This window comes from Salvelinus namaycush, chromosome 25 (genome assembly GCF_016432855.1).
Source record: "Salvelinus namaycush isolate Seneca chromosome 25, SaNama_1.0, whole genome shotgun sequence".
NCBI classification, from domain to species: Eukaryota; Metazoa; Chordata; class Actinopteri; order Salmoniformes; family Salmonidae; genus Salvelinus; species Salvelinus namaycush.
This window is the reverse complement of record NC_052331.1, coordinates 30,026,528-30,232,336: the sequence shown is the minus strand read 5'-3', so window position 1 is coordinate 30,232,336 and position 205,809 is coordinate 30,026,528. Positions and strand designations below refer to the sequence as shown.

The following is a 205,809-nucleotide window of genomic DNA, read 5'->3' as shown; positions in this document are numbered from 1 at the left end:
ACCAAGACCCCTCCTGGAAGCGGTGTCTTCTGGAGACCCTGGCCCCAGCCTGGAGGAGTCCCAGCCTGGCTGTGAGGCTCTGGAGGACGGGGGTGGTGTCTATCGCCTCTGTGGGAACACCAAGACCCTCAATCTGGATCCCAGTCTGTCTGTGGATGATGCCCCACCAGTGGCCCCAAGCACTGCTGCTGACTCACCCCAGGATGGGACTGCTCTACCTGGGCAAGCAGGAAGCAGTAGTAGCCCCCGGCGTGGTGTAAGGGCAGGTAAACATACCATCAGATGCTGCCAAAGCTCCTTGAATTGCTTCAAGAGGAAGGCCGACATCCAGCAAGAGACAAAGCCAGAAGAGACCCTCTGAGAACTCTGAGCCGAGCACAGAGCAGGGAGGAGAAGCGAGCTCCGAGCAGGGGAACGGACAGAGCTCGGAGGAGGCTGACACTCTTCCCCAAAACAAGAGGAGGAAGTTGTCATCAGATGGAAAAAAGAAAAGGAGACGGTTATCAGGTGTGGCCTATGACCTTCAGGCTATTATTAGATTAACTATTTAAAAAGGTATGGAAAAAACACCAAATATCGATGTGTGGAATATAATCTCAGCACCATGATAATAGTGTTGTGTTATCTCATTCGGAATATCTTAATTTCAATTTCACGTATTTTTGTTCTGAATATTTAAGGTGATTTTTATACACTATTTTACAATGGTGGACTCACATGCATGTATATAAATTATACATTGGGAAGATATAGTATGGAAAACGTTAACACATTAGCAAGACATCTTGCAGATGTATATAGAATGTCTACATTCTAAATTCTACAGTTCTACATCGTTTATACGTCGGCCAGACATCAACATTCTATTCTGATGTTTCTGTGACATCTTACCAATGTGCAAACTACATATTCCCTACACATTTTGATTTGTCGGCCGAAGGTGTGCGTTCTGACTGCGTAAGAGTTATCAGTGACTGTACTGCTCATCATTAACTTATCAACTCACTGCATCAACTTGCCTAGACCGTCAGATTTGGACATGACAGAAAAGTCTAACTATGACTTGGAGTCAGTTATTTGCTCGTGAAAATCATGACGTTATTAGCTCGTTAGAATGTCTTCAGTGAGGAAGAACCTTGAGTGTGTCTAATGGAGGTCTAGGTCCATATTCATGAAGTGTCTCAGAGTAGGAGTGCTGACCTGGGATCAGTGTTGCCTTTACGATCATAATGAATAAGATTATGGACAGCGGGGACCTGATCCTATCAGCACTCCTACTATTTGACGCTTTACGAATACGACTCAGGTCACTCAGGGGGATGATGTGCCAGCCCAGCTGGCACACACCCTGGCACATACAGTACCAACCACCACTATGTTCCAGTCAACCAGGACCCGACCACTATGCTCCAGTCAACCAATCTGGTTCGGATCAAAGGGCCCTTCTTTTTTTCCTTCATAGGAAATTAATATTTGAGAACAGTGGCCAACCATGAAACAAACATAAAGTCAGGCCCTGTCAGGGACCAATCACAAACAGAGAGGTAAACAGAGAGGTTTCTATAAAAACCTCTTGTTGTTTCAGTCACTTCACCACTTTTTTCAGCAAAAATCAGGAAGCACTTCCAATATCCAGGTCATTTGATATTTATTTTATAATATAAAGATCGAATGCATGTTAGTACACTGCACAACACAGCATTGCATATACAGTACCAGTCAAAAGTTTGGACACACCTACTCATTAAAGTGATTTTCTTTATTTTAACTATTTTCTACATTGTAGAATAATAGTGAAGACATCAAAACTATGAAATAACACATATGGAATCAGGTAGTAACCAAAAAACTGCTACACAAATATTCTTCAAAGTAGCCACCCTTTGTCTTGATGACAACTTTGCACTCTCTTGGCATTCTCTAAACCAGCTTCATATAGTCACCTGGAATGCATTTCAATTAACAGGTGTGCCTTGTTAAAAGGTCATTTGTTGAATTTCTTTCCTTCTTAATAATGCATTTGAGCCAATCAGTTTTGTTGTGACAAGGTAAGGTTGGTATACAGAAGATAATATTTGGTAAAAGACCAAGTCCATATTATGGCAAGAACAGCTCAAATAAGCAAAGAGAAACGACAGCTCATCATTACTTTAAGACATGAAGGTCAGTCAACACGGAACATTTCAAGAAGTTTCTTCAAATGCAGTTGCAAAACACATCAAGCACTTTGATGAAACTGGCTCTCATGACGACCGCCACAGGAAAGGAAGACCCAGAGACACTCTGCTGCAGAGCATAACTTCATTAGAGTTACCAGCCTCAGAAATATAAATAGCATTAAGCCTGCGCGAATCAGGCCTTCATGGTCGATTTTGCTTCAAAGAAACCACTACTAAAGGACACCAATAATAAGAAAGGACTTGCTTGGGCCAAGAAACACGAGCAATGGACATTAGACCGGTGAAAATATGTCCTTTGGTCTGATGAGTCCAAATTAGAGAATTTTTGTTCCAACTGCCGTGTCTTTGTCAGTCGCAGAGTAGGTGAACGGATGATCTCTGCGTGTGTGGTTCCCACTGTGAAGCATGGAGGAGGAGGTGTGATGGTGTGGGGGTCCTTTTCTGGTGACACTGTCAGTGATTTATTTAGAATTCAAGGCACACTTAACCATCTTACATTTACATTTTAGTCATTTAGCAGACGCTCTTATCCAGAGCGACTTACAGTAGAGTGCATACATTTTTTATTACATTTTTACATACTGAGACAAGGATATCCCTACCGGCCAAACCCTCCCTAACCCGGACGACGCTATGCCAATTGTGCGTCGCCCCACGGACCTCCCGGTTGCGGCCGGCTGCGACAGAGCCTGGGCGCGAACCCAGCCCAGCCTGGGCGTGAACCCAGAGACTCTGGTGGCGCAGCTAGCACTGCGATGCAGTGCCCTAGACCACTGCGCCACCCGGGAGGCAGTGGCTACCATAGCATTCTGCAGCGATCCGCCATCTCATCTGGTTTGCGCTTGGTGGGACTACCATTTGTTTTTCAACAGGACAATGACCCAACACACTTCCAGGCTGTGTAAGGGCTATTTGACCAAGAAGGAGAGTGATGGAGTTCTGCATCAGATGACCTGGCCTCCACAATCACCCGACCTCAACCCAATTCAGATGGTTTGGGATGAGTTGGACCGCAGAGTGAAGGAAAAGCAGCCAACAAGTGCTCAGCATATGTGGGATCTCCTTCAAGACTGTTGGAAAAGCATTCCATGTGAAGCTGGTTGAGAAAATGTCAAGAGTGTGCAAAGCTGTCATCAAGCAAAGGGTGGCTACTTTGAAGAATCTAAAATATTTGTTTAACATTTTTTTGGTTACGACACGATTCCATATGTGTTATTTCATAGTATTTCATAATGTCTTCACTATTATTCTACAATGTAGAAAATTGTAAAAATAAAGAAAAATCCTTGAACGAGTAGGTTTGTCCAAACTTTGGACTGGTACTGTATATTTTACGTTAAACACCACAACATGGAATTAAAAGGCATAAACACTTAAAGCAATAATTTATACTATATTGTTGTCGATGCACACGTACATGTTGATGATTGAGCAGCAACCTCAGTGCTTGATGTATATCTGTGAAAATGGGAACAAATCAAATATCGTAAGTACTTACTAATGTTTCATAGTTACTCACTTGTTGAAAAATAATGATAAAAAAACAGTTTTTGTTGTTGTGGTTGTTGTTATAACTATCATAAGAAGCAGTAGCAATAAAACCAGCTGTCTGCATGCAGAGCAGAGTAAAGGTGGCTAATGTTATAAACATACATGAGACAATTATACATCACATTTCCCACTTGGAAAAAACTGGTTGAAGCAATGTTTCCACGTCATTTCAACCCAAAACAATCAATGTGACGACGTTGAATAAATTTGGAAAACTGATTTGGAACTTTTGTAAAAAGTTATCCTCAGGGCATTTCATATTTTTTTCACCCTACTTTTAACCTAAATGATAATTGTTGTTGATTTCATGTTAAATTCACGATCAGTTGACAACTTAACCAAATCAAAACTAGACTTTGAACTGAAGTCTGTGCCCAGTGGATTATCTCCTGTCAGTGACATTTAGTCTACTAAAACACAATTACAACATTACTCCTCTGGATAACTGGTCCTCGGTTACCCCATGGGTAAATATACATTTTCCTCAACTGTAACAGTCACTGAATGCAGTCTTTTCTCATTTAGCAACACACAGTGATAAGCAGTTATACAGTGCATTCGGAAAGTATTCAGACCCCTTTCATTTTTCCACATTTTGTTACGTTACAGCCATATTCTAAATTGGATTAAATTAAAGAAATCCTCATCAATCTACACACAATACCCCATAATGACAAAGTGAATTTTTTAACATTTTATTGGAGTCCACCTGTGGTAAATTCAATTGACTGTCCGGGCTCAGGCTGGGCCACTCAAGGACATTCAAAGACTTGTCCCGAAGTCACTCCTGCGTTGTTTTGGCTGTGCACTTAGGGTCGTTGTCCTGTTGGAAGGTGAACCTTCGCACCAGTCTAAGGTCGTGAGTGCTCTGGAGCAGGTTCAAGGATCAAGGATCTCTCTGTACTTTGCTCTGTTCATCTTTCCCTCGATCCTGACTAGTCTCCCAGTCCCTGCCGCTGAAAAACATCCTCACAGCATTATGGTGCCACCCACCATGCTTCACTGTAGGGATGGTGCCAGGTGTCCTCCAGACGTGACACTTGGCATTCAGGCCAAAGAGTTCAATCTTAGTTTCATCAGACCAGAGAATCTTGTTTCTCATGGTCTGAGAGTCCTTTAGGTGCCTTTTGGCAAACTCCAAGCGGATTGTCATGTACTTTACTGAGGAGTGGCTTCTGTCTGACCACTCTACCATAAAGGCCTGAATGGTGGAGTGCTGCAGAGATGGTTGTCTTTCTGGAAGGTTCTCCCATCTCCACCAAGGAACTCTGGAGCTCTGTCAGAGTGGTCATCAGGTTCTTGGTCACCTGCCTGACCAAGGCCCTTGTAACGATCGTCATAATCCTCCTCCTCGGACGAGGAGGAGAGGCGAGAAGGATCAGACCAATATGCAGAGTGGTTAGTGTTCATATTTAATGAAAATAGACTGAACACTTCAACATACAAAACAACAAACGTGACAAACCGCAAACAGTCCCGTGTGGTACTAACACAGACACGCAATACAACCACCCACCAAAACCACGTGAATCACCGGCTGCCTAAGTATGATTCTCAATCAGGGACAACGATTGACAGCTGTCTCTGATTGAGAATCATACCCGGCCGAACACAAACATCCCAACATAGAACAAACACATCGACAACCCACCCCAACTCACGCCCTGACCAACTAAAATAATACAAGAGAAAGGAAAAACAGGTCAGGAACGTGACAGCCCTTCTCCCACGCTCAGTTTAGCCATGCGGCCAGCTCTAGAAGAGTAGGAGGAAATGTTCTGTGTTCTTGGGGACTTTCAATGCTGCAGGTTTGGCCTTTCACAATCCTGCCTCGGAGCTCGACAGACAATTCCTTTGACCTCATGGCCTGGTTTTTGCTCTGACATGCACTATCAACTGTGGGACCTTGTGTGCATTTCCAAATCATGTCTAAAAACAATTTAATTTGTGACCCGTTTCAGGAAAGTAGGCGTATGCCGCAAGTCACGACTTCATAGGAGAGCCGTTTGAACGTAAAAACATTTTTTTAAATCAAAATGCGTTTTTGGGCAGAAATGCCTTCTTCAACATGTGAACTTTCAAGTGCCTTAATAACAAACTTTTATGCCATCTGTGAATAGGAATACAATTGTTAAATTACGATCCTAGTTGGTTAAAACCTTTTGTCAATAGGGGGAGGTGTTAGCACTATTTTTTTCTTGACGTTTCCAAATTAAACTGCCTCGTACTCAATTCTTGCTCTTACAATATGCATATTATTATTCCTATTGGATAGAAAACACTCTCTAGTTTCTAAAACCGTTTGAATTATGTCTCTGAGTGAAACAGAACTCATTCTACAGCACTTTTCCTGCCAGGGAGTGAGATTTCAGAAATCTTGGCCTCTGTTCCCAGGTCAGTTTATAAGTCCCTGTGAATGCTGTGGTGCTACAAACACTGCCTACGCCTTCCTCTAGATGTCAGTAAGTGGTGACAATTTGAATGGGGTCGATTGCGCAATCTGGGACTTTATATAAGACCATGGTACGGAAGTACCTTTCTTTTCTTCCCTGCGCTTGACGCACGATGGACGTCGGACTGGCCTCCTTTCAAGCTTTGGTTTAGCCAGTAATATATCTCCGGTCATGTTTTTACTCGTTATAGGTGTTAAAGACATCATAAGGTAGTTAATTTAAACCGACTTATAGCAATTTATATCAGTTTATTGCGATTTTCTGGCATTTCTTTGTGACGCACTTTCAAGAGTTGGACACTTTTCCGGTACATGCCGAACGTTAGTGGCCATTTCGACAGGACAAGAGGACATCTTTCGACCAAAAGACGATGGTTCTGGAGAAAGGACACCTTGCCCAAGATTCTGATGGAAGCTCAGCTAATAGTAAGAACTATTTATGCTGATAAATCGTTGTTCTGTTGAAAAATGTTAAATGCATAAGTCGCCATTTTTTTTGGGGTAGCTTCGCTTTAGCGCACCCTGTATTGCGCAGTAAGGTTCATTTTAAAAATGTAATTCAGCGATTGCATTAAGAACTAATTTGTCTTTCAATTGCTGTCCACCCTGTATTTTTTTGTCAAGTTTATGATTATTTATTGATTAGACTAGGTGACTCTCCAAAATGGCGCCCGACATTTTCTGGCCAGTTTGGCTACTTTTCTCATTGTATAACCACGATTTTTGTGGCTAAATATGCACATTTTCGAACAAACTCTATATGTATGTTATAATATGATGTTACAGGAGTGTCATCTGAAGAATTCTGAGAAGGTTAGTGAAAAAATTAATATATTTTGGTGGTGATAACGCTATCGCTCTTTTTGCCTTGAATCAATGCTGGGGTAATGTTTGCACATGTGGTATGCTAATATAACGATTTATTGTGTTTTCGCTGTAAAACACTTAGAAAATCTGAAATATTGTCTGGATTCACAGGATCTGTGTCTTTCAATTACTGTACGCTGTGTATTTTTAAGAAATGTTTTATGATTAGTAATTAGGTAATACACGTTGCTCTCTGTATTTATTCTAGTCGCTTTTGTGAGATTTTTGATGGTGGCTGCAATGGTAAACTATGATTTATACCTGAAATATGCACATTTTTCTAACAAAACCTATCCTATACAATAAATATGTTATCAGACTGTCATCTGATGAAGTTTTTTCTTGGTTAGTGGCTATTTATTTCTTTATTTGGTCGAATTTGTGATAGCTAGTGATGGAGTAAGAAACTGATGGAGTAAGAAAAATGGTGTCTTTTGCTAACGTGGTTAGCTAATAGATTTACATATTGTGTCTTCCCTGTAAAACATTTTAAAAATCAGAAATGGTGGCTAGATTCACAAGAAGTGTATCTTTCATCTGGTGTCTTGGACTTGTGATTTAATGATATTTAGATGCTAGTATTTACTTGTGACGCTATGCTAGGCTATGCTAGTCAGCTTTTTTACTGGTGGGGGTGCTCCCGGATCCGGGTTTGGGAGGAACTAGAAGTTAAGCCACAGAAAGAGGTAGCAACCTTCCCGCTAGCCATGATTGACTGAGATAATGAGTGGGCTGGACATGCCGAGAGATGAGTTTGGATTGGTCTGCCCCATATAGCAAGCTTCTGTCTATTTGAGTGTGTGTAGGGTAATCCTGTCTAACGCAGCTTTAAAAAAAAATATGTATTGCGTATTTAAACTTAACAAAAGACTCCAGTAAGCAACTATCCATTTCAATAGAACGTCACTGCAACAACTGTTTCAGAGCACTCTCCTCTGAGTGTACCAGAGTGCAGAATAACTGATGAATTTATGAACTCTCAACACCGGTTGAATATGGCCAGTGTCAGTAAACGGCGGCAAAAAAGCGTAATTAAATTGTTGCCAGGAGCACAGTTACAGTCATCAATGCTCTGGATAACATGAAAACAGCCTAACCAACTCTGCTAGGGCGAGTAAAATGGTCAGAGTTTGGGTGGGGGCTAAAGCTTAAGATGATTCTTATAGCATTGCACACGGTCAGTGTGAACCAGAGTTACTTGACACAACAACGGGCCAAGCAAACCGTACATACAAAACGGAAACGACTGAAAGAGATTTGCGTCAGTTCAAATCTGGCATCAGGACAAAATGTGATTCAGAGTCACCGAATATATTTTAAGTATTTTAATTAAACTCAAACGATAAATGGTAAATGCAATTTTTGTATATACGGGTTCACTGTATCTCCGCGCAGGGTAGATCAGGAAACTGTGGAATGTACTCAAAAAGCAGTTCTTATACTATGACATTTTTAGTTCCAACTCGTCCAGTTGGCCTATCATAGTAGAGGCTGAGCACGGTTTAGACTCTTGCTCCGCCTTTGGTGGCACTTGGACTTGTCCAAGTCCCTGAGTGCTTTCCTTTGTCCACATCTGGTTGCTGGGTAGATTAGCTCCGTCTTGTGTCTCCCCCTTGAATCTTCACTCAAACAATTCCTAATATGGTACTGATCAGTCTCCCAACCTCCCTGGTTGGCCTAGAGTGATGCACCCCTCCCCTCTCCAGACTGACCACAGCTTTTATGGCCTGTGTTGGTCAGTCCTTACACACCTACACACACACCCATCTGTATTGTTTGTGTGTGTGTGTGTAACAAAACAATATTCATCTTCAAACAATATGCTAACAGGCTATAGTGCATAAACATAAATCCTAACACGACACAGGAAAACGACTTTAGCTATCTATGATAATCGGTTTGTATTGCTAGTGCTCTATGGATTGGGATTATAGTACATTTTTTAGCTAACGAACATTAACGTTACATGTCTAAACAAAATACCACAAGTTAAAGCTAACTGTTAGCTAGCTAACGTTAGATGACTGGCTAGCTAGCTAATATTATGTGTATGAACTGTGTGTGACGTTAGTGATGTTTTCTCAGAATGCCATTTCGCATTGCTAGTTATAGCCTAATGTTAGCTAGCTAACTAGCTAACATTGAACCTATTTGGTTAACTTTAGCTAGCTATGACAATTGGTTTGTATTGTTAATACTCTATGGATTGGGATTACGGTTCATTGTTTAGCTGGCAAGCTAGCTACATGTCTAAACAAAATACCCAAAGTTAAAGCTTGCTGTTTGCTAGCTAACATCAACTGACGTTAGATGGCTGGCTAGCTAGCTAACATTACGTGTATGAACTGTGTGTAACGTTAGTGATGTTTTCTCAGAAAGTTCCTCGGCGTACACATCACGGACAAACTGAAATGGTCCACCCACACAGACAGTGTGGTGAAGAAGGTGCAACAGCGCCTCTTCAACCTCAGGAGGCTGAAGAATTTCGGCTTGTCACCAAAAACACTCAAACTTTTACAGATGCACAAGCGAGAGCATCCTGCCGAGCTGTATCACCGCCTGGTACAGCAATTGCACCGCCCTCAACCGTAAGGCTCTCCAGAGGGTAGTGTGGTCTGCACAACACATCGCCGGGGGCAAACTACCTGCCTTACAGGACACCTACACCACCTGATGTCACAGAAAGGCCAAAAAGATAATCAAGGACAACAACCACCCGAGCCACTGCCACAGAAGGCGAGGTCAGTACAGGTGCATCAAAGTTGGGACCGAGAGACTGAAAAACAGCTTCTATCTCAAGGCCATCAGACTGTTAAACAGCCATCACTAGCATAGAGAGGCTGCTGCCAACATACAGACTCAAATCTCTGGCCACTTAAATAAATGGACTTAAAGGTATCACTAGTCACTTTAAATAACGCCACTTTAATAATGTTTACATATCCTACATTACTCATCTCATATGTATATACTGTATTCTATACCATCTACTGCATCTTGCCTATGCCGCACACCATCGCTCATCCATATATTTATTTGTACATATTCTATTCATCCCTTTACTTGTGTGTGTATTTGTGTGAATAAGGTAGTTGTTGCGAATTTGTTAGTTTACTTGTTAGATATTACTGCATAGTCGCATTAACATTTGTTAACCATGTGTATGTGACCAATACAATTTGATTTGATTTGAGAGGATAATGCCAGGACGCCAGGATATTACCAGGACGCAACCCAGGACACAAACACTTTGGTGGAAAGCTGCTGCCATCCCATGTGACAAAAGCAGCAGTGTGGCGTTTCTACAAGGAATCGATGACAACACTTGATATGTAAAGCTTAAACACAGTGAAGAGGCGACTCCGGGATGCTGGCCTTCTAGGCAGAGTTCTTCTGTCCAGTGTCTGTGTTCTTTTGGCCAGTCTGAGAAATTGCTTTTTCTTTGCAACTCTGCCTAGAAGGCCAGCATCCTGGAGTCGCCTCTTCACAGTTGACATTGAGACTGTTTTTTTGCGGGTACTATTTAATGAAGCTGCCAGTTGAGGACTTGTGAGGCGTCTGTTTCTCAAACTAGACAATCTAATGTACTTGTCTTCTTGCTCAGTTGTGCACTGGGGCCTCCCACTTCTCTTTCTATTCTGGTTATAGACAGTTTGCGCTGTTCTGTGCAGGGAGTAGTACACAGCGTTGTACGAGATCTTCAGTTTCTTGGCAATTTCTTGCATGGAATAGCCTTCATTTCTCAGAACAAGAATAGACTTGACGAGTTTCAGAAGAAAGTTATTTGTTTCTGGCCATTTTGAGCCTGTAATCGAACCCACAAATGCTGATGCTCCAGATACTCAACTAGTTTAAAGGCCAGTTTTATTGCTTCTTTAAATCAGCACTAGTTTTTAGCTGTGCTAACATAATTGCAAAAGGGTTTTCTAATGATCAATTAGCCTTTTAAAATGATAAACTTGGATTAGCTAACACAACGTGCCATTGGAACACAGGAGTGATGGTTGCTGATAATGGGCCTCTGTACGCCTATGTAGATATTACATTAAAAATCTGCCGTTTCCAGCTTCAATAGTCATTTACAATGTTAACAATGTCTACAATGTATTTCTGATCAATTTGATGTTATTTTTATGGACAAAAAATGTGCTTTTCTTTCAAAAACAAGGACATTTGTAAGTGACCCCAAACTTTTGAATGGTAGTGTATATGGCAAGGTAAGTGATCCCAGATAAAATTAACAAACTTACAAATAGGGAAAGATGTAGGAGGACTATCCATATCTAACTTTAAATTGTATTTCCAGGCACTAGCATTTCATCCCATTCTAAATTGGTTTAGACATGATCATTCTGCCCCCTGGCTGAGTATAGAGAGAAATATGGTGAATCCTATTGCCCTGGAAAAGGTGGTCTTCATGGATATATCCCTTAAACAGCGTAAGCTACGCTTTGGTCCTATTATTGCTCCCACAATCTCTATTTTGCACAAAATTAAAGAAAAAAAATGTAACTGGGAATCAAAATAGCATGCCCATACTCCAATATTTCACAATAATTTATTGTGATCTGGAGGGCGGCCTTTTGCATTTCCCCAATTGTACAAATGTGGAATCCATACCCTTGCCGATATAATGGACAGTAATGGTTTGAGAACACATACACATGAAAGACACATACACATTACCAGGCAACTCCTTTTTTCTATATTTCCAATGTAGGTCAGCTTGGGAAACCCAACTAACAAACCATCCTATGATGGGATTCATAAATAAATGATCTAGGCTCCCGAAAGGACTGATCTCTATAATACATATAAACAACTTTTGGAAAGTTCATATTCTGAGCTTGCCAATAAACCTTTAACTGGAACAGAAAATTAAACAATCTGACCTTGGGCATCCCATAACCCGAACCATCAACGTTTACATTTTAAGATGGTTCACAGATAGTATTTAACATGAAGGAAAGGTTTTACGATTAAATTGTCCCCAACTCCTAACTGTTCACTGTGTTCCCTAAATCAGTTAGGTACATTCCTTCATATGATGTGGGAGTGCACAGCAGCTAAATGCTTCTGGGACAATGTTACAAAATAAATGTTGAAGTGCATGAACGTAAATATTCAATGCTTTGCATCTACTATGTTACTTAACGATGATAACTCCTTGAATCTCTCAGTAAATCAGAGGCGAATACTGCTGGCACTACTTTAAAAAAGAGGTTGGCTCTTAGATGGCAATCACCTCACTCTCTCCCAATTCGCCAGTGTATGAAGTTACTATTAGAAGTTATAACATTTAGAATTATCGGGAAACGATTGAGGCCTGGTCAAATACACCTGACTCTGTAAAGAATAATCTCATTTAAAGCCCAACACATACAAATAAACAATCTATAAAGCCTAAGCATACAAACAATATACAGTACCAGTCAAAAGTTTGGACACACCTACTCATTCAAGTTTTTTTTTTGTAGAATAATAGTGAAGACATCAAAACTATAAAATAACATATATGGAATCATGTAGTAACCAAAAAAGTGTTAAACAAATCTAAATATATTTTATATTTGAAATTCTTCAAAGTAGCCACCCTTTGCCTTGATGACAGCATTGCACACTCTTGACAGTAAAACGAATCCTATATCGACATAACCTGAAAGGCCGCTCAGCAAGGAAGAAACCACTGCTCCAAAACCGCCATAAAAAAGCCAGACTACAGTTTGCAACTACACATGGGGACAAAGATCATACTTTTTAGAGAAATGTCCTCTGGTCTGATGAAACAAAAATAGAACTGTTTGGCCATAATGACCATCGTTATGTTTGGAGGAAAAAGGGGGAGGCTTGCAAGCCGAAGAACATAATCCCAACCGTGAAGCATGGGGTTGGCAGCATCATGTTGAGGGGGTGCTTTGCTGCAGGAGGGACTGGTGAACTTCACAAAATAGATGGCATCATGAGGCAGGAAAATTATGTGGATATTTTGAAACAACATCTCAAGACATCAGTCAGGAAGTTAAAGCTTTGTCGCAAATGGGTCTTCCAAATGGGCAATGACCCCAAGTATACTTCCAAAGTTGTGGCAAAATGGCTTAAGGACAACAAAGTCAGGGTATTGGAGTGGCCATCACAAAGCCCTGACCTCAATCCTATGGAAAATGTGTGGGCAGAACTGAAAAATTGTGTGTCAGCAAGGAGGCATACAAACCTGACTCAGTTACACCAGCTCTGTCAGGAGGAATGGGCCAAAATTCACCCAACTTATTGTGGGAAGCTTGTGGAAGGCTACCTAAAACATTTGACCCAAGTTAAACAATTTAAAGGCAATGCTACCAAATACTAATTGAATGTATGTAAACTTCTGACCCACTGGGAATGTGATGAAAGAAATAAAAGCTGAAAGAAATATTTGTCTCTACTATTCAATCTGACATTTCACATTCTTAAAATAAAGTGGTGATCCAAACTGACCTAAGACAGGGAATTTTTACTAGGATTAAATGTCAGGAATTGTTAAAAACTGAGTCTAAATGTATTTGGCTGTGATGCATGTCCAAACAAGAATGTGCAAGCTCCACTTTTCAGGTTTTAATGCACAAGGCTATCAAACCTGGAACCTCCCGGAAGTTCCAAATCACTACCTTTTTGGAGGTGGTGGCGACCAGCAGTGGGGGACAATTGTTGCCCAGCCATATCAAGGATGTATGATACCTACCAATGGTCTGACTTTGCTATGTTGCCCCTATTCCTGAAGTGTTTCCTCCCTACATGAACAAGCACACAGTGGGGAGTGTTTCCCTTAACCCTTCAGTGAACACATTATCACCACTAATGGTGCTGGGGCTCACTTTCCACCTGACAAACCTGTTAACACGTGTTTAACACTGACTGAAACAGAGTCCAAAAATGGCTGCTGCTACCTCCTGGGGTGTGCCTTAAAACCTATAGACTTTCAGGGTTTACGCCAATTAATGAACAATGGACAATAAATGGAGGTGTCATACGTACTGGCACTGTTTTTTTGTGTGGCCATAGCACATTGAATCCATTTGGGCTAAATATGGCAATGTAAGTTGGTAGCTATCCCCCTATTAATTGTTGTTTAATTTTGTGTTTCTTTTCTGGTACTGGCAAGGAGAGATGGCCAGTCCCATATGGGCTACCACTACACAATGTCTTCCTGTTGATTCCTGTTCTCCTCTGTTTAGGCTACTCCCAGGGAGGACTTGCCCTACAGGCAATGGTGAGTTATTATATAATATTAGGCTTGCATATCTTCTTTTTGTTCTCATTTTCTTTCTTTTTTTCTCTCATTACCCTTACTCATAAAGTCTAACTTCATTGTAAAGGTCTGGATTGGTTACTTATTTTGTTTTACTTTATTAGTATAATTTTGTTATTATATATTTTTTTAATACCTTAAAATATTCACCCATTTTGAATGTTCTATTGTTTTTGTGCATCTCTGAGCGATGTTCTATCGATTCCCAGGGTTTTTACATGTTTTCAAGTGTATCTGAGCTATTGCATTCAAGCAGGCAGAAATTCTGCCGGTATGATGTACCATTGTGATAAAGCCGCTCTCACTACTCTGGAAGTTAATAGGAATAAGACTTTTAGATAGCGAAAATGTCTATCATACATGTCAGATTTCAGGGTTTATAGAGAGGGTCTTCTGGGTGGGGATCGACCAATGGGTGGGTTTCCCTGTGCGTCCCACTTTTTATTTTACATCCATGGCTTATCAACACTAAAGATAACAATCACATTTTAGAAAAAAACAACGGCAACACTAGCTATTCTCTTTGGAACTTGATGGCCTTAATAGTCCCATCAAACATTTCAGCTGTCTTGATATTCTAGAAAGGAACCATAATGATATAGCAATGCTCCAAGAAACACACCTGTCCAAAAGGACGCACCTAGAATAGAGAACCATTTATACAAGCTGGCTGCTTTTTCACCAGGCACCAAACAAAAAGGGTGTAATCATAATGATACATAAAAAACTAAAAATCCCCATCCTTGATAAAGGCGAAGACCAAGAAAGCAGAATCACTTTCCTTAAATGTATACATAATGGAAAGAAAATTGTCTTTATTAACGCCATTCTGAACTTGCAGCACAAATCAAATCTAAGATCAACTACAATCCGCAGGCAACCAAGGCTCTCCAACATATACTCTCTGATTACCACCTCATTCATGACTGGCAGCTCATAACCCTAAAGCAAAATAATGCACTTTCTATTCAAACAGGCACAAAACATTCTCCTGAATCGATTTCATATTATTATCTCCCTCTACTTTCCTTAATCTTTAAATAGAAATTCGACATATGAACCTACAGTATCTGATCATCAAGCTTACTACTGCCAGATACACATTCCAGAATCTCCTGAAAGAGCCACAAGATGTCACTTTAATGTTTCCTAACTACAAAATCCTACTTTCTGTGAACAATTTGAAACTGAATTGAATGAATTCATAATGATTAACAAAAACTCAGGCGATGATCCTCTGATTTTATGGGATGTCATCGAAGGTTTTATTAATAACAATTCAACTGCATTTGCATCTGGGCTGAATAAATCACAATTAAAGAAGATATCAGAATTGGAATGACATTAGAGCGTTCTCAACAACAACAAAAAATTCAGACCAGGTAGCAACTTCTCTCTCCATGGTAATCGACCCAGTCGTCTACTGGCTAACAAGCTTCGCAGTAATGATCAATTGGTGGATATGGCAACTATTGAATCTGAATCAGGTGAATTACTATCAGAACCCAAATTAATCAACCAAAGATTCTCCCATTTCTATGAAGAATTGTTCACCTCTAATTGTAAATCCACACCAAGGCCGATTGAGTCCTTTAAAAAAGATAGAAGAACTCAACTTCCTTCAACTGAGGAAGTTGCCTTGCTGGGAGCCCACATCTCTTTCAATTAACTCAAACGGACATTGGATCACAGGAATAAAGGCCAATCACCTGGTCGGAACAGTATTCCTCCTGAGGTCTATTTAAAATTTTGGAACCAATTAAGTCCACTGTTACTTGAAATGATTAACACATACGCTTACAAAGGTTCATTTGGAAGGGATGTAAATACAGCACAAATGTAGGTTTTATTTTAAAAAATGAAGGACACCACCCAGTGTATTCACTATCGCCCCCTATCTTTGATAAACATAGATTTTAAACTATTTTATAAAATTCTGTCGTTCCGTCTATAAACTTACCCAAACTGGAACATCTGGACCAAAGCGGGTTTGTTAAAAAACAATTATCATCAGATAACCTCCGTCGTCTGTTACATATCTTACATGCTCCCTCAGAAACCAGAGCTCCCTGGGCAGTTACATCTCCTTGGCCAGCATCCCGGAGTCGGCTCTTCACTGTTGACATTGAGACTGGTGTTTTGCGGCTACTATTTAATGAAGCTGCCAGTTGAGGACCTGTGAGTCGTCTGTTTCTCAAACTAGACACTCTAATGTACTTGTCCTCTTGCTCAGTTGTGCACCAGGGCCTCACACTCCTCTTTCTATTCTGGTTAGAGACAGTTTGCGCTGTTTTGTGAAAGGAGCAGATCTTCAGTTTCTTGGCAATTTCTCGCATGGAATAGCCTTCATTTCTCAGAACAAGAATAGACTGAGTTTCAGAAGAAAGAGCTTTGTTTCTGGCCATTTTGAGCCTGTAATTGAACCCACAAATGCTGATGCTCCAGATACTCAACTAGTCTAAAGAAGGACAGTTTTATTGTTTCATTAATTAGCACACAGTTTTCAGCTGTGCTAACATAATTGCAAAAGGGTTTTCTAATGATCAATTAGCCTTTTAAAATTATTAACTTGGATTAGCTAACACAACGTGCCATTGGAACACAGGAGGGATGGTTGCTGATAATGAGCCTCTGTATGCATATGTAGATATTCCATAAAAAATCAGCCGTTTCCAGCTATTTTACAACATTAACAATGTCTACAATGTATTTCTGATCAATTTGATGTTATTTTAATGGACAAAAAATGTGCTTTTCTTTCAAAAACAAGGACATTTGTAAGTGACCCCAAACTTTTGAACGGTTGTGTATATATATATATATGGGAGGCAGGCAAATACCACAGCTGGTTGGACTGGAGGATGGTACGGTGCTGGTGGAAAGCTGAGGCTGGCAACAACACCTGACTCCGTACTTGAGGCCGCTGCCACAGATCAAGCAGTACCAGCACTTCAGGTGGATATCATTTTCATTGCATTGTATGAGGTTATTCTGCTTATCTAAACTTGGGAGGTGAATTGATGTTGTGCAAGGTTGTAATGTCAGAATTTTAGTTTTTTTGCCTGGTGTTGTTGTTGCCAAGGAGCGTTCGGACTCAGTCGGGACCAGGTTTCAGCTGCTGCGCAATGATGACATACATCCTCCCATATATGGTCTGCCTGTACAAACACCACCCGGACTGAACACAGCTAGACAAACATATATTTTTGAGAAGGTCCGGGAGTTTTGCGACGAAGAGGCTATGGACATCACATGCCCTGCACCAAAGTCAAGGGCAGGACAGAAACAAGCTCTCCGAATATAGATTTCCTTGTTCATGCATGGTTCGGACAGACCAGTCATCAGCACAATCTGCAATGCCTCTATTCAAATTACTCTCTCCTAACACACATGCCGTATGTTCCTGCTACTATGTTTTGTTTTAATCCTGCTGTTCAGCCACTTTACCCCTGATTGTGTGCATATAACTACCTCGTCTATCACTGATATCATTATTCATATTGTTCTTGTACATACTGTATATTATTTTATTTATATTGACACTATTTCTGATATTGCTACTATACAAGTAACCATTTGTTGTACCGTTTACACCTTCTGTAGAGACCCATCCACTTAGCAAGATGTGGCCAGCTGTGTAAAGTACTAAAGTAAAAGTACTTAAAGTATTTTTTGGGAGTAGCTGTACTTTTACTTTTACTTCACTACATTCTGAAAGAAAATAATGTACTTTTTACTCCATATATTTTCCCTGACACCCAAAAGTACTCTTTACATTTTGACAGGAAAATTGTCCAATTCACACTTTTCAAGAGAACATCCCTGGTCATCCCTACTGTATCTGATCTGGCAGACTCACTAAACACAAGTGCTTCATTTGTAAATTACGTCTTAGTTTTGGAGTGTGCCCCTGGCTATCCGTCAATAAAAAAAATAATTGCCGTCTGGTTTGCTTTATATAAGGAATTTGAAATTATTTATACTTTTTACTTTTGATACTTATGTACATTTTAGCAATTCCATTTACTTTTGATACTTAAGTATTTTTTTTTAAACCAAATACTTTTACTCAAGTAGTATTTTAATGGGTGACTTTACTTTAACTTGAGTAATTTTCTATGAAGGTATATTTACTTTTACTCAAGTATGACAATTTAGTTATTTTTCCACCACTGGATGTGGCTGGGGGTTATAGCATTTCTTTCACATTACCCATCAATTTAGACAAGTGTGTCAGGGTAAGTGTCATCTAATATTTATTACATATTTTTATCTCAACACTTTCTGTTAACCTGGAATTTTTTCCTTATTGTAGGCTACTACTTTCACCACTTTTAGTCTTAATCTTTACTACACTGCTCACTGTTTAGCACATGACCTTACATGTGAATCCTTAAAGAGATGGGTGGGGCTGGTTTAAGAGGGTGTGAGCAATGCTGAATGGGTGTAGACAAAGGAGAGCTCCCCAGTAGGTACCAAAACATTCAAAAGACCATTTTCTCAAAAGTGAGTTTACAAGTCGATCAACATTCAAAGCAGAATTACTTTCCCATTGTTCCTCAACAATGCAGTGTATGAGATACCATTTTGTAGCTCTGAGTCTATACTTTTATCCAATGTAAAAAAAAACACAATTTCAAATGTTGCTACATAAGACCGGTCAGTCACATTTACCACAGGTGGACTACAATCAAGTTGTAGAAACATCTCAAGGATGATCAATGAAAACAGGATGCACCCGAGCTCAATTTCCAGTCTTATAGCTAAGGGTCTGAATACTTATGTAAATACGTTTTTGTTGTTGTTCTAAAAACCTGTTTATGCTTTGTTATTATGGGGTATTCTGTATAGATTAATGAGGTAAAAATTGATTAAATCCATTTTAGAATAGGACTGTAAATGTAACAAAATGTGAAAAAAGTCATAGGGTCTGAATACTTTCCGAATGCACTGTAAATGTACAGTAATTATTTCATGTAATGTTTTGATACATTGGTCGACTTCCATGCATTTGCAGCTCCAGTTAATTCTGTCTTCAGTATTGTGAACTTGATTACTAACTATGGGGAAAGAAAGGCCTTGATTCATATGAGAATGCAAACATTGGTGAAATAATGAGATGATATATGAGCCAGTAGAATAATAGATATTCCAACAGCTAATATTGCAACTTGGATATTTCCTGGAGATTTGAGTCCCTATGCAATCATAAATCATTCAATAGTGCTTGCAGCATTGAACAACCACAGAGAAAAAATCACTTTCTTTAGGTTTCATTTCATAGAACACAGGAAATCTTTCTTTTTTTTTTGACATAGGAAATGGTGGCTGAGTTTTTTTTCATACTAAAATCAGGGAAGTCCCAGTCAGGCCAATCATAAACACACATGTACAGTCAGGTTCTTTCAGAGACCAATCATGAACACACACGTACAGTCAGGTTATTTTAGAGACCAATCATGAACACAGGCGTACAGCCAGGACATCAGGTTTCTATAAAAGCTTCTTGTTTGAGTCCAACATTCACACAATTTTACATTCAAAAAGCACTAGCCCAAGGCAAATCCTGTGATTTGACAACCTTCAGGTAAATTATTAATTTCATTATATGAAGACTGCATGTGTCACGACCTCCTGCCCAAGTTGGCTCCCCTGCATGTTCGGGCGGTGCTCGGCGGTCGTCGTCACCGTCCTACTAGCCGCCACCGATCCCTTCTTTGTTTGTCTGTTTGTTTTGTCTTATTAGTTTCACCTGTGTTTCTGTTGTTTTCGGTTAATGAGCTTCCCTATATTTAGTAGGTAGACCCGCCCTTGTTGTGTGCGGGATTGTCTTTATTTTGTTACGTGTGTGCATTGTAGGCTGAGGTGTATTTTCTTTCTTACACTTGACACCCTGTGGTTTTTGGGTTGTCACGTTGTATGTCCGCGCCCTGTATTTGTTGGGCTTATATTTTGTGTGTGCCTTATTAAAGAGCACTATACCCCAGTGGAACTCTCTCTGCGTCTGATTCCTGCATCCACCTAGTCCCGCGTGACAGCATGTTATTACACTGCACAATGTATATTTTGGTATTGCATTGTTTATATCACACTAACAACGTATGTTGACGCAGGCCTAAATATGGCTAATTAGGTGAAACTCGAGGCAGAACCCTTTTCTGACTGAGCAGGTGACAAAGATTAATTACAAATGCAAATGTTGCAAAAGCATGGAGCCTGAATATTTTAACTCCGCAAGTGAGAACACCGAGTACATACCAGGTATACATGATGCAGATTATAAAGCATTAAGAGCAAAAAAACTGCTGTGCAGCAACTCACTGCTTTCCTGAATACAAATAATGTATACAAAATGCTCTAGTAATGCTCCATTAAGAGTAAAAAACAATGACTTCTCAGCACTGTCCTATCAATGTAATGAACACGAGGGGAGACAGAGTGCTGGTTTCAAGCGCAGGGCGCAGCATGTGTTTATTGAAAAGGACCACAGGAGGAGGCAGGTAGCTGGGTCCAGGGACAGGCAGAAGGTCATACACATGGGTCCAAAGACAACAGTATAGGCAGGGAAAAGGCTAGTAAAGTAGTCCAGGAGATCAGGCAAGATAGATAGGTAGATAACAGGAAATCTGATAGGCTAAAGTACAGGCAGGGAATAGGCAAAAAGGCATCGTTAGTGAGGCAGGCAAAAACTATCGGGAGGAGTAAATCACAGGAAAAACAGAGCTCTGAAAGACGTGTGTCACAAAATAAACAATACCTCACAGTGATGGGGTGCAAAGAACTGAACTAAATAGGGTGTGATAATGACATACAGTTGTGTGAACAGGTGATTAGAATTCAGGTGGTTGGGATCTGGAGAGTGAGCTGCGTTCAGGGGATCTAGGTGTTTGAGAGTGTGAGCTGGAAAGTGGGCTGGAAAGTGAGCTGTGTTCAGGGGATCTACGTGTTTGAGGGTGTGAGTAGGAAGCAGACGTTACAATCAGATTCTGATATTTTGGAGACTCAAACGTACGAATAGATTAAATATTCCATCACGTTTTTGAGCGAAGCTGTGACATGTACACTAGAAAATATACATGCTTTAAGTATACTTTGGAGATACAAAAAGTCTAATAAAGTCTTCATGATGCCTTCATACTGTCATACAGTCTTACATAGCTGGTTCAATTATTATTATTTCCCTTTCAACAGCTTCAACAATTTGAACCTCTTCACATCTCGTCCTATCGGCAACATGTACTAAAACACCATGAAAATAGTACTTTTCTGGACGTGTGGTCCTCGGCCTCCCAATGGGTAAATATATACATGTTTCTCTACTTTAACTGTCAATGAACGCTGTCTGGTCTCTTTTGTCAGGAAGACTATCAATAATGTTATTTATTTTTCAAGGCTTCATTCTGTTGCAAACAGTGCATTCAGTCTGTAACACAAATTTTTTGGAAAAGTCAGGGGCTGTGAAAACTTTCTTTTCATACCCCATTACTTTTTCCCACATTTTGTTGTGTTACAGGCTGAATTTAAAATGGATTAAATTGAGATTTTATGTCAAAGTGGAATTATAATCTTTTTCAAATTAATACAAAATGAAAAAGAGTTGCTTACTAAGGCGACATTGAATGTTCCTCAGTGGTCTAGTTAGTTTTGACTTAAGTAGTCTTAAAAATCTATGGCAAGACTAGAAAATGCCTGTCGAGCAATGATCAACAACCAACTTGACAGCTTGTACAATCCAGTTGTGCAAAGCTTCACAAATCATTTGAGACTTACCCAGAAAGACTCACAGCTGTAATCGCTGCCAACGGTGCTTCTACAAAGTATTGACTCAGGGGTGTTGAATACGTATGTAAATTAGATATTTCTGTATTTACTTTTCAATACATTTGCAAAAAAATCTAAAAACATGTTTTCACTTTGGCATTATGGGATGTTGTGTGTAGAAAAAAATCTATTTCATCAATTTTGAATTCAGGCTGTAACACAACAAAATGTGGAATAAGTCAAGGGGTATGAATACTTTCTGAAGGCACTATTGTCAAGATTATGTCAATCCTTATCATTACCTTTATATTCATTATCGTTGTCATCAGCAAATTCATTATCCATAAATACCAAATACCGTGCAAATCTAATTATTGATTGCTTAAGAGAGTAAACATATTTTTGAATTGAGAACCTTTCTTCACATTGCAGGGCTGGGGCCAGGGCTAAAGCAGGGGCCAAGATAGCGGATGGAGAACACACGGACCACCTGAGGACCTATGTGCCATCGCTGCCCTCCTGTTACCGCTGCTGGAGGCTTCCGGATGGATAATGCCAACCACTCCGCTTTCTCCCTCCCTCTGTCCCTATCTCTCTGTTTCTCTCTCTCTTTCTTTCATCATCCTGGAATTAAAGTGTGACTATGTTAACCTGTCAGGTCAGTCAAAAAGATTGCTACTGGTGACACTGAAACCCGGTACTATCCTGTGTCAGTATTTGAGATATATATGGTTAAATTCAAAAAGATTTGTAATATTGATATTGCGCGTGACGTAAATATGTCCTTTGGAGTGGAGCTTGAGGCAGAAGATTTTTCTGACTCTGGGCAGGCGACAAAGATTCTGTACAAACGCAAACGTCGGAAAAGCATAACGGAGCCTTTACATTTTAGCTCTGAAACTGAGCTCTTCATAAGTACAGAGGGTGCAGATCAGACATTGAGTGTGAAAAACAACATCATAGACTCTTCTCAGCGTTCCATCATATCAGATTCTGATATTTTAGACAGACGCAAACGTAGGAATAGCTTAGTTATTCCACCAGATTTTGTAACATGCACACTGGAACATATTCAGTATGTATACTTTGAAGCTTTATGTTTTATGTATACTTTGAAGCTACATAGTCACACTTTAAACCAGATATATCTAATAAAGCCTTCATGACGCCTTCATAATGCCTTCATAAAGTCCTACACTACATACATAGAAGCTTCACGTATCATTTGTAAGCAAATGTCATGCCGGAAAAAGGAGGTGTGTAGATGCGGAAGCAGAGATGTGCCGACAGAAGCAAACTTTCGATGCATAATTCTGTTTAAATGGACCTAACGGACGGCGCAGAAGCTGCAAAATTAGGCTTCAGAGAGGTGGAAGGTTGCTTGATCAGTAGCCAGAAGGTTGCTGATTCAATCCACGGACAGGGTATAAAAACAGAATTGTGGGAACTGTTGGTCTATGATTCCAGGTACCACCTCCTGCCGTTGTGCCCTTGAGCATGGGACTTAAACCCTAAAACTGCTCTCCATCCAGGGGTGCTGCTCTGTAGCTTATCAACTTAGCTGATAAATGATTTGTGCAGCGCCTATGAAATGTGATGAAGCAGATAATGAGGCCAAACAACTAACAATATTCAGTTGTAATGAACATTTAGAAGGTTATTATAGGGTCCTACTCACATTGCTCCTATAAATATATTTAGCATTTCATTATCTTTATATTCTGGCTTAGCTTTTTAATGCAATAAAAACTGTGACAAACTATTCAGTGATGCTTTATTTGTCCTAATGCAATCCTCATTTTAAACTATGTATTTAAACTATGGCAAATTGTTCCCTCTTATCAAGTCAGGGCTTGGAACAAAATGTCCTGCATCATCAGCCCAGCATTGTTGATGCGGTTTTTTTCATCCTCTTGAAAATGCACTCAGTAAATGTACTGGAATGGTCATGTCTTAAAGTAAGGTTGACACCAAGGAACAAAGTTCAATGGGATTAACATCTAAACCTTGAAATGTGTGACTGACTGGAAAAACAACTGTCACTGGAGGATGACGATGAGAATGAGATGAATACTGTAAATTAGACCAGTGTTAACAATCTACCTGTTTAAAAACATTCCAGAACGATGTAAACAGTTCCATGATACAAGCGTGCTAGTCAGAGGACACGAGAGCATCGCATTACAAACAAAACAGAAAACAGTACTTATTAATGCAGTTAATGAACACTTGATATTTATCAGTTTCAATTCTATATGTTAAACAGCTGTAAGTATCTGAGAAAATTGGTTGCGGTGCTTTCTCTGGTAATTGTTCAAAGGATTCAGCAATTGTACAATGGCGATGATGCATTATTACCAACTGGGCACAGATGTCCTTTCGACGTCTAGTTTTGATTTACATTTGGTTGAGTTGTCAACTAACGGTGAGTTCAACGTGAAATCCAGTCAGTTTTCCACGTTAATTCAAAGTCATCACATGTCCCTGCATATTTATGTAGGAAGGCTAGGTTCGACACAACACAAATACAGAAGTTAGACATCGGGATTTACAGAAAGTCACGTGTTTTTCAGGAAATTGTAGGCAGAAAAGAGAAACTGATAAGATGCCAAATAAATGGTAACTGGGACAGTTTTTACTTCACTGTGCTTGTTGAGACAAAGACCTTCACATACATACTTTTCCACTGAGGTATTATTTGACCCAGGTAGATTCTTCTCATCCTGTTATTGGTGCATGTTGTATTCAGAATGACAGCACACAAAGACCCAAATGGGTGTAAACAAACCCCAAACTCACTTTCCTAACCATTTGTATTTTGAGTAAATTATCTCTTCAAGGTGTTGTCTTTAATCAACTACACTGCACTCTGTTTCCTCTCAAGGTTTCTTCTCTTGCCAGTGTTGCCCGGTTTTTGAGGAGCATCTAAACTTCATTTGTGTAAAAATACAACACCAGCATAAAGACAGAAAGTGTGCAAGAAAAGATAGATGGGACTTTGTGACTTAAGTAACTAACCAGTTATATTAGTCATCACATCTACTCAACCATGTCAGGTCAGGTTGTTTCTGGCTGCTGACCAACTGAGTATGTTGTCTCATATTTGTGCACCAGCACTGCCTGTGCTGTTAACCTTTTTCACTTTCACTGTTCATAAGATATTCTATTCATATTATATCCATACTCAAGTGGAGAAAAAAATACAGGAAATAGTTGTTAGTGTGTGTGTGGCTCCCGTCCGCAGTACACTTTTCCAAGGAGTTGTGTGGATGCGGACGCAGAGAACGAACGTTCAATGCATCCAGAAAATGTTTTCAAAGTTGAAGCTCATTTACTGCATTTCTCTACAATAACATTTTTTTTAATGCTATTTGAAGAAGAGCAAAAACAAGCCAAAATGACCCCAGCAGTTATCCCCTTGGCTGCTTTAGATTCATTAACCACAGTCGATCTGCAAACACATAGCCTATTAGCTATACAATTTTAATGTTATACCCCAGAAAGCGGTGAAATATCAGAAATGGTTCGCTCTGAGAAATTATTTGTGCTGACACTTCAGTGACTAAACAAAATGTCTGACATTTTTAGAACTGTATTGTTTGCATTGTAATGTATGCCGAGGCCTATAGGGAAGACAGGCCATGTGGAGATGTTCCTTTTAAAACATATTTTAAGTTTTTAAGTTCCTAACTTGTTTGATAAGATTAGTACGGATTTTCTCAGGGGACCCCACGTGCCATGACCCCAAGTTTGGGAACCACTGTACGAACCTCTCTCTCTCTGTTTCCTCTGCTTCCTCCTGCATGCATTGCAGCCTACCAGCCTCACCACTGAGCGCCACATCACTGTCTGTCTCAGTAGCCTACTCTCTGAAGCAAAGTTATAATGAGAACTTAGCAGCTTATTTTTTGCTCCTGCTGAAGTATGCTCCGTTTAACGTTAGCTTCTTACTTCATCCTTCTAGCTGGCAAAGCAGCCTAATACTAGCCAGAGGCAGAGCCCTTCAAAGTTAATGCAATAGAAGTCTCTGCTGGCAGCTATCCACTGACTGACATATCTACACTGAACAAAACGCAACATTGCATGTTTCATGAGCTGAAATAAAAGAACCCAGACATTTTCCAAATGCACAAAAAGCGTATTTCTCTCAAATTTTGTGCAGAAACTTGTTTACATCCATGTTAGTGAACATTTCTCCTTTGCCAAGCTAATCCATCCACCTGACAGGTGTGGCATATGAAGAAGCTGATTTAATAGCATAATCAATACACAGGTGCAACTTGTGCTGGGGACAATAAAAGGCCACTCTAAAATGTGCAGTTTCATCACACAAGTTTTGAAGGAGCTTGGAATTGACATGCTGACTGTAGGAATGTCCACCAGAGCTGTTGCCAAAGAACTGAATGTTAATTTCTCTACCATAAGCCGCCTGCAACGTCATTTTTAGAGAATTTGGCAGTACGTACAACCGTTTGCTGATGTCAACGTTGTAAACAAAGTGCCCCGTGGTGACGGTGGGGTTATGGTTCGGCATGCATAAGCTACGGACAACAAACACAATTGGATTTTATTGACAGCAATTTGAAGGCTCATTGAGGCTCATTGTCGTGCCATTCATCGGTGTACGACAACGTGTTTACAGTTCCCGCCAACATCCAGCAACTTCGCATAGCCATTGAAGTGGAGTGGGACAACATTCCACAGGCCACAATCAACAGCCTGATCAACTCTGTGCTTATCCATGAGGCAAATGGTGGTCACACCAGATACTGACTGGTTTTCATATCCACGCCTCTACCTTTTTTTAAGGTATCTGTGACCAACAGATGAATGTCTGTATTCCCAGTCATGTGAAATCCATAGATTAGGCCTGAATGAATTTACTTCAATTGACTGATTTCGTTATAGGAACTGTAACTCTTAAATTGTTGCATGTTGCGTCTATATTTTTGTTCAGTATATAAGCAACTATTTACCAGTTGTGCACTCATTCTCAAGAGTCATTTTTTGTTTGTTTGGAGGATATCTGTAGACATGGCAGGAGTCACGGGGCGGTTTTAAAATTACCTTTTGTCTGACATCTCACAAACACAGTGTCAGCAGAGCCGAACTGTGGTATTTCATTTTATGTCTCAGGCCCTCGGTCTGTGCCACGAGAGGGCGGGGTTAGCCTTTTGAGAGAGTGGTGAATGTGCTACTAAAAAGGCAAACCAGGGGGAGATAACGAACAAACAAACCACTGTTCATGGTTCCACTCGTTCGCGAATAGGCAGGTGTAAATAGATCAGTCAGATCTAAAATATAAGCGTTCTGAGCTTTGATCAATGCTGGGAGCAATATTTAGATGTTGACCCGTAATTGATTTTCTTTATTGTGTACAAATATATATTTTTATTATTATATTTATATTTCTAATTAGAAAAAAATGGCCGAGGTTCTGACCTCGGTGTCCTCGTGTAGTTTCGGCCATGTGCAGAATGAAAGCCCACAAACACCCAAATGGATGTAAACAAACCGCAATCTCGCTTTCCCAGCCCCCTGGGTCATAGACTGCCTTCCAGTGGTTGGAACCAAAATTATTTTCCAATCGTTTCTTTCTGAACAGAACCACAATTTTTTGTTTCGGTTCCACTGTTCCGATCAGCAAAATACACTTCTGAACCGGTTCGAACCCCAAGAAAGTACCGTTTTTTATCGTTCCTTTCTGTTCCTTTTTAAACCTGTGATAAACAGTTTTTTACATTTATCTCATTAAATGACTTCACCAATCAGTGCGAATAGAGCAGGCAAGATAGTTGCTTTATATGCATGATGGACAGACAAGTGTAGCCTATGACAGAAATGTTGCTGGTAGGGAGAGTGCGAGAGAGGGTTGAGGAGCAGACTTGAAGCGCTGGGCATCTTGTTATGAAATGCATGAACTGAATTAGGTCCAGAGAATTATACCTAGAAGGAGCAGCTTCTATGAAGGAACTTTGAATGTCCTTTGAGCTTGCAAGCTAACAAGCTTGTGTGTGCGCAGAGGGCACCAGATTTAAAAACATGTCTTGCCTTTTTGTAGTTAATAAATCCAACGTGAAACGTGATAACTAGGCCTATAGTATCTTTAACTAGCATTGAAAAAGGTTTAGACTCAACTGTTTCTGTCTGCTGACAAACTGATTATTTTGCCTCATATTTGTACAGCAGCACTGCCTGTACTGTTGACCTTTTACACTTTCAATGTTCATGAGATATGATGTCCATAGTACGTTCATTCTCAAGAGAACCAAGTTTTATCTAAACTGTGTGTGTGAGAGAGAGAGAGAGTTTGTCATAATAAACCTGATCTGCTAAATTTTTACCATAACTTCGATATAAAGTAAAGTACAAGACTGGCTTCCTGTTGACAGTCTTGAACTCATACATCCAATACAAACCATAAAAGGAGTGACATCGCCACCTGTGGGTAGAGAATGAGAAAAAGCGTCTGCCACCATTTCTATTTGTGTGTGTGTGGTGTTTCTGAGTGCATAAATGCTTAAGTTGTGTATGTGCGTGTGTTCGTTTGTCCATGTGCCAGATTTGGATGGGGGTCCCCCCACCTCGCAGTAAAGTTCATTTCCTGCAATTTTACAGATTTTGTCATAGGGCATAGAGAAAATGTTGCAGTTTTTAAGCAAGTTTACTGCAATTCAACACATTTTGCCATGGAGCAGAGAGAAAACATGTGTAGTTTTACAGAAAGTTTGCTGCAGTTCTACTCATTTTAACATGGGTTGTAGAGACATTTTTACTGTTTTACTGCATGCAAAAAATATATTTCTGTGTTTTATGTAAATTTCCATATTGAGGTTAGAATATTACTGTGAAATCCCTACTCAGACCACTCTCAGACAGTCTTATCAAAATTCTTGCTTGAGAAATTGCTCATTGCTAAGAAGCTATTTTTATTTCTTTATGTCAATTTTTATTGAAAACAATCAGAGTAAGGTACTTACAGTTGAAGTAGGAAGTTTACATACACCTTGGCCAAATACATTTAAAGTCTGTTTTTCACAATTCCTGACATTTAATCCTAGTAAAAAATTCCCTGTTTTAGGTCAGTTAGGATCACCACTTTATTTTAAGAAAGTGAAATGTCAGAATAATAGTAGAGGTCAGGGCTTTGTGATAGCCACTCCAATACCTTGACTCTGTTGTCCTTAAGCCATTTTGCCACAACTTTGGAAGTATGCTTGGGGTCATTGTCCATTGGGAAGACCCATTTGCAACCAAGCTTTAACTTCCTGATTGATGTCTTGAGATGTTGCTTCAATATATCCACATAATTTTCCTCCCTCATGATGCCATGTATTTTGTGAAGTGCACCAGTCCCTCCTGCAGCTCCACAACATGATGCTGCCACCCCCGTGCTTCACGGTTGTGATGATGTTCTTCGGCTTGCAAGCCTCCCTCTTTTTCCTCCAAACATAACAATGGACATTATGGCCAAACAGTTCTATTGTTGTTTCATCAGACCAGAGGACATTTCTCCAAAAAGTACGATCTTTGTCCCCATGTGCAGTTGTAAACCGTAGTCTGGCTTTTTTATGGTGGTTTTGGAGCAGTGGCTTCTTCCATGCTGAGCAGCCTTTCAGGTTATGCCGATATAGAACTCATTTTACTGTGGATATAGATACTTTTGTACCTGTTTCCTCCAGCATCTTCACAAGGTCCTTTGCTGTTGTTCTGGGATTGATTTGCACTTTTCGCACCAAAGTACGTTCATCTCTGGGAGACAGAACGCGTCTCCTTCCTGAGCGGTATGACGGCTGCGTGGCCCCATGGTGTTTATACTTGCGTACTATTGTTTGTACAGATGAACGTGATACCTTCAGGCGTTTGGAAATTGCTCCAAAGGATGAACCAGACTTGTGGAGGACTGCAATATTTTTTCTGAGGTCTTGGCTGATTTCTTTGGATTTAACCATGATGTCAAGCAAAGAAACACTGATTTGAAGGTAGGCCTTGAAATACATCCACAGGTACACCTCCAATTGACTCAAATGACGTCAATTAGCCTATCAGAAGCTTCTAAAGCCATGACATAATTTTCTGGAATTTTCCAAGTTGTTTAAAGGCACAGTCAACTTAGTGTATGTAAACTTCTGACCCACTGGAATAAACAATTGTTGGAAAAATGACTTGTGTCATGCACAAAGTAGATGTCCTACCTGACTTGCCCAAACTATAGTTTGTTAACAAGAAATTTGTGGAGTGGTTGAAAAACGAGTTTTAATGACTCCGACTTCAACTGTAATTGTTACCCAGAAATGATACCGAGATAAAAAGAGCTGCATTGGACCTCTAAAGCAAGTTTTCTGCAATTCTACTAATTATGCCACGGGGCAAATTTCTTTAAAAAAAAGTTTTCCAGCTAATTTACAGCAATTGCCTATTTTGCCTTGGGGTGGAGAGAAATGTTTGCAGTTTGAAAGCTAATTTCCTGCAATTCTACACATGTTGTAATTACTTATGCCATGTTAATATGATATCTGAGTGAGAATGACTAACAAAATCAATCGCGGCCCTGGAGTTCAAATGGGATAAAGTCTCCTCTCTCCTGTGTGACACGGAAAACAATAAGTGGTCGAGTGATCGAGGAGAGTGTCAATTCATTAGTAGGCGAACAAAGGAGTTTGCGCCCATCATCAATTACCTACTTTGACAGAGGATGCACAAGATTATCCTGGCAGCGGTAAGCATGGAAGGGTTTTAATATCTTCCACAACCGCTTTGAATCAGCTGTTGGTTTCTCAAAGGAGAAAGCATGCACACATTTAAAAACAATACACTATTTATCCTTTCATCTATAAAATGTCTTGCACAAGTATTATTATTATTTTTTTAATCACTTTACACATTTCTTTTTGGATCCACCCCCGTAAATGTAATACGCCTGAGTGGAAAAGGAGTCTCATTTCATATGAGTTAATTTTCCTCATTTCCTCTCCTCATCTCCACTCCTGGATTATCTTTGACCTTTTTCAAAAGCAGGCGAGGAGAGGACGTAGGGGAGAGGCGATAGGAGTCGAGCAAATTCAACTGAGATTCTCCCCATGACCTCCCCATTACTCCATTATGTTACCTGCTTGGAGTTGGATGGAGGGAGAGAAGACTATTTGTTTATGAGATGTACTACTGAAAAAGGCATGAAAAAAGCAAAGCATAATTCCATGAAATGAATTCAATATTGAACTTTAACAGCCTGTTATATTCAATGAAGTGACCTTTAATATAGACCATATGGAGAATGTTCCTCTGTGCACCCTCTGTGACTTCTAGGAAGATTTGAATCGACTTAACCGCAAAATGTCTCCAAGATTTCTCATCATTGTGAAGCCCTAGTTATACTGTTAGTTTGTCAAAATAATTTCAGAAGATGATTATTTATTTCATGTGATTAGTGATTCATTTACGTCTGTCCCTCATTTTAAGGTCAACCCTGTTACGTGAACTGAACTCTTAGTATGGTGAAACTATTCCTTTCAACAACAACAACAAAAAAAGTCAAATCACAGTGTGGAAGCAGGTGAGCTGGTGGTACATTGGGCTGGATGTGTCAATGTATAGTTCATACATGCATAATCTATGAGCAGAATTACTGTTTTACCTCAATTAGCCACGTAATCCCTAGTTTGAAAGCCACTGTTTTCTGCTAGCTCTGCTGTGGCATTTTCCCTACATTTCCCCCCACGTGGGCCAGCCCCCTAGCAATTCGAGTTCCAGCCAATGACATCCAGCTCCCCACCAACTAGCAAGAAAACACAACGCAGAGTGAGAGAGAGCAATGACATGGTGCATATATCTGCACATATATGACTTGCTCTCTCATAATCAGTCACATTGACCCCAAAACACATGTAGATTTGTATACACAGCTGGAAAAAGGATATTCTTAGCTTCAAAACAATGTATAATGTATAACTTGTATATGAACTGTTCATATTGAGCGCAGCATAGCTAGTTTCGACGGAGGTCTGTTACCCTTATGAGCTGTTCAGAGAAAATCACCCCAGAAGTTTGTTGTTGGTTTTTAGCATGGCGCCAATTGCATTCTGCACATCTCACTGTATAAGACAGTGTATAAGACTTGTTATTTGGCATCACTTGTAGCTGACTTGCTACTCATTTAACAGTTGACAAGATAATGTGCTAGCTAGCTGCTGTTTGTGCTTGTGCTAGCCAGCTAAACAGCTAGTTAGCTAGCTTGTCAGTTGACTTTAACTCCAATTACCATTTTACTCTTGTCAGTGTCATTTTTAATCAACTCTCTTGCCATTTTACACTTTCCTGTGTTGTTTTAAATAAACAATCAACTACAGCAGAGTACATTTCTCTTTCAGTTGACCTCCTTTGAGTTATAAGGGTGTAAAACCTTAATTGAATATTTCTTAATGTGTCACATCGTGGTTTACAATGTGAAATCAATTCTCTGTTGGAAGCCTATTTGCAGGAAGATATACAACACTTTTACATCACTCACATCTTGCATTAAGAATACTTGTCAGTGTAGGGAAGAAAATACAGTACATGAAGACTACCTACACCATGTAAACTGGAACAACTATCTCACTGACAGTTGATATAAATCCAACCACTTACAGATTGGATTAGTTTCTAAACAAATACACCTTCCCTTTTGCCCTCAGAACAGCCTCAATTCGTCGGGGCATGGACTCTACAAGGTGTCGAGAGTGATCCACAGGGATGCTGGCCCATGTTGACTCCAATGCTTCACACAGTTTTGTCAAGTTGGCTGGATGTCCTTTGGGGTGGTGGACCTTTTTTGATACACACAGGAAACTGTTTGGCGTGAAAAACCCAGCAGAATTGCAGTTTTTGACACAAACCAGTGTGCCTGGCCTGGCACCTACTATCATACCCTGTTCAAAGGCAGGTAGCCTAGCGGTTAAGAGCATTGGGTTAGTAACCGTGAAAGGTTGCTGGTTTGAATCCCCGAGCTGCCTAGGTAAAGAAAATATGTTGATATTCCCTTGAGCAAGGCACTTAACCCTAATTGCTCTGAATAAGAGCGTCTGCTAAAATGCACTTAAATATTTTGTGTTGCCCATTCACCCTCTGAATGGCACACACTCACAATCCATTTCTCAAGGCTTAAAAATCCTTCTTTAACCTGTCTCCTCCCCATCTACACTGATTGAAGTGGATTTAACAAGTGACATCAATAAGGGAACATAGCTTTCACCTGGATTCACTTGGTCAGTCTGTGTCATGGAAAGAGCATAATGTTTTATAGACTCAGTGTATACACATACACATATTCCTCTTCTGTAACGGTCACTGAATGCTGTCTTGTCTCATTTAGCATTCAGCAGGATATACTGTAATCCCTGGATAAATAAGTGTTGTGTTGGGATGTGTGTTGTGTTGGGATTAACTATGTTTAATTGATTATGTGATTAAATTAATCATGTAACAATTAACTCAGTAACTTGGGGCACCACGGGAAAACTTATTTAACAAGTAACTCTCTCCCGAATTAAACTCTTATAAAATGTACAGTATCTTTACCTCATATCAGTCTCATTCTGAACGTCGTAATATTCTATAAATCTGCACGAACCGTAGTCTACATGATGACAGCGATACACAAATTAGCTTAATTATTTATTTACTAACTAACTATATAATCACACAGAATTACATAAACACAGACACAGGATAGATTATACGTTTATTTGTTTGAAACCTATCACTAGATGGTTTCATTTCAGAGAGACAAACAATCACATTTAGTTGCAAAACGAGATACCTCTGCCTCACTCAGAGAAAAAAGTAGCAATGCAAGGTTTTCACAGTCAAATTTTAACAAAATAACTGTACAAATTCTACAATTGTGACATTGATATTTAAAAATATACATTGTATAATAAAACATTTATCAATTCAGTAAAATGAGATGTGGGCTCTGGTCAAATGTAGCGCGTTGTATAGGGAATATGGTGCCATTTGGGATGAGGCCTAACTCTAACCTAACACTATAGCATGACGCTAGATTAATGACGTGTTGAATTTATATTTTAAATATACAAGATACGAACATTCCATTTTTAGCTAAGCAATGGATATAGCATTTTCGAACCAAACCAATTGTAACATCTCAAATCTATGAATTAAACATCTGAGGACAGTAATATTTTACACACACATTTCTTTTACCAGGGAAGTTGACTGAGAACACATTCTCATTTACAGCAACTACCTGGGGAATAGTTACAAGGGAGAGGAGGAATGAAAGAGCCAATTGGAAGCTGGGGATGATTTGGTGACCGTGATGGTATGAGAGCCAGATTGGGAATTTAGGATACCCGTTTAATGTCCCAGCCAAAAGACAGCACCCTACACAGGGCAATGTCCCCAATCACTGCACTGGGGCATTGGGATATTTTTTTCAGACCAGAGGAAATAGTGCCCCCTACTGGCACTCCAACACCACTTCCAGCAGCATCTGGTCTCCCATCTAGGGACCAACCAGAACCAACCCTGCTTAGCTTCAAATGAAATCCAGCAGTGGGATGCAGGGTGTTATGCTGCTGGCACACAAATAGGGCTCCTAAGGCACTGCATGTCAGTGCAAGAGGCGTCCCTACAGACCCTGGTTCGATTCCAGGCTGTATCACAACCAGCCTTGATTGGGAGTCCCATAGGGCGGTGCACAATTGGCCCAGCGTCGTCCGGGTTTGGCAGGGGTAGGCTGTCATTGTAAATAAGAAGTTGTTCTTAACTAACTTGCCTAGTTAAATAAAGGTAAAATAAAAAAGGTACCATAAGCATTGGATTAGAAAGCATTCATTTCACCCTCACCTCTGTTGTACAGTATTCCTAAAATTATACTTTGTTCGGGGGATTTACATGTTGCATTGCACATTCAGCACTCAACACAAATACAGAAGTTAGTGACTATGAATTTCATAGAATGAAATATAAAAAAGAAAACTGTGTTACTGTCTGACACGGTCTTGTCTCCTGCATACAGTACTGTACCCCTGTTTTGTTTCACCTAATGACATTGGGATTTGCAAGAAGTCACATGATTTTCCTGTGGATATAGGTTAGGCAATATATCCACAGGAAAGTAAAATTAAATCAAATGTTCAAAGCACTGGTAATGCATTAAGATTTCTATCACCTGAAGCATGCACAGAGCAATGTAAACAACACGTGCACAAGCTAGGCAAGTATGCATGCACCTCGTGCATGTATTTTTTATATTGTATGCATGCTTCAGGTGATAGAAATCTGAATGCATTACCAGTGCTTTGAAAAGTTGATGTAATTATACTTTCCTGTGGATATATTGTCTCACATCCCTACCGCCAAAGGACCAACTGCACAGACAACCAGTAAGGTAAGATAAAATATAATTTTATTCAACATTCTGGCTTGTAGAGGTTGTGAGGAAACTTTCCTGATTCAAATGCAAATTTCTGCCCGATGTAGAATTAAATGTAATTCAACGTTGAGTTTCCAGGCAGTACATGACCCTAAGCATGATGGGATGTTTCTTGCTTAATTAACTCAGGAACCACACCTGTGTGGTAGCACCTGCTTTCATTATACTTTGTATCTCTCATTAACTCAACTGTTTCCTTTATGTTGGCAGTTACCTGCTCATCCAATACAAACCATAAAAGGAGAGACATCGCCACCTGTGGGTAGAGAAGGAGAAAAGCGTCTTTCACCATGAGTTTTGAACCATCCTACTTTTCCAGGTAAATTAAAAGAGATAAACCATTTCTGTTTGTTTACGTTTGAGTTTGTGTGTGTGTGTGTGTGTGTGTGTGTGTGTGTGTGTGTGTGTGTGTGTGTGTGTGTGTGTGTGTGTGTGTGTGTGTGTGTGTGTGTGTGTGTGTGTGTGTGTGTGTGTGTGTGTGTTGCTATACTGTATACTGTGTGTGAAAATATAAATAACTGCCATGGTGGTGTAGGCAGTGTAATCTGTACCCAGCAGGCTGGATCCCCACTGTGTGAGAGTCAGTGTATTGTTCCTGCAGCACGTCAGATAACAACTCATTAACATACAGAATAATTTGGCTGCAAGAGACACTCTGCCATCCATCTGCACTGAGATGATAAATACACACACACATGCGTGCACGCACACATGCACACACACACTTACCCTGTCTTTTTGTCACTCTTTCTCTCTCTCTCTCTCTCTCTCTCTCTCGCTCTCTCTCTCTCAAACACTATTTTTAGATGGACAGTATGACTATAGTCTCCAGTTTACAGGTAAATGTATGTTTGCAGTCCAGACACAGAGCTAGTTATGGAGGTCACAGTCCAGTCACAGAGCTAGTTATGGAGGTCACAGTCCAGTCACAGAGCTAGTTATGGAGGTCACAGTCCAGTCACAGAGATAGTTATGGAGGTCACCTTCCAGTCACAGAGATAGTTATGGAGGTCACAGTCCAGTCACCGAGATAGTTATGGAGGTCACAGTCCAGTCACAGAGATAGTTATGGAGGTCACAGTCCAGTCACAGAGATAGTTATGGAGTTCACAGTCCAGTCACAGAGATAGTTAGGGAGGTCACAGTCCAGTCACAGAGATAGTTATGGAGTTCACAGTCCAGTCACAGAGATAGTTAGGGAGTTCACAGTCCAGTCACAGAGATAGTTATGGAGGTCACAGTCCAGTCACAGAGATAGTTATGGAGTTCACAGTCCAGTCACAGAGATAGTTAGGGAGGTCACAGTCCAGTCACAGAGATAGTTAGGGAGGTCACAGTCCAGTCACAGAGATAGTTAGGAAGGTCACAGTCCAGTCATAGCCGACTGTGGAATACTGGAGAGGTCCTAAAACACCTGGGTGTCTCCGCGTTCCTAGAAACACTGTACTTTGTTTTTGTGATGTGTGCAAGTAGAGCTGATATCACAATAATTCATACAAAAACAGAAACATATTTTTACTGCAATATTATCATTAAGTAAAATGGTTGATACAGCGATTATGCATTATATGTAGCGTTTATGCATTATTACTTTGTCTGTGGTTTACTTTTTGAATAACTCTCCATGTTGGTTGTGATTGTTTGGTAATGCTGCAGACAGTCTGCGAGTGTGGAGAATCTAAAAACTGTGAACCACTTTCACAATGGCAGGATATCCTGAAGGTCACTGAGCCATGCTGACCTTTGCAGGAAGTTGTCACTTGCTTAGAGGAAGTGAGGATTCCAGACTCGAGTGGGAGTGTTTTGCATGCCTTGTGGTAGGTTATGGATTTACTTCACATTGCTTGGCAGTAGGATGTGTTACAGGGAGAGATTGGTCCATTTGAGATGAATTCAGCTTTAAAATGTAAGAACAAGTTGTTTTCAAATATTCCTAACACATTAGTTCCATAGTCTTAATTATATATGGGTAATGATTCCTGAGAAATAAGTAAATAAAGAAAAATGCATAACAAAAATGTACAAATCTGTGTTATAAATATGATTGAAAAAATTGTCTGGTTTAGAACACACAATTGTCATGGTTTACAACACACATAAGGAGTATTTTGTGTGGCAGTATTTTGCGTTTTTGTGTGTTCATTTTATTCAGCATTTTATATAAAAGTCATTGCATATAGTCATAGATATATTTATCATACAACAAACATGCTTTTTTACTTAAAACTACAATGTCCCTTTGCTTTACTGTAGTTCATAAAATAGTAACCAAAGGTACCAAGACGGGCTACTAAATGTCTGCTGAAAAAGCAGCAATCAAATAACCAAACAGCAGGGATGTACATCTCACTGTTTACTGACATAAAACTGCTGATGTCGTTGCTGATCCCAACAGAGAAAAGGAAGGTGATATACTAAGTGTACCATACCAAATCACAACTGCATTACAATGAAAAAAACATTGAAATAGAAATGTATAATATACAAAATGATTGGGTGAGTCATCATATGATTTCATTGGACATCAGTTACGGAAATACTATTTGTACCTCTTGACAGGAAAATGTATTATCCTCTGGTAGATGTAGTTGCTAGTTACCTTGCTGCACATAAGTCCATCATCTACATGCTATGGCAGTGTGTCTCAGAAATCAGATTGTACTTGATATGTGTGTGTGTGTGTGTGTGTGTGTGTGTGTGTGTGTGTGTGTGTGTGTGTGTGTTTGTGTGTGCGCACACGGTTCACGGTCAGTTGCCATGTTACTCTGGGGTGTTTTACTTAATGCTAATCAGTTATATGTGACAAAAAATATAAATAAGGTACCACATTTATATAATTATATGTGTTTGTCATACATTTTCTAGAGAACATGTTGTTTGTCCACTGTTGAATGAATGTAATAAGGAGCACTGAGCAGAATCTAAAAAAAAAAAAAAAAAAATGAAAACCCTGTCTAAAATATATCAAACTGCCGAATCACATCACTTGACATGAACCACTGTAAAAATATTTTGGTATATGTGCATGTTTGATAATGTGTTGTGAGTGCTAAAACCTTAAGATAACACATTTTTCAAGCAAATAATTGTATTTAATGCTTGTTTAAGTGTGTATTTTATTGTGAGGATTTGACATCAATCCATTGCTATCAGTGAAACAGCTATGCTGTTGCTGTGTTGTTGTCGTAAACTTGACTATTCAGAAGAGTTAGAATGCCCTCATTGACAACTGGTGAAGTTGGATCTTAACCCAAGGTGAGAACATGACAGCATTCCCATTGCCATTTCCTGGTGTAACCTCCATTGCGTCACCTCATGGTACCATGGCATGAGTGACTTCTATGATGATGACATAGGATGTATACTACTCATGACATGATAGTGTAACAGAAGCACACTGTATTTGAACATTCACAACTCAGGAAATATGAGGTGTCCCTCAACCCAGGTCATAGACAGCATTAAAAGCATGCAGAATTTACAAGTCTGTCGTTTTGTCAACCAATTGAACAAATAAGGACCATGCCAAGCAAGCTGCCATTGGCTTCAGTATGAGCTGATTAGAATCCTGACGAAGTGATATTCTGTCATCAGCATGCTTCCAGAACCTAAAGCACCGCTCTTTAGATGAATCCCTTGTCATCCATATTTAAGTCATCCATCTTTCAGGGAAATAAGTCAATCCATGTGTTTTCCTGCGGTCCACCATCAACTCCCTCATCGTCAACTCTATCACCATCATCGTTATGACTGTCACCACCATTATCATCACCGTCATCGCTGGCTGCCGCTGTCTTGTGGACGCACGTTGCGTCGCAGTTCCCTACCGCGCGGGGCAGGCACAGTCCTCTGGGCTGTGGGTGAGTCCCGGTCCTCGGTGAAGCTCTCTGGGCTGCCGTCCCCATCTGGCAGACTCCCGCAGCTGGACCCGGGCGACAACGTGCCCTGGAGGAGCAGGTCATCCTCCGTGGCCAGTCCCACCACGTCCTGACGGGGCCCCTGGGGTCGACCCTCACAGCCCCCCACCAGAAGCCCTGTCTCGTCGCCCACGGCCACTGTGCCCCCTCCGTCCTGGTCATCCAGCAGGTTGGACAGGAAGCTGATGTACTTCATGGCCAGACGCAGTATCTCATTCTTGCTCAGCTTCTTGTCCGGTGGGTGGGTGGGGATGAGCTTCCGGAGCTCTGAGAATGCTCCGTTGACGTTCTGCTGCCGCCAGCGCTCCCGGCTGTTGGTGAAGATCCGTCGTACAATCTTTGGCTGGCCAGCTGGCGGAGGAGAGGAGGAGGAGAGGATGGGGGAGGAGGAGAAGGGGAGGAGAAGGTGATCAGGAGTAACGGGGAGAGATACGGGATGTAGGAAGGTAGATGCACAAATAAAAGTAAGACTCAGTCAGTCCAAATGTTTTATTTTGTCAATTTCATTGTTAAAGTCAGGCTTGCTCATTCTCTTAACTCCTTTACAGAATTGAAGTGGACACTTCAGATGTAAGCCTTCCTCCTCACAAGGTAAATTAAAAACGATAAGTGATGAGAATGTGTTAAAGGTGGTAAAGTAGTGGAGTGTGACACAAAATGAGAATAGAGGCATGAAAGAAGCCAGCGTAGTGATAAGAGACTGCCTTGTGCATTTATGAAGACAGCTATGGTGTTGTGGTTAAAGAGCTGATTATGTATCATAAAGCAACCAGAAGTAGGGGTCTTTAAACACTAGCACAAGATATTACGCAGTGAGCTGTCATACTTATTTAGACAATTGCACTTTTACAATCTGAATACATGTATTTGTCAAAGCTCTGCCATATGTATAGAGGTTTCAGACTTTGGCACACCAACTACAGTGTTGGATTGGCGAGCACAATGTTGCTGGGGTTGGACTCTATTCTTGGCTTTGCTACATTGATGTCAGAAGTGGGATAGGAGATTCAGTAGGGTTCAGTAGGGTCACTACGCCACAGTGTATGGGAAAGTATTTAAGCATCCGGTGATAGGTGATACGAGTCCATAAATGTATGTCACAGGAGGTTTCTGAGGGGAGAACGGCTCCTAATAATGGAACGGAGCAAATGGAATGGCATCAAACACCTGGAAACCATGTATTTGATGTATTTGATACCATTCCACTGATACCGCTCCAGTCATTACCACGAGCCAGTTCTCCCCAATTAAGGTGCCACCAACCTCCTGTGATGTATAGTGCCAGTCAAAAGTTTGGACACACCTACTAATTTTTCTATATTTGTACTATTTTCTGCATTGTAGAATAATAGTGAAGACATCAAAACTATTAAATAACACATATGGAATCATGTAGTAACCAAAAGTGGTAAACAAATCTAAATATCATTTATATTTGAGATTCTTCAAAGTAGCCAACCTTTGCCTTGATGACAGATTTGCACATTCTTGTCATTCTCTCAACCAGCTTCATGAGGTAGTCACCTGGAATGCATTTCAATTAACAGGTGTGCCTTGTTAAAAGGTCATTTGTGGAATTTCTTTCCTTCTTAATGCATTTGAGACAATCAGTTGTGTTGTGACAAGGTAGGGGTGGTATACAGAAGATAGCCCTATTTGGTAAAAGACCAAGTCCATATTATGGCAAGAACAGCTCAAATAAGCAAAGAGAAATGACAGTCCATCATTACTTTAAAACATGAAGGTCAGTCAATCTGGAAAATGTCAAGAACTTTGAACGTTTCTTCAAGTGCAGTCGCAAAAACCATCAAGCGCTATGATGAAACTGGCTCTCATAAGGAACTTCACAGGAAAAGAAGACCCAGAGTTACCTCATCTGCAGAGGATAAGTTCATTAGAGTTACCAGCCTCACAGCCCGAATTGCAGCCCAAATAAATGCTTCACAGAATTCAAGTAACAGACACATCTTAACATCATCTTGTTAGGAGAGACTACGCGAATCAGGCCTTCATGGTTGAATTGCTGCAAAAAAAACACTACTAAAGGACACCAATAAGAAGAAGGGACTTGCTTGGGCCAAGAAACACGAGCAATGGACATTAGACCGGTGAAAATCTGTCCTTTGGTCTGATGAGTCCAAATTTGAGATTTTTGGTTCCAACCGCTGTGTTTTTGTGAGACGCAGAGTGGGTGAATGGATGATCCCCGCATGTGTGGCTCCTACCGTGAAGCATGGAGGAGTGGTGCTTTTCTGGTGACACTGTCAGTGATTTATTTAGAATTCAAGGCACACTTAACCAGCTTGGCTACCCCAGCATTCTGCAGCGATACGTCATCCCATCTGGTTTGCGCTTAGTGGGACTATCATTTGTTTTTCAACAGGACAATGACCCAACACACTTTGAGATGGTTTGGGATGAGTTGGACTGCAGAGTGAAGAAAAAGCAGCCAACAAGTGCTCAGCAAATGTGGCAACTCCTTCAAGACTGTTGGAAAAGCATTATAGATGAAGCTGGTTGAGAGAATGCCAAGAGTGTGCAAAGCTGTCATCAAGGCAAAGGGAGCTACTTTGAATAATCTCAAATATAAAATATATTTTGATTTGTTTAACACTTTTTTGGTTACTACATGATTCCATATGTGTTATTTCATAGTTTGATGTCTTCACTATTATTCTACATTGTAGAAAATAGTAAAAAAATAAAGAAAAACCCTTAAATTAGTAGGTGTGTCCAAACTTTTGACTGAGACTGTATGTTACCCATTATCATATACACTACATATTCAAAAGTATGTAGACACCCCTTCAAATTAGTGGATTCGGCTATTTCAGCCACGCCCATTGCTGATAGGTGTGTAAAATCGAGCACACAACCATGCAATCTCCATACACAAACATTCGTAGTAGAATGGCCTTACTGAAGAGCTCAGTGACTTTCAAGGTGGCACCGTCATAGGATGCCACCTTTCCAACAAGTCAGTTTGTAAAATTTCTGCCCTGCTAGAGCTTCCCTGGCCAACTGTAAGTGCTGTTATTGCGAAGTGGAAACGTCTAGGACAAACAACGGCTCAGCCGCGAAGTGGTAGACCACACAAGCTCACAAAATGGGGCTGCTGAGGTCTGAGGCGCATTGCGAGTAAAAATCGTCTGTCCTCGGTTGCAACACTCACTCCCGAGTTCCAAACGGCCTCTGGAAGCAATGTCAGCACAAGAACTGTTCATCGGGAGCTTCATGAAATGGGTTTCCATGGCCGAACAGCCGCACACAAGCCCAAGCCTAAGTGTTAATTTAGGTTTGGACTGAAAACCCACAGGACGGTAGATCTCCAGGAACAGGGTTGGACTGAAAACCTACAGGACAGTAGATCTCCAAGAAGAGGGTTGGGTAGCCCTGCACTAGTGGAAAGCCTTCCCAGAAGAGTGGAGGCTGTTATAGCAGCAAAGGGGGGACCAACTCCATATTAATGCCAATGATTTTGGAATGAGATGTTCGACGAGGTGTCTACATTCTTTTGGTCATGTAGTGTATTTTCCAAAGTTGTTTTTTATATATTGGTACATGAAGCCGATTAACAATATCTGCCGCTCTGCCAGAAACTGTGGGATGCATTTGAGAAATAGAATATCCCATTGGTGCATGCCATTCTCTTGGAACACACCCAGCCTCCCTTAATCCTCCAGTTTACTATGCAGCAAAGCCTTGGCATGACAGCACCTAACTCCCTCCACCCTCCCTTTATGCTACAACTGCATTTGACTGTGAGTGGGGGATAGAGAAAATGAGATGCAGTATATTATGTTTCTAAGAAGCTAAAACCATAGACATCAGATGTATATTTGACTATTTCAGAAGATTAGGTTTAGTTAGGAGTTCTCTATAAGTTGGTGGTCAGTAGACTATTTTATTAAATACCTACCCATGTTACAGCCATGCCAGGGGATAAATGGAATGGGATGACGTTGGGATGAGGAGAAGGTTGAGGAGAAGACTGTAAGCAGCAGGAGGACACAACAGAGGTGCGTCTTACCATACTTAGAAAGATCTAAAATGCGCCTACCCTCGTCGAGCTCAACCTCGTAAGGCGCTGGGCGGTGCTTTACCCTGTTGCTGGGGTACATGCAGTATTGTTCCGACTCTCCTCCAAGACTAGTGACAGAGAAAATATATGAGGCACAGGTGACCACACACACACTATTTACACACAGGCACATATAGACTATAACAGCTCACCAATATCAGGTATGAAGCAATACCTAAATATTTCATGAAATGGATTGCCTAATTATAGCCTCTATAATATATGCCATTTAGCAGAGGATTTTAGAAAAACGACTTCAAGTCATACATGCATACATTTTCAGGATGGGTGGTCCCGGAAATCAAACCCACTATTCTGCCATAGCAAGCACCAGGCTCTACCAACTGAGCTACAGAGGACCACAGATGGTCTCGGTGTCCCTACTCACAACCAAAACACATAAGCTATGTGTGAGTATAGGCAGTAGACTAACCTGAAATCCTCCACATTCAAATGAATCAAGGAAAAGACTGCATTAATCAACACAGGTAGCCTAGAGGTCAAGGCACTGACAGATACCCTTGTGAAGGTAGATTAAGCCAATTGCCTAGATAACAAGCAACTACATGAACTTTTGTCTGTTTCTAATTTCGATTTCGATTTTTAGGTAGGCTATAAACACGTTTTGGTGTATGCCTATCGGTAGGCCTAATACTGTAGGCTACATATAATTATTATACCTTAAAAATAAATGACGCCGAATAACTTATAGGCTTATAGACTATATTCTTTAGGGTGAAATAAACCTATCAGGAAAACATAACATTTGTTTCAAATGCATAAAGGCTAGGCTATTTGATGTTTTATTATATTTTACCTGTTGATTGCGGAGAGAGGTTGCGCCAGGTTGTAGAGCATCGCTCGCGCTGGGAGAGGGAACGCGTTTGGGCTCAGCTGAACCATTCGGGCGTCGTTCAGCGCGTCTCGGTGCGGCAACGGCACGGGTGGTCTGCGAAGCTCCGTGATCGGTACCGTGGGACTGTCCGTTCTCTGCTGTCCCGCCTTTATATCGTCTCTCCTCGAGAGCTCGATTACTGGTACTTCCCTTTTCAGGTCAAGAGCGTCGTAAGCTGTTTCCTTGGCAACGCCGTTGAGGATGATGGTCCGGTTGCGCGGGTCCCGCAGAGGCGCGTCATCTGTTTTAACCCCCTCCCCTGTGAAGTTATCCTCCTTCGAGTCCTCCGGGTCTTTGCATCCATTCCCCCTGATGGTGGAATCCTGCTTCAGTGGGCTGCACGATTTGGCACCGGGACTTCCAGGACAAAGCTCCGGTTTAATTTTTTCCATAATTTCATCACGTTGTAGTTATGTCCTGCCTTTCCATAAATCAGCTGTCGAAAACACCACACTATGGGGCAGAAAAATGTTTCGTAAATAGATGCATGCGATAGCCTAAAATAAGACTGATCTATAAAAAAACGTGTTTGATTCTTCAAGTCAGATTCAGATTCTAGACTTTCCCCCATAATTTCATCACTCCATGATTCCATCATTATATGGCTGTTATTATGCTGTGAAGGGTCGTGTGTATAAAGCCCCACATTTTGAAGAGAGAATGTGTTGATTTCGTATAGCCTAGAAATTAGCAAGAAAATAACCCCTAAATTGCAGGCATCTGCACATCAAATTGTTACGTGTTTTTGATTCAAAACGGGTGGTGCATGTCCTCATCAATGTCCCAAATAGTCATCACCAACACGTTTCCATGTCATTTTGTAGGTTATGGTCGAGTTACTTATTTTCCACATTTTGGATTTGCCCCTAAATAAGTCCTAGAAGGCTCATCGAAGGGTTTTCTATTATGAAAAAATAACCTAGTTCTACTTCTTGAAATTCTCCGAATACCTATGGACGTCTTTGAGTGCACCACATTGAATATGTTTGAAAGAAGAAGAAATACATTCAATGCGAATAACGAATAAGCCTACAAAGAATATGAACAGCACAAGGTGCCTACATTATGAGAGGTCAGTCTAAAACAGTATTGAATGAACTGCTTTTGATGGTCAATCGTCCGTGTTGTTCTTCGAAGTCCTTTCCCCTCAAACACCTGGGCTTTGACTCGTACATTATTCACATCTCAACAACAACCTGACCAAGGCCTCTGGAGCAAGCGTTCAATGTGGCATTTGAAATGGCAATTGGTGTTGATGTTTTAGAACATGACTTTTTTATTCAAATCCTCTAACGTTTTTATTTTGTTGTTGCAAGAAAGGCCACTTGAAAGCCTATTTGCTTTTGAAATGATCTATTATTATAAGCCTATTTAATTTAATGTATTAATTAATATATTATTAACAAGAGAGTAAGTGAATATGATTCTTAAAAATCCCTAATCAAAAGGCCTTTATAACGACTCTATAATGTTTCTCTCTCTCCCATAGTTTAAACAATAGCCTAAGATCCAATACAGACATTTGGAACAAAGGTTGGCATAACAGAGCTTTTGTAAGAATTTTGGATTTATTTTTCGTTCCCTTTCTTGTTCTACTGTATAGGCTTAGATGCTGTAGTATTGAAGTGTGTAGCCTACCATAACTCAAAACAACGAAGAAACCACAAGGCAATCTTTTTCAACTGTAGGCTAATAATACAACCTACCACTGTCAATGAGACAATGACAATAAATATTTATATCCATACAGATTAAAATAGGCCAAAACAATCCGTTTTAACCAATAGCCACATAATTATTTAGGCCTAGGCTAATGAGCCTATAATTGTGGGGAGGGGGGGTTAAATCTGAGAAAAATAAAAGGCCCTATAGCGTTTCTAATGCTTTCCAAAGTGTCCACGGAACGAACAATAACGAAAAAGCACTTCAAACACACTCCTAATTGTAATTCAAAATAATTCGCGTGCAAAGCAGGCATGGAAAATGAAATATAGATGAATTGTATGCGCTTACCGTTCCCGACGTGTTGTTGATGTCAGTGTGAAAGTGGAGCCATTTTGTGAGTGGGTCATCCATGTCTGAGTTTTTTTTTGTGCTGGTGAAGTGCAGTGTGGAACTGGAAGTGAGGTTTGAGTTATTCCTCATTGCGTCCAGGGCGCCCGCTCAGTTTGTGCAGCGGAACACGACCGCAATGTGGCCAGGCGAGATAAGCGCACGGCAGCGGCCTCTTCGTTCCCGATAAGACCCTAAACCCATTATTTATGAAATGATTCATTATTATTTGGCTGTCGTAGGCTATATAGGCTTGTGGAGGGCAAAGCATAAACAGATATGGATGCAGCTCCAGTAACTACAACGTTGCGAGGAATAGGCTCAAGGTTCAGCGAGGTGGTTACATGTTTCTGATCCAATTTTTTTCCCTGGAAAACAAACAAATATGTATTTAAGGTATAATATGTTTATCTTTGTCGTGCATTAGGCTTAAGGGCATATCAACATTAGGAAAAAATAACCCTATAATTTATAGAGTAAGCCTGATAATAATAGCCATATAATAATAATAGCCTAATAATCATAATGATAATCATTATAGTAATATACATTTCAGTTGAATGTAGGTCTAATCTCTATTCTATTCGTTAATAAACAACAATACTTTGCTACATTTCTTAATGTACAAATGGATTCAATATCAAAGGACTTCTGATAGGCCTAGTGTCATTGTTTTTATGTAGCCTATGTATGGAGTGGCCAGGCCTGGGATTCATGGCAAATTTAGCGGGGTTCCCCCGGGGGAGACACGGGTGGGAGAGATAAACCCATATCAGCCCCATTCGTCGGATTAGTGAACGGAGAAATCAGCAGTGAAGCGCCATCACCATCACTGGATGACATATAAGGGGTTTCTCGTTTGGGCAAAAGTCCGACCTATGTCCTCTATCCTCTGTCCTCTCTCCTCTAATACCAGGAAACCGATAAGTGGTCGAGGAGTGTGTCAATTCATTAGTAGGCAAACGGAAGACAGCCCTCCCCTCTTCGATAGCCTCTTTTTGGCAAGGATGTACAAGCCTATACTACTGTGGAAGAGTTTCGATACTGCATAGTGTTAGGGCAAAAATCAAAATGTGCACCCCTTGAGGTCCGAGTTTGTAAAACGCTGGCTTAAGGGCTTCCGTAGAATAGAGGTGGATATAGGCTTATTACTTAACTAGGCCTAGGCTAAAACACTTGGCCAATAATATATGTGTATTCTACAAAGACGTGTTGAGAGACATTTAATATTCAGAAACCTTGATAAGTTCAAACTGCGGAGAAAACCTCATCGGCTAAAGTTAAACAGAACACCTGGAGACACCTGAGTCACTTCCACTGATAATTCCTTCCTCTGTGTTAGCGACTTGTAAAGTTGACTGTCACGACCGAAATAATATCACGTGCTTTTAGATCACTGGTCACAAGCGTCCTACTGGTGAAGCAGACTGAGAGCGCTGTTGCTACAAAAAGAGAAAAACAAACAGCCTATTTCCCAACTAATTTCATTCAAGTCAATAAAATGATTGCAGAATGAGACACTGCCACACAAAACAAATAAGAATAACATAAAAGGCTGAAGTGTTGAATAACTTTTGAGAATCGTTTTTACCACATTGGTAGTAGACCTACTATGAATGAGCTTTTTCGACAAACTTTGCAATTTGATTCCTTCATGTTATGACAAGGTAGGCTTTGTGGTGGGTAAAGGTAGACTAGTGGGTTGCACAGAAATTGTGTAAATTCCAAAATATAAGGCCCTAATTGTGCATATAGCAAGTGCAAGTTAAGGCAACTGGCAATTAATAATAAACAGATGTCATTTTCACCTTTGACACAATAGGCTATTTATTGTGAAACGCACAATAATCATTATACAGTCTTTATTTACAGTGCCTTCGAAAAGAATTCACACCCCAGAAAGAAATCACACCCCTTTTCCACATTTTGTTGTGTTACAGCCTTAATTTAAAATTGGTTAAATTGAGATTTGGTGTCACTGGCCTACACACAATACACCATAATGTGAAAGTGGAATTATGTTTGTAGACATTTTTACAAATTCACAAAAAATGTAAAGCTGAAATGTCTTGAGTCAATAAGTATTCAATCCCTTTGTTATGGCAAGCCTACATAAGTTCAGGAGTAAAAATGTGCTTAACAAGTCACATAATAAGTCGCATGGACTCACTCTGTGTGCAATAGCATTTAACATTATTTTTGAATTATTTTTGAATGACTACCTCATCTCTGTACCCCCACACAATTATCTGTTAGGTCCCTCAGTCGAGCAATGCATTTCAAACACAAATTCAACCACAAATTTCAGGTAGGTTTTCAAATGCCTTGCAAAGAAGGGCACCTAATGGTAGATGGGTAAAAAAAAAGCCTTTTGAGCCCTTTGAGCATGTTGAAGTTATTAATTACACTTTGGATGGTGTGTCAATACACCCAGTCACTACAAATATACAGGCGTCCTTTCTTACTCAGATGCCGGAGAGGAAGGAAACCGCTCAGGGATTTCACCATGAGACCAAGGGTGACTTTAAAACAGTTACAGAGTTTAATGGCTGTGTTAGGAGAAAACTGAGGATGGATACACGACATTGTAGTTACTCCACAATACTGACCTAATTGAGAGTGAAAAGAAGGAAGCCTTTACAGAATAAACATATTCCAAAACATGCATCCTTTTTTGCATTAAGGCACTAATGCAAAACTGCCCAAAAAATGTTGCAAAGAAATTAACTTTATGTCCTGAATACAAAGTGTTATGTTTGGGAAAAATCCAATACAACACATCACTTTATATTTTCTAGGATAGTGGTGGCTGCATCATGTTATGGGTATGCTTGTCATAGGCAAGGACTAGGGAGTAAAAAAATAAAAAAAAATGGAATAGAGCTAAGCACAGGCAAAATCCTAGAGGAAAACCTGGTTCAGTCTGCTTTCCAACAGACACTGGGAGACAAATTCCCCTTTCAGCAGGACAATAACCTAAACCAACAATACACTTACCAAGTTGCTTACCAAGGCAACAGTGAATGTTCCTGGGTGGCCTAGTTACAGTTTTGACTTAAATCTACTTAAAAATTATTGGCAAAACTTGAAAATGTCTAGCAACCAACTTGACAGAGCTTGAATATTTTTTTTAAAGAATAATGTGCAAATATTGTACAATGCAGGTGTGCAAAGCTCTTAGAGACTTACTCAGAAAGATTCACAGCTGTAATCAATACCAAAGGTGATTCTAACATATATTGACTCAGGGTTGTGAATACTTACGTAAATAAGATATTTCTGTATTTCAATTTCAATAAATTAGCAACATTTCTAAAAACATGATTTCACTTTGTCATGATGGGGTATTGTGTGTAGATGGGTGAGAAAATAAAATCAATAAAAACCATTTGGAATTTAGGCTGCAGCAACAACATGTGGAATAAGTCAAGAGGTATGAATACTTTCTGAAGGCACTGTAGATCATCTCACTTGCATCTTCAGTGCAACATTCTCTTTATACTTAGTTTTATCTGTTTTGATTCACAAACATTTGCCTGAATCTGCAAAGATTAGGCCTAATAATAGAAAATGAGATGTATTATGTCCTTCCTTTTGTTCTCCCTGAGTTAAAAATATCTCTTTAGGTCTATTTCCATTCTCAAGTTTTCATCATGACATCATCATGGCGCAGTATCCAGTGTGTTTTTTCATTGAAATGGATAATGGAATATTCCATTGCTCAGCGATGGTTCCGACGGTGCGGCAGGACACGGATAGAGGCAGTGCTGTCACGGGTCATGAGGCGTGTTACCAGATCCAGGGTCAGTCCAGCCACTGTCTCCCCGTTCACCTCCAGAATCTCATCCCCAACACCAAGGAGCCCAGAGTACAGGCCCTCCTCAGTACCATCCCCTACCTGCTCCACGTACACACCTGAGACAAGAGAGAGGGGTGGGGGAAGGACCGAGAGGGCGATAGAAAGAGAGAGAGATGGGGAGGGAGGGAGGGCACAATAGGTAATGGTGCAAACACTAAGAATATGTCAATTTAAAATCATTAAATAGTATGTCATTACACACTCGGGTAAAATGCCCTCTAAAACACCCACCTAAAATCCCTGCCATTAGGTTTTTATTGAATATACAGTGCATTCGGAAAGTATTCAGACCCCTTGACTTTTTCCACACTTTGTTATGTTACAGCCTTATACTAAAATGGATCAAATCGTTTTTCCCCCTCATCAATCTACACACATTACCCCATAATGACAAAGCAAAAACAGGTTTTTAGACATTTTTGTTAATTAATATACAGTACCAGTCAAAAGGTTGGACACACCTACTCATTCACGAGTTTTTCTTTATTTGTACTATTTTCTACATTGTAGAATAATAGTGAAGACATTAAAACTCTGAAATAACACATATGGAATCAATCATGTAGTAACCTAAAAAGTGTTAAACAAATCAAAATATATTTTATATTTGAGATTCTTCAAAGTAGCCAACCTTTGCCTTGATGACTGCTTTGCACACGCTTGGCATTCTCTCAACCAGCTTCATGAGGTAGTCACCTGGAACTGTCTCTCATGAGGACCGCCACAGGAAAAGAAGACCCAGTTACCTCTGCTGCAGAGGATAAGTTCATTAGAGTTACCAGCCTCAGAAATTGCAGCTCAAATAAATGCTTCACAGAGTTCAAGTAACAGACACATCTCAACATCAACTGTTCAGAGCAGACTGCGTGAATCAGGCATTCAAGGTCGAAATGCTGCAAAGAAACCATTACTAAAGGACACCAATATGAAGAAGATACTTTCTTGGGCAAAGAAACATGAGCAATGGACATTAGAAATCTGTCCTTTGGTCTGATGAGTCCAAATTTGAGATTTTTGGTTCCAACCGCCGTGTCTTTGTGAGACGCAGAGTAGGTGAATGGATGATCTCCGTATGTGTGGTTCCCACCATGAAGCATGGAGGAGGAGGTGTAATGGTGTGGGGGTGCTTTGCTGGTGACACTGTCTGTGATTTATTTAGAATTCAAGGCACACTTAACCAGCATGGCTACCACAGCATTCCTCAGCAATACGCCAACCTCAGGTTGGATGGAGAGCATCGCGGCACAGCTATTTTCAGGTCTCTCCAGAGATGTTCAATCGGATTAAAGTCCGGGCTCGGGCATTCAGACGCTTGTCCTGAAGCCACTTCTGTGTTGTCTTGGCTGTGTGCTAGGATCGTTGTCCTTTTGGAAGGTGAACAGTCGCCCCAGTCTGAGGTCCTGAGCGCTCTGGTGCAGGTTTTCATCAAGGATCTCTCAGTACTTTGCTCCGGTCATCTTTCCCTCAATCCTGACTAGTCTCCCAGTCCCTGCCACTGAAAAACATCCCCACAGCATGATGCTGCCCCCACCATGGTTCACCGTAGGGATGGTGCCAGGTTTTCTCCAGATGTGACGCTTGGCATTCAGGCCAAAGAGTTCAATCTTGGTTTCATCAGACCAGAGAATCTTGTTTCTCATAGTCTGAGAGTCCTTTAGGTGCCTTTTGGCAAACTGCAAGTGGGCTGTCATGTGCCTTTTACTGAGGAGTGGCTTCTGTCTGGCCACTCTACCATAAAGGCCTGATTGGTAGAGTGCTGCAGAGATGGTTGTCCTTCTGGAAGGTTCTCCCATCTCCACAGAGTAACTCTGGAGCTCTGTCAGAGTGACCATCGGATTCTTGGTCACCTCTCTGACAAAGGCCCTTCTCCCCCGATTGCTCAGTTTGGCCGGGCTGCCAGCTCTAGGAAGAGTCTTGGTGGTTCCAAACTTCTTCAATTTAAAAATGATGGAGGCCACTGTGTTCTTGGGGACCTTCAATGCTGCAGACCTTTTTTGGTACCCTTCCCCAGATCTGTACCTCGACAGAATCCTGTCTTGGAGCTCTACGGACAATTCCTTGGTTTTTGCTCTGACATGCACTGTCAACTGTGGGACCTTACAATAGAAAGGTGTGTGCCTTTCCAAATCATGTCGAATCAATTGAATTAACCACAGGTGAACTCCAATCAAGTTGTAGAAACATCTCAAGGATGATCAATGGAAAGAGGATGCACCTGAGCTCAATTTCAAGTCTCATAGCAAAGGGTCTGAATACTTATGTAAATAAGGTATTTCTGTTATATATTATTTAATACATTTACAAAAATGGGGTATTGTGTGTAGATTGATAAGGAACACTGTAGTATGTATGTAATTCATTTTAGAATAAGGCTGTAATGTAACAAAATGTCGAAAAATTGAAGGAGTCTGAATACTTTCCGAATGCACTGTACACCCTCACATCCACAACACTAAAATGTAGGCTACATCTAATGGAACCCAGTTATACAGTAATAGTGCTTTAATATACCTGTGACCGGTCGACCTTTGCCTCGAGAGATGACGAACCCAAAAGGGCCGTTAGGGGGTCTGGTGAGCTCCAACCAGAGGGTCCCATCAGGGAAGGCCTGGACGACCCTACCCATTGGACCCATGGGACGCACCACCCGAGGGGCTAACATATCTTCCACGCTCAGGGCTCTCTGGATCATCCTGTAGAGATAGTATATAGAGACATTTCAGTGAAATGTAGTGGGGGTAATTTACCTTCATGAGAAATTAGTGGCAGTTGGTCAGTTTCCTATTGGAAATGGGATCTTACAATAATCTAGCTATATTGTTTTTATATACGTAAGGCATTTTGCCAAGTCAAACATTGCTTAGTGTAAATACGGTCTAGATGACATCACTTCAAGAGCTTTTGGAAAGATGCCTGGATTTGTAGTGTTGTGTCAATAAGGATTACATTATTCACGGTCCTAGTATTTATGTTCCTTATGGTGTCCTGAAATTTGTTGATTGGAATGACATTTCTGTTCCATGACACTTTTTTTTTACCGCTTGAACAATCGGAAAATACAGAGTACTTTTGGCAGTGCTGGTTGATTTAGAGCCTAGACACAATGAGAAATAATTTTTTTCCCTTCTCTCTCTGCGCGCACCGACGCACAAACGCACACGCACACACAAACGCACACACAAATGCACACGCACACACACACACACAGTACCTGGGTGCCAGGCTGTTAGGCACGGACACCTCTCCCAGAATGGTAGAACGCTCCACTCTCCTCTCCAGACTCTGCACAGAGGAGGCTTTCCGAAGCTGGGCCAGTGGGGACACCTGGTGACAGAGAAGGACATTTGTATTTATTAGGGACATTGCAACAGGTGTCATCATCTGTGCAGTTGATGTTGTCTCCTGAGTCCTGACATTCACAGACAGAGGCGATGTCTGAATACCTAACTTTCCTTCTAAACAGTAAGCATTTTGTGGCTTTCAAAAATAGAAAATTCAATATGCTTTAAATGCCAGGATGTCATACTCATTTTGGATTTTCATGTAGTAAAATTTGCTGCACATTGTTGAGGAAGAGAAACGTTTTTCGAGACCCACGTGTGTCTGACAACAGCTGATAATCAGAGAAGGTGAGGCGCTGTACCAAAATGAACGACTGGCGGGAATCAATGCAATTGTGCAATAAAGGATGCATTCCCAGTAAGATGAGCCTAGTACGCTGATATTCATTGCTTACTGCATTCGTTTTTACTAAACAGTATACGTTCTAATTTGTATGTAGTTAGATTAGTAGACATTATGCAGTAGTAGTAGGCAAGACAGATTTCAGGCACAGCCAGAGTCTCTTGTATTTTGAATGTCAGCCATGAAAATTGCATCTCAATATGAAAATGTTAAAGAATGGTGTAAAAGTAAAGTGGCATATGCATTTCTGTTCTTTGACAAATAAGTTAGTGAAAACATTTAACAGAACTGAATTGAACTGAATATAAATAAATGTAACTGAACTGAATTGAACTAGATTGAATAGAACTCAACTGAGCTGAGTAGCTGGTGCTTACTGTGTGCAGGGCCTGTAGTGAGGGGGTCCTCTGCAGACGGGTGTTGGTGTGAGGGCTGTGGGTGGGGCTGGGTGAGGCGGAGCTGGCCCGCGGCGCTGAGATGCTGAGCTGTTCCATGCTGCTGGAGCGCCCTCCCTTCACCAGCCTGCCCACACTGTGCAGCCCGATGGAGGAGAAGAACCGTCGCAGAGATAGCTTGGGTCTGCCGTCCCGCTCTGCCATAGACCTCCTGTACAAGTCACCAACACATACAGACAGAGCAAAACATGTCAGTTGTATGTAAAAAAGCAGGATGTAAGCGTGAACAGTGGTTTATGTTCGATTGAATCTGTCACCTAGGGATTACAACGCATAGTTCAATTCCTGCAAGATATATTACAGAGAAACTGTATGGTGCCAAATGTACTAATGCAATCAACTAATGCAAACCCGTCAGAGAGTTCTTGAAGCTCCCTCTGACAGAACAAACTGTGGAGCTTGAAGTTATGCTTCAGTACCAGGAGGAGGCAGTGTTGCCTCCCTGTCAGATTAAGAATAACACACCATTTAAAGGAACCAGAGCCACATTAAACATATATATGGGTCTGACTTGAATTTGGTGTCAGTGGTGGGATCCATACTGACCGAGCCCCCTCTTGGCCATCCTCCCACTGAGCCTCTGCCTTCAGGTGCTCCGCTCTCAGTAACTCTGCCCTCAGGTCCTCTGCTCGGGACACGCCCAAGCAGCGCAGCGCAGGGCGGCACTCTGGAAGAGCCACCAGCAGATCTCGACTCATGTCTCCGCTCAGCGCCAGACCTGGAAGACATTTTATGTGTGTAACTGAAAGAAGCATTCAGTGAGCACATCACATCAAGTCTACAGTTCCTTCCAACACAATACATTCTATCTACTCACCAGCTCCATCTGCAGCAGTTTCCCAGAGTTCCGCAGGGGGGAGGTCAGGGGTGATCCTTGCAGGGGAGTACCTGAGGGACGACGGTCGGATGCAGGGGACTAAGGCGGCGCTAGGGGGAGACCCTGGTGGGGCAGAGATAGGACCATCCCCATGATGCTCTGTGGTGATGAGGTCATGCTGTGGGCTTCCCCCTGCCCCCTCATCCAGGTTGATGAGGTGATACTGAACCGAGGGCAGGAGCTTTACCACACGCTGCCCACTTACCCTGCTCTTGCAGCCTGACTTCAGAGCTGACTTAATGGGCAGTGGCGGGGTGGGGGCGTCACTATCCTTGGGACTGCTGTTTCCGGAGGCTCCCACCAGAGGGCGGTCCAGAGCTACAGGACTGCCTAGAGCAAAGGTGACGGCTCGCCTGCACACGTTGACCCTGTTTCTGGGATTTGAGTTTCGACGGTGGGCCCACGAGGCACCATAGGGGCCATGTCCCGAGCCGACCCGTTTCAGCCGGCTCTCTCCCTTCCTGCTGCGCCTCCTCAACTTCCCAAAACCGGAGGACTTCTCCCCCACTCCACCCCCGGCCCCGCCCTCTGTATCCTCTCCCAGAATCAGGACCTCACCGAAGGTGACCCCTGCCGCTTTGGGGTGGATGCTGCTGGGCTGATCTGGTTGGGGGATCCCGTCTGATTGGGCTGGGGGGCCCCAGCGAGAGACCTTCCTGCTTTGATTCTCCTCCGCGTTGCCGGACTGGGGAGGAGCAGTCTCTGGTTCGGGTACTGGAGGATCCCTAAGAATGGATCCACAAGCCTCACATTTCCTCAACACCACCACTACCTCCGTTACCTGGGTAGAAGCAGCGTTCGTGAAACCAACGTCCTCCAGTCTTGGAGTAAGGCCTGTAATGCTTATGCTAGACTCCGCCTTCTTTTCCAGAGTGCCCTTGGATTTCTGTCCCGTGGCCCGCCCACGCTCCCTCACCCGATCCAGGTAGCGAGACTCTGCCTCCTTCTCTGATTCATCCTCAAACCGCACCCTCGTGGGTGAGTTACCATACCGACGATTAAGCCCCCCAGGGGAGAGGTCTCTGCTTTGTGGGACCAGGAGCGGACCTGATGAGGGAGGGGCTGTCAGCTCTTCCTTGGGTTTAACAGCCACAGCCTTTTGGACCAGTGCTGAATCAATCCCAGACTGCTGCCTCCTGCTGGATAAAACAGGGAAACACACTAAACACTGTATGTAATAATAATAATAATAATAACTTCATATTCTTACTCACAGCCTGTACATATTTTCATAGTCACAAATACAAGTACTTCTGCTGACACAAATGCATGAAAGCACATGAGTAATCCGTGTATGTGTGTGTTTGAGTGTGTGTGTTTAAGTGTGTGTGTTTGAGTGTGTGTTCTCTCATGAGTGCCAGTATTCCTAATACCATTTGCTGTGAATGTATCCCACTGATATAAGAGGGGATTTCAGGAACAAAATACCCATTACAGAAACATCATGGTGTGTGTCATCAACATGGTTACATAAGTCATACTATATAACACTCCTTGCATCTTTGTGGAACATCCAATCAGAAACCAGAGTTATGATTCTGAAACGATCAGTCATTGGATGTTACATAATGTCAGATTTTTCAATCACACAGAAAGAAAAAGACAGAAAGAGAAATTAAGAACTGAAAGGAGAGAGAGATGTGTGAAGGGGTAGACACACTTATATAGAACGGAATATAAAGACAGACAGACAGACAGACAGACAGACAGACAGACAGACAGACAGACAGACAGACAGACAGACAGACAGACAGACAGACGATCAGGTAGTCAGACAGACAGACAGACAGACAGACAGACAGACAGACAGACAGACAGACAGACAGACAGACAGACAGACAGACAGACAGACAGACAGACGATCAGGTAGTCAGACTAACAGACAGACAGACAGACAGACAGACAGACAGACAGATGATCAGGTAGTCAGACTAATAGGGGGGATAGAGATCAACAGAGTTGCAGATACAGCTGACTTACGGGTTGTATCTCTGGGCAGAATGGGAGCGGCGGGTTTGAGGGCGTTCCCCTTTGGCGTGATTGAAGCGGGCTTTTAACCGAGCCCTCTCCAGCAGGAGCATGGCCTGCTCATGTCTGGGGCTCAGAGGAAGTTCCTCAGGGTTTAAGTGTAAGCTGTCAATCACACAGAGATGGAGGGTGAATTGGAGAGGGAGACATAGAAATAGGGAAGGTGATAGAAATGTCGTACCAATTCTCGACAGGAGAGGGGGTAATCACCCTGCGGGATCGTTTGTTGGGAGAATTTGGGATCAGGGTGGTCTTTGAGCTAGCGATTGAAGCGGTTACATGTTTGTTTATTTATTGTAGATATGGAAATATAGCACACCTTTTAACTTTGTAAGGTGCGTCTTCTGTGACAGCATGGACAGCACCGTTGGGGGCTATCTCCATTTTAAAATACTCAATGTGTTATTATTATACTTCTATGAGTGTATTAGCACCACCTACTGTGGTGGAGTGTGTATTGTCTGAACAGGTATAAAGCTGCTGACCTAGATGGAATTCTGTGATTCTTTGTTAACCCATAGCAAGTACCACCCAGTTGAATACTTCAAAATGGTGAAAGCCCTCAATGGTGCTGCCCTTGCTGGGTGCTGCCCATGCTAAAGCAGGCTTTGGTCCAAGTGTGCCCTCTATCTACCTCTATGATATTGATCCTTCACCATTGAAGAAAGAAGTTGTTCTACCCTTTCCTAAATCCTTGCCGTACACAATTGGTGGTAGCAGTGGGATCCGAACCCAAACGATTGAAATGACTGGAGGGGGAAGAAAGATGGGGGGGTTGAGGTTAGGGGCAACCAGACAGTAGTCCAATATTGCTGTACTATCCATGGCTTGCTGAATTAAACGTCTCTTAGCATATTTCTGATGTGATTAACGAGGTTCATTAAAAAAATTCAGGTCTACAGATAAGGTCAAAGTCCACATTTTGTGTAGCCCTGAAATCATTTGAAATGTATTTTGTCTTGAATCATTTGCCTGCACCACACATCTAGCCTCATAATTACCAGACCAATTACCTTTGCGCTATTTCCCTTGTAGCGAACATTCATGTAAACTTGCGAGATCAGGTGGTTTGCAAAGCTACCACACATCTGGTGCCTTCAGTTGTACCGAGCTGATCCTGCACAGTTACATATCCAGAGAACATTATATGCCCTACGGATAGAGTTAAAGAGAATGGAGCTCTGAACGTCAGTCTTCTACGCTAAGCCTTCTTATGTAATAGCCGATTGGACTGGGGCGTGGTGGCGAGTTTAGCCTCGGTATTGTACTTCATCCCCTGTATTCCAGTTGATCCTATGTTCTATGTGCTTCAGTGGCCAAAATAGTATGATACGCCTGTGGATTATCCCTGTCACCAACACACTCATCCATTCCTGTATGTACGGAGAATGGAGGAAGATTTTGTGTACGCATCCAGCTTAGTTTTGTAATGCTCGTATTTATTATTTATAAAGAAGTTCACTTTATTGGTCAATTGCACACAAGGTCCAATTTAAATTTGACTTCCACTTTTAACCCAACCCCTCCAAAAGACACATATTTACAGTTGAAGTCGGAAGTTAACATACACTTAGTTTGGAGTCATTAAAACTTGTTTTCAACCACTCCACAAATTTCGTTTTAACAAACTATAGTTTTGGCAAGTCGGTTAGGACATCTACTTTGTGCATGACAGAACAAATATTTCCAACAATTGTTTACAGACAGATTATTTCACTTATAATTCACTGTATCACAATTCCAGTGGGTCCGAAGTTTATATACACTAAGTTGACTGTGGCTTTAAACAGCTTGGAAAATTCCAGAAAATGATATCATGGCTTTAGAAGCTTCTGATAGGCTAATTGACATAATTTGAGTCAATTGGAGGTGTACCTGTGGATGTATTTCAAGGCCTACCTTCAAACGCAGGGCCTCTTTGCTTGACATCTTGGGAAAATCAAAAGAAATCAGCCAAGACCTCAGAAAAAAATTGATGACCTCCACAAGTCTCAAATCAAATCAAAGTTTATTTGTCACGTGCACCGAATACAACAGGTGTAGATCTTACAGTGAAATGCTTACTTACAGGCTCTAACCAATAGTGCAAAAAGGTATTAGGTGAACAATAGGTAAGTAAAGAAATAAAAACAACAGTAAAAATACAGGCTATATACAGTAGCGAGGCTATAAAAGTAGCGAGGCTACATACAGACACCGGTTAGTCAGGCTGATTGAGGTAGTATGTACATGTAGATATGGTTAAAGTGACTATGCATATATGATGAACAAAGAGTAGCAGTAGCGTAAAAGAGGGGCTGCGGGAGCAGTGGTTGGTCGGCCCAATTGAGGTAGTATATACATAAGTGTATAGTTATAATGACTATGCATATATGATAAACAGAGAGTAGCAGCAGCATAAAAAGAGGGGTTGGGGGGGGGGGGGGGGGGGGCTCACAATGCAAATAGTCCGGGTAGCCATTTGATTACCTGTTCAGGAGTCTTATGGCTTTGGGGTAAAAACTGTTGAGAAGCCTTTTTGTCCTAGACTTGGCACTCCGGTACCGCTTGCCATGCGGTAGTAGAGAGAACAGTCTATAACTGGGGTGGCTGGGGTCTTTGACAATTTTTAGGGCCTTCCTCTGACACCGCCTGTGTAGAGGTCCTGGATGGCAGGCAGCTTAGCCCCAGTGATGTACTAGGCCGTACGCACTACCCTTTGTAGTGCCTTGCGGTCAGAGGCCGAGCAATTGCCGTACCAGGCAGTGATGCAACCAGTCAGGATGCTCTCGATGTTGCAGCTGTAGAACCTTTTGAGGATCTCAGGACCCATGCCAAATCTTTTTAGTTTCCTGAGGGGGAATAGGCTTTGTCGTGCCCTCTTCACGACTGTATTGGTGTGTTTGGACCATTCTAGTTTGTTGTTGATGTGGACACCAAGGAACTTGAAGCTCTCAACCTGCTCCACTACAGCCCCGTCGATGAGAATGGGGGCGTGCTCGGTCCTCCTTTTCCTGTAGTCCACAATAATCTCCTTAGTCTTGGTTACGTTGAGGGATAGGTTGTTATTCTGGCACCACCCGGCCAGGTCTCTGACCTCCTCCCTATAGGCTGTCTCGTCGTTGTCGGTGATCAGGCCTACCACTGTTGTGTCGTCTGCAAACTTGATGATGGTGTTGGAGTCGTGCCTGGCCATGCAGTCGTGTTGTGGCAAAATGGCTAAAGTGCAACAAAGTCAAGGTATTGGAGTGGCCATCACAAAGCACTGACCTCAATCCCATAGACAATTTGTGGGCAGAACTGAAAAAGTGACAGGGAATTTTTACTAGGATTAAATGTCAGGAATTGTGAAAAACTGAGTTTAAATGTATTTGGCTAAGGTGTATGTAAACTTCCGACTTCAACTGTACATATACAGGTTTTGGATAGGTGCGGGGAGCTGTCACACTGGACGCCCGGGGAGCTGTTGTTGTAGGGGGTTAAGTGCCTTGTTCAAGGGCACAATGGCAGACAATGGCATCTAGCATTTGATTTGTTGCCAGCTCACTTCCTGACAGATTTTCCCAGTAAGGAGCTGGATTTGAAATGGCAACCCTCTGGTTGATGGCCCGCCTCTCTAACCACTAGGCTACCTATCCTCTACTTCCAGTTTCATGGGAGAGGTGTGATCTGATGTTATATGCTATATTAGCATCTTTACGTAGCTTATGTTTCAATCTACAAAACAAATTGGACAGGATAGTTGACTGCTTTACATACAAATAATATTTAGGGGGCAAAAACTATCCCTAAAAAAGGTGGTTCCTCACCTCACACACTTACCACTTTTCTATGTAGACAGACACTAGTGTGATATTCCTTACCCGGGAAGTTCAAGCAGCTCCTGTTGTGGAATGGTTAAATCCCACTCATTGTTCCAGGAGGCAGATGCATCTGGAGACACTGAAAACAGAACTTTACCCATTAAAATAAAGCTTTCCAAACCTAGTTCCATGCAATGCAAATGGACCCTCACGCATCACTTGCTACAAATCCAAAGGAACAGTTCGACAAGCTGAGTATTACACAATGCTATTACATTGTTATACAAAACCAATTTCAATTCACATGGTTGAAGTTTGGGGTGGAGATGCTTCAAATGCATTTTATGGCAGGATATGTTGCTCACAGTTAAGCTGTAATGCAAATATAGCAGCAGAAGTGCATTGTTAAAGCATGTATGCAGGTACAAAACTGCCAAGGGCTTTACTCAACCATAATGGTTTCCATAAGCCCCACATCACATCAAAGCCATGGACTGTCCCCAAGTTCATCTCTGATCCTCCTAATGCCTGTCAGATTCATGGGCCTTACATAAACGCCATAACGGCAGGAACAGAGAGGTATTAAAACATTATCATCTGATCATGCCCTGCACTCAGTGCACTGCACTGTAAAAAAAAAAAAATACTGTGGATCAACCGAAAAAATGTACTTCAACTGGTTACAAGTAAATGAGTTAGGCTTTCTCAATTGAAAAATACTACATTTGTTGAAACCAAATATATGATTCAATGACAACTGTTTTATTTGATTATTACCTAACATATATTTCAAGTTACAACCTATTTATTTCAACACTTAACTTACTTTTCCCCTTTGGTTAAACCTAATAAATAACAAATACAAACTAATATTTAATGTAAATACAACCCATGTTTTCACCTTGTTCCAAGTTCACTTTTTAATTTGGAATTACCCAAAGGTATTCAATTGGGTTACAACCATCAAACAGGCAAAGAGTTAATAATGGACTAAGATCGAATCCTATTACACCAGGTCTGACGCTCTTCAGATGTGGCAGGGCTTTTAAAACTATCACGTATTACAAAGGGAAACCCAGCCGAGATCTGACCATTGAAACGAGCCTACCAGACAAGCTAAATGCCTTCTATGCTCACTTCGAGGGCAAGCAACACTGAACCATGCATGTGAGCAAGACAAGCAACACTGAACCTCAATGTGAGCAAGACAAGCAACACTGAACCTCAATGTGAGCAAGACAAGCAACACTGAACCTCAATGTGAGCAAGACAAGCAACACTGAACCTCAATGTGAGCAAGACAAGCAACACTGAACCTCAATGTGAGCAAGACAAAGGAGCTGATCGTGGACTACAGGAAAAGGCGGGCCGAACAGGCCCCCATTAACATCGACGGGGCTGTACTGGAGCGAGTCGAGAGTTTCAAGTGCCTTGGTGTCCACATCACCAACGAACTATCATGGTCCAAACATACCAAGACAGTCGTGAAGAGGGCACGACAAAACCTTTTCCCCCTCAGGAGACTGAAAAGATTTGACATGGGCCCCCAGATCCTCAAAAGGTTCTACAGCTGCACTATCAAGAGCATCCTGAACGATATCATCACCACCTGCTATGGCAACTGCTTGGCATCTGACCGTAAGGCGCTACAGAGGGTAGTGCGAACGGCCCAGTACATCACTGGGGTCGAACTCCCTGCCATCCAGGACCTCTATACCAGGCAGTGTCAGAGGATGAATTGTCAAAAAATTATCAAAGACTCCAGCCACCCAAGTCATAGACTGTTCTCTCTGCTACCGCACAGCAAACGGTACCCTTTTTGCACTAACTCTTTTTGACTCTACGCACACACACTGGACTCACACACACACACGCACATACTTACAACGACACTCCAACACATACACACACTGCTGCTACTGTCCATTATCTATCCTGTTGCCTAGTCACTTTACCCCTACCTATATGTACATATCTACCTCAATTTCCTCCTACCCCTGCACATCAACTCAGTCCTGGTACTGTATATAGCCAAGCTATCATTGCTCATTGTGTATTTATTCTTTGTGTTACTTTTAATTAAATTTGTATTATATTTTTTATAGTATTCTACATTGTTGGGAAGGGCCCGTAAGCATTTCACTGTTAGTCTACACCTGTTGTTTACGAAGCATGTGACAATAAAAACTTGATTTGAAGCAATCAGAATCAATTTCTTGTAAATCAAGAAATTAAGTTGGTTCAATAACTTTAAATAATGTTTCCAAACATAGTCTTTTCACAAGACGCCCATATTTAGTAGCCTCAATCAAGCATTGTCTACCTTAACATTGTAACCTTATCTGGCTCTTTAGTATCAGATGTACTTATGCAAGTATCACTACAAATGTAGGTGAATACACATTTTTGGTTGAATAACAAATACTATAGACCACATTAACTGGAATGACATTCATTCTCACGGGTGGGCAAAAAGAACAAACTGAAAGCCTCACCCCCAATATGCCATGCCTCCAACTCTTCTGATAGGCTGCTGCTGCTACATTGCTCCCCACCACTATTCAATGTGAAAGCGCATGAGGTGTTGAAAGCAATTTAGAAGCTTTTATTCAATTCAAAAAATCACATTGAGCTGTCAAATTTGTTATTTGATTTCAGTCAAATTGAATAGAATAGGTTGAACTAGCCAAAGCGTAACACACACACAGCGCTAAAAATAGCTACACAACACCAGCACATCTGTTCCTCTAAGTGCTCCTGATGGTGGGAGGTGCTGACAGAAATAGAATGCATAGCTCTGTATCTGTATCTCATGGTCAATTTACAGTAATTCATCTGACACATGATCACAGTTGTAAGCACACATTGATATGCTTTATAATTCCTGAATTTAACAATCAATTACGCCTGGTTTGCTTACGAAACAATTGTTATCTAATTTAAAAGGAGGTGCATGTAAAACGTGCAACTAAGCCCTCCTCCCCAACCCTATCATGATTGAGCAAAATATTTGTGTTCCAAAGTGTGATTTGTTTACCTCCCATTCTCTTGATGGACACTTTGTCCCACAGCACATGTTCTACCATGTTCTTAAACCATGAGAGGCCCAGAATGGGATACTTTGGCTGCATTTACACAGGCAGCCCAATTCTGATTTTTTCTCTCACTAATTGGTCTTTTGACCAACAAGATCAGATCTGAAAAACATTCTGATGTGAAAAGATCTGATATGATTTGTCAAAAGACCAATTAGTGGAAAAAAATATTGGTCTGCCTTTGTAAATGCAGCCATGGTAAATATGATTATTTTTTTTATTGAATTTACCTCTCGAAGACTTGTTTAACAACAAGGTGTACCAAGATGTATTTTCTAAACTGGAACTTCATACCATCTCTCTTGTCTATCTGGTCAACACAGAGGTACGGGATGTCCACGCTGCCTTTCTCCTCGACTCTCTTGGTGTTCCTTCGTCTGTTCACTGACCGCCCTCTGGCTCTCTGGTTGGCCTCCACTGTATCCCCCAGCGAAAGCGTCCCTTCCTGCGAGTACACACTTTCCCAGCTCTCCGCCCTCCACAGCCCCCCCACGGGATCCATAGGCTCCTTCGCTTCTTTCTTATCACACCTCTCCAGGTAGCAGTCCAGGCTGTCCGAACGCAGCATGTTCCAACACCCTTCACTCTCGTCCCTGTCCTCATCTACAGAATCCACAGAAGCCAGTCTTGACTTACTCTGGGGCCCTGAAAGGGTGGCATGTGCAGGGGGTTCGTCCTTCAGACGTACAAATGACGAGAGTATGGGCATTGTAGTCTGAGTGCCCACAGTAGACTGAGTGCTCACCCTATTCAGAATCAGAGTCTCTGGGCGTGCTACCCTCCAGAATCCTTTAGGAGGTGCCCAGTGTCTGTGAGAGGAGGAAGAAGAGGTGGAGGAGGATGCGGGAGCGGGCTTTGAAGAAGGAGGGTGGTCCTCCTTGGTTGCGCCGGTGCTGTCTGACTGGATGTTCTCCAAGCTCTCCAAGCTGGCCCCCTCCCCCAAACCGCGAGGCTGCCCCGGCACACTCCCAGCTGGGCCTCCCCTCTCCCCCTTCTCTGCTCCCTTCCCCATGGCACCCCAGCTCTCCTTCTCCCTCTGTGGTTCAGTCGGGTCGGTGTGGAGCTGTACCCTGGCCACCACCTCTTCCTCTACCTCGTCTTCACTACTGCTGGACCTCCTCCTCTGGTCAAAGTGCCGGAAGGGCACAGGCGGTGGCACCTCCCCCCTGCTGCGGCCCTTCTGCTTGGGCAGGGCCTGGAATGAGACAGGTCCCTCTACCTGGAGCTCTGAGGCCATATTGTCCTCCCTCACCCTCTCCCTCTTTCTCTCTTTCCCTCCGGTTCTCTGGGAGAGATTATTCACCTTGGACTGCAGGGAATAGACGGCAGAGCCTGAAGGAGGGAGGGGGGGAGGGGAAAGCGAGGGAGAGGAGGGAGAGAGTGTGCTGGGCTTGGGGACAAGACTCAGGATGAGGCCCTGGTCATCAGAGGTTCTTGACCGAAGCGGAGAGCTGGCAGGAGCCAATGTTTGTGTGATATGGACCTCTTCCTCCTCCATTGGCTGGCAAGGCAAAGAGGAAAAGTCTGATTGGAACCTAATGTGGAAAAGGGATCATTGTTTGTTGCCTCTGGTAAAATAGTAACACTAGGCCTAGGATGCCTAAAGTAGTGGATTCAATTCACTTTGTACTCTTTATCCAATGATTACTGCGTAGGATAATCCTTTGGAATGGAAATAGGCCACCAGTGCATGAGAAGTCTGTGTGTGGCTGGCATGTACTGACAATATAAAAGTGTTGTTGTCATCAAAGACATTTGATGAAGAGGTTATAGAAAATAAAATAGGGATTTGGCTACATGTAATTTTATTCTAATAGGCCTACTGAAATCGTTTTCTTTATAATCAGTTGCAGAATGATTAGGCACTGGATTTGTCCAGTTCTGTTACGTGTTAATAAAACTAAGTAAAAGGACAAGAATGATCTATTACTAAGCACCCAACTGTAGGCTATCATCACACATGGATGAATGACCTATTTGACTTTGAAAGAATTCCCCTGACATTTCAATTGAACCAAACAGGATAATAACACACTATCACAAAATGATTTAAAAGTGACAAAAAATACATGGTATTAATGACAGGACAAAAACACATCATGACAAGGTCAATCATTTACCTGGAAAGATCTTGGTGATATCTTATTTAGATGCAATTCACCACAGTTGAAGAAACTCACGTTCCGTGCCGACTTAAATTGGACAGGCACAACGACCCACAGCTAAACCTGCGCTCTGTGGCACAAGCTTGAGCGTAATGGACTAAACTCCAGTATCAGAAACTTCCTTCACCATAGAGTGGAGTTTAGTCGGCTAGCTTGAGCGCATCCTCTGACCCGACTGACTAGCTGTCGGAAACATTTGTCATAAAAAGTAAAGTAACTTTCTCCTGTGTTGTTGTTCTCCGTTTTATTCTGCACTGTTATGGTTTGACGGCAGCCAGCCCAGCTTCAGACGGAGTGAGTCCACGAGCGGACGGTGACCTGCTCCCAGTGAGCGAACAGGCGGTCTCTCAATATTCATGATTGGTCCGTTAATCCCTTCAGAAATCAGACGGATTAGACAAAAATGGAAATACAAAATACGTGTTTTCATTTCACCCTGGCTGACTGAAGCTATCCGTTGCGTAAGTGGATGCAATAGCAGGCTACCCACCGCACACACACGGCTGAGTCTGTGCGCTCAGTCACATAAACCATCTGCGCAGGAGCATCTTTGGTGGAACCTCGCCCAACATGATATTATCATCACATTTTTTTGTGGGCTACCCAAAGCTTGCGAACAAAATTTTATGTTGTAATTAAAGGCAAAATGCCTAATTTCAAGCTTGAGTCTGTCACTGTTTGGCTGAGGGGAGAAGCTGGGGAGATGTAGCCTACCAGCTACTACCCTAAAATGAACGGAGCTTTGGATGAAAGAACTGACAGGTCCCTGAGATTGTTTTAAAATGTTTTGGTGATGGAGATATGGGGCAACGTGCCATATCCAGCAAATGTCACAACTGGATGTGACAATGCTGCTCTACCTTTTTACTGTGCACTGGCATTCTCTCACCAACAGGGGGTGGACTCGCTCCTCGTTCAACTCCAAAGTTAGCTAACCGTTGCAAAAACGTTGTGCAACGGAAACCTTTTACCGTGTCCTCTAGGAACCAAACAGAAGCAAACAGAGCAAACGGTGAGGAACCTACCTGAATGTGTCCAATAGAAACTCTCGTTATAGTTGCAAAACGTATGGGAGAAAATTGTTTCCGTTTGCAACAGACAAAACGTTTTGCAACAGAATCAGAGTAATGCATACACCCCAGTTAACACCCTCGAACTGGTCTCAAACTTCGGTAGCAGCCAAGCTGCACAGTCGACATGGCGACCGATTTAATAACGCAATATTTTCCTAAAGACAGATAAATCTTCCAAGTGTTTTGGAATGAGTGAGTAACTTGAGCATGTAATCGAAAAATGTTATGAACAGTTAACAAAGGCATATTTAATTAACTAGCTATTTATTTTGGACGCCTAGTTTCTGAGCTAGCCTAGCGTACTAATGCCAGCAAACATAACTGAGAGCTAGCATTAGCGTCCCAGACAGCTCGCTAAGTACGTAGCAGTACGTTAGCTGGCTAGCTGCAATTTATTTGCCAACATTCTTCAACCTGGTTTAGCGATTTGATTGCCACACCATTAGTAGCTAACGTTAGCTAGTTAAATAATTGATGTTGAGTTAAGTAGACGTCTAAAAAACGAGCTAAATACCAAAACTAAATAGCTAGTTAGATACATAATATTAGATATTGCCACATGCAATTCTGGTTGGTTAGCTTGAACGATTCCCTTGCAGCTAGTCATTTGTTGTACTTGTAACTAATGTAGCTAACTATCTAGTTATATAATTAGTTAGTTTTAAGTACATTCGTACGTTTGATGCATTTGTTGTTTCCATGTCAGTAATGAAACCATCTAACCTTAACTAGCTAACATAACGTCCCATCGCTAACGTTGTTTACCTAGTAACATAGCTAGCCAGTTATCTAACGTTAGCTAGCTAAAGTAACCTTAATTGACGCTCGAATTTAACGCCAAATATGTAGCTACTTGCCAGGTAACTAGCCGTTATGTGATGATAATGTAACGTTGCGTGTTTAACTAGCTAATTGTTATTTTAAATAAACAATATATTGATGTAGCTATATCCTGCATGATCAACTTGTTAGCTAAAACTGTTAGCTAGATCATTCTGCGCAGCATAGCTAGCTAACGTTAAGTTACCTCAAGCACAAACAGTAGTAACTAGCTACGCCTCCTCTTTGTCTACTACTTGCCAGGCCATAGGCTAACAACGCCAGTCGTTGTTTTGTTCGGTTATTTGGCCATGGGTTGCCAGCCATTTATTATTTATCTGAAGACTGAATTTCCTGGCTCTCTGAAAATTATTGAACCATCTAGAACAGATGTAATCAGATAGTTGGTTAAAGCTGACACTGGATGGTGATCATACTAACTAACGTTATTCAGCTTGCCGGTGGATTGTCTTTTAAGCTAACCATTTTGAATTTGTAAGGGCATTGAACTGACCTTATTCAGCTTGCTGGTGGATTGTCTTTTTAGCTAACCGTTTTGAATTTGTAAGGGCATTGAACTGACCTTATTCAGCTTGCTGGTGGATTGTCTTTTTAGCTAACCATTTTGAATTTGTAAGGGCATTGAACTGACCTTATTCAGCTTGCTGGTGGATTGTCTTTTTAGCTAACCGTTTTGAATTTGTAAGGGCATTGAACTGGCCTTATTCAGCTTGCTGGTGGATTGTCTTTTTAGCTAACCGTTTTGAATTTGTAAGGGCGTTGAACTCATTCGCCTGGTGCAGCTAACCAGCATATCTTATTTACTATAGACGTACATTTTTAAGTTAGCCATCATATTGTGCCTGGTATTATTTTAATAATAAAATAATACAAAATATATATATATATATATATATTAGTAACGACCCTGGGTTTATAATATATATATATATATATATATATATATATATATATATATATATATAGGTCAACGTTACTGTCAGTTATCTAATTGGCTATCTAACGAACATAACACTGACTGGCCAAGGGTTTTATCTAACGTTATTTTATTGTTGTAGCTAAATGTAACATTGCTTGCTTGACCTGTGCCAAGAAGATAAATTAGATCCACTATCAGCTCCTGTAGCTTGGGCTGTTTATATTATGTGGCCTGTAGGTATGTCATTTGTTGCCAGCCAAAAATGTAAACAATGTTGGTTTGGGTCATCTGGGGTGTAATCATTAGTCCAAAGTTCAAACAGTTAGAGTTTCTATTGGACAAATTCAGGTGGGTCCCTCCCCATTTGTTTCTGTTTGCTTCCTAGTGAATACACCCCTGATGTATCAAGGTAATTGGCTCAGCTAATGTCATTGTGCATGAGTCACTGTGTCAGTATTATCCACAGGCTATTAACCCACTATGATTGTATTCCTTCTCCCTTTCAGGATTTGTCACGTGACATGATGCGCATCCACGATGTGTGACAACGTTTGAAGAACAATTAAGTTCGGAAGAAAAATCTTGATTCCAGTGGAATCTTCCATATATTTTTTTCTTTGTAAAAAAAAAACTGTCCAGTGATGCCTGTGCAAGCCCCACAATGGACGGAGTTCCTGCTGTGTCCCATCTGCACGCAGACGTTCGAGGAGACGGTGCGGCGGCCCATCTCGCTGGGCTGTGGCCACACCGTCTGCAAGATGTGCCTGAACAAGCTCCACCGCAAGGCCTGCCCCTTCGACCAGACAGCCATCGCCACCGACATCGAGCAGCTGCCGGTAAACACAGCCCTACTGCAGCTTGTGGGGGGACAGGTGAGTCTTGAGACCCGGTGAAGGGGAGTGGCTCAATCCATTTAGAATCTGTTCTTTACCCACCAGTGTTTTGATTTTAGATAGGGCATCAGGGTCTCTAGGGTTAGGGATACAGGATGGTGGTTAACAACAGAGCACAAATGGGATGCTGGCCTTCTAGGCAGAGTTGCAAAGAAAAAGCCATATCTCAGACTGGTCAATAAAAATAAAAGATTAACATGGGCAAAAGAACAGACACTGGACAGAGGAACTCTGCCTAGAAGGCCAGCATCCCGGAGTCGCCTCTTCACTGTTGACGTTGAGACTGGTGTTTTGCGGGTACTATTTAATGAAGCTGCCAGTTGAGGACTTGTGAGTCGTCTGTTTCTCAAACTAGACAATCTAATGAACTTGTCCTCTTGCTCAGTTGTGCACCGGGGCCTCCCACTCCTCTTTCTATTCTGGTTAGAGCCAGTTTGGGCAGTTCTGTGAAGGGAGTAGTGCACAGCGTTGTATGAGATCTTCAGTTTCTTGGCAATTTCTCGCATGGAATAGCCTTCATTTCTCAGAACAAGAATAGACTGACGAGTTTCAGAAGAAAGTTCTTTGTTTCTGGCCATTTTGAGCCTGTAATCGAACCCACAAATGCTGATGCTCCAGATACTCAACTAGTCTAAAGAAGGCCAGTTTTATTGCTTCTTTAATGAGCACAACATTTTTCAGCTGTGCTAACATAATTGCAAAAGGGTTTTCTAATGAGCAATTAGCCTTTTTAAAATGATAAACTTTGATTAGCTAACACAACATGCCATTGGAACACAGGAGTGATGGTTGCTGATAATGGGCCTCTGTATGCATATGTAGATATTCCATAAAAAATCAGCCGTTTCCAGCAATAGTCATTTACAACATTAACAATGTCTACACTGTATTTCTGATACATTTTATGTTATTTAAATGGACAAACAATGTGCTTTTCTTTCAAAAACAAGGACATTTCTAAGGGACACCAAACTTTTGAACGGTAGTGTATATATATATATATATATATATATATATATATATATATATATATATATATATATAGTACCAGTCAAAAGTTGGGACACACCTACTCATTCCAGGGTTTTTCTTTATTTTTAAAAATATTTTCTACATTGTAGAAAAATAGTGAAGACATCAAAACTATGAAATAACACATGGAATCATGTAGTAACCAAAAAAGTGTTAAACAGTAGCCACCCTTTGCCTTGATGACAGCTTTGCACATTCTTGGCATTCTCTCAACCAGCTTCATGAGGAATACTTTTCCAACAGTCTTGAAGGAGTTCCCATATATGCTGAGCACTTGTTGGCTGCTTTTCCTTCACACTGCGGTCTAACTCATCCCCAACCATCTCAATTGGGTTGAGGTCAGGTGATTGTGGAGGCCAGGTCATCTGATGCAGCACTCCACCACTCTCCTTCTTGGTCAAATAGCCCTTACACAGCCTGGAGGTATGTCGGGTTATTGTCCTGTTGAAAAACAAATGATAGTCCCACTAAGCGCAAACCAGATGGGATGGCGTATCGCTGCAGAATGTTGTGGTAGCCGTGCTGGTAAAATGTGCCTTGAATTCTAAATAAATCACTGACAGTGTCACCAGAAAAGAACACCAACACCATCACACCACCTCCTCCATGCTTCACGGTGGGAACCACACATGCAGAGATCATCCGTTCACCTACTTTGTGTCTCACAAAGACACGGCGGTTGGAACCAAAAATCTCAAATTTGACTCGTCAGACAGACCAAAGGACAGATTTCCACCGGTCTAATGTCCATTGCTTGTGTTTCTTGGCCCAAGCAAGACTCTTCTTATTATTGGTGTCCTTTAGTAGTAGTTCCTTTGCAGCAATTCAACTATGAAGGCCTGATTTACACAGTTGATGTTGAGATGTGTCTGTTACTTGAACTCAGAAGCATTTATTTGGGCTGTAATTTCTGAGGCTGGTAACTCGAATTAACTTATACTCTGCAGCAGAGGTAACTCTGGGCCTTCCTTTCCTGTGGCGGTCCTCATGAAAGCCAGTTTCATCATAGCGCTTGATGGTTTTTGCAACTGCACTTTCAAAGTTCTTGAAAGTTCCGGATTGACTGACTTTCATGCAGTTTCTCTTTGCTTTTTTGAGCGGTTCTTGCCATAATATGGACTTGGTCTTTTACCAAATGGGGATATCTTCTGTATACCACCCCTACCATGTCACAACACAACTGATTGACTCAAATGCATTAAGAAGGAAAGAAGATCCACAAATTATCTTATAACAAGGCACACCTGTTAATTGAAATGCATTCCAGGTGACTACCCCATGAAGCTGTTTGAGAGAATGCCAAGTGTGCAAAGCTGTCATCAAGGCAAAGGGCGGCTACTTTGGAGAATCTGAAATATAAAATATATTTTGATTTAACACTTTTTTGGTTACGTCATGATTCCATGTGTTATTTCATAGTTTTGATGTCTTCACTATTATATTACAATGTAGAAAATAGTAAAAAATAAAGAAAAAGCCTTGAATGAGAGGTGTGTTAACTTTATACTGTGTGTGTATATATATATATACAGTTGAAGTCGGAAGTTTACATACACCTTAGCCAAATACATTTAAACTCAGTTTTTCACAATTCCTGACATTTAATCCTAGTAAAAATTCCCTGTCTTAGGTCAGTTAGGATCACCACTTTATTTTAAGAATGTGAAATGTCAGAATAATAGTAGAGATAATGATTTATTTCAGCTTTTCTTTCATCACATTCCCAGTGGGTCAGAAGTTTACATACACTCAATTAGTATTTGGTAGCATTGCCTTTAAATTGTTTAACTTGCGTAAAACGTTTCAGGTAGCCTTCCACAAGCTTCCCACAATAAGTTGGGTGAATTTTGGCCCATTCCTCCTGACAGAGCTGGTGTAACGGAGTCAGCTTTGTAGGCCTCCTTGCTCGCACACACTTTTTCAGTTCTGCCCACAGATTTTCTTTAGGCCACTCCAATACCTTGACTTTGTTGTCCTTGAGCCATTTTGCCACAACTTTGGAAGTATGCTTGGGGTCATTGTCCATTTGGAAGACCCATTTGCGACCAAGCTTTAACTTTCTGACTGATGTCTTGAGATGTTGCTTCAATATATCCACATAATTTTCCTACCTCATGATGCCATCTATATTGTGAAGTGCACCAGTCCCTCCTGCAGCAAAGCACTCCCACAACATGATGCTGCCACAACATGATGCTGCCACCCCCGTGCTTCACGGTTGGGATGGTGTTCTTCGGCTTGCAAGCCTTCCCCTTTTTCCTCCAAACATAACGATGGTCATTATGGTCAAACAGTTCTATTTTTGTTTCATCAGACTAGGGGACATTTCTCCAAAAAGTACGATCTTTGTCCCCATGTGCAGTTGCAAAGCGTAGTCTCGCTTTTTTATGGCGGTTTTGGAGCAGTGGCTTCTTCCTTGCTGAACCGGCTTTTGAGGTTGTGTCGATATAGGACTCGTTTTACTGTGGATATAGATACTTTTGTACCTGTTTCCTCCAGCATCTTCACAAGGTCCTTTGCTGTTCTGGGATTGATTTGCACTTTTCGCACCAAAGTACGTTCATCTCTAGGAGACAGAACACGTCTCCTTCCTGAGCGGTATGACGGCTGCGTGGTCCCATGGTGTTTATACTTGCGTACTATTGTTTGTACAGATGAACGTGGTACCTTCAGGCGTTTGGAAATTGCTCCCAAGGATGAACCAGACTTGTGGAGGTCATTTTTTTTCTGAGGTCTTGGCTGATTTCTTTTGATTTTCCCATGATGTCAAGCAAAGAGGCACTGCATTTGAAGGTTGGCCTTGAAATACATCCACAGGTACACCTCCAATTGACTCAAATGATGTCAATTAGCCTATCAGAAGCGTCTAAAGCCATGACATCATTTTCTGGAATTTTCCAAGCTGTTTAACGGCACAGTCAACTTAGTGTATGTAAACTGCTGACCCACTGGAATTGTGATACAGTGAATTATAAGTGAATTATAAGTGAAATAATCTGTCTGTAAACAATTGTTGGAAAAATGTATTGTGTCAAGCACAAAGTAGATGCCCTAACCGACTTGCCAAAACTAAAGATTGTTAACATGCCATGTATTCTTTATTGGATGGGTTTTGTTGGCGTCGTAATGACATGGTAGTCAGCCAGTTATGGGATCGATCATTTTGTTGTGAGAAGGCATTGCTCAGAAGGGTTTGGCGTGGAATTTGATGCAACGTTCATCTGTGAAGTTGCCAGGCGTTCTGCTAAGCCACACTGTCTACCTACTTTTTCCCTCTTTAAAAAGTGAGAAGCTGTGATGATGAAATTTGATTAGACTTGACAAGTTTCAACACGTAGCCAGCCAAGTATGTCAATTACGCTTGGGCGGTGTATCACATATACCTTGTGCCTGGGGGGAATTCTGTGCTACGCCACTGCTTATAACTAAGTTAACTATCTAAAATGTGCCAAATAAATTGTCAGCTCAGGGCTCCAGCTATGCGTTTGGTTTCCGAACTTGCTAGCTAAGTCGCTAGCTTGCAAGATCAAGCTTCTTGGTTACATCAGAGACAAGCAATCCCCTCCTGGATCAAGATCCCTAAATTAGTTTTGTGTGTAAAACAACTTTTTTTTATATGTTTGGAATGAAATAGCGCTCCTTGCGCTGCTGGTAATCCTGTATACCCCGGTATGGTACAGGAACAGTATGAAAATCTGGGTACTACTCAAACCTAGTGTCATAATGGTATTATAGCTGTGAGGTGGGTCAGGTAATTTTTCTCTGCTCAGTGAGTGTTAGCCTGATGACTCACACTGCTATTATTATGTTTCTGCTCCTCTTGTCTTTTGCTACATCATTTAGTCTGAGACTGCCATCATTGAAGTCGTTGGTTGTAACGAGGGCTATTGTACAAAGCAATCAGCGATTTTGTATTGTCTCTAACCAATCTGAGTATCAAAGCCAATGACACATTTTCAACCCATCGGCTTTCTGGACCAATCAGACAGCCCCGAATGTATTCGCATTTGGTGAAGGGTCAGGGAGGTATTCGGATCCAGACTCATTTTGGAGAAAACCGTCCGCAGGCGTGGCGTAGCATTTGGCCGGAGCTTGGAGTCTGGTTAGCCAGGCAAAATGTCTGCCCATTGAATTACAATTATTCAAATTGTGTTGTGTTCCTTATGCACCCAACAAAATAAAGTGAACTGAAACAGGAGGGACTACCTGGACTTGCCTTCCCCAGACCAGCTTATTCCCATTCAGAGCAATCTATGGGTGGGTGGACTAGTGGCTATATTGGGTGTGCTGTTTGGAATGTTTGCATAATTGATGGTTATCACACCACACCTCAGAATTCTCCACCTTTTTCTAAGTTATACATATGATGCAACGCTTTTATTGAGCAACCATACTGTGTGGGTGGCCTGTGACATTCCTGTGGATGTTAGTGCTATGGCCATTTTAATTCCATGTCACTGCATATAGTGAATTTAGGGACTGCACGCTCAAAGCTCCAACACATAACTATTGATTATTAAGTAACCTAATTATATTATAAACTAATAATAACGTTATTTGTTCAATCATTTGACTGTAAATGAACCTAGTGACACGTTTACTAGCTCATCATCCTATTACAGGTGATGCGTGTTTTAATTTCCTATATTAATATACCATTATGTCTATGTGTCCTACCTCCAGGTTCCCAAGGTTCAGCCGGTGGCCCTGATCACCAGCCCAGAGGACTCGCAGCACTATGAGGAGGCTAGGCAGTGTGTAGAGGAGCTGGCCCTCTACCTCAAACCCCTCAGCAACAACAGAGGTAACATACACACCACACAAAAATGAACTAACTCTGACTTTGGACAATGATGACAATGCCACTCTCAATGGTGTGTGTCTGCCCCCCCCCCCCCCCCCCCCTTCCGTCTCTCCCCAGGGGTGGGTCTAAGCAGCACAGCCCAGAGCATGCTGAGTCGGCCCATGCAGAGGAAGCTGGTGACCCTGGTCCACTGTCAGCTGGTGGAGGAGGAGGGCCGGGTGCGGGCCATGAGGGCAGCCAGGTCTCTGGGGGAGCGCACGGTCACAGAGCTCATCCTACAGCACCAGAACCCCCAGCAATTGTCATCCAATTTGTGGGCCGCCGTCCGGGCCCGGGGCTGCCAGTTCTTGGGCCCAGGTAAGATGAGAGGAAGTTACACACACGCCCTGACTATACCAGAGTTTCTCAAACCTCTCCTCGGAGAACCCCAACTGTTCCATTTGATCTATTCCATAGCTATCAGACCTGATTCAACTAGTGATCTAATCCTCAAGCCCTTGACTAGTTGAATCACTGCTAGTTCAGATCTACAACAAAATTGTGAGATGTTTGGGGGTCCACAAGGTGAGTTTTGAGAAATGCTGTCTTATACAATGACATTTACTAGTGTAAGTGTTTGTATATGTTGTCTAACTTGCATAACTGTCTGAATTGATGTGTGTATTTGTGGTCTAATAATCCACCTGCTTCCTTCTCCCTCCCAGCCATGCAGGAGGAGGCTCTGAAGCTGGTGCTGCTGGCTCTGGAGGATGGCTTGGCCCTGTCCAGGAAGGTTCTGGTGCTGTTTGTGGTCCAGAGGTTAGAGCCACGCTTCCCCCAGGCCTCCAAGACCAGCATAGGCCACGTGGTGCAGCTCCTCTACAGGGCCTCCTGCTTCAAGGTAGGTCTGACTACCTGCATGACATACAGAAATGCAGACCTGGGTCTGGGTCATGTTCACTAGGCACCAAACAGGAAACCGGACGGAAACTAGGAGCTACTAACTGAACTTGTCCAACAAGAAGCATACATTTCTGTTTTCCGTTGCTCAGCATTTTTAAATGTTTGCTTCGGTGTGCCCCAGTGAACATGACCCAGCAAAGGCCTTGTGGTTCCCAAACATTTTTGTGCCATGACCTCCCAAAGTCTTTCTGGACCAGCTGCAACCAACCACCTGATCCTGACCCACCATTTAGAGAAACGGTACCTTAATGTACCCCTCCCTCTCTCCACGGCTGCATAGGTGACCAAGCGCGACGAGGACTCGTCCCTGATGCAGCTGAAAGAGGAGTTCAGGACGTATGAGGCACTGCGGCGCGAACACGACTCCCAGATTGTGCAGATCGCCATGGAGGGTGGCCTCCGCATCGCTCCCGACCAGTGGTCCTCCCTGCTCTATGGGGACCAGTCCCACAAGTCCCACATGCAGTCCATCATCGACAAGGTGTGTGTTACTGGTCCTAGAAGTTGTTGTCATGTACATCAGGGTTCCCCAATTGGCATCCCACGGGTGATCTTTATTTTGCCCCCCAGGTTTTCTGAGCCAAAAAAATGAAATATTTTCATAAGTATTCCCACACATAAAAGAGAGATATATGTGATCGTATACAAATGTAAGCAAGGTTTGAAATTATTATGTTTTAGTCAAATATTATATCTGTTTGGGCTTCTTGCGGTCAATTTGCAGTCTACAAATTAGTTGTAATTATGGTCCAGCCCCCTGACCATCCGCTCAAGAAACAAATCTGCCCGCCCTGAATCTAGTTGATGATCCCTGATGTACGTCGTATTGTTAATTACACAGGAGGCTGCCGAGGGGAGGACGGCTCATAATAATGGCTGGATCGGCGCAAATGGAATGGCATCAAACACATGGAAACCATGTGTTTGATGTATTTGATACCATTCCACTGATTCCTCTCCGGTCATTACCACGAGCCCGTTCTCCCCAATTAAGGTGTCACCAACCTCCTGTGTGGTTCAGTATCAACAAGGTGTGTGTGTCCGTTACTTATTCAGACACACATTCACAAAAATCCCACGTTAACTCATGTAAACATCTGCTTATCAGTTTGAATTTGTCTGTATGACACACATGAAACCACAAGAGACATTGTACTGCGCTTCCACTAAAGGAGCAGCACTCTGTCAGGGGGTTCATTCTTGCTTCACAATAGAAAACATGTTATTTCAACCAATGCTAATAGGATCAAGGAGAACAGGAATGATCATATCCACACAAAGTGGTAGAAGATCCAGGTTCAGGCACTCAGATGCTGATAGGATTTACGTTAACCCTTTCCCATCCTGTGTCCCTCCAGTTGCAAACGCCAGCGTCGTTTGCCCAGAGCGTTCAGGAGCTGACCATCGCCTTGCAGAGGACGGGCGACCCCGCCAACCTTAACCAGCTCCGACCACACCTGGAACTACTGGCCAACATCGACCCTAGCCCCGGTGAGAGAGACACAGACACGCATGCTCAACACCTACATTCTTATTCTACCTTCTACAATGAATACAACTGAAAATAGAATTCAGACCAGACATACTGGGGTTGTATTCCATTCCCAAATGTTGCCACCTCCCTCAACCTCTCTTTTTCTGTTGTCCCCATTATGGAACTGATAGGGCTAAAATGGATGAAAGCAGTACCAGGAACTATTGTTTTCCCCTTTTCAGCCCCATCAGATCAGTGAAGGGCAGGTAACACAGGCAGAGGGGAGAGGGAGCTTTCTCTAACTTTCTGGAATGAAATGCTGCCCAGTACTTTCCACTAGTTAAGTGGTCAAGAATCAATCAATCAGTGTAGAACAGGTTGGGTGTGTTTGTTATAGCTGCGCTCACGTGGATGTGGTCAAGGAGAAGTTGTGATATTAGACTGATTCAAATTGGCATGACTCACTGGCCCTTAAGACTCGTCTCACCCATGGATTTTGACCTATATGTCATTACAATCTTTCAGTATTGGACCATTTCATTTAATGATTCTATGTTTTATTTCATTAGTTTTCATGTCTTCACTATTATTCTACAATGTAGAAAATAGTAAAAAAATAAATAAGAAAAACCTTGAAATGAGTAGGTGTGTCCAAACTTTTGACTAGTACTGTATATAACAGTACTGTAAATAAAAGAAAATCCAGTATTTGACTGCACTGGGCCTTTAAGAGCCCTTTAAGCAATAGCCTATGTATGAAAGAGAGGGCGTGAAGACTATTTGTTTGGTTTAGTACTTTGCGTGCAATGCCTTTTCAATCATTTATATTGTAAAGTTATTGTTATTGCTGACAACAGTCCCAGATGTCCAAGTTATCAGCATCACTATTATAATGTGTCTTATACTCCTTCATGTCAAGTATTTACTCATATCTCCCCTACCCTCTGGCTCTCTAGACGCCCCCCCTCCCACGTGGGAGCAGCTGGAGAAGGGTCTGGTGGCGGTGAAGACGGTGGTCCACGGCCTGGTGGACTTCATCCAGAACCACAGCAAGAAGGGAGCCGACCCACAACAGGTCCTTCTCACTCTGGCTCATTGTCACTGATCAGGGCCCGTATTCATACTGCGTCATACTGTCCATGTAACCTTATTAATTATGATCTAAATAAAAGGCTAAACTGATCCTGGATCAGCACTCCTACTTTGAGACGTTTTATGAATACTGTTCCAGATATTTGGAATGTTGAACTTAAAAATGACACTATTATTCTATTGGATATGTTTTTCTGTCTCTAGCCTCCCCAGCACAGTAAATACAAGACTTACATGTGTCGGGACATGAAGCAGAAGGGGGGCTGTCCCCGAGGAGCCAGCTGTACCTTCGCCCACTCTCAGGAGGAGCTGGAGAAGTAAGTCCCCCCTCCATCTTCAGAAATATAAATTATATATACACTACTGTTCAAAAGTTTGGGGTCACTTAGAAATGTCCTTGTTTTTGAAAGAAAAGCACATTGTTTGTCCATTAAAATAACATCAAATGTATCAGAAATACAGTGTAGACATTGTTAATGTTGCAAATGACTATTGTAGCTGGAAATGGCTGATTCTTATGGAATATCTGCATAGGCGTACAGAGGCCCATTATCAGCAACCATCACTCCTGTGTTCCAATAGCACGTTGTGTTAGCTAATCCAAGTTTATCATTTTAAAAGGCTAATTAATCATTAGAAAACCCTTTTGCAATTATGTTAGCACAGCTGAAAAGTGTTGTGCTGATTTAAAGAAGCAATCCAACTGGCCTTCTTTAGACTAGTTGAGTATCTGGAGCATCAGCATTTGTGGGTTCGATTACAGGCTCAAAATGGCCAGAAACAAAGAACTTTCTTCTGAAACTCGTCAGTCTATTCTTGTTCTGAGAAATGAAGGCTATTCCATGCGAGAAATTGCCAAGAAACGGAAGATCTCGTACAACGCTGTGTACTACTCCCTTCACAGAACTGCGCAAACTGGCTCTAACCAGAATAGAAAGAGAAGTAGGAGGCCCTGGTGCAATTTTTTGAAAGAATTCGTTTACATCCTGGCATTTCTCCTTTGCACAGATAATCCATCCACCTGACAGGTGTGGAATATCAAGAAGCTGATTAAATGGCATGGTCATTACACAGGTGCAACTTGTGCTGGGGACATTAAAAAGCCACTCTAAAATGTGCAGTTCTGTCACACAACATAATGCCACAGATGTCTCAAGTTGAGGGAGCCTGCAATTGGCATGCTGACTGGAGGAATGTTCTACGGTTGCCAGAGAATTGAATGTTAATTTCTCTACCATAAGCCGCCTCCAACGTTGTTTTAGAGAATTTGGCAAGACATCCAACCCAGGACCTCCACATCCGGCTTTTTTGCCTGCGGGGTCGTCTGGGGAGGTGGAGGGGGGATGCTGAGGAATATTTCTGTCTGTAATAAAGCCCTTTTGTGGGGAAAAACTAATTCTAATTGGCTGGGCATAGCTCCCCAGTGGGTGGGCCTATGCCCTCCCAGGCCCACCCATGGCTACGCCCCTGCCAGATTAGGGCCTAAGTAATTTATTTCAATGACTGATTTCCTTCTATGAACTGGAACTCTGTAAAATATTTGAAGTTGTTCAATGTTGCGTTTTATATTTTTGTTCAGTATAAATTATTTAATTATATAAATATCCACATCTCACAACCAGCACCGTTTGAATTTAAATAAAAAGACTCAATCATGGACACTCTTACAGACACTTGTGGCTGCTTTGTGTGATGTATTGTTGTCTCTACCTTCTTGCCCTTTGTGCTGTTGTCTGTGCCCAATAATGTTTGTACCATGTTTTGTGCTGCTACCATGTTGTGTTGCTACCATGCTGTGTTGTCATCTGTTGCTGCCTTGCTATGTTGCCGTCTTAGGTCTCTCTTTATGTAGTGTTGTCTCTCTTGTTGTAGTGTGTGTTTTGTCCTATTTATATTGTATTTATTTTTAATCCCAGGCCTCCATCCCCGCAGGGGGCCTTTTGCATTTTGGTAGGCCATCATTGAAAATAAGAATTTGTTCTAAACTGACTTGCCTAGTTAAGTGAAGGTTAAATAAAAAATGGCACAAACAGCCTCCCGGGTGGCGCAGTGGTCTAGGGCACTGCATCGCAGTGCTAGCTGCGCCACCAGAGTCTCTGGGTTCGCGCCCAGGCTCTGTCGCAGCCGGCCGCGACCGGGAGGTCCGTGGGGCGACGCACAATTGGCCTAGCGTCGTCCGGGTTAGGGAGGGTTTGGCCGGTAGGGATATCCTTGTCTCATCGCGCTCCAGCGACTCCTGTGGCGGGCCGGGCGCAGTGCGCGCTAACCAAGGGGGCCAGGTGCACGGTGTTTCCTCCGACACATTGGTGCGGCTGGCTTCCGGGTTGGAGGTGCGCTGTGTTAAGAAGCAGTGTGGCTTGGTTGGGTTGTGCTTCGGAGGACGCGTGGCTTTCGGCCTTCTTCTCTCCTGAGCCCGTACGGGAGTTGTAGCGATGAGACAAGATAGTAATTACTAGCGATTGGATACCACGAAAATTGGGGAGAAAAGGGGTTAAATTTAATAAATAAAAAAATATATTTAAAAAATGGCACAAACTCTGCTCTCTCTTCCATTTGCACCATTTGCAAATCGTATTTTGCTCAGATAACCTCATTCTTAGTTTATAGTCTATGGAGTTATTGCTTAGTAGGCCACTGTTTTAAAACCTATTCCGTTGGTGTAGATTCAACTATTTTTAATCTACAGTAGGATGACTTTTCTGTTTTTAAAGCCACTATATAACTACTGTGTTTTATGTTTATAGCAGGCCACCCAGGTCACAAGGATAACTGTGTTTTATGTTTATAGCAGGCCACCCAGGTCACAAGGATAACTGTGTTTTATGTTTATAGCAGGCCACCCAGGTCACAAGGATAACTGTATTATGTCTATAGCAGGCCACCCAGGTCACAAGGATAACTGTATTATGTCTATAGCAGGCCACCCAGGTCACAAGGATAACTGTATTATGTCTATAGCAGGCCACCCAGGTCACAAGGATAACTGTATTATGTCTATAGCAGGCCACCCAGGTCACAAGGATAACTGTATTATGTCTATAGCAGGCCACCCAGGTCACAAGGATAACTGTATTATGTCTATAGCAGGCCACCCAGGTCACAAGGATAACTGTATTATGTCTATAGCAGGCCACCCAGGTCACAAGGATAACTGTATTATGTCTATAGCAGGCCACCCAGGTCACAAGGATAACTGTATTATGTCTATAGCAGGCCACCCAGGTCACAAGGATAACTGTATTATGTCTATAGCAGGCCACCCAGGTCACAAGGATAACTGTATTATGTCTATAGCAGGCCACCCAGGTCACAAGGATAACTGTATTATGTCTATAGCAGGCCACCCAGGTCACAAGGATAACTGTATTATGTCTATAGCAGGCCACCCAGGACACAAGGATAACTGTATTATGTCTATAGCAGGCCACCCAGGTCACAAGGATAACTGTATTATGTCTATAGCAGGCCACCCAGGTCACAAGGATAACTGTATTATGTTTATAGCAGGCCACCCAGGTCACAAGGATAACTGTATTATGTTTATAGCAGGCCACCCAGGTCACAAGGATAACTGTATTTTATGTTCGTAGGTACCGTAAGATGAACAAGCGTTTGGCGGCTCGCCTCCCTGGCTCATCCGGCCTGCTGTCGGATGACTGTCTCCCTCTGGACATGGGGGTGACTCGGAAACCCTCGCCCCTTACCAACGGCTCAGCTGGACACCCCATGCCCCAGCTCATCACCCGCGGCACGGACGCCGTGACCTACGACCTGTTGTGCAAGCCCAAGATGGACGGCGGGAGCAGCAGCTCCCCGGGATCGCCCCCTGACTTGTAAGTAGGAAACCCACTTACGAGTTTTAGCTATAAAATCTGGCACTTTTCTTCTTACATTGATGCAAAAACTTATTGTAGCATTATTCAGAGCTCTGTTTTTCTTCCCTCAGTCTGGATTCAGGGCCCAAACAAGGGTTCCTCCAGCCTCCCCTTGCCATGGGCCACCCCAGGGGGCCAGGCGACCCCATGCCCAAACAGATGCCCGTAGGTGTGATGCCCCGGGGGCCTCAGATGTACCCCCAGCAGCTGCCTGACATGTACTACTCCGACTCACGCCCATTGCCCTCCGCCTCCCAGTACGAGCCTTCGCAGTACCCCCAAGGTGATGCTGAACGTTGATGAAATGTTTTATGTTGTTGAAATGTTTGTTTGTTTTCATTTATTTTATTTGATGGCAAACATTTTCTGTTTTATTATTTCCCAGCAACTGATTTCAGCTCTGTCAATAGAAAATGTGTTTTGAACCTATGATTTTGCTAAATTACCAATATGAACTTAAAACGTGTAAAGAAAATCAACATGTCAATGTGTCCCCCTCTGTCCTCCAGGTTACCCCTACCAGCAGCCCCCCCAGTACTCCACCCAGCGCTACATCCGAAACCTCCCTGCCCCCAGCGAGCCCGCTGGACCACCCTACCAGGACCCCTATCCCGTTTATGGCCCTCCTGAGCGCCCTTACCCAGCTCCCCACTCCGGCCCCCCCTACTCCTACCTTCCCCACTATGACACCCGGGGCCGCCACGGCCCTTACCCTGGCCCCCAGCCATACCCCCCGCAGAGGGACGACATGGTCCGGATGAGCCCTGCTCCCCTGGACATGCCCCCTAACCACCACTACCAACAGGAGCAGGCGGCCAGGGAGAGGTACCCCCCAGAGGGGTACTACCCAACTGGGGCCCAGCCCCAATCCATGAGGTCCAACATCAGGGTGAGTTTGGTTTCTCCACAATCTGTCATATTTCTCTGTGTACGTCCGTGGTCAGCAACCCAGGTATATAGACTTTTGGTTCAGGCCAACAGTAAAACCCTATTCAACCTGTGTAAAGTCTTGATGAGCAGTTGATCAGTTGAATCAGGGTGTGTTAGTACTGGGTTTAGAAAACAGCTAACGCACCCTGTGACACTCCAGGATGGAGGTTGGTGATCATTGGTGAACATATACACTGACTGACTACTATGTAGTTGTTGTCTTGTGAGCTGCAGCTTCCTTGAGATTTACACTTGTCTCTTTAGTTGGCCAGAAGTCTGGTATATTTAATCGTTTTAATGATAGTATGCATTTTTATATGCGTGGTACTAATCATTAATATGCAGGTAGTTTAGTATCATTATGGAAATACTGAGTATTACACCCCTCAACATCCACTACACCCCATATACCCCTCAACACGTCTGATAAACTGTGTCCTGTGGTGTGCTATGTAGGAGCAGTACAGACGCTCCTCCCAGCCCAGCCTGGACTACCTGCACCACCGCCGCAAGGAGCTGATGGCCCAACTAGAAGAGAGGAAGGTCATCTCCCCACCACCCTTCGCTGCCTCCCCCACCCTTCCCCATGCCTTCCCTAGTGACTACCCCCCAGAGGTAAGACCAACACACACAACTTAGGTCACTCAGGGTCAACACATTAAAACAGGGGTTCTCAAAGTGGGTTCTCTTTCAGTCTAATCGGTTCGACATCTCACTATGGGACGGTGTGTAAACCAACTAACTCGAGGTAGAACTCAAGGCTGGGTTATCTTCTATGGGGGAATGTTAAAGGGATGGTACTTCAATGCTGGGTAATACACTGAAGAAAAAGCACCGTTCGTGCTAGCCAAACAAACCAAATGGCAGTTTAGCCCAGTGGTTGCTAGCTAAAACACCGTGGGCACTGACAGATAGCTAGAGACCCTGGGTAGAAGTAGCAAATAATTGTGGGAACCTGCTATTGTGTGTAGGCCAGGCAACAGGTGTACTGTAGCTAGCCGACGACAAAAGGCGCTGCTAACAAACTGAGGTAACTTCACTCGATAAAGTGAAGCTGCTGATAGCAGAATTCCTGAAAATACTAAATTAGACACTCAATGCTCTGGTGGGGTGGTATCCCACACCGAGAGGAACAGTTAAGTTGAGAAGAAAGCTGCTTAACGGGCTAGTAACCAGATAGTAACCAAATAGACATGTGAAGTGATGTAGAATGAGGAAACCAGAGCAGTGCAGAGTGTTATATAGACACGCAGGGTGTACACCCACAAAACTCTGATTGGCCTGTTGGGAAAGATTTGATTAAGGCTTCAACCAATGACCCACAAAAGAGGGCGTGTCGCATAGTGAGGTGTCTTCATTTCCTTCAGAGAACCGGGGTTACATAACGCAACGCGGCAGGATCTGAAAAATATACTATATCACTAACAACATATTAAGTGACATTTGGCCAAGAAATCTGTGGAATGTGTTTAAAGTGTGTAATACAATGTAATATTTTGAATCAACAATCTATGTTCTTAACCCTGGGCAACATGGGCCTGGGAGGCTACCAGGGATATTGGTATCCACAGTACTCCACCAATTATCACTTTTTCCACTCTAAACTATTCCCCAAAACTATTTTACATAAATACACTGTAATTTAAGCTTTAAAGCTGCAACAACAAAAAATATCTCATGAAAACATTTGTAGAATTGTTGGAAATTATCTTGAGAACTGCAACATTTTCTCTGATGCCAAGAGGCCTTTTTAAATGTTCTATCCCAGGCTCTGTCAATAGACTTGGTTTGTCCAGCCATGAACTGCAAACGTCATAATACAACTCCTTGAAGACTATTTTTATTGCACTCGAGTTGTGTTCTGATTATGAGAGTTCCCTGATAAATTTGCTATCACAAAATGGGTCCCCAGCCCAAAAAGTTTGAGAACCCCTACATTAAGGAGTCAGAGCTCTGCGTGGTACAGACCAAAAACAAACCGTTACTGTTGACAAGTGTAAGCCTTCCTAACTCCCAACTGGGAGGATTAAGGTCATGAAATTATCTAATTGGGAAGTTGAACTATAATAATTTTATAACATTTACAAAACAGGGCTTTTGATGCTGTTTTAGCTATGACACTCATTTATCTAGCGACGACCCTGTTTCACAAATTTTATACTATTTTATATTATTCTGCCCTGTATGACACTTTTCTAAAATGCCTTTTAGCACGTTCAAGTTATGTTTCCAAGTTAGCATTGCTGTACAGTGTTGATAGCATTGCTGTACAGTGTTGATAGCATTGCTGTACAGTGTTGATAGCGTTGCTGTACAGTGTTGATAGCGTTGCTGTACAGTGTTGATAGCGTTGCTGTACAGTGTTGATAGCGTTGCTGTACAGTGTTGTTAGCGTTGCTGTACAGTGTTGTTAGCGTTGCTGTACAGTGTTGATAGCGTTGCTGTACAGTGTTGTTAGCGTTGCTGTACAGTGTTGATAGCGTTGCTGTACAGTGTTGATAGCGTTGCTGTACAGTGTTGATAGCGTTGCTGTACAGTGTTGTTAGCGTTGCTGTACAGTGTTGTTAGCGTTGCTGTACAGTGTTGTTAGCGTTGCTGTACAGTGTTGATAGCGTTGCTGTACAGTGTTGATAGCGTTGCTGTACAGTGTTGATAGCGTTGCTGTACAGTGTTGTTAGCGTTGCTGTACAGTGTTGTTAGCGTTGCTGTACAGTGTTGATAGCGTTGCTGTACAGTGTTGTTAGCGTTGCTGTACAGTGTTGTTAGCGTTGCTGTACAGTGTTGATAGCGTTGCTGTACAGTGTTGATAGCGTTGCTGTACAGTGTTGATAGCGTTGCTGTACAGTGTTGATAGCGTTGCTGTACAGTGTTGATAGCGTTGCTGTACAGTGTTGATAGCGTTGCTGTACAGTGTTGATAGCGTTGCTGTACAGTGTTGTTAGCGTTGCTGTACAGTGTTGTTAGCGTTGCTGTACAGTGTTGTTAGCGTTGCTGTACAGTGTTGTTAGCGTTGCTGTACAGTGTTGATAGCGTTGCTGTACAGTGTTGTTAGCGTTGCTGTACAGTGTTGTTAGCGTTGCTGTACAGTGTTGTTAGCACGAGTAACTTACTAACACACCGGTGTCTGCCTCCATAGTATGGGGAGGAAAGCTCCAAAGCCTTTGGGAAGTGCAGGGAGTCGGACTACGCGGGCCAGTATTCTCCCTGGTCCTGTGACACTATCGGCTCCTATATTGTCACCAAGGACGCCAAGCCCAAAGACATCATGGCGCCCGGCGCCATGGAGATGATGGTGAGTGACAGCTGGAATAGTGGCGGCGTGTCTTAGTGAGTTTCTGAAAGTATTACTGGTTCAGTTATCACAGGAGCAATATTGAAAATGTGCTTGATTAGGAGGATTTTAGCTTTCATTCGGCCCTTCTACCATCCCTTTTTCTTCTCATTCTTTCTCTCTTCCTGTCGTCTCTCTCTCTTTTCCTCCTTCACCATCTTCCCACCCCCCCTTTCTCCCCTATTCGTTTTTCTGATTCGCTCTGCATGAGAGCATCTGTTAAATGGCTAGTTGTTCTGTCCATTTTGTCATTATTGTATTTCACTCTGGATGAATGTCTGCTAAATGTCCCCCCACAATCTCACCCACACATCCATACCTTTATTTTTCTCCCCCATCTATCTGTAGAATGTCTGTTAAATTATGTTAAATTGAGGGCCTGCTACCCTTACTGACTAAATGAGTGGCCTGCTAAATGACACTTCTACATTCTGCCCCTCTAGAATGTGGATGGTAAAGGTCTACGGGGGGAGCCCTCCATGGAGGCCCAGTCCAGACGGGGAGCGGAGGTAAAAGACGACGACCCCATCATCCCCTTCGGCCCCCAGCCCACCGTGTCGCGCTTTGGGGCCATCTCACGCACCTCCAAGACAGGCTACCAGACGACAGGCCCCGTGCAGGCCATGGCCTCCGCCCAGGGACCCAAACACATGGCCGGTAGGGAGACCAATCAACTTACTTACAACTTTACTTTGATCAATCTGTCATCTGGGTTGAGCTCATTAGAGGTCGCAACGGAGACTTTAGTAAATGAGCATATTGGACAATTTAATATGACCGAGTCGAAACCGTGTTTAAGACATACGATTTAACGTGTCGTTGTCCGCCCACAGCGGAGTTCTCCTATGGGCACCACGGAGGCTGGGGTGGCGCCTCCTACCCCTCCCACCAGACTGGCTCCTCCTCTCAGGGACACTTCAGTGAAAAGTACTGCCAAACACTCTCATCACTGCATCCATCCATCTTTTAATGTGTTATGTATCAGTAACTCTGATGGCTTGGGTCTCTTCTTCCCTCTCCCAGGCTGTCTATGCCAGCTCAGGACAGAGAGCATCTGAAGATTGAGCTCCAACAGGTCAACCAGCAGATCACCCAACAGAACCAGATCCATGGCATGGAGGTGGGTATTCTCACAAACACACACAGATATGGGACAAACAACTTTTTGCATTGAAAACAATTAAGGCAAAAACTTTTTGTGTGGGGGCAACCAAGCGTGTGAGTAATGGTAGAGAAGGGGTTATTCGTTGGGAAAAGACTGACCTGATTTCCCCATCCTCAGAGGGAGGTCAGTGCCCTGGCGGCACAGCCCTCCCAACCATGTCAGAACCAGGGCCAGCAGGGGAAGTGGCCCGGTCCAGCGGGGGTTTCCAGCAACGCTGCCTTGGTGTCCAGCGAACAGCTCAGCATGGAGCTGCACCAGGTGGAGAGGGAGATTGGCAAGAGGACCTGCCGGGTGGCCATGGTGCGGGAGAGATGGAGGGGAGAACTGTAGTTTGTCTGCCTGTTATCAAATCAAATCAAGTTTATTTTATATAGCCCTTCGTACATCAGCTAATATCTCGAAGTGCTGTACAGAAACCCAGCCTAAAACCCCAAACAGCAAGCAATGCAGGTGTAGAAGCACGGTGGCTAGGAAAAACTCCCTAGAAAGGCCAAAACCTAGGAAGAAACCTAGAGAGGAACAAGGCTATGAGGGGTGGCCAGTCCTCTTCTGGCTGTGCCGGGTGGAGATTATAATAGAACATGGCCAAGATGTACAATGGGAATTACAATGGGAATTCTTCGGCTCTGCTCACAACACCCTATAGCAGTGGTTCTCAATCCTGGTCCTTGGGAGCCCAACGGGTGCACATTTAGTTTTTTGCCCTAGCACTACTCACCTGACTCAACTTATCATCTGGCTTTGATTTGAATCAGGTGTGTAGTGCTGGCGGGCGTACAGGCGGGCGGACACGGACAAACGGGCGTACAGGCGGGCGGGGACGGACAAACAGGCGGATGGGCACGGGCGTACAGGTGGGCGGGTGCGGGCGGGCGGACACGGACAAACGGGCGTGCGGGCGGGCACGTTCAGAAACGGGCGCGCGGACGGGCAAGCGAGCGGACAGGCGCGGGCGGGCGGACAGAAATGGGCGAGCGGACGGACAGGTGCGGGCGGGCGGACGGAGGGACAGACAGGCAGGCAGACTGACAGGCACAGACAGGCGTGCCACTGTGAGCTGACAGTGTATTGATATGGTCTCTACAGGACAGCCAGGTGGCTCATGAAGTCCAGTACAAGATGAAGGCTGCACAGAATGGCCAGCAGGACCACAAGACCCAGCTGGAGGAGATTGCTCTGGCCCTCGGGTGAGTGGACACACATACACACACCTCAGCAGGACAGCACGTCATTGTACATGGAATGATCTTATGATCGTAACTCTCTCTCTCCTCTCTCCTCGCTCTCTCCTCGCTCTCTCCTCGCTCTCGTCCTCGCTCTCGTCCTCGCTCTCGCCCTTGCTCTCGCCCACTCTCTTCGCTCTCTCCTCGCTCTCGCCCTCTCTCCTCGCTCTCGCCCTCTCTCCTCGCTCTCGCCCTCTCTCCTCGCTCTCGCCCTCTCTCCTCGCTCTCGCCCTCTCTCCTCGCTCTCGCCCTCTCTCCTCGCTCTCGCCCTCTCTCCTCGCTCTTGCTCTCGCCCTCTCTCCTCGCTCTCGCCCTCTCTCCTCGCTCTCGCCCTCTCTCCTCGCTCTCGCCCTCTCTCCTCGCTCTCGCCCTCTCTCCTCGCTCTCGCCCTCTCTCCTCGCTCTCGCTCTCGCCCTTTCTCCTCGCTCTCGCCCTCTCTCCTCGCTCTCGCCCTCTCTCCTCGCTCTCGCCTTCTCACCTCGCTCTCGCCCTCTCACCTCGCTCTCGCCCTCTCACCTCGCTCTCGCCCTCTCACCTCGCTCTCGCCCTCTCTCCTCGCCCTCTCTCCTCGCCCTCTCTCCTCGCCCTCTCTCCTCGCCCTCTCTCCTCGCCCTCTCTCCTCGCTCTCGCCCTCGCTCTCGCTCTCTCCTCGCTCTCGCTCTCTCCTCGCTCTCGCTCTCTCCTCGCTCTCGCTCTCTCCTCGCTCTCGCTCTCTCCTCGCTCTCGTCCTCGCTCTCTCCTCGCTCTCGCCCTCTCTCCTCGCCCTCTCTCCTCGCCCTCTCTCCTCGCTCTCGTCCTCGCTCTCGTCCTCGCTCTCGTCCTCGCTCTCGCCCTCTCTCCTCGCTCTCGCCCTCTCTCCTCGCCCTCTCTCCTCGCCCCCACTCCTCGCCCCCACTCCTCGCCCCCACTCCTCGCCCCCACTCCTCGCCCCCACTCCTCGCCCCCACTCCTCGCCCCCACTCCTCGCCCTCTCTCCTCGCTCTCGTCCTCGCTCTCGCCCTCTCTCCTCGCTCTCGCCCTCTCTCCTCGCTCTCGCCCTCTCTCCTCGCTCTCGCCCTCTCTCCTCGCTCTCGCCCTCTCTCCTCGCTCTCGCCCTCTCTCCTCGCTCTCGCCTTCTCTCCTCGCTCTCGCCTTCTCTCCTCGCTCTCGCCTTCTCTCCTCGCTCTCGCCTTCTCTCCTCGCTCTCGCCTTCTCTCCTCGCTCTCGCCTTCTCTCCTCGCCTTCTCTCCTCGCCTTCTCTCCTCGCCCTCGCCCTCTCTCCTCGCTCTCGCCCTCGCTCTCGGCCTCTCTCCTCGCTCTCGGCCTCTCTCCTCGCTCTCGGCCTCTCTCCTCGCTCTCGGCCTCTCTCCTCGCTCTCGGCCTCTCTCCTCGCTCTCGCTCTCTCCTCGCTCTCTCCTCGCTCTCTCCTCGCTCTCTCCTCGCTCTCTCCTCGCTCTCTCCTCTCTCCTCGCTCTCGCCCTCTCTCCTCGCTCTCGCCCTCTCTCCTCGCTCTCGCCCTCTCTCCTCGCTCTCGCCCTCTCTCCTCGCTCTCGCCCTCTCTCCTCGCTCTCGCCCTCTCTCCTCGCCCTCGCTCTCTATCCGCTCTCTCCTCACGCTCGCTCTCTCCTCGCTCTCGTTCTCTCTCCTCACTCGCTCGCTCTTGCTCTCGCTCCTTTCTCTCGCGCTCGCTCTCTCTCGGTGTGTGTAGTGAGGTATCTAATGGCTCCAGCGGTCTAGGTCAGGATGGTGGTGTGGGCGGAGCCATGTTGTCACTGACCAATAAAGCGTCTTCGCTCAGCCTGTGTACTGAGCCGGGGCCCGGAGTCTCAGAGCTGCAGAAGAACGGTGTGGTCCATTCCTGCTCCTAGACCACACACACACACACAACACCTACTCAGACACTGTGGTGTAAAACATACAGACAGAAGATGAGCAGTATCTGCTGTGATAGGAGTTTTTCTTTCTTTTTTTGTTCTGTGAATGAGCTTTTTTTTAAACTTTCATTGCCTGGAAACCAGGGCATTTGATAACATTTATTTTTTTGTTTTGTTTTCTCTTACTGGGACGATAAAACAAGCCTCTCAAAGTAATGGAAAAGCAGATGATGATGATGATGATGATAATTGTTCAGAGGGCTATCCCCCTACATAGACATCACATACCAAGACCCATTGTAGATCGATCGGTAGAGTATTTCTCAATTCTCCCCCTCTGTGTCTTTGTTCCCATTACGAGGCACATTAAGGGTAAGCAGCTTGCAGGGGCCTTAAGACCCCAAATACTAAATCAAGTTATGCTCATATGTCCTACATAACGGTATCATAAGTCTTGGTGTTTATGACAGTTATGTCAGCGGTCGTACGCATCACATAAGTATCTGTTATAATCCATTATAGCCTAATATGACAGTTGTTGATAGTTTCCAATACCTTTGACAGCTTACGAAGGCAATTATAACCAATTATAGTCAGTATAGTAACTGTTCCGTAACTGTTCAGTTCGCGTTCAGTAATATAAGTATTGTAACCGCTAGTGTTCAGGAATACACCACCCCCAGAATCGTAAAACGTGGTTGACCAGATGAGGCAGGCCAGGGAAAGGGGGAGTGAAGATGTTCCGCCAATCTTCAGAACCAAACGAGACTAGGCCGCTTCAAGCCACATGAGACCACATGAGAAGTCTGATTTTATTAGTGCATTTTATGAATACATCATATCTGTTTCATACTTGAAAAGCAGTATATTATTAACCAAAGCATTCTGTTTTAAAGATTGCAAAATGAATCTTTTTGATAATGAGCTTTCCTCATGTTTTCTATAAGGGAACCTACTATGTGCTTCTCGTGGGATGTAGTGTGACTTGCTGCTGGCCGTGGAAATGTCTGTTGTACTGATGGGCTGGAATTCAATCAAACCTGCAGTGTGGAAAATGCACTCAAGGGAGTGTAATAAGTGTTAACACAGTTCTAGAAAACATGCATTTTCACATTGTAGGAACATTTTCCTCGGTGCAAAATGAATTGATGTGAATGGAATCATATGGGGTGATAGTTTTGATCTTCCTCAGAACTCCTCATCTGGTTATCCTCCCCATTGGGATTATCTTGTCATTGGTTCTCTTTAACTTCTATGAAGTTACTTTCCCTTTTTTTTCTTCTCTCGCTCACATAAATCGCGGTTAAGGGGCTGTGGACTACCTGAACGCTGGTCCGTTATTGGAAGGGAAGTGAGAAATGGATTAATATGCAAAAAAAAATATCATCTTTGTCTTAATACATGTAGAAAGTGGCTGTAGTCTGCCAAACAATAATTTCAATGGTTTGTGCGTCTCAATCATCAACGAAAGAATGGCGAATTGTCTTTAAAAAAAAAAAAAATGGTCATCTTACGAGCTTACTTAAAAAAAATCCTTCTATTCCATTTGTTTTTAACCACATACTATTAGTTCATTTTAGAACAAGTCAGGATCGAGACACATATTCAGTGTATTAGTAGATTCAAGACCAGAATCTTGGGCCTCAACCTGGCGAGGTTTAAAGCAAGCAGCCAGAAAGTCTTGCCCTTCAAAGCCTCTGCCCAAAGTCTTACCCAACCTTCAATTTGAAAACTTTTAGTGCAAACTTTCATGATATTTTTCACAATATAGTTTTATATAGTATTATTATCATCATTATCATGACATTATTTTTGCTTTCCCTGTCCTGGAAATTGTTGGCGCTCGTTAAGGAGCGCTCTGCCTTTTGTAAACAATCCTCATGATTGGCCATCGAAAAGAGTTGTTCTGAAATGCAAAAAGGTGGGTCCTAGTGCTCAAACGGTTAACGATAAGGATAGAGGTGACGATCAGGGTTCATAGTTTGGGGGGGGGGGGGGGAATACAGCTTTTTGTCTGGGTTTAAGGTGTGGGGGGGGGGCAATTGAAATGAAGGTTGGGGGCAAGGGTTTTCGTTTTTTTCCAACCACACTTCAAGCCTCAGGCTGCTCTTTAATACATTTTATTGGTTAGGTAAAAAACTCACTTATACATATGAGTATGTATACATACATTAATATACTAAGCACTATTAACGTGCCACCTCTTATTCAACTCGCTCAGCATTTATATTAAATGATCTCTACTTAGAATCAGCTAAATGTTATTTTTTCCCTGTCCACTGGTTGCCAACACAGACTTTATCCTTACCCAGTTGAAGGACTTCTGTGCGCATTGATGTGTATTCACTTAATCTTTTTGTGTTCAAACAAATAAGTTCTATATTGAAATATGCTTCCGAAAGAAGACTCATTTTAATGAGGAAAATTGAAGTTTTTTGTTGTTGTGTGTGCTAGGTTGTATTGTAGAAAAGGTACACTATGGATTTTTTTCAAAGTGAAGTGTGCTGTACTGGGTGACGGTGTGGAAATATTAGAAATGTGATGTTTGTTTTTTTAAGAGGTAAGCCGGGTAAGCCTTTAATTTAGTCAAAGGCTTGCTTCTCAAGGAATACTCCTCGGCCATCCACGCCAACAGTAAGATCATTTGGAAGCACACTAACCAAATTAAAAGCAATTTGAATTGGCATGCATGTTTTTTCTCTTCACCTGTCAGTCACCTTTTGTCATATTTATAACAAAACGTGTTTCTGCTGGCAAAATGTCATTGACTAGTTGGGTTTGTAGTTGTTTTTGTTTCGGTCGTTGTTGAGTGAAAAATCACTGACTTCCAAGTCTTACGGTGATCTACGTATCGCCTCACAAGGCAAAGCATCATGTTGTCCAGGGAAACTGTCAAACGCAGCATTGCTCTCATCCACACACAGGTTGTCTTTGCTTCAGAATAGTCATGAAAATTAGCTTGCCCACACTTGTTATTTCTGCTTAAGGAAATACTATCAAGGTCCCTCCAGCCATGACCCTTAAAGAGCGAGTTCACTCCAAATTTTGTACAATGTTTTCACATCTCAACAGTGGTCTAATGTTGACATGAGGCTAGCCTCTTTTTGAATCCAAGAGTGAAATACTTAAACAGTCGTCTCTAAAATGTAGGCTCAGCATGCCCAAACAATCCCAATACAAGTCAGAATATTGAACAAACACCATTTCAACTTACTTTACTTGTTGTCTGCTGATTTTGTCCCTATGTTGGACATAATCTGATACAAAATATCCACAGGGAAGTGTTATCAACCCGACCTTCAGTACGCAGGTCTGTATATCGGTTTGTATTTCTGGTTTTATTTTCCAATACTGATGCAATTCGCACGTTACTGACACTTGCACAATATGGCCAAACCGAACAGACATAGAATGGCAAACACTTCCAGCTGATTGCACGTTCGGTCGGCTATATTCGGTTACATTATGCTATTGTTTTACATATTGTGCAATGCGTCAAGAGATTGAAAATACAAGCGACAGAATGTACCACTGCCGCAAAAAGTCGGGTAAACAACACTTTCCTGTGAATACCGTATCTCCGCCACCTACCACCAAAAGGACCAAACAGGAAAGTAAGTGTAAATATAATTTTCTTCATTCTGGCTTATGGACTATTGCGTCTCTTTTAGGGGGACTTGGTCAAACTGAAAATCCATCGAGTAACCATGGTAACAGTTTTACATTTAGGTAAACATGAGCTCACATTCCATGCCATTTGTTGTGTAGATCCAGCTCTAAGCCTCAATCCCAAAACCAATGGCAAAGATGGGCATTCTAATTCAGTGCCTATTTCTTTTCTACTCATTGGGTTTAGGCATATAGCTGAATAAACACTAGATGGGGTGGGATGTAGACTCAAATCAACATTAAACCACTTGAGGTCTAAAATGTGCAACAAACTTTGATTTGAGTGAGCTGTCCCTTTTAAATTCCATAGCTGAGGAGAAGTAACAAGGATGTGGTTTCTGGGAAGAGCAATGTTCATGTTCATGTCAGTCGACCTGATTTCATTTGTTTCTAAGTTAAACTGCTGCCTACCCCTTCTTCACACAGCCAACTCTCCCTGGAATCACAATAGTGTTACTGCTGTTTTGGGCTCACATTTTAATTTCATTTTTTGGGGGGGAAAACACAATGGCTTTTTTATATGATTACTTCCTTGTAATATATCTCTTAAATTAAGGTACAGGTTTGATTTCAGCAAGAAAAAAAACGTTTTTATATGTATATTATACTCCATTAAGGAATGTTTAGAATTATCTTCCTCCTATGTGGATGTAGACATTATTACGCCATTTTATGACTTTGTAAGAGAATTCACTGTGTGAAAATTGGTTTGCATTTTTGTATAATACAATCTGCTTTATTATTTTTGTTTGATATGAGAGTTAAGTCAAACTGGAAGTTTGAAGAGAGAAATTAACCTGTGAAATTGAGAAATAAAAATAACTTATGTACAACAGTGATTCTATGCTGAGGTAGAAGGATTAAATGATATTGCTAACTCTGCTATTTGCGTCTTGTTTTACTTTGCATGGCAAAATGAGTGAACATCTTTCAGGGCAAGTATTAACCTGCATAACTCCACATTCTCTCTTTTTGGTAATGCCAGTCAGCCCTGCATCTTTACCCAACCCAAACTGTGGAGGACCGAGCTGAACACTGCCCAATGGATAACTGAAGCACCAACTCAGACCTCTAGACCCAGTCTGCTGTAGGCATTAATAATTTCCCAAAGATCTACCAAGTTTCAATACCGGGAATAATTCATATTTATCCAGAGTCCCGGGAAATACCTAATTTAAGTGCCTATTAAAAGCATTTATAACCAACGGTTGCTATGCCAGGGTTCTCCTAAAATAAGATTATTGCTGCAGCTACTATGTAAAGATTTCACAGCAAGTGAAACTTATGTTTAGTCATGATACAGTAACTTTGATCGCCAGTGACGTTAATTGCGAAACAGAACGTTCATAAATTCCGAGCTTTATCAGGTTCCTCAATTAATTCAGTGATTTTCAGCAGTAGGCCTATGCTATTTCCACTGAGCACTCTCAGGACACGAGTAGGCTATGGCGTTGTCAATCATACAAACTTTGTAATGGCAGTCAAACAAAAAGGTAAAATGACCAAAGTTGCTAAACTTGCTGGATAACCTCCAACTAATGACAAAATCTAATATTTGGCTAAATCGAATTGATTATAACTTTAGCAGATCCGAGAATAAATAGTTTAAGTATCAAGGTACTGTATCCAGTGGTGACCCGTCATTCAGGGCAGGTGTGGCAGAGCCCCACATTTTTGGGGGGGAGGCTTGCCTGTTTTATGTTATTTTGGCATTAACACATGTCACATCAGTTTGTGAACAGTGTCCAGTCCCCATCCCCCCATGAGTAATCTGGAGCACAGCCTCCCGCAGTGCTTTTGGGACCAACACCTGCCACCTCTCCCGTAGCTGACTCCTTCCATGCCCACTGTAGCACGCCATCAGCCAGCCGCAGTCTCTCAAACTTTGACCACAACCCTTTGGTCGCGAGTGAGAGCGCTGTCACCTCTTCCCATGGTGGCCTCACCTGCGCCTCTACCCACTGTAGCACTGGCTATAGGTCTGTGTCCCGTCCCTGCTGCTGCCCCCATTCAGCAACGTCTGCAGCTCGTTGGAGGTAAACCTAGGCATTGAGTAATGATGAGAGAGATATTGTCTCTAGAGACGTTTAAACCAGGTGATGTCACTGCATATGTGGAAGGTGGAACTAAATGATAGGTTAAGGCATATTGAGCAGGGCTAGAGGCTCACAGTGAAATAAGATAATAATCACTAACCAGCACAGTAATGGACAAGGCATATTGATATTAGGGAGGGGCATGTGTAGCCGGGTGATCAATAGGTGTCCAGTGAGTGGTTGGGCTGGTGTGAGACACGGCGATTCAGACACCTAGCAGGCCGGGGCTAGCAGAAGGGCCTTAGAGGGACGTCTCGACGGAGGTGGTTCTAAGGCACTGCATCTCAAATTCTAGGTTAGAGTCCAGGCTCTGTCGAAGCCGGCCGCGACCGGGAGACCCATGGGGCGGCGCACAATTGGCCAAGCATCGGCCGGGTTAGGGGAGGGTTTGGCCGGCAGGGATGTCCTTGTCCCATCTCGCATTAGCGACCGGGCCGGTGCACAGTGTTTCCTCCGACACATTGGTGCAGCTGGCTTCCGGGTTAAGTGGCCATTGTGTCAAGAAGCAGCGCGGCTTGATTGGGTTGTGTTTTGGAAGACGCACGGCTCTTGACCTTCGCCTCTCCCGAGTCCATACGGGAGTTGCAGCGATGAGACAATACTGTAACTACCAATTGGATACCACGAAATTGTGGAGAAAAAGGGGTAAAATAAAAAATAAATAAATATGAGGCAGAGACATACGTAAACTAACACATGCGCAGAAAGTGATACGACTGTTTACCTCTGGGAAAGAGGCGTCCTGGGGTGTGGAACAGGGCGGTTCAATCTGGTCGCGCAGCTTCTGCCTTTTAAAAAAGTGAAAACAACCATACTGCAAAGAATTCCAGTACAGTAAAACTGATATTTCTGGTTGCTCCCCATTGTTAAAGTGAAAGACAGACAATGTATTGCATTAATGGTAGTCGGGTAAGTTGAGCCTGCTCTGAGAATTATTTTACTGATAATGACCAAAATACAAAGAATTCCGGTACTGATCTTTCTGATTCCTCCCCTGTGTGGGTGAAAAGCAGTTAAAATATGGCACTTCTGCGTATAAATAGCTAATTTACATCTTTGGGCAGCCCCCCAAAAATACGTCAATCCCTGTACACTCCTTTACTAATCATTTAGGGAGACTATTTCTGGGAATTCGAGTTGCTATAAAGTGATATATTGTTTAACTATTATTCTCATGACCTACCAGGTTGTTACTGTAAAATATGATTTATTTATTCTTACATCATACCCCTTATTATCAGTTAGAGTAATTGTGAAGTTTAAACAAAACATTAGGTCACATTCTCTCTCATTTAGAAAAAAAAAAGATTTCAAGGCAGAAAATGTATCTACAGATGTAGGATCTTAATTTGGCCTATATTGTCACAGCAAAATAATCCTGCAGCAAAAGGATTTGAACATTTAGAACATAATGTTGCTTGATCAGTGGTTAGGCTATTAGCTGGCCAAAACTAGCTACATGGAAAGTGCAATACTGTTAATATAACCGTGTGTTAGTGTGGCTTTTCAGTGAATTTATGTAAATCACGAAGCTCATCTGTATTTCCTGCAACGCAAATTAAGATCTGTACCAACGTACCGACTCAGGCACCTGCACCTCCAGTCGTGTTCCTGAGGGAGCAACCACCGCCAGGAGAGTCTCCAGTGAACACATCACAAATGTCGTCGTGGGTCAATACTTATACGTGGGCGTTAGTGTTAAGGAAAGAGTAGGGACTAAGACTAACGTGGAGCAAAGTAGTTATAATCATAAACTGGAAGAACTAGAAGAAAAGAGCGTAAAACTGAGCTGACGTAACTAATGTATGGAATCGTCACATTTTTTAGTAAAGGATTGGTTAAGTATTTCATCCTTGGCGATCGTTCCTCATTAGAAATAATAGTAGACCCTTCACGAACACAGGACAAAACTACAATCTCAAATTTCACTCTCTCTAATCCAGCAGTTTGCCCAGTCTTTTAGGGCCAAATCCTGGATTGAGAAACACTCACACAGCTCAAAACTTCTACACAAATCACTCACAAAACAATGCATTACTTATGCAAAACTTTGAACTACACGTGTTGAATGACTTCAGTCAGAAACACAGACACACACACAGTACTTCACCTCCCCCACAGTGCGAGGAAGCGCTATGCTGAAGGATATCTGCTGGCGATGGAGTTGTCGTTCATGTGTTTGATCCTCTGCTCCAGCCAGGTCTTCTGGCTGTCCAGCTTCTTCTCCTGCTCCTCCAGCTCACACAGCTAGGCCTTCAGCACCTCTACCTGCTCCACCACCTCCTCTGTCTGGCAGCCCAAGTTCTCCCCTCTGGGACAGGATGGAAGGGGTTTGAATGGGAGTGTGTGTGCATAGGGCTTTCGGAAGTGTTGCATGGAAATAAACACCATCCAGGGACTTCATTAAGCCTGACGACGATAGGCAGCCGCTTGACTCACCTCCACTGAATGATGTTCTTGGTTTTCTTCTCGATGAGCCCCACTCCCTCCAGCACGTTGGTGATGTCATAGATCCTCCCCTTCTGTCTCACTGCCAATCTGTCTGCAGCCTGTTAATGGACACAACAGACTAGACAATACTGACAGACACCTAAAGAGAAATTTTAATGGACTTTACTGAGAAAACTAATCTTGAGGAAAACTGAACAGTCGCAATACATCTGGGGGAAAAAAAGAAAAACCATGTAAACACAAAGAAATGATGAAGCTGTTTTGGCCTGCAGAGGTTCCCCCTCCCCTCGGTCTCTACCCTGTCCCCCAGCCCTGTGACACACCACATCTCTGACCACAGGATGGCGCCCCTGCAGAGGCACAATGAGGATCTTACACCCTCCTCCACCCCACCAGACATGCACATGGGTAAGGACTACTAGGCCATTCACTCAGAGTTCACGGTCATTTGTAATAATGACTGGTGGTCAATGGTGGTGGTGGTGGTATCTTAGCGTGTAGTAATCTAAGGAATGAAGGGACTTTTTAAAAAGAGGGTTAAGATGATCGTTGTTATCGTATCTAAAATCAACGAGAGTGGTTGACAGAATTGGAACACTGTCAAGTCTGCAGCATTTCTCTATGCTCATAGTTGTCAGGCTACTGTTAACTCCTTTTGTCCCTCTTCCACTCCTATAGAATGCCACCCCCAGGCGACAGCCAGCCTAGCGACGCAGCAGTTGTTAGTCGGCACTGCAACGGGCGTCCAGCACCAACAAGGGGTTCTGGGAGGACACTCAGGCCAGGAGCTCCAGTCCATGCTTGAAATGGGGATTAAGGAGGAGAGAGAGGGTGAGGGAGGGAGGTGAAAGGGGAGGTGAAGTTCTGAAGCTCAATAGGAGACCAGCTGAAGGAGGAAAGAGAATGTGAAGGAGGGATTAGGGTTTGAGGGGGAGAAGGGGAAGTGGGCTGCCTGCTGAAATGAACCGACACCTGAGACCAAATGAAGGAGGTGGTGGAGGGTTGGAGGATGAGGGTGGGGGTCTGGAAATGGGAGGGAGGCCAACTCTTGGGTTTGGGAGGGAGCTGAGGGCTGTTCATGTAGTAAAACGGCTTTACTCCCTGTGTGGTGTTCTTACAGAGAGATGTTTTCTGTGTCCTTTAGGTGTGGCTGACCTAATAAATGAGCTGATGTCATATGATGGTAAGCATTAGAACTGAGAGTCTAAAGATAAGTAAGCATGCCCTATCCCATCTGGACAAGAGGAATACCTATGTAAGAATTCTGTACATTGACTACAGCTCAGCATTTAACACCATAGTACCCTCCAAGCTGGGTCTCAACCCCGACCTGTGCGATTGGGTCCTGGACTTCCTGACAGGCCGTCCCCAGGTGGTGAAGGTAGGAAACAACATCTCCACTTCGCTGATCCTCAACACTGGGGCCCCACAAGGGTGCGTGCTCAGCCTCCTCCTGTTCTCCCTGTTCACCCATGACTGCGTGGCCATGCACGCCTCCAACTCGATCATCAAGTTTGCAGACGACACAACAGTAGTAGGCTTGATCACCAACAACGACGAGACAGCCTATAGGGAGGAGGTGAGGGCACTCGGAGTGTGGTGTCAGGAAAACAACCTCTCACTCAACATCAACAAAGCAAAGGAGATGATCGTGGACTCCAGAGGGAGCAGCAGAGGGAGCACCCATCCATCCACATCGACGGGACAGCAGTGGAGAAGGTGGAAAGCTTTAAGTTCCTCGGCGTACACATCACGGACAAACTGAAATGGTCCACCCACACAGACAGTGTGGTGAAGAAGGCGCAACAGCGCCTCTTCAACCTCAGGAGGCTGAAGAAATGTGTCTTGTCACCTAAAACCCTCACAAACTTTTACAGATGCACAATTGAGAGCAGATACACAGTTAGCTAAGTGCCTGAGTGGAAGTCCCTATGTTGTGCAGTGCATCCTATGGGGTTGTTGTTGGCTAACCAGCCTTCCATTGCACTTCTTTTGGTGCATCTTTGCATTGTCATTTTGGATGACTGAAGTGTTTTCCACAACTGAATCAAATTGCATTGATGCCAGTGTTTTCTATTTCATTAGATACATCTGCTATTTAACACTACAAATAGTCATATGTGATAATAGTGTTCAGTACGGATACGGACACAGTTAGTGGTGTTTCCGGTCATGGAGATGCTTGTTGATACAGTGTGACTGTATCTAGACCAGGATGTCTGTAGTTACGTCTGATAGCATTGATGCTCACTGACGCAATGTCTTCCTCCACCCTGCAATGTGAAATGTCTTTCTAAACTCGATTATTACTCAGTTTCTTATTGAACTGGAGGCCCAACTCAGTATGGATTTTACTGTTTTTGTTTTGCTATGTAAAAAATGTGACACTGCCAATATTTTTGTATTTTGTTATTTCCCTTATTTACAGTGCCTTCAGAAAGTATTCATACCCCTAGACTTATTCCACATTTTGTTGTTACAGCACGAATTCAAAATTGATTACATTTTTTTTTTCACCCATCTACACACAATACCCCTTAATTACAAAGAGAAAACATGTTTTTAGAAATGTTTGCAAATGTGTCATCTTGCTAAGCAACCCCCAGTGTATATTGGCCTTGTGTTTTAGGTTATTGTCCTGCTGTAAGGTGAATTTGTCTTCCAGTGTCTGTTTTCTTCTAGGATTTTGCCCATGCTTATAGCTTTATTCCATTTACTTTTATCCTAAAAACTCCCTTGCCGATGACAAGCATACCCATAACATGATGCAGCCACCACCATGCTTGAAAATATGAAAAGTGGTACTTGTAGATATGATGTGTTGGATTTGCCCCAAACATAACGCCTTGTATTCACGACAACCAGTTAATTTCTTTGCCACGTTTTCTTGCAGAATTACTTAATTGTCAGGAATTGTGAAAAACTGAGTTTAAATGTCTTTGGCTAAGGTGTATGTAAACTTCCGACTTCCGAAGAGCCATGCGGCAGGGATGTCCTTGTCCCGTTGCGCACTAGCGACTCCTGTGGCGGACCGGGCACAGTGCACGGTGTTTCCTCCGACACATTGGTTGCTGGCTTCCGGGTTGGATGTGCATTGTGTCAAGAAGCAGTGCGGTTTGGTTGGGTTGTGTTTCGGAGGACGCATGGCTCTCAATCTTCGCCTCTCCCGAGTCTGTACGGAAGTTGCAGCGATGAGACAAGACTGTAACTACTACCAATTGGGGAGAATAAGGGGTAAAACATCAACAAAAAAAGATATATCAGAATAATAGTAGAGAGAATGATTTATTTCAGCTTTTATTTATTTCATCACATTCCCAGTGGGTCAGAAGTTTACATACACTCAATTAGTATTTGGTAGCATTTAAATTGTTTAACTTGGGTCAAACGTTTCGGGTAGCCTTCCACAAGCTTCCCACAATAAGTTGGGTGAATTTTGGCCCATTCCTCCTGACAGAGCAGGTGTAACTGAGTCAGGTTTGTAGGCCACCTTGCTCGCACATGCTTTTTCAGTTCTGCCCACAAATGTTCTATAGGATTGAGGTCAGGGCTTTGTGATGGCCACTCCAATACCTTGACTTTGTTGTTCTTAAGCCATTTTGCCACAACTTTGGAAGTATGCTTGGGGTCATTGTCCATTTGGAAGACCCATTTGCGACCAAGCTTTAACTTCCTGACTGATGTCTTGAGATGTTGCTTCAATATATCCACATCATTTTCTTTCCTCATGATGCCATCTATATTGTGAAGTGCACTAGTCCCTCCTGCAGCAAAGCACCCCCACAACATGATGCTGCCACCCCCGTGCTTCACGGTTGGGATGGTGTTCTTCGGCTTGCAAGCAGCCCCCTTTTTCCTCCAAACATAACGATGGTCATTATGGCCAAACAGTTCTATTTTTGTTTCATCAGACTAGAGGACATTTCTCCAAAAAGTATGATCTTTGTCCCCATGTGCAGTTGCAAACCGTAGTCTGGCTTTATTGTGGCGGTTTTGGAGCAGTGGCTTCTTCCTTGCTGAGCGGCCTTTCAGGTTATGTCGATATCGGACTCGTTTTACTGTGGATATAGGTACTTTTGTACCTGTTTCCTCCATCATCTTCACAAGGTCCTTTGTTGTTGTTCTGTGATTGATTTGCACTTTTCGCACCAAAGTACGTTCATCTCTAGGAGACGACAACTTCCTGAGCAGTATGACGGCTGCGTGGTCCCATGGTGTTTGTACTTGCGTACTATTGTTTGTACAGATGAACGTGGTACCTTCAGGCGTTTTGAAATTGCTCCCAAGGATGAACCAGACTTGTGGATGTCTACAATTTTTTTCTGAGGTCTTGGTTGAATTCTTTTGATTTTCCCAAGATGTCAAGCAAAGAGGCACTGAATTTGAAGGTAGGCCTTGAAATACATCCACAGGTACACCTCCAATTGACTCAAATGATGTCAATTAGTAAAATAATTATATTATTGATCGATTGACTATGACTTTTCAAATCACCCAGTATTGCTATCTGCCATCTACTGGCCAAATCTTTGTCTCTCTCTCTCTACCTTCATATTCTGTCTCTCTCTCTCTCCCCCCTCATCCTCTGTCTCTCTCATTCCCCCTCTCTCTCTCTGTCAACCTCTCACCCCCTTACTCTCTTATTCCCCCTCTCTCTCTCTGTCAACCTCTCTCCCCCTTACTCTCTTATTCCCCCTCTCTCTCTCTGTCAACCTCTCTCCCCCCTACTCTCTTATTTCCCTCCCTCTCTCTCGCTCTCTCTCTCTCTGTCAACCTCTCTCCCCCTTACTCTCTTATCCCCCCCCCCCTCTCTCTCTCTCTCTCTCTCTCTCTCTCTCTCTCTCTCTCTCTCTCTCTCTCTCTCTCTCTCTCTCTCTCTCTCTGTCAACCTCTCTCCCCCTTACTCTCTTATCCCCCCCCTATCGCTCTCTGTCAACCTCTCTCCCCCTTACTCTCTTATTCCCCCCTCTCTCTCTCTCTCTGTCAACCTCTCTCCCCCTTACTCTCGTAGTCCCCCTCTCTCTCTCTCTCTCTCTCTCTCTCTCTCTCTCTCTCTCTCTCATTCTCTCTCTCTCTCTCTCTCTCTCTCTCTCTCTCTCTCTCTCTCTCTCTCTCTCTCTCTCTCTCTCTCTCTCTCTCAAAAAGTAACACCCTCCTTGTTATGTGCTATGAGTCTGAGTTCCCAAAAGGAGGATCCGGAGCAGTAGGTAAACATTAGCTTACTGCAGGAGAGGAGACAAGCAAAGGAGGTAAGGCTTATTTATTTTTGAAGGATTGGCTGATTTGTGGAAAAAGTGTTACTGGCAGTGACATTGTGAAGCTGGTTAGTGGTTAATATGTTCCTTAGCAAGCCAAAGCATCTGTCTACAGATTAATATATGGTTGAATGTGGTGAGAGAGGTACATTTTGCGATACAGTATAAAGAAACAAAGACAGCTTGTCCAGGGCATAATATCTTGTTTCCAAATGCAAAGGTTAAATCCAGGTGTGTGGGCTTTCTTTTTTTCTTTCTTTTTAGTGTCTGTCATTATTGGTTTAGCACCGGTGAGAAAGTTTGGGATGGGCATTACACTCACATACCCTACTGAATGAAACCGATATTACAGGTTTCCTATGACATTACATTTCTGTTTCTATTTATTTTAACTCCCCCTATAGTGTGTTGTATATGCATGTGAATATCCATGAGACACAGGAGTTGAACCCCACCTTTCTGCCTGTATGAGTAACTAGGTAGATTCCATTCACACGATTTACTGCCCCCAATGTTATCACCAACCTTATGAGGTCAAAGACTCAACAAAAGGAGATGGGATGGATTGCACTAATGGAATTCAAATAGCATCTCCATCTGGACCTGTGGAATGTGTGTGTGCGTGCCTGCGTGTGTGTGTACTGGCTCAGAGAGATCATGTTTTTGATCAAGGGGAGGGAAAAGCAGGGTGATAGGAAAGTGCCTGTGGCTCAACAGTCCTTCTGTCTCTGGTCTTCATATACTCACTCTCTGCTTGTTGTAAATCTTGTTATTATATGCCTTAAATTTTATTTTACTGTGTCTTTTTTTGCTGTGAAGTCAATTTACATTTAAATGCACTTTCAATAAAAGGTGCAATTGAAAAAAGTGCACTATTTAGTCCAGTTTAACTAAAAGCGTTGGATCTTATTTGACCAGGTATTGTCGCAGCAAAAGAATCCTTCAGCAATAAAGATTTTAACGCTTAGTCCATATTGTTGCTTGATCTGTGGTTAGGCTATTAGCTGGTCAAAATTAGGCTACATTCAGTGGTTGACTTGGGCAGGAGCTCACCAGAGCTGATCCAGGCACCTCTAATGTTCTACTGCTTGAGGTCCTGTTCCTCTTCTAGAATATTAGATCAAAAGTAGATCAGTCCAAGTCAAGCACTGGCTACATGAAAGGTGCAATACTGTTAATACAACCGTGTGTTATTGCGGGCTTTTGTGAATTTCTTTAAATCATGAAGCTCATCGACATTTCCTGCAGTGCAGGAACATTTTCAGCAGCAAAAAATTATCTAAATAAGATTCTACACCTGTGGGAAAAGCATTTCAGTAATCAGAAAGGATCTAGCACGAAATCACTTGTAGATGATAACCACATTTTGTTTCGACACCAACCCTTGGGTGTGACACCAACTGTTGTCCCCACGTGATTAACAATGACCCGGGGACATTGAGGTTTTTACATTCCTTCTATTTTCCTTTCACTTTCAATAAAGTTTGATTAAATTTGAATTTGCTGCACAGACTACTGACTCTCAGTAGACCATCCTAATCCTCCTGCTCTGTCCTACAGATACAGATATCCCTCCACCATGGATCTGGTCGAGGACTACGATTACTATGACAACCTAACCCTGAACTACAGCTATGAGGACTACCACACTGTGTGTGAAAAGGCTGATGTGCGCTCCTTTGCTGGACTCTTCCTCCCTGTGGTGTACTCAGTCTGTGTGGTGGTTGGGCTAGCCGGGAACTCCCTGGTGCTATCCGTCTACGCCTACCATAAACATCTGAGGAGAACCATGATGGACGCCTTCCTAGTCCACCTGGCCATAGCTGACCTCCTTCTCCTCCTAACCCTGCCCTTCTGGGCTGCAGACGCGGCGCAGGGCTGGGAGCTGGGCCTGCCTCTCTGTAAGCTGGTCTCTGCCTGCTACACCATCAACTTCACCTGCTGCATGCTGCTGCTTGCCTGTGTTAGCATGGACCGCTACCTAGCATCTATTAGAGCGGAGGGAAGGAACCAGGGAAGGCTAGGCAGGGTCTTCACCCGGGCTCACTGTGGGAAGGTCTGCCTGGGGGTGTGGGCTGTGGCTTTCCTCCTGGGTCTTCCAGACCTGCTGTTCTCCACGGTGAGCGAGACCTCCGGGAGAAGGGTCTGTTTGGCTGTCTACCCACCCAGTCTGGCCCAGGAGGTCAAGGCCTGCCTAGAGATGGTGGAGGTGCTGTTGGGGTTCCTGGTGCCGCTCCTGGTGATGGCGTGGTGTTACTTCAACGTTGGGCGTGCGTTGGGGCGACTCCCAGTGGAGAGTAGGGGGAGGAGGCTGAGCGCTATCCGGGTGTTACTGGTCGTGGTGGGGGTGTTCGTGGTCACCCAGCTGCCCTACAACGCTGTGAAGATGTGCCGGGCGATGGACTCTGCCTACACACTGGTGACCCACTGCGGTGTGAGTAAGGCCCTGGACCAGGCGGCGCAGGTCACTGAGAGCCTGGCTCTGACCCACTGCTGTCTCAACCCACTACTCTACGCCTTCCTAGGGTCCTCCTTAGGAAAGCATGTACTGAAAGCAGCCAAGGCGTTTGGAGAAAGGACAAGGAGAAGAGAGGAGCAAGCTGTGGAGATGTCCTTCAACAATTCTCATGCCGCCTCACAGGAGACTAGTGCCTTTTCCATATGAGACAGAGAGAGGGAGAGAGAGAGAGACAGAGAGAGGGAGAGAGAGAGAGAGACAGAGAGAGGGAGAGAGAGAGATAGAGACAGAGACAGAGAGAGGGAGAGAGAGAGAGAGAGAGAGAGAGAGACAGAGACAGAGACAGAGAGAGGGAGAGAGAGAGGGGGGGGCAGAACGTGTCTCACCTTGTTATCACATAAGATTTGATCACTTGTATAGCAATTATTTGCAGTATTGTTAAATATCTGCTGCTATGGAACTATTGAGTCAAATCAGGGGAAGCTAGCCTGGTCCCATTCTGCAATGACCCCAGGGAAAGCGAGGTGTTTACATTCCTGCCTTTTTTGTTTACATTCCTGCCTTTTTATAGCAGAACAGCAAGATACCAGATGTTACAGTGAAGTTAATTTCCGCGCTTATCAGAGGGGCTGCCCTTGTCAGTGGGGCTGCCCTTGTCAGTGGGGCTGCCCTTGTCAGTGGGGCCAGGGTACATTGTACTCTTATGATATAAGAAAATTGACATTAGAAGTTGGATGGCACTGCTCTTTTTGTGAAACATTTCAAATGAAGCATCTCAGATATTTTACAATGAGTCTCTGCTCAAGAGAGCAATCCCCTGGGATGGGTGGGGACACTGATTTCCATCTTATTTACTCATTCCTCTAAATTCCAGCAAAGACTTACCAAAACAGCACAATTCTCTCCACTCTGAAACCAGCTGAATATCCTGTGTGTGTGTGTGTGTGTGTGTGTGTGTGTGTGTGTGTGTGTGTGTGTGTGTGTGTGTGTGTGTGTGTGTGTGTGTGTGTGTGTGTGTGTGTGTGTGTGTGTGTGTGTGTGTGTGTGTGTGTGTGTGTGTGTGTGTGTGTGTGTCTGTGTGTGTGTGTGGTGGGGGCTGTGGTAAAGTTAGTCTGTGGGCATCCTTGATGTGGGAAGAGCTGTGTTTTTTGGCTTGAATTCCTACTTACATCTGCAACCCACATTTATCCATTATTCCTTCATCAGGAAACAACAACTACAGCCATCCAAACAGACAATCACAGTAACCCCTGGTAACCTTTCCAAACAGGGTGCGGTTAAGAACTATTTTCAGAACAGGAGTGCTCTATTGGTGTGTATTTGCTAAAATACTATTCCAGGGATCAGAGGCATCTCTAAAGAACGATCCCACACGTAGTGTCAAAGTTAAGGATGACACCGCCACCATAATAGCATCATCCAAAGTCACAGGGATATTGTCTGTAATATTCAGTTTGTACCATACCGTGTTTCATTTGCCTTGGGAGTGTAGTCAGGAAAAAAATCTGAATATATCCTTTCCTCTGCTAAAGACCAGTTAGCCTTTCATAACTGAGTCATATGCTCTGTCTGTTTATCACATGCATGTTTGTGATTGGTCAAAGCTCTTAGCCAAAACACTCTGATTTCTGTGGACAAAATGTTGACTAACTATTCAACTCTTTCCGCCCTAAAGAATCCAAGTTACCACCTCAGATATTCACCACTTGCGTGTGAGCAGGAAGATTTCATCAGGAAACCAGAAAGAACGCAGTTTTCAAAGTGTTGATGTTTTGGTTGCAATCTGGTAGCTTGGCTGACGTGCAAACCCATCAAGTCCGGGACGTAGAGAGACTGGTATTAGCAAGACTAGCAATCTGGCGCCATCTGATCTTGTTGTTGAAATTCCCTGTTTTCACATGTGGACACCTTTGATCTGTCAACAAAGAAACACCATTCTTACTCAGAAATTGTATAGTAAGCGAGGCCAGATCAATGATGTCATGTACTAGTGACTAGTCTATGGACCAGATACTGTTATTTCTTTCCTCAAAATGTGTACTTGTGAGGTTAAAGATTGAAGATGGTGTATATTATTAGCATCAGTCAAATGTTTATTACGGTAATATTTCTGTTATTGACAGGTAATGAAATATCCAACATAATTGTTTCACTGCATATAAACTAATTTCAACAGTACATGACTAGTAGCCTACAGTGACTGAATGTGTTTAATATAAAACTTTGGTCCAACAAAATGTGCAAATAAACAATAAAACAAAAACACAAAATTCGACAATAATTATTGTGAGGCAGATCACATCAGCACCATCATAACTCAGTTGAATAAGAATTTATTTTAATTTAAGTGAAATCATTATGTATATATGCTTATTTATTCAAATATAACTATACAATGCCTTCAGAAAGTATTCACAACTGTCACGCCCTGACCTTAGAGATCCTTTTTATGTCTCTATTTTGGTTTGGTCAGGGCGTGAGTTGGGGTGGGCATTCTATGTTTTGTGTTCTATGTTTTCTATTTCTGTGTGTTTGGCCGGGTGTGGTTCTCAATCAGAGGCAGCTGTCTATCGTTGTCTCTGATTGAGAACCATACTTAGGTAGCCTTTTCCCACCTGTGTTTTGTGGGTAGTTGTTTTCTGTATTGTTAGTTTCCTTACAGAACTGTTCGTTTTCCTCTTTGTTATTTTTTGTTCTAGTGTTCTGATTTTAATAAAATATCATGAACACGTCTCACTCTGCGCTTTGGTCCAGTTATTCACAGGAAGAGGATCGTTACAACAACCCTTTACTTTTTCCACATTTTGTTATATTACAGCCTGAATTTAAAATGGATTAAATTTAGATTTTGTGTCACTGATCTACACACAATACCTCATAACGTGAAAGTGGAATTTTGTTAGATTTTTTTTTAAATGTATAAAAAAATGTAAAGCTAAAATATCTTGTGTTTATAAGTATTTAACCCCTTTATGGCAAGCCTAAATAAGTTCAGGAGTAAAAATGTGCTTCGCATAATAAGTTGCATGGACTCATTCTGTTTTTCAATTTTTGAATGACTACCCCTTCTCTGTACCCCACACATAGTCAACCTTGCAAAGAGGGGCACCGATTGGTAGATATGTAAAGATTAAAAAAGCAGACCCGGAATATCCCTTTGAGCATGGTGAAGTTATTAATTACACTTTGGATGGTGTATTAACACACCCAGTCACTACAAAGATACAGGTGACCTTCTTAACTCAGTTGCCGGAAAGGAAGGAAACTGCTCTGGGATTTCACCATGAGGGCAATGGTGATTTTAAAACAGTTACAGAGTTTAATGGTAGTGACATGAGAACTGAGGACGGATCAACAACATTGTATTTACTCCACAATACTAACCTAATTGACAGAGTGAAAAGAAGGAAGCCTGTAAAGAATAAAAATATACCAAAACATGCATCCTGTTTGCAACAAGGCACTTAATCCTCGTAAAAATTCCCTGTCTTAGGTCAGGTAGGATAACCACTTTATTTTAAGAATGTGAAATGTCAGAATAATAGAGAGAATGATTTATTTCAGCTTTTATTTATTTCATCACATTCCCAGTGGGTCAGAAGTTTACATATACTGAATTAGTATTTGGTAGCATTGCCTTTAAATTGTTTAACTTGGGTCAAACATTTTGGGTAACCTTCCACAAGCTTCCCACAATAAGTTGGGTGAATTTTGGCCCATTCCTCCTGACAGAGCTGGTGTAACAGAGTCAGGTTATTAGGCCTCCTTGCTCGCACACACTTTTTCAGATCTGCCCACAAATTTTCTATGGGATTGAGGTCAGGGCTTTGTGATGGCCACTCCAATACCTTGACTGTGTTGTACTTAAGACATTTTGCCACAACTTTGGAAGTATGCTTGAGGTCATTGTCCATTTGGAAGACCCATTTGCGACCAAGCTTTAACTTCCTGACTGATGTCTTGAGATGTTGCTTCAATATATCCACATAATTTTCCTCCCTCACGATGCCATCTATATTGTGAAGTGCACCAGTCCCTCATGCAGCAAAGCACCCCCATAACATGATGCTGCCACCCCCGTGCTTCACGGTTGGGATTTTGTTCTCCGGCTTGCAAGCCTCCCCCTTTTTCCTCCAAACATAACAATGGTCATTATGGCCAAACAATTCTATTTTTGTTTCATCAGACTAGAGGACATTTCTCCAAAAAGTATGATCTTTGTCCCCATGTGCAGTTGCAAACCATAGTCTGGCTTTATTGTGGCGGTTTTGGAGCAGTGGCTTCTTCCTTGCTGAGCGGCCTTTCAGGTTATGTCGCTATAGGACTCATTTTACTGTGGATATAGATACTTTTGTACCTGTTTCCTCCAGCATCTTCACAAGGTCCTTTGCTGTTGTTTTGGGATTGATTTGCACTTTTCGCACCAAAGTACGTTCATCTCTAGGAGACAGAACGCATCTCCTTCCTGAGAGGTATGACGGCCATGGTGTTTGTACTTGCATAGTATTGTTTGTACAGATGAACGTGGTACCTTCAGGCGTTTGGAAATTGCTCCCAAGGATGAACCAGACTTGTGGAGTCTACAATTTTTTTCTGAGGTCTTGGCTGATTTTCTTTTGATTTTCCCATGATGTCAAGCAAAGTGGCACTGAGTTTGAAGTTAGGCCTTGAAATACATCCACAGGTACACCTCCAATTGACTCAAATGATGTCAATTAGCCTATCAGAAGCTTCTAAAGCCATGACATCATTTTCTGGAATTTTCCAAGCTGTTTAAAGGCACAGTCAACTTAGTGTATGTAAACTTCTGACCCACTGGAATTGTGATACATTGAGTTATAAGTGAAATAATCAGTCTGTAACAATTGTTGTAAAAATGACTTGTGTCATGCACAAAGTAGATGTCCTAACCGTCTTGCCAAAACTATAGTTTGTTAACAAGAAATGTTTGGAGTGGTTGAAAAATGAGTTTTAATGACTCCAACCTAAGTGTATGTAAACTTCAACTGTATATATATATAAATATTTACCCCCAAAATATATGGCGGATTGGAAATGATGCAGACAATTACATTGATGGAAGCAACAATGTAGCCGCAATATTAAAGCTGATCTACCCCCTGAAATAAAAAAAATCAATAAACAATTCCTGGAAGCTGAAAATGTCCCAGTTCTTCCATGGCCTGCATACTTACCAGACATGTCACCCATTGAGCACGTTTGGGATGCTCTGGATTGACGTGTATGACAGCGCGTTCCAATTCCCGACAATAGCCAGCAACTTCACACAGCCATTGAAGAGGAGTAGGACAACATTCCACAGGCCACAATCAACAGCCTGATCAACTCTATACGAAGGAGATGTGTCGCGCTGATACCTTTTTCATCAAGGTATCTGTTACCAACAGATACATATCTGTATTCCCAGTCATGTGAAATCCATAGATTAGGGCCTAATGAATTTATTTCCATTGACTGAATTCCTTACATGAACTATAACTCATCATAATCTTTGAAATTGTTGCATGTTGCGTTTATATTTTTGTTCAGTGCTTTGAGAAGCTACTGTAGGTGGAATGGCGCTATACATATATTATACAAATGCAGTCATTGCAATCACTTTCCAGTGAGGAAAGACACATAAGTCACAGAGAGGCAATTCACAGAAAATAAAACACAGTTTCTGTGACTTCATGAATAATAATTTTTTATAGGAATATAAAGTACAGTGGAATTATAAAAAGAATAGTCAAGCAGTGCATTACAATATTATTACAGTCATTGTCATTACTGATGGATGTTGAAGCCTATAAGATAGATTCACAGAGGGACACACAGAGGGACACACAGAGGGACACAGAGGATTCACAGACTTCCAGCATCCAGATGTTTGACATCTGGTGTTATAAGTCTGTTATCAACATGTTTATATTATCTCACTGCCTCCCTAAATCTACCGGCGTTCTAACTGTTGATGAAAAACACTGGAGATATTACACGTCCATGACGACCTGACACTCGAAGATCTGGGGACTGAATGACTTCCTGATTGTGTCAAACTTCTCATTATAACTACAATTGCGAGGTTGTAACATTAAAATAGATTGAATTGTGTTCCTGTCCTGGAACATAACATGTCTATATCTAGAACAGAGATATAAAACTGTTGAAAGATTTGCTACTGTGAAATATATCATTGAGTATTTGAATATAGAACGGTTGTTTCTTGGTTTTATCTGTGTTTTAAGACTTTGAATAACATTGAAATACAGAGTCAATTCCAGGAATTACATTTAGAGAATACAGACAGACATAGACGTTGTGTCCATGCAGTCCAGAAAACAAAGCCAGTTTCAGAAGGCGGTTCCTCTCCATGGCCTGTCCTGTGTCTCAGTACAGGCTTCTCCTTCTATGATGAGGATCTGTAAGGCTGAACAATGCACAGATAAAAAAGTAAACGTAAGGCAGTAAAGGATCATTCAGTCAGAAACATATACCGTCGTGTACACCACACCTTCTCTAGCTCATTCACAAATGTCCAGTTGTCTCTCACCACACTGACAGGAACAGGGTCGGGCATTACAGCCAAGTATCCGGGGCGAGGGGGTCTTTTCCCTCTGTCCTTGGTTCTCTCCTGCCTTTTAGTCCTGGAACACTGAGGTGAATGGAGAGTGAAAACGAGCACAGGGATTCCTATCAATAAGTGTAACTGATCACAAAGTCGGGGCTTCTTTGAGAGCTGTATATAAAATGCAATTTATTGAAAGTAAATAATTGAATGGTATATTCTTCACTTACAGCTGGGGTTTTCTTGCCATCCAATGCGATCTGCCAGGACTTAAAGGAAAGAAGGTCGATATTTCACCACCAGTAAAACAAATCGCTAATTACAATAGAGCTCTGTCACAGGCAACATATATATCCTATACCAGTATTCATGGGGCAAAGTATGTTTGGATCTATTAGAGCATACATTTATTACGGAGAAGGCTCCAATCTTGGATGGTTTCGACATTGTCCTGAATTAATCACAATCAACTCATGAACACAAACACAGCACATTCTTGAAACACAACCTCAAGTGAACATGTATCATTTCAGATCATTGAAAAGTATTGGTGAATGCGTAAGAGATTTGATATGAACCTTGCAGTATGACCGTACAGTAGCATTGTTATGACATGGGCTGTGAACTATATAATTGAGTGACTTAATCTCTTGAGGGAGTTGGAGTACTTTACATATAATCAGCTGTAAGCCTACATATCCTCTACATGTTTCAACACTATAGCGTCTCTCTCTCTCTCTCTCTCTGTTTCTCTCTTTCTCTCTCTCTCGCTCTGTTTCTCTCTTTCTCTCTCTCTCCCTATCTGTTTCTCTCTCTCTCTGTTTCTCTCTCTCTGTTTCTCTCCCCCCTCTCTCTCCCCCTCCCCCCCTCTCTCCCTCTGTTTCTCTCTCTCCCCCTCTCCCCCCTCTCTCTATCCCTCTGTTTCTCTCTCTCCCCCTCTCCCCCCTCTCTCTCTTTCTCTCTCTCTCCCTCTGTTTCTCTCCCTTTCTCTCTATCTCTGTTTCTCTCTCTCCCCTTCTCTCTCTCTCTTCCTCTGTTTATCTCTCTCTCCCCCTCTCTCTCCCTCTGTTTCTCAATTCAATTCAATTCAATTTGCTTTATTTGCATGACGTAACAATGTACATATTGCCAAAGCTTATTTTGGATATTTACAATATAAAAATGAGAATCAAAATTGTCAACGGGACAACCGTAACAACAATAACTAAGTGTCAAAATAACCATACATTCAACAATAACAATAAACATACAGTAGAGTACATGTGCAGGTTGATTGGTTTGTCAGACACTGTCCCTCAACTTATGGCAGGCAGCAATGTAGTGCGCTGCCAACCCACAGCTCTCTGCATCCTCCCCCAACAGGACTGGTAGCCTACTCTCATCAGAGAGGTCTTCGAAACATTGAATAAGGGTTTCAAATTTGGGGAAATGACACTCTCTAATTGTTTTATATTTTTGACATTTTGTCAGGAAATGCAGCTCCGTCTCAGGTTCTGCTGTTGTGCAGTGGTTGCACAGCCTTTCCTCTACAGGGAGCCAGGTTTTCCTGTGTCTACCCTTCTCAATGGCAAGGCTGTGCTCACTGAGCCTGTACTTTGTCAAGGTTTTTCTAAGGTTTTGATCAGTAACCATGGTCAAATATTTAGCCACAGTGTACTGTCGATTTAGGGCCAGATAGCACTGCATTTTGCTTTGTGTTTGTGCTTGTGTTTCCCAATAAGCAATATAGTTTTGTTTTGACTGTGTTGTAATTTGGTTTATCCTGATTGATTGGATGTTCTGGACCTGAGGCTTCAGTGTGTTAGTAGAACAGGTTTGTGAACTCAGCCCCAGGACCAGCTGGATGAGGGGACTCTTTTCTTTGCTCAGCTCTTGGCATTGCATTCTCTCTCTCTCTCCCTCTGGTTCTCTTTCTCTCTCTCTCTCTCTCTCTCTCTCTCTCTCTCTCTCTCTCTCTCTCTCTCTCTCTCTCTCTCTCTCTCTCTCTCTCTCTCTCTCTCTCTCTCTCTCTCTCTCTCTCTCTCTCTCTCTCTCTCTCTCTCTCAATTCAATTCCCTATGTAGTGCACTAATTAGTGGACCATGTAGGGAATAGACAAGTAGTGCACCATGTGACATTTAAAATGTTTTTAAGTGTCACTCCACAATAATCAATGATTTTTAAACACATTGAGGACCACTCATATGGAGTTTTAAAACACAAAAACAATCCTAGTCAAACATGGTACAGGCGTCATCTAGAATGCATTACATCATCTATACACATGTATGCATAAACAGTGGATAAAAGAACAATTAGGCAGTTATAACGAACCGTCTCCGTTGAAGGATAAGATGGCAGGCTTTGGTGCAGGAATTTACATGATTGTTACTTGATAAAATTTCACATAATTTATTATTTTCATCAATACCGTTAACATTTTTATTTTGGCTGGAGAGCTGACAAAAAGATCATCCCTAATTTAGTTTTATAACCCACAGTAAAGCAAGGCATGTGACTGGGCTTCACGTGAAACAACCGTCCAGCAGCTTTATCCTCCAAAGACTCACTTCACTGGCTCAAAAAGCCTGGTCCCAAATCTGTTTCACTCTAATGAGTTGGCAAGACAGCACAAACAAATCTTGGACTGGGCTACAAAAAGAAAACCTCCTTCCCCCAGGAAATCTCACAGTCTGAATGTTCACTGTTCCAGCAGGAGCTATGTGACTGTTCACTGTTCCAACAGGAGCTATGTGACTGTTTACTGTTCCAACAGGAGCTATGTGACTGTTCACTGTTCCAGCAGGAGCTATGTGACTGTTCACTGTTCCAGCAGGAGCTATGCGACTGTTCACTGTTCCAGCAGGAGCTATGTGACTGTTCACTGTTCCAGCAGGAGCTATGTGACTGTTCACTGTTCCAGCAGGAGCTATGTGACTGTTCACTGTTCCAGCAGGAGCTATGTGACTGTTCACTGTTCCAGCAGGAGCTATGTGACTGTTCACTGTCCCAACAGGAGCTATGTGACTGTTCACTGTTCCAGCAGGAGCTATGTGACTGTTCACTGTTCCAGCAGGAGCTATGTGACTGTTCACTGTTCCAGCAGGAGCTATGTGACTGTTCACTGTCCCAACAGGAGCTATGTGACTGTTCACTGTTCCAGCAGGAGCTATGTGACTGTTCACTGTCCCAACAGGAGCTATGTGACTGTTCACTGTTCCAGCAGGAGCTATGTGACTGTTCACTGTTCCAGCAGGAGCTATGTGACTGTTCACTGTTCCAACAGGAGCTATGTGACTGTTCACTGTTCCAGCAGGAGCTATGTGACTGTTCACTGTTCCAGCAGGAGCTATGTGACTGTTCACTGTTCCAGCAGGAGCTATGTGACTGTTCACTGTTCCAGCAGGAGCTATGTGACTGTTCACTGTTCCAGCAGGAGCTATGTGACTGTTCACTGTTCCAGCAGGAGCTATGTGACTGTTCACTGTTCCAACAGGAGCTATGTGACTGTTCACTGTTCCAGCAGGAGCTATGTGACTGTTCACTGTTCCAGCAGGAGCTATGTGACTGTTCACTGTTCCAGCAGGAGCTATGTGACTGTTCACTGTTCCAGCAGGAGCTATGTGACTGTTCACTGTTACAGCAGGAGCTATGTGACTGTTCACTGTTCCAGCAGGAGCTATGTGACTGTTCACTGTTCCAGCAGGAGCTATGTGACTGTGAAGTTTCCTGGTTATGAGTTGTATTTTATTTCACCATCTCATGCTGTTGAGCACCTGTTTTCTGTCTCCTTTTTCATGTTGTGCTGAAGCGTGTATAGAATGCATTGTTTTCTTGTTGGGTTCAGTAGCCCAAAGCTATGAGGAGCAAAGAGATCAGGCTCCTGGCTGTCTGAATGGGAGAAGAGTACCAGGAAGAAAACCTTGGTGAGCTTTGGGTTGATCATCATGACTTACAAAAATTGTAATCAAATGTTCCCACACGGAACACATTTAAATATACCAGTTTATTATTCAAGTCTAGTTGGCCAATATGATTATGGAGTGTTAAACATTGTTCCATGAGAAGTTTTAACCCCAAAAATCTAGGTTTAGTTGCTCGTTAGAAATGGATGAAGGAAACTTAGAACATAATGCCTTTTTTCACACTCAGTGGAATGTGTTGCTTTATTATATTAACTTTGTCAATCAATTAAATTAATATAGGCTAGTGTTTGTGATATTACTGGCAGGCTATAAAACGTTATTGACAGTTCAGTCTACTGTGTACCACGTTCATTCCAAGCAGGAAAATAACGGTTAATATCCAGTGATCTGATTCATAGACTCTTTAGCCAGCAGCGCACATCGCAGGTGTTTGCAACTTCGATTGCTCTTGTCAGTTTGTGTGAACCTGAGAAGTAGCCTAGTACACGGATCCGGTGAGTTACTTATTTATCTGCATTTCATGTTTCGATATAAGATAGATTTTTGTTGACGAATAAAAAGGTTATTATTACACCCTGTCAAAATTATGGTAAGTTTGGATATTTGTCACGCCCTGGCCTTAGTTATCTTTGTTTTCTTTATTATTTTAGTTAGGTCAGGGTGTGACATGGGGGAGGTATGTGTTTTGTATTGTCTAGGGTTTTTTGTATGTTTATGGGGCAATGTTTAGTCTAGGTGTATGTATGTCTATGGTTGCCTAGATTGGTTCTCAATTAGATTGGTTCTCAATTGCACTTCCGGGTTGGAGCGAGTAGTCGCATTTCGCTTCGCTCGCATTTCGCTTCGCTCCACAGGTAGTATTACATTTCATTTCATTTCATTTCATTTCATTACAGTACAACGGTTTGATTTGTTTGATCTTAGCACTTTTTTTTCTTAGCTAGCTATATAGCCGTCTTTGTATCAAAGATAATTGTGTAGTTTAGATTATTATCGAATTATCGAATCTTCTAACGTTGTCAACACTGCTAGCTAGCCAGCTAGCCAACTTCTACCGAAACATTACAACGGAACGATTTGATTAGTGTAGTGTTAGCTAGCTACATAGTTGTCTTTGCTGTCTTTGTATCTAAGATAATTGTGTAGTTTAGAGTAATTATCTAGCCAGTTATCGAGGTTACCTAGCCAGCTCCACTTTCAAACAAAGTCAGCTAGCCAGCTATTTTCGCCGTCCTAACGTTGTCAACACTGCTAGCTAGCCAGCTAGCCAACTTCTACCGAAACATTACAACGGAACGATTTGATTAGTGTATTGTTAGCTAGCTACATAGTTGTCTTTGCTGTCTTTGTATCTAAGATAATTGTGTAGTTTAGAGTAATTATCTAGCCAGTTATCGAGGTTACCTAGCCAGCTCCACTTTCAAACAAAGTCAGCTAGCCAGCTATTTTCGCCGTCCTAACGTTGTCAACACTGCTAGCTAGCCAGCTAGCCAACTTCTACCGAAACATTACAACGGAACGATTTGATTAGTGTAGTGTTAGCTAGCTACATAGTTGTCTTTGCTGTCTTTGTATCTAAGATAATTGTGTAGTTTAGAGTAATTATCTAGCCAGTTATCGAGGTTACCTAGCCAGTTATCGAGGCTACCTAGCCAGCAACACTTTCAAACAAAGTCAACAACGCAGCCACTGCTAGCTAGCCTACTTCACCAGCCAGCAGTACTGTATCATTTTAATCATTTTAGTCAATAAGATTTTTGCAACGTAAGCTTAACTTTCTGAACATTCGAGACGTGTAGTCCACTTGTCATTCCAATCTCCTTTGCATTAGCGTAGCCTCTTCTGTAGCCTGTCAACTATGTGTCTGTCTATCCCTGTTCTCTCCTCTCTGCACAGACCATACAAACGCTTCACACCGCGTGACCGCTGCCACTCTAACCTGGTGGTCCCAGCGCGCACGACCCACGTGGAGTTCCAGGTCTCCGGCAGCCTCTGGAACTGCCGATCTGCGGCCAACAAGGCAGAGTTCATCTCAGCCTATGCTTCCCTCCAGTCCCTCGACTTCTTGGCACTGACGGAAACATGGATTACCACAGATAACACTGCTACTCCTACTGCTCTCTCCTCGTCTGCCCACGTGTTCTCGCACACCCCGAGAGCTTCTGGTCAGCGGGGTGGTGGCACTGGGATCCTCATCTCTCCCAAGTGGTCATTCTCTCTTTCTCCCCTGACCCATCTGTCTATCGCCTCCTTTGAATTCCATGCTGTCACAGTTACCAGCCCTTTCAAGCTTAACATCCTTATCATTTATCGCCCTCCAGGTTCCCTTGGAGAGTTCATCAATGAGCTTGACGCCTTGATAAGTTCCTTTCCTGAGGATGGCTCACCTCTCACAGTTCTGGGTGACTTTAACCTCCCCACGTCTACCTTTGACTCATTCCTCTCTGCCTCCTTCTTTCCACTCCTCTCCTCTTTTGACCTCACCCTCTCACCTTCCCCCCCTACTCACAAGGCAGGCAATACGCTTGACCTCATCTTTACTAGATGCTGTTCTTCCACCAATCTCATTGCAACTCCCCTCCAAGTCTCCGACCACTACCTTGTATCCTTTTCCCTCTCGCTCTCATCCAACACTTCCCACTCTGCCCCTACTCGGATGGTATCGCGCCGTCCCAACCTTCGCTCTCTCTCCCCCGCTACTCTCTCCTCTTCCATCCTATCATCTCTTCCCTCTGCTCAAACCTTCTCCAACCTATCTCCTGATTCTGCCTCCTCAACCCTCCTCTCCTCCCTTTCTACATCCTTTGACTCTCTATGTCCCCTATCCTCCAGGCCGTCTCGGTCCTCCCCTCCTGCTCCGTGGCTCGACGACTCATTGCGAGCTCACAGAACAGGGCTCCGGGCAGCCGAGCGGAAATGGAGGAGAACTCGCCTCCCTGCGGACCTGGCATCCTTTCACTCCCTCCTCTCTACATTTTCCTCTTCTGTCTCTGCTGCTAAAGCCACTTTCTACCACTCTAAATTCCAAGCATCTGCCTCTAACCCTAGGAAGCTCTTTGCCACCTTCTCCTCCCTCCTGAATCCTCCCCCCCCCCCCCCCCCCCCTCCTCCCTCTCTGCGGATGACTTCGTCAACCATTTTGAAAAGAAGGTCGACGACATCCGATCCTCGTTTGCTAAGTCAAACGACACCGCTGGTTCTGCTCACACTGCCCTACCCTGTGCTTTGACCTCTTTCTCCCCTCTCTCCCCAGATGAAATCTCGCGTCTTGTGACGGCCGGCCGCCCAACAACCTGCCCGCTTGACCCTATCCCCTCCTCTCTTCTCCAGACCATTTCCGGAGACCTTCTCCCTTACCTCACCTCGCTCATCAACTCATCCTTGACCGCTGGCTACGTCCCTTCCGTCTTCAAGAGAGCGAGAGTTGCACCCCTTCTGAAAAAACCTACACTCGATCCCTCCGATGTCAACAACTACAGACCAGTATCCCTTCTTTCTTTTCTCTCCAAAACTCTTGAACGTGCCGTCCTTGGCCAGCTCTCCTGCTATCTCTCTCAGAATGACCTTCTTGATCCAAATCAGTCAGGTTTCAAGACTAGTCATTCAACTGAGACTGCTCTTCTCTGTGTCACGGAGGCGCTCCGTACTGCTAAAGCTAACTCTCTCTCCTCTGCTCTCATCCTTCTAGACCTATCGGCTGCCTTTGATACTGTGAACCATCAGATCCTCCTCTCCACCCTCTCCGTGTTGGGCATCTTCGGCACGGCCCACGCTTGGATTGCGTCCTACCTGACAGGTCGCTCCTACCAGGTGGCGTGGCGAGAATCTGTCTCCGCACCACGTGCTCTCACCACTGGTGTCCCCCAGGGCTCTGTTCTAGGCCCTCTCCTATTCTCGCTATACACCAAGTCACTTGGCTCTGTCATATCCTCACATGGTTTCTCCTATCATTGCTATGCAGACGACACACAATTAATCTTCTCCTTTCCCCCTTCTGATAACCAGGTGGCGAATCGCATCTCTGCATGTCTGGCAGACATATCAGTGTGGATGACGGATCACCACCTCAAGCTGAACCTCGGCAAGACGGAGCTGCTCTTCCTCCCGGGGAAGGACTGCCCGTTCCATGATCTCGCCATCACGGTTGACAACTCCATTGTGTCCTCCTCCCAGAGCGCTAAGAACCTTGGCGTGATCCTGGACAACACCCTGTCGTTCTCAACTAACATCAAGGCGGTGGCCCGTTCCTGTAGGTTCATGCTCTACAACATTCGCAGAGTACGACCCTGCCTCACACAGGAAGCGGCGCAGGTCCTAATCCAGGGACTTGTCATCTCCCGTCTGGATTACTGCAACTCGCTGTTGGCTGGGCTCCCTGCCTGTGCCATTAAACCCCTACAACTCATCCAGAACGCCGCAGCCCGTCTGGTGTTCAACCTTCCCAAGTTCTCTCACGTCACCCCGCTCCTCCGCTCTCTCCACTGGCTTCCAGTTGAAGCTCGCATCCGCTACAAGACCATGGTGCTTGCCTACGGAGCTGTGAGGGGAACGGCACCTCCGTACCTTCAGGCTCTGATCAGGCCCTACACCCAAACAAGGGCACTGCGTTCATCCACCTCTGGCCTGCTCGCCTCCCTACCTCTGAGGAAGTACAGTTCCCGCTCAGCCCAGTCAAAACTGTTCGCTGCTCTGGCACCCCAATGGTGGAACAAACTCCCTCACGACGCCAGGTCAGCGGAGTCAATCACCACCTTCCGGAGACACCTGAAACCCCACCTCTTCAAGGAATACCTAGGATAGGATAAAGTAATCCTTCTAACCCCCCCCCCTTAAAAGATTTAGATGCACTATTGTAAAGTGGTTGTTCCACTGGATATCATAAGGTGAATGCACCAATTTGTAAGTCGCTCTGGATAAGAGCGTCTGCTACATTTTTACATCATTTAGCAGACGCTCTTATCCAGAGCGACTTACAAATTGGAAAGTTCATACATATTCATCCTGGTCTCCCCGTGGGGAATGAACCCACAACCCTGGCGTTGCAAGCGCCATGCTCTACCAACTGAGCCACACGGGACCTGACTCTAAATGACTTAAATGTAAATGTAAATGTAGAGACAGCTGTCTATCGTTGTCTCTGATTGGAAGCCATATTTAGGCAACCATAGTCATTAGGTAGTTTGTGGGTGATTGTCTATGTCTATGTGTAAGTTGCCTGTGTCTACACTTGTCATTATTATAGCTTCACGTTCGTCGGTTTGTTGTTTTGTTTAGTTTGTAAGTGTTCTTCGTCTTCGTTGATTAAATATGTGTTCATTTCACGCTGCGCCTTGGTCCTCCTCTCTTTCACGTAACGACGATCGTGACAGAATCACCCACCAAAACCGGACCAAGCAGCGTGATACAAGGCAGCAGCAGCGATCGCAGGACTATGGGAATTGGGAGGAAATATTAGACGGCGGAGGACCCTGGGCACAACCAGGGGAATATCGCCGCCCCAAGGCAGAGCTGGAGGCAGCGTAAGCAGAGAGGCGCCGGTATGACGAGCTAGCACGGCAGAGCGGCTGGCAACCCCAAAAAAATTTTTTGGGGGGGCTCTCGGGGAGTGTAGCTGGGTCAAGTAGGAGACTTGAGCCAGCTCCCCGTGCTTACTGTGAGGAGCCGAAGATGGAACCAGAGCCAGTCGAGGTGGAATTGGAGGTGAGTAAGGGGAGTGAAGCTGAGACTGTGGATGAATTAATGGGGAAATTGGAGGAGAGAGAAATGATGGATTTGCTGGTGTGGAGCATAAAGCACCGCATCTGCTTGAAGGAGCATGTGCTGGATTTGATGTCACCTGAGTCAGCTCTCCATACTCGTCCTGAGGTGCGTGCTAGCAGTCTGGTGAAGACTGTGCCAGCACCACGCACCAGGCCTCCTTTGCGCCTCCCTAGCCCTGCACATCCTGTGCCAGCTCATCGCACCAGCTCTCCTGTGGCAGCCCCACGCACCAGCTCTCCTGTGGCAGCCCCTCGCACTCGCCCAGTGGTGAGTGTTCCCAGCCCAGTACCACCAGTGCCAACACCACGCACCAAGCCTCCTGTACGTCTCCAGAGCCCTGTACGCACTGTTCCTTCTTCCCGCACTCTTCCCGTTCCTTCTTCCCGTGCGTGCCCTCAGCCCGGTACCACCAGTGCCGGTACCACGCACCAGGCCTATAGTGCGCCTTGAGAGTCCAGTGTGCACTGTTCCTGCTCCCCGCACTCGCCTAGTGGTGCGTGTCTCCAGTCCGGTACCACCAGTTCCGGCACCACGCACCAGGCCTACTGTGCGCCTCAGCAGGTCAGAGTCAGCCGTCTGCCCAGCGCCGCCTGCACTGCCCGTCTGCCCAACGCCGCCTGCGCTGCCCGTCTGCCCAGCGCCGCCTGAGCTGTCCGTCTGCCCAGCGCCGTCTGAGCTGTCCGTCTGCCCAGCGCCGTCTGAGCTGTCCGTCTGCCCAGCGCCGTCTGAGCTGTCCGTCTGCCCAGCGCCGTCTGAGCTGCCTGCCTGCCCAGCGCCGTCTGAGCTGCCTGCCTGCCCAGCGCCGTCTGAGCTGCCTGCCTGCCCAGCGCCGTCTGAGCTGCCTGCCTGCCCAGCGCCATCTGAGCCGTCCGTCAGTCAGGAGCCGCTAGAGCCGTCCGTCAGTCAGGAGCCGCCAGAGCCGCCCGCCAGTCAGGAGCCGCCTGAGCCGCCCGCCAGTCAGGAGCCGCCAGAGCCGCCCGCCAGTCAGGAGCCGCTAGAGCCGTCCGTCAGTCAGGAGCCGCCAGAGCCGCCCGCCAGTCAGGAGCCGCCAGAGCCGCCCGCCAGTCAGGAGCCGCCAGAGCCGCCCGCCAGTCAGGAGCCGCCAGAGCCGCCCGCCAGTCAGGAGCTGCCAGAGCCGCCCGCCAGTCAGGAGCTGCCAGAGTCGTCAGTCAGCCAGGAGCCACCAGAGTCGTCAGTCAGCCAGGACCTGCCAGAGTCGTCAGTCAGCCAGGACCTGCCAGAGTCGTCAGTCAGCCAGGACCTGCCAGAGTCGTCAGTCAGCCAGGAGCTGCCAGAGCTGCCCGCCAGTCATGAGCTGCCCGCCAGTCATGAGCTGCCTTCCAGTCATGAGCTGCCCTCCAGTCATGAGCTGCCCTCCAGTCATGAGCTGCCCTCCAGTCATGAGCTGCCCTCCAGTCCGGAGCTGCCATTCAGTCCGGAGCTGCCCCTCAGTCCCCTCAGTCCCCTCAGTCCCCTCAGTCCGGAGCTGCCCCTCAGTCCGGAGCTGCCCCTCAGTCCGGAGCTGCCCCTCAGTCCGGAGCTACCCCTCAGTCCGGAGCTGCCCCTCAGTCCCCTCAGTCAGGAGCTGCCCCTCAGTCCGGAGCTGCCCCTCAGTCCGGAGCTACCCCTCAGTCCGGAGTTGCCCCTCCGTCCAGTGGCGCCCTCTAGGATGGTCTTCAGTCCGGGACTCGCTGTAAGGGTCCTCGCTCCAGAGGCGCCACCAAAGCGGGTATTGACTATGGTGGAGTGGGGGCCACGTCCCGCACCCGAGCCGCCGCCGAAAGAAGGCCCACCCGGACCCTCCCCTTCTATGTCAGGTTTTGCGGCCGGAGTCCGCACCTTTGGGGAGGGTACTGTCACGCCCTGGCCTTAGTTATCTTTGTTTTCTTTATTATTTTAGTTAGGTCAGGGTGTGACATGGGGGAGGTATGTGTTTTGTATTGTCTAGGGTTTTTTGTATGTTTATGGGGCAATGTTTAGTCTAGGTGTATGTATGTCTATGGTTGCCTAGATTGGTTCTCAATTAGAGACAGCTGTCTATCGTTGTCTCTGATTGGGAGCCATATTTAGGCAACCATAGTCATTAGGTAGTTTGTGGGTGATTGTCTATGTCTATGTGTAAGTTGCCTGTGTCTGCACTTGTTATTATTATAGCTTCACGTTCGTCGGTTTGTTGTTTTGTTTAGTTTGTAAGTGTTCTTCGTCTTCGTTGATTAAATATGTGTTCATTTCACGCTGCGCCTTGGTCCTCCTCTCTTTCACGTAACGACGATCGTGACAATATTACTAATGAGGAAGCAGAATTGCCTAACAGCCCATTCTTCAATATTCATGTAATGTAACTGTTCATCATTACTATCATCACAAGGTAATACTGGTATAGCCTAATAACGAATTATTCACTCATGTACATTCCAACTTTCTCTCTCTCTCTCTCTCTCTCTCTCTCTCTCTCTCTCTCTCTCTCTCTCTCTCTCTCTCTCTCTCTCTCTCTCTCTCTCTCTCTCATAAGCAAGCAATGCTGTTTTATAGTGTTGTAACTGTACTGTTTAAACATTTTCTTCTCCTGGGCTGGAAGATGTTCAAAAATCATTCTCTCACCATTGGGTTTAAGGTGCTACTGTGCTGAGACCAGTTCTAGGTTACGTCCCAAATGCAACTCTATTCCCTATATAGTGCTCTACTTTTGACCAGAGTACTAATCACCTGCTGTACTTAGTACTTTAATCAGGAGTTATTAACAAGCCAGTGGTGGGTATCAGACCTGAGTGAAAATACTACTTGAAATAATTAAAAATATTTTTGCTGGGCTTGATTGGCCTTACCTGGCCAGCAATAGACATAATACACAAGACAGAATACAAACATGGAATTTGCACTACATACATTATATACAATATAAATAGAGTTCACGTAGATACTTAAAGGATAAGTACATCTACAGTGAGGATATGCCAATAACAGTGGAAATATATGCATTCTGAAAGTATTCAGACCCCTTGACTTTTTCCACATTTTGTTACGTTACAGCCTTATTCTAAAATGGATTAAATACATATAAATCTCAGGAATCTACACACAATATCCCATGACAAAGTGAAAACAGTTGCAAAATGTTGTTGTTGTAAATTTATAAAAAATAAAAAACAGAAATATCTTATTTACATAAGTATTCAGACCCTTTGCTATGATACTCGAAATTGAGCTCAGGTGCATCCTGTTTCCATTGATCATCCTTGAAATGTTTCTACAACTTGATTGGAGTCCACCTGTGGTAAATTCAATTGACTGGACATGATTTGGAAAGGCACACACCTGACTATATAAGATCCCACAGTTGACAGTGCATGTTAGAGCAAAAACCAACCATGAGGTTGAAGGAATTGTCCGTAGAGCTCAGAGACAGGATTGTGTCAAGGCACAGATTTGGGGAAGGGTACCAAAACATTTCTGCAGCATTGAAGGTCCCCAAGAACACAGTGGCCTCCATCATTCTTAAAAAGAAGAAGTTTGGAACCCCCAAGACTCTTCCCAGAGCTGGCCGCCCGGCCAAACTGAGCAATTGGGGAGAAGGGCCTTGGTCACGGAGGTGACCAAGAACCCGATGGTCACTCTGACAGACCTCCAGAGTTCCTTTGTGGAGATGGGAGAACCTTCCAGAAGGACAACCATCTCTGCAGCACTCCACCAATTGTGGCTTTATGGTAGAGTGGCCAGATGGAAGCCACTCCTCAGTAAAAGGCACATGACAGCCTGAATGCCAAGCGTCACGTCTGGAGGAAACCTGGCACCATCCCTACGGTGAAGCATAGTGGTGGCAGCATCATGCTGTGGGGATGTTTTTCAGAGGTAGGGACTGGGAGACTAGTCAGGATCGAGGGAAAGATGAACGGAGCAAAGTACAGCGAGATCCTTGATGTAAACCTGCTCCAGAGCGCTCAGGACCTGACTAGGGTGAACATTCACCTTCCAACAGGACAACGACCCATAGCACACAGCCAAGACAACACAGGACCGGCTTTGGAACAAGTCTCTGAATGTCCTTGAGTGGCCCAGGTAGAGCCCGGACTTGAACCTGACTGAACATCTCTGAAGAGACCTGAAAATAGCTGTGCAGCGACACTCCCCATTAAACCTGAAAAAGCTTAAGAGGATCTGCAGAGAAGAATGGGAGAAACTCCGCAAATACAGGTGTGCCAAGCTTTTAGTGTCATACCCAAGAAGACTCAAGGCTGTAATTTCTGCCTAAGGTGCTTCAACAAAGTACTGAGTAAAGGGTCTGAATACTTATATAAATGTGATGTTTCAGTTCTCTTTATTTTTAGACATTTTTGCAAATTTATAAAAACCTGTTTTTGCTTTGTCATTATGGGGTATTGTGAGTAGATTAATGAGAGAAAGAAACTATTTAACTATTGTCAATTTTAGGCTGTAACGTAACACAATGTAGAACAAGTCAAAGGGTCTGAATACTTTCTGAATGCATTGTATGCAGAGGGTGGAGGGTAGGGGAGTGTAGCTCTCCAGGAACAGGGTTGGAGTGCCATGGCATAGTGCAATGGCAGGTGCTTATATTACCACAAAGCCTGTTTTAGCAAGGGCAGTGCCACTGAAGGCTTTCACCATTAAAAAGTAGTCAACCGACTTGCTATTGGTTAAGGAGGGATCACAGCTTTCCATCCAGATCAATATGTCCCATGCTGTCACAGAAGTGATAATGGTAAAGATAGGGGGTGGGGCCCAAAAGGAATAGCAAAAAATATAAACAATTTAATTCAAAAAAAAAATTGTTGGACATATAAGACTGTAAAACACCCAGCAAATCAGCAATTGATTAACATTTTGGAAATCTCTACCAAAGTATTTCCACACATAATTGATTGTATACAAATGTAAGCAAGGTCTGAAATTATGTTTTGTCTGTTTTAGTCAAATATTCCACCAGTTTGACTTTTTGACTTCCATTTGCAGTCTACAAATTATTTGTAATTATAACCTGACCATCCGCTCAAGAAAAGATTGTCCCGTGACTGAATCTAGTTGTTGATCCCTGGTTTAGATGCCACAGTACTGACCATCGAATGCACTGCCTGGTCAGTGATGGTCAATGGTTGTATGGTCAGGAAGTTTTTCTGACCTCATGATCTGACCAGGAAAAACTCTGGGTCCATAGTTTTAGCCTATACCTAGGGCTCTGGGTTTTTCCTGATCAGGTCTCAGAAAAAACATGTAATTAGAGGTTAATATACATATCTACCTCTATCGATCCAGTATCCCTGCACATTGTAAATATGGTACTGGAACTGACCCTGTATATAGTACGCTTACTTACTTTATCGTCTTCTTCTTCTTTCTTCTTTTTTATATCTCCTTTGTTTTTGTTCTACCTTGTTATTTTTAGTATTTCATTGTTATTGATTACTGCATTGATGGGGTTAGAGCTTGCAAGGAAGGCACTTCCCTGTATTTGTGCATGTGACATTAAAACTTGAAACGTAATACTGAGGAGAGGTGTCTGTATGCACAGTGAATTTAGCCTTTAAATTCTCCCATTGACAGTAAAGAAGATAACTGTCTGATCTTTATCAACAGTATGTTGATTACCGTTGAGATACACAGTATTCTCATTCCATGCCTATGGTTTGGGTTTAGTTTCAGGCGATTCTTTCTGATACTGCACCTGCTGTTTTCATGACAGACTGACCAGGAGAAACCAGGTGAAAGCTATGATCCCTTATTAAATCCACTTCAATCTGTGTAGATGAAGGGGAGGAGGCAGGTTAAAGAAGGATTTTTAAGTCTTGAGACATGGATTGTGTATGTGTGCCATTCAGAGGGTGAATGGGCAAGTCAAAATATGTAAGTGCCTTTAAACGGGTTATGGTAGTAGGTGCCAGGTGCACCGGTTTGTGTCAAGAACTGAAACGCTGCTGGGTTTTTCACGGTCCACCACCCAAAGGTCATCCAGCCAACTTCACACAACTGTGGGAAGCATTGGAGTCAACATGGGTCAGCATCCCTGTTGAATTGAAAAAAAGAAATCCTGATGTTTGGTACACTCAGTTGTGTTGGAGCTGCATTCCAGCCATTGTTGGAGTTCACGGGACATTTCCCATCCTGCCTTTGGGCCACTGTGTCTCCAAAACAAGACATTGGAAGATCCTGCCCTTTCCTGTTTGACTATGACTCACTTCCTGCCTAAGTCCCCATTGATACTTGTATACACCCTATCACAAACGGTCTAGAGACCTAGAGAGATCTGAGAGGATTGGATAGGGGTAAGCAATATGGTAAAAAGTTGACCTATCAGAGGGCAAAGTAGAGTCATTACTGTACTTTACCATAGTGACAACCTTTCAGTCATGGTCGTCACTACTTACCACAGCCACAAAGTCATAAACCCCAAACATTTCTACAATTTATCTTCTTAAAATGCGACTTTAAACCTAACCTTAACCTTAACCCTAACCTTAACCACACTGCTAACCTTATGCCTAACCCTAACCTTAAATTAAGACCAAAAAGCATTTTTGTTTTTCATCATTTGTTTTTTATTTTGTTCAATCAAAGCACATTCTGCATAGTTGCAGACGCTGTTGAGTTTGGGCTGCATGATAATCTTTTTTGGACTATTGAGCTAACCATCCTAAATTCTCAAGAAATGATTACCCGGACTATCTGCATTGACCCTTTTTGCACTAACTGTTTTGACTCATCACATACGCTGCTGTTGCTACTGTTGATTATCTGTCACTTTATTCCTAGTTATATGTACATATCTACCTCAATTATCTCGTACCCATGCACATCAACTCGGTACTGGTACCCTGTGTACATAGCCAAGTTGTCGTTACTCGTTGAGTATTTATTATTTATTTTATTATTACATGTTATTACTTTCTATAATTTTTCTATTTTCTTTCTCTCTGCATTGTTGGGAAGGGCCCATATGTATTGATTTTTACCCCTTTAACCTAACTCCTAACCTTAACCATCCTAACCTTAACCCCAACCTTAATCCCTAACTCCTAATCCCTAGAGCTAATGTTAGCCACCTAGCTAACGTTAGCTACAACAAATTAGAATTCGTAACATGTCATACATATTGCAAATTCGTAACATTTTGTACGAATTGCAATTCATAACATATCATACAAAATGGATGATGGCCATCCACAAATTAATACATACCATATGAAATGTAACATATCGTACTAATTGGAGTGCCCAGAATTTACATTTGCTATGTTACGTTTACCCCTGAGTCGAGGTTGCTGTAAATCCATTCATGGTCTGAGTTCTGTGTGGTAAGGCAGTGAGCAGGGAGAAGTCTACATTCCCACCTCTCCAAGAACATAATAGTAGGAAACCATTAGACCTGCTGAGTGAGCCTTCAGAGGGTAAAAATGTAATCACTTCAGCGCTCTCTTTCTCTCTGGCGTTGAAAACCAATTCTGAAAACCTCTGTGTCTGTCAGTATCCTAACGAACCTCATAGAACCAGCCTGATAGCTACATTCACCATCTCTGTAAGTGGCAACAGAATGGTGAGCTATCACCCAATCAGGCTGGTTCATGAGGCTAGTGTTCATTCATGAAGTTAGTGTTGAAATATGGGGATTTGGCCCAGGTTATCAGACTGTTTTGGACTGATCCAAGTCTTGGCCTGAGCATTTGGTGTCTGGCCAGCATTCAGGTGAGATCTATGGCAACACTCAGTGGAATTAGGCCATTGTATTAATTGACAGACAGTAGTAAAGCTATGGTGGCGCTACAACCTAGAGTTTATTACCTGCATATGGACTGTGTGCTCAGTCGCCGGAGAATCTAACTAAGCTTAATTTAAAGCGGCAATCAGCAGTTGAAACAATAACAAAGCGTTTTCCACGCCCCTGTTTCGGTAAAAGCTGAGGGATGGGGTTGGAGAAGTATAACCACTCTCAAAATCATAAATAGAGCTACGGATGCAAGGACTGACCATCCATGATATCACAATTATAGTTTTAACCATGTTCTGAGGCTATACAGTGTTTGTTAACATTTATTTTGTTTACAAACATTGGAGTAAAACAAGCTTCTATTTTGGGTTCTGATGGAGTGTGACAGTTGAACTAAGCACATGAGGCATTTATAAGTTCAAAAATGTACAGTATGTAGCGACTGCAGATTGCCCCTTTAAGTTGCCATCCTGAACCTTTTTTCTGTCCTCCTTGATTGATCTCAAGATTGTGGCAACTGGCAAGAGGACGACCAGCAAGGCTGGGGAGAGAAGGGGAAGCTTGATGTTGCAGTTTTAATACAGTATCCAGCAGTGCTAGTTTCCTGAAGTGTGGTTTGATAGAATTTCAGCGTTAGATTTAATTAGACCTGATGGGGTCAGAAGCAGTTGTTATAGTTATTGTCTATTAATGACACAATGGCTTAATGCAGCGTTTCCAAAACTCGGTCCTTGGTACCGCAAGGGGTGCACGTTTTGGCTTTTGCCCTAACACTACACAGCTGATTCAAATGATCAATGTTTGGTTGATTATTTGAATCAGCTGTGTAGTGTTAGGGCAAAAACCCAAACGTGCACCCCTTGCGGTCTCAAGGACCGAGTTTAGGAAACCCTGGCTTAATGAATGTACTGTGAGGGAAATGTTATGTTTATGTATCAAATCAATACTACAAAATATTGAATCAATGCTACTTTCTAATAACTAATTAGAAAGGTTCATGCAGATGACTGACTGATCGTGTATGGAGGAATTGTCACTATCACTGTTCCTCAACTTGGCAGTACGCCGCCCAGAATATTACTATGGGAACAACCGAGGTATCTCAGTTTCAAGGTCTCAATTTGGAGAGAGAGAGAGAGCCTCGTGAGGTATTTGTCAATCACATGTGCGAGCCACCAGTCACATGTGCGAGCCACCAGTCACATGTGCGAGCCACCAGTAGTGATTAATGAATTATGCTAAATCATGCAAATATAACTTTTCTGTGTATAGCCGTATATAAGACAACTGCTGGGACCGCCCCAAAGGAGCGTCTGATAGACCTGTACAGTGTGTAGAGTTTGTTGTAACCTCTCCAGCTTGCTGATAATAAAGATTCATTTTAAGATTGGCTTCAGGTATCCCTGGTGTTGAATTTCCACCACAATCTGGCGTCAATCTGGATCAGTGATTCCACCTGTGGAGCATCCCAGTGAAGGTCTGCGAGGGAGACACCGGTGCCGCAATCCCTTGTGGGAAAGCGTAAGGGAAATTCTCGTCTGACCAAAGTTGCCGTGGACCTGCACAGACAAGACTTTTACTGAGAGCTGCCAGGGGAAGATCCGCGAACCTCTGTGTGACACGTCTACTGAATTTCAGTAAGTCAATTTAAATGAATCAGTATAAGAATAAAGTAAAAATTATAAAACCAATACATCTGAACAAAGAGATGTAGAAGAAGGGTACCACTAGTCTTAGAAGAAGGCTAGAATTAGTCTTAGGAGAAGGCTAGAACTAGTCTTAAGAGAAGGCTAGAACTAGTCGTAGGAGCAGGCTAGAACTAGTCGTAGGAGAAGGCTAGAACTAGTCTTAGGAGAAGGCTAGAACTTGTCTTAAGAGAAGGCTAGAACTAGTCTTAAGAGAATGCTAGAGTGAGTGCAGGAGAGGCCCCACTGACAATTCTATATGCATGGGAAGCGGCAAGACTATAAAATCTATAGAGACCATAACATTTATGACTATATAAACTATTGATACTATGATTCTGAGGGACTATAGATGCTGAGGGACTATAGATGATGTAGGGACCATAGATGCTATACCTATAGGGACTATGGATGCTATTGGGACTATAGATGCTCAGGGACAACCGATACTGTAGGTAGAGACTATGGTAACTATGGAGACTATAGAGGAACTGCAGAAGATACATATGTATGCATAGGAGGTAACGACGAGTGATACGGGAGATTACTGAGTGTGTGAATGTGGATGAGAGTATTGTGTGCTTGACTAATTAACTGAACAGGGGTTTAGCCCCGGTGTGAGAGTTGTGTGAGTGTGGGATGACGTGTTAAGCTGTAAGTGTTTTTCTAAAGAGTTCAACAAAAGGTTTGACCTTTTAGAGGTAGAGGCCGAGGTGCCCCTACTGGAGCTGATGGAGGGCAAGACTGGAGTTGCTACAACTGTGGGAAGGTAGGGCATCTTTCTGCCCAGTAGGAGAAGGCTAAGGAGAGTGACCGTCCCCACCTGCAGGCATGCAGGTGAACAACCCATTTGGAAGAGGAGGTGGACGAGGGGGCAACCAACATAGGATGAGGCGGAAATAGAAGAAGAAATGAATGAAGAAAACAATAAGAAACTGTCAAATGCTAAAATTGACCACCATGTCAACCCAGACCCCCCTTATTGATACCTTAGTTAATAAACATAAAATTCTATTTTGGTGGACACTGGGGCAGCGGTCTCGGTGTTGAAAATGTCTTCCCTGTCTGTCTCCCCCTCAAAGAAAACAATGCACACAGTGGGAGCGTCTGGAATTCCCTCTGAAGAATGTTTAACTTTTCCCCTGGACGTGGACAGGGGAAATGGAGACACCGATTCCTGTACTCCTCCGCCTGCCCAGTAAATTGATTAAGAAGAGATTTGATGTGTAAAATGAATTTATCTGTTGCCTGTACTGAAGAAGGATTGTCATTGGCATAGAGAGAAAATGGAATCTTCCCATGCCTGATGAACTGTTACTATGCTTGGCACCTGAATAATCACCATGTTGAGGGTCAGCTGAGAGAGCAATCCCTCTCTTCCCCGTTGCATGAAACTGGGATGTGTCTGAACACCTACATTGTACTGCTCCTGTTCCCTCAAGCAAAGAAGACCCTGAATACCAACAGAGATGGTCAAAACAAAAAAAGAAAGTTGAGATAACCATAAATGGGATATACAGAGGAGAAGACTTCGTAGGAAACAGGAAACTGTAAACAGGGCTGTGAGACATTTTAATCCCTAGACACATGAAAAGTGTGATGTATACTGAGGGTACGGGGCAACAGAAGACGAACAGCAGAGGGCCTAAGGAACTTGGAGATGGGGATTGTGCCGATAAAGCGGGGGACAGTTTGCGGGACTCAACCCAGAGGGGCAGATTCTGAGTGGACAGCCATACCCTATACCCGTGACGATAACGTGGAGCCGGGTTCCGGTGGCACTCTTCCTGTCGTCGATACCTGGAGGTGGTCTTGAGAAGAGCCAACTGGGCTCTCTTCCAGGTACGGTGACAGTGGCGGATGAATTTCTGGGCCGAGGGTATGCTGACCTCTTCTTCTTGCTCCGGGAAGAGCGGGGGCTGATATCCCAGGGAGCACTCAAAAGGCGAGAGACAAGTGGCTGAGCAAGGGAGGGTGTTGTGGGTGTACTCTACCCACACAAGCTGCTGGCTCCAGGTGGTGGGATTGTCGGAAACCAGGCAGTGAAAAGTTGTCTCCAGGTCCTGATTGGCTCGCACCGACTGGCCATTAGACTGGGGGTGAAACCTGGAGGACAGGCTGGCCGATGACCCAATGAGAGTGCAGATCGCCTTCCAGATCTGGGACGAAAACTGAGGACCTCAGTCGGAGACCATGTCCACCGGAAGTCCATGGATCTAGAAGACGTGCTGCACCATGAGCTGGGCCATCTCCTTCGCTGAGGGTAGCTTGGGAAGAGGGATGGTGGGCGGCTTTGGAAAACTGGTTCACCACGGTAAGGATAACTGTGTTGCCATCAGACGGGGGGAGACCAGTGACGAAGTCCATCGATATATGTGCCCAGGAACAGGAAGTTGTTGAAGGAGGTCAGCCGGAGCTTGCCGAGGAGTCTTATTCTGGGCACACACGTTGCAGGCGGCGACGAACGCGGAGACGTCTGGTACCAAGGTGGGCCACCAAAAATGTTGTTGTGCAAAGGCCAGGGTCCGACGGGAGCCAGGATGGCAGGCCAGCCGAGAGGAGTGAGCCTGTTCCAGAACAGAGTCCGGGACAAACATCCGTTTAGCCGGGCCCCTCCCCCGGGGTCTGGCTAGAAACGCTGTGCCTCATGGACCCGGTTCTCTATACCCCAGATGATTGCAGCCGCAACACAAAAGGTAGGGAGGATGGTCTCAGGGTCCTATTGTGTAGCAGTGGGGCAATAGAGGCGTGACAGTGCATCCAGCTTCACATTCTTGGACCCCAGGCAGTAGGAGATGGTGAAGTTAAATCGGGTGAATAGCAGGGCCCATCGAGCTTGCCTGGAGTTGAGGCGCTTGGTGGTTTTTGTGATCTGTCCATACTATGAATGGGTGATCCGCCCCCTCTAACCAGTGCCTCCACTCCTCCAACGCCATCTTCACCGCCAGAAGTTTCTGGTTACCCACGTCGTAATTCCTTTCCTTGGGGTTGAGACGATGGGAGAGGAATGCGCAAGGATGCAGCTTTTGGTATTGGGCCGAATGCTGGGATAGGACAGCCCCCACTCTGACATCCGAGGCATCGACCTCCACCACAAACTGCTGGGATGGATCTGGATGGATTAGGATGGGGCCGGTAATTGGCAACATCAGATGGTTTTGTGATGAATACGCCATCTGATTCGATGAAAAATGGAGTTGAATTAGTCTTTCTGACCATCATTTCATTTAAAGTACTCCAGTTTTTTTCCATCATTCTTTATATCATTCATCTTGGCTTCATAATACAGTTTCTTCTTCTATTTGTTGAGTTTAGTCACATAATTTCTCAATTTGCAGTAAGTAAGCCAGTCAGATGTGCAGCCAGACTTATTAGCCACTCCCTTTGCCCCATCTCTTTCAACCATACAGTTTTTCAATTCCTCATCAATCCATGGAGCCTTAACAGTTCTAACAGTCTGTTTCTTAACAGGTGCATGTTTATCAATAATTGGAAGAAGCAATTTCATAAATTCATCAACTGCCACGTCTGGATGCTCCTCATTAATCACATCAGACCAACAAATATTTTTAACATCATCCACATAAGAGTCAGAGCAAAATCTTTTGTATGATCTCTTATACACTATCTTCGGCCCAGCTGTTGGAACTTTGGCTTTCCAGGATGTTGCCAATATAATGTGATCACTGCATCCAATGGGTACAGATACAGCTATAGAACAAAGTTTTACAGTATCAGTAAACATGTTATCGATACATGTGGATGATCTTGTTCCTGTAGTGTTTGTTAACACCCTGATAGGTTGATTAATAACCTGAACCAGATTACAGGCACTGGTTACAGTAAGAAGCTTGAGCGGACAGCTTGATGAAACAGCAGAGGGAGCACTCCCCTATCCACATCGACGGGACAGTAGTGGAGAGGATGGAAAGTTTTAAGTTCCTCGGCGTACACATCACGGACAAACTGAAATGGTCCACCCACACAGACAGCGTGGTGAAGAAGGCGCCAAAAACACTCACAAACTTTTACAGATGCACAATCGAGAGCATCCTGTCGGCCTATGTCACCGCCTGGTACGCAACTGCTTCACCCACAACCGTAAGGCTCTCCAGAGGGTAGTGAGGTCTGCACAACGCATCACCGGGGGCAAACTACCTGCCCTCCAGGACACCTACACCACTCGATGTCACAGGAAGGCCAACAAGGAAAAAGATCATCAAGGACAACAACCACCCAAGCCACTGCCTGTTACCCCCGCTATCATCCAGAAGGCGAGGTCAGTACAGGTGCATCAAAGCTGGGACCAAGAGACTGAAAAACAGCTTTTATCTCAAGGCCTTGGAGGCCTAATTTATTTATAAAGCCCTTCTTACATCAGCTGATATCTCAAAGTGCTGTACAGAAACCCAGCCTAAAATGCCAAACAGCAAGCAATGCATATGTAGAAGGACGGTGGCTAGGAAAAACTCCCTAGAAAGGCCAGAACCTAGGAAGAAACCTAGAGAGGAACCAGGCTATGAGGGGTGGCCAGTCCTCTTCTGGCTGTGCCGGGTGGAGATTATAACATTGGCAAGATGTTCAAATGTTCATAGATGACCAGCAGGGTCAAATAATAATAATAATCACAGTGGTTGTCAAGGGTGTAACAAGTCAGCACCTCAGGAGTAAATGTCAGTTGGCTTTTCATAGCCGATCATTCAGAGTATCTCTACCGCTCCTGCTGTCTCTAGAGAGTTGAAAACAGCAGGTCTGGGACAGGTAGCACGTCCGGTGAACAGGTCAGGGTTCCATAACCGCAGGTAGAACAGTTGAAACTGGAGCAGCAGCACGGCCAGGTGGACTGGGGACAGCAAGGAGTCATCAGGCCAGGTAGTCCTGAGGCATGGTCCGAGGGCTCTGGTCCTCCGAGAACGAGAAAGAAAGAATTAGAGAGAGCATACTTAAATTCACACAGGGCACCGGATAAGACAGGAGAAATACTCCAGATATAACAGACTGACCCTAGCACCCCGACACATTAAATACTGCAGCATAAATACTGGAGGCTGAGACAGGAGGGGTCGGGAGACACTGTGGCCCCGTCCGATGATACCCCCGGACAGGGCCAAACAGGCAGGATATAACCCCACCCACTTTGCCAAAGCACAGCCCCCACACCACTAGAGGGATATCTTCAACCACCAACTTACCATCCTGAGACAAGGCCGAGTATAGCCCACAAAGATCTCCGCCACGGCAAAACCCAAGGGGGGGCGCCAACCCAGACAGGAAGATCACGTCAGTGACTCAACCCACTCAAGTGACGCACCCCTCCTAGGGACGGCATGGAAGAGCACCAGTAAGCCAGTGACTCAGTCTCTGTAATAGGGTTAGAGGCAGAGAATCCCAGTGGAGAGAGTGGGAACCGGCCAGGCAGGTACAGCAAGGGAGCAGGTACAGGCAGGTACAGTTCGTTGCTCCAGTGCCTTTCCGTTCACCTTCACACTCCTGGGCCAGACTACACTCAATCATAGGACCTACTGAAGAGATGAGTCTTCAATAAAGACTTAAAAGTTGAGACCGAGTCTGCGTCTCTCACATGGGTAGGCAGACCATTCCATAAAAATGGAGCTCTATAGGAGACAGCCCTGCCTCCAGCTGTTTGCTTAGAAATTCTAGGGACAGTTAGGAGGCCTGCGTCTTGTGACCGTAGCATACGTGTAGGTATGTACGGCAGGACCAAATCGGAAAGTTAGGTAGGAGCAAGCCCTTATGTCTGAAACACAGGCTTCCAGCGAGGGCAATTTTGGGGCTTCACTATGTTTCATCAAAATGTACAGCTGTGTGTCATCTGCATAGCAGTGAAAGTTAACATTATGTTTCTGAATGACATCACCAAGAGGTAAAATATATAGTGAAAACAATAGTGGTCCTAAAACGGAACCTTGAGGAATACCGAAATTTACAGTTGATTTGTCAGAGGACAAACCATCCACAGAGACAAACTGATATCTTTCCGACAGATAAGATCTAAACCAGGCCAGAACTTGTCCGTGTAGACCAATTTGGGTTTCCAATCTCTCCAAAAGAATGTGGTGATCGATGGTATCAAAAGCAGCACTAAGGTCTAGGAGCACGAGGACAGATGCAGAGCCTCGGTCTAACGCCATTAAAAGGTAATTTACCACCTTCACAAGTGCAGTCTCAGTGCTATGATGGGGTCTAAAACCAGACTGAAGCGTTTCATATACATTGTTTGTCTTCAGAAAGGCAGTGAGTTGCTGTGCAACAGCTTTTTCAAAAAAAATTGAGCGGAATGGGAGATTCGATATAGGCTGATAGTTTTTTTATATTTTCTGGGTCAAGGTTTGGCTTTTTCAAGAGAGGCTTTATTACTGCCACTTTTAGTGAGTTTGGTACACATCCGGTGGATAGAGAGCCGTTTATTATGTTCAACATAGGAGGGCCAAGCACAGGAAGTAGCTCTTTCAGTAGTTTAGTTGGAATAGGGTCCAGTATGCAGCTTGAAGGTTTAGAGGCCATGATTATTTTCATCATTGTGTCAAGAGATATAATACTAAAACACTTGAGTGTCTCACTTGATCCTAGGTCCTGGCAGAGTTGTGCAGACTCAGGACAACTGAGCTTTGGAGGAATACGCAGATTTAAAGAGGAGTCCGTAATTTGCTTTCTAATGATCATGATCTTTTCCTCAAAGAAGTTCATGAATTTATCACTGCTGAAGTGAAAGCCATCCTCTCTTGGGGAATGCTGCTTTTTAGTTAGCTTTGCGACAGTATAAAAAATACATTTTGGATTGTTCTTATTTTCCTCAATTAAGTTGGAAAAATAGGATGTTCGAGCAGCAGTGAGGGCTCTTCGATACTGCACGGTACTGTCTTTCCAAGCTAGTCGGAAGACTTCCAGTTTGGTGTGGCGCCATTTCCGTTCCAATTTTTTGGAAGCTTGCTTCAGAGCTCGGGTATTTTCTGTATAACAGGGAGCTAGTTTCGTATGACAAATGTTTTGTTTTTTTAGGGGTGCGACTGATCTAGGGTATTGCGCAAGGTTAAATTGAGTTCCTCAGTTAGGTGGTTAACCTTTACTGCTCAGGCGTTCCGCCAGCGGAACTCCTCCCACATTCCACTGAAAAGGCAGAGCGCGAAATTCAAAATATATTTTTTTGAAATATTTAACTTTCACACATTAACAAGTCCAATACAGCAAATGAAAGGTACACATCCTGTGAATCCAGCCAACATGTCCGATTTTTAAAATGTTTTACAGCGAAAACAGCACGTATATTTATGTTAGCTCACCAACAAATACAAAAAAGGACAGACATTTTTCACAGCACAGGTAGCATGCACAAAACCAACCTAACTAACCAAGAACCAACCAAACTAACCAACAAACAACTTCATCAGATGACAGTCTTATAACATGTTATTCAATAAATCTATGTTTTGTTCGAAAAATGTGCATATTTCAGGTATAAATCATAGTTTACATTGCAGCTACAATCAGAAATTGCACCGAAAGCAGCCAGAATAATTACAGACACCAACGTCAAATACCTAAATACTCATCATAAAACATTTCTGAAAAATACATAGTGTACAGCAAATGAAAGACAAGCATCTTGTGAATCCAGCAAATATTTCCGATTTCTTAAGTGTTTTACAGCGAAAACACAATATAGCGTTATATTAGCTTACCACAATAGCCAGAAACACAAGCCATTTCCCAGCAGTAAAAGTTAGCGATCGTGACACACCAGCAAAAGATATATAATTTTTGACTAACCTTGATAAGGTTCATCAGATGACAGTCCTATAACATCAGGTTATACATACACTTATGTTTTGTTCGAAAATGTGCATATTTAGAGCTGAAATCAGTGGTTATACATTGTGCTAACGTAGCTACTTTTTCCCACAACGTCCGGATTTTTTTCGGACACTTTTTCTGACACACATATTCTGACCAAATAGCTATTCATAAACATAACTAAAAAATACATGTTGTATAGGAAATGATAGATACACTAGTTCTTAATGCAATCGCCGTGTTAGAATTCTAAAAATAACTTCATTACCACATAAGGCTTACGTTATGTCGACCGAGTGCCCAAAACCTGGGCGCAAAACTAATAGTACACAGTTCGACAGATATATGAAATAACATCATAAAATGGGTCCTACTTTTGCTGATCTTCCATCAGAATGTTGTACAAGGTGTTTTTTGTCAAGAACAATCGTTGTTTGGATTTAGAACGTCCATTTTCCCTCTTGAATTAGCAAGCGCACTAGCCAAGTGGCGCGAAGCTCTCCTTTCTGAACAAAGGCACACAACGCAACACGCCTAACGTCCCGAATAAATTTCAAAAATCTGATAAAACTATATTGAAAAAACATACTTTACGATGATATTGTCACATGTATCAAATAAAATCAAAGCCGGAGATAGTAGTCGCCTATAACGACAGCTGTACAGAAGGCAAATCCAGGTCCAACCTCGCGCCTTCCTGAAAACAGGAAATGGGTGACACGTCATTCCAAGAGGACGTATTCCATCTCAGACCAAGATAAACACTCCATTTCTTCTCTCACTGCATCTTGACATCCAGGGGAAGGTGTATGACGTGCATGTATACTAATAGGTATCATGCCCATTTATAGGCAGGACCCAGAAGAGAGTATCGATTTCAGATTTTCCACTTCCTGGTCAGGAAGTTTGTGCCAAATGAGTTCTGTTTTACTCACAGATATAATTCAAACGGTTTTAGAAACTAGAGAGTGTTTTCTATCCAATAGTAATAATAATATGCATATTGTACGAGCAAGAATTGAGTACGAGGCCGTTTAAATTGGGCACGTTTTTCCCCCAAAGTGAAAACAGCGCCCTCTGTCCAGGTTAACATATTTTTGTACTCTGACGTCCTTGGGTAGGCGGAGGGAGTCTGGAAGGGCATCTAGGAATCTTTGGGTTGTCCGAGAATTTATAGCACGACTTTTGATGATCCTTGGTTGGTGTCTGAGCAGATTATTTGTTGCGATTGCAAACGTAATAAAATGGTGGTCCGATAGTCCAGGATTGTGAGAAAAAACCTTTTGTCAATATGGGGGCGCTGTTTCCACTTTGTAAAAAATCGTTCCCAAATTAAACTGCCTCGTACTCAATTCTTGCTCGTACAATATGCATATTATTATTACTATTGGATAGAAAACACTCTCTAGTTTCTAAAACCGTTTGAATTATATCTGTGAGTAAAACAGAACTCATTTTGCAGCAAACTTCCTGTTAGGAAGTGAAAAATCTGAAATCGGGGGCTCTGTTCCAGGGCCATCCTATTAATTTGCTTGAAATCTATGGATCTACATGCACTGCATACGCCTTCCACTAGATGTCAATAGGCAGTGAGAGGTGGAATGGGGTGTATAGCTTGATCTGAGGCCGAACAAGACCTCTTGGAATGACGTGACCAGTCTTTTCATTGTTCAGCATGGCGCGAGAAGGACCCCTGGATTGCGTTCTGAAAAGCTTTCGTTATAGACGTTAGATATCTCCGGCTCTGATTTTATTTGATATATGTGTTAAAAACATCATAAAGTCGTTATTTTAAACCGAGTTATATCAGTTTATTGCGATTTTCGTCATTTTCTTTTCTATGGTGGATTTGGACACTCCTGCGCCACATGGCTAGCTTTGGTTGCTAATTCGATAGATGAAGAGGACATTCTACAACCAAACAACGATTATTCTGGACAAAGGACCCCTTGTACAAGATTCTGATGGAAGATCATCAAAAGTAGGAACCATTTATGATGTTATTTCGTATTTCTGTCGAAAATGTGTAGTCGTATTTTTCGCCCTGATTTTGGGCGCTGTCTCGCTATAACGTAAGCTGTATGTCGTACTAAAGTTATTTTTAAAAATCTAACACAGCGGTTGCATTAAGAACTAGTGTATCTTTCATTTGCTGTCCAACATGTATTTTTTAGTAAAGTTTATGATTAGTTATTTGATTAGATTAGGTGAGTGTCAGAAATATATCCGGACATTCTGGGAAAAAGTTGCTACGTTTTCGCAATGTATAACCACGGATTTCAGCTCTAAATATGCACATTTTCGAACAAACCATATATGTATTGTGTAATATGATGTTATAGGACTGTCATCTGATGAAGATTGTGAAGGTTAGTGAAGAAATTTATATCTTTTGCTGGTTTTTTCGCTATCGCTACCGTTGCGTTGAATGAATGCTGTTGTGTGGTTGGCTATTGTAGTAAGCTAATATAATGTAATATAATATAATTTTCGGTGTTCCTCAAGGTTCCGTTTTAGGACCACTATTGTTTTCACTATATATTTTACCTCTTGGGGATGTTATTCGAAAACATAATGTTAACTTTCACTGCTATGAGGATGACACACAGCTGTACATTTCAATGAAACATGGTGAAGCCCCAAAATTGCCCTCGCTAGAAGCCTGTGTTTCAGACATAAGGAAGTGGATGGCTGAAAACTTTCTACTTTTAAACTCGGACAAAACAGAGATGCTTGTTCTAGGTCCCAAGAAACAAAGAGATCTTCTGTTAAATCTGACAATTAATCTTGATGGTTGTAAAGTCGTCTCAAATAAAACTGTGAAGGACCTCGGCGTTACTCTTGACCCTGATCTCTCTTTTGACGAACATATCAAGACTGTTTCAAGGACAGCTTTTTTCCATCTACGTAACATTGCAAAAATCAGAAATGTTCTGTCCAAAAATGATGCAGAAAAATTAATCCATGCATTTGTTACTTCTAGGTTAGACTACTGCAATGCTCTACTTTCCGGCTACCCGGATAAAGCACTAAATAAACTTCAGTTAGTGCTAAATACGGCTGCTAGAATCCTGACTAGAACCAAGAAATTTGATCATATTACTCCAGTGCTAGCTTCCCTACACTGGCTTCCTGTTAAGGCAAGGGCTGATTTCAAGGTTTTACTGTTAACCTATAAAGCGTTACATGGGCTTGCTCCTACCTATCTTTCCGAGTTGGTCCTGCCGTACATACCTATACGTACGCTACGGTCACAAGACGCAGGCCTCCTAATTGTCCCTAGAATTTCTAAGCAAACAGCGGGAGGCAGGGCTTTCTCCTATAGATCTCCATTTTTATGGAACGGTCTGCCTACCCATGTGAGAGACGCAGACTCGGTCTCAACCTTTAAGTCTTTACTGAAGACTTATCTCTTCAGTAGGTCATATGATTGAGTGTAGTCTGGCCCAGGAGTGTGAAGGTGAACGGAAAGGCTCTGGAGCAACGAACCGCCCTTGCTGTCTCTGCCTGGCCGGTTCCCCTCTCTCCACTGGGATTCTCTGCCTCTAACCCTATTACAGGGGCTGAGTCACTGGCTTACTGGTGCTCTTTCATGCCGTCCCTAGGAGGGGTGCGTCACTTGAGTGGGTTGAGTTACTGACGTGATCTTCCTGTCTGGGTTGGCGCCCCCTCCTTGGTTTGTGCTGTGGTGGAGATCTTTGTGGGCTATACTCGGCCTTGTCTCAGGATTGTAAGTTGGTGGTTGAAGATATCCCTCTAGTGGTGCGGGGGCTGTGCTTTGGCAAAGTGGGTGGGGTTATATCCTTCCTGTTTGGCCCTGTCCGGGGGTATCATCGGATGGGGCCACAGTGTCTCCTGACCCCTCCTGTCTCAGCCTCCAGTATTTATGCTGCAGTAGTTTATGTGTCGGGGGGCTAGGGTCAGTTGGTTATACCTGGAGTACTTCTCCTGTCTTATCCAGTGTCCTGTGTGAATTTAAGTATGCTCTCTCTAATTCTCTCGTTCTCTCTTTCTTTCTCTCTCTCTGAGAACCTGAGCCCTAGGACCATACGTCACGGCAAACCGGGCATGATGACTCCTTGCTGTCCCCAGTCCACCTGGCCTTGCTGCTGTTCCAGTTTCAACTGCTCTGCCTGCGGTTATGGAACCCCTACCTGTCCCAGACCTGCTGCTTTCAACTCTTAATGATCGGCTATGAAAAGCCAACTGACTTTTATTCCTGATTATTATTTGACCATGCTTGTCATTTATGAACATTTTGAAAATCTTGGCTCTCTCTAATTCTCTCCTTCTCTCTTTCTTTCTCTCTCTCGGAGGACCTGAGCCCTAGGACCATACGTCAGGACAACCGGGCATGATGACTCCTTGCTGTCCCCAGTCCGCCTGGCCTTGCTGCTATTCCAGTTTCAACTGTTCTGCCTGCGGTTACGGAACCCCTACCTGTCCCAGACCTGCTGTTTTCAACTCTTAATGATCGGCTATGAAAAGCCAACTGAAAATTATTCATGATTATTATTTGACCATGCTTGTCACTTATGAACATTTTGAACATCTTGGCATAGTTCTGTTATAATCTCCACCCGGCACAGCCAAAAGAGGACTGGCCACCCCTCATAGCCTGGTTCCTCTCTAGGTTTCTTCCTAGGTTTTGGCCTTTCTAGGGAGTTTTTCCTAGCCACCGTGCTTCTACACCTGCATTGCTTGCTGTTTGGGGTTTTAGGCTGGGTTTCTGTACAGCACTTCGAGATATTAGCTGATGTACGAAGGGCTATATAAAATAAACTTGATTTGATTTGATTTAATGCTATATTGTGTTTTCGCTGTAAAACACTTAAAAAATCTGAAATATTGGCTGGATTCACAAGATGTTTGTCTTTCATTTGCTGTACACCATGTATTTTTCATAAATGTTTTATGATGAGTATTTAGGTATTTCACGTTGGTCTCTGTAGTTATTCTAGCTGCTTTGGTGAGATTTGTGAGGGTGGCTGCAATGTAAAACTATGATTTATACCTGAAATATGCACATTTTTCTAACAAAACATATGCTATACAATAAATCTGTTATAAGACTGTCATCTGATGAAGTTGTTTCTTGGTTAGTGACTATTTATATCTTTATTTGGTCGAATTTGTGATAGCTACCTATGCGGTAAAAAAAATTGTGAAAATATGCGGTTGAGTCTTTTGCTATCGTGGTTAGCTAATAGAAATACATATTGTGTTTTCGCTGTAAAAAACAGCGAAAGAAATAGAAATACATATTGTGTTTTCGCTGTAAAACATTTAAAAAATCGGAAATGATGGCTGGATTCACAAGATGTTTATCTTTCATTTGGTGTCTTGGACTTGTGATTTCATGAAAATTATATTATATGATATCCCTGTCGCGTTAGGCTAGGCTATGCTAGTCAGCTGTTTTGATGGGGGGATCCGGGATCCGGGATTGTGACTCGTGAGAAGTAACATTAAGATCCACAACATTTATTCCACGGGACAAAACTAGGTCCAGAGTATGACTGTGGCAGTGAGTAGGTCCGGAAACATGTTGGACAAAACCCACTGAGTCGATGATGGCTCCGAAAGCCTTTTGGAGTGGGTCTGTGGACTTTTCCATGTGAATATTAAAGTCACCAAAAATCAGACTGCTAAACCGCCATCACTAACATTGAGTAGCTGCTGCCAACATACTGACTCAAATCTCTAGTCACTTTAATAATTAAGAAATGGATGTAATAAATGTATCACTAGTCACTTTAAGCAATGCCACTTTATATAATGTTTACATACCCTACAATACTCATCTCATATGTATATACTGTACTCTATACCATCTACTGCATCTTGCCTATGCCGCACGGCCATCGCTCATCCATATATTTATATATATTCTTATTCATTCCTTTACACTTGTGTTTGTATAAGGTAGTTGTTGTGAAATTGTTAGATTACTTGTTAGATATTACTGCACGGTCGGAACTAGAAGCACAAGCATTTCGCTACGCTCGCATTAACATCTGCTAACCATGTGTATGTGACCAATAAATTTGGTCGCATTTGATTTGATGAAAACCAGTCAATATTCAGATCCCCAAGAAAGTAGACCTCTCTGTTAACATCATATACACTATCAAGAATTTCACACATATTATTTAGATACTAACTGTTAGCAATTGGTGGTCTATAGCAACTCTACAAAAGAAAAGGCTTTAGATGTGCCAAGTGAGCCTGCATCCCAAACACTTCAATAACACTTGACATAAGATCTTCTCTAAGTGTTACAGGGATATATATGGCTCTGAATATATACAGCAACACCTCCCCATAAGCATTTATGTCTCTTCTATAGATGTTGTATCCTTGTATTGCTTCTGCTGTATCATCAAATTAATTATCTAAGTGAGTCTTAGAAATGGCTAATATATGAATGTTATCTGATTATTGATTTCATGAACCTTATTTCTAAGGCTACATATATTAATATGGGCTATTTTCAGCCCTTTCCTGGGTAGCTTATCGGCCTGGGCCTATCACATGGGCCGGTGGTGTGTTTTCCAGTCCTGTGGGCGCGCTCCACCTCAATCTTCCTGTGGTCCATCTTCAATTTCTCAGAGATCATTTTCCTCACTTTGTCCTCAGACTCCGTCCAGGTCTCATGTGGAGATTCTGCAATTCCGTCCACAACCATGTTGTTCCGCCTTGATTGTCCCTCGAGATAGTCTGACTTATCCGTCATTGTTATCATGGATTCACACACAGAACTGATGTCTTCTCTCAATGACTTACAGATTGCTGTCATCTTGCCGTTTTCCTGTTTCAACTCATTGAGCTGACCCTGGGAGAACTGCAAACTGTTCTTCAGGTCCTGGACCTCTCTGGTCAGGTCGTCCATTCTTTTATTAGTAGAATCCACAAGTATTTGGACAAAACACTTGAAGCTTTTTTCTTGTTGTTGTAACAACTGCTTTGTAGGACTCTTTTTTTTAGTTTAAAAGATCCTTCACGTGTGGTAGAGAGACACCACTGTCCTCAACGGTACTCCCTCCAGCTTTGGTCTTTGTCATGGTAGCTAGCAACATAGGTTATGCTGTTACTCCTCGCAGTTCCAGACAGGGCAGGTAACAGGGAAGATTGAAATTAACAAACAGCAGGGATCTAGACAGCCACAAACCCGGGACAATCTGTGGTCCCATCCACAATGGCTAACCGCGTCATGGGCTGCGTTCAAGGAAACCCTGTTAGCTTGATATGCAGCTAGCTGCGACGCAAAATACCTACTCAGACACGTCCTTGGTCGGCAGGATCACTGGACAGAGACTTGCAGTCCCAGCAACTGATGACAACTGCGTCGCAGGATCCAAACTAAGAAGTTAGCTAGCTACCAAGAACTTTCCAATACACTTCCAAATAACAAACTTTTCAAAACAACAAAACCGAGCTCTTCCTCGTTCCGCATTCAACAGGAAGTGACGAGTGGTGTGGGTGACTATAGAGCGCTCATCCAACACTCTGACGTCCATGGGATTGGAGAGGGTTGTGTGGGGATTCCTAGCTCCGACACCAGGGTAGCGTCCATAAAGCTCTCGTCGGCCCCAGAGTCTATGAGCACCCGAAGAGATTTGGACCGGTCACCCCACAACAGGGTAGCATGGAAAGGGGTACAAGCAATGGAAGATGGGAAACTCCCCATACTTCTCACCAGCATACTTGTACTAGTACCTCCTTGATGAGCCTGGTTCTTTAATGTGCAGGTAGATAAAAAATGCCCTTAGCTCCACAATACAGACAGCTCTGGGTGTTAAGTCTGCATAAGCGCTCAGCATTAGACAATCTAGCCCTGCCTAGTTGCATGGTTCTGGCTCCGGAGGAGATGACTCGACAGCCCTCGTGACCTCTGACAGACTTGGGTCGACATCGGATCGACTCAGAAATGTGGGCTTCGGGATTTCTGGGAGTCCTCTGAGGCGAGGTGGAAATCGAGGATGAGCGTTGGCGACAGGGAACAGACTCCCTCTCCCTCCTACATTCCTGTAGCCGCCCATCGATCAGGATGGTCAAGGCTATGAGGGAGTCGAGGTCCAGGGGCAGCTCCCGTGCTGCGAGTTCGTCTTTAATCACCTCTGACAACCCGTGAAGGAACGCATTGAATAGGGCTTCCGGGTTCCAGGTACTCTCAGCCGCCAACGTGTGAAAATCCCCTGCGTAGTCTGCCACACTATGGGAATCGTGACGTAGTGGCGGGCTGCCTCACAGACAATATGTAGAATTGCTCCAGCAAGGTGTTGAAGGTACGGTCCTGGCTTTCCGCCAAGGTCTGGAATCCTTCCATAAGACGTTGAAGTAACTCCTCGTGTCTTCCAATGGTGGCGCCCTGGGAGGAGACGACGTTGCCGAGTTGGTCCGAGTCTGCTGGGTCAGTCATGGCCAGTTCGTACTATCACAACTCAGGATATGACCCAGATGCAGACACGGGATGCGGATAGTACAGTTCTTCGATTATTCATTAAAAACACGGGGCAGGCAAGGTGCAGGCAAAGGGCAGGGTGAGGGCAGGCAGAGGTTCGTGATCAGGTCAGAGACAGGCAGGTATAGGACGGCAGGCAGGCTCGGGGTCAGGACAGGCAGAGGTGTCACACCCTGATCTGTTTCACCTGTCCTTGTGCTTGTCTCCACCACCTCCAGGTGTCACCCATCTTCCCCATTATCCCCTGTGTATTTATACCTGTGTTCTCTGTTTGTCTGTTGCCAATCTCTGAAACCAATCTCTGAAAATTAAATTAGTTAAATTGATTGGTGAAATAAGCCTGACATCGGTGAAAGTGCTTCCATTGGCACTGATGAGTATGAGAGGCAGATCCCATAGAGTCACTGGTCTCTCTCCACACGAGGTGCTGACTAGTCGTACTATGCAAATGACAAATGCACCTTTCACCCAGAACAGGTTGTCCATGCAAGGAATGGAGGAAGACATGGTTGAGTATTGTGTCACCCTTAACAGTGTTCTCAAGACTCTCTTACCTCGAATGAAGGCGTCTTTTCCAAACTTGGCAGGTGGAGCTGAGCACTGTTTGAGCCTAGGTGATTTCGTGGCGGTCAAAGACTTCAGGAGAAAGAGTTGGAAGGACCCCAGTTGGAGAGGGCCATACCAAGTTCTTCTGACCACCCCCATTGCGTTGAAGGTTGCTGAGAGAGATACCTGGATCCACGTGTCGCACTGCAGACGAGTTCCTGATCCAGGAGAAGATGGGGCTTTGCCAGTTCCGGTGGTGCAGTGCGCCCCTCTGCATTAGTACAGGAGTGTTAATAAGAACAGTAGGTTGTCCTCTTGTTGGAAACCTGACAAAGGGTGAGATAAGTCCCAAAGGGGCCAATACCGGTCCGGAGTAGTGGCGCAGAAGTAGATGATCATCGGAGAAGGAGAGCCCTGCTGGGCCCTCATAACTATGAGGAAAATCTGTACCTCTCTAGATCAGAAATGGTTGCTAATCTTACATCTGGACAAAAGGTAGGAGCAGGTTTACCACTTGTGGGAGTCCCCTTAGGGGTAAATCTGACTATACAAATGGACTTACCATTCCTGGAAGATATGCCACGTGACCCTGAACCCATGACGTTTTCTGCATTATATAACCACATAGGCCCACCATCGTTTGCTAGGCCAGATAATACTTTACTCCTACCCATCTCAGTAGCAGGAGTGATGACAGCCCCTTGTTGTATTAGAGGAGAAGGAAGAAATAATTTGGGTGAACTACAATGTATTACAACGGGTCCAATACCTGTAAGTTAACTGTTAACAATGCGGACACTGGGAAACCTGGTAATGTTACTTATGGTATTTCAGTTTATAATGTTATTATCCCTTTGAGAGGAGCCCCAAATGGCACCTATTGGTTGTGTGGGAAAAAAGGCTTACTATAGCCTGGCCCTGAACCAGGGAGGTAGTTGTACTGTTGGGTTTGTGGTAACAGCTATGAGAGCCGTTCCAAACAATGATAAGAGTCTGAAGGATCTGTTAGAGACTACAAACCTCCTGGATTGAGGAGACATAAGAGGACTCTGGCTGACATCACTCACACTCAGGCACCTGCCTCCAGGTTCTTCTCTCTGTGTTTTTTTCTGGGGTATGGAGTTGCATGTGCACTAGATCAAATTTGTGATATCTCTAAACACATGGAGGAAATTGGCAATTCTACTCTAAATGCCCTGGAACAATTGAATGACTAATTAGAAAGGTTCATGTAGATGACTGACTGATCGTGTATGGAGGAATTCTCACTCACTGTTCCTCAACTTGGCAGTACGCCCAGAATATTATTATGGGAACAACCGAGGTCTCAGTTTCAAGGTCTCAACTTGGAGAGAGAGAGTGCCTCGTGAGGTATTGGTCAGTCATATGTGCAAGCCACCAGTCACATGTGCGAGCCACCAGTAGTGATGAATTTATTATGCTAAATCATGCAAATATAACTTTTCTGTGTATAGCCGTATATAAGACAACTGCTGGGACCGCCCCAAGGGAGCATCTGATAGACCTGTACAGTGTGCAGAGTGTGTTGTAACCTCTCCAGCTTGTTGATAATAAAGCTTGGCTTGAGGTGTCCCTGGTGTTGAATTTCCACAACAGTACGCTTTCATTCAGCAAGATTTTGAGGAAAGTTACTCTGCACACACTCTGAACTCTACCTGGCGACCGTCCACCCGGCTCCTTCGGGACGTGAGAGCGTGTCCGCCCTCGTCTCCTGCCTCTCAGGCAAAGCCCTGGAGTGGGCCAACGCTGTATGGAGTGAAGGAGACGCGGCGTTGGACCATTACTCAGAGTTCACCCGCCGCTTTTGGGCAGTTTTCGACCACCCGCCTGAGGGTCGAGTGGCAGGTGAACGTAGGTTCCACCTGAGGCAGGGGACGAGGAGTGCGCAGGATTTTGCTTTGGACTCCCACCACAGTAAAGGAAGTGTAGCGGTTTCTAGGGTTTGCCAACTACTACCGGAGGTTTATCCGGGGCTTTGGTCAGGTAGCGGCTCCCATTACCTCACTGCTGAAGGGGGGACCGGTGTGGCTGCAGTGGTCGGCTGAGGCGGACAGGGCCTTTGGTCACCTGAGGGCTCTGTTTACCTCGGCTCCCGTGCTGGCTCCTCCGGATCCCTCTTTGGCGTTCATAGTGGAGGTGGACGCGTCCGAGGCTGGGATAGGAGCCGTGCTCTCTTAGCGCTCGGGGACGCCACCAAAGCTCCGCCCCTGTGCCTTCTTTTCGAAGAAGCTCAACCCGGCGGAGAAAAACTATGATGTGGGGTACCGGGAGCTGTTGGCTGTCGTCAAGGCTTTGAAGGCGTGGAGACATTGGCTTGAGGGGGCGAGACACCCTTTTCTCATCTGGACTGACCACCGCAATCTGGAGTACATCCGGGCGGTGAGGAGACTGAACCCCCGCCAGGCAAGGTGGGCCATGTTTTTACCCGTTTTGTGTTCACCCTGTCCTACCGACCAGGTTCCCAGAACGCTAAGGCAGACGCACTGTCCCGGATGTATGACACAGAGGAGCGGTCCATGGATCACACTCCCATGGACGCGGACATCGAGCGGGCGTTACGTACAGAGCCCACTCCTCTCCAGTGTCCAGCTGGGCGTCTGTACGTTCCGTCTGCTGTCCGCGACCGGTTGATCTATTGGGCCCACACGTCACCCTCCTCTGGTCATCCTGGCATCGGTTGGACAGTGCGCTGTCTTAGTGGGAAGTATTGGTGGTCCACCTTGGCCAAGGACGTGAGGGTTTATGTGTCCTCCTGCTCGGTGTGCGCCCAGCGCAAGGCTCTCAGGCACCTGCCCAGAGGGAAGTTACAACCCCTACCCGTTCCACAACGGCCGTGGTCGCACCTGTCGGTGGACTTCCTGACTGCTCTTCCTCCCTCACAGGGCAACACCACGATCCTGGTCGTTGTAGATCGGTTTTCTAAGTCCTGCCATCTCCTCCCTTTGAGCGGTCTCCCTACGGCCCTACAGACTGCGGAGGCCCTGTTCACTCACGTCTTCCGGCACTACATGGTGCCTGAGGACATAGTCTCTGATCGGGGTCCCCAGTTCACGTCCAGGGTATGGAGGGCGTTCATGGAACATCTGGGGGTCTTGGTCAGCCTCACATCAGGTTTTCACCCCGAGAGTAACGGGCAGGTGGAGAGAGTAAACCAGGATGTGGGTAGGTTTCTGCGGTCATATTGCCAGGACCGGCCGGGGGAGTGGGCGGCGTTCATCCCCTGGGCAGAGATGTTCCAAAACTCACTCCGCCACTCCTCCACTAACCTCTCCCCTTCCAGTGCGTACTGGGGTATCAGCCGGTTCTGGCACCTTGGCATCAGAGCCAGATCGAGGCTCCTGCTGTGGACGAATGGTTTAAGCGCTCGGAGGAGACCTAGGACGCCGCGCATGTGCACCTGCAACGGGCCGTGAGGCGGCAGAAGGCGAGCGCCGAAACCTGCCCCTCCGCCTGCCCTGCCGGAAGCTGGGCCCGCGGTTTGTGTGGCCATTCAAAGTCCTGAGGAGACTGAACGAGGTATGCTACAGGTTACAGCTTCCCCCAGATTACCGTATTAACCCCTCGTTCCATGTGTCTCTCCTCAGGCCGGTGGTGGCTGGTCCACTCCAGGAGTCTGAGGTGCGGGCGGTTCCTCCGTCCCCTCTGGACATCGATGGGGCCCCGGCGTATGCTATTCGAGCCATCCTGGACTCGAGGCGTCGGGCGAGGGGCCTTCAGTACCTCGTAGAGTGGGAGGGGTACGGTCCGGAGGAGCAATGCTGGGTGCCGATGGAGGACGTCTTGTGAGTGATTGTTTGTATGTAATACGGTCCGTTATTGTGGGCTAGATTATTGCGTTGTATTATTGATTCTTTGAGTAAATTACGTTTATTACTCATATCTGCTGTCCTGCGCCTGACTCCTCTACACCAGCTACACACAGGCTTATTACAATGAGACAGGTTTAATTACTCATAATTAGAGCCAGGAGCTGACCATGCAACCTGACTAGGAAAACCTCTGGGCCCTGGATAGTTGTAGGCTGTTACTAGAGCCTTAAGGTTTTCCTGGTCATATCATGTGCTTGGAAAAAAACGCTAGCCTTAAACATAATTCAAGAGGTTATTGTTATTGTCAGTTCTGTTTGTGTGGAATAATAATGTCCTTACCTGAGCAAGGCTGGCATTGGCTTCTCTACAGTGGCACCAGTGGACACATACTACTTGGAGATTTAAGAAATGAAGGTGTGGCAGTAGTGTGTCTACAGATACGCTGCATTCTGACCTTGACCTGATTCCCTAATAATTCCAATATCTTTACATGTGAAGAAACCATGATTAAGGTTGCGCGAACCTGCCGGTTCCAAGTGGTAAAAACATATGCTCTTTCTTTTTTCTGATAGAATCTCCCCACTGTTCAACGTCTAGTTTTGATTTACATTCGGTTGAGTTGTCAACTAACGTGAATTCAACGTGAAATCAACTAACAGCGTTACCATGTCATTGGATTTAGGTTAAAAGTTGGGTAAAAATAAGATGAAATTCCTTTATATTGATGACTTTTTGTCCAATTATTATTTATTTTTTAAATGACGTGGTAACAACATTGATTCAACCAATTTTTGGCCTGTGGGTCCATGCACTGTTATTTATACATTTATAAGAGGTAAGTAAATTAGTCATCCGTTTTGAAGAAGGCGATTGTAAATACACATAGCCATTGTTTTAGATGTCTTTTCCTTATGATCCCTGGAGACGAATGTAAAACCAGCCATATGGAAGCAAACTGAAAGTCATATATATTTTTTTATTTAACCAGGCAAGTCAGTTAAGAACAAATTCTTATTTACAATGATGGCCTACCAGGGAACAGTGGGTTAACTGCCTTGTTCAGAGGCAGAACATGTATTTTTCCCTTGTCAGCTTGGGGATTCGATCTAGCAACTTTTCGGTTACTGGCCCAACGCACTAGGCTACCTGCCGCCCCAACATGACATGTATTGCGGCCCCCTTTTCCACAGTGAAGTAGGTTATAAATGTGCTGTTAATCAGAGTTTTTATTGTATGACCTCATACATTGTAGGGCTGAAATCAGTTTTATTTTACAATTTGTGTCATGTTAAATATTAGCCACTATTGGGAGCCATCGTCAGTAATACCCACATACATTTAGTCTGAATCAGGCCCATACTGAATACATAGAGCATCTAAGGACAAACCCATGAGCTTGGCAGGTCAGACAAGGAAACATTGTGTATTCTGCATTTGGACAACTATGGGACACACAGACACAAACTACTGATTGGGAGTGTGTAAAAGTTAAGTTGTTTTCAGTAGACTGCCAGAGTTGTCTGAGGATTATAGTGTTTGACAAAGCTCAGGTCAGTAGGAGTCTTGTTCTCTGCCTTCAGCTAGAAAGTCCTCCTGCTGTGGAACTGCACTGCTGTCTTTGTGTGTACAGTATTTTAACTCTCTACATTACTACAGTAGCCTGGGAATCTACCGTAAGAAACAGGACTCCATTTGATCTCAACAAAACTGTAGTGATCTCCACTGTCACGATCGTTGTTGGAAGAAATGGACCAAGGAGCAGCGTGCGTATAGTTCCACATGTTTATTTAAACGAAACTCCCAGAAAACAATAAAGAAACAAACCAAATGTGAAGAAATGGAGTGCTCACAGGCAACAAAAACAAGATCCCACAAACAACAAGTGGGAAAAGGCTGCCTAAATATGATCCCCAATCAGAGACAACGATAGACAGCTGCCTCTGATTGGGAACCATACCAGGCCAACATAGAAAACGAAAAACTAGAATGTCGACCCTAATCACACCCTGACCTAACCCAAATAGAGAAATAAAAAGGCTCTCTAAGGTCAGGGTGTGACGTCCATCCTCATTGTCCAAAGATGGCATAGCAGTCAGACGTCCTTTGTCCTCGTCTTGTCGTGTCCCATGTATATATGTATTTACATCTTTCTTCACATATCTTCTATATATTTTCTTTTCCAAAAACTCAACTTCAAAACACTCTCCTGCAACCCGCCTCACCAATTATTTAAAAAAAAGTATTATTTACCTCAAATCTGAAATCCACAATAGAAGCTAGCCAGAAGCTAGCCAGAAGCTAACCAGAAGCTAGCCAGTTTACTGGCTAACGTTAGTATTCAGCTAACCACAGTTTGTGGTCATCAGCTATCCTTTAGCTCGAAAAGCTAGCGCCAGTTTTGTACAACGCGACTCAGACCAGAACATACCGGACCTATTTTTCTCTCCATATCCCCGAATTTCAACCGCAAGCTCTGGACATTTACACCTGGATCTCGCAGCTAGCTAGCTGCTATCCGTGTGACTATTGGCTTACGTCGATCCCGGAGCAAACATCAATTATTCCAGAGCTAGCCAGCTGAAGAGTTCCATCAGCCACTCCTGGGCTACAATCACCTATCCGGACCCGTTTTACTGCCGATGCGGAGCCCCACCGGGCGTTCACGACTGGACTATCGACGTTATATGCCCGAGGGAGTTATCCAACTGGCCCCTCCGTCGCGACGTTACCTGAACGCCCATCTGCGGCCGGCTAATCGTTAGCTGTCTTATCGGCTGCTATCTGAATAGGTCTATCTATCGGACAATTTTTCTTGGGTCACTATAACTATATCTATTTTGCCAATTGGATTGATCCCCTCTACCACACGGAACCCCACTAATCTACCGTCGGAAACGCACGAGGTGGCTAAAATCAGACTTCCATCCTATGGTAGCTTGCTACCGATGGCTCAGCTAGCTGTCTGAATCGCCGTTACCCCAACCAACCTCACTACTCACTGGACTCTTATGATCACTCGACTAAGCATGCCTCTCCTTAATGTCAATATGCCTTGTCCATTGCTGTTCTGGTTAGTGTTTATTGGCTTATTTCACTGTAGAGCTTCTAGCCCTGCTCATTATACCTTATCCAACCTTTCAGTTCCACCACCCACATATGCGATGACATCACCTGGTTTCAATGATGTTTCTAGAGACAATATCTCTCTCATCATCACTCAATACCTAGGTTTACCTCCACTGTATTCACATCCTACCATACCTTTGTCTGTACATTATTCCTTGAAGCTATTTTATCGCCCCCAGAAACCTCCTTTTACTCTCTGTTCCGGACGTTCTAGACGACCAATTCTCATAGCTTTTAGCCGTACCGTTATCCTACTCCTCCTCTGTTCCTCTGGTGATGTAGAGGTGAATCCAGGCCCTGCAGTGCCTAGTTCCACTCCTATATCCCAGGCGCTCTCATTTGATGACTTCTGTAACCGTAATAGCCTTGGTTTCATGCATGTTAACATTAGAAGCCTTCTCCCTAAGTTGGTTTTATTCACTGCTTTAGCACACACTGCCAACCCGGATGTTCTAGCCCTGTCTGAACCCTGGCTTAGGAAGACCACCAAAAATTCAGAAATCTCCATTCCTAACTACAACATTTTCAGACAAGATAGACGGCCAAAGGGGGCGGTGTTGCAATCTACTGCAAAGATAGCCTGCAGAGTTCTGTCCTACTATCCAGGTCTGTACCCAAGCAATTTGAACTTCTACTTTTAAAATCCACCTCTCTAAAAACAAGTCTCTCACTGTTGCCGCCTGCTATAGACCACCCTCTGCCCCCAGCTGTGCTCTGGACACCATATGTGAACTGATTGCCCCCCATCTATCTTCAGAGCTCGTGCTGCTAGGCGACCTAAACTGGGACATGCTTAACTCCCCAGCCATCCTACAATCTAAGCCTGATGCTCTCAATCTCACACAAATTATCAATGAACCTACCAGGTACCACCCCAAAGCCGTAAACACGGGCACCCTCATAGATATCATCCTAACCAACTTGCCCTCCAAATACACCTCTGCTGTTTTCAACCAAGATCTCAGCGATCACTGCCTCATTGCCTGCATCCGTAATGGGTCAGCGGTCAAACAACCTCCACTCATCACTGTCAAACGCTCCCTGAAACACTTCAGCGAGCAGGCCTTTCTAATCGACCTGGCCGGGGTATCCTGGAAGGATATTGATCTCATCCCGTCAGTAGAGGATGCCTGGTTATTTTTTTTGAATGCCTTCCTCACCATCTTAAATAAGCATGCCCCATTCAAGAAATTTAGAACCAGGAACAGATATAGCCCTTGGTTCTCTCCAGACCTGACTGCCCTTAACCAACACAAAAACATCCTATGGCGTTCTGCATTAGCATCGAACAGCCCCCATGATATGCAACTTTTCAGGGAAGCTAGAAACCAATATACACAGGCAGTTAGAAAAGCCAAGGCTAGCTTTTTCAAGCAGAAATTTGCTTCCTGCAACACAAACTCAAAAAAGTTCTGGGACACTGTAAAGTCAATGGAGAATAAGAACACCTCCTCCCAGCTGCCCACTGCACTGAGGACAGGAAACACTGTCACCACCGATAAATCCACTATAATTGAGAATTTCAATAAGCATTTTTCTACGGCTGGCCATGCTTTCCACCTGGCTACCCCTACCCCGGTCAACAGCACTGCACCCCCCATAGCAACTCGCCCAAGCCTTCCCCATTTCTCCTTCTCCCAATTCCAGTCAGCTGATGTTCTGAAAGAGCTGCAAGATCTGGACCCCTACAAATCAACCGGGCTAGACAATCTGGACCCTTTCTTTCTAAAATTATCTGCCGGAATTGTTGCAACCCCTATTACTAGCCTGTTCAACCTCTCTTTCGTGTCGTCTGAGATTCCCAAAGATTGGAAAGCAGCTGCAGTCATCCCCCCCTTCAAAGGGGGGGACACTCTTGACCCAAACTGCTACAGACCTATATCTATCCTACCCTGCCTTTCTAAGGTCTTCGAAAGCCAAGTCAACAAACAGATTACCGACCATTTAGAATCCCACCATACCTTCTCCGCTATGCAATCTGGTTTCAGAACTGGTCATGGGTGCACCTCAGCCACGCTCAAGGTCCTAAACGATATCCTAACCGCCATCGATAAGAAACAATACTGTGCAGCCGTATTCATTTACCTGGCCAAGGCTTTCGACTCTGTCAATCACCACACCCTCATCGGCAGACTCGATAGCCTTGGTTTCTCAAATGATTGCCTCGCCTGGTTCACCAACTAATTCTCTGATAGAGTTCAGTGTGTCAAATTGGAGGGCCTGTTGTCCGGGCCTCTGGCAGTCTCTATGGGGGTGCCACAGGGTTAAATTCTTGGACCGACTCTCTTCTCTGTATATATCAATAATGTCGCTCTTGCTGCTGGTGAGTCTCTGATCCACCTCTACGCAGATGACACCATTCTGTATACTTCTGGCCCTTCTTTGGACACTGTTAACAACCCTCCAGACGAGTTTCAATGCCATACAACTCTCCTTCCGTGGCCTCCAATTGCTCTTAAATACAAGTAAAACTAAATGCATGCTCTTCAACCGATCGCTGCCTGCACCTGCCCGCCCGTCCATCATCACTACTCTGGATGGTTCTGACTTAGAATATGTGGACAACTACAAATACCTAGGTGTCTGATAAGACTGTAAACTCTCCTTCCAGACTCACATCAAACATCTCCAATCCAAAGTTAAATCTAGAATTGGCTTCCTATTTCGCAACAAAGCATCCTTCACTCATGCGGCCAAACATACCCTTGTAAAACTGACCATCCTACCGATCCTCGACTTCGGCGATGTCATTTACAAAATATCCTCCAATACCCTACTCAATAAATTGGATGCAGTCTATCACAGTGCCATCCGTTTTGTCACCAAAGCCCCATATACTACCCACCACTGCGACCTGTACGCTCTCGTTGGCTGGCCCTCGCTTCATACTCGTTGCCAAACCCACTGGCTCCAGGTCATCTACAAGACCCTGCTAGGTAAAGTCCCCCCTTATCTCAGCTCGCTGGTCACCATAGCAGCACCCACCTGTAGCACGCGCTCCAGCAGGTATATCTCTCTGGTCACCCCCAAAACCAATTCTTCCTTTGGCCGCCTCTCCTTCCAGTTCTCTGCTGCCAATGACTGGAATGAACTACAAAAATCTCTGAAACTGGAAACACTTATTTCCCTCACTAGCTTTAAGCACCAGCTGTCAGAGCAGCTCACATATTACTGCACCTGTACATAGCCCATCTATAATTTAGCCCAAACAACTACCTCTCTGCCTACTGTATTTATTTATTTATTTATTTTGCTCCTTTGCACCCCATTATTTCTATCTTTACTTTGCACATTCTTCCACTGCAAATCTACCATTCCAGTGTTTTACTTGCTATATTGTATTTACTTCGCCACCATGGCCTTTTTTTGCCTTTACCTCCCTTATCTCACCTCATTTGCTCACATTGTATATACTTATTTTTTTTGTAATGTATTATTGACTGTATGTTTGTTTTACTCCATGTGTAACTCTGTGTTGTTGTATGTGTCGAACTGCTTTGCTTTATCTTGGCCAGGTCGCAATTGTAAATGAGAACTTGTTCTCAACTTGCCTACCTGGTTAAATAAAGGTGAAATAAAAAAATATTAAAATTAAAAATCCACTAAAAAATACCTAGATATTTACAATATTGCAGCAGTGTTTGTGTGTCATTTTTACATTGGCCTCTGCTATAATGGGGTCAGACAGACCGAGCGCTCAGTGCATCCGAGGTGTAGAATTATATTACTTATTTACGTCATCTTTGTTTATTCATTCCTTTAATTTTTTCTCTCTGACCCTCTAATCTGTTAAGATTATCCCCTGTGTCCTCTGCCCTCTCTCTCTCTCTCTCTCTCTCTCTCTCTCTCTCTGTGTCTCTGTCTCTCTCTGTCTCTGTCTGTCTCTCTCTGTCTCTGTCTGTCTCTCTCTGTCTCGCTCTGTCTCTCTCTCTCTCTCTCTCTCTCTCATCACATTCCCTGAGATACACAGGCGTGGCACCTTAATTGGGGAATCCGTACTCCCCTGACCAGCCTCCTGTGCGGAGATATAATAGCGAACTGTCACTCACAGAGTGACAGACTAGTTTCTTGCTCAATCGTCCAATCGTGCATCTCAGCGCTTAAGGCATCACTACAGACACCCTGGTTCGGATAGAGGCTGTATCATAACCGGCCATCAATGGGAGTCCCATAGGGCGGCGCACAATTGGCCCAGTGTCGTCTGGGTTTGGCCGGTGTAGGCCGTCATTGTAATTGAGAATTTGTTCTTAACTGACTTGCCTAGTTAAATAAAGGTTAAAACAATTTACACTGAGTATACAAAACATTAAGAACATCTTCCTAATGTTGCACCCCCCTGCCCTCAGAACATACTCAATTTGTCAGGGCATGGACTCTACAAGGTGTCAAAAGTGTTCCACAGTGATGCTGGTCTATGTTGACTCCAATGTTTCCCACAGTTGTGTCAAGTTGGCTGGATGTCCTTTGGGTGGTGGACCATTCTTGATACACACGGGAAACTGTTGAGCTTGAAAAACCCAGCAGCGTTGCCGTTCTTGACACAAACGCCTGGCACCTACTACCATAACCCGTTCAAAGGAACGTAACTATTTTGCCTTGCCCATTCACCCTCTGATTGGGACATACACAATCCATGTGTCAATTGTCTCAAGGCTTAAAAATCCTTCTTTAATTAACCTGTCTCCTCCCCTGATTGAAGTGGATTGAACAAGTGATATCAATAAGGGATCATAGCTTTCACCTGGATTCACCTGGTCAGTCTATGTCATGGAAAGAGCAGGTGTTCATAATGTTTTGTACACTCAACGTATATAAGAAAGGTTGTAATTTTTTGGGAGAGGATACAAATCTTTGGAAAATATTCAGATGTCAAATGTGAATGGAATGTTTGGAATGAGTGAAACTACTCTTCCTCTTATTCTGTGATGTTTGACAGTGTTCTGATTTTCAACATTACTGTATACACATGTGATTTCCTCCTAAAACTGTGGTTCATGTATTGCATAGGTACATAAGTAGGTGTATTGTTAGTGAGATAATCCAGATGGCCATGGTGTACTAGCAGGAGATCAGCATCTCTCTCATCCTCCCCCCTCTCACCCATCCTCTCTCCCCCTCTCTTCCCCTTAACTCTCTCTTTACCCCTCATCCTCTCTCTCTTTCATCCTCTCTCTCCACTCTCTCTCATCTCATCCCGTCTCTCACCTTCCCCTACCTCTCTCCTTTCTCTCATCCTCCTCTCTCTCCTCCTCTCTCTCCCTCCCCATCCTCCCACCCACCCTCCCTCGCTCTATCTCATCCTCTCTCAGTGACCTGAAGCAGGAGCTGGACAAGGAGGGCAGTCGCTGCGCCATGCTCTCCCGGCAGCATCGCTTCAACGAGCGCTGCTGCATACACTGCTGCTCTCCCTTCACCTTCCTGGTCAACTGCATGTGCCAGTGTCTGGACTGCCAGTACAACGTCTGCAAGACCTGGTGCTCCTACAGCAAGAAAGACAAAGCCTGGGTCTGTTCAGCGTGCCAGGAGCGCAGGTCAGTGGGGAGGGGTGTGTTTCTGTCTGCAGGGGTGAGTGTGTTTCTGTGTGTGTGTGTGTGTGTGTGTGTGTGTGTGTGTGTGTGTGTGTGTGTGTGTGTGTGTGTGTGTGGGTGTGGGTGTGGGTGTGGGTGTGGGTGTGGGTGTGGACGTGTTTAACTATACTTGTGAGAACCAGAAGTCCCCAAAAGAGTAGTAAACAAAAATAATGTGACCAATTGGGGACATTTTGTTAGTCCCCACAAGTTCAAATGCTATTTCTAGGGGGTTTAGGTTTGAGGTTAGAATTAGTGTTAGGGTTAGAATTAGGAAGATGACAGAGAAAACATTACATATCAAATCAAATCACATTTTATTTGTCACATGCGCCGAATACAACAGGTGTAAACCTTACAGGGAAATGCTTACTTACAAGCTATAACCAACAATGCAGTTAAAAAATAAAATAAAAATACGAATAACAAATAAATGTAACAAATAATTAAAGAGCAGCAGCAAAATAACAATAGCGAGGCTATATACAGGGGGTACCGGTACAGAGTCAATGTGCGGGGGCCCCGGTTAGTCGAGGTAATTGAGGTAATATGTACATGTAGGTAAACTTATTAAAGTGACTATGCATAGATAATAACAGAGAGTAGCAACAGTGTAAAGGGGGGGGGGGGGGGGGGCAATGCAAATAGTCTGGGTAGCCATTTGATTAGATGTTCAGGAGTCTTATGGCTTGTGGGTAGAAGCTGTTTAGAAGCCTCTTGGACCTAGACCTGGCGCTCCGGTACCGCTTGCCATGCGGTAGGAGAGAGAACAGTCTATGACTAGGGTGGCTGGAGTCTTTAACTATTTTTAGGGCCTTCCTCTGACACCGCTTGGTATAGAGGTCCTGGATGGCAGGAAGCTTGGCCCCAGTGATGTACTGGGCCGTACATCTGTTGTCATGTTTTGTCTTTCATCATGTCTTGTCCCTGTGCTTCCCTCTGCTGGTCTTATTAGGTTCTTTCCCTCTTTCTCTCTCTCTATCGTTCCGTTCCTGCTCCCAGCTGTTTCTCATTCTCCTAACGACCTCATTTACTCTTTCACACCTGTCCCCTATTTTGCCCTCTGATTAGAGTCCCTATTTCTCCCTCTGTTTTCCGCTTCTGTCCTTGTCGGATTCTTGTTTGACGTTTGCTGTTCCTGTGTCCTTGTTCCGCCCTGTCGTGTTCTTTGCCTTCTTCAGATGCTGCGTGTGAGCAGGTGTCAATGTCAGCTACGGCCAGTGCCTTCCTGAAGCGACCTGCAGTCTGTGGTCGCGTCTCCAGTCGTTCCTCTCTGTTGACGAGAGGATAGTATCCAGGAGAATCATTATTTGTTTTATTCTGGAATAAAGACTCTGTTACTATTACGTCGCTTTTGGGTCCTCATTCTGCAGCACAACAGAAGAATCCGACCAAGAATGGACCCAGCGACTACGGATTCTCGCAACACTGCCGTCGAGATCCAGGGAGCAATGCTCGGCAGACACGAGCAGGAATTGTCTGCTGCTCGTCATGCCGTTGAGACCCTGTCCGCTCAGGTCTCCGATCTCTCAGGACAGTTTCAGAGTCTTCGTCTCGTGCCACCAGCTACTTCCTGGTCTTCCGAGTCTCCGGAACCTAGGGTTAATAACCCACCATGTTACTCTGGGCAGCCCACTGAGTGTCGCTCCTTTCTCACCCAGTGTGATATTGTGTTCTCTCTCCAGCCCAACACATACTCAAGAGAGAGAGCTCGGATCGCTTACGTCATATCACTCCTTACTGGTCGGGCTCGGGAGTGGGGCACAGCTATCTGGGAGGCAAGGGCTGAGTGTTCTAACGTTTATCAGAACTTTAAAGAGGAGATGATACGGGTTTTTGATCGTTCAGTTTTTGGGAAAGAGGCTTCCAGGGCCCTGGCTTCCCTATGTCAAGGTGATCGATCCATAACGGATTACTCTATAGAGTTTCGCACTCTTGCTGCATCCAGTGACTGGAACGAGCCGGCGTTGCTCGCTCGTTTTCTGGAGGGACTCCACGCTGAGGTTAAGGATGAGATTCTCTCCCGGGAGGTTCCCTCCAGCGTGGACTCTTTGATTGCACTCGCCATCCGCGTAGATCTTCGTCACCGAGCTCGTGGAAGAGAGCTCGCGTTAACGGTGTTTCCCCTCTCCGCATCTCAACCATCTCCTCCCACCGGCTCAGAGACTGAGCCCATGCAGCTGGGAGGTATTCGCATCTCGACTAAGGAGAGGGAACGGAGAATCACCAACCGCCTTTGCCTCTATTGCGGTTCTGCGGGACATTTTGTCATGTCATGTCCAGTAAAAGCCAGAGCTCATCAGTAAGCGGAGGGCTACTGGTGAGCGCTACTACTCCTGTCTCTCCATCAAGATCCTGTACTACCTTGTCGGTCCATCTACGCTGGACCGGTTCAGCTGCTTCCTGCAGTGCCTTGATAGACTCTGGGGCTGAGGGTTGTTTTATGGACGAAGCATGGGCTCGGAAACATGACATTCCTCTCAGACAGTTAGGGAAGCCCACGCCCATGTTCGCCTTAGATGGTAGTCTTCTCCCCAGTATCAGATGTGAGACACTACCTTTAACCCTCACAGTATCTGGTAACCACAGTGAGACCATTTCCTTTTTGATTTTTCGTTCACCTTTTACACCTGTTGTTTTGGGTCATCCCTGGCTAGTATGTCATAATCCTTCTATTGATTGGTCTAGTAATTCTATCCTATCCTGGAACGTTTCTTGTCATGTGAAGTGTTTAATGTCTGCTATCCCTCCTGTGTCTTCTGTCCCCTCTACTCAGGAGGAACCTGGTGATTTGACAGGAGTGCCGGAGGAATATCATGATCTGCGCACGGTCTTCAGTCGGTCCAGAGCCAGCTCCCTTCCTCCTCACCGGTCGTATGATTGTTGTATTGATCTCCTTCCGGGGACCACTCCCCCTCGGGGTAGACTATACTCTCTGTCGGCTCCCGAACGTAAGGCTCTCGAGGATTATCTGTCTGTTTCTCTCAACGCCGGTACCGTGGTGCCTTCTTCCTCTCCCGCCGGAGCGGGATTTTTCTTTGTTAAGAAGAAGGACGGTACTCTGCGCCCCTGCGTGGATTATCGAGGGCTGAATGACATAACGGTTAAGAATCGTTATCCGCTTCCCCTTATGTCGTCAGCCTTCGAGATTTTGCAGGGAGCCAGGTTCTTTACTAAGTTGGACCTTCGTAACGCTTACCATCTCGTACGCATCAGAGAGGGGGACGAGTGGAAAACGGCGTTTAACACTCCGTTAGGGCATTTTGAATACCGGGTTCTGCCGTTCGGTCTCGCTAATGCTCCAGCTGTCTTTCAGGCATTAGTTAATGATGTACTGAGAGACATGCTGAACATTTTTGTTTTCGTTTACCTTGACGATATCCTGATTTTTTCACCGTCACTCGAGATTCATGTTCAGCACGTTCGACGTGTACTCCAGCGCCTTTTAGAGAATTGTCTCTACGTGAAGGCTGAGAAGTGCGCCTTTCATGTCTCCTCTGTCACATTTCTCGGTTCTGTTATTTCCGCTGAAGGCATTCAGATGGATCCCGCTAAGGTCCAGGCTGTCAGCGATTGGCCCGTTCCTAAGTCACGTGTCGAGTTGCAGCGCTTTCTCGGTTTCGCTAATTTCTATCGGCGTTTCATTCGTAATTTCGGTCAAGTGGCTGCCCCTCTCACAGCTCTGACTTCTGTCAAGACTTGCTTTAAGTGGTCCGGTTCCGCCCAGGGAGCTTTTGATCTCCTCAAGAAGCGTTTTACATCCGCCCCTATCCTTGTTACTCCTGACGTCACTAAACAATTCATTGTCGAGGTTGACGCTTCAGAGGTGGGCGTGGGAGCCATTCTGTCTCAGCGCTCCCAGTCTGATGATAAGGTCCATCCTTGCGCTTACTTTTCTCATCGCCTGTCGCCATCGGAACGCAACTATGATGTGGGTAACCGCGAACTGCTCGCCATCCGCTTAGCCATAGGCGAATGGCGACAGTGGTTGGAGGGGGCGACCGTTCCTTTTGTCGTTTGGACTGACCATAAGAACCTTGAGTACATCCGTTCTGCCAAACGACTTAATGCACGTCAGGCTCGTTGGGCGTTGTTTTTCGCTCGTTTCGAGTTCGTGATTTCCTATCGTCCGGGAAATAAGAACACCAAGCCTGATGCCTTATCCCGTCTCTTTAGTTCTTCTGTGGCTTCTACCGACCCCGAGGGGATTCTCCCTGAGGGGCGTGTTGTCGGGTTGACTGTCTGGGGAATTGAGAGACAGGTAAAGCAAGCACTCACTCACACTGCGTCGCCGCGCGCTTGTCCTAGTAACCTTCTGTTCGTTCCTGTCTCTACTCGTCTGGCTGTTCTTCAGTGGGCTCACTCTGCCAAGTTAGCTGGCCACCCCGGCGTTCGGGGTACGCTTGCTTCTATTCGCCAGCGGTTTTGGTGGCCTACTCAGGAGCGGGACACGCGCCGTTTCGTGGCTGCTTGCTCGGACTGCGCGCAGACTAAGTCAGGTAACTCTCCTCCTGCCGGTCGTCTCAGACCGCTTCCCATTCCTTCTCGACCATGGTCTCACATCGCCTTAGACTTTATTACCGGTCTGCCTTCGTCTGCGGGGAAGACTGTGATTCTTACGGTTATCGATAGGTTCTCTAAGGCGGCACATTTCATTCCCCTCGCTAAGCTTCCTTCCGCTAAGGAGACGGCACAAATCATCATTGAGAATGTGTTCAGAATTCATGGCCTCCCGTTAGACGCCGTTTCAGACAGAGGTCCGCAATTCACGTCACAGTTTTGGAGGGAGTTCTGTCGTTTGATTGGTGCTTCCGTCAGTCTCTCTTCCGGGTTTCATCCCCAGTCTAACGGTCAAGCAGAAAGGGCCAATCAGTCGATTGGTCGCATATTACGCAGCCTTTCGTTTCGAAACCCTGCGTCTTGGGCAGAACAGCTCCCCTGGGCTGAGTACGCTCACAACTCGCTTCCTTCGTCTGCTACCGGGCTATCTCCGTTTCAGAGTAGTCTTGGGTACCAGCCTCCTCTGTTCTCGTCCCAGCTCGCCGAGTCCAGCGTTCCCTCCGCTCAGGCTTTTGTCCAACGTTGTGAGCGCACCTGGAGGAGGGTCAGGTCTGCACTTTGCCGTTACAGGGCGCAGACTGTGAGAGCCGCCAATAAACGTAGGATTAAGAGTCCTAGGTATTGTCGCGGTCAGAGAGTGTGGCTTTCCACTCGTAACCTTCCCCTTACGACAGCTTCTCGCAAGTTGACTCCGCGGTTCATTGGTCCGTTCCGTGTCTCTCAGGTCGTCAATCCTGTCGCTGTGCGACTGCTTCTTCCGCGACATCTTCGTCGCGTCCACCCTGTCTTCCATGTCTCTTGTGTCAAGCCTTTTCTTCGCGCCCCCATTCGTCTTCCCTCCCCCCCCCCCGTCCTTGTCGAGGGCGCTCCTATTTACAGGGTACGGAAGATCATGGACATGCGTTCTCGGGGACGTGGTCACCAGTACTTAGTGGATTGGGAGGGTTACGGTCCTGAGGAGAGGAGTTGGGTTCCATCTCGGGACGTGCTGGACCGTTCGTTGATTAATGATTTCCTTCGTTGCCGCCAGGGTTCCTCCTCGAGTGCGCCAGGAGGCGCTCGGTGAGTGGGGGGGTACTGTCATGTTTTGTCTTTCATCATGTCTTGTCCCTGTGCTTCCCTCTGCTGGTCTTATTAGGTTCTTTCCCTCTTTCTCTCTCTCTATCGTTCCGTTCCTGCTCCCAGCTGTTTCTCATTCTCCTAACGACCTCATTTACTCTTTCACACCTGTCCCCTATTTTGCCCTCTGATTAGAGTCCCTATTTCTCCCTCTGTTTTCCGCTTCTGTCCTTGTCGGATTCTTGTTTGACGTTTGCTGTTCCTGTGTCCTTGTTCCGCCCTGTCGTGTTCTTTGCCTTCTTCAGATGCTGCGTGTGAGCAGGTGTCAATGTCAGCTACGGCCAGTGCCTTCCTGAAGCGACCTGCAGTCTGTGGTCGCGTCTCCAGTCGTTCCTCTCTGTTGACGAGAGGATAGTATCCAGGAGAATCATTATTTGTTTTATTCTGGAATAAAGACTCTGTTACTATTACGTCGCTTTTGGGTCCTCATTCTGCAGCACAACATCTGTAGTGCCTTGCGGTCGGATGCCGAGCAGTTGCCATACCAGGCAGTGATGCAACCAGTCAGGATGCTCTCGATGGTGCAGCTGTAGAACCTTTAGAAGATCTGAGGACCCATGCCAAATCTTTTCATTCTCCTGAGGGGGAATAGGCTTTGTCATGCCCTCTTCATGACTGTCTTGGTGTGCTTGGATCATGTTAGTTTGTCAACTAGATTGAAGAATTCATTCTATCGATCTATTACATTATTCTGATGAGCAATGGTTTATTTAGTCTTCTAGGGCAACATATACAAGAGAAAGTTGACAAACAAATAGCCTACCAAAATGTCAGAAATTATAAGCAGAAACTTATCTAAATCAGCCCCCCCAAAAATCTGCTCCCCCTGTCAAAATATTGTTCTGCTGTCTTTGACTGTAGTCTATAGCACATTTTCTATATTTACTGGTTAGTGTTGGGGGCGGGCCTCAGATTTTCACTTTATCACATATAGTCGGGTGGTTGCGGATGGGTTATTAGCAATTGCAGGTAGGTGGGTGCGGGTGAACAAACAGCTGACCACTAATGTCTGCAATCAGAAGAGTGAGGTCTCCCACAGTAAGTTGGCAGAGGTTCAACAAAGTGAAATGAGGACGTGTGTGTGTGTGTGTGTGCCTTGCCTTCAGGGCCATGGACCTCTTGACTCAGAGGATGTGGTAACACACACTCAAGACCGCCATACACGCTACACATTGTTAGTGGAGTGCACATAATAACTTACCTGGCGCAATGTAACCAATAGAAGATTCCCAAAAGTACTAACACCACCCACTGTGGGTAATCGTAATCAAGCACAACTAAAGTAACTGAAGAAAAAACATTGTATAAGATGGTATGTCAACACTGGTCTGCTATATACACTATGTATAACTGGCATCTCAACAGTCCTCCTTTCTCTGTTCTCTCTGTTTTCTCTCTCTTCTCTCTCTGTTCTCTGGAGTGGTTCTACAACAATGTGAAGTGTTGCTTCAGGAAGTTTGGCAGTGCCAAGGTGCTGAAGACAGTATACAGGAAAAACCTGGTGGATCACGGGACGCTGGGAGAACTCACAGGTACTAGACTGGTGTTTGATACTGCTGTTATTACTTTAAACGAGACATTAGCGTTGACCGTAAGAGTTTGGATCGGGAGGATGAGGGTCAAGGATCTGAACGGTCGGTAGTGGAAAGCCATAAGAGGAAGAGAGAGCATGATACTGAAAGCAGTAGAGTGTCTAGTAAAGAAAGCATGAAGAGGGCCAAGGTAGGAAGCAAGACTAACAATGTGTCGGAGTGGAAAGTGGTGATGGTGTTTGATGAGACCACAGGGCCTCATTTACACCCTATCCAATTAACCAATGCCATAGAGAAAGAGATAGCTGAAGTCAAACAAGCCTGGTTCATTGGAAGTAGATTGCTAATACTTTGTGGTAGCCAGGCTCAGCAAGGAAAGATTCTGCTAATGGAAAAGCTTAATGGGAAGAACATTAAAAGCCATGTCCCTGGTGATTATTCTAGGTTGAGGGGAGTCATCACTGGTGTCCCAATATCTATGTCCATAGATGATATTAAAGAAAATGTGAAGGGAGGCAGAGTGGTTGAGGCCAAAAGGTTCATCAGTAGGAAAGAGGGTCAAAGCAGTGAAAGCTTATCAGTGCTGCTGAGGTTTGAGAAGGTTTTGTCTGGAAAAGTACATATACGACCCATTTAGTTTCAGTGTATGAGAATTTGTCCAATACCCATTACGGTGTTTTAAGATTCAAATTTTGATTACAACGTTGTTTTAACGGAATAGCCTAGAATGGTTTTAGGCCTAATGTTTTATTTTAATGTATTCATTTGGGTTCACAGTGCAGACCGAACCGAGGTCCCCCTACCAAACAGCTCTAATGTACACTCTTAGAAAAAAGGGTTACAAAAGGGTTATTTGGCTGTCACCATAGAATAACCCTTTTTGGTTCCAGGTAGAATCCTTTTTGGTTTAAGGTAGAACTCTTTTGGGTTCCGTGTAGAACCCTCTGTTGAAAGGGTTCTACCTGGAACCAAAAAGGGTTTTTCAAAGGGTTCTCCTATGGGGACAGCTGAATAACCGTTTAAGGTTCTAGACAGCACCTTTTATCTCAGAGTGTATGCGTGTGTAGGTAGGAAGGCTACTTGAATGCATCAGATATGTGCTATTATTAGTGTATGTGCTTGACAACATTGTGCATGTGTAATAATGCCTTCTAGCATATTCATAAAGCCTCCTAACATCCAGAACCTTCAGGGGGAGGACCGTCAGGGCTGTTTTGGCCAGGAGCTATTTGCAGTAGCAGGGGTCATCTCTCTGTCTCTCTGTGTGTGTGTGTCTCTCTCTCTCTCTCTCTCTCGCGCTCTCTCTCTCTCTCTCTCTCTCTCTCTCTCTCTCTCTCTCTCTCTCTCTCTCTCTCTCTCTCTCTCTCTCTCTCTCTCTCTCTCTCTCTCTCTCTCTCTCTCTCTCTCTCTCTCTCTCTCTCTCTCTCTCTCTCTCTCTCTCTCTCTCTCTCTCTCTCTCTCTCTCTCTCTCTCTCTCTCTCTCTCTCTCTCTCTCTCTCTCTCTCTCTCTCTCTCTCTCTCTCTCTCTCTCTCTCTCTCTCTCTCTCTCTCTCTCTCTCTCTCTCTCTCTGGACCTGATTTACCAGATGAGAGGAGGATGCTCTACCATGTTTGACGTGCTAGAGCAGAATGTTGTTATTTCTAGGTAGTCATTTCCAAGCCTTTGCTTGTAATTCCACTGTTCATTATAGGTGATCAATAGAATAATCAATCTTAAGTATCACTAATGCATAAACTCCACTGGCTCTTTGAGATTCTAATTCTTGCAGAACTTTTTTGTAGAGGCTTTAGTCGTCACTGCTGGTGTAAGCTGTCATAACATGTACCTCTTACACACAGAGCCGTAGCACACAGAGCCGTAGCACACAGAGCCGTAGCACACAGAGCCGTAGCACACAGAGCCGTAGAACACAGAGCCGTAGCACACAGAGCCGTAGCACAGAGAGCCATAGGTTAGTGACTCAATATGCTCGGGGATTTCTCCAAATACCACAAGAAGGAGAATGGTAGCATAGTTCTGCATAGCCAATTTGTAGCAGTAAACAACAATGAATGTCAGCTCGAAGTTCAAAGTTAAGTCATCCAAAATGTGCTTTCTGGCAGTACAAAGAGGCTTGTGCTGGCGGCTTGGTTAGGCCATAGGATTTGATTGAAGCATAGCGAGTGTGACTGACTGGGTTGGAACCCGGTGCATCTGTGTGTCACGACAATACTTTGTTAGTCCACTGAGCTAAAGCCTAGGCATTAGGGCCTTATTAAGCACGGTTACTCATCACGCGAGTGTGTTGAAATTTGTCTAACTACCTCTGCAGAGCACACAGAGAGCCTAGGGAAGCAGGCTGGAGGCTGCTGATTGAGTCATGCCAGGCAGCATTAAGAATGGAGGAAGAGCTGCACTGTAGATAACAGACTGCTGCTGCTGCACTACTGTCTGGATTATAGTCCCTTCAGTCCTCCTCTGTGACCTGCAGGAGAGGGGGAGAGAGAGGAGGAGATGAGAGAGGTGGAGGAAAGAGTGTGTGTGCATGGTGTGTGGACACAGCCAGTTAGCAATAGAGTCGCTAATTTGTTCTCAAATCTAGTTCATGTCACTCAACCACCTTCCCTTTCAAAAGGACTGTAGATTACCCTACTGTTCCCCAATCTGAACTACTTCTACACTGGACCTGCACAGTACAGGGATAAAGCTGATAAGGCCTGACAGAAGACCCAGTAAGGCAGTTATATAACAATAAATAACCACAGCATTGTGTGCATATCTCGAGGACGTGAATAGAGCTCAAAGAAGACTGAGAATCTATGACTAGGTACAGAAAATACCTCTGCTCAAGCAAACCCCTATTTCGACTGCAATTACTCTGAGCCTACAGTATCATTGTTTAATCAAGCAATGTGGGCTCATGCTATGAGAGTATTTTTTCACTGTCATACTCAAAATTCTTTGAACCATTATTGAGGTTTTTGAAGTGTTTCTGTGTGTTTGAATGCTCTGCATGCAATGCTCTGCAGTGGGCACAAACCTGGAGAAAGAGATATAAAACAGATGATGTCCTACCTGAAGTTGTCCAATACGAAACACCCATTTTATTTTCCTGTTTCAAACTGTTTTGCTACATTGTGGCCTGCTGAACATGACCCATGCCTGTCCTGTGTGTCGTGTCTCTGTGAAGAGGGCAGCATGAATGAGGAGAGCATCGGGAATGAGGGCAGCGTCTGTAGCGACAAAGACTTTTTCAGACATAGTGAATGTAGGCTTCTGTCTTTCCCATTCTTAAGTATTTAATGTCTTTTTTTATGTACCCGACCATCCCAACCCTAATTGGAGTAAACTAAAGGACAACAATACTTCTACCGCTACTTACAGCTATTTTTGCTCACATCTACGGTACCTGTAGTTAAATAACTATACAGTATATACTCTACATTCCTAATTTCCTCTTACTTCAAGTGCAAGTATTTAATGTCTTTATTGAAGGAGCAGACTGTTTTTTGTTGGTCTGTTATTCAGTCTAAGTGACAGAATTAAAAAGCCATTTTGGGCTGACCAATGTAGACATTTTCAAATACATGCGTCTTAAAAGGTTTATGTCACAAAATATAGATCTGAAATCTTTTGGACATCAGAGCAATGTTGAGGAAATCCTATTTAAGCTAGGACAGGATATTCATATGATAGGTAAGATATATAAAACCTCTATCCAACTGACAATCTCTTCGAAAAAAATATTAACTATTGGAACCAAGACTTAAAAATAACAGATATTGGCACAAGATGGAGGGAATGTTGGAACATACACTGAGTGTACAAAACATTAAGAACACCTGCTCTTTCCATGACAGACTGACCAGGTGAATCCAGGTGAAAGCTATGATCCCTTATTAATGTCACTTGTTCAATCCACTTCAATCAGTGTAGATAAAGGTGAGGAGACAGGCTAAAGAAGGACTTTTAAGCCTTGAGACAATTGAGACATGGATTGTGTATGTGTGCCATTCAGAGGAAGAATGGGCAAGTCAAAAGACGTAAGTGCTTTTGAACATGGTATGGTAGTAGGTGCCAGGTGCACCGGTTTCTGTCAGGAATTGGAATGCTGCTGGGTTTTTCAAGCCCAACAGTTTCTCGTGTGTATCGAACTCCATCCATCCATCTTGACACAACTGTGGTAGGCATTGAAGTCAACACGGGCGAGCATCTCTGTGGAACGGTTTTGAGGCTGGGGGGGGGGGGGGGGGGGGGGGTGTTCCTAATGTTTGGTATACTCTGTGTAGCTAAAGCAATTACAGTTAACAATAAATGTAAGCTTATTTATACCCCCTTTCCCTTTTCAGAGTACAGCATGGCAAATACCCTCACAGTGGCACTGAGGGTGGCAGAGGAGGCCATCGACGAGGCAGAGGGATACACCGACAATCAGGTAACATATTCTGCGGCAGTCAGTCGGTCAGTCTGTCACTCATATGACTCAGAGGTGATAGGGAGAAAGTAAGACTGCTGAAGATTGATTCCACTTTGCAGTACAAGATTTGTATCCCTTCTAGTTTGCTGAAATGCACATTAAATGTGCAGATCATTCATATATAATTCCATTTACTTTGTACTACCCTAATTAAACAAACCCACTTCTATGTTATTGTCCATTTAGATATTTTAGCATACAGTGGTACTGCAACCTCTTGTAACAGACTAGCCGAGCAGTGACACAGTCATCTTCTGCACCTAATCACTCCTTTAATCTGTAAAATCTTGCATATCCGAAACCACTTTTAAAAACCGTTTACAGGATCTTATTATTTTATATTTATCGACTGTCTATCTGACTTCGCTGTTGTTCTCTCCAGGATATGCAGAGCGAAGCAAGGTATTTGCGGGACCACAGGGAGGAGCTGATTGAGGAGCTGGGCTCAACCATCGTACAGAAAGTAAGTACCATTTAATTTAATTTCAATTCAATTAAACTCAACTCAACTCAATTCCATCCTAGATCATCCGGCGGAGGAAGAACCTGGTTGAGATGAAGCCAGACTGTGACCTGGACTGGCCCCCAGGCAACCAGAGTGGTGAAAAGCCTTTGGCTTCAAGCTGCCCCAGCTCCCAGCCCCAGATCACCACATCAGTCCACGCCAAGGTATGGAGCGTAAGGTGGTTCAGGGAACTACACTGATGTGATCAGTAACCTTGCCCAGGCTTCAGTTCAGAGGGCTAACACAGTATTGTGGTGTGCAGATGACCCAGGTGCCCGAACCTCGATAGCCAGGCTTCTTCATGTACGTTCAGAAAGCAGAGTGATAAACGAGACATGGTGACTCGAGACTATGGTTTGCCCAACATGAAGACTTGTGTTGGCTGATGACCAGGCTTTAGCTTAGCAGGCTAACACTGTTAAAAACCCAGTCTGTCACATAAGATCAGAACATAATACAGTATATGGAGTGTGACTTGGTTGGTTATCTTTACCTCTCTTTACCCATATTTAAGTGTGTGTATTTACCTCGGCGGTCTCGCTCTGCCTCCCTTCTGGATGATAACGTTGTGATGAAGTGCTCTGGGGTTTCCCAGGACTCTCAGCAGGGGCTGAAGGAGGAGGGAGGAGCGGCAGGGTTGCCCAGCTGGCAGAATATTGACCGCCTGGACAACTCCAGTAAGAGCCTGCTGGCCAGTGCAATTTACTATTCACACACATCTTTACAAAATGTCTTCAGTACACACACCTTATGTAGTAAGTTTCAGAGTTACCTGTTGGTGATGTACTCTAGCTAGAGACTGGTGGCTAAAGGCTTCCTCCTTTGTGGTTGTGTGTCCGCCTGTCTATCTGCTGTGTGTGTGTGTGTGTGTGTTTGTGTGTGTGTGTGTGTGTGTGTGTGTGTGTGTGTGTGTGTGTGTGTGTGTGTGTGTGTGTGTGTGTGTGTGTGTGTGTGTGTGTGTGTGTGTGTGTGTGTGTGTGTGTGTGTGTGTGTGTGTGTGTGTGTGTGTGTGTGTATCTGTGTGTATCTGTGTATGCGTGCATGCGTGTGTGTGTGTTTACATGTCTGTCTGTGGTGAATGCCACACAATCCACACAATTCTGTGTGTGTGGTATCTGTCCCTGGTGTGTGTGAGGTGCGTCCTCAGTGCTGAAGAGCCCTGACGGGAACTGGATCGCCTTGCAGAGCACCCAGCTCTATCGGCCCAGCCTGCTGACCAAGAGGAAGTCGCTGGTATTCAGTGTCCTGGAGTGGGAATTCGGTGTGATATCCGCCTGCGACGAAATGGGCTCTTACGACGCCGAGGGGGCCTGGGACGCTGCCCTGCGGGAGATACGCAGGAAGATGACCTCCAACGCCAACAACAACCAGGGGTCAGAGGCTCCAGACGCCCAGGCCTCTGCTGGCCAGCAACCCAGCATCCCATCACCCTCGCTGGGCCACCACGCCAGCACGAACACCCTCAACTTCGAGTCTGAGGTAGGAGATGGTCAGGTTGGGGGTCAAGGGTCGAAGCTCCAGAAGCTTCATCTCGCCTCCCTGAAGAGAGAAAGAGATCGGGAGGAAGAGAGGTTATGGCATATGGAGGTGGAGATGGAGGGAGGAAGAGTGGAAGAGAGTAAAGAGGAGAAGAAGACAAAGGAAGGGAGGGATTTGGAGGAGGAGAGTCAACACATCAATTTGGCTAGTCAGGTCAGAGGCACAGAGTTCTCATCCACTGAAGATGAGTTGGACAGAGTGGGTAGGGGGAGGAGGAATGGGAGGAAGAGAGGATGGATGAGAGAGCTGAAGAGAGGGAGGGAGAAGGAGGAGAGGAGCTGACCATCAAGATGCATATGCTGGCTAGCCAATTCACACAGTTGTCATCAACAGAGGACGAGCTTGACCAAGTGGGTCTCAGCGATGGAGAGATGGAGGAGAAGAGAGAAAGAGAGAGGGATGTAGAGAAGGAAGAGCTGACATTTTCATCCACAAAGGATGATCTGGATAGAGTGGGTTTTAATGGTGGAGAGAGAAGGAGGAGGAGAGAAGGAGGAGGAGAGGGAGGAGAGAGAAGGAGGAGGAGAGAGGGAGGAGAGATGGAGGAAGAGAGGGAGGAGAGAAAAGGAGGAGGAGAGCGGGAGGAGAGGGAGGAGAGAGAAGGAGGAGGAGAGAAGGAGGAAGAGAGAAGGAGGAGGAGAGAGGGAGGAGAGATGGAGGAAGAGAGGGAGGAGAGAGAAGGAGGGGGAGAGAGGTAGGAGAGAGGGAGGAGAGAGGAGGAGGAGAGGGAGGAGAGAGGAGGAGGAGAGAGGGAGGAGAGATGGAGGAAGAGAAAGAGGAGAGAGAAGAGGAGGAGAGAGGTAGGAGAGGCTCTGTGGGAGATGAAGGGAGATAAATAGGAACTGATCTCCAAGTTGAGAGACCTGGCCAGTCTCGTTAGCGCCTCCCAATTCTCGTCTAACAGGAGGAGGAGAGAGCAGAGAGGAGTGTAGGAGACATAATTAAGTTATCAGAGATAGTGACAGAGGTGGTCGGAGAGAGATGTAGAGAAAGGGGGGGAAAGTTGCATGGAGAAAGATGGGGAGAGATGGAGGGAGAGAGGAGGAGGGGACAAGTGGAGATGGAGAAGCCCTGGCACCTGGGAGTGATGATGGTGGTGGAGGGGAGGATGATGAACGAGAAGAGGTGTGATAGAATCAGCAAACTAGACGTGAGACTGTTTGACTTTTAGGATGAGAGTGAGAAAATGGGAGAGCTGCAACATGAAGAGACAGACACAAAGGTAGAGAAAGAGGAAGAGAAAGAGGGAAACGACGGTACAGAGGATGATGGAGATGATGTTTGAAGGAGGGAAGGAAGGAAAGAGGCTAGGGGAAGCAGAGATAAAGGTGGACGGTGGGATGGGAGAGGCAGCAGTGGGAGGACAAGAGCAAGAAAGAACAGAAAGTGTGGACACTGTGGAAGAAGGTGTTATTTGATAACATCACTTGCAGCCTAGTGAACACACTGGGTGGAATGGAGGGAGAGATGGTGATGGACCTAGAAAGAGAAGAGAGAGGAGAGGAAAATAATAACATAACATTTGGAGAAAAATAGTCAAAGGAAGAGGTAGATTAATATCTAATGAATAAGATACTAATGCTAGAACAGCTATCAGGCAGGTTTGGCACTTTGCATAAGACAGGAGTCAAACCTGTAGAAAGGGTTCCCCTGTGTTCAGGAGGAGATACTGAATGTAAGAAACAAAGTACCTAGCTTTACCTCTAGAGATACAGTATATGGCTATGCAATTCTTCTGACATTTCTAACCTGAAAGCAACTAACAGCTGTAACACTATGTGCTTGCTACTCTAGACTATTTTACTTTCCCTTACTTGTCTTTTCCTTTCTCTTCCTCTGTCCTTCCTTGTTCCATTGCTTCATGTTAGGATAGTCCTAATGACAAGGGCCTAGAAAACACACTCCGGTTCCTTTCTGATTTGCTACAGCAGGTGACATCACAAACTAACTGGTATCTTGGCCTTTACCAAGAGCAACTGGGATAGCGCTATGAATCCAATTAATCAACCAACCAATCAATCAACCAATCAATGAAACACTATTTATTTATCTTTGTTCTTTGGCTTTTCTCTGCTCGTTTAAAACTCTTATTCTCACATTAATGGATGTGTTACACGCATAAACAGAAGGCTTTTGGGGTTTGCCTAAAAGTTGTGTTAATCCAAACCTTTGTGTGTGTGTGTGTGTGTGTGTGTGTGTGTGTGTGTGTGTGTGTGTGTGTGTGTGTGTGTGTGTGTGTGTGTGTGTGTGTGTGTGTGTGTGTGTGTGTGTGTGTGTGTGTGTGTGTGTGTGTGTGTGTGTGTGTGTGTGTGTGTGTGTGTAGAGGTACTCAGAGGTGTCACTGCACAATATCACCACTGAGGTGCTGAAGGTGTTAAACGCAACAGAGGACCGACTCCAGGGGGTGGGGGGAGTTGACTGCACCCCCTCACTGTCCCCCAACATTGACACAAAGAGGCTGGACAAACAACTCATCAGACTGGAAGAGAATGTCAGTTTGTCTGCCTGTCTGTCTGTCTGTCAGTTCGTTCTTTCAACATACAGTGCATTCAGAAAGTATTCAGACCCCTTGACTTTTTCTACATTTTGTTGTGTTACAGCTTTATTCTAAAATTGATTAAATAGTTTTCCCCCTCATCAATCTAGTACACACAATATCCCATAATGACAAACCAAAAACAAGTTGTTGTTAAAAAATAAATAAAAATACACAGCTGAAATAAACCGTTTTCAGACCCTTTACTCAGTACTTTGTTGAAGCACCGTTGGCGGCGATTACAGCCTTTAATCTTCTTAGGTATGATGCTTCAAGCTTGGCACATCTGTATTTGGGGAGTTTCTCCCATTCTTCTCTGCAGATCCTCTCAAGCTCTGTCAGGTTGGATGGGGAGCATCGCTGCACAACTATTTTCAGGTCTCTCCAGAGATGTTTGATTGGGTTCAAGTCCAGGCTCTGGCTGGGCCACTCAAGGACATTCAGAGACTTGTCCCAAAGCCACTCCTGCGTTGTCTTGGCTGTGTGCTTAGGGTCTTTGTCCTGTTGTAAGAGGAACCTTTGCCCCAGTCTGAGGTCCTGAGGAAGGTTCTCCCATCTCCACAGAGGAACTCTGGAGCTCTGTTAGGGTGATCATCGGGTTCTTTGTCACCTCCCTGACCAAGGCCCTTCTCCCCCGATTGCTCAGTTTGGCCAGGCGGCCAGCTCTAGGAAGAGTCTTGGTGGTTCCAAACTTCTTCCATTTAAGAATGATGGAGGCTGGGGTCTCCCGAATGGCGCAGCGGTCCAAGGCACTGCGTCGCAGTACTTTAGGCGTCACTACAGACCAGGGTTTGATCCCGTGCTGTATCACAACAGGATTGTGTTCGAGGCACAGATCTTGGGAAGGGTACCAAAACATTGTTTGTAGTATATAAAGGTGGTTAAAAAAATACATAAATAAATGATGGAGGCCATTGTGTTCTTGGGGACCTTCAATGCTGCAAAACATTTTTTTGGTACACTTTGCATATCTGTGCCAACGGACAATTCCTTCAACCTCATAGCTTGGTTTTTGCTCTGATATGCATTGTCAACTGAGGGACCTTAAATAGACAGGTGTGTGCCTTTCCAAATCGTTTTCAATCAATTGAATTTACCACCGGTGGACTCCAATCAAGTTGTAGAAACATCTCAACGACGATCAATGGAAACAGGATGCACCTGAGCTCAATTTCGAGTCTCATAGCAAAGGGTCTGAATACTTATGTAAATAAGGTATTTCTGTTTTTTAAAACCTGTCTTTGTCATGAACGTCGTAGAGAGGAGACCAAGGCGCAGCGGGATTTGAATACATACTTCTTTTAATAAAGAAATATACTGAACAAACGAAAATACAAAACAACAAAACGAACGTGACCGCTATAAACAATGAGTGCAGACATGCAACATCACATAGACAATAACCCACCAAACCAAAATGGCAACCTAAATAGGATCCCCAATCAGAGACAACGATAAACAGCTGCCTCTGATTGGGAACCAATCTAGGCCACCATAGACCTACACATGTCTAGACTAGACACACACACCTAGACATACAAAAAACCCTAGACAAGACAAAAACACACATACCACTCTCGTCACACCCTGACCTAACCAAAATGATAAAGAAAACAAAGAATACTAAGGTCAGGGCATGACAGTCTTCACTTTGTCATTATGGGGTATTGTGTGTAGATTGTTGAGGGAAAACATTTTTTTCATCCATTTTAGAATAAGGCTGTAACGTAACAAAATGTGGGTCAAGGGTCTGAATACTTTCCGAATGCACTGTATCTTACGTTCATTGTGGGTTTAAGAATGGTGTGTGATGCTAACCTTTGTTAATGTTATACAACTGAAATGACCACAGTCTGTCTGTGCAAACTGAACTGTGCCCACCAGGTGTATGTGGTGGCGGGCACAGCTTACGGTTTGGAGGCGGAGCTTGGCGACCTGGAGGACTGTGCCCGGGCCGTCGGCGGTGCCACCTCAGACCTGGAGCTGTCCTACCTGGAGGAGCAGGTGGCAACAGCTTCCGCCCAGGTCCAGCAGTCTGACCTCCAGGTTTGTGTTCAAGTCTGGATGTCCTCTGTGTCTCATACGGCGCATTCAGATAGTATTCACAACATTTTGTTGTGTTACAGTCGGAATTTAAAATGGATCAAATTGAGATTGTTTTGACACTGGCCTAAACACAATACCCCATAATGTCAAATTGGAATGTATTTCAATTTTCTTTTACAAATGAATTAAAAATGAACAGCTGAAATGTCTTGGGTCAGTAAGTATTCAACCCCTTTGTCATGACAAGCCTAAATACACTACATGACGAAAAGTATGTGGACATCAAGTTTCAAATCAAGTTTATTTTATATAGCCCTCAATTTCTACAATATTCATTACAATATTTAGTTGAGGTGTAGGGTTTAGTGAATGATTTGTCCCAAATACAATGCTTTTTACTAACTGCAGCTCTTTGTTAAATGTTGCAGTCATTTCAGTTGTTGTAGTAGCTGACGTGTATAGTGTTGAGTCATCCACATACATAGACAAACTGGCTTTACTCAAAGCCAGTGGCGTGTCATTAGTAAAGATTGAGAACAGTAAAGGGCCTAAACAGCTGCCCTGGGGAATTCCTGATTCTACCTGGATTATGTTGGAGAGGCTTCCATTAAAGAACAACCTCTGTGTTCTGTTAGACAGGCAACTCTTTATCCACAATATAGCAGGGGGTGTAAAAAAAGAACACATCAGTTTTTCCAGCAGCAGACTATGATCGATAATGTCAAAAGCCGCACTGAAGTCTAACAAAACAGCCCCCACAATCTTTTTATCATCAATTTCTTTGCCAATCATCAGTCATTTGTGTAAGTTGAATGTCCTTCCCTATAAAGCGTGTTGAAAGTCGGTTGTCAATTTGTTTACTGTAAAATAGCATTGTATCTGGTCAAACACCATTCTTTCTAGAAGTTTACTAAAGGTTGGTAACAGGCTGATTGGTCAGGTATATGAGCCAGGAAAGGGGACTTTACTATTCTTAGGTAGCGGAATGACTTTTGCTTCCCTCCAGGCCTGAGGGCACACACTTTCTTAAAGGCTTAAATTGAGGATATGGCAAATAGGAGCGGCAATATCATCCGCTATTATCCTCAGTAATTTTCCATCCAGGTTGTCAGACCTCGTGGCTTGTCATTGTTGATAGACAACAATAATTGTTTCACCTCTTCTACACTCACTTTACGGAATTCAAAAGGTCAATGCTTGTTTTTCATAATTTGGTCAGATATACTGGGATGTGTAGTGTCAGCGTTTGTTGCTGTTATGTCATGCCTAAATTTGCTAATCTTGCCAATAAAAAAATATTAAAATAGTTGGCAGAATCAGATGAATGAGGAATCTGATTCAATGAATGATTCAATGAATTCAATAAATGATGGAGCTGAGTTTGCCTTTTTTCAAAAAGTAATTTAAGGTGCTCCAAAGCTTTTTACTGTCATTCTTTATATCATTTATTTGTGTTTCATAGTATAGTTTTTTTCCTTTTTTATTTAGTTTAGTCACATGATTTCTCAATTTGCAGTACGTTTGAAATCGGTTGTGCTGCCAGACTTATTTGCCATTCCTTTTTCCTCATCCCGCTCAACCAGACCATTTTTCAATTCCTCATCAACCCAGGGGGATTTAACCATTTTTACAGTCATTTTGTTAATGGGTGCATGCTTATTAGTAACTTGAATAAGACATTTCATGAATATGTCAAGTGCAGCGTTGGGTTGCTCCTCATTACACACCACAGACCAGCAAATATTATTTACATCCTCAACATAAGAATCACTAAAAACTTATTGTATGACCTCTTATACACTATATTAGGCACAGCCTTTGGAACTTAGATATGGCTACTATATTGTGATCACTACATCCTATAGATGTGGATACAGCTTTAAAGCTCATTTCTGCAGCATTAGTAAAGATGTGAGCAATACATTTTGATGATTTAATTCCTGTGCTGTTTGTAACTACCCTGGTAGTTTGACTGACAACCTGATCCAGGTTGCAGGCACTGGTTACAGTTTGAAGTTTTTTCTTGAGTGGGCAGCTTGATGAAAGCCAGTCAATATTTAAATCACCCAGAAAATATACTTCTCTGTTGATATCACATACATTATCAAGAATTTCACACATATTATCCAGTTCCTTATCAACAAGAAGACAGTGAATGTTCCTAAATGGCCAAGGACAGTTTTGATGTAAATCTACTTGAAAATCGATGGCAAGACCTGAAAATGTTTGTCTAGCAATGATCAGATTTGAAAAAAGTGTTAAACAAATCAACATATATTTTATATTTGAGATTATTCAAACTCTTGATTAACACTTTTTTGGTTAATACAGTACATGAGTCCATATGTGTTATTTCATAGTTTTGATGTCTTCACTATTATTTTACAATGTTGAAAATAGTAAAAATAAAGACAAACCCTTGACTGAGTAGGTGTGTCCAAACCTTTGACTGGTACTGTACATCATAACAACTGTAGCAGTGAATAAATAAATGTCCATTGGGGTGGAGGCAGAGTAAAGACTGTTGGGGGGGTGGGGGGGGACACTTACTATAGTCATTTTGTATTTTTTTATTAATAACTTCTTACGATGGGAACGTGCTCTTAATGACAGATTTTTAAAATGAGGTGAAATCAAAATACTGTATATCTTTTTTTTCTTACCCACCATAACAATTTCAATTATATCACTGCCAAATTTTGGGGTTGGTTTCCCCAAAAAATGTATCTCCATTGATAAATACATAAAGAGCAATTTAAGAATCCTCTGAAGGGCCAAACTATGTCATATGCCAAATTAGGAACCACTTTGGCCACCCTGCAAACATAGCCATGCATTTCTGGAATTGTCAGGTATTATATGTATGTACAGTACATGTATTTGAAATACATTTGACATAAAGTTAAATATATTAAAATGTATTTTTGTTTCGTATAAAAGTGCAAGACTTTTGACCCGAGCCCATTGTGGCATTTCAGACGCAGTCTTTTGCTTTGAAAAAATGGAGAAAGCAGGTGATTTTACATGGGATTTTACTTTGGGTATGGTGAAATTAGAAATAGAAAATTGTATGTGTTTGTATGTTTGAATGTTGGTGATTATCACATAATAAAAAATATAAAATAAAATGTTTGAAAGAAAGAATTAGAAAGTGGTCCTTATGTTTGACATAAAAACATACACATTAAATTGTGCTTCTTAAGTCCTTTTAAGTTGATCTGAGTCAGATAATATGAATATTTCTACTTTGTTGCAGGTGTCAGAAATCGCAGCCAGGATCGCAGCTCTGAAGATCACAGGTCTCAACGTGGTCTCACAGAACCGCTTCTCTAAGCCCCAAGAACAGCCTAAGGTACTGGACCAGACCAGGCCACTTAGGACTAAGACCAGGAGGTTTTCCTGGTCAGCAGTTTGGGGTCAGGAAAAACTCCTGGTCCCTACTTGTCACTCACTACCAGCGTTTATCAAACACATACCTTGTGATTTTCTAACAAACTAATTAAGTGTCACATGACTCTCTGCAGCCACAAACATTGGACTCTTCACGGCAAACGAGGAGGCGGCTACCTGCTCCACCCTTGAAGGGTTAGATATACATATGTCATTATATATGTCATATATAGGTAACTGCCAAAATAAAGGAAACACCAACATAAAGTGTCTTAGGATGCCGTTGGGCCACCACGAACCAGAACAGCTTCAGTGCACCTTGGCATAGATTCTACAAGTGTCTGGAACTCTATTGTTGGGATACGACACCATTCTTCCATGAGAAATTCCATTATTTGGTGTTTTGTTGATGGTGGTGGAAAATGCTGTCACGAGCCGCTCCAGAATCTCACATAAGTATTCAATTGGGTTGAGATATGGTGACTGAGATGGCCATGGGATATGGCTTACATGTTCATCAAACTATTCAGTGACCACTCGTGCCCTGTGGATGGGGGCATTGTCATCCTATGAGGGCATAGCCACGGTAGCCAAATAATGGCCTGCCCAGCATTTTTATACATGACCCTAAACATGATAGGATATTAATAGCTTAATTAACTCAGGAACCACAGCTGTGTGGAAGCAACTGCTTTCAATATACTTTGTATCCCTCATTCAAGTTTTTCCATTATTTTGGCAAGATAGTCACACATTTACTAGAATCACATTAGTTATTGTATTCAATAGAGTGTGTGGTCTCATGTTGTTCTGTATTTTGACCCACATGCCTTATCTCTTCTCAGATAAAGAAACCTAAGCCGGACTGACCGGGCATGTTGACCACTGCCATGACCCCTTGACTCCCCCCACACCAGTGCCTTGAGCCCCTTGTCCAGTCAGGACGGTGCCATCAGTGTCCAGTAAGGGGGTTGCTACCCTGCCACCAAGACACTACAGAGTACAGACTGACAGTTTTACCACTACTTCTGGCACTGTGGATAAAGACAAGAGTTGTACATTTCTTAATAATGAGAGATAGTAGCTACATACTTTATGTAAATTTGAAATGGATTAAGTTAAGAAACAAAGCAGTTTTTATAGAATCTTTATCTTAAATATGCTGTTGAGTGAAATGTCAATCATCTCTTTGTTATTGGACCTTTCAACCAATCGGTGACCAGAGCCATTTTTCTATAGCTTAATGAGAATGTTGTTATGACGATGGAGATGTAACTCTAACAGATGTGTGGCTATTGTCTGAAAGGCAAGCTATGATTTATACTACTGCTTGTTTTAACATGTTTTTAACAGTTAACATATTTGATAAATATTTATAAAAGACACTGGTCTATCATTGTTGTGGGAACAATCATTACATAAAAGAGACAATTATTGAAATATGTGCAAAATAACATTCCTAATATCAATAAAACAATCAGCAGTGATTTGTCTTATACTGTATTAATTATCTGTTGAATATGGGTCACACAGAATATTATACTTTCAGGTATACAGAAAGTATCATATGGTTGTTAGTTCTTTGTAACCTTCTGCATCTGATGTATGAATTTACATTGTAAATTATGTACAATAAAATAAAAATGGTAGTACTTTTGGCTTATCATTGTGCTCCTACAGATAGATGTTTCACTGTGTAGGCTACCTGTAGATGTCCACTATTACAATTGTATGAACAAAGTCATGAACTAAAGCCTTGAAGTAATCAATCTTGAGATTCATGCACACACAGAGCTTGCCTAACCTTACAGTTTAAGGAGTTGGAAAAATACGTTTGTTTGGGCTTTTGAGCCGAGGAAGTGGCACCAGTGTCTGACATTCCTCCTGTCCTGATTGAGCCTGGGACCTGCACACAGGAGGAAGATCTCAATTGCATAGTCCTCGCGTCCTCTCTCCCACCCCTCCAATGGGTTTTTGAGAAGATGAGAGAGGACACGAGGAGTATGCAATTGAAATATTCCCAGGGCTTCTTACTAGAAAAGTAAAAGCCATCTTTATGGAAACAGACTTCAATAGTTCGTTGGCTGCATTTAGACAGGGAGCCCAATTCTAATCTTTTTTTTTCTCACTAAATTGGTCAATCGACCAATCAGATCAGCGCTGAAAAATATTTGATGTGAAAAGATCTGATTTGATTGGTCAAAAGACCAATTAGTGGAAAATATATCAGAATTGGGCTGCCTGTCTAAACACAACCTTTATGTTCCAATGAGTGCTTCCAAGAGCATCTTCTAACATCCACTTGTTTCACCCAAGCAGTGTTCTTGCCTTTGTTTTCCATAGACATTCAACATCATCCTTCCTCCACAACCTGCACTTAGGCCTGCATTTAGTAAACACTACTAAATGACCTGAGAGGTATAGGTTAATTAATCTGTCCAGTTTAATTTATTATGTGTCCTGTCCTCTGCAATCACAGCATTCTCACACAAATCACAAATGTTTCAAATGTCATGAAAATGACAGCAGGTTAAGCATATGTACAGTAGAGAATCATCAGCACATTGTTCAAGATTGTCCTGTAGCTGTCGTTGAGTTTAGTCACTCTGAGTAGGCCTGAGATTCTCCTGAGGCACTGCCATTTCCATCTCCAGTCAGCTGTAGCACTGCATTCCACCAGGAAAAACAAAACCTGGTCAACATGCTTATGACATTCTTAGCTTATATATTTAATTGTTTTTTAAAATCAGCTAGTTTTTCTTCCTCAGCAGCTCTGAACCTTGACGTTTTTACGTGCTAAATAAAAGGCCTTCTATTAGTTCAAGGAATTCCACTTCCACGGTAGAACTGAAGAAGGCCAAAACGTGTTGGTTTAAACAAAAAATAAGCTTTTTTCCCCCACAAACTTCCATTTGTCCTCTAAGTGTCTGAATACGGTCTCTTACAAATCCAGTCTGTTCCTTTATTCATACACTTTAGTTGGAATGCAAGGTAACGAAAGTATACATTCTCCTTCCACAGTATAAAATACTAGTTCCTCCCCAAAGCCTCCTGAATGGACAGGTCTGGTTAGTTTTGGCCAGGTCCGGTTCAGTCAGATCCGTTTAGATCCAGTCAGGTCCGGTCAGCAATGGTCTGACAGGAACCGTTCTCTTTGGTTGGGGACGATGAAGCCATCCTTGCTGTCCATGAAGCTCTCCCTGCGGTCGTGGCCGGAGATGACGAAGATGTGTTTGGGGTCGATCACCACCAGATCGTCCTTCTCCAGCCCTGGATCCTCCACCTCGGCATACGCAGGGTTCCCTGAGCTGCGGCAGAACCTCATCTTCATGGCTGGCCAGTGTGCGGGCCGCCTCTGTGGGAAGCACAGGTAGAAGAACTGAAAGGAGATTTGTGCTAAACAAAATGTATTAGAGGAGCTTCCCTAAAATGTGTAACTACTCCATATAGGCATAAACAATGTCTGATGTTGTCTGATGAAGGTCTTCAATGACGTAAATGTCACAATGTGTTAAGCCTTAACAAAATACATTAAATTAGATGTACTCTCAGTGACTTCCCTGACCAAATCAAGTTGTAAATAAAGACATACAGATCTTTGTGAGTGCCAGCCAGGCTAGCAGGGTGCAGTAGGCCTACTTACCTCTATGAAGAATAGGCTGGCGCTTGAGGTCGGGTGGTTGTACATGTACACCGTTGCTATGACGGCTGCTGCCATGGTGATCATGACCAGCGAGATGCCCACCAGGAGACCAGTCTGCAAGCGCACCTCTCTCTGCTCCTCCTCTGGCTCGTCCACCTCAGCAGCTGGAGGGGGACAAGTAACGAACGTTACCTAACGTTGTAGGAATCTTCACTGTTTGCTGGGCTGTCGCTCATATCTGGGTCAAAATAATATTTGTTTTAATAAAAATGCTTTAGGTGTGTTTTATGTAGCTTGCCAGTGTAATCAAACCAATATAATAGTCTCAAAAGTGCAAATCCTGCCTATCGTGATCATCATGTATTATTCATGAGAATGTTGGAACCAGGCAAGAGATTGGCAACCACTTACGTGATTCTTTTTCTGTGTGCAGGGAAATCTTAGTGTCATCTGAAAGAAAAAAATACATATGGATGAGTGAGGGCCCAATTAAATCAAAACTGGTCACCAGCTTTCTGACGCAAGTCAGAGGCCTGTAGTTAATATTTATCCCAGAGCCATATAGGCATGTACTGTATGCGTTCATAAACAATATACGATGAGAACATACCTTCCACCCTCCCCAGTCTGACATAGACAGATACCTAGTGAGAGGCATCATTCAGCAAATAAGATCCACGTGTGCAGTATGGTGCCAGTGTGTAGTATTTGTCATTGCGTTGTATAAGCGGCTGCACAATTATCTGACAGCAGGCTGGGAAATAGCTGCAGACCGGACCCTCGTCATCTCTACGTCCCTGAGCAGCTAGAGCAAACACAAACCGCAGCCCAACTCCCATTCTACATCCTTCTACCTGAAGTCTGCATTTGTTCACTTCCAAGTGTGCACTTGTTCACTTCCCATCAGGGGTTTCAAAGCATTGGATTGTGTAAGCAGGAATGAACTAGAATGTGTTTCTACTCTATTTCTTGCACCACTTCAGTCTTTTAAAATATGAAGTCATTGTAAACCCACGAGGGCTTGGTAAATATTAAGTCATTGTAAACCCACGCGGGCTTGGTAAATATTAAGTCATTGTAACCCACGAGGGCTTGGTAAATATTAAGTAATTGTAAACCCACGAGGGCTTGGTAAATATTAAGTCATTGTAAACCCACGAGGGCTTGGTAAATATTAAGTAATTGTAAACACACGAGGGCTTGGTAAATATTAAGTAATTGTAAACCCATGAGGGCTTGGTAAATATTAAGTAGTTGTAAACCCACGAGGGCTTGGTAAATATTAAGTAATTGTAAACCCACGAGGGCTTGGTAAATGTTAAGTCATTGTAAACCCACGAGGGCTTGGTAAATATTAAGTAATTGTAAACCCACGCGGGCTTGGTAAATGTTAAGTCATTGTAACCCACGAGGGCTTGGTAAATATTAAGTCATTGTAAACCCACGAGGGCTTGGTAAATATTAAGTAATTGTAACCCACGAGGGCTTGGTAAATATTAAGTAATTGTAAACCCACGAGGGCTTGGTAAATATTAAGTCATTGTAAACCCACGAGGGCTTGGTAAATATTAAGTAATTGTAAACCCACGAGGGCTTGGTAAATATTAAGTAATTGTAAACCCACGAGGGCTTGGTAAATATTAAGTAATTGTAACCCACGAGGGCTTGGTAAATGTTAAGTAATTGTAAACCCACGAGGGCTTGGTAAATATTAAGTCATTGTAAACCCACGAGGGCTTGGTAAATATTAAGTCATTGTAACCCACGAGGGCTTGGTAAATATTAAGTAATTGTAAACCCACGAGGGCTTGGTAAATATTAAGTCATTGTAAACCCACGAGGGCTTGGTAAATATTAAGTAATTGTAAACACACGAGGGCTTGGTAAATATTAAGTAATTGTAAACCCATGAGGGCTTGGTAAATATTAAGTAGTTGTAAACCCACGAGGGCTTGGTAAATATTAAGTAATTGTAAACCCACGAGGGCTTGGTAAATGTTAAGTCATTGTAAACCCACGAGGGCTTGGTAAATATTAAGTAATTGTAAACCCACGCGGGCTTGGTAAATGTTAAGTCATTGTAACCCACGAGGGCTTGGTAAATATTAAGTCATTGTAAACCCACGAGGGCTTGGTAAATATTAAGTAATTGTAACCCACGAGGGCTTGGTAAATATTAAGTAATTGTAAACCCACGAGGGCTTGGTAAATATTAAGTCATTGTAAACCCACGAGGGCTTGGTAAATATTAAGTAATTGTAAACCCACGAGGGCTTGGTAAATATTAAGTAATTGTAAACCCACGAGGGCTTGGTAAATATTAAGTAATTGTAACCCACGAGGGCTTGGTAAATGTTAAGTAATTGTAAACCCATGAGGGCTTGGTAAATATTAAGTAATTGTAACCCATGAGGGCTTGGTAAATATTAAGTAATTGTAAAAGGGCTTGGTAAATGTCACTCACCCATCCTAGCATCCCCATCACACCAAATGGTAATTGTGTTTTGATCAAAAAGGCCAGGTAGTGGTACAACTACTTACCCACCGTAGGAGCACTGGTGAAGGGGAGGGCAGTGGTGACAGTGGTGCTGGGTCTGGCTCTGGTTGTAGTAGTGGTAGTGGTGGTAGAGGAGGTAGTTGTGGTGATGGAGGTGGTAGTCCGCTGTGGCACTGTTCTTGTCATGGCAACTGGAGTGGTTGTATTGTGAGCGTTAGGCACATTGTAAGGTGTTGTGGTGTTGGTGTGAACCATCTGAACACAGCTCTGGTTTTTCCTCTGTGAAATCAAGACAATGTGAATTAGTTTCCAGTTTTGAATGAGTTTCCTTGAGGCCGAAGAAAACAAATGAAGTGAATAGTGAACTGTTCAATACCGCTTCAGGACAGCCCTTATCTACCCAGTCCTGACGATGCCGGTCGAAGCCACTGGAACACCTGTTATAAATAACAGAACAGAACAGCCATTAGGACACAACATGGTGCTGATTTGGGAGAGATAGGTTGTTACATTTCTCTTTCAACTCTTGTCACAGCGAAATTCCACTGTATGCATTCTGTACCTACAAATGGCAATAACAAACTTGACCTGGACTTTTACCTGTGCAGTCTGCTGCACCAGCTGCAGTTGAAGCCGATCTCAGATGACACACAAGGTCCACAGCTGGAGAATTGAAGACAAGCTGAGAGAAAAAAAAGCGAGATCCTAGTACACCAAAAGTTGCTCTAGCCCAGCACAAATCATTACCATAGATCTAACTGTAAAGAACCCTATAGACTTAAGCCCCGTTTATGCCTGGTTCTAACATGTGTCCTTTGCCCTGATTCTGATTGTGCCAACATTTTTGGACAGGTGTAGACGGTTAAAAGACTGATTGTGATCAGATCTTCCTGAACACCTCCAAAGGTATTCAGGGACCCACTGTATCTGGATATCTTACAAGTGTATTCGGATCTGGAGAGTAAAACCATTCAAATCATCAATATACGGACCTCTAAAACCACTGACAGGTGGCACAAATGACTTATGCCATCAATATACAGTATCTCCTAAAATAAATAAATATTATTTTGAAAGAATATCTGTCAAATGATTTACATACAGGAAGAGACCAGGAAATCGGGTCAAAATGTGGACACAGTGGACAGATAAGAGACACATTTTAACACTATGTGTAGACACACATCTGAAAATGTGGGCACAATCAGAATGTTGACAAGATCAGGACACAGGACACGTTAGAACAAGGTATAAACGGGGCTATAAACTTACTGGGCAGAGGAAGCATCTCAATCGCTGTAGAGTTGGCGATCTTGGACTTGAGGATGTCCACTTTGTGGTACTCATAGATGGTCCTCCTGCGAACATCTGGCATAATGAGAAGGTGGTCAATGGTGGTCAGACTGCAGTCAGATCTAATCTTACTGGAGGACCAGGGATGCGGGTGGGGGGGGGGGGGGGGGGGGGGGGGCACACAGAGACACTCAGTAGAGTAGTGAAGTATGATGGTACTCACTGGGTATCTGCTCAATCTCATGAAGCACCACAAATGCGTCTGAGAGGCCCACTTTGACAGGATGGTTCACTGACCTGATCTCACTGATGTCAATGGGAACCTACACACAGGACAATGAGGTATACACATTCATTACAATTAAATCTAATGGCAAGTAGCTCTACTTCTCTAGAATAAGTAATAGTTAGCAAGGAAGAGGAGCGTCACCTCTTTGTAGGCGAAGACGATGCGTCCGTCGCTGTGCAGAGCGGTCTGGAAGGTAAATGGGCCTTGACTGACACTGTCCTGCAGGTGAACCTGATCCCACTGGACTACCAAGGCTGTACCTAAAGGACAGACAGAGAAACACACACAGGCTGGTTAGAACCACCAAGGCTGTACCTAGAGGACAGACAGAGAAACACACACAGGCTGATTAGAACCACCAAGGCTGTACCTAAAGGACAGACAGAGAAACACACACAGGCTGGTTAGAATCACCAAGGCTGTACCTAAAGGACAGACAGAGAAACACACACAGGCTGGTTAGAACCACCAAGGCTGTACCTAGAGGACAGACAGAGAAACACACACAGGCTGGTTAGAACCACCAAGGCTGTACCTAAAGGACAGACAGAGAAACACACACAGGCTGGTTAGAACCACCAAGGCTGTGCTTGATACACAAAGACAGTAGCTATGTTAATTCACTGCACATGGATACAGTTAGTTGTCCTTGACTTTTCTAGAAAACCTTTGATTGACTGAGCAGGGCTTAACATCTATGGAGACACAATTGCCTGTTTGGCTCTATGTCTATATGTCTTACCGTTGTCAAAGTAACTGATGGTGGAGTTTGTGGACATACTGGGGTCAAAGTTGGCCATCAGAGGGGCGATGTACTGAGTGGCCGTCAGCATCCTGTGGATGACATCGCCTGTGTAGATGAAACCTGATGGAGGGGGTGCGCACACACACACACACACACACACACACACACACACACACACACACACACACACACACACACACACACACACACACACACACACACACACACACACACACCTCTTATTTCAGGAAGTGATGGTCCCTTATAATGGTGGTAGTCTCTCACATATTCATTCTCATTCATCAGAGTTTGACGTACCACCAGTTGCCACTGTGATTTCTCTCAGTATGTGACCATAGAACGGGAAGTCAAAGGACAGATGAACACTCTGAAAGGAGAAACGAAATGAGAAAAAGCACAAAAACAAAGATGAGTTTCAGTGACAAGACAAGGAGACACAAGGTATGAGTGATCATCACTGATATTGTAGAAGTCATACAGGTAGCAGTCGGCTCCTGATAAATGTAAGGCGCTGATTTAAACAGGAGCATGCCCTTGTCCTTGATGGTTTGATATCCCCTGCCCTCAGGTTGCGTACCGCTGCTTGTCTGTGTGTGTTGGACAGCAGGCCGTGGATCTTCCCCTTCCCTGGGTCCAGCTGATCTATGTCCACCCACAGATATTTACCAGCAGTCTCTGTAGCCCCATAGATCTTAGATGTGTAGTAGCTATGGTTCATGTCCTGGGATAAACAACATTCATGTTAGCATTCAGTGTTTCCTGGGATAAACAACATTCATGTTAGCATTCAGTGTTTCCTGGGATAAACAACATTCATGTTAGAATTCAGTGTTTCCTGGGATAAACAACGTTCATGTTAGCATTCAGTGTTTCCTGGGATAAACAACATTCATGTTAGCATTCAGTGTTTCCTGGGATAAACAACATTCATGTTAGAATTCAGTGTTTCCTGGGATAAACAACATTCACGTTAGAATTCAGTGTTTCCTGGGATAAACAACATTCACGTTAGAATTCAGTGTTTCCTGGGATAAACAACATTCATGTTAGAATTCAGTGTTTCCTGGGATAAACAACATTCACGTTAGAATTCAGTGTTTCCTGGGATAAACAACATTCATGTTAGAATTCAATGTTTCCCAACCCTGTTGTAGCCCTTAACAAACACACCTCTTCAGCTCATTGAGGGCTTGATGATTAGTTGACAAGTTGAATCAGGTGTGCTTGTCCAGGGTTACAATAAACATGTGTACTGTTGGGGGTACTGGAGGACCACGGTTGGGAAACACTGTGTTAGATGTTATACACTATAAGTCCTGAATATGTGCTGAACAATGAGAGATCATTTCAAGCTTGATTCTGACAGTGAGATATAGAGTGTGTAGAGTTCTATATCATGCCGATATGACAGAACAAGAAACATTATTAAACATGACAGGGTCCTGACTTTTCCTAAACGCAAGACCTGTCCAGGAAACACCCTGGGGTCTAATTAACTAGGGCTCAGGCATTATTACTGTCCTGGTCATGTCAGGAAAACTCCTGGCCCTTAAAATGGTTGTTGTTGTTCCTACTTCAATCTGGGAGCTGTTGTCATGTCTCTCCTCAGTCAATAGGTTATCCTGGTCCTTGTAGTGGCCATGGCGGTCGTCACTGGCCCAGCTCGGGGCAACCGGCCTGGGGGTGGCCAGCCACCTACTCCACCTCTGGCTGGAGGATCCCTGGTCCTCAGACACACTCCCCAGACCTGGACCAAACAAAAACACATTCAGATACATGAGGTGTGCTTGATTTAGCCTAAATCAAATGTATTTATTAAGCCCTTCTTACATCAGCTGATATCTCAAAGTGCTGTACAGAAGCCCAGCCTAAAACCCCAAACAGCAAGCAATGCAGTTGTAGAAGCACGGTGGCTAGCAAAAACCTAGAAAGGCCAGAACCTAGGAAGAAACTTAGAGAGGAACCGGCTATGAGGGGTGGCCAGTCCTCTTCAGGCTGTGCCGGGTGGAGCTTATAACAGTACATGGCCAAGATGTTCAAATGTTCATAGATGACCAGCAGGGTCAAATAATAATAATCACAGTGGTTGTCGATCGGTGCAACAGGTCAGCACCTCAGGAGTAAATGTCAGTTAGCTTTTCATAGCCGATCATTCAGAGTATCTCTACCGCTCCTGCTGTCTCTAGAGAGTTGAAAACAGCAGGTCTGGGACAGGCCTTCCATTGCCTAATATAATGGAACCAATGCAAACCACACTGAATTCTGGTCAAGCTAAATCAAGCTTACACACAATGTATTTGATCCAGATCTGACTCTCCTCTAGAGAGGGCCAACCCCTGCACACCAGGATGGGAGACCCCTGAGGAGAGTAGAAGGGGCTCCCTGTAACATAGTGTGCTGGTTACGTTTCATCTCACCAGTGTTTGAAAAGGGCCCAGGAATCTCCCATGTGAGGTTGACAATGACATGTTGAACGTCTTCAGACAGTCCTTGGAACTAAACCCATCTTTATATACTAGTGTAACGGATGTGAAATGGCTAGTTAGTTAGCGGTGCTGCGCGCTAATAGCATTTCAATCGGTGACGTCACTCGCTTTGAGACCCTGAAGTAGTGGTTCCCCTTGCTCTGCAAGGGCCGCGGCTTTTGTGGAGCGATGGGTAACGACGCTTCGTGGGTGACTGTTGTTGATGTGTGCAGAGGGTCCCTGGTTCGTGCCCGGGTCGGGGCGAGGGGACGGTTTAAAGTTATACTGTTACATTGATGCTGTTGACCCGGATCACTGGTTGCTGCGGAAAAGGAGGAGGTCGAAAGGGGGGTGAGTGTAACGGATGTGAAATGGCTAGTTAGTTAGCGGTGCTGCGCGCTAATAGCATTTCAATCGGTGACGTCACTCGCTTTGAGACCCTGAAGTAGTGGTTCCCCTTGCTCTGCAAGGGCCGCGGCTTTTGTGGAGCGATGGGTAACGACGCTTCGTGGGTGACTGTTGTTGATGTGTGCAGAGGGTCCCTGGTTCGCGCCCGGGTCGGGGCAAGGGGACGGTTTAAAGTTATACTGTTACATTGATGCTGTTGACCCGGATCACTGGTTGCTGCGGAAAAGGAGGAGGTCGAAAGGGGGGTGAGTGTAACGGATGTGAAATGGCTAGCTAGTTAGCGGGTACGCGCTAATAGCGTTTCAATCGGTTACGTCACTTGCTCTGAGACTTGAAGTAGGGTTTCCCCTTGCTCTGCAAGGGCCGTGGCTTTTGTGGAGCGATGGGTAACGACGCTTCGAGGGTGACTGTTGTTGATGTGTGCAGAAGGTCCCTGGTTCGCGCCCGGCGAGGGGACGGTCTAAAGTTATACTGTTACACTAGCCTACGTCTGCCTGCCTGTCAGTGTCAACATGTGACAGACACAAACAGCATACTAACCTCTCTTCCCTGGGAAAAACAAACATCCACCTTCCCTCAATCATCCTGCCAGGGACAACATTGCATCTAAACTCCCCCCTCTTTTCGCAGGAGAGAGTGAACGGCTGCCGCACATTCTTCACACTGGCAGGCCCAACCCAGAGGTTATGGGCCAGTTATGATGGAGGAAGACATGTTGTGAGTCTCATAGAGTGTGTCACATATGGTTCTACTATCATCAGCATACTTAGAAGTGTTATTGTGGTTGGGAGACATATAGAACACCTCAAAGAAACTGGTTTAATGAGCAATCTGCAGTTCAAACAATAAGAAAGTGGGAACCCCGCCACTGATTTGGTAAACAGCTTAGGGATGGGGCTGGATAAATGTAGCAACTGTCAAATTCTAAGACAGAGCTATAGATGCAAGGACTGACCATCCATGAGATCAAATTTACAGTTCTAAACTTGTTTTGAGGCTATACAGTGTTTGTTTACAATTACTTTGCTTACAAACACCAGAGTAAAACAAGCTTCTAGTTTGGGTTCTGATGGAGTGTGACAATTGAACTAAACTCATGAGGCATTTATAAATTATATTCTTCAAGAATCCATGGGTACATAAATGAATGTTGCAATTACTTATTGCCCCTTTAATGAGCCATGAACGGACACTAATAGCAGTAATAAACCTACATGCATGTCAGCAAAGTGACATTTATGTAGCAAGTCCACTTATCTTGTTAAGTTATCTTATCTCCTCTTATCTTAGGAAAGTCCCTTGGGAAGTATTCTATTCTATGCCAGAGAACTGTGTCCACTCTCTAAGGATTCAGTATTGCAGTGATGTAGCCTATTACAGCATTTTATCCTGTACATTTATGGTCTAATGTTAACAGTAATTCCTTCCATATTTTGATTTATTTGAAAGGTAAACAACTTGCCACAACATTAAGGCTATGTAGAAATCTTAGTGCACATGGCTGAGCTTCAAAAAACAAAACACACCAAAGAGAATTGAAGACCAATAATGACTTACAATAAATAAAGACTATTTTAAATAATGACTTACCACCGGCAGGCATCAATTCCACATGAGTTATTTGATACTGGAAAACTATAAATATTCCGGTGATAAATGTGACAGTCTTCGTCATCATCAGTTCCTAAGTCTCTTTATTCCCTTTTAAATTCCCAAAGCACACTATCAAATAAAAAACTCAGTCGGACAACTTTTCATCTGCGCAAGGTCCTTTTGGTTCGAAGTACCAAGGCGACACTATTCCGTCAGAATGTTGTCCACTTCTCAAACAAAAACGCAGAGCAAGTTATGAAATAAAATCCAGTAGTTGCATTTTTAACATAAAATACTAAACATTTCAATAGCAATACTTCCCGTCGCCGGGAAATGCCCATTTAACAAGAATTCAAATTGGCTAAATCTATTAGTCTTGGAAAGGTTGTGTGATCACTTGATAGAGCTAAGTAGGTCTAAGATAATAAGTATGTTGACAATGACTTGAGTGCGATGCTGAAGTTATTATTGTCTCTCTCCCTCTTGCATGGTCATCTCCGTTTTAATAAGTTGAGAGTGGAGACAGTGCATAAGCGCTGGAAACTCTGTACACACGCACCAAAACAGTGAGTCTGCCACCGTGCTGAGTAGAATAGGACCTCCGTCTCTCTCTCTCTCTCTCTCTCTCTCTCTCTCTCTCTCTCTCTCTCTCTCTCTCTCTCTGTGTACTGTGTGTGTGTGTGTGTTTTCTCACCTGCATGAGAGCGAGTTCCTGTGAGAATTCTGTGGATTGGATGAGTGTGACATGTCTCACAAGGCTAAAAGGGCTTTCCAACCTCAGGGTGTGTGTGTGTGTGAGAGAGAGAGAGAGAGAGAGAGAGAGAGAGAGAGAGAGAGAGAGAGAGAGAGATTTGTCTGTGGGGCAGTGCAAGCACACTGTACTCCACTTACTCATGGTCAAGCAAGTTAATATTTCTGACATTTTCGGACTACTAAACAACCATTGATTTAGAACCACGGTGTCAGGGGTGCGTAACTGGTGGCGTGGAAGTCATACGCAGGAGAGCAGAACTTGGTAGATAGCCAGAGCCGTTTAATGTACATAACCACTGGCATACAAAAATAACAAAACACATGGGCAACCAAACCCGTATTCCACCAGTCACATAAAGCACACATACTTACAATAAACAATTCTCGACAAGGACATGGGGGAAACAGAGGGAATATATACAACATGTAATTAGGGAATTGAAACCAGGTGAGTGCAACAACCAGGCAAAACAAATGGAACATGAAAAATAGATCAATGATGGCTAGAAGACCAGTGACGTCGACCGCCGAACACCGCCCGAACAAGGAGAGGAACCGACCTCGGTAGAAGTCGTGACACACGGCGAGTTACTGCAAGTCGAAAAGAAAACAGGAGCTGCCTCCACTATTGCAGCATCATTTCAACTTCCACATTTCAACATGTTCAAATCACCTATGCTTAGTTTAAAGCTGCACTATGCAGAAATGTGGTTGCTAAAAGTCTAATAATTTGCCTACTTTCAGTTTGTCTGAGAAAACAAGCACGTACAGAGTAGAGAATCATTGCACCATCTAAACTGCTGTGAAATATCCATAACCAAACATATTGTATTTCAACTGTTTGAAGCTGGGGTAGAAAACTGAAATTAAAGGATGCAAAAACTAAACTAAAGAACGGGAAGCATAGAAATAAAGCACATAGAACATATTTACTGCTTCTTAGACTTGCTTTCAATAAGAATGACAGAGCTATAACTCACATTTTTATGTGAATTTGGTCGGATCGCCCAAAAAGTTACATATTGCAGCTTTAATACAGTGAAGATACCAAAAATAATTTAGTCCAATCAACATAAGCTAAATATGATGTGTCTGTCCATGGTACTAATTGGTGTGTGTACGCGTGTGTGTGCAAGTATAAAAAAACATGTTGACTGACTCTACTTGTAGAGAAATGTTAATGACATCCTCCTCTCTTTCATGTTGCCGAAACGGTCGATGACTCTGTCATACAGTACACGCTTTTAGTTTTTGTTGTCCTAGGCTACCTGGATAAAATGCTTGCTCGCTAGCCTAACTTTCTTTCATGGGAAAGATGCGCCAGGCCAGGTAGTTAACATTAGCCTACTACATCTAGCTACATATTGAACTTCCATCCTCTCAGGCCAGGGGCAAAATGTATGAATTTATGGTTGGATCAGAATCGCCGTTATAATCACTGGCCAGTAAGGAGAATTAAGTAAAACCACAAGTCCAAATCCCTATATCCATCCATGCCTAATTTAAGAAAGGGACGATTTTAGATTCAGTGGCTAACTAGCCACCGGTAGTCAACTACACAACAATTCAAGTTTTTTCTGTAAATTACGTTCTGGTTTTGATGTGGTGTGATTGGTGTGAAGCCAAATCCAAACTGTCTTCCCTTGACACTTTTGTTTTGGTGCACCAGGACCATTCACCTTTCAGCTCACTCAGTTTACCTCAAAGCTGATTGGCTATTATTTTATTTTTTTATTATCAAATGCTCGCTGACTTTCCTTTTATTCAATGCTATGGGCGGCAACAATGTCATATTCTTTTTGACCAGACAGCATCAGATAGATGGGCTACACATACAGAGAGAGAAAGAGGGGCGCTGTTTCATTCACTTGGATGCTTTCTCCGGTGAGATACATTCAGCCTCTTGTGAATTGAAGGAAATGTGTGAAACACAGAGAGACGAAATATACATTTGGGGGGGAAGCATGGCTTCCCTTGGCATTCATGAGTACATACCACTGTTTACAGTATGGAATACAATTTTGTGGTAGTGTTCACTACTTGATGTATTATACTGTCACGTTCCTGACCTGTTTTCTCTTGTTTTTGTATGTGTTTAGTTGGTCAGGGCGTGAGTTGGGGTGGGCATTCTATGTATTGTGTTTCTATGTTGGGTTTAATGTGTTGCCTGATATGGTTCTCAATTAGAGGCAGGTGTTTGACATTTCCTCTGATTGAGAACCATATTAAGGTAGGCTGTTCTCACTGTTTGTTGGTGGGTGATTGTCTTCCGTGTCTGTTCGTACCACACGGGACTGTAGCGTTTGTTTGTAGTCTGTACCTGTTCGTGCGTTCTTCGTGTATTTGTAAGTTCTCATGTTTTAGGTCAGTCTACGTCGTTTATTTGTTTTGTAGTTTGTTTAAGAGTTTTCGTGTTTCGTCGTTCTGTTAATAAATATTCATTATGTCTTCATCACCCGCTGCGCCTTGGTCCGCTCATTCACCACAAGACGACCGTTACAGAATCACCCAACAACAAAGGATCAAGCAGCGGTGTAACGGGAGAAAGCAACAGCGCACGAAGGAGGAATGGACATGGGAGGATGTTTTGGACGGCAAGGGTTGCTACACATGGGAGGAGATCCTGGCTGGAAAGGATCGCCTCCCATGGGAACAGCTGGAGGCGATTAGGAGAGCAGAGGCAACCGGAGAGAGGAACCGGCGTTATGAGGGTACGCGACTAGCACGGAAGCCTGTGAGTCAAGCCCAAAAATTTATTGGGGGGGGGCTACAAGGGAGTGTGGCGAAGTCAGGTAGGAGACCTGCGCCAACTCCCCGAGCTTACCGTGGAGAGCGAGAGTACGGGCAAACACCGTGTTACGCAGTAGAGCGCATGGTGTCTCCTGTACGTGTGCATAGCCCGGTGCGGTACATACCAGCTCCTCGTATCGGCCGGGCTAGATTGAGTATTGAGCCAGGTGCCATGAAGCCGGCTCAACGCGTCTGGTCTCCAGTGCGTCTCCTCGGGCCGGCTTGCATGGCACCAGCCTTACGCATGGTGTCCCCGGTTCGCCTACATAGCCCGGTGCGGGTTATTCCACCTCCCCGCACTGGTCGGGCGACGGGGAGCATACAACCAGGTAAGGTTGGGCAGGCTCAGTGCTCAAGGGAGCCAGTACGCCTGCACGGTCCGGTATTTCCGGCGCCACCTCCCCGCCCCAGCCCAGTACCACCAGTGCCTACACCACGCACCAGGCTTCCTGTGCGTCTCCAGAGCCCTGTTCCTCCTCCACGCACTAGCCCTGTGGTGCGTGTCTCCAGCCTATTACCACCAGTGCCTACACCACGCACCAAGACTCCTGTGCGTCTCCAGAGTCCTATGCATCCTGTTGCTGCTCCCCGCACTAGCCCTGAGATGCGTGTCCCCAGCCCGGTACCACCAGTTCCGGCACCACGCACTAGGCCTAATGTGCGTCTCCAGGGTCCAGTATGCCCTGTTCCTTCTCCCCGCACTAGCCTTCAGGTGCGTGTCCCCAGCCCGGTACCACCAGTTCCGGCACCACGCACCAGGCCTACAGTGCGCCTCAGCCGGCCAGAGTCTGCCGTCTGCCCAACGCCGTCTGAGCTGTCCGTCTGCCAAGCGCCGCCTGAACTGCCCGTCTGTCCTGAGCCTTCAAAGCCGCCCGTCTGTCCTGAGCCTTCAAAGCCGCCCGTCTGCCCTGAGCCTTCAAAGCCGCCCGTCTGCCCTGAGCCTTCAAAGCCGCCCGTCTGCCCTGAGCCTTCAAAGCCGCCCGTCTGCCCTGAGCCTTCAAAGCCGCCCGTCTGCACTGAGCCTTCAAAGCCGCCCGTCTGCACTGAGCCTTCAAAGCCGCCCGTCTGTCCTGAGCCTTCAGAGCCGTCCGCCAGACAGGAGCCGCTAGAGCCGTCCGCCAGACAGGAGCCGCTAGAGCCGTCCGCCAGACAGGAGCTGCTAGAGCCGTCCGCCAGACAGGAGCCGCTAGAGCCTTCCGCCAGACAGGAGCCGCTAGAGCCTTCCGCCAGACAGGAGCCGCCAGAGCCTTCCGCCAGACAGGAGCAGCCAGAGCCTTCCGCCAGACAGGAGCAGCCAGAGCCTTCCGCCAGACAGGAGCAGCCAGAGCCTTCCGCCAGACAGGAGCAGCCAGAGCCTTCCGCCAGACAGGAGCAGCCAGAGCCTTCCGCCAGACAGGAGCAGCCAGAGCCTTCCGTCAGACAGGAGCAGCCAGAGCCTTCCGTCAGACAGGAGCAGCCAGAGCCTTCCGTCAGACAGGAGCAGCCAGAGCCTTCCGTCAGACAGGAGCAGCCAGAGCCTTCCGTCAGACAGGAGCAGCCAGAGCCGCCAGCCAGCCATGAGCAGCCAGAGCCGCCAGCCAGCCATGAGCAGCCAGAGCCGCCAGCCAGCCATGACCAGCCAGAGCCGCCAGCCAGCCATGACCAGCCAGAGCCGCCAGCCAGCCATGACCAGCCAGAGCCGCCAGCCAGCCATGACCAGCCAGAGCCGTCAGCCAGCCATGACCAGCCAGAGCCGTCAGCCAGCCATGACCAGCCAGAGCCGTCAGCCAGCCATGACCAGCCAGAGCCGTCAGCCAGTCCGGAGCTGCCGTCCCTCAGTCCGGAGCTGCCGTCCCTCAGTCCGGAGCTGCCGTCCCTCAGTCCGGAGCTGCCGTCCCTCAGTCCGGAGCTTCCCCTCATTCCGGTGCTGCCCCTCAGTCCGGTGCTGCCCCTTAGTCCAGTGGGGTTAATTTGGAGGGTGGTCATTGGGAGGAGGCTACAAAAGCGGGGATTGACTATGGTGGGATGGGGACCACGCCCAGAGCCTGAGCCGCCACCGTGGACAGATGCCCACCCAGACCCTCCCCTAGACTTTTGGTGGTGCGCCCGGAGTTCGCACCTTGAGGGGGGGGTTATGTCACGTTCCTGACCTGTTTTCTCTTGTTTTTGTATGTGTTTAGTTGGTCAGGGCGTGAGTTGGGGTGGGCATTCTATGTATTGTGTTTCTATGTTGGGTTTAATGTGTTGCCTGATATGGTTCTCAATTAGAGGCAGGTGTTTGACGTTTCCTCTGATTGAGAACCATATTAAGGTAGGCTGTTCTCACTGTTTGTTGGTGGGTGATTGTCTTCCGTGTCTGTATGTATGTTCGTACCACACGGGACTGTAGCGTTTGTTTGTAGTCTGTACCTGTTCGTGCGTTCTTCATGTATTTGTAAGTTCTCATGTTTTAGGTCAGTCTACGTCGTTTATTTGTTTTGTAGTTTGTTTAAGAGTTTTCGTGTTTCGTCGTTCTGTTAATAAATATTCATTATGTCTTCATCACCCGCTGCGCCTTGGTCCGCTCATTCACCACAAGACTACCATTACATATACTCAGGGTTGGGGAGTAACTGATTACATGTATTCTACATGACTACAAAAAAACTGTAACTGTAATCAGTTGCGTTTCCAGCAAAAATATTGCAATCAGATTACAGAAAATTTTAAAAACTAGAAGATTATTTATTGGATTCAGAAAGGATGTCTGCAAAAACATTTATAATGACACCTTTCAGTTTTGTCTATGACATTCAATTTAGCATTGAAAATAGGCGCAAGTTTAAGTTTGTTCCACCTGAGCAAGTCCGACCATAAGGCAGAGAACACTATGATGACACCAAATGTGTTTGATGGATTGTTTTTTGTCTTCTTCTAATGCCTCTTATTGGGAAAGTAATCAGATTACGTTACTGAGTTTGGGTAATCCAAAAGTTACGTTACTGATTACAATTTTGGGCAGGTACTGTAATTACAGTAGTAACTGTAACGTATTACATTTAGAAAGTAACCAACCCTGATAAATGTATATTTATTTTACAGTCGTAAAGATCGAAACAGAAATCATTTTCCAGAGGTTTAGGTAGGCTGTGGGGGAGATTAATTAATTATTTGTACCACTGTCTTAATCTTGTCATCATCATCATCATTAAAGACATCGCCAAATTCATTATTACATTCTTCATCATCACAGTTATCATCATCAATATCATCATCATCATCATGACATACTTGGTGGAGTGTTTCCGATAGAGTACAAAGAGAACAGTGGCGATGACAGCAGAGAGAGAACCACTCCCAACCACACATACAACAAATCCGTAGTACAACACTACATTATTGAATTAAACAGGTGCATCATTAGTGTAGTAACACCTTGGTAGAAAGGGGTCGTTTCTAACCTCATCCTAATACCATCCAGTCGACTACGCCAAAATATATCATCTGCATTTGTAGATCTTATGAACTCTCTTACCACTACTCTTACTTTTATCTGCAATGTCTAAGCCTGAGAGCTGAGTGACCATGGATACCATGTAACATGGAGTGTGATGATGATGTCATCTGGGGCTACGTCTCGACCAGGGGCCCGGCCCTTGAACACAAACTGTGGAGAGAACAGAACACAGCCTTTATATAATCACACAGATACAGTATATTTAGTGACACAGCGGTATCACATTACCATAGTGCTCATCACTTGGCTTGGAAGCCTGAGAATCGAGGTTCAGTCAGAATCAAACTGGGGACAAAATGACGTCCACACTTTGAGCATTTGCGTCTATTTTACGATGGTTTTATGTCCTGCAGAAAACAGATATCAATTTAAGGAGCTGTTACTAAAGCTAAAGCCTCCCTTAATAGTTATTACTGTAGACACCTTACCCAGAATGGCTGTGTGTAATCCACATATACACTGCCCAAGAACCACACGTCTCCCTGGCTTCCTGACTCAGTCCACAAGACACTAGCAGCACCTCCACTCGCATGCTTCTTCCTGGGGGGAATGAATGAATCAACCAATAAATCAATCCATCCATCCATCCATCCATCCATCCATCCATCCATCCATCCATCCATCCATCCATCCATCCATCCATCCATCCATCCATCCATCCATCCATCCATCCACCCATCCACCCATCCACCCATCCAACTGTCTCTCCACCCACCCACCCAACTGTGCATCCATCTATCCACCCAACTGTCTTTCTTTCTTTCCTTCCATCCATCCACCCACCCATCCAACTGTCTCTCCACCCACCCACCCAACCAACTGTGCATCCATCTATCCACCCAACTGTCCATCCATCTATCCACCCACCCATCCACCCATCCACCCATCCATCCACCCAACCGTCCTTCCTTCTATTCATCCATCCATCCATCCGAGGACAACATGATCCTACCCACCTGTTATTGCTGTAGAGTTTAAGGGTCTCGATGTGAGTGCCATTCATGTGAAACCAGAAAGTCAGACAGTACCCCCTGTTGTCCGGCTGCAGTATCTCACGCAACAGCATGGATCTGTCTCCCCATTGGCCGACAGAACAGTCCACGTATACTGTAGGTAGTAATCGACTACAGGGTTCCAGACATTCTGAAATTCACTAAAGCATCCCATGTATGTAACTTTAGTCTTTCACTTTTCAATGAAAAGGACCTGCAGTGTCACCCTTTGAAGGGGCCATTTCTACATTAGATTCCAGATAGATTTGATGCAGCAAAGGACATTTTGTAACGCAACAAGACAAAGATCTGTGACATAGAAAATCAATTATACTAAAAATATTTTGTGTTGGATAACCTGGATTATTAACAGTGTGTGCTG

General features: G+C 44.1%; 6 protein-coding genes, 1 long non-coding RNA gene and 2 pseudogenes across 10 annotated transcripts; 4 read left to right on the top strand and 5 right to left on the bottom strand.

The window, feature by feature from the left end:
- The first annotated feature begins 19,795 nt into the window (after positions 1–19,795).
- LOC120020458 lies at positions 19,796–23,858 on the top strand. Its single transcript, XR_005472440.1, has 3 exons — positions 19,796–19,922; positions 21,527–21,631; positions 22,529–23,858. It is a non-coding gene; the product is annotated as an uncharacterized LOC120020458 (long non-coding RNA).
- A 13,271-nt stretch (positions 23,859–37,129) lies between these two features.
- LOC120020457 (T-cell acute lymphocytic leukemia protein 1-like) lies at positions 37,130–46,544 on the bottom strand. 3 transcript variants are annotated; one of them, XM_038964137.1, is made up of 4 exons: positions 46,441–46,544; positions 44,350–44,880; positions 43,371–43,600; positions 37,130–39,802 (listed from the first exon to the last, which is right to left on the bottom strand). In XM_038964137.1, exons 2-4 carry the CDS (start codon positions 44,817–44,819, stop codon positions 39,309–39,311), a joined length of 1,194 nt encoding a protein of 397 aa, XP_038820065.1. In that variant the 5' UTR covers positions 44,820–44,880; positions 46,441–46,544; the 3' UTR covers positions 37,130–39,308. The 3 variants fall into 3 exon arrangements, with proteins under 3 accessions (XP_038820065.1, XP_038820066.1, XP_038820067.1); XM_038964138.1 differs by having other exon boundaries at positions 37,131–39,802; positions 43,482–43,600; XM_038964139.1 differs by having other exon boundaries at positions 37,131–39,802; positions 43,512–43,600.
- Positions 46,545–49,824: 3,280 nt separating this feature from the next.
- On the bottom strand, positions 49,825–57,721 carry LOC120019880. The gene is made up of 7 exons (XM_038963291.1): positions 57,335–57,721; positions 55,295–56,493; positions 55,024–55,195; positions 54,400–54,628; positions 53,550–53,662; positions 52,850–53,031; positions 49,825–50,394 (listed from the first exon to the last, which is right to left on the bottom strand). Exons 1-7 carry the CDS (start codon positions 57,433–57,435, stop codon positions 50,201–50,203), a joined length of 2,190 nt encoding a protein of 729 aa, XP_038819219.1. The 5' UTR covers positions 57,436–57,721; the 3' UTR covers positions 49,825–50,200.
- A 2,995-nt stretch (positions 57,722–60,716) lies between these two features.
- LOC120020455 lies at positions 60,717–68,559 on the bottom strand. Of its 2 annotated transcripts, none has more exons than XM_038964134.1 (3): positions 66,380–68,559; positions 64,554–65,794; positions 60,717–61,303 (listed from the first exon to the last, which is right to left on the bottom strand). In XM_038964134.1, the coding sequence occupies exons 2-3, from the start codon at positions 65,755–65,757 to the stop codon at positions 61,221–61,223; spliced, it is 1,287 nt and encodes a 428-aa protein (XP_038820062.1). In that variant the 5' UTR covers positions 65,758–65,794; positions 66,380–68,559; the 3' UTR covers positions 60,717–61,220. The 2 variants fall into 2 exon arrangements, with proteins under 2 accessions (XP_038820062.1, XP_038820061.1); XM_038964133.1 differs by having other exon boundaries at positions 64,554–65,760.
- Positions 67,557–93,403, top strand: LOC120020453 (roquin-1-like). Its single transcript, XM_038964132.1, has 20 exons — positions 67,557–67,689; positions 69,763–70,128; positions 75,865–75,985; positions 76,103–76,342; positions 76,690–76,865; positions 77,208–77,408; positions 78,286–78,418; positions 79,358–79,476; positions 79,698–79,810; positions 83,084–83,326; positions 83,440–83,651; positions 83,878–84,257; positions 84,755–84,913; positions 87,435–87,590; positions 88,073–88,286; positions 88,463–88,556; positions 88,653–88,749; positions 88,912–89,094; positions 89,881–89,981; positions 91,705–93,403. Exons 2-20 carry the CDS (start codon positions 69,898–69,900, stop codon positions 91,862–91,864), a joined length of 3,333 nt encoding a protein of 1,110 aa, XP_038820060.1. The 5' UTR covers positions 67,557–67,689; positions 69,763–69,897; the 3' UTR covers positions 91,865–93,403.
- A 6,365-nt stretch (positions 93,404–99,768) lies between these two features.
- LOC120019879 lies at positions 99,769–100,414 on the bottom strand (annotated as a pseudogene).
- A 4,839-nt stretch (positions 100,415–105,253) lies between these two features.
- On the top strand, positions 105,254–108,779 carry LOC120020078 (atypical chemokine receptor 4-like). The gene is made up of 2 exons (XM_038963516.1): positions 105,254–105,335; positions 106,902–108,779. The coding sequence occupies exon 2, from the start codon at positions 106,921–106,923 to the stop codon at positions 108,004–108,006; it is 1,086 nt and encodes a 361-aa protein (XP_038819444.1). The 5' UTR covers positions 105,254–105,335; positions 106,902–106,920; the 3' UTR covers positions 108,007–108,779.
- A 7,808-nt stretch (positions 108,780–116,587) lies between these two features.
- On the top strand, positions 116,588–184,663 carry LOC120019878 (annotated as a pseudogene).
- Positions 184,664–187,587: 2,924 nt separating this feature from the next.
- LOC120019877 (plexin domain-containing protein 2-like) lies at positions 187,588–204,753 on the bottom strand. Its single transcript, XM_038963290.1, has 15 exons — positions 204,745–204,753; positions 204,512–204,585; positions 195,265–195,287; positions 194,526–194,698; positions 193,529–193,672; positions 193,249–193,318; positions 192,928–193,050; positions 192,327–192,445; positions 192,120–192,219; positions 191,876–191,971; positions 191,204–191,285; positions 190,980–191,040; positions 190,648–190,882; positions 188,107–188,270; positions 187,588–187,818 (listed from the first exon to the last, which is right to left on the bottom strand). Exons 1-15 carry the CDS (start codon positions 204,751–204,753, stop codon positions 187,588–187,590), a joined length of 1,704 nt encoding a protein of 567 aa, XP_038819218.1.
- Between the last annotated feature and the right edge of the window lie 1,056 nt (positions 204,754–205,809).

Bases quoted from the DNA above. Each gene is read 5' to 3' on its own strand.
- LOC120020455 (XM_038964134.1), bottom strand. From the start codon at position 65,757: ATGGAGGAGGAAGAGGTCCATATCACACAAACATTGGCTCCTGCCAGC. The intron at 61,304-64,553 runs GTATGAAGTTCC...TTCTGTTTTCAG, and splicing joins CCAGATAGACAAGAGAGATG to TGTCTCCAGATGCATCTGCC.
- LOC120019877 (XM_038963290.1), bottom strand. The intron at 195,288-204,511 runs GTATCCATGGTC...CCTGGTGTGCAG, and splicing joins ATCACACTCCATGTTACATG to GGGTTGGCCCTCTCTAGAGG. The intron at 193,051-193,248 runs GTACGTCAAACT...CCCCTCCATCAG, and splicing joins AATCACAGTGGCAACTGGTG to GTTTCATCTACACAGGCGAT.
- LOC120020078 (XM_038963516.1), top strand. From the start codon at position 106,921: ATGGATCTGGTCGAGGACTACGATTACTATGACAACCTAACCCTGAAC.
- LOC120020457 (XM_038964137.1), bottom strand. From the start codon at position 44,819: ATGGAAAAAATTAAACCGGAGCTTTGTCCTGGAAGTCCCGGTGCCAAA. The intron at 43,601-44,349 runs GTAAAATATAAT...CTCTGTCACTAG, and splicing joins CCTCTCTCCGCAATCAACAG to TCTTGGAGGAGAGTCGGAAC. The intron at 39,803-43,370 runs GTAGGTATTTAA...CTCCTCCGCCAG, and splicing joins CTGGCATGGCTGTAACATGG to CTGGCCAGCCAAAGATTGTA.
- LOC120019880 (XM_038963291.1), bottom strand. From the start codon at position 57,435: ATGCTCCTGCTGGAGAGGGCTCGGTTAAAAGCCCGCTTCAATCACGCC. The intron at 56,494-57,334 runs GTAAGTCAGCTG...TGTTTTATCCAG, and splicing joins TCTGCCCAGAGATACAACCC to CAGGAGGCAGCAGTCTGGGA. The intron at 55,196-55,294 runs GTGAGTAGATAG...AATGTCTTCCAG, and splicing joins AACTGCTGCAGATGGAGCTG to GTCTGGCGCTGAGCGGAGAC.
- LOC120020453 (XM_038964132.1), top strand. From the start codon at position 69,898: ATGCCTGTGCAAGCCCCACAATGGACGGAGTTCCTGCTGTGTCCCATC. The intron at 76,866-77,207 runs GTAGGTCTGACT...ACGGCTGCATAG, and splicing joins ACAGGGCCTCCTGCTTCAAG to GTGACCAAGCGCGACGAGGA. The intron at 79,811-83,083 runs GTAAGTCCCCCC...TTATGTTCGTAG, and splicing joins TCTCAGGAGGAGCTGGAGAA to GTACCGTAAGATGAACAAGC.